General features: G+C 40.7%; 1 protein-coding gene and 1 pseudogene across 1 annotated transcript; one reads left to right on the forward strand and one right to left on the reverse strand.

Moving 5' to 3' along the window:
* Window positions 1–494: 494 nt before the first annotated feature.
* Window positions 495–202,390, reverse strand: CRYBG1 (crystallin beta-gamma domain containing 1). Its single transcript, XM_065888987.1, has 22 exons — window positions 202,218–202,390; window positions 121,398–121,536; window positions 58,070–59,628; window positions 50,809–53,095; window positions 47,518–47,565; window positions 47,314–47,432; window positions 45,515–45,683; window positions 42,437–42,576; window positions 29,006–29,132; window positions 26,168–26,203; window positions 24,747–24,895; window positions 23,915–24,041; window positions 23,678–23,823; window positions 15,009–15,135; window positions 14,755–14,787; window positions 13,711–13,823; window positions 12,032–12,161; window positions 8,632–8,771; window positions 6,850–6,973; window positions 6,025–6,183; window positions 4,214–4,376; window positions 495–583 (listed from the first exon to the last, which is right to left on the reverse strand). Exons 1-22 carry the CDS (start codon window positions 202,388–202,390, stop codon window positions 495–497), a joined length of 6,297 nt encoding a protein of 2,098 aa, XP_065745059.1.
* A 14,625-nt stretch (window positions 202,391–217,015) lies between these two features.
* On the forward strand, window positions 217,016–217,761 carry LOC136131877 (RNA-binding protein with multiple splicing 2-like; annotated as a pseudogene).
* Window positions 217,762–226,347: the final 8,586 nt, after the last annotated feature.

Consider the following 226,347-nt stretch of genomic DNA (forward strand, 5'->3'; position numbering starts at 1 on the left):
ATAAGGCTTTCCCCACTTTGCTATACGGCATAATTAGTAAGTCCAGAAATCAGAAGATCAAGGACCAAAATTACAGGCCTAATTATTTCTTCTCAGATGCTGAACAGTCTCCTACCTTACAAACTTGAGCTCTGTCCTTCCCTTTAAAGTGGACAGGACTTGTCGGTCTGTTCTTGTTCTCTATCTTTGGATATAATTTAACATGTACATAGTCTTGTTGCTAACGAGGCAACCTGTTTAAGCAGCTACTGAAAAGAAACGAAAGGGATAAAACAAGAGGAGGATAAGTGATTGGTTTAAAACGATTAGTCTTTTGAGAAGATGAGTGGTTGTCCTGGTCACGGTGGTGTGATTCAAGACAGAATTTAGAGCTGTTGAAGGAGCAGGTCCACTTTCTTCTTGGCGCTTCTGTCTGCAGCCCTTTTTTTTGTTTGTTTAAATCAGGTAGCTGAAAGACCTCCAGAAATATTCCTCCTGCATTCTTTAATTCAGGTCTACAGGACCATGGCTTCCCACACTTGTGTTAACTTCTCTTTGCTGACACTGTTGAGGATAAGGTGATTTTGATCATACTGTGTACCCCCTGAAAGACAGAAGAGGAAAATGATAGAAGGAAACATGCCCACATGAAGAGGCTGTAGCAGACACAGTTTATCACAACACCAATGTAACAAGAGTAAGCAAAGTGTAAAACTATGTGCCTCGAGGAGACAAAGCAGGGAGGAAAGCCCAGAAACGCACTGAGGGCTGAGAGGTTCCAGCCTCTGGGGGGTGATGTGTTAAAGCCCCATCATATGGCACCGGCGGGGACAGAATCTAGAAATGGGAAAAGGAGTAAAGAGATTGTGACAAATATTCAGTGGTGGGATTGTGGATTTGAGACACCAGCAAAATAAGCAGGTAGGCCTGAGTAGAATAGTCATCGGAACAAATTTTGCATGAACAATGAAAAATAGTTGTATTAGGTCAAAGGGGAGGTCTGAGTGACACCCAGAAGTATAGGCAGGGCAGCACTCCCACTTCTGGGAACCCACAGGCTGTGGTGTGTAAAAATTCATAGCATTTAACATGCTGAGTTCCATCAGACTGTAAAAACTAGTATGGTTTGCCTTTCACCAGAATATTTTTTTCCAAGGGTGCCTACTAGATATTTCAGATTCTTTAGCCTCATGGCCTCTTCTTTCAATGGAGAAGTATCATTAACAAAAGAAAGGGTCATGTGATATTTTTTTCCAGTGTGGAGTAAACAGATACCTTATCCTTTTCAGCATAAGCCTCTGTACCAACGTCATAGCACCAAGGACTCGATCAAAATTAAAATCTGTTCATCTCCCTGCAGGGTAAGTGCGACTGGTATTGAAATCATACTGCAGCCTCAGGCCAAGAGGAATTAAACGTTCTTATTCTCTTTGAAACCATTTACAAAACATCCAAAAGGTCTGAAAACTTACACAATAGATTTTGATAGGGATGAAATCATCTCTTAGGCATGCCCCTCTTCTAAGAAATTGGTTAATCATCATGATAACTGAGAGCCTCTGCACAGCTAGGTATAGAATACAAAGGCAAGGTGCCCTGGGCATTTTATGCTTAAGTTTGGAAATAAAAAGTCACCACCACCACAAACCCCACCATCTCCACTGAGACACAACATACTCCACTGAGATTTCAGCAAATATTATCTTAAGGTCACAATGTCTTTTTTCATTCTTCAAGATTATAGTATCTTAAACATACTTTCTGTGTATATTACATTATAATTCTAATTAGAGTCATGACGACTAGAAAGTTCTTGAGAAATAATCTGATTCATTCTTTGCCTTTGGGGAGGATTAAAATCCTCACAGACTTTTAAAAAGTGAGTGTGAGTCAGCTTACCCTGTTGTTATAATGTCTTTGGTCTGGAATAATACACGGATGTCTACCAAAACACCAGGAGATAGGCTAAAAGAAATAAACCTTACGGTAAGAGTAGTAGGTAACAAATGGTCAACAGTTGTAGCCAGTGAAAGTCACAGTCTCCTATTGAGAGGTGTATTTCTATCCCCCTTGCACAGTATGTGGGATGTGTGGCCCTACTCCCTCTTGTCCACAAGATGGCATCATTCTCCCACATTCTGAGACATGTAAACTAGTTTAACAATTGATTACTGTAGCTACCATACTCGATATACTGAGAGTTCACAAACATACAGAACAGTAGCCTTATTCCAAAGGCACTGGACTAATTTATATTGCATTTTAGGAAGTGATCTTGGAGCTTTCAAGCGAAGCCCTAAGGAGGAGGCTCCTGAAGTCCCACAGTCCTTTTCAGAGTCGAAGACTAATCCTTACTCCTGGTCAACTGCCAGGGTAGCAAGTGGGGGAAAATCCCATATCCTTGGAGCTTCCAGAATGTAAGCGCTCTGAAGCCAAGGTACTGTCCTTTTTTTTTTTTTTTTCCTTTCACTTTGATACCCCCAGTGTGTGGCACAGAGCCTGTCACATATTGGGTACCCAATAAATACATGTTGAAAGAATAAAAGGAATGCGCTAAGAGACTAGCTCGTAAAGATTACAGTGACCTTAACCCTGGACATAGGAAGCTGATCACATCTGTAAGAAACATGAGTCCGTATTTTCCCCAAAATCCATGTTTCCACTTCAGTCTAGTCACATTCCTTTGGCTTCTCTGGAGGTTTTGAAACTCTATCTTGTATAGACTGAGGAGCTCCGGTTTAACAAGTTGTTCAAAATAAGAATAAAATGATAGTGACTCTTAAGTTTGAACCTCCGGTTGATCATCTATAAAATGGGTATCTTACTTGTGTACATATTGAGAGATCTGTCGTGCCAGCCTACAATGCATTTGTCTCCTGCTTGTACTTTATACACTGTACGACTTTGGGCCCCATCCAGCCTGGAGTTAGATATTGCTTAGTGGTGCTCCCTAAATGTAGTGCCCTGCCTTCGCCTCATTAAACTTAGTTTGCCTCTGAGCACCTTCCTGTTCCTCAGATTCTTCGTAAATTCGAATCCCATTGTTAGGTGGCTTGGCCACTCTCCCCACCTGCAGATCAGAAGTGACGGCCACTTTTCTCCAGGGGCAGTCACCAAAGCCCCTGATGGAAATGTTCAGGCTTATTCTCCATCTTCCACAAAATTTATTTTAAAACCAGGTTGCAGCTATTTCTTTACCACTCTATCTTAATTTTTAATGACAGCTTTGGCCTAGAACCCTGACTCAGGTAAAATTGAGCCAACTTTCTAGCCGTGATTTAAAGTGGTGTGTGGTATAGTATGGTTCCACTAAATTGACGAACATAACCACACTGGTTTCCTGATAGGGGATAGAAAGTCTCCATTAATAATTTGAAGCAAAATTACCCCATATGACATGAATAAAACACACCATCATCATTTGCTTGTCTATAGCAACAAAGGTTCACTGAATTCCCATGTCTACTTGAGGTCAGTTTTTTTTGCTTTATGTTTTAAAATTATCATCAGTAGTTCTCGTAGACAGGCAGCATGGGTATTACCTGGGAACTTGTTAGACATGCAGATTCCTGGGCCCTACCCCAGACCTACTGAATCAGAACCTCTGAGGGTGGAACCCAGCAATCTGCGTTTTTTAACAAGCCCTCCAGGGGACTCTCATGCAGATAAAGTTTGGAACTCCCTGGCCAAAATGTATTTGTTCTTCCCCAAGCACCATCAATCGGTTTGCTCTGGATTAACTTCACTGAACAAATGTTCAGTTGAAATCTTTTTGGCTATGTTGTTTGTTTTAATTCCTTTTCAGTCTTAGATCTTTACAATGAAAGTTTACATGCGTGTACATGAGAATCGTCAACTCTACAGACTGAGGTCATGGCCTTTTAACTTGTGAATTTTAGTCTAACATCGTTATAATAAATGGTTTAAAGTCGGCCCATGTCCGGATTCCACCTCAGCACTTAATGGGTGTGAGATTGTGGCCAAACTGATTAACTCCTCTGAGCCTCAGTTTGGAGGCTGTAAAGTGGGGGGAGGAGGGATAACACAGGCCTCTTGGGGCTGCTGTGAAGATCACGTGAGATAACGTATGTACAGTGTATAGCATTGAGGCTGGCACGTAGTAAGGGATCACTTACTATTAATAATAGTACATGCATCATTTTCAAAAGTAAAGAAGAGCTTTTTAGTTAACTAAAGAAGACACAACAAAGAAAATAAAGGAAACGATCCTTACCTTTGATATCTAAAACTAAATTTGGCTTCAGCTTGCTATAGATCCTGCCGTCAGACTTCATGCTCCAGAACTGACTGTCGATGTTCTGTTCGAGTGCCAGGCCCAGTTTAGAGCCAGAGGTTACTAGGTTCCCCACGATGGCCAGGCAGCAGTCTTCTGCTATCTGCTCAGTGGAAAAGACAAGGTATCGTAGACATGGGTGGATATACATTCAGCCACCATTGGAAGCAATTTCCTGTGTGAGCTGATTTTTAAAGTTATCTTAGTGCCTAGCTTCATTTATACCCCACATGAGGAATTTCAGCTTTTAGCCATGGTAACTGGAATCAAACAAATATTTATGCCCTTCATTTCAGATAACATGTGATAGAAAGTTCTCAATTCTTGTCCATTGTTAAGAGATTTATGCCCTTTGTGAGGCCCTCTGTCTTATAAGTAAGGGAAGCCTCCTTAGAACACTAAAAATGCCCATCATGATATCTCCCCCCAGAAATCATGATCTGAGGCTGGGTCTGTAGCTAATCTCCCCGATGTATCCACTCAGCCTGACCCTTCCGGAATATGACTGCATCTCTAATTTTGAAGCCTGCTGTAGCACTGAAGTTGCTAAAAGGGCATTTTATCATTTTAAAACTTGGAATTCCACTTACTGATTTGTCTTCCTTCATGAGAAATGTCTAAAATTTTCTAAAAAGGCATGCTATCCAAGTATAAAAAGAGAAAACATAAATGCAGTAGAGTGTGTTCTAATGCAAAGATCTTATGGGTCCTTCTATGAAGTGAATCTACCCTTAATATAATGTAAATAAGGTATGGTAGTCATGTTCATGTGGCATTCACACATATTGCTATAGAAAATGCTTATGAAAAGTGTACTGTTCCACAATATATTGAGATAAAAGGGTTGTGATGATCTAGGACACTTTCCTTTTTCTCACTGACCTACCAAATTCAAAGCTGTTAAAATAATATCACTGTAATGTTCATTAGAACTAATTGTTGAAAGATGCCATTTTCTTGAATTAAGATAATTCAAAGGCAGAAGTTTGCTTTTTCTACGCCTCTGTATTAGTTACTTCTGTTTCTCATGCTAGTTCTTCTATGCGTGTCTAAACAGTACTTCTGTTTACTGAAAGGATGATTCTCCCTCAAGCACAACAGACCCAATTAACAAGTTGTACTTCCTTTCAGCAGGCCGTAATGCCTTCTGCTGACTCACAGGGCACCAGGATTAAAAAAATCAGGAGCAAACAGTCAAGCCCATAAAATCAAGGAGTTAAAATGAGTATGTACAATAGAAGTGTGAGCATCTCTCATAAAATCTTACAGCACTCAGCTTTTAAATGTGCATTGTGGCGGGAGTGATAGGAGGGAGATGGGCAATTCTCCATTTTACAACGTGTGACAATTAGGAAATGGACTGTGTTGTACACAGGGTGGTTATCTCTTCACGCTTCAACCTAGTCTGTGGGGTCCTCCAAAATGGAAACAAACCAAGTGATCTGTGTTGATAATGATGGGGCTTATAAGTTTACTTCTATAACAAGTAGGTTAAGGAAAAAGGGGAGGGTAACACAGACACTTGCTTTTTCTATTACTGTATAAAAATCAAGTATAGATATAAAGATTCTATCTTGGATCAGTGCTAGATTTACCTCCCATTTGGTTCCTAGACAGGTTCTATCAGAACTAAGAAATAGTTTCATGAAAAACCTTCTAACTTATTTCTGAAAATGCTCCAGGAATCATGAAGTAGCATCTACTTGAAGAGAGATGCTATTATAGACCCTTGTCTAATCCAAAAAGCTCACCCTGCATTTGAAGCATCCTTCTTGATAAATCCAAATCTGATCATCAGCACCGACATCCTCCATGACCTGTATTCTGAGAAGCTTCAGATCCTCTAAGTTTCCATTGGTTGACATGAATAACCCTGTTGCTTTGTTTCGAAGTCTAAAACAAATTCGTTTCTAGAAGACAAAACCCCAGCAATAGTCATATACAAGCTGTACTTTAGAAGCACTGAACAAGCATCATTAGCAGGGGCAGAATCCCAAATGAGGCTGGATAAGGGAAAACTGCTATATCTGAGCGTTTCAGAGGCTTTAGGATTTTCTCAATGAGGAGAGGTTGACAGAATTTCAAAGTGCCTGGGGCTGGGAGCCTGCCTATGGACAACCCAGGGCTTGGGACATACCAGGTTTTTTGTTTGTTTGTTTTGTTTTTTTTTTTTACAGTACGCGGGCCTCTCACTGTTGTGGCCTCTCGCATCGTGGAGCACAGGCTCCGGACGCGCAGGCTCAGTGGCCACGGCTCACGGGCCCAGCCGCTCCGCGGCATGTGGGATCTTCCCGGACCGGGGCACAAACCCTTGTCCCCTGCATCGGCAGGCGGACTCTCAACCACTGCGCCACCAGGGAAGCCCCATACCAGGTTTTGATGTCAGGTGTAATAACATTTCTGAAAGCAGTCACAACCTTCTGGCACCAGAAACACAGCCAAAATTCAGAAATTCTCGGGGGTGGGGTGGGGGAGAGGCCAATTTCACACTTAAAATTGAAACTAAAAAGTTAATTACATTTACAAAAAAGATTTCAGAGAAGAGTCTATTCAAAGCATGTAGAAAAAGAAAGTACCTGAACAAAAGGTCGTAGAGAACCTATTTGGCGACAGCCACTGAATTCACACCAATTAGATACTTCTGCTGGTGACAATAGGAACTGTTGACCCCTGTAATTGCCATATTCATAAGTAACCCATCTGGAAAACAAAAGGAGATAACCACAGTAAGTAGCAATATCCATTTCACAGTGGGCACCAATTATATTTTCAGAACACTTTGATTTTTAGACTGAGTTTTTTATTTATTTATTTTTAATTTATTTTTGGCTGCGTTGGGTCTTCATTGCTGTACTTGGGCTTTCTCTAGTTGCGGTGAGCGGGGGCTACTCTTCATTGTGGTGCACGGGCTTCTCATTGTGGTGGCTTCTCTTGTTGCAGCATGCAGGCTCAGTAGTTGTGGCACGTGGGCTTCAGCAGTTGTGGCTCATGGGCTCTAGAGCGCAGGCTCAGTAGTTGTGGCACACAGGCTTAGTTGTTCCATGGCACGTGGGATCTTCCTGGACCAGGGATCGAACCCGGATCCCCTGCATTGGCAGGCAGATTCTTAACCACTGCACCACCAGGTAAGTACCTAGACTGAGCTTTTTATACTTTAAATATATGTTGGAGGATAAAAAAAGGAAACTACCTTATTATTAAAAACCGCTATAGCACCCATGTCTTGACAAGTAGCAAATTCACGGTACATGAGTATTTATGCCCAAAAGTTCCACTCTTGAAGAGAAATAGGTAAGTTTTTTTCTTCAATAAGGCAATGAACTAGAGATAGTCTTTTAGCAGGACAGCCCAGTACTTCCTGTGAACTTTACATAAAACATCTTCAGTTGTAATAATGGACCTTTATTTAAATGGGTAATACTTGTCAAGTTCTTACACAGGTTAAGTGCTATATAAGGGTTAGATAAAAATAAATAATAAAGTTTTATTTAAAATGAGAGTAATCTTCCTCAATCCAGAAAACTACTAAAGATACTCAGGTCTCTTCCACACAGAGATGCTGGTACCCACACCTGAAGTCTGGGTTCCAGTGCAGACCAGCATGCAACCAACACAACAATCTTGCTCTCTGGTTGATGTATTAGATCAAGGAAGAAGGTTCTCTGTTTTTAACCCTGGAACTCTAAAATGGTCATTTTATCATAAAAACAAAATATTAGTTTAAACCCGTTGGAAAAAAAAAGTCATGCATAAAATTCTATCACCCTAATAATCCGAATTTGTTTTTTAAATAGCTATAGTCCCCTCCACCATTTAATGCCTTCAAACTATACCTGTTGTTTTGGTGAGTGAAAGAAAAATACTTTTGTAAAAACACATTACATTGATAGTCCTTATTCATTTTTACATCTTAATTTCAAAATTATATACCAAGTTGAGAAAAATCTTCCCATGTTGACATAAAGTCATTTTGCCTGTAACATCTGCTAGTCACTCCTAGCTGAAGGAAAATCCCAACCCTTACTCCAAAATCAAAGGACTTGGTCTTTCAAGAGGATAAGCAAAATCAGTTCTCTTTCCTACTTGCTAAGGAAGCGCTCAATTTATTGCAAAGCGTTCGCCTAGGAACTTTGAGAGTCCTTACCTTAAGTAAACTAAAATTCTGGATGAAGAGATGATGTCCCACACATGGCTTTTCCCAACAGGAAAAGTATACTGTGAGGGAACATAAATATTAACCCTTACAGAAAAAAAGGGGTTATACGTCAACTTGGTTAAGGTAACAGAGAAGAGAAATATGATCAAACTTAATTTTTAAAATCTATTTTATTGAATAAACAAGTAGGTAACGCACTTACATGCCACCAATCACCTGAACAGAGCGTATGTGCGTGTTGAATCCTAGGGATTGGAGATTAACTATTTCTGTACTAAATTCAATCTTTTTTCCTTTGAAGTCTTCTCTTTCAAAAAGAATAATTGTTGGTTCAGACAATTCCTGTTTAGGAACAAAAATAATGTTCTGTTACTCATCCTTGATAGTAATTCAAACTTAACGTGAAAATCATCTTGTTACAAGGACAAAGCAGAAGATCTGGCCGGACTTGGCCTGCTCATAAACTCCCTTTTCCAGAACGTCTGGGTGGTTATATACTCCAAAGCTAAAGCAAGGAAGGATGGAGGGCAGAAAGTTTTTCCCTTACGTAGAAAGGCAGGTAAATGTAAAGTATTATAAAACGGGGAAAATATCCCAGGCATAAAGGAACAGGTATATATGCCTGGAATATCAATTCTAATGGAATTTATTTTCAACTTTTCTGTTTTCTATTGAGATAAGAAGGGGCTGGAAAGTCAAAGACATAAATGGCGAGGGTCGGGGGCTGTGGTGATCTTTGGGGGTCTAGTGGTAATCTGCCTAATAAAGGAAGCTTCCCCTTGTATGCATTTTCAGATGTCTTTTTGTTGTTGTTTTTAACTGTCAATAAGACAATGATTCTGTGTATGTATTCCCAAACTTTCCTGTAGGAATAATTGTTAGGAGAGAAAAAATAGCATGGAAGCCCCAAGTTCAAGTCCACTGATTTTCAGAAAAATGAAAAGTTGGCAGCTTATGCTTGTTTTTCAGATTACAGACCCTTATGACCCTAGACTAAGCTCTGATGATAATAATCCTAAAATCATAAATGATACATGAAAAATTCCCTAACTTGCTTAAAGTTTTGTGGCAACGGTGTGACACCTTACTGCTTCATTTATGTGGATGTGCTCTGATGTGTAGAAAGATCTTGACCAATAAACAGAGCAGATCAGTGTGGAGACGTGTTCTACATGGTCTAGAAATTAGGTTATATAAACCATACAAGAAGGAAATGACAGAAACTGTAGTAGTATCACTACTTTGCACGTTCACTGCACTTTTCTGAGATGGCATGCTAAAACGTTCCAAGCACTCTAATCTAGCGACAACAACCAAACGATTTTGAAGTACTAAGTCACAATTAAAATATACATTCTTAATATGGATAAAATATTCATTTCATCATAATCAAAACTTAAAAGAACATCATCTGTAAATGTCAAAAGTGATGTGAGCATATATGCTAAGTTCTGCTTGAAGAAAGACATTTGAAAGCTTTAAATCTAAAGTGGGTTTGTTTTTTTTTTAAATACTTGTAGGTTGCTTTTAGAATTCTAAGCAGGTTAAATATCAAATTTTTAGATATTTTATTATTTGTAAGCTAATGAATCTTACCACATCATTTTATGTTTCACTGCTACTATTTTCACATCTCAAGGAAGGTCAACATTTTCGTTATTTGAACGGGCAGGAGGGGATGAGAAAAAGCCAACTCACATATGTTCCTTCTACCTTTAAAGCTAAAATCACCAACTACATATGTTTAAAGCTTTTTATGAGATATCAGCTACCAAAAACTAACAAATACTTCCCAAACTGTCAGATACACCCAGACTTTAACATCTGAACATTATCTCGCAGTACTGTTCTATCGAATATTGCTTTGTCTGCATTAAAATTAAAGGTTTCTGGTCAAAAAGGAGCACTATAATCTGGATTGGCACATACACGAGAAACTGAGAAAAGTCATTTCATTGCAAATCTCTAAAACAACAGAGGAATAGATTTAAAAACTATAAGGAATTTCTGCAAATCAATAACAACAATGACGGGAAACTAAAGAGCTGGGCAAAGGATATAAATAGGCAATTCACTGAACAGAAAACCTAAATGACTAGTACGTATATGAGATCTCACCAACAGTGAAATGCAAACTAACACAACTTCTACCCCATTCTTTCAAACTGACAAAAGTTAGAATGTCAGAGACTACCCCATTCTTTCAAACTGACAAAAGTTAGAACGTCAGAGAATACTCAATAATGGCCATGATGCTGAAAACTGGAATCCACATGCACTGCCAGCAACAGTGTAAAGTGGTGGAATTCGGCAGTACTTACTGAAGGTTGCATATTCATGCATGTGAGATCCAGTAAATCCACTCTTTGTTTTTGGCTGCACTGGGTCTTCGTTGCTGCCCACAGGCTTTCTCTAGTTGCGGCAAGCGGGGGCCACTCTTCATTGTGGTGGGCGGGTTTCTCATCGCGGTGTCTTCTCTTGTTGCAGAGCACAGGCTCTAGGCGCGCGGGTTCTAGAGCGCAGGCTTAGTAGTTGTGGCGCACAGGCTCAGTTGCTCTGCGGCATGTGGGATCTTCCCGGACCAGGGCTCGAACCCGTGTCCCCTGCACTGGCAGGCAGATTCTTAACCACTGTGCCACCAGGGAAATCCCAATCCACTTTTTAATACGTATCCCCAAAAGATCCCAGGGTAATCCATTATGCTGTGTGTAAATCTAGTTAATGATTCCATATTGTATATACATATTACATCATGTGCACCCATTAGAATCAATAACTAGATGTACATACAGCATAATGGATGGCTCCCAAAAAATGTAATGTAAGGAGAGTTTTTATAACATGATGAGAACTATAGCATAATACTGTATATAAATTAAAAGGCTGTATACATATTTTTAAAAACATATTTTATAGGAATATCCAAGCTGTACTCCAAACACATTAGAATGGGTACCTCTAAAGGTAGAGGTATAGAAATAGGGCTCAGGGGGACTTCCCTGGTGGTCCAGTGGTAAAGAATCTGCCTTACAATGCAGGGGACATGGGTTCAATCCCTGGTCGGGGAACTAAGATCCCACATGGCGCGGGGCAGCTAAGCCAGCACCCTGCAACGACTGAGCTCGGGCACCTCGATGAGAGAGCCCGAGTGCCGCAAGCTACAGAGCCCATGCGCCCTGGAGCCTGCACGCCACAACAAAAGATCCCGCATGCCTCAACAAAGATCCTGCAACTAAGACCCAATGCAGCCATAAATAAATAAATTAATTAATTAATTAATTAATAATAAATAAATCTTAAAAAAACAAAATAGGGCTCAGGTGTGAAACGGAAAAAAACAAGACGGAAGGGCCTTGAACTAGCCCGTGATTGTGCACTGTGCACCATGACTGACCCAACACTGCCCCTGAAGTCTGAGAAAACAGCAAACAGTTTACATTTTAAAGATCTGGAAAGAGACCAGGGTAGAAAGTTGTCCACGAAACTATTTTTTCTGCCTCCAACTTTGTCCCGAGTAAGCCTGCCTACTGGTTCCCTTGCTCTGTCTGTCAGCTGTGTGACCATACATCTCTGTAACGCTATATTCACCCTGAGATACTTACGACATCTATAAGACGAACAGACTTGAAAGTTGCTTCAGGCAGGCATCCCATTGCAGACAGCGAAGGATAGTGGCCTTCCTCCAACACGTACTGATTACCCGAGAAATTTTCTCCGTCATATGCAACCCAGCTATAGAGGAAAAACCACACACACATGTATAAAATGTAATTTGAGTCTTCCTAGTCAAGGAGTCTGACTTTTAGAGGTAGCTGCCATACAATGAACACAATGCCTATGGCTAACAGTGTTCTCTCTGCAAAAACGTCTGGATACATTTACTGCACTTCATCTTGTGGCAAGTTAATATTCATAAGTCATTTGGGAAATACAACTTTTTTCTCCATGAAATGATTAATGCTTTCACCTCTCCACCTACCAGCATTCCTTGCACCTCTCATGGTGCCACCATTCTCCCAGCCAAGGTGGTTCTGTCAAGCCCTTGAGTCTTCGAGTCTTTTCTGAATACTCCTTCAACCTTCATAGCTAGTCAGTCACCTGGGTCTACCGTTTCCTCCCCAGATTTCTCCCTCACCCCTTTATCCTCATTTCCATCACCTCTGCACTGGGCCAGGAGTCAAGATGCCACAGTGACTTAGACAAGTCACTTAGTCTCTCTAGCGTTCAGCATTATTGACAAAATGGTGATTTATCATGCTTCCCTAGAGGAGTTGGGGGTCTTTTTGTTTTGTTTTTGTTTAACCCAACACATACTTATAACTGTGTGTCAGGTATTTTTCCATTGCTGGGGATATAACAAGACAAAGTCCCTGGTATCTTGAAGTTTACACCCTAGTGAGCTGAGACGGACAATAAATGAATAACAAAAAAGTCCATGCCTGGTAGTAATAAATGAAGCAGCATATGGGACAAAGAGAAACTACGACAGAGGTGCAGGTATGTGCTAATGAACAGTGAAGCTTTATATAAATCTATGCATTTGAATGCAAAGCCGGTGCTCTTTCCACTTTGCATTGCCAAATGGCATGATGGTGCTGTTTAGACCATGAAGAACTATATGATTAAAGGCATTACTACTACTGCTACTACTACTTACTATTATTCAACTTAGTTCATCACCTTTTGCACAGATTGCTCCAAGGGTTTCCTGATCCGTTTCCCTGACTTTGAGCTCCTTGCCTTGCCCATCTTGTGTTTTCCTTTGGCATCCATCCAAATTCATATGCTCAGAAGAGTCATCACCTGAGCCCACCCTCCCTGTCCAAACTCACTTCCCCTCCCCCCTGTACAAAGCCCTCCCAGCTAGAGAGGGTGGTGTGCCCCTCATCAGCATCTCCACCCCAACCATGCACTTGCCTATCATGCAGAATGCCTGCCCTACTCCTACCCACCTGTAAAAAAAAAATCTATCTTGGGAGGTCCTTAGAGATTATCTAAAGTCCCTTTACAGATGACAGGAGAGGCCTAGAGAGCAGAGAACCTGGTCTGAGTCCCATTGCACAACGAGGTGGTGATCTTCAACTTCTCCCACCCACACTGATGTCCATGTCCTCTGATGCCCAGCACTCAGTGCTCTAAAGTCCACTTCAGTACTCACATGGTCTTGTACCATGTAGTGGTCTCATAAGGTACCAAGCTCCTACAAGTGTATTTACTTGCTGATATGTGAATCCTGTTTTCCCCCACGGGATGGGCTCTGCCAGTCCACTGTTTTGCTTACCTGCCTCCTAAAACTCTGCAAGACTTGGCAGAAAAAGATTCATCAATTTGACTTGTTGTTTCTTCAAAACACTGACTGCGACCTTGAAACTGTGGTTCCGAAAACAAGTGAATCTTTGAAAAAGTAAACGGAAATAACATAAAATTCTTTTCCTGCACACATTAACTCATTCAGCCTCTGAAATGATAACCAAACATGACCTGCTAACTTTTGTTACCGTAAACTGGTATGAATTTTATAAAACCTTCAATTTTTTACTTCTACATTAATGATCAATTAGAAATACTTTGGCTGTACCATTCATGATTGTTTAATTTCATTCAGAGACAACAAAGGATAGTCCAACAATAGAGGCAGCTTTCTACAGAACACCCTCTTGTAACAAGCTGCCAGGCATTTTAAAGCTCTACTGTGGCCAAAAGTAATTGTTCACAGTTCTAACATTTACAAGAAACTATATTTTGGAAACATGTAGTGCAGTTTTCCTCCCTCTCAGTGGAAGCTACCTGCTGACTTATTAGACTCTTTTGTATGCCAATAAAGGAGGCTACAGTGGTGTTTGTGCCTCTGTAATTATGGCTCTCTGAACACTTCCATTAAAAAGTCTTTAACAAATTTAACACTTCAGTTGATACAGAGAGTCAGCATTCAAAAGGCTTAAGTGAGACACCATATAAAAGACACTATATAAAAAGCCTAATGCAGATACAGCAGCTAATACGAAAATTCATTTTACTGTTTTCCACAATAACTATACGCTATTTGAAATACTAATCCTAGTGTATTAATGTAAAACTCTGATCCACTGTAATGATATAAAAATTTAACTTTACATAAGAACATTTTATAAGAAATATTTAGATATGGGTCAGTGCTATCAATTAAGCCTTACTGTAAAATTAATTTTAAAATATAGTTATGCTTTCAGGCACAAAAATGGGTAAAACCAACAATATGTTCCCAAATGTATGATGTTTTACACATAAATTCAGCTTTTTAACAGAAGGTTTCTAATTATGAATGATAGAATGTTTGTTAAGTTACCTGATTTTGTCTCCCTGGTCTGGTGAAAGAATCCTAGGAATTTTTAAGGAGAAGAGAAAAGGAAATGAGTAGAGCAGACATCTTGAAAATTTTTTCTGTGGATCATTAACAATTACCATTAAAAATAATCTCAGGGGAAAAAAAAAAAAATCTCAGGATAGTTTCTATAGTTAAGTATTACATGAACCAGAAGCACACATTAAGGGAATCCAAAATTCAGTTAAATATTCTCAGAGAAAAATGCAACTCCTTACCAAACATATGGGTTGAACAGAAGAGATCTTACAATTTTTGCCTCCCCAGTCCTCAAAGCTGGTATAAAAGCCTTTATCCAGTATATACTGTTCTCCTGTGAAGTCAGGATTTTCATAGGCTACCCATCTAAAGAAACAAAAAACACTGACTTGTTATAGTTCATAGTTTACATTCACAATAAAACTATCACACCCAGGGCTTCCCTGGTGGCGCAGTGGTTGAGAATCTGCCTGCCAATGCAGGGGACACGGGTTCGAGCCCTGGTCTGGGAAGATCCCACATGCCGTGGAGCAACTGGGCCCGTGAGCCACAATTACTGAGCCTGCGCGTCTGGAGCCTGTGCTCCACAGAGAACAAGAGAGGCAGCAATAGTGAGAGGCCCACGCACGGCGATGAAGAGTGGCCCCCGCTTGCCACAACTAGAGAAAGCCCTTGCACAGAAATGAAGACCCAACACAGCCATAAATAAATAAATTTTAAAAAATTAAAAAGAAAAAAAAGAAAAACTATCACACCCATTTGGATAAATATACATTGTATAGTAACTTTCATTTGTTTTACTAATAAGTAATCTGAATAATTTTTCTGGTTCTCCATTAATCTTTTAGGAGCAGATAGATTTGTCTGTAGGACAAATCAAAGTGGCAAGTGAAAGAGTATCTTTACGTGAACCTTTTGGTGTTCTCGCTTATCAAATCTTATTCCCTGAGAAAACTCCAATAAGCCCATTTCTCTATATTTCTTTCTAATTCTATTCTAAGGAAACAATTTGGACTTTAAAGAAGTAGCTGTAAAAGTTCTTTTAATAAACAAGTAAGAATTCTTTTTTTTAATCAATATTAAAGTATTTTTCCAGAAAGATACTACAGGAAGCTATGTCTCTATTACACAACAAACCACACTGGAAAAAAAAAAAGCTGACATAAAAAAATGCTTAAGGGGCTTCCCTGGTGGCGCAGTGGTTGAGAGTCCGCCTGCCGATGCAGGGGACACGGGTTCGTGCCCCCGTCTGGGAAGATCCCACATGCCGCGGAACGGCTAGGCCCGTGAGCCATGGCCGCTGAGCCTGCGCGTCCAGAGCCTGTGCTCCGCAACGGGAGAGGCCCCAACAGCGAGAGGCCCGCGTATTGCAAAAAAAAAAAAAAAAAAAAAAAAAAATGCTTAAAAAAAAAGATAATAAAACAGCTAAATAATGAAAATTTTGTTTCAATCAGGATTTCCAGCATGACACAACTATGTAATAAGCAAAATTGAACAAACTCTTGAGAATACTAAGAATGCATCTCTTTTGGAATGTTTTCATATTTATCTTTTAAATGATCCACACTCAGAGAGGAAAATCAACAAATTACTGATGCTATTTCCTATACAAAGATAAAAAAGTCTTTGAAGGGAAAAGAGTTTTTCAATTCTGTTATATTCAGGAGATACTGTTTTCTCCTCAGTTAATTCATAGCCCTATATCGATCCTCTCACAGCTTAAAGGAATAATACCTTTATGCCCACATATATGCTCAGAACTTTCCAAAATGCATTCACATCTACTATCACATTTAATCTTTTAGGGATGTAACACAGAATAACAAACCTGACTTCCTATCAGATCTAGTGCTTTAGCTCTAACCTTTGTGCTCTGTTGCCTGGGCTTAGTCATGCTGGCTCTGCACCTTTGTAAAGGAATGCTGCCAATTGCCTGAAATATACATGATTCTCAAGGCTCTGACCTTGAAAGCTTTAGTGTAAAACTTTTCCATTCACATAGAGATAAATCAAGTTGCAGAACAGAAAATAACAACCGTCTTGTGGAGGTTTCTAGGAACACTGTGACCAAACCTACGTGGACAGCTGCAAGAGCAAAGGATTCCAGCACCAAGAAGTTGGCAACAACCTACCACAGCCCCTCGCCTTTTAGTATAAACGAAGCCTGAATTCTAAGCCGGGGAGGATGGTTCTTTGGGCCACTAGCCCACTATCTTCTCCGTCTGCTGGCTTTCTAAATAAAGTCACTATTCCTTGCCCTAACACCTTGTCTCTCGATTTACCAGCCTGTTGTGCAGCAAGCAGTACGCGCTTGGACTCGGTAACAGGGAGGTACTGGTTTTCACATTTTACTGAAAAGAAAACCTGAAGACAGAAAAAGTAATTCATTTATTCATTCAACAAACTGATTGGCCATTTACCATGTGCTGGGAACTAGACTGGCACTAGGAATGCAAGATGAAAAAACAGACAAAATCCTTGCCCTCGAAAGTTCAGAGATGGGTACGAAGCACCACATGGTATTATTTGTTGGTGTTTGTTCTGAATGGGAAGTGACCTGTCAGTTAGTGGCCAGGGATGAATGAACCCTTGACCAAGTCTCCTGAGGCTCACCAGGTCTCTTCACCTCGTGACCCGAACTGCTACCTACCCTTGTAGTTTTTTCATTTACCATTCCATTAAGCCATACCTAAAACAGCCCACATGCTTCACAATTACAACAGATTACAATTTTACTATCTAAAGGGTTTGACTTAAAAACTCAAGTGCAGTTATTACTTGGAAATGAGCAGCCATCAAGAACACTGTAAAAATCTCAAGTGATAAGTAGCTACGACAGCTAATATCTGTGGACTCATTTCTGGCCAGCTGAATGGAGAAACTGCTATAAGCACCAATCACAGTCTATTTCAGAAAATGCCGCTTTCCCACTTCAGAACCTCATTAGCAACTTTAAAATCCTATTCTTCAACATTGTGAAGTGAGGAATTAGGAGGCCTGGTTCTAGTTGTGGTCATGACATTAACTTTCAGATAACTTTAACGAGGTCATTTAACCTTTGTCAAAGTCCGCATTTTCATTTTTAAGTAAGGGCATTGACCAAGATCCCAGTGTTGACAGGGTGGGAGGCTGTACAGCTCACAGGTGCCTCTGTGTGTGGCCTCTGTTCACACAGCCTTTGGCTTATCACGAGTCATGAAGAGAAAACAAGGCGGGAGCCCAGAACACTGCTATGTGGGGAGGAATTTCTGCAGAGCAAGTAAATCTACTTTGCAAAAGCCAAGACCTAAAAAAAAAAAATTAAAGAGGATAAGACATGTCACAAAAAAGTATTCCTGGCAAGGCTCTGGGTCTATAGCAAGTTAGAGGGAAACAGAGGGGGTAAAGTCCTTTTTGCTTGATTGTTTGATTTTAAGGTTTGGAGGGAAAACAGCCAGTGAGGAGGGAAAGACTGAATATGCAGGAGAGAAGGTGGCAACTGAGCAAACCTTGGATGACACTTTAGCCAGTGCTTTTTAAAAACAAACAAACAACTGTGAGTACTGTATTTCCCTATAAAACTAAAATAAATTACCTGTAAGAAAATACCCAACACCCAAGTATGCCTATCTAACCCACTGAAGTTGAAAAAGGAAAACCATTTATTAAAATGTCACTTGAATTGACAATAGTGTTGTTTTCCTTCCAAGATGCAGCCCCCGATCCAAAATTCATTTCTGAGATTCTCTGGTATATCTATGATCTAGAGTCTACTTATAACTTATACCTGAAACTCTTAAGAAAAAAACTCCTTCCTGTCCTTGTTTAAGCATATTCCGTACATGTGAATCAACACTTCTCTGTCTATAAGATTGCCAAGTATAAGTACAAACAGGTCTTAGCCTCCTGGGGTCACGGCTCAGAATTTAAGGGCAGCAGGGCAAACCTGCCCTTCTGTGGAGGGAAAAGGAAAAAACTCAAAACCAACACTTTTTAAAAAAATCTGGACTCTAGAAATATTTCATTTTGCTCTGAGTTTTAAAAAAATTAGCCCAGTTTCCACTATTTGAACAAGAGGACAGCACAGAACTAGAAAATGATTAGGAGGGATGTCTAAAGGCATCTCTTTTGATGTTTCAACAAGAAACAAAATGCGGTTCCTAAAACCTCATTTGCTGGATTTGTAAGGATGCTTCCTGAAGGCTGTTCTCAGTTTCAGAGCTAATAATGAGTTTACCACCCAGGGAATTTATTACGCATGTGATAGTGGCACATCTCAACCTTCCTATCCTGCGGGGCTGAACTCCAATGCTACCTCCTCCAAAGTCTTCCCTGTGTCCAAACTGGAAATTAATCTCTCCCTGCCGTGGATTCCCAAAGCACTTAATCTTTGCGTATTTTGTAGCAATAATTAGGTTTCATATAAATACTGTAACTTCTTTGAGGATGTAATACAATGCTTTGCACATAACAGACCTCAATAAATATTTAGCAAACGATGGACTGAATGAAATATGAGGAAGCAGCTGGCCCTGGTAAGTACAGAAGCGCTTCTACAACCACAGAATTTAAAAGGAAGTTGTGTGTGTGTGTGCGCGCACACATGCATGCCTCCTTTCAACTTCCTCCCAACAACAAAACTCAACTGCTACGACCCCCCCCCCCAAAAAAAAGCCTAAGCCAGGAAATGTAACTAGAAATAACTAAAAATAGAAACATATAAAAGCAACATTTTATAAAGGAAAGGGATTTTAAGTAAATAAGGGTTGGATTAAAAAGAGAGACTGGCTCCAGGCACAATAATTCTTCAGGTGCTAACAGCATAATCTACATAAATGCCCTAAGGGAATTCCACCCAGCATCCTTTTGCTTCCTCTGCTAGGGTACATGACTGGGCTCTGACTCATGAAACCAACACACCTGGTGAGTATGAAAATGTGCAACTGTTTCCCCACATTGAGTTGGTCATTGTATTTTCCCTCTAAACCAACACAAGAATTTAGTGAAGGTGACTAACACTAAAAGCATATTACATTGTAGACACATCTCAAATATCCAGGGCTATTGTGGGACGCCCCCTGAAATACAGTAGGGTTGAGGTTAGAATGACGCACAGTCTATGTTACTCATAACATAAGAGCCTAACACCAAACATTTTTAACAGAATCAAGTGTCAAATGATTTCATATGACCATTTAAGAATACTCTCACTTATAACAAATTATAACTGACATCAGCCTGGACCATCAAAATAACTGTATAACTCACTTTAACAGACATCTGCTTTTGCCAATCCAGTATCTGTACCCACTCTTTCTGATGTGCCTGGGGAACTCCTCAGCACTATATACACTAGTACTCCCCGTGGGACTGACCCTATATCTCAGCTGCAGGGCTGGGCATGTAACACAGGCACAGCCGTCTCCCTGGCTACAGTAATTGGTTCAGACAGGTGCACATGACTTAAGCATACAGAATCAAAGTCAAACCTGGAACTTCTGTGGGAGAGAGAAGCTTTCCCCTAGAAGCAGTGAGATTTGAGAACAAAAGCAAGATGTTCCTGCCACAGGTCCCAGATAGAAAGCGGAAGAGGGAAGAACAAATCTGACTCCATACTGGATCCTTTTCTTTACTTTAACCTTATTGCTTTTGCTACAAGTTAATCCCTAAAGGGATGTTGCCATAGCTTAAAGTCAACAAAATAGCCCAGCTCTGGGAACCCTGCCTCCCATGCCCAAGTGTTAAGCTAAAATACTTTTGTTTGAGTTCACAGGAAACATCTCCACAAACCTGGCTGCAGGAAAGAAGAAATTAGCACATCCTCTGGGGAGGCTGGTCAGAACCAAGAAGTATTTGCAACAATGTATCACCTTTTTAACTTTACCTCCTCACCTCCCCCTGTTTGTTCTATAAAAGAAACTAGCATCCAGGGCTTCCCTGGTGGCGCAGTGGTTGAGAGCCCGCCTGACGATACAGGGGACCCGGGGGACCCGGGTTCGTGCCCCGGTCTGGGAAGATCCCACATGACGTGGAGCGGCTGGGCCCGTGAGCCATGGCCGCTGAGCCTGCGCGCCCGGAGCCTGGGAAAAGCCACAACAGTGAGAGGCCCACATACTGCAAAAAAAAAAAAAAAGAAACTAGCATCCAAACCCCAGCAAGCATCCAAACCCCAGCAAGATGGCTCTTTTGGACACTAGTCTGCCACCTTCTCAGTCTCCTGGCTTTTCAAATAAAGTTGCTATTCCTTGTCTCAAAACCTCATCTCTCGATTTATTGGCCTGTTGTGTGGCCAGCAGTAGGAGCTTCACCTCGGCAACAAAAGTACCTGCCTAAAGTGCAGCCAGCGTAGGAAAAGCGCGGTCAAGAGACAGAGAGAGACCAAGTCCTAATGACAGTGTCTGAATCCCTGCGTTTGCCACGACGCAAACAAAAATCTCTCCCAGGACTTTTCAGTTATGCACGTCAATATATTGCATTTTTATCATTTATGCCAGTTTAGACTGACCTGCAGTCACTTGCGTCCCAAAGAGTCTTGACTAATCATCTTTCAATAAAAACTTACTTTAGCATTAGTAAAACATTCAACTGCTAATTCCAGGTACACTGAAACAATTATTTTTATATTAAAATAACATAGAGCCCAGAAATGAATCCACCTACATGGTCAATTAATCTACCACAGAGGAGGCAAGAATATACAAAGGGGAAGACAAATTCTTCAATAAATCATTTTGGGAAAACTCAACAGCTACATGCAAAAGAATCAAATTGGACTACTTTCTCACACCATATAAAAAAATAAACCCAAAATGCATTAAAGACTTACACGGAAGACCTGAAACCATAAAACTCCTAGAAGAAAACACAGGCAGTAGGCTCTTTGACATCAGTCTTAGCAATATTTTTTTGGATGTGTCTCCGCAGGCAAGGGAAATAAGAACAAAAATAAACAAAAGGGACCACATCCAACTACAAAGCTATTGCACAACAAAGAGAACTATCAACCAAACGAAAAGGCCGCAAAAAGGCCGCCTACTGAATGGGAAAAGATATTTGCAAACAATGTATCTGGTAAGGGCTTAATATCCCACATATACAAAGGACTCATACAACCCAACATCAAAAAATCAAGCAACCCAGTTACAAAATGGGCAGAGGACCTAAAGAGACATTTTTCCAAAAAAGACCTACACATGGCCCAGAGGCACATACAAAGATGCTCAATATAACTAATCATCGGGAAAATGCAAATCAAAACCACAATGAGATATTGCCTCACACCTGTGAGAATGGCTGTTATCAAAAAGGCAACAAACAATTGTTGGTGAGGATGTAGAGAAAAGGTAATCCTTGTGAACTGGGTGGGAATGTAAACTGGTGCAGACACTGTGGAAAACAGTATGGAGGTTCCTCAAAACGTTAAAAATAGAACTACTATACAATCCAGCAATTTCACTTCTGGGTATTTTTCCAAAAAAAAAAAAACCCACCAAGGGCTTCCCTGGTGGCGCAGTGGTTGAGAGTCCACCTGCCGATGCAGGGGACACGGGTTCGTGACCCGGTCTGGGAAGATACCACATGCCGCAGAGTGGCTGGGCCCGTGAGGCATGGCCGCTGAGCCTGCACATCCGGAGCCTGTGCTCTGCAACGGGAGAGGCCACAGCAGTGAGAGGCCCGCGTACCATTAAAAAAACAAAAAAACAAAAAAACCCACCAAAAAACAAATATACTAATTCAAAAGGATATGTGCACCTCTATGTTCACTGCAGCATTATTGACAATAGCCAAGATATGGAAGCAACCTATTTATCTACATGGATAGCTAGATGTGGTCTGTGTCTATATATATATATATATAAATTATATTAGCCATGAAAAAGAATAACATTTTGCCATTTGTGACAACATGGGTGGACCTAGAGAGTATTATGCTAAGTGAAATAAGTCAGACGAAGACAAACACCATAGGATTTCATTTATATGTGGAATCTAAAAAACAAAACAAATGAACAAACATAACAGGAAACAGTCACAGATACAGAGAACAGGTGGTTGCCAGAGTGGAGGGGTGTGGGAGGCTTAGTAGAATAGGTGAGGGAAATTAAGAGGTACAAACTTCCAGTTACAAAATAAATGAGTCACGGGAGTGAAATGTACAGCATGAGGAATATTATCAATAATTATGTTATATCTTTGTGTGGTGACAGAAGGTAACTAGACTTATCATGGTGATCATTTTGAAATGCACAGAAATACTGAATCACTATGCTGTATACCACAAACTAACATGCTGTTGAAAGTCCAATTATACTTAAAAAACAAACAAACTCATAGAAAAAGAGATCAAATTTGTGGTTACCAGAGGTGGGAGTCGGGGTGGGGGGAGGGGGAGTTGGAGGAAGGGGGTCAAAAGGTACAAACTTCCAGTTATAAGATAAATACTGGGGATATAATCTAGAATATGATTAATATAATTAACTCTGCTGTACATTATACATGAAAGTGAGGAAATATAATGGAGCAGGTGTAGGACCATAGGAAAATGAAATGGGACTTTGTCCCAACCTCAGGTTTCTAATGTTAGATTAGTTATGTTAGATTAGTAGTATTATTATTTGTTTCCCATCATAAGAAATTCATGAGTTCTTTCCATGAAGAATGACAAGGGAAGTGGATCTGCAGATTTCTATCATGAAACTCAAAAGCCTGCTCCAATGTTATATTACACATAAAAAAAATACTATATGAGAAAGATTTTAAAAAGCAGCTATTAAAATATAGTGGCAGTAAGTATTAAACGGCTGACTTAATGTTTTAGTTTTTGAGATATGTACTTATTGAGTGCTGCTCTGGGTCAGAGACTCCATTACTTTAACACAAACCAAAGTGAAACCCACATTTAAAATCCCAATTGGATTATTGCACTTACACTCCACTCAGTACATTAACAGACTGTGTCTTCACTCCGTATCCAGTCTCCTTTAAATTAGCAACAATTCCTAATACATCAATACTGGAACCTTTGGATCCAAAGTTTTTTTCATTGTACATTATCATGTGAGCATTTGAAAAATCCTATTGAGAAAAAAAAATTCAAAATTCAAAGGCTAGCCGTTTATTATCCCAAAACGCCCTAGTATTAGCCATTAGCTTTTCTTTGACTTACACCTAATACAGGTCGTAAAGACTGAAGTTCTCCACTGTAGCCTCCCCAGTCATTCCAGTCCTTATATTCTCCTTCTTCAAGCAAATACTGATGACCAGTAAAGCCAGGCTTCTCATAAGCAACCCAACTACAACAAAAGAACATGAAGGAAGAGAAATTTTCAGTAGTGTTAAAGTATCCGTTTCATTGACAAATATAAATAGCTATAAAGCTAGACATGGACTCATGCATTATGACTACTGGAATGCTTCCCTAGCATTTAAGAGACTAACAGAATGGCCCCAAGAAATCAACCTAAGATGCATATACCAGCGTTCCGAAAAGGGGTATGGTGGGGTAAGTGTGCACGCGTACATGTGTGTCTGAACGTGTATGTCTAAGAACCGACTCAAAAGAACTTCAGCAAATAAAACTGAATGAACTTTCTTCCAATAGTAATTAAAATATTGTATATTTGGGGCTATTTACAAGCCATTTTCAGTGTACAATTCTAAAGGAAATATGTTAAGACCTATAAAGTGCAAAATATGATCCTAAAAAATAGAAAGCAAACTAACAGTTCAATAGTTTGGAGCATAATATTAATAAACAAGACTGTAGATTTGATCAATCTGGATGGGCCACTTTATCAGCCTTGCTCAGCTGACTGACCCCGAAACAGCCCATCAAACTGCAGTGTCAGATCCAGGTCACAACCAGCTGGAGAAAACATGTTTGAAATTCACTCTACCATACAATCTGGAATGCTATCTTTGGGAGAGAGAGAACATGTATTTTTACTTTGTTAAAGGGAATAAAAAGAAATCCTTACAGGTCACTCCTGTCTACTTACATGCCTCTTAGAACTTTCATAGATCCCACTGATGTAAGGGGCAAATGTTCATTTCCAGTTGTTTCACCTCCTTCCATGATGAAATTACACACCTCTTTTTCTAGTTCCATACATTTTCCTTCAAAGAAAGGCTTTTCATAAATAACTACCTATAACATAAATGAGATATGCTACTAATTTGTTGAAAGTTAAATATCTCAATAGCCAAACATTAAATTAGTCACTTAACATCACTAAGTCCTGGAACACAAATTAAAATGTTCTAATATTTTTTAGGGCTTCCCTGGTGGCGCAGTGGTTGAGAGTCCGCCTGCTGATGCAGGGGACATGGGTTCGTGCCCCGGTCCGGGAAGATCCCACATGCCGCAGAGCGGCTGGGCCCGTGAGCCGTGGCCGCTGAGCCTGCGCGTCCGGAGCCTGTGCTCCGCAAAGGGAGAGGCCACAACAGTGAGAGGCCCACATACTGCAAAAAAAAAAAAAAAAAAAAAAAAAAGAAAAAGGAAAAGAAAAAAAAAAGTTCTAATATTTTTTAAATTAAATAACAGTATCTTGTAATTTTTTTATAAGTTTATTCATTTTTGGCTGCATTAGGTCTTCGTTGGCTGTGCGCAGGCTTTCTTTAGTTGCAGCAAGCAGGGGCTACTCTTTGTTGTGGTGCACAGGCTTCTCATTGCGGTGGCTTCTCTTGTTGCGGAGCATGGGCTCTAGGTGCACGGGCTTCAGTAGTTGTGGCATGCGGGCTCAGTAGTTGTGGCGCACGGGCTTAGTTGCTCCGCGGCACGTGGGATCTTCCCGGACCAGGGCTCGAACCAGTGTCCCCTGCATTGGCAGGCCGATTCTTAACCACTGCGCCACCAGGGAAGCCCCATGAAATGTAATTTTAAAAATCAGAATTTTTTTTCTGCTGTGGTGTAGCCTGAAGTCAAGGTTCAAAAGACAGTTTATGCATAATTGGTTTTTGTTCAATGTCTAGAACTGATATTTAGAATTTTGCTCAGGCCAAACTAAAGGAGCCAAAGTATTCTAAGTTGCTTTAAAAATGAAACAAACTATAGATCAAACTGTGTCATAGATGTGTGAAGTAGAACTAACAGAAAGAGCATTTGAGAGTAGGGAGAACTTGTCCTGAAAAGTGAGGTTTTTCCTTGCTAACTGGCAAGTAGCAACAGGTCCTGCAGTTAGTAAATACAACCACAAACTACAAACTTAATACAGCAGCGAACGCTTTGAGCCACGGCTATGCATACTGTTAGTGACAACTGGTGCCGTCAGCATCACCTTCCAGCCTGAAGGATGCCGTGTAAGTTGGACAACTTCCTTTGGCTGCAATTATGTGTTATGGAAGCTGATATGTAAAATCACACAAGTATTACCTTCGTGGAGATGGAACGGGAATAAATTTTTTAAAATATATAGATTACCTTTGGATCTATAGGGAATTCAACTTTACGGCCACCCTGAAAAGAAAAATAACATAATAAGAAAAGTGGTTTGTCACTGATACGTTACCATCTTCTATTACCCACAGCAGTCTGCGGTAAGCCATGGAACTGCAGAGCAATCACATTCCCGTTCGTTTAATCAATGCTGAGACAGTTCTAAAATTACCAAAAATGCAGGGAAGATACAGGAAGACTTAAAGCAGAGTCTCACAGAGGCGGTCTATAAGCTGAATCTGTACAGTAGCTGTGCTTTTTAACCAAATGAGTGTTAGGGTTTTTTTTTTGTTTGCTTTAACTCAGTAAACTTCTCAAAAAAAATGCGTATTTCTCACTTACCTTAAAAAGGAGTCCTAAAATCAGACATCTCTGGACCCAAATTCTCACAGGCAGCAAACTTCACCATCTGCGCTTATTAATTGGGCTCACCCTCCAGCCAGGATACAGGCTGCGGTTTTTTGCCTGTCTCCACCTCTTCCGCAGTTCAACTCCCTGCCAGCCTACTCACGCCTATTCGCTGCCTGGCCCCGGAGGCATTTGATTTTGCAACCGCTGGCTTACAAAACTGTTGAAGTTCCTTCAAGTTCACAATATGATCTGAAGGACTTTTGAAATAACCAGGTAAACTGTTAGATAAATTTAAAACATCCCGAAGGATGGGTCTATGGGGGTTGCTCTATTTTTATAATAAAAATGTTTTTTTAGTCCAAAAATCTCACTAAAAATCAACCACAGAAGAGGTATCTCATACAAATATTAAATAGGGTAAAAGTTAAGATCAGCAGTGGGAAAGTAAGAAGGGTATTTTTCACCTCTATGTTTAAAGGCCTTAAAAAAAAGTACAGCCAAAGATACTCAAATACAGCCAATGAACTGTAATTATAAAGGAATGCGGCTGATTTTATCAACAAACCAGGGCTCACACAGCCAAGTAAGTACGCTTTTCAAAAGTAATCCTTTTGGAATGCTGTGAACTTCACAGTTCTACTGCTTATCATTAAAAACTGCCACCAACCCACTACGGGGCATGTACCCTGAGAAAGCCATAACTCAGAAAGATACATGTAGTATGGGGTGGTGGTGGTGGGATGAACGGGGAGATTGGGATTGACATATATACACTAATTTGTATAAAATAGATAATAAGAACCTGCTGTACAAAAAAAATAAAATTTACTTACGTAAAAAAAAAAAAAAGATACATGTACCACAAACGTTCACTGCAGCACTATTTACAATAGCCAGGACATGGAAACAACCTAAATGTCCGTCAACAGACAAATGGATAAAGAGGACGTGGCACATATGTACAATGGAGTATTACTCAGCCATAAAAAGGAACGAAACAGTTATTTGTAGTGAGGTGGATGGACCTAGAGTCTGTCATACAGAGTGAAGTAAGTCAGAAAGAGAAAAACAAATATCGTATGCTAACGCATATATATGGAATCTAGAAAAATGGTACTGATGAACCTAGTGGTAGGGCAGGAATAAAGATGCAGACGTTGAGAATGGACTTGAGGACAGAGCGGGGAAGGGTAAGCTGGGACCAACTTAGAGAGTAGCACTGACATATATATCCACTACCAAATGTAAAATGGATGGCTGGTGGGAAGCTGCTGCATAGCACGGGGAGATCAGCTCGGTGCTTTGTCACCACCTAGAGGGGAGGGATAGGGAGGGTGGGAAGGAGGCTCAAGAGGGAGGGGATATGGGGATATGCGTGTGCATACGGCTGATTCATTTTGTTGTACGGCAGAAACTAACAACATTGGGAAGCAATTATACTCCAATAAAGATGTATAAAAAAACCTGGCTTCAAAACCAGAGCTGATTCTTTCATACATTCATAAAACTAACAAAACTTTGTTCTTTGAAAATGGATTTAACTTTAGAAAAAAGCCCAACATTATTTGCATGAAGACCAGCAGACATCTACATAATTAAACTACAAGCTTTGGCAGGAGGAGTAAAATTAAGATAAAAAAATTATCTTCCTGCCTTTCTAATTTGTCTCAGACTGCCTCAGAAGACAATCACGAAGTGGAATTTCAAGAACACATTTGTAACAGGAGCCTCACTCATGCGGTAGGTTTTTAGTGAGCACCTACTACAATGCAGCTCAACATGGGTTGAGCTGCTGACTGGATCCTCCCAAGGCTTAGAGTCTTGCAGATGAAACAGACAAAGAACAAGGCAAAATACAGGGGAAGGAAGCACAGGCCCTTTCTAAGGCAAAAGCTTTGGAGAACAACACTCATTCCGACATCCAGCTCCAGGGCCCCCAAAGCTGCCACCCGCCTGGCCTCGTGTCACTACAACTGGCTGGTCCGCAGCAAGCCCCGTCCTTGCCCAGCTCCGCCCTGGATCATGCAGTGTACTCTGAAACCTTCACCTAAATTAATCCTGCTTGGTTTATAAGACCCTCTTGAATTATCGTGAAGCTCTCCTAATTATCCCCCTTCTCTTTTCTAACACCTACAAATTGGACTTTATCTGCCCGTCTTCCTGTTCTTCCCCAAAGGTTTAATTCTTCACTTTCTCATTTCTGCTCTGGGCTGAGCTCTGCACACACATCAGCGGCTCTGCAAGGCCGAGAACACCTTGAAGGCAAAGGCCATAGGCTTATCCACATTTTTTCATCTGTAGCATCTAGCAAGTTAACCTTTCTATTATTTCTATCTAGCAATAGGTCCCATCTTCTACATATTTGTTTTTTTAAAAGTCTGCTTTATTGCTTTAAAGTCACATCCCATGAATTATCAAAGTTAAGCAAAGAATTACTGATTCTAAGAACACATCGTTGGATTCCATCTTTACCATTTTCAGAGGCCGCATGGATCCAATGTACGCCTCCTCAGTATCCCAGAAGGATAAGTCAGGGTATTCACCAGGTTCCAGGATAAAAGGGACACCCTGAAATCCAGGCTCTTCGTAAATCAGCCATCTAAATAAGTACCAAGGAAGGAAGAAATAGAGACAATTAATCATTTCTGTCAGTGGGACACAGCACCCCACTAATGAGAGAGGAACAGAGCAGGAGAGGATGTGGATCTGGACGATGTACGGTTACACTTAGGTAATAGAGCAACATTAAACTCAAGGAGGAACAAGCCATTATATGCGCCTCTTCTTGAGCTTTTACTGGTCTCCTTGGCTTGGCTGTCTTTGTCCACTTATTTTACTTTCTACTATGAATTGCTTCAAAGTGTAAATGTCTCTATTACTTCCAAGCAATAAAAGTAGTTGTCTTTTGCACTATATGTGTTTAGAGAGGCTCTACCCAGGAGATCTCAAATGTTTTAAAAGGTTACATCCCATTTGTAACCAAAGAATAGGACGTTCCACCTAATAATTTTTCACAATCAAAAATTAATAACATCTAGCAAAAGAGCTTACAAGGAATGCCACTCAGAATTCTACGTAATCCTCACAACAATGCTATTGGGAAAAAATACTATTGCCCCCATTTTACAGATGAGGCTAAGTAAATTGCCCAGGGTCAGACAGCTACAAGTATCAAATGCAGGGCTGATCCTAGCTGACCTCAAAGCCAAGCTCCCAATCATTCTTTGACAGCAATGCTTCTCTTTCCAGAGAGTGCACTGAATGTAATTTCACAATGACTCAAGATCATCGCTGTGAGCATGACTCAATGCACAGTGATGTCTGTGGGGCTTTTGAAAGTCTAAGGCTGCTTGTTCCCAGGCCCAAAGCTTGTTGAGTTCTTGGGCGTGATTTTTATGGCGTTTCAGTAGCACACCCTTCTATCAGACTTGTCAGCTGTCACGTCTGCTGCAGTCAGGAAATCAGAAGCCTCACCCTCCTCTTCGTAAACAAATAAGGAATTCTTGGTGATCACTCACACCCCACAATTCTTTATTAGTCTTGCTAAAGCATCCTAGATGGGGTAACGTGACCATGTTTCCCGGAATACCGAACCAAGAAGAGGATGGCTGTAAAGGCAATCTTTTACCAGCAAAATGGTTCTGATTCTCCCCTCTGTTTTTCTCTTGTTCACAATTTTGGCCCAAGGGCATATTTTTGGTGATGGTTTTTGTTAAAGATTCCCCTGGATGAATCAGCAACTTCGTTCGACTAGTTATACAGTTTTATCATCAAAATCCCACTGAAGACCTGTCAACACACACACACACACACACACACACACACACACACACACACACACACGAATGCTGAGAGGCTGTGTGTGGTGTATGGGTGCGGGATCAAAACTAATCCACAGGGTTAGAAGTCAGGATAATAGCTACAAGGACAACCAGGAGAAGGCAGGAATGAGGGGGAGCTTCTAAGACACTGGTTGTGCACTATTTCTTGATCTGAATGATGGCTACATTTTGAAAATTCACTCAGTTTACACATGTATGATTTGTTGTGTACCTTTTAATACAAGTGTTATATATACTTCAGTAAAAAATTAAGGGAAAAAGGAGACATCTTTTAAATATCACTGCAATATCCCTAAACCACGAGAAAGCAGAGGCTAAGAGCGGGGCCCTCTAAACCTCCTTTTGTTTAAAGCATGACAGTTAAGGACGCATTACGTCTTTTTTGGAGCTCAAAGCTCTCACAGGCACACCGCACACTGATGCCCTAGCTAAATAATGGCAGCTTGTCATACACTGTGGTATCTGGCTAACTAGCCAAGGGCCCTGAAGTCTGACTCTTCACAAGTAAACAGGGTGAATTTTTCATAAACACAATGGACAGCTCATAAACCAGTGATTCTGAGATTCTGACATGATGCTAACTGAAGTACCCTTTCATTCAGTCTTTCCTTCTATAGTTTGAGTTCCGAGGGTATGTATTCATCTGATACTAAATATCTCACTTTCCTTGAGGCACATGGTTTAGTCACAGTAACATTCATAGAAGGAACGTAATTTGGGGTGAAGGGTAATTTCTCAAAAAACTGAACATATAAACTGCCACACTTGAAAAGACTGCTGTTCTGAGGGTCCCTCCTCAGTGAGTGAGTGCTAAGGGCCTCCTGGGTGACTCAGACATTTATGAATGTTTGGTGGACTCTGGAATTTGAAAACTCATATACAGAGTGTGATCCTTTTCCCCTAAATTCTATTCCAACAAGATACATTATTCACGAGGCGCTCAAGAGAGGAGAAAACTACCTTCAGGCAGTGTTATTTCATTTTCTAAAGGTATTCTTTTATTTTCCCACATACTCAGGTAATGATCTTTTGCCTACATTATGAATAAACAGTATGACTATAAAGAACTTTTAAAAAAATAACAGAAGTATACATACAAATGAATATTGTTGAACTAATAACAATGGCCATCCATTCATTAAAGACATTTGCATAATTACTCTTTCAGAAATACCCTTTGAGTCAGACAAGAAAAACTGGTCTTATCTTAAACAAACACTGTTCTTAAACAAACAAAGGAACAGTATTTCCAGCTGGATCCTCAGTCTTATTCTCCAGACATGGCTGCACATGAATGCTGGCTACGTACAGAAACCAGCGGGGTACTCAAAAGATTAAGTATGAACGTGCCAACTTTGAGGTTATTCAGAGGAGGGTGAGCTCTGAATCTCAAGCGGGGAAATGTGCCTTTACAATGGGGAGATGTGGGAAGCAACAATTTAACCAAGCAATCAAACTTGGGATCATTAATGAGAAGCAGGCTGGCATGTACCACAAGTTGTGATACAGCATGAATATACACCACTATCTACAGGAAGTAGCAACCTTGTCAAAACTCTTCAGTCTGCATCTGATCATACCTGCAGACTCAACCACCTCTATACAGAAAATTCAGGTGACAGAAGAACGAGTTAAATGATATCATGGAGGAAACACTCAGAAAATCCAGAATGTAGCACATTCTCTAAGCAGCTAATCTAAATTCTTCAAAAAGTCAGTGGCTGGCACTTCCCTGGTGGCTCAGTGGTTAAGAACCCTCCTGCCAATTCAGGGGACACGGGTTTGGTCCTTGGTCCAGGAAGATCCCACATGTGGCGGACCAGCTAGGCCCGTACACCACAACTACTGAGCCTGCGCTCTACTGCCCGTGAGCCACAACTACTGAGCCCACGAGCCACAATTACTGAAGCCCACACACCACAACTACTGAGCCCATGTGCTGCAACTACTGAAGCCTGCGCACCTAGAGCCCATGCTCCGCAACAAACCATTGCAATGAGAAGCCTGCACACCGCAAGGAAGAGTAGCCCCCACTCACCGCAACCAGAGAAAGCCTGCATGCAGCAACAAAGACCCAACGCAGGAGATTGGTTCGACCCAACGCAGGAGACTGGTTCAAGATGGTGAAGTAGAAGGACGTGCTCGCACTCCCTCTTGCAAAACCACCAGAATCACAACTAACTGCTGAACAATCATCGACAGAAAGACAAGGGAACTCACCAAAAAAGACACCCCACATCCAAAGACAAAGGAGAAGCCACAATGAGACGGTAGGAGGGACGCAATCACAATAAAATCAAACCCCATAACTGCTGGGTGGGTGACTCACAAACTGGCTGGAGAACACTTACACCACAGAAGTCCACCCACTGGAGTAAAGGTTCTGGGCCCCACGTCAGACTTCCAAACCAGGGGGTCCGGAAAAGGGAGGAGGAACTCCTAGAAAATCCGACTTTGGAGGCTAGCAGGATTTGATTGCAGGACTTTGGCAGGACTGGGGGAAACAGAGACTCCACTCTTGGAGGGCACACACAAAGTAGTGTGCGCATCGGGACCCAGGGGAAGGAGCAGTGACCCCAGGGGAGACTAAACCAGACCTACCTGGTAGTGTTGGAGGGTCTCCTGCAGAGGTGGGGGGCAGCTGTGGCTCAACAAGGGACAAGGACACCAGCAGCAGAAGTTTTGGGAAGTACCCCTTGGCGTGAGCCCTCCCAGAGTCCACCATTAGCCCCACCAAAGAGCCTGGCTGGGTAGGCTCCAGTGTTGGGTCACCTCAGGGCAAACAACCAACAGGGAGGGAACCAAGCCCCACCTATCAGCAAATAAGTGGACTGAAGTTTTACTGAGCTCTACCCACCACTGGTCCCTCCCATCAGGAAACTTGCACAAGCCTCTTAGATAGCCTCATCCACCAGAGGGCAGACAGCAGAAACAAGAAGAACTACAATCCTGCAGCCTGTGGAACAAAAAACACATTCTCAGAAAGACAGACAAGATGAAAAGGCAGAGGACTATGTACCAGATGAAAGAACAAAATAAAACCCCAGAAAAGCAACTAAATGAAGCAGAGGTAGACAACCTTCCAGAAAAAGAATTCAGAATAATGATAATGAAGATGATACAGGACCTCAGAGAAAGAAGGGAGGCAAAGATCGAGAAGATGCAAGAAATGTTTAACAAATATCTAGAAGAATGAACAAACAGAGATGAATAATACAATAACTGAAATGAAAAATACACTACAAGGAGTCAATAGCAGAATAACTGAGGCAGAAGAACAGATAAGGTGGAAGACAGAATGGTGGAATTCTGCTGCGGAACAAAATAAAGAAAAAAGAATGAAAAGAAATGAAGACAACCTAAGAGACCTCTGGGACAACATTACACGCAACAACATTCGCATTATAGGGGTCCCAGAAGGAGAAGAGAGAGAGGAAAGACCAGAGAAAATATTTGCAGAGATTATAGTCGAAAACTTCCCTAACATGGGAAAGGAAATAGCCACCCAGGTCCAGGAAGCGCAGCAAGTCCCATACAGGATAAACCCAAGGAGAAACACACCGAGACACATAGTAATCAAATTGGCAAAAATTAAAGACCAAGAAAAATTATTGAAAGCAGCAAGGGAAAAACGACAAATAACATACAAGGGAACTCCCATAAGGTTAACAGCTGATTTCTCAGCAGAAACTCTACAAGCCAGAAGGGAGTGGCATTATATACTTAAAGTGATGAAAGGGAAGAACCTATAACCAAGATTACTCTACCAGCAAGGATCTCATTCAGATTCAATGCAGAAATCAAAAGCTTTACAGACAAGCAAAAGCTAAGAGAATTCAGCACCACTAAACCAGCTCTACAACAAATGCTAAAGGAACTTCTGTAAGTGGGAAACACAAGAGAAGAAAAGGACCTACAAAAACAAACCCAAAACAATTCAGAAAATAGTCACAGGAACATACATATCGATAATTACCTTAAACGTGAATGGATTAAGTGTTCCAACCAAAAGACACAGGCTTGCTGAATGGATACAAAAACAAGACCCATACATATGCTGTCTACAAGAGACCCACTTCAGACCTAGGGACACATACAGACTGAAAGTGAGGGGATAGAAAAAGATATTCCATGCAAATGGATATCAAAAGAAAGCTGGAGTAGCAATACTCATATCAGATAAAACAGACTTTAAAATAAAGAATGTTATAACAGATAAGGAAGGACACTACATAATGATCAAGGGATCAATCCAAGAAGAAGATATAACAATTATAAATATATATGCACCCAACACAGAAGCACCTCAACACATAAGGCAACTGCTAACAGCTGTAAAAGAGAAAATCGACAGTAACACAATAATAGTGGGGGACTTTAACACCTCACTTACACCAATGGACAGATCATCCAAAATGAAAATAAATAAGGAAACACAAGCTTTAAAAGACACAATAAACCAGATATATTTAATTGATATTTATAGGACATTCCATCCAAAAACGGCAGATTACACTTTCATCTCAAGTGTGCAAGGAATATTCTTCAGGATAGGTCACATCTTGGGTCACAAATCAAGCCTCAGTAAATTTAAGAAAACTGAAATCATATCAAGCATCTTTTCTGACCACAATGCTATGAGATTAGAAATCAATTACAGGGAAAAAAAATGTAAAAAACACAAACACATGGAGGATAACCAATACATTACTAAATAACCAAGAGATCACTGAAGAAATTAAAGAGGAAATAAAAAATACCTAGTGACAAATGACAATGAAAACACGACAATCCAAAACCTATGGGATGCAGCAAAAGCAGTTCTAAGAGGGAAGTTTATAGCTATACAAGCCTACCTCAAGAAACAAGAAAAATCTCAAATAAACAACCTAACCTTACACCTAAAGGAATTAGAGAAAGAAGAACAAACAAAACCCAAAGTTAGCAGAAGGAAAGAAATCATAAAGATCAGAGCAGAAATAAATGAAAGAGAAACAAAGAAAACAATAGCAAAGATCAATAAAACTAAAAGCTGGTTCTTTGAGAAGATAAACAAAATTGATAAACCATTAGCCAGACTCATCAACAAAAAGAGAGGACTCAAATCAATAAAATTAGAAATGAAAAAGGAGAAGTTACAACAGACACGACAGAAATACAAAGCATCAAAAGAGACTACTACAAGCAACTCTATGCCAATAAAATGGACAACCTGGAAGAAATGGACAAATTCTTAGAGAGGTAAAACCTTCCAAGACTGAACCAGGAAGAAATAGAATATATGAACAGACCAATCACAAGTAATGAACTTGAAACAGTGATTAAAAATCTTCCAACAGGGCTTCCCTGGTGGCGCAGTGGTTGAGAGTCCGCCTGCCGATGCAGGGGACATGGGCTCGTGCCCTGGTCCGGGAAGATCCCACATGTCGCGGAGCGGCTGGGCCCGTGAGCCATGGCCGCTGAGCCTGCGCATCAGGAGCCTGTGCTCTGCAACAGGAGAGGCCACAACAGTGAGAGGCCCACGTACCGCAAAAAAAAAAAAAAAAAAAATCTTCCAACAAACAAAAGTCCAGGACCAGATGGCTTCACAGGTGAATTCTATCAAACATTTAGAGAAGAGCTAACACCCATCCTTCTCAAAGTCTTCCAAAAAACTGCAGAGGAAGGAACACTCCCAAACTCATTCTATGAGGCCACCATCACCCTGATACCAAAACCACACAAAGATACTACAAAAAAAGGAAATTACAGACCAATATCACTGATGAATATAGATGCAAAAATCCTCAACAAAATACTAGCAAACAGAATCCAACAACACATTAAAAGGATCATACACCATGATCAAGTGGGATTTATCCCAGGGATGCAAGGATTCTTCAATATACGCAAATCAATCAATGTGATACACCATATTAACAAATTGAAGAATAAAAACCATATGATCATCTCAATAGATGCAGAAGAAGCTTCTGACAGAATTCAACACCAATTTATGATAAAAACTCTTCAGAAAGTGGTCAGAGAGGGAAACTACCTCAACATAATAAAGGCCATATACGAGAAACCCACAGCAAACATCATTCTCAATGGTGAAAAACTGAAAGCATTTCCTCTAAGATCAGGAACAAGACAAGGATGTCCACTCTCACCACTATTATTCAACATAGTCTTGTAAGTCCTAGCCACGGCAATCAGAGAAGAAAAAGAAATAAAAGGAATACAAATTGGAAAAGAAGTAGTAAAACTGTCACTGTTTGCAGATGACATGATACTATACATAGAGAATCCTAAAGATGCCACCAGAAAACTACTAGAGCTGATCAATGAATTTGGTAAAGTTGCAGGATACAAAATTAAGGCACAGAAACCTCTTGCATTCCTATACAGTAATAATGGAAAATATGAATGAGAAATTAAGGAAACATTCCCATTTACCACTGCAACAAAAAGAATAAAATACCTAGGAATAAACCTACCTAGGGAGACAAAAGACCTGTATGCAGAAAACTATAAGACACTGATGAAAGGAATTAAAGATGATACCAACAGATGGAGAGATATACCATGTTCTTGGATTGAAAGAATCAATACTGCAAAAATGACTATACTACCCAAAGCAATCTACAGATTCGATGCCATTATCAATGGCATTTTTTACAGAATGAGAACAAAACATCTTAAAATTTGTATGGCGACACCAAAGACCCCGAATAGCCAAAGCGGTCTTCAGGGAAAGAAACGGAGCTGGAAGAATCAGACTCCCTGACTTCAGACTATACTACAAAGCTTCAGTAATCAAGACAATATGGTACTGGCACAGAAACAGAAATATAGATCAATGGAACAAGATAGGAAGCCCTGAGATAAACCCACGCACCTTTGGTCAACTGATCTATGAAAAAGGAGGCAAGTATATACAATGGAGAAAGGACAGTTGCTTCAATAAGTGGTGCTGGGAAAACTGGACAGCTACACGTAAAAGAGTAAAATTAGAACACTCCCTAACACCATACACAAAAATAAATTCAAAATGGATTAGAGACCTAAATGTAAGATCGGACACTATAAAACTCTTAGAGGAAAACATAGCAAGAACACTCTTTGACATAAATCACAGCAAGATCTTTTTTTGATCCACCTCCTAAAGTAATGGAAATAAAAACAAAAATAAACGAATGAGACCTAATGAAACTTAAAAGCTTTTGCACAGCAAAGGAAACCATAAACAAGACGAAAAGACAACCCTCAGAATGGGAGAAAATATTTGCAAACGAATCAACGGACAAAGGATTAATCTCCAAAATATATAAACAGCTCATGCAGCTCAATATTAAAAAAAACAACCCAATCCAAAAATGGGCAGAAGACTATATAGACATTTCTCCAAAGAAGACATACAGATGGCCAAGAAGCACATGAAAAGCTGCTCAACATCACTAATCACTAGAGAAATGCAAATCAAAACTACAATGAGGTATCACCTCACACCTGTTAGAATGGGCATCATCAGAAAGTCTACAAACAACAAATGCTGGAGAGGGTGTGGAGGAAAGGGAACCCTCTTACACTGTTGGTGGGAATGTAAATTGATACAGCCACTATGGAGAAGAGTATGGAGGTTCCTTGAAAAACTAAAAATAGAATTACCATATGACCCAGCAATCCCACTATTGGGCATATACCCAGAGAAAACCATAATTCAAAAAGACACATGCACCCCAATGTTCACTGCAGCACTATTTACAATAGCCAGGTCATGGAAGCAACCTAAATGCCCATCAACAGACAAATGGATAAAGATGTGGTACATATATACAATGGAGTATTACTCAGCCATAAAAAGGAACAAAATTGGGTCATTTGTGGATATGTGGATGGATGAGACTGTCATACAGAGTGAAGTAAGGAAGAGAAAAACAAATATCGTATATTAATGCATATACATGGAACCTAGAAAAATGGTACAGATGAACTGGTTTGCAGGGCAGAAATAGAGACACAGATGTAGAGAACAAACGTATGGACACCAAGAGGGGGAAGTGGCGGGGGGTGGTGGTGGGATGAATTGGGAGATTGGGATTGACATATATACACTGATATGTGTAGAATGGATGACTAATAAGAACCTGCTGTATAAAATAATTAATTAATTTAAAAAAATCATCACAATGGGACTGCTAGTTTCCACTTAAGATGGAGAAAGCTGTGAAGAGTGTTATTCTAACAAGAAGAAAAAGCTGGATAAAGTAGAAGATTACAGAATTTCTTGAACCCATCAGAGAGTTGAAATCTACGAATAGGTCATGCCTCCAAGTAGGGATATGTATGAGCACAGGCCCACCTGAGTCAAGGCAGAGAGGAAGATGGGGCTCCCATCCAAGTGGGCCTTCTTTCAATAGATGACAAGTCAACTGAAGGTACAACATTGAGCCACACTTAATATCTTAACCTAAAAGCTACTTTCAGAGGATTAAAATTTGGAGTTTGATTGAATTCAATAGTCATAATTTTTACATGTGGTTATATAACATAGAAAACTTTTCAACAATTCTAAAGAATTGATCTAAAGAAAAGATCAATTCTTTATAGCTTTCTTTCAATGCAAAACATTTCTAGAGGCTAAGACTCCTGTGAATAGAGTCCTATTCAAAAAAAAAAAAAAAAAGACCCAATGTAGCCAAAAAATAAATTTAAAACAAACAAAAAGAGTAAGTACAGATATGCTCATCAATATGGGTAATCTTAGAAACAATGTAAAGAAAAAGGAACAAGCCACACGGACGTTTGATAACATTTTTATGAAGTTCAAAAGCAAGCACAACTAAAACAGTGCAGGGACAGATACCATAGGATGAAACTATAAAATAAGGGAATGAGAAAACCACAAAGTTTCAGAGAGGGGTCACACACGTAGAGGAGTCAGGGGGATGGGAGCAGGCGGGCTATGCCAGGTCCTGCGGCAGCATTGGTAACAGTGAGGTTCTCAGTCGGATGACGGGCACGTGGGGGCTTGACTACTAGACTTCGTAATTCACATATACATATATTCTTATATATCAGATATTTCATAACAGCACTGATCAAAAGAATATGTGGCTATTAAAAAATGTCCCTTGACTTCAGAACACCTGCATTCCAGTACCTGTTCTGCTGACGACTAATCCTAACAACTAATCCAACTTGAGAAAGTGACCAAAACCTGTCTTCCTTGGTTAAATGATGGTGTTGGAACAGATGCTCATAATGTTCCCTTTGAAGTTCTAACATCCTTTAGCTTTGTTTATTAGAAATATACTCAAAAAAAGATGCGCCCTCACCTCTACAAGGATGGGTACTAGGATTAGCCAGCTGCTTTAAACAAAGGTTTAAAAACAAATCACAGGCAACAGAATCTGAAAGGAAATGTGAGTTAGAAATGTCTCACTTTCCCAAATAAGAAACTGACAAGTAATACTCTTAATTTGTGTATGTGTAGCAAAACCTAATCCAGAATGAACAGGCCCTGAAATAAATCTCCTAATGGAATCTAAACAAGTACCACGCCCCCTACACCACCCCCAGCAAAATCTTCTCTTACACCAGTTCAGGGGACTGCTGCACCAATAGAAGCAACATGAGCTTGGGTACCTGTTATCTGCTGAATTCTCCCAACCCACTGAGATTCTCCTTGGAGATCTGTAAAAGTACTACTGACCTGGTCCCAAGATGACCAAGTTCAATGACCCCAAACTTTGAGCTGACATCCAAGGCAGCTTCCTATTATCCTAATGGAAATGAAGAACCAGGAAAAAAAAAAAAAAAGTCTACTGCCATGCAAGCCCATCAAAACTTGTATAACATTACTGGTTTGCAACTACCACCTATAAAACTAGGTTAAACTTACTGTCAAGGTAAGAAACTTTATTTAAGTGTAGCTCATTATGCTTCCACATAGCCCAAGCCTGAGTCATGAAACCTTCCAGACATGGAGATTAAAATATTATGGCAGACGCCTATTTCATTCTTCTAAGGAAAGTGATATTTCTCAACATTAAATGCTTTGAGAAAAAAGATGTAGAGATCTCTTTGATGTGAAAAAAATAAAAGGCAGCAAGAGATGAAGACACTTTTTTTGTTTAGATTCCTCCTTTTCTTACCAATCACTAAACACAAAAGTGCCAGAAGCTCAGATGCCTTTTCTGCTCTTTACACTCACTCCCCGATGAGATCTTATCTAGCATCGGGTTTAGATACATTCTCCGTGCTGATGACTCCTGATTTTATCTCCAGCCTCACCCCAAGCCCGAATTCCAGTGTCATGCATCCAGTCACCTTCCTGACCTCTTATGTGCAGTTGACATCTCCAACTTAACCTCACAAACTCAACTCCTGGATTTCATTCCCCCTCCTAGTTTTCTCCATTCTGGTAAATGCTGGGGTCCCAAACCCTGGACATTTCTCAGCCCCTCACACCCCACATAAAATCTGTCAGCACATGTTGGTTCTGTCTTCAAAATGTATCCAGAATCTGACCATTTTTCACCACTACTATCATGCCAAGTCACCAAAACCTCTTGCCTATGTAACTGCAGTGACCTCCTAACCGGTTTCTTTGCTTCCATTCTTACCTCTTTACAATCTACTTTTACACAGCAGCTAGAGTGATCCTCCTAAAACACAAGTTAGATCAAAATCCTCCAATGAGTTCTCACGTCACTTGGAGCCATCTAAAATCCCTCCCAAGTCCTTCAAGGTCTGACATGACAGGAGGCCTCTCTCCCATCACTGGTCCTCCTAGCTCACTCTACTGCAGCCAGACCTCCCACCTGTTGCCCAAACATCCCCTGGAGGGCTTTGCAAATGCTGGGCTTCCTGCCTAGGACACTCCCCTGCTCCACCTCCCTCAGATGTCCCTCAGCTGACTCCCTCACTTCCTCAGGTCTCTGCTTAAAGGTCACCAGGGACCTTCCCGACCACTCTCTAAAGTAGCACTTCCACTTGTCCCTCTCCATAATTTATGTTTCTTGTAGTATTTACCTTCAGACTCATTACATATGTATTATCTTATGCATATTCCATTAATAAAATCTCTTGAGCAGTCTCTGAATATATAACTTATATATACAACCACTGAATATATTATGAATTGATTAGAAAAGATACACAAAGACAAAATTTGAAAAGAAGATTTTAAATAATATATAAAGAAGCTTTAGTGTTTTTTCCTGCATCTCAGTGGATGTCTGTCACGTGCCCTGGGCTGTGCGCTCCACTGCAGAAGCCACAAGCTTCAGTTCTGCAGCCTGAACTTTCTAGCCTTGTTTCTCCTCTGAGATATTCCCATTTCCTTCAAAATACCCTTGCAATTTCCTGTGATTTTTGAAACCAACATTCTAGGGGCTTTGGAAAGCATTGTGTGAAAATGTTAAAGGAAGTAGCATGCATGTTGGCCACCATCCCACCTGAAATATCAGGGGCACACATGTTTTAATTACCTCCTTTGAATTACCCTGAAGGTATAATCTGCAACTCAACTTTGAATGAATCAGGTTCCTTTGCAAAAAGGAAATTCCCACATTAAAAATGCAGTTTTTGGACTTCCCTGGTGGTGCAGTGGTTAAGAATCCACCTGCCAATGCAGGGGACACGGGTTTGATCCCTGGTCCAGGAAGATCCCACATGCCGCAGAGCAACAAAGCCCACGCGCCACAATTACTGAGCCTGCGCTCTAGAGCCCATGAGCCACAACTACTGAAGCCTGCGTGCCTAGAGCCTGTGCTCCGTAACAAGAGAAGCCACCACAAGGAGAAGCCTGCACACCACAACAAAGAGTAGCCCCTACTCGCGGCAGCTAGAGAAAGCCTGTGTGCGGCAACGAAGTCCCAACACAGCCAAAAATAAATAAAAGTTTTTTAAAAATGCAGTTTTCTCCCTGCACTTCCTCCAAGAAATCATCATTGTTTATAAGAGAGCTGAATCATAAGAACATAGGTAACACAGTAACAGAGAGTATCTTAAGTCCTCCTTTTACACTCAAAAAAGGGCTTCATTAAAATTGTATTGGAAATAAAATACTCACATGCCCCAATGTACTTTAATGGAACAAGTCTTCTGCATCATACCAAACCCCTGCATTTCTTCAATATCATCAAAGTAGGAATTTAGAAGTCCTAACCCTTCTGGTTCAGTAAATAAGTCAATGTGACTAACTCTGTAATCCTAAAAAAAAAAAAAAAAAAAGAAAAATGAATACACGAATACACGTATACATGTATAATAGTACACCATGTATTAAACTCTACAGTAAGCTCATTATTCTTCTTTTCAAATAATTAAAAGAAGCTTTAAATATACAATAGGTTGCACAGATCACCTGCCACTTTATCCCTTTCCTGTTTTCACCCATGACCTAATAATATATGATCTTTCGGGGCAGACACATTGGTTTAGTCATATATCTCAGTGTTACATTCAAGCAAAGAGCACCAGAAATGTATTTTAGAGTTTTGGAACATAGTTATTTCTCTCATCCTCACAAACAAACAAACAAAAAAAAAACAAAACTGCTTCGCTTTCCTTGGTAACATGAGTTTTAGTTCCTTTGCTCTCCTGTGACCGTCCATGTCCAAGGATACTGGTTTATAGAGTGGTTGCACTTGGAATCTTCCTCAGCTGTTTTGTGCCCATAAGCCCCCTGTGGTAACTGTCCTTGACTATGATGTCGGCTTGGTCTAAGTCATAAAAGGCAAAGGCACACGTTTATGGTGATTTAAATCTCTACACTTTAGTCACTATTCCATGCACTGCATGTCCATCAAACACTCTACAAAAGGCCTCTCTTGGCTGAGTGCCTGAGCCCTGATCGAATGTTTTTTGAACCTCTTCCGTGCTGCAGAGCGAGGTGAACTGAGGTACAGAAAAAATGGTTAACACTTGGGTCAGTTTAGGGGCAGCTCTTTCAAACATTAACAAAAGGAACAAATCTAGTGAACTGAAAAGGTGACCCCCTTGAATATACGTTGTGACTTATGTTTATGTGTCAAGAAACCATAAACACAATCTGTAAAAAGTTACAATTTGTCACATATTAGGAGCCATAAAAGTATTCCTTCTCTTTAACATGACACCATTCAGAAAAACTTACCCCAAGGAAATAAATCAGAAAATGTATACATTATTAAATGCACAAAAATGTTCATGCAGTATTATTTAAGGTAAGTTTTCCCCTAAGTCCCACAGTAAGAAGAAAGGTAAAATAAATGATAGCACATCATATCAATGGAATATGATGCTCAGTTAAACCCCAAACCATGTAATAACATGAAAAGCATTAATTCACCTTAGGTCTGCTATTATCAGGGGAAATAGGAGGCCTCTTTACCAATGTGCTTCATCTCCCTTAGCCCACCTTCCAGGATCCCTAAATCCCCACCCCACCAGATCCTAATACCTCCCCCAGTTGCAAATCCCTGAGAGATGTTACAAACGGGAGTGTAACCTTCAGGAAAGTGGTATGGAGAGAGAAAAAAAGGATTGAGAATCACAGTTTTAAAGGAAAACAACACTGTACCTGTATTATGATTACAACTATAGAAAAAGCAGATTATAATATGGCCAAGAAAGAGTAGAGAATTCAGAAAAATGAAGGGAGGACACTTCATGAGAGATGGGATTTTGGATGATAGTTTAAAATATTGTTTCATTACCAATACTATTTGAGTAATAAATAAAAACTGCAGGTAAATTATCCCACTATGACATATTAAAATGGTGTTTCTCGTGTCTTACATAAGGTTCATCACATTATGTACTTAAAACTAGTAAGAGATAAATTGTTTAGAATACCAATATTACCACCTAAGTCACTCAGAAATGTTGACCCAGGAAACAGGTGACATTTTCTTCCGCCAAAAGCTGTTAGTCACTCTTACTCATTCTCATTTTGGAACATGGCTTTTTTCCCTATTGTACCCCAACACCCATGTCTAGTACACAAATGGAGTTTTTTCACTTGGAAGATAACCTTTTACATTTTTAAAGGTAAAGAATCATCAAATGCCAAGAACCGTGAAGAACTTATACAAGTTCCTCAACAACGAATAAGGGACCAAGAAATTTTTACCCAATCCATAAAGTGGCCTTAAATACCTATTTTTCTAAAAACCCACATGAAATGCCAGAGTTGATCAACTGAATTATCTTTGGATTATTTATTTTTCCAAAACATAACGCCACTCAAGGTAATAAGAACTCGCACAGCAACCAAAAAACTAAGTAAAACAAAAATCTGGCCCATGCTCCGCAACAAGAGAAGCCACCGCAATGAGAGGCCTGTGTACCACAATGAAGAGTAACCCCCGCTCGCCTCAACTAAAAAAGAAAGCCCGCACACAGCAACGAAGACTGAACACAGCCAAAAATAAATAAATAATAAATTAATTTAAAAAAAAAAAAAAAAAAAGGAAAAATCTGTTCAGGACTTCCCTGGTGGCACAGTGGTTAAGAATCCACCTGCCAATGCAGGGAACCCGAGAAGACCCCACATGCACGGAACAACTAAGCCCGTGCACCACAACTACTGAGCCTGTGCTCTAGAGCCTGCAAGCCACAACTACTGTACGCACGTGCCACAACTACTGAAGCCCGCGCACCTAGAGCCCGTGCTCTGCAACACGTGCAACATGAGAAGCCACCGCAATGAGAAGCCCGTTCACCGCAACAAAGAGTAGCCCCCGCTCTCTGCAACTAGAGAAAGTCTGCACGTAGCAATGAAGACCCAACGTAGCCAAAAATAAATACATAAATTTATTTTTAAAAAAACAAAAATCTGTACACACAGAACTCATCAAAACTAGGTTATTAAGTAAAATACATTTGCAGATGGGAATGGGGGGCCTGAATGAGAAATTTACCTTCAGGATTTATTGTGAAAAAGATGACTAACCAATTAGAATGTTTCTTAGTTCTAATTCATTTAACATGTACAAATGTTTAAAATACAGAAAATACATCCATAAAACACCAAATATTTGTCCCACTTTTATCATAAAATGAAACTCTCTCTCAAAAGAATTATACCCAGCATTCAATAAATATTTGCTGACAGAATGGATGAAATTCAGTTTGCGTTTATTAAAACCTTACGAATTTTACCTACCTGGACCACAAGTCTGATTGAACCAATCACCACAGGCTTAGCCGACTCTGCCTCGTCATCGTTTCTTTCCAAAATATCTTCTATATCCCAGAGACCAGACAGTTCCAATTCTCCCTCTTCTAAGGGGATGGAGTGTCCTTCAAAATTTGGTTTCTCATAAAAAATCCAGCTAAGAATAAAACATAGCAAAACTATTAGCCAGTCTTGGTGAGAGAGATTTTGAATATGCAAATATTCTGGCCAATAGCCACTATATATATATATACCATGTATTAGTGGCCAATTCTCTAGCAATTAAAACAGCATAAACTCTCCCTAAAACTAAAACTTCAGTGGGCATAATTAAGCTCTGATAACTGAAGAATTTTATCAGGATTTTAGAGGACTTTTGACTATCAATATGAACATTATAGAGCTACTGAAGTTTTATAGAATTGCCAGTTGGTGGAGACTTAGTAATATGTCAGATAAATGGACGTTTATTGCAATTTTTTTCTTTTCATGTATGTAAAAAACACTTCTCTTGAGGGATTTTAACTTATATATTAGAACCATATCAATGGATATATTGATACAAAGGACTACTACATGCATGTTAATGGAAAGCATTTTGTGCAGTTTTATTGAGATCTAACTGACATATTACATTGTATTAGTTTAAGTTGTACAACATGATGATTTGATATCTGTGTATATTACGAAATGATCACCATAATAAGTTTAGTTAACATCCACCACCTCAGTTACAATTTTTTCCCTAGTGATGAGAACTTTTAAGATCTACTGTCTTTAGCAACTTTCAGATATACTATGTAATACTTTAACTTTAGTGACCCAGAAAGCATTTTTACAGTATTCTTCCCAACAACATCCGAACACTAAAGAAAAACCTCATGACAATATATGACAGTGCTGGTCTTAAGAGAAGTCAACAAAAGTTGAAGAATCACTATTCATTAAAAACAAAATTATAACTTTCAGTTTTCAAATTTAAGAACAAAAGCTAATTGTATTTTTCTAATGAATATGTTGAATATACAGAAAAATACATTAAAATATCTAAAACCTAAGAGGAAAGATGCTGCATATTTAATCAAATGGAGACCTAAAGAAAAGCTTAATAATTTTGTAAACCATAAAGAGCCCTACACTCTTTCTTTTAAACAAGCTTATAAATAGGCACTAAAGATAAGTATTCATGCCAGGTAAGTGATTTTTTTTAAAAAACTGCTTTTCTTTATTCAATTTCCTGTGTATTTCCTCGAAGCATTTAAGCTGGTAATATAATTGTTTCACGGTTTCTTTACTTAATAAAAAACATCTGCTGTCAAAAAGTCAGAAAGTAAAATTTAGATTAGTCCTTCACTGAACTGTCATTAAAAAAGGTTAGCAAAGATGTTTTTTCTTATAGAATTTAAAAAATTCTATCAACATGACTATGACCTATCAATATGAGTAGTGCAATTCTTATCAACCTCATTGAAAATTCAAAAACCAAAAGTATATTATGGACTCTGGTGCTCATTAGTCCAAACCAACATTATGTGGGAAAAAGAAACTTATACTGCTGCACTTTTCTGATTTTTCTAACAACAACATGCATCATTCCTATCATCAGAAATAACATTATAAACCATATTTCTTAGACATGAATTTCTTTTAGTATTCACTATGACTAGTATTGTCTGCCCTTTACATTGCTAAGGGCATAATTTATAATAAGTACTAATGACCAAAAGGATAATTAAAAAGGTGAAACATACACCCTCCAAGTCAGAAACACAAAGTGTCACTCTTACCATCCTCTAACAACTTTTATGAGTATCACGGGAGAGAGGCTCCAAGAGCTGCAATCCTCAATGTCACTGAACACTTCAATGCACTCCTCTGAGACGTCAGGTTCACCGTATATCACCACCTAAAGAAAGTGAGAGTGGTAGCACGTTTTACTGCACTTTAACAGATCAAATTAAATCTAGACTCGGAATAGAAAATAATCTTACCTTTCCAGGTCGGGGATTGATTTTATTCTGGACACTTCCTTTAAGTGTCTGTAATCAGATGAACAAAAACACAACAAATAATTAAACTTTATGTAAAGTCCTCTTTTCTCCTCTCATGATCCTTTAAGATCGTATTTGCCTCATATCTGTCAATTTGGAAACATGTCTACCTTGATCTATGCCAAAGTTGTCTTAAAACTCTCTTTGACGGGACTTCGCTGGTGGCACAGTGGTTAAGAATCCGCCTGACAGTGCAGGGGACATGGGTTCGAGCCCTGGTCCGGGAAGATCCCACATGCCACGGAGCAACTAAGCCCGCGTGCCACAACTACTGAGCCCGCACTCTAGAGCCCGCGAGCCACAACTACTGAGCCCGAGTGCCACAACTACTGAAGCCTGTGTGCCTAGAGCCCGTGCTCTGCAACAAGAGAAGCCACCGCAATGAGAAGCCCGGGAACCTCAACGAAGAATAGCCTGCGCACAGCATCAAAGACCCAAGGCAGCCAAAAATAAAATAAAAATTTAAAAAACAAAACAAACTCTCTTTGACTCTATTAAAATAAGGGCGTTTTCCCCCCTCTAACTGTATTTGACATTTCAATTTCTTTTCATTTAAACGCCTAGGATACTTCCACCAATCTGGAAAGTTCAGGGCGTAAGAGTCAGACCTATGTTTTACATCAGTTCACAGAACAAGAACTCAGCTAAGAGATTATAATTCAAACAATCTCAGTATAATTTCAAATAAACAGAGAAATTCTAATGGATAAATCACATATCTAGAATGAGCTGAATCCATTTTATGTGTTCATATACATATCTTATCTGAATCTATAATTACTGTTTTTTCATCACATAACTAGTCTAAATAAAGTGTTTATGGTATATTTCACAACGTACATTGTACATGGTTACTTTAATCCCTCCTTTTTGATGAACAAAATATATTTTTATATGGCTCCAAAACTAATCATTTTCAAGACCATCTGACCAGTAAAACCAGAAATGCCTAAGATAATAAAAATAGTAATTACACATGTAAAAATATTATAAAACATGGACTACTTTCACTGAACAGGATGCCTGTTCTAAGGACAGCCTTTGATCTGGTCGCTCTTGCACCACACCAGGGTGGAATATGCCTGAAAGACCATAGGAAGGGCCTCAGTAGAGCATTATTACAGATTAAAATGCCATATGCTTATTTATATATTGACATTTCAAGAAGACAAGCTAAAGAAAAAGCCTGATATTTAAATAAAATTCAGTTAAGACATTAAAGGGAGAATAGTTATATAGTCAACAAAGCCCAAGGTGTAAAAAAAACAAAAAAAAAAATTTTTTTTTAATCATAAAAAGGCCTAGAGAAAGTATAAAGTACTTTGTTTCTCCTTTTTACTCCATTTCATTGGGTTTTTCAAGGGACTCCACAGGGAAACTGTATATTCTGTTGTCAGACTCGTTGTCAAAGAGAGATAATCTGGGCTTCCCTGGTGGCGTAGTGGTTGAGAGTCCGCCTGCCGATGCAGGGGACACGGGTTCATGCCCCAGCCCGGGAAGATCCCACATGCCACGCAGCGGCTGGGCCCGTGAGCCATGGCCTCTGAGCCTGCACGTCCGGAGCCTGTGCTCCGCAACGGGAGAGGCCACAACAGTGAGAAGCCCACGTACCGTAAAAAAAAAAAAAAAAAAAAAAAAGAGATAATCTAAGAATGATTAAAAAGACAGAATAATGCTGTAATGTACGGGAAGTGGACCAGTGTCAATTTTGTGCTTCAGAGAAATACTCAAAAATCTTAGGATTTCTAAGTGCTATAGGCTGATTCAGTTTTATCTGTTTACAGCAGTGGTTCTCAAAGTGAAATCCAGGGGTCCCTGGAGGGTCCCCAATAATTCTGCAGGGAGTCCATTAGGTCAAAACCATTTTCATAATAAGGTTATTTGTCTTTTTCACTTTCTTTCTCTCACAGGTGTAGTGCGGAATTTTCCAGACGGTCCATGACATGTGATGACATCATTGCTCTGATGGCTACAGGAATGTACATTTGTATGTTCTAATTTTTTTCAGTATTAATTTCTAATATAATAGATGCCAATAGGCATAACCCATATCAACAAAAACTCTTTGGGGTCCTCAATAATTTTTACTTTATATCTTCATCTATATGTGTGTATGTGTGTGTGTGTGTGTGTGTGTGTGTGTATGGCATCCTAAGAGTAAAAAATATGAAAACTTTTGAGCAGAGGGATCTGAGCCTCTGCTGGAAATCCAACTATACATTTTGAAAGAGCTTCCAGAATTGTATTCCATGATAGGCTTGTAGCAAAAGCTAATACAACAAATTCAAACATGGGGCAGTGCCCTGTACAAATGAGGAAGTGGGCAAGATATTTTCTGCCTGGATAAACTGTGTTGGATGTTGATATACACTTGCCAGGTAGCCTGGTTCACAGGGTGGGCAACAGGAATACAGAGGCCCACTCCTGTTTCTGGGCTTAGCAGAGCTGAGCTCTAAATCTTATCTGCCTCCCTCTTTCAATTTGAGTATCAAGCTTGGTAACGGAAAGCCACAAATTCACATCAAAAACCGAGTAAAAACAACTCCCAGCAGTCAGATAAAAGAAGATGGAGAAATCTTAACTGTTTCTCAAAATGGTATTTTGCCATCCTTTCTACTCTGTTACAGGAAAGTACCAATGTAGACCAAATTTTTTACTCCCCAACAGCTTTGCAGGAAAATAATATTTCCCTAATGAAAACTAATTCCAGATAAAGAGAAAATACTTTATCAACCATGTGGGATAAACATTTATTGCTACTAAGGGGAAGAAAGAGTGAATCTCAAAGTACAAGAGAAACGGTTAGGAACAAGATTCCTCGGTGGAGTCTTTTCCAGATAAAGGAAGCTTGCTTCATAAATGCTCAAAATTCTAGGTATAGTATTGAGCATTTTTACACAGAACTAGGGAAGAAAAAACACCCTGTCTCTGAGCTCTCAAGGTACCTTAACTCCACCTTTCACAATACAACACATAAGTTCACAAGTGCCCTAAAATATTTGTAGCTTATTTTCCTTGCTGGACTACAAATGCCTTGAGAACAGAATCCAAGTACCTTTTCTCTTGGACTCTAAAAACCCTTGTACATAGTAGGTTTTCAAATATGTGATGAATAAAAAACTATCAGACACAAGCATAACCATTTTTAAACAAATAACATGAATTGTTCATCGTCCCCCTCTCCTCTGACTTAAAAATACCCCACATAAATAATACTATGTTGCTACTTACTGTTGTATCTGATAATGACATTTCAGAAAAAGAAGTGCTTGGGTCAAACAGAGTGGATTTGAAAAGACCGGGGAAGTCTGTGTCACTGCTTCCATAGCTCGGCAAGTTCGATTTAAGAACACTTTCAATATGATTAGCCTTTTCCATATCACCACTGTTCTTCAGTTTTGAAAATTCAGAAAATGTAGTTTTTGGCACGGGTAGGTTGCTTCGTGAATCCAGATCTTTTCCGGTTTCCTCTTTTTGCAGGTACTTTTCCACGGAGCTCGGACTTTCCAATCCCGAATGAGACGTATCTGACGAGTTGAAATTGAAGACCTTTACGTTGCTGGGTGGCAGACTTGGCTGTTCTTTCTCTAAACCACAGGGTGGGGCACCCTCAGCCACGGGCTGTAACACGGAAGGCCGAGAAAGAGAACTGTTGTGAGTGGTGTCGAAAGATGTGGTCATGGTATTGACTGATGTTACAGAGGGAGAAAAGATTTTGTCTTGTGGTAAAGAAGATAAGATGCTTGAGAAAAGTGCACTTTTTTCTAGCCTCGATCTCTTGACTCCACCGTTTGTGACATCCCTGTTCTCCTTGTCATTTACTTCTGGAGCCGCCAGAGGCTCGCCTTTCCCATTAGTGCGAGTTTGCAAGGACTTGAAAAGGACACTCTGTTCAGTGGATGAACGTTTGGGTCTCAGTTTGGATTTGGTGTCAAGATTCTGCATCCAATGTAAAGCCAGTGACATTTCTGGCTGGCCTTCCTTTTTCTTACCCAAACCAAAAGTAAACACGTTGGGATCAAACACCTTTTCTAAATTGTCCTCATGAATAGGAGGCATGGCGAAGTGAGGGGCAGGGGAGTTTGGCATCCTGGCCTTCTTTTTCTTCTGGGGCACACAAACTGCGCTGTCCATCTTTTTTATAATCTCAGTGAATTTTTCCATATCAGAAGAAGAATCGAATACACTATCATCACTACCAGCAGAAATGTTCAAAAGGCTTGCAGGACTGTCCTGGCCATTTACAACATTTTGATCGGGTCTTTGAGGGGTTTCGAAATGATTTCTGTTGCCAGGGTAGTTGGTGGTGCTGGATTCAGTCTTCAGGGGTTTTCCGTTGCCCTGAATAGGCAGAGCTTTTTCTGATTCGGGCAGCATGACTTGTGGGCCAGATTTTGCTACATGTTCCTCTGTGCAATGAATGTGTTTGGGTGATGTGCTCTTATTGCCCTGTACTTCCTCTTTCTGGGGAGTACGACTTGCAACGGAAACCACTTCAAGTTCATTATTGTGACAGCTTGGCAACTGTGCTTCTCTAACTTCAGAGCTATCTGAGATGATCCCAGAGGGGACATCCTTGGTGTTCTCCACAGGAAGCATGAAGGACCTGACCTGGACAAGGACCTTGGATGGACACTCATTTCCCATAGCTGCCAGGCTGTGCTCTGGGGACAAAGGAGGGCTTCTTTCTCCCCCTCCTCCTCCTGCAAGTCTGGAGGGGGACATCTTCTCATTATTCTGATGAGACACGGGCAGAGTACATCCATTATGGTTTTCTGACACTTTTAGATCAGTGAACAGAAAACTGCTTACAGGAGCTTGAGCACATGTGTCTTTGGGATCATCCACAGGAATGGGGCCAGCCAGTGAAAGAGAAGGCCCATTAGATGACCCAGCTGGGTGCTGTGAGTCAGAAAATCCATCCTGTGGCTTTGGTATGGCTGTTGGAGGTGAATCTTTGGCCTCAAGAACGGCAGGGCTCTCTTGTGCTGTATCAGTCATATTTTCACGTTCAAGTCTTTTGCTGCCAGCAGCCTTTGAGTCGTCCTCTCCTAAGAGCTCGTGGTCCTTAACAGGAATCAGAGCAGCAACCACTGGTTCAGAAGGGCAGCCAGCATCTGTTTGCCCATCTACCTTATCACCTTGGTTAAGCCAAGAACCAGGAGTCTCCTCTTCAGGAACAGTAACTTTGGCTTCTGCCAAGGTTTCCTTCCCCAGCACACCATTCTGGTGACTATTTGGCATCAACTTCTTTTCAGGCTGCTCCATTTCCTTGGCTTTTGGGGCTAAATTCAGCTGTGCCCTCTTGACAAATGTTTTATTAGAGGCAGGAGTGTTCCTCACACCTCGAAGGTCAGTGTGTCTTGGGCTATTTGCCTGCTTGTTTTCAAATAAGGAGATTTTGGTGGCAGTGTTTCCTTTGTAAACTGGCTGGCTAAATGGATTATGCTCATTTCCCAAACCGCCAAGATTCTTCGGGGTTTTAAGATTTAGTTCCACATGTTTGGGCTTGGCAGGGCTGCAAGAATAAAGCAGCAAGATAAAGTTATTAACCTGGGTTTTAAAGTGAACATACCAATTTATTACAAAACTGTGAAAAGCCAGTATCTTTCTGATAGGTAACATTTTTGATGAAACAATTTTTAAACAATTCTAAATATACTATCAATTACCTTTAGTGGATGTCGCGCTTCCGTACGAGGGATGAAACATTATATAGCTAAGAAAGGCTACAGGTGACAGGGTAACGAGTTTTCTAATAAGGTTACCATGTACCTAGTAGATAAGTATAGTGCTTGGCACTAGAGTTGGGACTGAAGAACATCAGAACCAATTTAAATACTTCCTGCACTCCCATACTTTAAATATGTAAATGATTTCCCCAAAAATCAATTGTGTATTTTATTATAACTGTTATTTACATTATCTCAAAAGTGAGATTATAAAAAATATTTATCTATTATTTACCTCTTTGGATAGTTTAATTCCCTTCATCCTTCCCCCGTAAAAATTTTCTCTGACTATACAAGTGTGTTCACTATAGAACATTTAGAAAATATAAAGACAAAAAACCACTCATAATCTTACCACTCAAACACTATCCCTGTCAACATTCTAGTATACTTCCCGTCTTTTTTGTAAGCATAGGGAAATATTTTCAATAGAATTGAGATTAGTCTGTTCATAGAGTTTGGTATCTTGCCTTAAAAAAAAGAAGAGATTTAACATTTTTAACGTTTTTCAAGTTACTAAAAAAATATGAAAAGTCTTCATAATGTCTGCATAAAAATCCATCATATAGATGTACCATAATTTACTTATCAATTACTCAGTTGTTGGTTTTGCCACCATTCTGGGGGCAAAGAGAGTCTCCCTTCTTTCTCACATTTCTTGGGTGTAATTGCCCCCTAATGGAAATTTTAAGTCTTTGAATGTACACACTGTTTTCTTTCTGAGGAAAAAAATGTCCTCTGGCTCTGGTCCTGGCTCTTATACCAATTATCTGTGTGAACTTGGTCAAGCCACCTTAACTCTCTAAACTCTACCTTCTCTACCTGTAAAAATAAACAAAAAACTAGATGGTTTAGAACGTGTATGTGTACTGGTTCACACACATACATGTTATCATTGACGATATCCTGTGGTTCTCTTCAAGGGCTGCAACAGGGGACAGTAGAAACTGAGGGATGGAACTGTTGGCCAACCACCCTCCTTTCAACCAGAATCACTCTTACTTATGTTTTATATATCACTTTTATATAAGCTTTCCAAGAAAAACAGACTCTAAAGCTAAAAACAAAAATGTCTAAATCATTAGTGGTTTAATGTAAGAGATAACACCCACTGATATTCACTGATCGTCAAGCACTTTCTATGGCTTGCCTCATGTTCAATTTTACACATTCTCTCTTTTTTTTTTTTTTTTTTTGCGGTATGTGGGCCTCTCACTGTTGTGGCCTCTCCCGCTGCAGAGCACAGGCTCCGGACGCGCAGGCTCAGTGGCCATGGCTCACGGGCCCAGCTGCTCCGCGGCATGTGGGATCTTCCCAGACCGAGGCATGAACCCATGTCTCCTGCATCGGCAGGCGGACTCTCAACCACTGCGCCACCAGGGAAGCCCCACATTTTTTAAGATGAGGAAGTTGGCATCTAGAGAAGGTAAGTACTTTGCCTGAAGTCACACAGCTAGTAAGTGAGAGAAGCCAGGTGTTCTGGTTTCAGATGTCATGCTCCCAACAACTCTTACTATTCTGCTTCCCCAGATAGGATCAGACTAGCTTCGCCTCAATGACCGCCTCTGGTTCTGTCCAGCTTTATGATCCAAGGAGTCAATAAATTATCAAGAGAGCTATAAGATAATCATACCTTAGAGGCCACCTCGATAATGAGAACACAAAGTAGGGAAGCATTAACATCTCACACTGTCTCCTGCATGGACTCACTGGCCTTCAAGAAGGCTGGGCCTGAGGAGCCTTTTGAAGGAACAGGCAGTAGGACCTTGGAAGAAGACACTTTATTCTTCTGGAGAAAATGATTAGACTGAGAAGACTTGAGATGTCCTTCCCAAATACAGCATTAAGAATTAGATGTTCATTTTTAAATTTTTTATTTAAATACTATATTTGATATATTCTCATGAATTTCTCCTTGGCATTGCTTTCCCCAATATCTCCTTAAGATATCTAAGCTCCCTCACGGTGGGCCCTTACCTGAAATTTAAAAGCAAAATTAACTTACAAGCACTTCCTTAAAGATTAAATTCTAAAACCAGTGAGATGATTAGAAATAAGAGAACTTACAAATGCTATCAGTTAATGAGGAATGTTCACATAAGCAGGGAATATACATTTAAAAAATTCTCACTGATCAGCTCAAGGAACAGTCAAATATCAAAGTAGATCTTATGATGTAAATGGAAAATGCTCCAGGTTAGCCAATAAGCTACGTTAAGGACAGGACACACACATCTGCACGTTAAAGATTTACACCAAGATCAAAATACATTTTACAACCAAACTTTCTGTACTATTAACTTCTGCTACAGAGAGTCACTACAATTAACCTGGTTCAAACTGATTAAAAGGAAGACTCCTATAATTCACGTTGTAATGCCTTCATTAAGATGTGAGAAGGGAAAATATCCTGGAGTCTAAGAAGCCACGGCTATAATATGAGAAGAAAATTCTCCTTATTCTAAACATACCATTTTAAGAATCTCAACATTCAATACTTGGTAGAACTGAAGACATAATTTCTCTAACAGCATCAAGAAACATGCTGCTTCACAGTGATTATTTTTCGGGGAATATAAAATGGTTTTAACTACAAAATTTTAGATTCAAGTTGTTTTTAGAAATAATCCACGTAACATCTCCAGGTGAAAACAATGAGGAAGAACTAAAGGGTCTGAAAAAAAATCCATCAGTCAAACATAAATGGGTCAAAGGATGAGAAACAATGATTAATTCTCCATTCCCATAATTTGCCGATTCACCAAGTGCAAGGCCGTGTGCAAAACAGAATTAAACTGAGCCTCTGGCAAAGGAAAATTTTAGGTAGGAAATAATCACTCCTCAGAAAAAGACATTTGGTTTAGTTCTGTCACAGGAAACAGCACATGAAGAAGAGTTGCATTGCAAGATTGCTTGGTTTGTTGACCCTATCCCTTAACGGTGTAACATTTCTGGTTTTCCCACTGGTGTATTCTGACTGGAAGACCGGGCAAGCACCCTTAATCAGGTACACAGCATAGTTTCTCTAAGGCTCATACTTAGGAGGTCTGAATGTTCAGTCACACTGGCCTACAAATAATGGGCATCATTCACTCAGGTTATTTCTCCGCTGCTGCTGTTACAGAATAAATTGCTGACTCTATCAAAGTTCTCCAGGTTGGCAGCTGGTGAGGTAGCTCAAGTTATTCATTAAGCAGGATTTCCTCCCCGGTGTTTACCAAGCGGACTGCCTACTCTTAAGCTTACTTATCCAAGAATTCAAATAGAATGAATCCATTCAGTTTAAGAATGGTAATGCTGTGGACTTCCCTGGTGGCGCAGTGGTTGAGAATCCGCCTGCCAATGCAGGGGACAGTGGTTCGAGCCCTGGTCCGGGAGGATCCCACATGCCACGGAGCAACTGGGCCCATGTGCCACAACTGCTGAGCCCATGTGCACAGCTACTGAAGCCCGCGTGCCTGGAGCCCGTGCTCTGCAACGGATGAGGCCACTGCAGTGGGAGGCTCCCGCTCTCCAAAACTGGAGAGAGCCCACACACAGCAACGAAGACCCAATGCAGCCAGAAATAAAATAAATTTATATATATATATATAAAGAACGATAACACTGTGAAAATCTCAGCTCTTTTAATAAATGTGTGAATGCTGGAAAAAGTTTAGATACTCACTTTTCACATGTGCTGAGAGACGGAGGAGGATGAGTGTGGGAAGGGGGATGGTCTTAAGAGTTTTCCAGGGTGCCCTCCCCATCCTGTCTACCTATACAGATCACACTCACCATCAAGGCACAATCCCATTTCCTCCAAAACACCAACAGTGATTTCTTCCTCCTGTGCACATCCCCAGCCTTGGGGATGGTAACATCCATTTGGCAGTTTAATCAGATTATCACCTCTTACAGTTACCTGATTTGTCAGCATCTTGGGTGCCAGAATGTGCCATAAACTTTTCAAAGGCAATATATACTGAATCACAGTTGTGGCATTTTCCCCATTGTTCCTAGCACACTACCATGCACAGAAAGAAGGTACTCAATAAATATTTGAGAAATCAATAAACTTAACAGCAAGTGGTCACAGTCTGCTGTTGAGCTTGATCCTTCTAACGTGTCCTTTCATTTATCAAATAGTCTTCCAGTAAAAACACTGATCTTTCTTCATTTCAATAATTGAAAATTACTTTTCGACCTGGTGGCAAAGATATCACAAAACTACCTAACATTATAAAAGGGGAACCAAAATACTTGTATTAGAGATTTTTTTGTAAAGCTTTAGGCCAAGAATGCACCAAGTTCCATAAAAGGTTCTGTTAATTCTCTTAAACTCAGACACGTCAAAGCTACTGGGTATACTGTACATGCTAGTGTTTGCTCCGTTTTCAAATTCATTTGTGTTTTAAGAATGACCCACCCAGGAATGCTGGTGCATATTCTGAATAAAGAATAGAATTAGTTCGTCAAGCCATGCAGTCTTCTATTATTTATGTAAACACTGAACCTCCTGAGATATCTCACTTTCACATTCATTGAACTTAAAAGGCTTATATTAACAGGAATTAACAACCAACTAAGGTCCCGAATGGGTCATCTTCTTAAACCTTAACTGTGCTAACTAGCCCTTCACTATCTTAATTTCACCACCGAGGAGAAAACCCAGTGCACACAGTTCTTCCACAAATGCAAAGAACCTGCGCCCCTTGGAGCGGCCGCCCAGCCCGTGTGCGGCGACCGCGGCTCGCCAGCCCAACCCCGCAGTTACTTACATGGTCACTGTAGTGGTCACTGTCCACCTGCCCACACCGAAATGGTTCCTGGGCTTCAAGCCGTCGGCGTCAGAACCTCCGACCGATCTGCCCAGCTCTTTGCTTCGACTTCCCTCTCCCCGGCCGTCGAAGAGGTTGGGGAGCGGCCCCCTCTTGGGCTCGGGCTTGATCTCGGGCGGCAGCGCGCTGCTCTTGACCGTAAGCTTGCGGTGGATGACCCGGGCCGCCTCCTCCCCGCTCTCCTTGGCGGCCGGGCCGGGGCCGGGGCCGGGGCCGGGGCCGGACGCCCTCCTGGGAAGAGAGTCCTTGGCCGGAGCCCGCGGGCCGCCGGTGGGTGAGGTGGGCACGGCCTCCGGAACGTGGCTCCGGCCCCTCCTCTTGGTGGGGGACGAGGCGGGCGGCGGCTGTTTGCTCCGCTCGGACTCCCCTAGCGGCTGCCCTTTGGGGTCGGGGCTGGGCTTGGACTTTAGGCCGGAAACAGAGGCAACGCCCCCAGCGGGAGATTTCACTTTCTTTTCAGCAGAGCTGTTTTCGGCGGCCGCGTTTGGCGCCACCTCGTTGTCGAAGACCGCGTCATTCCGGGGCTCAAAGTCAGGCAGCAGCGGGTCAGCACCCGGGGAGTCGGTGGATTTCTGCGACCTCCTCCGCCTCCCCGACCTTCGGCCACTCGACCTCTTCTCCATATATTCGCAATCGCCGCAATCTTCAGCCCCGGGACTGATCACGACCGGCTCGTCCACCCGCGCCACCTCAGTCTTTCTCAAGTAGACGTCCAGAGTCAACACTTTGGCGGGGTGGGCGCGCTCGCGGGGCCGACAGTCTCGCCCCGGGGGGTCGGCTTTGCTGTTTCCCGGCGCCGAACCCGTCTGGTTCTCTGCGCCCTCAGCGGGACGGTGGCCCGCAGGAGCCGATGCGTCCTCGGGGGGCTGGCTCGGCGCGTCTTCGTGCTCCGGAGAGCCTCCTTGGGCACACAAGCGGGCGGCCCTGTCGGCCGGCTGCTCCCCGGCGGGCAAGCCCGGCACGCCCCTCGCTCCCCGAGCTGGCTCCTGCTCGCGGCCAGCGCCGAACGAAGCGTTCTCCTGCCCGGAGGAATTCCCTAGTGAGGAATGCAGCTGCTTGGCAGCGGTGGTGGCATCTGGGAAAGTCTCTCCCTCTGCCTCCAGAGGTTCTAATTGGGGTGAATCACTTTCATGGCCCTGCTGCACAGCCGCCTCCGCTGCAAGGCTGCCCGAGCCAGGTGACCGCTTGGCGTCCGGGGGGGCCGCCTGGACGCAGCCCTCGGGGCGCTGGTCCTCCGGCTCCTGGCACTTTTCCTGGGGGGAGCCCTCCTCGCACGTGTCTGTCTGCTTTCGTTGGCTGCCCTGAAGCTGACTCTTCTCAGTCTCTGTTTCGGGGAGTTTGGAAGAGGTTACTTCTTTGGGAGAGACTGATACGGCATTTGAGCTGGTGGGACTCTCTAACCCGTTTCTGGTGTTCCTTCTCCTTCCTGCCGTGAACAGAGTGCCGAGTTTTCCCAAAACTGGTTTCCTTTTGTTCTCTTCTGGTGGTTGTGCGCTGGACTGAAAAATAAAAGGGGATGGGAAAGAGAGAACCTGAGAATCCGGTTTTTTCCTTTAGTAGTTAAGTACATTATGGAACTACAAGCCAAAATGATAATAGGCCAGAGTTTCTAACTGAAAACGAGATTTGTGTTTGGGAATTCATTCCAACAAAATAAACTCTTATTTTATCTTTTGAATTTTTCTCAAACACCATCTATGCTTGGCGCTACTGAAGAGAAACATTAACTACAGAAAGAAAATTATTAAAGAAAATTCGGAAGGTCCAAATAATCACTCAAGCAAAATAAACAACTCCTAGGTCTTTCTACGTTTTGCTTTTTACCTGCTTCCTCTGTAAAGATGCAATTGCAAAACATCCATGCGTGACTACAGGGCAGCAGTAAACATACTAAAGGCGGAATTTTTTCTGAAATGCTGCCTTTTCTTTTTGTAGGCGGAAAGGAGTACGAGGAAGAACAGCCTTCTCCAGAACTGAAGGAAACCACTTGGGTTCAACGTGACTGCAAACGAAAAACCTTGAGAAAACGAGAATTCGAGCCCCTGGGCGTGCCCTTGATCAAGCCCGAGGTTCTCGGCGCGCCAGGCAGCGCGCGTCCAATGGGAGAAGCACGTGGGCATCAAACGCCCGGTAGTCCTCATGGAACACAGCTGACCCTTGCCGAGCTCACCCGAGAGGGTCTTCTCCGCGGGTAGTTCCGGGGAGTGTCAGTAGGTCGAGCACGTGCGGGAGGGAGGGCGAAGGTGCTGGGCGACCGCCTTCGCAGGTCCCCACCCCCCGACCCCACCCCGATCTGGCCGGGGCTGACGGAAGGGCGCGGGGCTCTCCCAAGCCGACCTCCGCCGGGGTTCGGTCCCTCACCACCCCGCTGGGCTCCGGCTGCGCACCGGGGCGGGGGGGAAACCCCAGGGCCGGGGGGGGGAACCCCAGGGGGCGGATCCACCCATGGGAGGGGCCCTGGCCGCCGGCGACGAGCAGCTGGGGTGCCGGTAAGGGGAGAAACCTGCGCCTGTTACAAAGCCTGCGGCAAAACGGCCGGCACCTGGCGCCCGCGCGGGAAGCCAGGAGGGCGCTCAGAACAAATCAATTAAAGCAAATCGGCCAATGGGCGCCGTGGCGCGCCGGGAGCCGGTACGCGAGGTGCCCGGGCGGGCAGAAAGAGGAGGAGGCCCGCCTGCGGGAGGAGGGAGCGCGAGCGGCGAGTCCAGCCAAGCTCCTAGCGGAGGGAAGCCTATTCCCGGTAACGAGCCCACGGCAACCCAGACCACACGTGTGGCTACAATAACTTAAGAATTACCTCTTCCACCTAAAACCCAAGAGCTACCTTTCTCGGAAGGGCAGTTTTTACAATATTGACTGCTTACAGAGGGGTTCATGAATCTCGGAAGGGCAGTTTTTACAATATTGACTGCTTACAGAGGGGTTCATGAATCACTGTTTAAAGCGGCTTCATTTCATTTGAATTATATGCAGCCACTGGACGTGGGAGATGGTGGGAAATAGGAAAGACTGTAAGATAAAGCATGGAAGTAGCAGGGTCCACAAGCATTTACTGAGACAGTCCTGGCACTGTAACATCATGTCATTCTGCAACAGCCACGTGAGGTGCTTGTCACCCAACAGCAGAAATAAGGAAAGCAAAGCTCAGAGCAGAGAGACTTAAGGTGTGTTAGGGGTGGGGACAATAAAGTCAGGATCCAAACCCAGGTCCTCAGCTTCCAGTCCGAGCACCCCCAACTCCCCACTGAGGACATGGCAGTGCAGTGGGCACCCCTGAGCCAGAGTCAGCCCAGAGGAGTAGACTGCAGGCCACACTTCCCCCAGAATCGGCTCCTGAGGAAATGCTCCTGAATCAGATTTACTGACAAACTCCAGAGGTGATTCTTCGCGCTTGAGAAGCCCCTGGTGGGAGCTTTGGAACTAGACAGCTGCTGCATGAGGAGAGGGACAATCGAACGTTGCAGCCACTGGGAGCTTTTGTGACTGAGTTGATACACTTCTAAAATTTAACCAGATTTTGATTAATAATTATTCAGTGGTTATATAAATAATATAGGAAGAATTCACTGTGTAATTTAAGAAAAAATACATTAAAATATTCCAGTCTCCTAAGGAATATATTTGGACTCTTTCACTCTGAGTCAAAGGTATTACATGGTTTTGAAACTAGTAACTCCTTAGGCACTAGACTTACTAAGTGATTTACATAGATTCTCATCAGAGACAGCCCTGAAGATAGGTAGTGTTTTTATGCTCATTTGCCAAGGTTCCTTATCCTTGCTCAAGGTCCCACAGCCAGTAGTCTTTCTAACTCCGGAAATGGAGCTCTTTGTCTCTGCTGCCTCAACAGGCCTTCAAACATATCCTAAAGAAGGAGCCAGGAATAGGTTTGAGTCTTCTTGGCTCAATTCTAGACCATGTCCAAAGAAAACTAGTGTACATGTTATTCCGTCCTGCCAATGATGTTGCAATCCATCTTTCCCATGCGGTTGAAAGGCGTCTGATCAGCCGTCTTCTCTGCTCAGTACAGGTTTTTGTTTTTGTTTTGTTTTGTTTTTCATTTTTGGCTATAGCTGCTTTTTACAGAACCGGTTGTTCTTTGTAACTTGACCTCATCAACTACTTGACTCCTTCTCCCCCCAGAGGGGCAGCCAGTTTGTCACCTGCCAAGCTGCTCTGTCTGTTGAACTTACTAGAATTCCAGACTTTTGTTTAGATGTGAATGTTCACAGCAGCTTCATTCATAATAATCAAAAACTGGAAACAACTTAAATGTCCCATCAGCTGGTGAATGGATCCAATTAGTGGTACACCCATACAACAGAATGCTACTCAGCGATAAAAAGGACCGAACTTCTAAAACATGTAATGACATGGATGAATCTCACAAGCATTATGCTAACTGGAAGAAGCCAGACTCAAAAGGTATTGCATGGTTCAATTTATATGACATTCTAGGCAATGCAAATCCAATCTATAATCGTAGAAAGTAAATCAAAGGTTGCCTGAGTGCGGGGTGGGCAAGGAGGTGTGACTGGAAACAGGCACAAAGGAACTTTGGAGGATAAAGGCAGTGTTCCGTATCTTGATTGTGGTGATGGTTACACATGTGTACATATCTTTCAAAACTCATCAAACTGTACACTTAAAATGGGGACAATTTTTATATGTAAATTATCTTAATAAAGTTGATTTAAAAATAAAGGTTTTTCCCTGGGAAGTAAAGAGCAGAAACACAATCCATCTGGCTCAGGTGCCCATTTCATAGTTCTTAGTCAATGGGGGCCTCAAGTTGTTTCAAAGGCTACTTTCTCATTTACAGGGGAATGCAGTCTTCCCCCGAGGGGTCCGGGCCCTGCATCTCCAGCATCAGATCTCTGCGTAGGATCTCTGAGAGTTCAGAGTTCAGAGTGCACCATTCCTCCTGAGTAAAGTTCACAGTCACATCTTTGAGGAACACCCCTTCTTAAAACAGGACACGTTTCTTTTCAGCCAGGGATTATTTCATTACAGTGTTCATGGAGGAAGGATGAATATAGTAGATGGAAAACAAAAATGAGATGGCCTGGGAGTTGTCTAGAGAGTAGGCACCTCCTTAAGTAGGAGCCTTTGCACCTAGAGTCCTAAACCTAGAATGGGAGGCCAAAGACCCAGCACCTTCCCCCTCGACCTTGATGATCATCTGTTAGGAAGGGGAGTGTTCTGCACAGAGGCCATGGGGGGCCCATCAGTCTTCTTCCTGCTCCCCCAGGCTACTCCTCAGGCTCTTCTGGTGTGGTCAGGGTCCTGAGAGTTCTCAGGCTGGGTGTTCTCGGACTATAGCACAGCCATGCAAACCCGGGACCCCCTTTGTAGTTAGCTTTTTCCCCTGTCCTTTCTGCCCACCTCGCTGTGCAGAAACCTGCACCTGGAATCCTCCTGTCACCCATGCCCTACTGAGATAAGCGTAATCCACAATAGGACAATGTTAGAAATGGTCCATGGGTTGTGTGCTGGGATTCGTTTTAGTGTTCTTGTTGTCAAACATTACACGTGGCTCATTAGGGACCGTGTGCAAGTATCTATAACAAGACCACAGTCCGGCAGTGTGTAGAGGCCCAGGCAGTACTGGCTGCAGTGCTGTTCTCTGATTCTCAACCTTCTTGGTATGGCAGTACCTACTATCAGCAGCTGCCACTAAATAAAAGCTACCTTGTACTGTTATAAATAATTTCAGAGATGTCTACTATCTGCTCACTGGTGGGGAACAAAAGGTCAGGAAATACAGGATAAACTGTTAGTATACCAAAATGTTTGGATATACAGGCAAAATAGTTTATTGCTTTTTAAAGATTACCTTGAAGTTGTTGCTTTAAATTTAGAAGTGCTTCACCTAGATCATGTTTGGAGGTTGAAGGAAAATACGTTGAGCATATTATTTGAAAATGTAACTAACAAACTGTTTAAAAATAAATCTTTCATATATTTCCCATCTTTTCCTTGCACAGTGGAATATAAGCCCCTTAAGAGCAAGAAAATTGACCAATCTGTATTCCCAACACCTAGCACAGGGACTTACAGTAGAGGTGGACATAAATTATTTGATGCTACTAAAAAGTTAGTAACATCCCCACTCCCTTCCAAAGGGAGTCATCAGCACTCTTGCAGACAACTATAAACATGGTTAGTTCTAAACAAAACAAAAACAGAATGGAAATCTTTTCTGCACAAGACTTAGTGTGGTTGCAAGCATCATCCTCAATGGTGAAAAACTGAAAGCATTTCCACTAAGATCAGGAACAAGACAAGGATGTCCACTATCGCCACTCTTATTCAACATAGTTTTGGAGTCCTAGCCACAGCAATCAGAGAAGAAAAAGAAATAAAAGGAACACAAATTGAAAAAGAAGAAGTAAAATGGTCACTGTTTGCCGATGAAATGATACTATACATAGAAAATCCTAAAGATGCCACCAGAAAACTACTAGAACTAATCAATGAATTTGGTAAGGTTGCAGGATACAAAATTAATGCACAGAAATCTCTGGCATCCCTATATACCAACAACGAAAAATCAGAAAGAGAAATGAAGGAAACACTCCCATTTACCATTGCAACAAAAAGAATAAAATAGCGGGCTTCCCTAGTGGCGCAGTGGTTGAGAGTCCACCTGCCGATGCAGGGGACACGGGTTCGTGCCCTGGTCTGGGAGGATCCCACATGCCGCGGAGCGGCTAGGTCTGTGAGCCATGGCCGCTGAGCCTGCATGTCCGGAGCCTGTGCTCTGCAACAGGAGAGGCCACAACAGTGAGAGGCCCACGTACAGCAAAAAAAATAATAATAAAATAAAATACCTAGGAATAAACCTGCCTACGGAGGCGAAAGACTTGTACTCAGAAAACTATAAAACACTGATGAAAGAAATCAAAGATGACATAAACAAATGTAGAAATATACCATGTTCTTGGATTGGAAGAATCAGTATTGTGAAAATGACTATACTACCCAAAGCAATCTACAGATTCAATGCCATCCCTATCAAACTACCAATGGCATTCTTCACAGAATTAGAACAAAAAATTTTACAATTCATATGGAAACACAAAAGACCCCGAATAGCCAAAGCAAACTTGAGAAAGAAAAACAGAGCCGGAGGAATCAGGCTCCCTGACTTCAAACTATACCACAAAGCTACAGTAATCAAGGCAGTATGGTACTGGCACAAAAACAGAAATATAGATCAACAGTACAGGATAGAAAGCCCAGAGATAAATGCACACACATATGGGCACCTAATTTATGACAAAGGAGGCAAGAACATACAATGGAGAAAAGACAGCCTCTTCAATAAGTGGTGCTGGGAAAACTGGACAGCTATATGTAAAAGAATGAAATTAGAACACTCCCTAACACCATACACACAAAAATAAACTCCAGGGCTTCCCTGGTGGCGCAGTGGTTGAGAGTCCGCCTACCAGTGCAGGGGACGCGGGTTTGTGCCCCAGTCCGGGAAGATCCCACATGCCACGGAGCAGCTGGGCCCGTGAGCCATGGCCGCTGAGCCTGTGCGTCCAGAGCCTGTGCTCTGCAACGGGAGAGGCCACAACAGTGAGAGGCCCGCGTACCGCAAAAAAACAAAAAAAACAAAAACAAAAAAACCTCCAAATGGATTAAAGACTTAAATATAAGACCAGACACTATAAAACTCTTAGAGGAAAACATAGGAAAAACACACTTTGACATAAACCACATCAAGATCTTTTTTGACCCACCTCCTAGAGTAACAGAAGTAAAAACAAAAACAAACAAATGGGACTTAATTAAACTTAAAAGCTTTTGCACAGCAAAGGAAATCATAAACATGACAAAGAGACAACCCTCAGAATGGGAGAAAGTATTTGCAAATGAAACAACAGACAAAGGATTAATCTCCAAAATATACAAACAGCTCAGGGAGCTCAATATCAAGAAAACAAATAATCCAGTTAAAATATGGGCAGAAGACCTAAATAGACATTTCACCAAGGAAGACATACAGATGGCCAAGAGGCACATGAAAAGATGCTCAACATCACTAATTATTAGAGAAATGCAAATCAAAACTACAATGAGGTATCACCTCATGCTGGTCAGAATGGCCATTATCAAAAATCTAGAAGCAATAAATGCTAGAAAGGGTGTGGTGAAAAGGGAACCCTCCTGCACAGGTGGTGGGAATGGAAATTGATACAACCACTATGGAAAACAGTATGGAGGTTCCTTAAGAAACTAAAAATAGAACTACCATATGACCCAGCAATCCCACTACTGGGCATATACCCTGAGACAACCATAATTCAAAAAGAGTCATGTACCACAATGTTCACTGCAGCACTATTTACAACAGCCAGGACATGGAAGCAACCTAAATGTCCACTGACAGATGAATGGATAAAGAAGCTGTGGCACATATATACAATGGAATATTACTCAGCCATAAAGAAATGAAATTGAGTTATTTGTAGTGAGGTGGATGGACCTAGAGTCTGTCATACAGAGTGAAGTAAGTCAGAAAGAGAAAAACAAATACCGTATGCTAACACATATATATGGAATCTAAAAAACAAAGAAAATGGTACTGATGAACCTAGTTGCAGGGCAGGAATAAAGAGGCAGACATAGAGAATGGATTTGATGACATGGGGTGGGAGGGTGAAGCTGGGGCGAAGTGAGAGTAGCATGGACATATATACACTACCGTATGTAAAATAGTTGGCTGGTGGGAAGCAGCAACATAGCACAGGGAGATTGGCTCTGTGCTTTGCCATGACCTAGAGGGATGGGAGGGAGGCTCAAGAGGGAGGGGATAAGGGGACACGTGTATGCATATGGCTGATTCACTTTGTTGTACAACAGAAACTAACACAGTATTGTGAAGCAATTATACTCCAATAAAGATTAAAAAAAAAAAAAAAGACTTAGTGTGGTCAAGAATTTGCAGCTCTCTTCTGCCCATGTGAGGATTCTGCACGGCGATGCAGCTGTTGGCACACAAACTTGGATTTCTTCAGGTTTACTGCTGGTTCCCAGCCTGAGTCTCACTTGAGAAAGCAGATCAAGATCTTTTACATGTATTCACATGTGCCTCCTGCTAAAATGTGGTCAGTGATGTACAGAAGTAACTCTTTTTTTTTAACACTTGTGATTCCCTGTGAGGTCACTATGGACTGAGATTTGTAATAGGCATTTAAAATGATCTACTGTCCTCTTCATCACTCTATCTTTTTGGTATTGCTTGTGCTAATATATATGGCCCACTCTAAATAATACAACATACATGCACACAAAATGCAAAAGAAGAAATGTTCACATAAATACACCCTGACCTATTAAACACTGAAACTTTTCAAGTATTTTTTTTCATATGTTATCAAGTTCCCTCCCTCAGAGTGTACTAAATATAATTTAGCTATGGCTTAATGATTCTGGAGACAGAACTATTTACATTTGTGCTATAATAATGATTTCTTCCATGGCTGTTACAATGAGTGTAGACTAAGGTTTGCACTAAATGACCCACAGACTATAATACTGTTTAATCATAAGCAGACCTCTTACAAAGAGGCACAGGAAATTACTGCATTCAACCAGTTTTGATCTATGTACAATTTCATATGGTGCAACCAACAGTACGTTGCATCAGACCTTCAGAGCCTCTCTCCACTCTCACTGCTCCCCTGTCTCTCGGGGTGGGATGCTTGCCCCTGTGCTGTTTTCAATATCTGTCAGCATCCCACTGCCCACCCCATCTCTGCTGCTCACCATTGTTCTCTCTTTTTTTTAAATCTCTGTCCTTTCCATTTCATGTGACACATACTTCTCTACTTACAACCTCAATGTTTGTTTTTTTTCTAATGTTGTCACTTCAAACCAAATGGCAATCATATCCTGTTGATAGAATTATAGGTATACTATTATGTAAAAGAATAGGAGCAGACTTTTTTTTTAAACTGTCAGGTTTAACAGCATCCTGAAAAAGAGGCATTATTGAATATGAAAGCCATAATTTAGGAAACAGTTGTATGTTCGTTATTCCAGAAGTATTCCCCACCCTTTCAGAGGGTTTGAAGAAGTAAAGAGTTTCTTTTAAAAAGTAGACTCCCAGTTCCAGCTAAGGATTGTCTTTAGGTCATTTACTGTTTGAAAGAAGCAGAGTGAAAGCTAATTGTTTAAAGCCACTGACACTTGATCAATTAGAAAGGAAGGTAAGATCATAGAATGTTTGAATTGTAGGGTCGTTTACTCATTCATTCCGCTAATAATTATTGAGAGTCTGCTTTGTGTCAGATTTTCTTCTTACCTTAAAGAAGCAAACTGTGGCCCAAAGCGTCAGATAATTTTCCTAAGACACAAGTCGGGCTTTCTAAAAGTTAGCTCAGTAAATTTTCCCATTTGAACTTACAGTATATCATTAGGAAAATAAGATTTCGTTTACTAGAATATGACTTTCGTACCACTTTTATGTACGTACTGACTATATAGAGTATGTTACACCTGTATGGCATGCTTCCTCCTGAGCCTTGCAATATAATAATGGCCGGGATTGAGCTCTCACTTATGATGGAGTGCTGGCTGTAGAATCAGGTAACTATGTAAACAGTGGGCACTTCTGTTTGCTCACCCTCTGTCACCCTTCTCTGTGCCCCAGGCCCTTGATCATGAGGAAAAGAAAAACAGACTCCCTTACCCTTTGGCTTTGATAGGTTCAACCAGTAAAAGACACTGACAGGAAACCAAAGGGAGGGACTAGAGCGAGGTCAAGGTAATTCCTTCCCACCCCTCTCTCTCCTTGTTAGGCTCTGGGTTGGGTGTGGTCCAGCATGACCATAGCATCGGTCAGGCAGCCACCCCTGCAGCTACACTTGTGTCGCCAGGTCCCAGTAATTGCTGCTTCTCTCACTCCTCCAGGCCTGGGATGGAAAGGGTCTCAGTGGTGATGGCCTGGCAGTGCTTCACTATCCTTTGCTTGGGGTGGAACCAGGTTTTTTTGTTTTTTTTATTTCTGGCTGCCTTAGGTCTTCGTTGCTGCACGCGGGCTTTCTCGAGTTGCAGCGAGCCGGGGCTACTCTTCGTTGCGGTGCGTGGGCTTCCAATTGCAGTGGCTTCTCTTGTTGTGGAGCACGGGCTCTAGGCGTGCAGGCTTCAGTAGTTGTGGCACGCAGGCTCAGTAGTTGTGGCTCGCGGGCTCTAGAGCACAGGCTCCGTAGTTGTGGCACACAGGCTTAGTTGCTCCACAGCATGTGGGATCTTCCCGGACCAGGACTCGAACCCATGTCGCCTGCATTGGCAGGCAGATTCTTAACCACTGCACTACCAGGGAAGCCCCTGGAACCAGGTTTTGTGGGGCATGAAGCATATATAATTTTGAGAACTTTCTTTAAGAAGATGACAACATAATATTAGATTACAGATTTAGGGACAGAACCTGGGAAGAGGCCTTGTGAAGGAAGAAATCGTGAAGCTTAAGCTTCTTTTGCCTCTTGTGGTTTCCTTAAAACTTTGCCCATGCTTTGTACATAGCCCCTCTTACTTAACTCAATCATCCAAGTTGTGCCCTTTCCCATGCTGGGATCCTGACTAATATTTACTATGTGCTCAATCATGGGTAACAGATAACTCACAATGTTTCTCTCTGTGTAATCTGAACAGTTTCCCCAAACATTTTTTTTTCTCTATCACACTGAATTAATTTGCTTTACAGTAGAGATGTAAATATAATCCTAATTTGGTGAATAATTTTTTCCCATGTGTAATGTGTAAATTACAGGAGATATGGGAATTTGACATGGATAGCAAATATTTCTTACTACCTCCTGGATTGTGGGCATATTTCGATAAGTATATGTTCAAATCACTAGCTAGCTAGCTAGTAAAGAAGCTTAGCCAAACTGGAAAATGAAAATGTGCTCATTGTCAAATTAGTTCCTTTTTTATTGACTCAGAACCAAAAATGCATGTCCTTTACATATTTTAAAAAAGAATGACGAGGGCTTCCCTGGTGGCGCAGTGGTTGAGAGTCCGCCTGCCGATACAGGGGACATGGGTTCGTGCCCAGGTCCGGGAGGATCCCACATGCCGCGGAGCGGCTGGGCCCGTGAGCCATGGCCACTGAGACTGCGCGTCCGGAGCCTGTGCTCCGCAACGGGAGAGGCCACGACAGTGAGAGGCCCGCGCACCGCAAAAAAAAAAAAAAAGAATGACGGGGCTTCTCTGGTGGCGCAGTGGTTGAGAATCTGCCTGCCAATGCAGGGGACACAAGTTTGAACCCTGGTCTGGGAAGATCCCACATGCCGCGGAGCAACTGGGCCCGTGAGCCACAACTACTGAGCCTGCGCGTCTGGAGCCTGTGCTCCGCGACAAGAGAGGCCGAGATAGTGAGAGGCCCGCGCACCGCGATGAAGAGTGGCCCCCACTCGCCGCAACGAGAGAAAGCCCTCGCACAGAAACGAAGACCCAACACAGCCAAAAATAAATAAATAAATAATAAATTTATAAAAAAAAAAGAATGACTTGTACAATAACTCAGGCCAAAGATCAAGAATAAGTACTTTAAAACACTAGAAAACCATCAGTGCATTGCCGAATCCAAGCGCTCAAGTTGCAAGGATTAACTTCCAGTTAGGTCATCCATATGTAGATGATGTGATGAGAGGGATAGGGATATTGGGGAGATGAGGGTGAAGCAGCCCAAGAGAGACTGACACAGCATGCCTGTCTCCACCAGGCACAGCTGGCAACCAAGTCCACTAAGGGGACCAGGATGAGAGAAGGAACTCGGAGGTAGCAACACAGCACTGTCAACTCCAGGCTCCCTCTGAGACTTCTAGTGACCTTGAGACCTCATAACTTGAGGTTAGTGTAACCACAGTTAAAAGTATGGCAGAAAATGGTGGGGTTTTTCCCTAGAAAATAAATTTATTTCTTTATCTTTCCAATTAATATATACTTCCCAGAAATATCTCCGTTTTCTGCAATTTCTAGTGAGAATTATTGACTTCCTGGCAATTCATTTCAAATTAAGAAGGAAAATGCATGCTTTCATGGAGAGAACTCAGGAATACTACTAAATAGGGATCAAATAATTTGTCCTCTCAAAAATTCCTCTTCTGTCCTCGAGGGTATTGAGAAATTCACGTGAAATGATGTATGTGAACATGCTTTGAAAAGCACAAAGTACCTAAGACGGTGATGGCTGGCATAATTCACAGTCTGATATTCTGCTGACGTTTCATAACCCAAGTTGAAGCTGACTAAATAACAGGATTAATTTATGATTCTTGGTGAGATGGAGATGAACATAGAATATGATAGACATGCACAAATTGGCATATCATCGCTCATGAGCACTCATCTTCAATGTGTCATGACTAGAATAAAGAAAAACTGAAGTCTACCCTTCCTTGTAAACATTATCTTTTCCAGATCATAATGTATAGAAGATATGCAACTAGGTAGAATGAACACCTCTGGATCACCCTATGTAAAAAAAGCACCTCACTTTCTATAACCTTATGCTCCTTTATTTTTCTTCATAGCACTTATTACCTGAACTGAAAATACTTAATATTTATTTGTATACTTTGTTGTCTGTCGTTCTTCATAGAATGTAAGCCTCATGAGAATAAGAATGTAGTTTTGTTCACCACTATGTCCCTATTCCTTCCTCAATGTGTGGCACCAATAGGCACTGAATAAATATTTATCAAAAGAACACATCAACCACATTTTCCAGAAATCTCTCAGTCTCCCACAGACAAGAGCCAGACAACATTGTGTAATGGTTCAGCCAGTAGTTTGGGGGCAATGAATTATGACTGAGGCCCTCAGTGAACATTCTCAGACAGGAACAAAGCCCTGTCTCTAGCCTTGGCCCACTTCTCAAATGATTCCCTTAAAATCCAGTTTCTGAAATGCTCATCCTCTGGATTGTTTGAGGATCAAATGAGATGTCTGTGAAACACCTAGCACAGTCTCTGGGGAAGAGACAGGGAATGGGAAAGGAAACCTTAAAATATATATATACATATTCATACTTGAAAGTCAGACTATATAAACAAGTACAATGAAGAAAATATAAATTATCCTTTATCCTTTATCTTTTCTATCCCCAAATACCACTATAACTATTTTTTCTTTCTGGCTTTTTATCAGGACATTGTATAATAGCATTTTGTACCTGCTTTTTGGTATATTATTCTTTCACTGAATTCATGCCAATAAATACATTTCTGTAACAATATTTTAATGGTTGCATTAAATTCTACCATGTCAGTGTACCACAATGCCTACAGTTTATGTTATTTTCAATGCATTGCAGACTACAGAAACTATATTTGTACCTTATCCACACATCCTTAATTATTTGTACCTTATCCACACATCCTTAATTATTCCCACAGGATATGTTCCTAATTAGTAGTGAAGGGAATGAAAAGGAAAACCACAATGAGATATCTTTACAAATCCATCAGATTGGAAAATAATTAAAAAGAGCAATGATTCCAAATATAAGGGAGGCTGTGGAGCAATAGGAACGCTCACACACTGGTGATGGGAGTGTAAATTGGAACCACTGCTTTGGAAAACACTTTGGCATTATTGAATAGAACAGAAGATATGCATACCCTATGAGCATAGCAGCATATTCCCTAGAGTAGCAGTCCTCAAAATTTTGGTTTCAGAATTCCTTGACACCCTTAAAAAGTTAAGGCCCCCAAGAGCCTTTGTTCGTATGGGTTATATCGATCTACACTTCTCAGCTTAGAAATTAAAACTGAGCTGTTTTTAAAGTTCAGCAATACTCAGGACACATTCTATTAGTCATCAGAGCAAGACATCATCGCATATCACGTTGCCTCTCGATCTTCACTGTACCCTTGTGATAGGATGAAAGTGAAAGGCAAATAACATCTTAGCATTTTTATGAAAATAGTTTTGACATTACAGACTCCCCTGGAAGATCTGGGGAACCCCCAAGTGTCCCCAGACCTCACTTTGAGAACTGCTGCCCTCGAGAGGCTCATGCACATTGTTCAAGGACATGAGCACAAGGATGTTCCCAGCAGCATTGCTTGTACAAGCCCCCAGCAAGAAACCAACCCAGATCCCAGCCACAGCAAGATGAGTAAGTTCATTGTGGTTCATTCATAAAACAGAATACTCTACAGCAACAGAAATGAATGAACTTCGGCAGCAAAATCCGTGGATGAATTTTATAAACATAAAGTTGATTGAAAGAATCCAGACCCGAATGAGAACTTGGGGTATAATTCCATTTATGTGAAATTCAAGAACAGGTAAGTTAATTTGCACTGTCTTGGGATACAATCATAGGTGGTAAAATTATAAAGAAAAGAAGAGATATGATGATTATAACAGTTAAGAGAGTAGTTACCTCTTGTGGTACAGATCCTCTCTTTATTTAAAAATTTGATATTTTGTTCACATGGATTGTTTGCATTAACTTCTTTTTTTTTTTTTTGTGGTATGCGGGCCTCTGACTGTTATGGCCTCTCCCGTTGCGGAGCACAGGCTCCAGACGCGCAGGCTCAGCAGCCATGGCTCACGGGCCCAGCCGCTCTGCGGCATGTGGGATCCTCCCAGACCTGGGCACGAACCCACGTCCCCCGCATCAGCAGGCGGACCCTCAACCACTGAGCCACCAGGGAAGCCCCTTAACTTTTGTTTTTAAAAATATTGCAATAAAAGACTGAATTGATATATTATTTATCTTGATGACCGAGTTTTTTGGCACCCCCTTAAACTTTGCTCCTGAGGCAAGAGCCCCACTCCCCTTACCCTACTACTAGCCCTGATGGTGAAGGAGGGGAGGGGGTGTGATCAGAAAGAGACCCACAGGAGACTTAAGAGGTGGTAGCAATATGCTATTTCTTGACCTGCGCCTAGTTATTAGAGGTGCTTGCTTTATAATTATTCATTATACCTTACATCTATATTTTACACACTTTTCTGATGCATGCTGTAATTTACAATGACTAGGTAAACTGCATTTCTTTGCTTTCCAATGGGATTGAACATGTTTTTTATATCCTTATTGACCTTTTATTTTTCCTCTTTTGTGATTTATTTCAGCTAACATTTAAGAACCTACCATGTGCCCGGTACCTCTTAACAGTCCTGTGAGGTGATAACTATCATCCTCATTTGACATTTGAGAAAACCGCAATGTGAAAAGTGATTTGCCCAAGGTCACGCATAGCTGGTGGCACCAGAAGATGCATTGCGATGTTTGTGCTATTTCTCTCCTTCTCTTTCCTGCTCTGTTCCTTTGGGTTACATTGGTTACACACACACACACACACATACTTAAATATGAACAGAGAGATAAGGGAGGTCACCCCAGACACAGAAGAAGCCAAGAAGTAAAGGGTGCTGCTAAGGAAGGTGGGGAGGAGGGGCCCTGTGAGGACAGGAAATGGCTGGGAGGGGCAGCTCCAGGGGAGTCCAAAGAACAGCACTGAACCAACAAGCTGGAGGGGGTGGGGGGAATTCACACTTTAGCTCGCTGGGGCCTATACAATTATGGGTTTTCATCCAGCGTCGAATGAATATTTTTTCCACTTTCTGGGTCTCTGACCCTTCCTCTCGCTTCCTTTTTACCCTCCCAAGGAATTTAGCCTTATTCTTCATTGGCTCCACTGGACTCTGTCATGGGGGATTGTGAGTGAGTGTGTGTGTGTGTGTGCGTGCGTGCGTGCTGGGAGTGGGAAGACTGTGAGAAAGTTGCTGCTCGTTCAATTTTGAAAAGAGAAGCATTTCATCACCTCTCACCACTCTGTTCCTGGCGGGCGGCAGGAGCCTTGGATGCCACTCTTCTGCCTCAGCTTGCAGGTCTGGAGTGTGTTTTGCAAACACTGCTCCTGTACAGACTTGAGGCGGACAAGCCTGTGTACCCAGGTTGAGCACTGCCCCAGTCCTGATTATGCCTGGAGACACAGGAAGCAGCTTCCTGCCCATTTCAACATCTGAATTAAAATGAGAATGTTGGCTCACTAGCCACCATGCTCTTAGCACCCACAGTGCCTTCTTAGCACTCCACGTACCTTTATCTCCTATCACAGAGAAACTCAAGGGAAAAGCAACCTTCAAAATTACCAGCCTGGCCACTATACCTCCCCCCACTGTCCTCCCCACCCCACGCCAAGCTTACTTACCAAGGTGCATAGGCTACAGTTACATGAATCTGCTCAGCGCATTTATAGATATTTACAATTAGGCCTTAATCAGATGGTTGACCAAAACATCAGAAATTTTACTTATTAAACTTAAAATGTTTTCTGGAGGTTTATAGTCATAATGCTCTTAATCCTAGCTGTTTATTATTTTTTTTTTAATTTGGAAAATTCACTTTAAAAAAGGCATTTCTTGTAAAACACAAGGTATTAATTCTGTTAAGATTTCTAGGGGATGATTAGGAGTTCATATCCTAAGTGTAAAGACTATTTGTCCACGTAGTTATTAAGCCACTGTGTCTAAAATATCAAAGGATAGGGGAAAGTGATAAGAATTAACAGAGAAAATGATGGCAACAATGCCCAACACTTACTTGGCGTTTTATATTTATGCTTCTTTGAGCAAAGTAGTGAAGCAAAGTTTAATAGACTCTTACATAAACTCCTTTTTCTGAAAAGTTTACAAGATTGCTTTTTTCTCATAACTTCCTTTAAGCCATGGCACTTCTAGAATGATAGGGTTGTAAGAAGCCGAGTCGCTCCTATAAATTTCTGTGTCCTAATAAAATCTCATTTGGGGAAAGTACGTGCAACACATAATAACGTGTTACGGGGACAGGCCCGCGTGAGCAACAACAGCCGACACCCAGTGGAGAACGTATTTGAAAGATAACCTACATTTTAAAAGAAAGTGTAATAGAGATCTACCTTTCCCTACCATGATGAAGAATAAAAATCAATCCTTAGCCCTCGACACAGTGTTTCCCAACTAGTTTCTTCCAAGGGGCTAGATGTCAGTTTGCCTTTGATATTTGGAAAAGGGGTGGGGAAAAGATTTTTTTCAACTCAGGGGAGAAAAAAGGAGTAACTAAGTTCTTTGCAGCACACTCAACAACAGGTCTATAAAATTGGCGTCGTTAGAATGGCTGATGGAACTAACTCAAATACAGTCAGCAAGGGCAGCTTGTCAATGATTACCTGCAATAATTTAAAGAACCTCGAGAAGGGCAGACGCAGTAGATCACATACTAGTGTTTTCATTTCTACTTCAAAGTCCAAGGCTACTTAGCCCCCACTCTACTCCTCAGCCTCCTACTATATTCCTTCTACTCACAATTGCTCACGATTTTTAAGCCCAGAGAATTTACCAGCTCTAGACAATAAACACACTGTGAAGTTAACTGATGTCATTAATAATAATACTACATAAATTCAAAACAAAGTCTCGGTCAGTGGGCTTCCCTATTGGCGCAGTGGTTAAGAATCCACCTGCCAATGCAGGGGATACGGGTTCGAGCCCTGGTCCAGGAAGATCCCATGTGCCGCGGAGCAACTAAGCCCGTGCGCCACAGCTACTGAGCCTGAGCTCTGGAGCCCGCGAATCACAGCTACTGAGCCGAACTGCCACAACTACCGAAGCCCGCGCGCCTAGAGCCTGTGCTCCGCGACAAGAAAAGCCACCGCAATGAGAAGCCCACGCGCCGCAACGAAGCGTAGCTCCCGCTCACAACTAGAGAAAGCCCGCACGCAGCAACAAAGACCCAACTCAGCCAAAAATAAAAATGAATTAACTAATCAATTTAAAATAAAAATCTCGGTCAGTGAAGAGATAACAAAACTTCACTTAGTTTCTTACCATGATGTGGCTTCTTTTTTCCTTTCTATAGACACACCAAGAGAATATGAGAAGTACAGTGTAGCTAGGCAGGCATTACCAAGATCAATCTTCCTACTTCTCAGAATAGCCTTGTCTGTCCTCCTCCTTCCAGATGACTGTGTTTAACTCTCTCCAGCTCACCTTCCTGGCAGTGCTGCTCTCTCCCAGAGCCCGAGCTGAATAACAGCTACTGACTGTTTATGTGAAGAGCACATTTAACAAAGGCGTGTTTGATTCAAAAGTTGAAAGGGTTAACGAGGTGCGCCCTTTTTTGGGTGTGGCACTGACCCAAAATTGCTGAAAAGACAACAGAGGAAGTAGTAGGCAGTTTGGGGAAAGTTGCCCTGAATATATTAAATTGGAAAACCTGATAGGAAGTAGAGCGAGAAGGACCTCTTAGCTTTGATTTTCTTTCTCTGGTGAACGAGGTCAGCTTTCTTTAATGCCGAGTTTTTGTTATGTCTCGTTTTAATTCCAGCTTCTATTTACTTATGCTTTCTTAAAAAGATATAAATTATATCCCATAAGCCACATACCATGTAACATTACCAAAAATGAAAGCATGCAGCATGACAGAAAATGTAAATGTCCACCTCATTAAAACCCAAACAATTGATACCTATTTTCATCAATAAGTAGGATTCAATAACTAGAGATTACCATGACATTTGTTCCAAAAGTTTCTAGTTCATATGTCTGATCAGAAGTTTTCAGTATTTGGTAACAAGTTTATTCTTCAACGAAATAGTCACATTACTATTAGACCAATATTTCTTAAGTCTTTGTTATTAGGTGACATCAATCATAAAAAAGCGCTCTCCTAATTTTTTCATCATGAGCATCAGTATTAGAAACATTTATTGAGCATCTACTAGCTCATTTCAATGTGCAAGTTTGTATTGATGATGGTGAGTGTGTATGTGAGGTATATTATTCTTTTGTATGTTTTAAATTTTCTTTTAAATTATGGTAAAAAGCACACAACAAAATTTACATCTTAACCATTTTCAAGTGTACAGGTTAGTAGCGCTCACTATATTAACACTGCTGTGCACAGATCTCTAGAACTTTTTCATCTTGAACAACTGAAGCTTTATACCTATTGAACAACAACTCCCCATTTTGCCAACGCTGCAGCCCCTGGAAACCACTATTCTCCTTTCCGTCTCTATGAGCTGGACTATTTAGGTACTGCATAAAGTGAAAACGTACAGTACTTGTCTTTTTGTGACTACCTTATTTCATTTGGCATAATGTCCTCACGATTTGTCTATGTTGTAGCATAAGACAGGATTTCCTCCTCTTTTAAGGTTGAACAATATTCCACTATATGTATGGATCACATTTTCTTTATCCATTCATCTGTTAATGGACATTTGGGTTACTTCCACCTCTTGGCTTTTGTGAATAATGCTGCAATGATGGGTGTGCAAGTATCTCTTCAAGATCCTGCCTTCAATTCTTTAGGATATATACTCAGAAGTGGATCATATGGTAATTTATTTTTAATTTTTTTAGTAACCATCATACTCTTTTCCCTAGCAGCTGTACCATTTTACTTTCCCACCAACAGGGCACAAGTGTTCCAATTTCTCCACATCTTCACCAACACTTGTTATTTTTTGGTTTTTTGGTAGTGGTCTTCCTAATGATGAAGTGGTGATTATTTGTTTTTTGTTTTGTTTTGTTTTTGAGTGATAGTGCTATTCTAAAGGAAAGCTAGAAGAAGTAGATGGCTAAACTTATTTAAAATATATATTATAAATTTCTCTAGGCTTGGCAAACTCAGCTGTAATTTCCTCTGTAATCATCTATGTAAAAAGATAAATTTTGAATAGATGGAGAGATAAACTCTCCAAAAACTAAAAAAAAAAAAAAAATTATCTTAAATAACTACTTAAAAAATATTAAAAGGTTTATTTATAAAAAGACTCAATGGTCATTTGCCAACCATAACTGTATTTATAGAGTGTCACACCCATGATTACATGAGGGTTCTTATAGTTCACTTATTCATTCAACAAGCAATTATTGGTTGCCAACTCTGTCAGTTTCTGCAGATTCAGGAATTAAAAGATACAGTCTCTGCCATCAAGGAACTCACAGTTTGGGGTAAAAGGGAAGGAAAGAGGACAGATGTGTGCCAAGACAGAGCAAAGCAATGTTATTGTTTAGAGGTGTGTATAGGATGCAGTGGGCATCTGATGATAGCTACCATGAATGGATGGCCTGTGTAGAAAAAGTAGTGCTTTATAGAAGGGGTGGCATTTGAATTGATACTTAAAATGCATGTATCCTAGTTACGGTACTGTGGTTGGTAACAGATAAAACCCTTATAATCTAATATTAATTCTGCAGTTTAATATAAATCATTTATACTAAAAATATTTACCTGGTGATATGGAGATACATATATATATATATATGTGTGTGTATGTATATATATATATATATATATATATATATATATATATATATATATAATATGAAAATAAGAATTCTTCTACTGACTCAACCTGGACAGAAAAGCCATGAAACAATTACTATCTTCTATAAGTACCTACCATGTACTCACTCGGTGAGAGGTAGAGAACATAAGGCTTATTTTGACTTCTAGAAGCTTAGAGTTGTCTATAAAACAACCACCAGTGTGCAGACAGGCATATAATTAAGTGCTAAAATGTGTAGAAGAGACATTTGTAATGCTTCAAGAGTTCAAAGAGGAAGAGAGGAGAGACAATGTGCCGGAATATTGCAGGAAGGACCTAGGACTGCCTGGGAGGATAGACTTCATGAGGCAAGAGTGGCGGAACAGCATTCCAGGTGAAGGGAACAGCCAGAATAAAGGCAATGAAGTGACAACAGGCATAGGGGTTCGCTTGAGTGACGGTGCATAATGAAGGTCAGTGGGATAAGTAAGTAGGAGGCTGAATGAGTAAGAATAATTTAGTTTGGTGAGGGCCTTGAAAGGCTCGTCAAGAAGCCTAGGTGTCATGTCATGAGAAATATGGGCTCTTTGCAGGTTTCTGAGCAGGGAAGTGACATGATTCAAAGCAGTGTTGGAGGAAGACAAGCATGGCAGGCTGCGGTGGGCCCAACTGCATGCGGACCTGGAGTCAGCAGTTGAGACATAAGGGCTGAGGAGCCTGAAGTGACCACCGACTGTGGAAACAGAGGGAAGAAAAGAAAGGACTGCAGGAAAGCAGACACTGAGAGAGAGAGAGAGATGACTCCGAAGAACTCTGTGATGCCTCGGAGAACCCTGGGAGCTCCATCGGAGCTCAGGAGTCTGGCGTGAGTCATGTTGAACTCAGGGCACAGTAAATATTTCCACATGGAAATGTTCACAAGCCATCTGGAACAGACCTGGAACCCATTTCCATTTTCAAAGCTACATATCTACACTGTACCTGAAGTCTCAAACAGTCACATACCAGATCACAATTTGGTAGGAAAGACACAAGTGACAGTTTGTAACTGGCATCGCTGGCTCTATGAAGGGCCAGACGTGCTCTTACTCCCTGTAAAAGAGATGAAAGACACCTGTGTCTGTCCTCAGCTGCCATTGGCGCTTTACAGATCTGGGTCAGGACTCAGTCTCTCCAAATGTGCCTCATCCACACATGGCCCCTGCTGAGCCACCTCTGTAGTGAGAAGTGCATTAATAAATGTAAGTAATAACCACTCTGACATGACATCATTTTGTTTAAATAAAGTGTTTGAAAAAAGGTCATGCTTTTTGATTCTCATAATGAATGAAGTAAAAACAGCAAGCGTGTAGTTCTGTTTTGAAACCAATGAAAATCCTCTTGGGAGAGGAGACTCCGTTAAATTAACATCACACAGAGATGAGAGGAAGAGCTGCCAGTTTCATTTACTTTCCAGCCTCACTGGAGGTGCTGTACTGTTTCATTACTGTACATTTTTTTTAAGTGCAACTTGAAAAATAGTCAGACGCTCAGAGCCAGCAACAGGACTCCTCACAGGGGGTGGGGAAAGGCCTGTGAATCTGGCAGGCCTCCCTCCTGCCCTCTCAGCCAAGTTCCCCAGTTCCCCAGGGGTCATTCCAGCTTCAGGGCCTTTCATTTCCTCACCCACTCATTCTCTCTCTACCTGTGGGAATCTGTATTCTGGAGCAGGAAGGCAGGACTAGGAAAATACGAAAAATTCCTGCCCCTGACTCTATGGCTGGGTCTCTAAAGAGCACAGAGCAGGAGCTAAATGCAAAAGACAGCAAGATTGCCAACGCCTGACTTTCCTCCCACGTTCATTGGCCCTGCCCTTCTGTATCACATTGGAAAATATTCACATCAACATATTTCAGCTACTAGTCACAGAATAGGCGTATGAATAAATGCAGAGCATGTGTTCACAGGGCCCAATGAATCTTCCCAGTGCAAAAATTCAATACGCAAACTTTACAATTTTGCAAAAGAAATTCATCTTTAGGGGTTTCCCTGGTGGTGCAGTGGTTAAGAATCCGCCTGCCAATGCAGGGGACACGGGTTCCAGCCCTGGTCTGGGAAGATCCCACATGCTGTGGAGTAACTAAGCCCGCGCAACACAACTACTGAGCCTGCGTTGTAGAGGCCGTGAGCCACAACTATTGAGCCTGCGTGCCACAACTACTGAAGCCCATGCACCTAGAGCCTGTGCTCCACAATGAGAGAAGCCACCACAATGAGAAGCCGGCGCACCGCAACGAAGAGTAGCCCCTGTTCGCCACAACTAGAGAAAGCCCGGGCACAGCAACAAAGACCCAACACAGCCAAAAATAATAAATAAATAATAAAATAAATAAATTTATTTAAAAAAAAGAAATTCATCTTTAAATTGCCACCCTCTGTTTTTTTTAATCTACTCAATCTATCACTTTAGGTTCTAATTCCGCTTTCATAATCCTCCTGGTGAGATGTCCCCCTCATTAACTGAATTGTAGAGTTTTCTTTCTGTGCTTATTCCTTTAGGAACCATCAGACCAGTCACAAATCTGATTTAAAGATGGTTATGCCATCGCTGTTGAATTCCCAAAGCTCACAGTCTTCTAGGGGAAAGTGCCTCCATTCACACCAGCATGAACTAGGGATTCTCTAGCTGTATTAAGAAACCGGCAGCCATTACACCACCCTATCTCTGTGGGTATATTTGTTTTTTGTTTTTAACACCTTTATTGGAGTATAATTGCTTTACGATGGTGTGTTAGTTTCTGCTTTATAACAAAGTGAATCAGTTATACGTATACATATGTTCCCATATCTCCTCCCTCTTGCGTCTCCCTCCCTCCCACCCTCCCTATCCCACCCCTCTAGGTGGTCACAAAGCACCGAGCTGATCTCCCCGTGCTATGGGGCTGCTTCCCACTAGCTATCTATTTTACATTTGGTAGTGTATATATGTCCATGCCACTCTCTCACTTTGTCCCAGCTTACCCTTCCCCTTCCCCATATCCTCAAGTCCATTCTCTAGTAGGTCTGTGTCTTTATTCCTGTCTTGCCCCTAGGTTCTTCATGACCTTTTTTTCTTAGATTCCACATATATGTGTTAGCATATGGTATTTGTTTTTCTCTTTCTGACTTACTTCACTCTGTATGGCAGACTCTAGGTCCATCCACCTCACTACAAATAACTCAATTTTGTTTCTTTTTTGTGGATATATTTTAATAAAAGGCTGGGTGGGATTCTGAGAGGGAAACAACACTGTAATGTGAGCTCATTAGACTAAGGACTCCCCTGTGGTTGAATTTTCATGCCCTGCTAGAGGCATTAGTCTCTCTATTCCAGACAAAGTCTTCCCATAGTTCTTTACCTGTTCCTCAATCTATGTACTTTTTAGACATTTAGTCTGTTTCCTCACTATTAATAAACAAACTCAACTCTGTCACTTACATGGGATAATTTTGTGTTCTTGTGTACAGACTGAATAAAATGAACTGAAACCAACTCTAAACAACATAAACTACAACCAAACTAAAATGATTCAAAGTAATTATTGTTTTCCTTTTCAATCTCTCAAAATAGTAATTAATTTGAAATTTTTCCTATTATTTTGAAGTAATTTGGGATCTGTGACACAATCAAATAAAAAACACTCTATTAAGACTGTTGCTCAAAAGGTATTTGTGGTAGGAAGAATTCTAAGATGGTTCCCCAAATTCCCACCCTTGGTACACACACCCTGTGTAATCCCCTCCCTTGGAGTGTGGGCAGGTCCTATCAATATGTCTGCTTCTGTGATTAGGTACATTATGAGGCAAAGGTGAAGGGATTTTGCAGATGTAATTAAGTTCCCTAATGAGCTGACTTTGAGTTACTCTAAAGGGAGATTATCCTAGGTAGACCTGACCCAGTCAGGTGAGCCCTTTAAAAGAGAGCCCAAAGGTCAGAAACTTGAAGCATCAAAGACTCTCCCCTGATGACTTTTGAAAAGCAAGCTGCTATGAGGTCTACAGCAAGGAATTGGAATCTTGCCAACAACCACAGGCGCTTGGAAGAGGACTCCTAGCCTCAGATGAAACTCCAGCCCCAGCTGACACCATGATTGCAGGTTGTGAGACCCTGAGTGGAGAATCCAGTTAAGCCTTGTTCAGACTCCTGACCCATGGAATCTGAGACAATAAAATGCATATTGTTTTCAGCTGCTAAATTCATGATAATGTTATGCAGCAATAGAAAACTAATTCAATATCAATAAATATTTATTGGCCACTTTTTGCTGGGCTACAGTTTGCAATAGATTTTTTTTAGGTGTAAAGATTAATCCATGTATTTGAGAAACTGTAATCTACTGGGGACCATAATATAGGCAACTCTGTGGGGACAAAATAAAACATGTATCTGATAAGTTGTAGCAATTCTTAAACTAGGAATGTGAAGGAGGAGAGCAATCAGGGAAGGCTTTGTGAAAGCGGTGGCACAAGCTGGAGTTTGAATAGTTGTGTTAGGTAGAAATGGAGTAGATCAGCATCCCAGGACAAAGGAAGAGCATGAGCAAAGCAGAGATGGAAAAGTGCAATGTCTATTTAGGGAGGAGCCAATGAAACACTCTGGCTGAAACAGAGTTCCCGTAGGGGTTGCTTGGGACTTTACTGGTGGTCAACAGGCAGCCTTTGAAGGCAAGAGAGGCACCTTTTGTGTGTTAACAAGGGTAGCAAATGTTTGGCTCTCCATCTAAGTGGAAAGGTTGACTGCTTTCTTGGTTCAGAAGATAAGGGAGATCCTTTGCTCTCTCCTGGCTTTTCAGATGTTGATACTGTTATCTCCCCTGCTTCCTGATTCTCACTATGCAGTAAACACTAAGGGTTTTTTTCCTTCTATGATATCAAATATCTTGTTTTCTAACAGAAAGGAGATTTCCGATCTCTGCAACAAAACACATACTGGATCCATTTCATCAGGAGGTGGAGGAAGGGCACGCAGCAGCAGGCTCAGTCTATATGCTCTCTTCCATTTAGGAGACTCATATCTAACAAGAATCAAATTATGTGGAAAAGAAGATAATCATTTCAAAATCTGTGCATTTTAGTGGATAGACATCTCAAATAAGATGGCCCTTGGTTTAGAGAAATTTTAAAAAGATTTATATATTGAAAAATAGGACAGATCAGAGTAGGAAGCATAGATCTTCATGGGAAATTTTTAAAAAAAGGAATTTGGGGGATTGAAGACTGGCCTCTAAAAATAGAATAAAGGTTGAGACTTAGAGAAAAGGTCAGTGAGTCATTTCCAGTGTGGAGAATGGCTGAGGAAATTTTATCAACAGTAGCGATCAATACATGATTTTCAATTGCTAGCCATACTGGGCCACACCCTCAGTAAGAGTTTCCTGTATGCGACTGTGAGGGTAGTGGTGCTTCTGGGGAATCAAGAAGGGGACTGAGGTCCACGTACAGGCTGACGTGTGACCAAAGGAAACATGGGAGGAGAGGTGAGAGAGGGAGTGGACACCCTGAGAAGGGTCAGAGCCAGAGGTGGGGGAGGGCAGGGAGGCCTCTGGCTTTGCCTAGCATGTGGAAGGGGGCTTCCCTCTTTTTATTTGAGCATTGAAGGACAGGTGTCCTATGGCTGGAAGTCTTGGGGGACACCAAATAGCAGATATTTGTATTATATTTTTATAAATTTCAACCATAAGGGTTAACTATGTCCCAAACATGTTGCCAAGTGCTTGATATACATAATCTCATTGACTCTGAAGAGGTACTTGTTACTGTCCCCATTTTCAAATGAGGAAGCAAGTTCAGAGAAGGTAAGTAACTTGCCCAAGGGCAGAGAACGAATCAACAGTGTCCAGATTCAAACCCAGTGCTGCTGGGCTCTGAATCCCATGTTCTTACCCTCCACTCTCTACACCAGCTTTCACCACACTGGTCTACCGGGAACCACTCTGTTTCTCTGGTTCCCCCTTGTCTTCCCTCATAACCCTCTTGCTTGTCTCCCTCTTATCAATTTCCTTTTTAATCCCCCCTCCACCTCAAATGTAATTTCTGCTGTCTCTTGGGAGCATCCAGCCATCTTCTGGGGGCGTCTCTCTCGGTATGTTCCCGCACCATAGATACCATGTCATGTTCATTGGGTAGATAGACACTCAGCCTCCTGGGATGGGTTAGGGAATGTGGCTGAGGCCACACAGGAAGAGGCAAGGCTAGTTGCTGATAAAGGTAATTCGTATATGGGGGCCCATGAAATGGAGACTGCCCCAGTAGCCTAGCCCACATCACAAATCTAAGTCATCCGGCTCTTATAGGAAACACCTGTCAAGGAAACCTAACACATACCAATCACAATTCTCCAACTCAGCTTTAGCTCACCTCACCCTAGAAACTAGCACCTACTAGCCTTATATGGAAATCACCACCTCCTAGCCAATCACATCCTGCTTCCTTGTTGCCACTTCCAACGCTGCATACATCTCGCTCTTGCCCACAATCCCTCAGAAAGAGAGCTCCACCGCTTGTGAGGCACTGCACTTCCCTGATCCAGTCCTTTCCCTTGAATAAAGGACATCAAACTTGTTACTACATTGTATTATTTTTGTCATTTGACAGTGCTATCTAGGGACCCTTTTTCCCTGGTCCCGCTGAATGGTGATCCTTTTAAAACCACAAGTCAGATCATGTCACTCCCCTGCTTAAAATCCTCCAATGGCTTCCATGATGTTCAGAAAGAAATTCAAAGCTCTGACAATGGCCATCAAGCCCCTGCGTGATCCAGCCCCTGCCTACCTCAGTCGCTCCCCTCCAGCCCCTGTGCTCTCGTTACCACTCCGTAACAGAGCCAAGGGCCTTTGTGTGTGCTGCCCTTCTCCCACAGAGCTGCAAGGGCATTCTTCACTTAACTCAAGTCCCTTCAGGGAGGCCTTCTGTGACTAAAATGGCACTCCCTGCCGTCATTTCTGCCTCCTCTGCCTGTGCTGCTTCCCCCAGCACCTACCACTAGCTAATGATACAATGTATCTATTTGATTGTCTTCTGTCAGAATGCAGGTTCCTGGAGAGCAGGGACTTTCCCTATTTCACTCACCCCAAACCCCCAGTTGCCTAAAAGAGCTGGCTCATAAGAGGCATCTCACATGTATAATAGGTACTTGAAAGACATCCGCTAAATGAATAGAGGCACTCACAGATAGTGAAAGGCTTGATTCAGGTCTGATCTGCACATACACGCCTGACTGGGAGATACGGTGTATCAGCCACGTGTAAGTAAGGAAGGAAGGAAGAGTGGGAGAATTTGATGAGAGTCTGACAACAGGGCAAAGGTGTGGGCAGGGCGCGAAGAAGCTTATGTCCTGCTCCAAGGCTGCTAACCGGTCTGAAGGGCAAGGAGGGAGCAGATACCAGGACAGACAGAGCAGAGGGCTGTGCTGAGTAGGACACTGAGAGGTGCCTGCAGCCACCCCGGAGGGAGGGGATCAGGGTGGGTAGATGCCCCATCTCCCCTCCCTCCCTCTGATCTCCTGGTGTGACTCCCTTTGACTGAGCTCATCAGGAAGCGAGAGGCCAAAGCCAGACCTGGAGAAGGGTGGAGAGGAACCCAGAGGGCCCAATGGAGTGTCTCCAGCTGAGAAGGCAAATCTCTGGGGCAAGAGTAAGCCTCGCCTCTCCCTCTTGCTGTTTCTGAAGGAGATGCAGCTGAGATTAGGGAAAGGAAGAGCTGGAGGCCTCGTCATCATAAAGACCAGCATGGAGTGCTGCAGACATATGAGTCATGGTCTAATTCTACTGGCTGATAAGAATCACCAGCTGGTAAGGGTTTGTAATTATTCTCTTCCTAAATTTACTTCGTCAGAGTGACAGAATTCTTCTAAGCTGAACTTTCATCTCCATTGTAGCAGCCAAGTTTCCTTTAATACTCAGATCCTCTTGATAAATGCTAGGCTGCATTGAGCAATCCTAGCTTGGTCACAGGGTCAGCCAGGCCCTCCTGTGGCCCACACCATCTTTGCCGGCCATACTGGACCTAATGAGAATCACTGGACCTCAGACCTTATGAGCTTTATACTTCCCTTAAGTCCTGGCAATCATTTCTGCCATTATGTCTTCCCTGACATCACGTCACTGAGAAAATAAACTATAATTCTAGCAAAAAACTGGATGCTGACCCCCATCTCACCCCATATATAAAAAAATAACTCAAAACTGATCAAAGACCTAAATGTAAGCTAAAACTATAAACTTTTAAGAGAAAACATAGGTGTAAATCTTTGTGACTTTAAATTTGGCAATGGTTTCTTACAATATGTAAAGCACCAAAAATATATACAGATAAATTGGACTCCATCAAAAATAAAAACTTTTGTGCTTCTAAGAATACTAGCAAGTAAAAAGATAGCCCACAGAATGGGAGGAAATACCTGCAAATCACATATCTTGTAAATCAAACATCAAACCACATGTGGGGGTTTAGTATCCAGAACTCTTACAATTCAACAACAAAAATACAAATAACCCAATTTTAAAAGGACTTGAATAGACATTCCTCCAGAGAAGATATACAAATAGACGGTAAGCACATGAAAAGATGCTCAACATCATTAGTCATTAGGCAAACACAAATCAAAAGCATAATAAGATACCACTTCACACCCACTAGGATAGATACAATCAAAACAATGACAGATTCTGGTGAGGATATGGATAAATTAGAACTCTTATACACTGTAAAATTGCAGCCAATTTGGGAAACAGTTTGGTAGTACCAGTTTTGGTACATAAAAGTACCATATGACCCAGCAACTTCACTGTTAGGTATATACTATCAGAATTGAAAATACATGTTCACAAAAAAAAAACTTGAACATGAATGTTCACAGTAATATTATTCATAATAGCGAAAGAGTGGAAACAACCCCAAAGTTCATTGACTAATGAATGAATAAACAAAATCTGGCATATCCACGCAGGAGAGTATTACGTTGCAATACATACTACATACTACATACTGGAAGAACCTTGAGACCATGATGCTAAGGGAAAAAAGCCAGACACAAAAGACCACATATTGTATAATTCCACTTTTATCATATATCCAGAGCGGGCAAATCCACAGAGACAGAAAATGGATTAACGGTTGCCAAGGATGGGGCGGGGTGGTGGTGGTGGTGGTGGGAGAAAGAGGGAGTGGGGAGGGACTATGGATGGGTTTCTTTTTGGGATGCTGAAGATGTTCTGGGATTAGGTAGTGGTGATGGCTGTACAACCTTGGAAATAAAAACCACTGAACCACTGTATACTTTAAAAGGACAAGTTTTATGGTATGTGGATCACTTCTCAAGTTTAAAAAATGGATGATAAACAATAATGAAGCGAGACTATTTCCAGTGTCCTTATTGCCCCAGTGCAAGGAAACTAATGAAAGTAAAATAAGATCTCAAGTTGCAAGAAAAAAGTTATGGGGTCCTGGAACAATGCTAAGGCCAAATCCATGAAAGCGCTATGGAAGGCCTTCTCACTGTGTTCTAGTGGCAGCTGCAGAAAGGGAAATGGAAAGAAGGGAGGATGGTAATTAAGGTCCGGGAGTGCCTCCTATGAGCCGGGGATTTTGGCAAAGCCTGAGGTCCCTAACAAGGGGCAGGAGCATGGCAGTCAGCCCAGGGCTCACATTCATGAAGGGTCTCAGATACAAACTTGTATTTGTCAATGACATAAAAGACTCAAGTACATGGAGACAATAACAGGAATTTTTGTCCCTTATAAAACGACATCTCATGAAATATAAACTAATATTTTTTAGCATATCCTTATCTTGCAAATACATAATTATATTTGTGTATGCTAAGAATATTAATTTTTAAAAAGTAAAAATTTAGTAAAAGTAAAAATCAGTATTTTCATAACCCTGTTTTTGACATTTGACTTTTGGTTGTTGCTGTTGTTCTAATGTATTAGGAGTTTCTAAAATGGGAGTGAGCTCGACCTCTCTTAATTTCTGAGGAGCCCTGATAATATTTAAGCCCCACAGCCACCCCAAGAGGTAAATATTATGGTCCCATTTCATAAATGAGAAAACTGAGGTTCAGTAAGACTAAATTAATTGACCTGTCTTGCAAAGTCATGTGACTGGGCTTTGAACCCATGTTTGATACCAGAACTCATGGTGCCACTTTCACATGTTAAAGAAGATGAAGGGTGAAACTGTAGGTTTTTCTCCACTTAAATGCACCAGAGCACCCCCTCTGCCAAGATCCCCAGGACCACATGGTGCCCTTGTACAGTCTTGATCATAGCCAGGCTGCTGGAGGAACTACTCACATCCTGCTAGAACCCTTCCCCAAAGCTCTGCTGCTCCTGAAAATGTTTCAGGACTACTTGGAAGAAGGACACACAACTGAGAAACTTCACTCAAGGCCTGCATTTGACCAGAAATAGAGAAATATCTTTGCAGGACCTTCCCTACCTTCTTAAAGAGAGGACCACACATTAAATAGAGCAGAAATGCCATCTCTGGTTGCTTGCTAAGCGAGAGCAGGGCTTACTATCGCCATGCTGGACAGATCCTAAAGGATTCGGAGCACCTGATGTAAACAGACTCTTCTTCAGCTAGCATGGTGGGAGGAGAGTAGAGAAGGAGTGGGAAGGGCCCAATCCCACCGGATGCATGCCACATGGATGCAAAAGGCCAAATGCATTATCCTCATTTTCCAGAGGAAGAAACTAGAGGTAAGAGTAACTTTTCCAAAGTCACATGGCAAGTAGAGCTGGATGGAATTCATCCCAGGTCCGCCTGGCTCCAGAGAGGATGCCCCTCCCTCTACAATAGCATGTGAGGCAGCATAATGCAGTGGTCAGGAGCGCACATGTAGCTTTGTTACACAGGTTCAAATCCCAGCTCTGACACTTACTACTGAGTGACCTTGGGCAAGTCGAGAGACCTCTATTCCTCAGGGTTCTCATCTGGAGAAATAGGAGTAATAACTGTATCTACCTCATAGAGTTGTTATAAGGATTAAATGGAGCTTCTGGGTTGTGAACGTGTGGAGGTGCTGGGAGAGGGGTGTGCTTGGAGAGGGCATGGAAGCTCTGTGGTCCCTTCTCCATACCTTGCCCTATGCATCTCTTCCATCTGGCTGTTCCTGAGTTGCATCCTTTTATGATAAACTGGTAATCTAATTGATCTTAAATTGGAAAAAAAAAAACTAAAAAAGAATGGTCATTGGAATCAGAATATGAGAAAATAAAAGACTCCACTTTTGATGACTGAAAGAACATTCAAGGACCCAGGACTCAGGAAGATCCTGACCTCTTTCAAGGACAAAATCCAAAAATCCTTACGACTAAGACACTTGACTGTGCTGATTTTCTTTTTTTTTTAACAAGTAAGTTATCATCAACTGGGATTCCCACTACATACTCTTATCCAGTGGAAAGAGAATTCCAGACCTGCAGAAGCCTCAATGAGAGTAGTTTGACGGCAGATAACTTTGACAAAAAGTTAAGTACAGGTCTTTATACTTTCCGACACTTCCATTTGCAAATGAAAATAACAACATTGGCCACATGTATTTTATACCTTTCAATAAATATGTGAATACTGCTATAAATACAAAAACACTAAACAATGCCAGGATTAGACCAGTGCCTGGCATACAATAAATGCTGTGCTATGTAAGAATCTGCTATTATTGTTTTATACAATTTCTCCATGTCAACACAGTACAATGAGCAGGGGTTGTAAAAATACCTATCCTCTATATACATATGTAACAGGATGTTGAAATGGAATGCTTTGTGCTCAGTTTCAGGTAAACCTCAAATCTGAGAACAAACCCATAGTGCCAGGTACCTGCACATTCCAAAGTGAGGTGCATCGACCGCCTATACCAGGACTAGCAGAGGTGATGTCTCAGAGCCAGTATAAGAAATTCTGAAGTCAAAGAAGCTGTGAAAGAGATTGCATTTGGAGAAGGCTGCTGCAGGGTGGAATGTTTCTTCCCTCTCTCACTCCCCCCGTGGAAGAGAGAACACAGGTGCTTCCCCTCCCTCAAGCCTAGTGAGAGAAATTCAGGGGGACAAATGGAGAGCTTCATGTGTGTCTCCTGGAGGTTGGGAGACACAGAAGACAAGTGTCTGCCTCACATTTGGGAGATCTAGAGTTAAGGGGCTGAGATTATTGGACAGAAAGAAGGAGGCACTGGTATTTGGACTGATGGTAAGGGAAGTTTTCCATGGAACAGATGTGGACCCTGCAGGAGAGAGCCAGCCTGGAGCAATCTTGACGGAGACTCTGCCCGGAGACTCTTGACGGAGGGTGTGGATCTGGCCTCTAGCAGGGTCAGTGTGGGGTGGACTTAAAGCCTGAGGGCTAAGGGGCAAGTTCTGGCCATCCTGGGAATTACAATGAGCTATATGTCCAACAAGAGCCCTAGAGAAAACCACAAAAGCCCCTGGAGAGAAAGAAGCAGCTATAAATATCCACTTAAGCCAGACAACACCTTCAACATAAGACAGTGCCCCTTTTCCACCCAAGTCCCCACTCTGTCTGGGCCTAACCCACAGAGAATGAGTGTGAGCTGGGACTGAAGAGCAAAGGGGTAAAATCGGAGAGCGGGGGGGACAGAGCAGAAGCCGGCTACCCCCTCCCTCCCTGCAGGGGGCCCCACCCAAAACCCATCCTAGCTGGGCAAAGGGAGAATGACCACTTGGATGACATTTAGAATTTTAACTACTACATTGGGCCAGACATTTAAATCACTGGAATTAAAGATTTTTACTTTCTAAGAAGGAGTGATAAATCCAGGGGACGGAAAGGAAATAGTCCATAGAACTTTTTTTTTTCTTTTGCGGTACGCGGGCCTCTCACTGCTGTGGCCTCTCCCGTTGCAGAGCACAGGATCCGGACGCGCAGGCTCAGCAGCCATGGTTCACGGGCCCAGCCACTCCGCGGCATGTGGGATCTTCCCAGACCGGGGCACGAACCCGTGTTCCCTGCATCGGCAGGTGGACTCTCAACCACTGCGCCACCAGGGAAGCCCCATAGAACTTTTTTGAAAAGACAGTGATGACAAGGAATAATCTTGATTGTTTCTGCTTTCACATACTGAGTCCTACGAATCAAAGGAATGCCACTCAGATGAGTAGCCCTCCTCACAATTCAGAAAGCAGGGCTGAGTTGAGGGTCCGGGTGGAGGGGGTGACCTGGACATGAGAAATGCACAAATGATAAAATACGCACCTTCTAGATTATAAGGGGGGGGTGGAATATGAGATTCAAATAGAACAAGGTGAAATCTGTATAACATGTTGTAGCTACTGCTATAAGGAGAGTGAACATGCAATCATAGAATACATGTAAAACACCAGGAAGGATACAGATGTTCCACTGGTGGAAATGATTTTTGATTAAAGTATATGCTCTTGGTGTCAAAGCCCATGCGAAACTGGGTTCATTCATTCATTCCTTCACACATTCATTGAGCATCAGCTATTACCCCAGCAAGGTTTCTCTTGTCCTGTGTTTATGTCTAATCAGAGGTACACACTGATTAGAAAAGGCCTGGGAAAGGCATGGTCTCCTCAGCCTGAAAGGGTTCAAAAGTAAAGCTGGGGTCGGTATTCAAAGAATGCCTGCAAAATACACTTGACATGGGCATCCTTTCCATTGATTTGTGCTCTGTCAAATGTCGACCTGTCCTTAGCAGATGTGTGAGAGGCACAACCCAATCCTTCAGGCGTTGTCCCACGTGGCCATTACTTTCAGCACAAGATTTTACAATTCAGCCTGTGCATCAGTTTCTAGATTGTAGCTGTCATCAGCCTCAGCCCAAGCCACAGTTTTAACTGGCTTTGTCTGGTTACAAACATAATTGGAATTAAAGGTTTAGAAGGAGAGATAAGATAGAGCTAATCTTCTTAAAATAAAAGAAAACACACACTCATTTTCTTTTTCATTTTCCTGCACCCTCATTACAGAGCAGCTCTTCCACGGCGTGCAGATCTAGCCTCGGAGGGCAGCGTATGAAGGGTTCTCCTGGCATCTTCTAAACCTAGGGGGCAGTCGTGGAAACCATCGCCATCCCTCCACACTTTGTCTCACACTGTGGATGGCCACATCCCAGCTCAGGAGGCACAATTCTGGCACTTGAGCTGCTGTCAGGCTCCCGGCCAGGGAGCACAGTGTGCCCTCCTCCTTTGTGGAGGGACAGGAACTCCTACAGAGCCTCCCCTGCCCTAAGGGAAGGAACTGGTGCCTTGGCACACCTCTCCCAAACGGCCCAGTGCCCTGCTCTGGCTCCACCAAACGGAGAATGAAAAGACCTTTTCATGGCTTGAGATCCTTCAGACAGGAAGAAAGCCTTCACACCCTCTTCTGATGAGCCCCATAAACGTGGTTCCCTCTCAGCTAAGGAACAGAGAGAGACTTCAGGAAAACCTCAGCAGAAAGTTGCTCTCCAATAGGGCAAAGGTCTGAAGGAAGGGTGGGGCTACAAGAAGACCCATCGTCCCCCTCCCTCTCTCTTTTTTTCTTTTCTGTCTATTTGGTCAGAGCTCAGATCACCAGGGATGATTGAAAGTGAGATGTGTTGCTAGGAGTTTTCTAAAACCCAAATAAATGAAGCTTAATTTGAGGTAATCTGAGGTAATTCATTAGCTATGAGTTGAAAACCAACCTCAGTTTGTTATCTAAGATGAAGTAGCCTGGATGGGGCTGGTCTTAGAAACCCTGACTCACTGCTTCAGCTGAACTTGAAATTTTAGTTCCTCGACCTATAGCAGAATTTCCCCCCAGAAAACACCTTTTAAAGAATATTCACTATCTACTGGAGGCAAAATGCTAACATAAGATCCACTTCCTTCGTTCTGCCTCTAAACCTCCTCTTCCTGAATGTTCACTGCAGAACATTCCTTCTTGAAAGCATACAGAAAAAAATACATTCATGTTTAGCAAACCGCAAATAGGATGAAACAATGATGAGAACAGTCATTTTTTGTGGCTTTGGAGTTACAATTCGACCAATACAAAAAATCATTGCAAAAGTGGCTGAACTGATCTTGAAGGAGATAGGCTGGTCCACATAATTATGCCTCCAGCTCTAAATGCCAGGGTGCCTTCCTCGATAAATAGCTTTATTCTTGCCTTGTCTAATAATAATAACATCTTACCAAATCCTTGTGGTGGGTGGTGTTCCAGTGCTTTACTTGTAATAAACTCACTTAATCCCCACAGCAACCCAATGAGGCAGATGAGTAAACAGAAGCACAGAAAGGTTTAGTAACTATCCCAAGGTCATACAGCTAACAAGTGGCAGAACTCAGATTTGAACCTGAGTTGATGTGACTCCAGAATGTATGCTTTTAACCAATTTACCACACTGTCTACAGGGAACTGGCCACACTTCCTGTCCCTCGTGGGCAGTCCCTAAAAATTTCACAGAAGGAATATCATCCATTAAGTTACATCTACACGGGCTTCCCTGGTGGCACAGTGGTTGAGAGTCCGCCTGCCGATGCAGGGGACACAGGTTCGTGCCCTGGTCCAGGAGGATCCTACATGCCGCAGAGCGGCTGGGCCCGTGAGCCATGGCCCCTGAGCCTGCGCATCCGGAGCCTGTGCTCCGCAACGGGAGAGGCCACAACAGTCAGAGGCCCGCGTACCGCAAAAAAAAAAACCCAAAAAAGTTACATCTACACGCTAACCCATTTTTAACGGTGATTCATGGGGAAGGGGAAATACCATTTCACATACTGAATGACCTAATAACCTTGTTATACATCCAGCATTAAAAAAAAACAAAAACTCTACCTCAAGTTTCCCTCAAATTAACTGTAGATAAATCCATACTTGCATTTATTCTCAGCCGCCAGGAAACCTAACCAGAGAGTCTGACTCAAAGTATATTAGAAATCCATTTTATGAAATGCTCTTTTGGTGTTAGATCTAACTCCATAATTATAGAACGTTAGAGTTGAAAAGGGCCTTGGAGTTTTTAGAATTTAATCTTCTTAAAGGAGGCTGTCCCAGAAGGATAAAGGAGTTGCCCCAGGTCTTAAGAGCCATTCGGTGGAAGGACCATCACCAGAACAACCTCACAGACCCCTAGGTTCCAATGTCTTTTTCCTCTTTACCACATTGCTTGCCTCACCCGATGTGACATTTTTATATAAAGGAGTGACATGTTCTCATTACCTGGGGCTAAAGACACTTTCCTATGCTCTGTACAGACAAGGTTAACATAATGATATTCCAACAGTTGAATTTTGTAAATATACTTGAACTGCTTCAATTATGAGTTAGGTGGTGCTTACCTTTCTTCATTTAGAGAAGCAGACAGGTAAATACGAAACACTAGGACATGGAATATGAGTGTGCTAAGTGGAAAATGTATATTATTTTTATTTTCTATTATTCCATTATATTTCATCACCAGTCATTTGTTCCTGGTTGAAACTGTTGCTGATATTTCTGAAAACCAACAGGAAATGTTTAAAATTCTGTGAAAAAGAAAATGTCTCTTTTTCAAAATGTCTGATTCCTGGCCTGTTCTCTGGTCCAGGAGCTCAGGACTTCCTGCCAGATGGTCTGCCTGCCTCTCATCTCTCTCTGCCAGTGCGTCTGAACATAGTCATTTGATCGTTCCTTGCAAGTCACAGATTTCATACTATCATCTGTATCTCAAAAACCTTCAGCAACTATCCACTGTCTACAGGGTAAAGCCCAAACTTTCAGAACCCTAAACAGACAGTACTACATATCATTCGAGTCCATTTGCCTTTGTGTGTGATACAAACCGTCCTCTCCTGCCAAATTAGTAAGTCTCCAGTTCCCCCAAACACACGTAGTGCTTACCTGTCTCATGGTACCTTAGCCTATGTGATATCCTCCCAGGATATCACCTCATCTGTCTGTGCCAATCCCATTCTTTTTTTTTTTTTTAATATCTTTATTGAGTATAATTGCTTTACAATGGTGTGTTAGTTTCTGCTTTATAACAAAGTGAATCAGCTCTACATATACATATATCCCCATATCTCCTCCCTCTTGCGTCTCCCTCCCACTCTCCCTATCCCACCCCTCTAGGTGGTCACAAAGCACGGAGCTGATCTCCCTGTGCTATGTGGCTGCTTCCCACTAGCTATCTATTTTACATTTGGTAGTGTATATATGTCCATGCCACTCTCTCACTTCGTCCCATCTTCCCCTCCCCCCTCCCCGTGTCCCCTAGTCCATTCTCTACGTCTGCGTCTTTATTCCTGTCCTGCCCCTAGGTTCTTCAGAACCTTTTTTTTTTTTTTTAGATTCCGTATATATGTGTTAGCATATGGTATTTTTCTCTTTCTGACTTACTTCACTCTGTATGACAGACTCTAGGTCCATCCACCTCATTACAAATAATTCAATTTCGTTTCTTTTTATGGCTGAGTAATAGTCCATTGTATATATGTGCCACATCTTCTTTATCCATTCATCTGTCGATGGGCACTTAGGTTGCTTCCATGTCCTGGCTATTGTAAATAGATGTGCCAATCCCATTCTGATTCACACTGCAAGGTCCAGCCTGGAGGCCTCCCTGACAACCCAAACTTCCTGAATTCCTTTTCTGAAAGTATTTATTACTAGTAACACTGATTTCATATTTGCAGTCTTACTTTAATTTTTCCATGTGCATTTCTCTTGCCTTCCCATCCAGTTTATCCTTTAGAGCAGGATACCGTTTTTAAGACTAAAAATATTTCCTCTGCATTAAACACATAAAGAACTAAGTATCAATAGCTGGTTATTTAATTGCTTTTCCATTTTCTTCCTCCTCCCCCAATATTCTCCTTGAAGAGCTGGCATTAAAAACATTTGGGATGATTTTATACACTTATTCTAAAAACTGAAAAGCTTATAGGATATATCTTTAAGTAAGAGCCTTTTACCTATAATTCATGATTAAATTCAAAGATCACCTGTTAGAGTACTTATTAATAGGTTAAGAGAATTAAGAAAATAGGAACAGATGAGCTTAATGTGTTTTTGTCTTGCTTGTAAAATCTACCCAAATTTGCCCCAACATTGGTGGCTAAAGGGGAATAAGAATATAAATTGAGGCTCACTTACTATATGTTTAAATATTTCAACGTTATAAATGAAGCTAACAAACTATTAAAGTATGTTCTAATTTCTTGCCTTTAAAAATACACCTTCAGGGCTTCCCTGCCGATGCAGGCGACGCGGGTTTGTGTCCCGGTCCGGGAGGATCCCGCATGCCGCGGAGCGGCTGGGCCCGTGAGCCTGCGCGTCCGGAGCCTGTGCTCCACAACGGGAGAGGCCACAACAGTCAGAGGCCCGTGTACAGCAAAAAAAAAAAAAAAAAAAATACACCTTCAAAATGACCTCAAGCCCAGCTTTGCCTCCTTCTCTTCCCTCCCCTGTCTCCATTCTGCACTACAAGTGGCCTCCCACGTTCGCAAGTGGATATTACCTTGCTTCTCCATCCTCTGGACACACTCCCTGCCACCTCTCAGGCCTGGGGCTACACACCATGGTAGCAGGGCCTGCCCTCAGGGAGGAAGGCAAAGAAGAGTTCTTTTTAACGTGGGGCCATTCTTGCCCAGGTCTAGGGGAGATATTGAATCTGTTCTTTTTTACTTCTTAACATAAATTCATTCAGAATTTATAGCTGCATTCAAAATACCAAATAAAAGTAAAACCTTTATGACTTTAAAAAATCAGTTAAATTAAATTTCATCTTCTTAAATGTAAAAGCACTTTAAAAAGAGAAATATATACTACAATTATAAATGTTTGCAAGTTACTACACACTATAACTATTGCTAGGAACATATCAGTGTGTGAACAGCAAGATGGTTAATATTAAAAACACATTGGCGGGGCTTCCCTGGTGGCGCAGTGGTTGGGAGTCTGCCTGCCGATGCAGGGGACACGGGTTCATGCCCTGGTCCAGGAAGATCCCACATGCCGCGGAACGGCTGGGCCCGTGAGCCACGGCCGCTGAACCTGCACGTCCGGAGCCTGTGCTCCCAACAGGAGAGGCCACAACAGTGAGAGGCCCACATACCGCAAAAAAACAAACAAACAAAAAACACATTGGCAAAGGTGTCAAGGTCACAACTGACAATATCTGAACATATAACTTAAAAAATGACCACAGATATATAACTTAATGAACAGCAAGACACAGCTTCTTTTGCATTGTTATTTTTTTCAGTCCTTCTCCAGATTAGCTTCTGAGTCATGGAGTAGTTTGGCAAATGTAATCATAGTCGCCATCTTTTCTAAGCAAGCAGTGCTCTTCTTATAAAGATATAATCATAAGTCAACTCTCCATGAATTAGATTCCTCACTGAATATGTAAATACATGTTTGTCTCAGTTTATGCAAGACAAGTCTATCTTTCATGGTTAGTTCAGAATATGACAACAGACCAAAACATGTTTTGAAATTACATGTCTAGAAAATTATCTTATGTACCACCGAAGAAAAAGAAAAATGTCAAGAAACAGTACTCAATCTTATTCTGATAATTTTTCATTAGTATTCATAGTAAATAAAGAATCCAGAAAAGGGATGGCAAAACAAAGATTGTTCAGGTCAGCAGTTATTATTACTGGTGAACAGAATATTATTGACATTCTCTCCACTGTATGTATCTCTCTCTCTCTTCTCTTTCTCCTGTTGTCCCCTCTTCTTTCTTTATTCACTTCTGCTGCGTCCATTACCTGGTTCTCTCTTCTCTTTTGTTTGTGCCTTAAATCTTCCAGTGATAGTCACCCTTGCTAGAAATGTAATCCTCTTCCTGCTATTTCCCTCTTCTGGAATTGACTTTCTTAACATTATGAATATACATTTTTAAAGATTAAAACTTTACCAGTGTCATATAAGCCTAATAAATGGATGTTTTTCATCTTTTATATTCCCGTAATATAATTTTTGCAGAGATGCAGTTACAGCACAGTCAATTATGACACTAGCTGAATAGTTAGTTGTCATGTCTCCTTAGACTCCTCTTGGCCATGAGTGACTCCCATTGGTTTTGATGACCTTGACAGTTTTGAGGAGTACGGGTCTGACCTTTTGTAGAATGAGCCTCTACTGGAATTTGTCTGGTGTTTCTCTCATGATTAGACTGGGGTTATGGGTTTTGGTGAAGACGACTCCAGAGGTCAATGTGATTTTCACCATATTATATCAAGGGTACATACTATCAACATGATTTGTGGCTACTGATGTTGACTTTGGTAATGTTTGCCACGTTTCTCCACTGTGAAGTGACTCTTTGATCCCCCTTCTATAGCGTAGTCTTTGGAAGGAAGTCCCCATGCGGAGCTCACACTTACAGAGTGGGGCTATTATGTTCCCCCTCCTTAAAGGTGCAGTAGTTACATAAATTATTTGAAATTCTGCATTGGAGCTTTGTCTCTTCTCCTCTGTTTATTTATTTATTTGCTCACTTATTTCTATCAGTACAGACTCAACGATACTCATTTTATACTGTGAGTTATAACGCAGTGCTGCTTTCTTTATTTTATGGCTCAAATTGTTCCAGTTTTGACTATTGGGAACTATTTCAGTTAGCTTCTAGGACCTTTTGACATATCCCTATTATTGCATATTCGTGTGTGTGTGTGTGTGTGTGTGTGTGTTTGGCACATTTTTACTTTCTGGCACTATAAGACATTCCAGGCTCATCTTGTATATTTTGTGCTCCAGTCCTAAAATCAGCCATTTTTTCAAGAAGCCCTGGTTTATTTTACTGGAGAATGGTATCAGAAACCAAGATCTGGGTTCTAGGTGTGCTTGTTGCTACTGCGGTGTCATTGCTTCTAGACCCGCTCACCTGTCAGAGCAAGGAAATATGTGTGTGTATACTAACTGGTGTATATACAAATATACCTAAATGTTTCCATATGTAACCACCTGTATCTATATTAAGCTAAATATGAGTTCATACTAATGTTGAAAGCAGTTTTTAATCCAGCTGTAAGGTGGGAAAGTAGAGGAGGTGTAGAGAAAACAAGACTGCCCAGAAGTTGGTAATTGTTGAATGGTGTGATGGTACATTATGCTATTCTCTCTACTTTTGTGTAGAGAGAATAATACACACCAAAAAAAATTTTTACACATAATAAAAAAAATTTTTTTAAATAAGAACAGTTAGAGAAGGTAGTCTTGGCCTCACTCCAAGTCCATTTACTCTTCCTTTATACAAGATTCTAAAGAGCATTGTTAGCTAATTTCCAAACATGTAACTAATCCAAACACTTTAAACATTTTAAAAGATTTTTTTAAAGTACACAGTGACAAAAGTAAGAAATGACAGGTAATAAAAAGGAAACTTCTAGAAAAAAGAATAATACAGAAATAATTTGCTGCAATAGCAGACAGAACAATACACTTCAATAGGCTCTCAGAACATTACTGTATTTCCATAAAAAATGCTGTTATCCATAATAATCATGCTTCATCAAGAAAAAGCTAAATAATTTTAGCATATTCTGTTTTAAAAAAGAAAAAATAAGTAAACATATCTTCAGATAGTTTTTACTCAAAACAGTAAAACTTTAAAAGTTTCCAACCTACAAGGATAGACACTAAGTCATCTATAAAACTCAGCTGTTTAGAACAACTCACTTCCCAAAGTTCCAGACAGCCAAGTACAAGTCAGGGATAGACACCTGGCTCTCCAAAATATCTATGTAATTTATATTTCCACAGAAACACATTTAATGTTCACGGCAGTCTCAAATTTACCTTAAAAAGAAAAAAAAATAATTTAACAAAATCAGTTCCCACTCTAATAACTCTTTGAAGGAAAAATACTACTTGACTTTTTTTCAAATTCCACTTCTGATTAAAGATATAAAGCAGATATCATCTTATGTTTGCAAAGTTTTTCATAGAATACTGTGATCTTCTTCTCTCCCTGCAAAGGAGAGGCTAAAGCCATACTGATATGCCTAGTGTCAGAGAGTAAGTATCCTTTGCTTAAAAATACCCTGAATCAGTGAGCAACTTATTGGCCAGCCCATTCTGTTGAAAGAAATGTTTCGACAGTTACTATTAAACTTCTCTCTTAAATCAGACCAAAGATAAGAGATAGAGGGTGATTCTCTGGTTTTGTCTATTCTGTTAGCTATTATCTATTTTTACTTATTCTATCCTTTTTGTCTATGGCATGCAAATAAAGAGGACTCTTTCTCTTTTGAGTGCCTGGCATAAAGAGCTTAATAAGGCTAAAACACGCTTGGGAAGGGGAGAGGCTTGGAAAACTGCAACAGCTCAGAGGCTCCCGCTCACCCTTAACCCACATCCCACTTGTCACCTGGCTGGTAGTGCTGTCGCCTCCTTGGGAGAGTAACTTGCATTCAAGAGATTGTGCCAAGCACTCCCTTAAGAGGACTCTTCTTGGGGTGTGATGTTCCAGAAATTAATCCCCAGGTACTTTTTACCTATCTGGTACAGAAAGGCTTCTGAGCTCATTTGAATAATTTATAGAGACGATTAAAATAGAGATGATCCTGTGGAAATATGAATAGTGAAACCAGGTCAGCATTACCTCTCAGCAGACCAGGCAGGTACCTCTGAAATGCCTGCAAAGAAGACCCGCTCATTGATATACACATGTTCCCTCTGTTTTCATAGTTCATTGTTCTGCCATTCCTGGTGCCGGGATATTGCCTTAAGTCAAGATTTGTCTGCTTTTTGCTTCTAGGATTTATCAGCAACATTCTGGAAGGGGAGGCCACGTTGCATGTTCAGCCCTGCTCCATGGAGACCAACATAACTTTCAGACCTAAGAGACATTCTCAAAAAGCTTAGTTCAAGTAACTTTTCTCTAAAGACTAGAAATCACATGATGCATGTTCCTTCCACTTCCCCATGCCATGCCCCTCCTCTCCGGTCCCTCTCCTCCAGTCCCAACTGTGCCAAGCAGAGAGCAGCCTCCCTTCAGGTAGAAGACCACAAGGGCGGGGCCAAAACACTGCAAGAACAACAGGTATTTGGGTCATTTCCATTTGACTGTGTTTGACAATGTGATACATTGACTCTACAGGGCAGGAAACTCAAGTTCAGGAATTCCAGGATTCTTTACTGAGCCCAGCAGCACACTGCTTGGAGTCTAGGCACCAACACCCTTGCTTTTTCTTGTTTGCAAAGGAGAGCTACTGATACCAACTCAGGGGCTCATGTATGAGCTAATTAATGATTGCACAGGGCTAAATATAAAGAGGCTTCATGGTACAGGCAGGTAATATGTCCCTTTAGGAGAAACACATGGGAATTACACAGTGTGAGAGCCCAGCAAAGCTGTGTCAATCACTGAGGAAGGTGGTCTTAGTAGACCCACCCCAGTTCTTTACGATTATATACTTGTTTTTTGGTTTCCTATTTTCTTTATTTTCTTTATTATTATTATTATTTTTGGCTGTGTCAGGTCTTAGTTGAGGCATGCAGGATCTTTTTCGTTGCAGTGCTTGGGCTTTTTCATTGTGGCGCTCAGGCTTCTCTCTAGTTGTGCCGTTCAGGCTCCAGGGCACGTGGGCTCTGTAGTTTGTAGCACGCGGTCTCTCTAGTTGAGGCACGTGAGCTCAGTAGTTGTGGCATATGGGCTTAGGTGCCCTGCGGTATGTGGGATCTTAGTTCCCCAACCAGGGTTCAAATCCACGTCCCCTGCATTGGAAGGCAGATTCTTTGCCACTGGACCAGAGGGGAAGTCCCTGTTTTCCTATTTTTAGATTCATCCTTTTCATGGTGCAGAATTATTGTTATTTATATTTCTTATTTAACTCCTTACCTATGTCTGGCTTTCAGTCACTTCTGAGCATTGTGTTCACCAGGCATCTGCTGGACAGACAGGACGGGAGTGACTACACTAACAACCTGGGGACAAAGGGAAGCTCCGTGTCCAGGACTTGGCCCGGCAACCTGAGTGCTATACCACCACCCCCAGCAGCACATGTGACAGCTTACTATCTCTGTATGTGTAGGCTCCATGGGCCTTGGGGCAGAGTCGTCAAAGCTGTTTGTTACAAAACTGGTTCCTGACCAAAAATACTGACTTTCTGTTACGTAAGATAGCTGCAAGGTCCTTTTAGTGCCACTAATTGGGTTAGAGGATGGGCAGGTTGGGGCACAAGGGAACAAAACAGGTTTCAGACTCGACTGCCTAGGAAACACTGTAGGGATGGTTAATCCCAGCAGTTACGAAACTGTAGAAAAGAGAAGTGCTGTACTTACAGTATCAACTTGAAGTTAATAAATCAACCAAATTAAGAAAATTGAACAAAGTGCTGAATACCTATTAAGTAGTCACTAAAAAATAAAATAGTTAAGGAAATTAAGTTGAAAGTAGAAGGTACAGAGAAACGTTTGTTCATTCATTCAACAAACATTCATTGAGCACCTAGTGTGTGTCAGACATTGTGTTAGGAAGGGGGGTATAGCAGTGAATAAGAGACAAAAATCTCTGCTTCACAGAGTTTATACTGTAGGGGAGAAAGACAGAAAATAACAAGCAAACAAATAAGCAAGAAAATATACAGCAATCCGTATCGTGCAGATAATTCATGCAGGTTGAGGTGATGGTGACTGACCTTTCTGCACAGGTGACACTTAAGCTGTGAAGGATGAGAAGGAATCAGTCCTGTGAGGACTGGGGGAGTGTGTTCCAGGCCAGGCAAACAGGTAGGGTCCAATTCTCAAGACAAAAAAAAAGGGTTCAGCACATCAAGTAACTGCTCCAGTGTGTCTGGGGCAGAGCTGGGGGGAGTTTGAGCTGGGCAAGGGAAGGGGCCAGTTCACAAAAGGCCTGTAAACACGTATGAAGACCTGAGTTTTCTCAAGAGAAAATATCTGCAAAAAAAGCAACTGACAAGGAATTGACCTTCAAAATATACGAACAACTCATGCAGCTCTATATCAAAGAAACAAACAACCCAATCAAAAAATGGGCAGAAGACTAAATAGACATTTCTCCGAAGAAGACATACAGATGGGCAAGAAGCACATGAAAAAATGCTCAACATCACTAATTATCAGAGAAACACAAATCAAAACTACAATGAGTTATCACCTCACACCAGTCAGAATGGCCATCATCAAAAAGCCCATAAACAATAAATGCTGGAGAGGGTATGGAGAAAAGGGAACTGTCCTACACTGTTGGTGGGAATGTAAATTGGTACAGCCGCTATGAAGGTTCCTCAAAAAACTAAAAATAGAACTACCATATGACGCAGCAATCCCACTCTTGGGCATATACCCTGAGAAAACCATAATCCAAAAAGATACACGCACCCCAATGTTCATTGCAGCAGTATTTACAATAGCCAAGTCATGGAAACAACCTAAATGTCCATCAACCGAGGAATGGATGAAGAAGATGTGGTCCATGTATACAATGGAATATTGCTCAGCCATAAAAAAGAATGAAATAACACCATTTGCAGCAACATGGATGGACCTAGAGATTACCATACTAGGTGAAGTAAGTCAGACAGGCAAAGACAAATATCATATGATATCACTCATATGTGGAATCTAATTTTAAAAAATGATACAAATGAACTTATTTACAAAACAGGAACAGACTTGCAGATATAGAAAACAAACTTATGGTTACCAAAGGGGAAACATGGGGCAGGGGGAGGGATAAATCAGGAGCTTGGAATGAACATACACACACTACCATATATAAGATAGATAACTGACAAGGACCTACATAGCACAGGGAACTCTACTCAATATTCTGTGATAACCTATATGACAAAAGAATCTAAAAAAGACTGAATATATGTATATGTATAACTGAACAACTATACTCCAATAAAATAAAATTTAAAAACCCCAGAGTTTTCTCTTTTATGTGTGATAGGAAGCCCTTGGAGAGTTACAAGCAGAGAAACAGTAGGATTTGATTTATGCCTTGAAAAGATGACTCTGCTGCCCTATGCAGAAATAATGGTGGGGGTAAGAAGCGGGGCAGAGAGACCAGCGAGGAGACGACTGCAGTGTGGCACTTACGTCCTTAGTCCTGGGATAACTACTTGCTCATTGTTGGGAAAGCAAATGACAAATGATCATTTTGTGTGCATCACTTCACATGTCACATCTACATGTCTGCTGGGACACAGAGCTATCCCACTTTCGTGGACTGGGAAATTTTAGATCGCATTAAATAACAAGAGAGCCATTGCCAAATGGTACTCTGTGTACATCTGAATTGTAGATTTATGGTGTTTTACTCATCCTGGCCCTTTTGACGCCCTCGGTTTACTGTTGACTTCCTACCATACTTTTGTCAGTGGTTACACCAAAACCACACTCAATCATCAACTCTCCCCCAGACCTATATTTTGGGGTAGTGACTTTCTTTCTCTACAAAGAAAAGTGAAACTCTTCATCAGGAATTCCTTCTTGTGTCAGCTTCACATTCTGATCGCTTCCTCTTAGTTTGAGAAGATGTCTCTCTTCTCCAAAACTACGGATCCCCTGAGCTCAAGGTCTGTCTTGCAACCAATATGCACCTCCCAAATGATGCCCTCATTGTGAAGCATTTTTACTATAGTCCCTTCTCCTTTTTCCTCTTTTCAGCTTCTATAACTGTCTTGTCCTATCTTAACAAGCAGCCCTTCCCTCTGTGCTGCTACCCCTTTGACAGTCTTTCCTAAATCTTCCCCGTCCAGTCTTTGCTCTCCTTTAACCTGTAAATAAACCTCAGGCTCTCTCTCCAGCTGCCAGTGCCCATTTTCCACTACTCCCATAACCTTTAAGAACTGTATGAATTCAGCTATATCCTTCTTTTTGCCAAATCCATTATCCCCTTCAACTTACTTATTTCTTGAATTCCCTCTTTCAATTTTGCTTTCTACTTGTGTGAACTATAATGTTTTTCTTTTTAAGTTTAATCATTCATTCTCTTGTCATTTATTCAACCTTACAGACAACTCCCAGTTACGGATGATTCTGTCTTACCCCATCACTGGCATTCTTTCTCCAAACTTACAATCCCTGATGCAAATCCCATTGGGGTCAGAAGTATTTTAAAAGTAAGAATGTTCCGATTTTGGAAAGGTAGTATGTATACGTACCATAACACATTAATATTTCTGTAGCAAAATGTATGACAATTTACTGTAAATGGGATAATTAAAGATAATAAACTGCATCATAAGCGTTCAGGTCAGATTTTGCTGCCAAATGAATTTCAATGTCAATTTACAAAAAAAACAAAAACAAACAAAAAAATGAAAGAAAGAGAGAGAGATAAAGAAAAGTAAAACAACTGAAAATTTTCCACTTCTCATTGGCTCTGATGATAGCACAAATCTATTTCTCCATACTGCTCTCTCTTTTATTCTAAAACTTTCTACCTGGTTTTCAAGTTTCTACTTCAAAGTCAACATTTTCTAAAAGGAACAAATCAGTTTTTCCTTGCAAGCAGTCTTCCTTTCTAAAGGATTTCATTTGTCACCAGGAACACCATTTTTTCTAGCTTCCCAAATTAAAAACCTTAAAATCTTTCATTCTATTCACTTTTGCTCCTACATGTAATGCATCATTGGATCTCTTGACTTCACCCATTCAACAGCCTCTACCTTAATACAAGCCCATACTGTTTTTTTTTTTTTTTTTTTGGCTGCATTGGGTCTTCGTTGCGGCACGCGGGCTTTCTCTAGTTGCGGCGAGCGGGGGCTACTCTTTGTTGTGGTGCACAGGCTTCTCATTGCAGTGGCTTCTCTTGTTGCAGAGCACAGGCTCTAGGCACTTGGGTTTCAGTAGTTGTAGCACGCGGGCTCAGTAGTTGTGGTGCACAGGCTTAGTTGCTCTGTGGCATGTGGGATCTTCCCAGACCAGGGCTTGAACCCGTGTCCCCTGCATTGGCAGGCAGATTCTTAACCACTGTGCCACCAGGGAAGCCCCAAGCCCATACTGTTTTAATAGCCTCTTGGGCAGTTTCTGAGATCCCAGTCCCCACCTCTGTTCACAGCTTTTTATATCCCTCAACCCTGCCCTTCCATCACACCAGGAATATCAAGGCCACTTCCTCTGAAATACTGCATTCATTACGAATGCTTCTTTCCTCAAGACCTTACAGTAATTTCTCTGTATTTAAAGACTGGACCCCACCCCACACTTATTCCTGAAAAAAATTCTACTTCCTAAGTTTCCTTTCTGTACCATTCTCTCTAACCAAATATATTCTATCAATACTTTGCTTAATTTATCGTCTCATGTGTTCAACTATCGCCTCAATTCTGATGCCTTTCCTAATTGTAAGACAGAACAACACAGTATCAAATGTAACTGGTACACTGGGTCTTATTTTTTGTGTTAAGTAAAATTAGTTTGTCATTTCTTTTAGGCTTGTTTTAGGGTAAGTTGTTCTTTTAGGCTTGTTTTAGGGTAAGTTGTTGGTAATTTGTGAGACTGAATTAGTCAGTGTACTTCCAACAATTCCCTTTTCATTCCCCTCCATTGAAAGGAGAAACTCCCATGCTTGTACCTCATTAACAAGCATGAAATGAATAAATAAATAGCACATGTACCAAACATAAGGAACAAAGGATAAGTCATCCGCAGAATGTTAGCACTAAAACTGCAGACGCACTAGGGACGTTTAATGAGCTTTGAATGAACGCTGAGCACATGGGTATTTGAATCTCTTTCCTTATTTTGTGTACTTTGACCTTCTCCTGCTTCTTTCCTTTTCTCCTATAACCTACCTACTAATTCCATCATTACTATCTATGCTGTGAAAGTATGTGTTGCTCTATTTAGTACTTTAGATGACCATCAATGAATATTTACTCACAAACTTTAAAATATTTGCTCTCTCAAATATCATTTTTAAACAAGATGAGGGTCGAGAAGACAACTCATTGCAAAATCAGCAAGTACCATAGGAAGGTCGGAATATCAATTTACTCAACCATCCCTCTCCCAATAACTCCAACCTGAATACCATTCTACTCAGTGACTTTATAAATGACCAGAAGGAAGTAATCAAGAATATCTTCATCAGATTTATAGATTAAACTAGATATTCAAGGTTGCTAATGCTTAGATAGGAATGAATTTCAAAACAATTAAATTTAAGAATGATTTTACAAACTAAAGAACATTCAGATTTTACAAAACTAAAGAACATTCAGATTTAAAGAGTAGCTACAAGGTGTAATAGACAAGCTGGCTAAGCACAAAATAGAACAGAAAAGACTGGTATGATGGGGGGTGGTGTGGGTATAGGTAACAAGTCAGTGAGAGCAATGTGATTGTTAAGTTTCTCTTAAAAGACAATATCAGGGATTTCCCTGGTGGTCCAGTGGTAAAGAATCCACTTGCAATGCAAGGGACGGGGGTTCGATCCCTGGTTGGGGAACTGAGATTCCACATGCCGCGGGGCAACTAAGCCCGCGCACCACAACTACTGAGCTCGCGCGCCTCAACTAGAGCCTGCGTGCTGCAAACTACAGAGCCCACGCGCCCTGGAGCCGCGTGCCACAACTAGAGAGAAAACCTACACACCACAGCTAGAAAGAAGCCTGTGCTCCGCAATGAAGAGCCCGCGCACCCCCAACGAAAGATCCCTCGCGCCTCAACGAAGATCCCGCATGATGCAACTAAGACCCGACGCTGCCAAAAATAAATAAAATGAAATTATCTGTAAAAAAAAAAAAGACAATATGATAAGATGAATTAATAAAAATGTTACATAAAATTACAGACACTAGAAGTGGAAGAACACTATATGTAATCTAGTCCAGTTCTTTTCATGATTCTATCAGCAGTAAAGCATTTTATTCAAAAGAAGTTGTACAGGGATTCAGTCATATATAGAAAACAGATATAAGTGAGCATCTCTGAGTGAAGACAAGGCGTGAAGCTTGCGAGCCTGAGTTCCTCTCCCATCCAGCTTTCCATCCATCCCTTTCTTCCTGTTGCAGCCTCCAAGGCATCTCAGAGGATCCCTAGGGTTCTACAGAGCACTGTCTCATCCAACTCTCATCTCCTAATTTACAAATATAAAAGTTGAAATCAGAGCTCTGGTCTTTGGGCTACATTCTGTGCTTTATAATTCACTTTTCCAGTTATTGCAATTAGTGTATTGAGTGTCTTCTATATGGCAGGCACAGTATTAGGTGTGAATAAGATGTGAATGCGAATACCCTGCCCTAGAGAAGTCTAGTGGAGAAGAGACTAGATAATTTCTGAATAATAATAATATAATTTCTGAATAATAATATAATTATTATATTAAATTATTATAATATAATTTCTGAATAATAATATGGAGAAATCACTTGGGATATTATAAAATTCCATGAGAACATGAGAGATATCAGACAATACCACCTGAGAATTCAGGGGAACTTCACAAATGAAATGATATTTAATTGGGGTTTTAAAGATGAATAGATGTTGATAAGTCATAATTTTTTGCATTCACAGGTACTTACCAGATTACTTTAGCCAGTTTGGATTATCACCATTTTAAAATAGAAAATCAAAGAGTTTTTTTTTTTTCAGGGTATTTATCATTGTTACAACGTATATTGTCATTTTGGAAAATATCTGAAAAAATTCAATATTTTGAATTAACATATACATTATGATGGAACTTCACTTAATTGCTAAGCTCATAGAAGTTAATTCTTAGAAGTATTTTGATATTCTCTTTAGTTATTTTGGGCAAAGCTTATGAGAGAACTCAAGGGCAAAGTCTTCTGCACTGGTTTGAATGACATTATCACCAATAGGGAGATGCTTTAAATTAGGAATTTTAGCATCAGTGCCAAATCAGTCCCTACTTGCCTTCTAAGTTGGTTGATGTTCATTTTAAGATACTAATAAAACAAAAGCAAATAAGATAAAAGTTCCACATTATTTGGGGTTCTTTTTTGGATCATTTTGGTGAATAGCATGTTCAAGTTTCTAAGATCTACATTCAAAGTCAGCAGGGAATTAGGTGAGATGGTTCACTGTTCATTGAGATGACCCAGGTTGCCTTGGAGAGATTCACTTAGGTTGCAATTGTCATAATTACAGAGATCTCTCATAATCACATGTTACCCAAAGGCTCTAAGCATTTAAGTTAGTGTTATCTGGTTGTCTTCCAGTCACAAATTTTCGTTTTTTCCCATGTTTTTCTGGACATTTTTTCCATATTGCTGGTTGAAAGTCATTAAAAATACCCCTTGGTAGCCGATAATGAACCACTAATTATCAGAGGACACAAATCTATAATACTAAATTTTTGACCTCTCTATAGATGGTGTTTGACTAAAGCTTCCAAAAGAGAAAGTCATTAGGTAAAACGGCAGAGAGAAATCAAAGCTCCGCTAAGAAGACAGTAAAATCAATAATCATGGGAATAAACATAGAATAATTAAAATACTAAGTCCCTTGTATTCAAGTCTGAAGACTTGAACACAAGAAACAGCTAAGAGGGGTCCATCTGACCAATGTGGTCTGCAAAGTACTAACTTCAAATGCTTAATTCCACCTTCAATTGTCACTTCAGCATTTAGATGTTCTTCAAAAGTGTGTGTGTGTGTGTGTGTGTATGCGTGTAACACACAAACATAAATATATATGTATATACATATATATACAACACATACAAACACACATATATATTTAAATCTATTACCCATTTCATTAAGTTATGGGTTACATTCTAATCAGTACCCTGAGGAAACTGTAGCTCAGAAGTACATACAGCTTGCTTTTTCTAAAGCACATTACAAAACTAGTCTGACATACACATTCTACACATTCCATTCCAGTAGCTTCAAAGCTATCATGTGCAAAACAAAGCAGATGTATAATATTTCAGATGGAGAAGAGGGGGATGAATAAGCATCAAAGGCAAGCTCAGGCTGGTGGTGCTGGCCACCTCACATATTACAAAGTAGCACAGACGATCTACTACTAAAACAAAACACTGGCTTTAACAAACAGGGACTAGGGATAATGAGTGACCACTGGTCTCGAGACCTTGAGTCACCTCTCAATCTTAAGACAACATCTCCTGGGACTTGGTGGCACAGTGGTTAAGAATCCGCCTGCCAATGCAGGGGACATGGGTTCGAGCCCTGGGCCAGGAAGATCCCACATGCCACAGAGCAACTAAGCCCGAGCACCACAACTACTGAGCTTGTGCTCTAGAGCCAGTGAGCCACAACTACTGAGCCCGCGTGCCACAACTACTGAAGCCCGTGCGCTTAGAGCCTGTGCTCCGCAACAAGAGAAGCCACCGCAATGAGAAGCCCGCGCACCACAACAAAGAGTAGCCCTCGCTCGCCGCAACTAGAGAAAGCCTGCGTGCAGCAACGAACACCCAACACAGCCACAAATAAATAAATAAATGTATATATATAAAAAAGACAACAGCTCCTGTCAAATTCGGTACACAAAAAGCAATTCTGAGCTGCTGATTCAGAATCTTAAACGAATCATTCCACTGTTGAAAGCACCTCTATGTGATTTAATATCTGATTCAATTAAGAACTTGGTAATCTGCAAATAAGCTCAGTTCACAGGAAAGTAGCTTTTGAGAGAATGTAGGGTAGCATGGTTCTCTCCCAGCATTCGAAGTTCTCAAAAGCCTAAAGTAGAGAAGACTAAGTCTCAGAGAACAGTACCCAGCAGGAGCTACCTTCACTGGCATTGAATTTCCCAGCTAAGCTATAACCAACTGCAAAAAAAAAAAATTGTTTAACACTCAGAAAAAAAAGGGAGTATGTTCATAAATAGTGCCCAGGATACTTTCAAATATATAAGACTACCATGGCATTAGCCCTGTGAAACAGTACCACATACTGATTCCCAATCATGTACCTCATACTCAATTGTTATTAAAGTGACATTGGACAAATCAATATTCAGAAAGATTCCCTCAGCAGGACTCACCTCTAGATCCTGGCTACAGTACCCGTTTCTGGAATTTTCATATCTATTCCGGGAGTCGGGGCACCTATTCCGAGAGTCTGCCCTCCCGCTGCGACTGTCAGCACACCCGCTGCACCTGCCACAGCCAGAACCACAGCAGGTTCGAACCCCCCATCGAGGCTCTGGATTAGGCCAGTCTTCAGATTTTCCTCAGAAGTAAGTATTGCAGAAGAAGTGCAGTGTCCAGAGCTACATAAGCAACCAGATCTCGTTCCAATTGGCCCAAATGTCGTCGAGTGTAGCCAGAGGGCTTTGTTCTTGACTAAAGAAGGGATCCCCAATGAGGGATTCCTGACCTACATAAATATTCTATGATTAGAATATTCAAAAGAAGACACCCCCCCCTCCCAAGTTGTCTTCTCTCTGGCCAACATGACGACGTGATCCTCTCTTGATGTCTTCAGGAAAACAAATGAGTGTCACTGGCCAGTGACTCCTCTTTATTTTGGGAATGACGTCACAAGAACTTTAATTTTCTCCTGTACTACATTAGCTGGTAGGAATTCAGTTTGAAATTTAAGGATATCAGAGAATAACAATAATTACTACTTATAGAGAGCTTTGTATATGCCCTGGGCTTTACAATCACTAACGATCCTTACAAGACAGGCATGCTGGTCAGGATGATCACCAGCCAGGGATTCCTGATGGAAATGGATCTGTCTTGACTAGAGCTAGACACAGAATCCTGAAGGACTTTAACTTAAATATTTTCAGCCCCTGATACTTTGAGTCTAAGACTGTTGTAAATATATTTTATAATAAGTGAAAGAAATTCATTTGAACAAAGGGACTGAAAGACATACAGGAGCAGGACTGAAGAGAATGAGAGGGAAAAACATTTCAGTGGCTCTTCTGAGACTGTCATTTAGCTCCATTGCATGAGTGACCAAAAAATATTATTTCACAAGTCCCATTCCCACTCCCGTCTCCTCTGATACCCACTCTCTAGTAAAAGCAGAGAAGCATTTCGGGTCTTCACTATCTAACAGTTCCAGCCACACAAAACTCCCGCCCCTATAAGCACACAACAAATTTAAACCTTAATTGGATAACCGAACACTAAGTTATTTTAAATAACTTAAAATAACTTTTTAAAAGAAAAAGAATACAAAAAGGTTAAAATGTCCCCTGTAAATACACAATTTTTCACCAGTTTGAATACCAATGATTATCACTTTGTCACAATTTCTTAAGCAAGATAAACCCAACACATAAATGAGCAAAATACATGAAAAGATAATTCACTGAAGAACTACAAATGGCCAGTAAACATAAAAAAAGAGCCCAACCTCATTCTTTTTTTTTTTTTTTTATAAATTTATTTATTTTTGGCTGTGTTGGATCTTCGTTGCTGAGGGCAGGCATTCTTTAGCCGTGGTGAGCAGGGGCTACTCTTCGTTGCGGTGCGCAGGCTTCTCGTGGTGGCTTCTGTTGTTACGGAGCACGGGCTCTAGGCACGCAGGCTTCAGTGATTGTGGCACGTGGGCCCAGTAGTTGTGGCTTGTGGGCTCTAGAGCTCAGGCTCAGTAGTTGTGGCGCACAGGCTTAGTTGCTCCGCGGTATGTGGGATCTTCCCGGGCTAGGGATCGAACGCGTGTCCCTTGCATTGGCAGGCAGATACTTAACCACTGTGCCACCAGGGAAGTCCCCTAACCTCATTCTTTTTTTTTTTTTGCAGTACGCGGGCCTCTCACTGTTGTGGCCTCTCCCGTTGCGGAGCACAGGCTCTGGACGCGCAGGCTCAGCGGCCATGGCTCACGGGCCCAGCCGCTCCGCGGCATGTGGGATCTTCCCGGACCGGGGCACGAACCCGCGTCCCCTGCATTGGCAGGCGGACTCTCAACCACTGCGCCACCAGGGAAGCCCCCAACCTCATTCTTAATTGAAGAACTATAGCTTTAAACAATGAGATACCAACAGAATGACAAAAAAAAAAAAATCAATTACATACAACATTTATGAAGTGGTAGGAAAATAGGCACATTCATTCACTTTGGTTGGGAACTTAGGTCGATAAAACCTTTTTATGGGCAATTTGACAGTATCTACAACATCTAAAAATAAGTGTACTTTTGATTCAGTAATTCCATTTCTAGAGAATTTATCCCATAGAAATACTGACAAAAAAAAAAAAAAACACCCAGAGAGAGGGCAATGTTTATAAAAGAAAAAAAAGTGGAAATAACTTAAATGTTCATAAATAAAGATTGGTTAACTATAGAACAGTTCAGCCATCGTAATATACATATGGAATACTATCACATAGTACTTCAAAAGAGGCGTATTTATAGATACTGACTTGGAAAGATGATCACAAAGATTGCTTAGTAAAAAGAAACAAATTAGATAATTGTATGCATTGTATGATATCTTTTGGTTGGAAAAGTACAAATACACTAACTCTGTTTACATAAATGCATAACAAAAAACTCTGAAAGTATACACACCAAACTAGTTACCTTCAAGTGTAATGGGAGAATTTAAGTCTTCATTTTGTATGTTTCACACTCTTGGAAATTTTTTGCAACAAATATAATATTTTGAAGAAAAATAATAAATATATTACCACATTTAAAAAACAAACAGACCTCAAAACCCTACCACAGACAAAGTTTTCCAGTTTGGGTTATGGGGAAATGGACTAGTTAATATATACTTATATAGTTATTTATACATATGTGAATAAACAGCACCCACAGTCACTACCTCAAAGGAAGACAACACATGTACTTGGGGTGTAAAAAAAAAAAAACAGGGCTTCCCTGGTGGCGCAGTGGTTGAGAGTCCGCCTGCCGATGCAGGGGACACGGGTTCGTGCCCTGGTCCAGGAAGATCCCACATGCCACGGAGCGGCTGGGCCCGTGAGCCACGGCCACTGAGCCTGCACGTCCGGAGACTGTGCTCCACAAAGGGAGAGGCCACAACAGTGAGAGGCCTGTGTACCGCAAAAAAGAAACAAACAAAAAAACAACAAATCACTCATTGATCTCCTGCTACTTCCTTGTGACCATGGTACCTTCAAATATACAATATCACAGATAGTTATATCCATAGGCTTGATTTTCCCAAAGCCAGCTATGCATAGGCAATCAATCTTTTTCTTATAAGGCCAGACATTTAGCTTTAATGAGAAAAAGAACTGGTATACCATATCCTGCTTTTGTAATGCCATTCTTGGGTTATTAAATCAACATTCTCCAGCCCACAGAATGCCCAACATGTGAAACTTCCTATGTAGGAAAAGCACCTGTTGCTGCATCCAATAATACCAGGCTTTTTCAGAGGCAAAGTGCTCCCTAGGCCACTATGCTGTACCTTGGTCTTCGCGACCCCACAGCCCCGGTGCTGGAGAAGGAGGTGGAGTCATGCTCTGGAAACAGCCACATTCTCTTTCTGCTGCCCACACATGGCTTACTTATGTGTATATGCATTTGGTGAGCTTTCCTTCTCTACCTTCTAGAGCGTAAATAAAAATTCAACTCATACGGAGCTGAAATGCTACACATTTGCAATAGCGTTGTTTTCTACTACTTTTTACTGCAAATAGACAGCATTTCATTCATGCAAAATTTATAATGTTCCAGCCATACAAATGCAATCTGACCCTGAGGGCCTCCCAGTCTGGTAAGGAAGGAGACTTGTAAATCAATATGGTAAATGCTGAGTTCATGATACATTCAAGGTAAATAAACAAGTTTTTGAGGGCAGGGATCACAAAGAAAGAGCTGTTTCAGCAGGATCTTAAAGGATGAGTAGAATTTTGCAGGTAGACAAGTGGAAAGACTTTCTAGGCATGGGAAAGAATATAGGCAAAGGCAGTAGAATGGTGCAATAAGAAATTTGAGAACAACAGTAACGTCCTCGGGCAATGCAATCAGGACTGGTAGAGTTTACAGCAAATCAGAGAATCATAAAAAAATCACACGTGCATACCTAAACCATTTCAATGTGACTTTAATCACGATATAACTTAAATCATATCTATTCATTCCTCCATCTTCAAAAAAATTTTGAAGAGGCAATCCTTTCAAATAGTTCAAAATTCAAAATATGAAAAGGTGCAGAGTAAAGTCTCTCTTCCACCTGCATCCCCTATCTACTCTTTTCCCCCACCTCTATCACAAGTAATTATTACTAGCTTTTCATGTATCCTTCCATAATTTCTTAATGAATCTACAAAGATATATCTATATCTATCTATCTATTCTAATCCCCCTTTTACACAAAATGTAACATGCTGTACACATTGCTCTCTATGTTGAATTATTTTTCTTAACAGTATATTTAGCCTTATTAGATCAGTACTTATAGAGCACAGAGAGACTCCTGTCATGCAGCCAGTAGGGAAAGGGATGAGAGATTGAAACTGGGCACTAGGCCTACCTGTGTGGCTAGGACCGGTCCCAGGGTGGGGTGGGTAAAATGATGTCAAGATCTGAAGGACGATGAAAGCAGAGATTTGGGACAAGGTAGGTCTAAGGGGCCAGCAGTCCCTAATCACACACCAGATAACACATGCAAGTGTAAGACAAAGTGCCAATAGGAGTGTGGAATGCAGAGTTGGAACAGATGGATTATACTCTTAAGTCCTTCAAGGAAGTCACTATCGGGAAGGGCTAACCTTAGTAATTAAATGCCTCCGTCTCAGGATTAGGGCTTGGGGGTCGGAACTTGGATTTCGAAGGCCTTACTACTTGCAGGATAATTTCAGAAGAGTCCTTGGTGAGATCAGCAACATGGGTGATCTGAGACAAAATGTAGGAGCCCAGCAACCAATGTTCATGTACTGTGTCCCAGGCCAACCCAACACTGGGCTGCATGGGATGGGGCAGGGTGGGTGGACAAGTCTGAGCCCTCTTAAGTACTTCATATTTTGAACTTAGTCCAACCGAAGAAATGAGGTAAGCCTGGGGATTGGGCATCCAGAGGAAAACCAGGGGGCCCATGTGGAGCAGCTAGAGAGAGAGAAAGCAGAAGTGATAGGGTTGGGAAGAGAAACGGATGTCACCTCTCAGAGTGTTCAACCACCTGAGAAACATGGAAATGAACGTGTTAGGAAATGTTCTGTCCTCTCTGCTACCTCGACAAATGCTTGTTGAACTGAATTGTTATCCTTATTGACTGAAATAGAATAACCAGGCTGGAAGCTGGACAACACTCCACCTTGACAATTACAAGATTAATTGGGCGATGAAAAAGCTGTCAAAAGCAACTGTGGTAGAACCATCTCTGAGATACTTGAGACTAAAGCAGACACCTGTCTTGGATGATTTGGGAGCATCCCAATCTCAAGAGTGGGATGAGACCTTCACAGACATCTCCTGAATGATCAGGCAGAGAAGCATTAACAAGAGTCAAAATCTGTACACATGAGTTCTGAAGAAGCAGCACTGATTTGGCAAAATTCTTTCTCCTCTATAGATTATAGCAACTTTGGTTTGGGGGTGCGGGGCTTATTTTTTCTTTTAAAAAGTACACATACACACACTTATACACATGCACATGCAAACACACTTACAGGCAATGGGAATTAGAGGCTTTATCCAAGTCAAGAATGAAAAAATCCAAACGGTTAAAGCAAAATAATTCTTTTCTTTTGCTTGAATTAATCAAACAATTGCTGTGCCCACTTATTCCTTTTTACTTGTTTGAACGTGGCTCCAGAAGGATTGAAAATGTGACAATTTTACTTATCACTATTGTCAGATACAATTTTCTAGATCAAAATAAGTGATTAGAATTGAAGGGAAATTAAAAGATTTTCATACTAGAAATCACTGAAATTCTCATTAAGGTAATTACTCTCTTTGAAGATGCTAATTTTAATTAACAATACTTTGCTCAGTATTCTTATTCTATTTTTTTTTTAAAGAAATGCTTTAATTTATAAAGGGTGTTACTTCATGTTCTGGAAATATCTCTATGTAGTGGAATTAAGACATTTTCACTTAAAAAATGAATTCAGTAGTAAATATAATAAGTATATAATACAGCAAAACATATTAATCTACAATGTTAATCCTTTCTTACATGCAAAGAAAGAATTATTCAATATAATTATCACATATGATATATGTTTTCACTCAATGATACCACTTCCTTATGCTTTTCTCTCATATTAAAAGTCTGTTACAAATATAAATATTTGTAACAAATATAAATATTTACATAAATATATCTTCTACTCTAAAGCTGACTGAAGGTTTTATGCAGCCGTTTAAAGGAAAAATTGTTTGGTATAAATAAATATAATCCCTGATGATGTTTCGCATCTAAGATTTAAATTCTAGTAATATTCTCCTTTGATTTGTAGTTGCGCTTTTTTTCCTAGTTGACGTATACATGCATTTGAGAGGCAATACCAGCTTTATAATTATAAATCCCTATTTCCGTTTATACAAGCTGGAAGAACAATGTCTTCTTTTAATTGAAGGATTCAGTACAGTATTGTCAGCTCTAAAGAATGTCTAAGGAATGTTAATAGCATGTTAAATAAGTAAACACAGTAACACAGAGTGTATGGAACAAATATAGAGAATGAATAAATCCTGGTTGTTTGGGGGAAGGCACATGGCTTCACTTCAATGAAAATAAAAAATTGAAACATTCATCTGAGTAAATAGATATAATTTAGAGGGCTAGATCAAGTCAGGTATCTTAAGAAGAACTGATGGCCTTCTGCCTGGGAACGGCGCCAAGGGTGGCCCTGATACAACTGACTAGTAAATCTGCTGAATCCTGCAGGAAATGACCAGGCTTGCTGCTGAGAGTGGATTAAGAGAAGAGTCCTTTGGAAGGCATGGGAGGCGCCCTGGCATGCTGGCACTCACAGTGGGTACGAACTACCCAGAATCTACATGGAGTTAGCTTCTGTTTCCCAGTACTACTGGCCAGGCTGGTGGTGTGGGGCTGTCCTGCACTTCTGAGAATGGTCTGGTTACTCCTCTCAGCCATGATCTCAAGAGACATAAAGTTGAGAACACATCAGTAGGCAAGAGAACGTCTGTTCCATGCCTCTTCCTTTCTCCCAGCCCTAGTAGAATATGCAGATGAGAAAGATCCAGAAAGCTAGAGCCCAGAGCAAGCAGGAGGAAGAAAGAGGGATGATGGAGGCGGGGAGCGGGAGAGGGAGAAACAGGCAGATCCAGAAGTGGACCCGGGAGCCAGTTCTTCCTGATGCGGACGTTTGACCATCTCTGAGCCGGAGGGTGTGGTACAGGTAGAGAGTACAGGCAGTACCTGGCTGACCCCATTTCAGACAACACGTGGAGACAGTGTAGCCAGAAGGACATTTTGCCTCTGCTTGCTCCTTTCATCCAGTTCCTACCCTGCTTCTATCTGCCCTGGCTCCCTTCCTACACTGGGTTCCCAGTTCATCCGTTTCTGGTCCCAAGCCTCTGCCTTCCCCAGGTGTACCAACTGGCCTCTTTCTCCCTGCCAGCCTTCATGGGACTGAGCTCTCTGGCTTGGCCTTGGGGCCTCTCCCATGAGCTGCCTGGTGCTCAGGGCTCCTTGACTGCAGCCTGGGACAGCAAGCAAGGATTGAGAGAGCATGTCTAGATGGGATAAGGGTACTAGTAAGAAGACACAGCTATTGCTGAACTGCAGACCAAGGGAGGGGGCGCTGCAGACCCTTCACTGCCATCCTTCTCAGGGAATTTACTTTTTGCCGCAACTTTGAATGCTGCCACCAATTGTTTCCTGGACTTCAGTAAACATCATAGGATAGTTAATGGCATGATACTTGCAGAATTATTTTTATTTTAAGTTATTAAAGGAAAAATGTAGAAAACAACTCGAAACTCAGGGCCAGTGACTGGATTTATCAGGTTTTGTTTCCAGTTATAAACTATTTCTTATACAGAAAGAAGAACAAAATGCAAAACCAATTTGAAAGTGAGTATAAATTATAGGAAGCCAGGTTTTAATTTTTTAGTTTAAATCGATTTTTTAATTTCAACATTTTATAAAATTTAATTTTATATTTCTGGTACTCTGATTGATATTATACTACTTTGAGTTAGAAAGCATTTTCTGTTGAATTTCCCTACCTACTTTTGTCATTTTCTAATAAAATATGAGTTTATAATCGCATCATGTCCTTTTTTCTTACTGCTTTCCACCAGTAAGGATATTTTTTCATTTTAATTTTTAATTGTGGTAGAATACACATAACATACAATTTGCCATCTTAACCATTTTAAGTATATAGCTCAGTAGTCCTAAATACATTCACGTTGCTGTGCATCCAATCTCCAAAATTTTTCATCTTGCACTAAGTAATTTTTTCACTTTTAATATATAGCATTACTAAAGCAAATTCCTTTGGGAGGGGGATTTCTTTCATGACAAAATATCTTTCATTACTAACCCTCAGTGATCTTACAAGAAGTTGTAACAAGAAATGTATTATATAACCTTCAAAGCCTGGCAGCTAAACCAGCTCTCACACTGTGACTCAAGACTTTATTCTACTTTGTTGCCTGCAGTCAAGGACAGGAGCCATGTCTTTTCATGGGTGAAAGGATGCAGTTAACATGCATACACGTTATCTCCCACTTTGGGGAAAACTTTTCAAGGCAATATAGTTAAGTCAGAACTTTCTGTGCAAACATCTTGATATTAAGATGTAACTACCGATAGAATGGTAACAACTCTAAATGCCTTACAGTAGGAAGTAGTAAAAATGCCTTTTATGGGAATGAATCACTATTTCCAAATATTGACGTCACTTTATTTTGTATACCTTTGAGTTAAAGGTATACAAAGGGAAAAAGGCAGGCAAAAGGCACCCAGGACAACGAGGTAGAACATTTGAAGGCAGCAAAGAGCAAAGATTCAAACTTATCCCTTGATCCTTATTTATTATCTTGGTGCGTTGATATATAATGACCTTTTTACCATCTACGTTCTTTTCAAGTATGTGTTTTTCAATCAGACAGGGGTTATTTTTCACTTTTTAATTCATTGAAGTGTTTAGTCCTGGGAGCCAAATACTGGAAATGAAGCATTACCTTTTTAAACATTCCAGACTCTGTAGGTAAAGGACCAGGCACCTCACAGGCAGTGTGAAAGAACCGGGACTCCCCGCAGTGCAGCGTCAATTCTTGGCACTCTCCAGCCACATGGCCTCCATCCACTACCTCCACAGCTCTGTAAAGAGTGGAAACAACAACTTATCAAGGATGCTGGAAAATCAAGAAGCCCAAAGGCACACTTCCCTGTGTATATTTCCAATCAACCAAAATAATGAATCATTCTTCAAAGCCTACACAGGATTGCAGATAACTTGGTACTCTCATAACACATTTATAAACAGAATTCTTTTAAACCCTGTGCAGAAAACAAATTGAGGTAGATGGGTAAATAGGTAAATTGCTAGATGGTTAGATTTTGACATGAAAGCAATACAATTTCATTTTATATTTGTATGGTTGCTCTGCTGTCATTGCTCTTAAGAAAAAAAAAAAAAAAGACATTTGTATGTTTCCTGAACATTGGAAATAAAGTGGAAACTGACTCCCAGTTAGGGGAGGAATCTAGGCTATGCCAGGCAAAGGAAACTGTTCCCAGGATTATAATATTTATTAGATTTAAAAGGAATGCAAACCAACGAAGGCAGAGAGTTTTAGCAGACACTGGTGGTTGCCTAGCCCAAAACCATTTCCTTTATCTAAACCCCCAGCCTAACTGCCACACCCCTAACACACATTTTCTTTGCTAATAACCCGGATTTTGTTCAGATATCCATGTGCTTCAGAGGAAGCTGCTTCCTGCCCTGATAATCAATCACGATTGGTCTAATCCTGGTGTCCCATTCCCCTTGCCAGTGACTGACTCAGACATATGCCCAACATATTTGTCTTGCTGATATCACCACCCTGATTTAGGTCTACCTGACCCTTAAAGTGTTTGTACTTTGCCCTACTTATCTGATGCAACTCTGGCCACTGATATGAGAGAGACATCTGCTGAAGGAATCTGGAGAAAGTCTTTCTCTTAAAAGAAGGTTTACAGAAAGCAATAGTTCTTCCCTGAAAGCCAGTGTCATGACCGCATGTGATGAATGTGACAGCCATCCTGGGACCAGAAGTGGCCTTAGCCTATGGAGAACAGATAGAGGAGAACACAGGGCAGAAATATGAGAGCAACCTGAGTCTTCAAATACATTGTAGAGTAGCTGAATTAACCAACCCTAGACCTGCCCTAGCTCTAGAGTTCTTGTTATGTTGCATAACAAATGTCCTATTCTTTAAGCCACTTTGAGTCACGTGTTCTCTATTATCTGTAGTTGATACAAGGGTTAATATATTTCTTTTTTAAAAAACTTATTTATTTTTGGCTGCATTGGGTCTTCGTTGCTGCGCACGGGCTTTCTCTAGTTGCGGCGAGCAGGGGCTACTCTTCGTTGCAGTGCATGGGTTTCTCATCGCAGTGGCTTCTCTTGTGGAGCATGGGCTCCAGGCATGCAGGCTTCAGTAGTTGTTGCACGCGGGCTCTAGAGCACAGGCTCAGTAGTTATGGCGCACGGGCTTAGTTGCTCCGCGGCATGTGGGATCTGCCCGGACCAGGAATAGAACCTGAGTCCCTTGCATTGGCAGGTGGATTCTTAACCACTGAGCCACCAGGGAAGTCCAGGTTGATATACTTCTTAAGCATATAATTAAGGCTGAGAAATTAAGGCTGTATGGGAGTAATTTGAAGAAATTCATCTTGTACCTCTTTGTTTTAGAAAACATTATTCTTTGTGTTATAGAAAATGTGAAGATATATTAGCAGCAACAATTTCTTTTTGTCTTCTCCATGGGAACTGAAATAAAAATAATTTCTTTAGCCCAGTCACAATTTCTCTCTGCATAAGTAACCACTCTGAACTGTTTCCTTCCTGCAACATTTACGTCATATATAAGGACTTAGAAAAAAAACATTTCTACCCTCTGCAAGAAAGCACTGAAGTTCACCTTTGAGGAAACTCTCTCCTTAGGAATTACAGACGGCATGTATAAAGGGATAGAAAAACACACCTAGCTCCGGAGAATCACATAACAACTGAAAAGTATCTTAGAGTTGAGAAGGTGTTAAAGACTTAACCTCGCTTGTATGTCTGCATCAAGACTTATTTTTACTAATTGGTCCACTGATCCTAAACCACAGTCCTTGTCCTTCTGCTCACAAATAAGCCAAGAAGAGCAGCAGGCAAGAGAAGACCACTAGGACTACAATGGGGAAGAACAAATCTGACTCCATATTGGATCTATTCCTTTTACTTTAACTTTTGTATTCTATTGCTTTTGTTACAAGTTCATCACTAAAGAGACATTGCCTATAGTTTAAAGTATACATAATGGCCCGTATCTGGGAACCCTGCCTCCCAAGCCTGAGGTGTAAGCTAAAATACCTTTGTTTAAGTTCACAGGAAACATCCTCACCAGGCCCACCTGTAAATGGCCGCAGGAAAGAAGAAATTAACACACCCCCTCCAGAGTCTGGCTGGGACCAGGAAATATTTGCAACAGCTTTATCCCCTTTTTAACTTTACCTCCTCTCCTCCCACTCTTTGTTCTATAAAAGAAACTAGCATCCAAACCCAGGCAAGATGGTTCTTTGGGACCTTGGTCCACCATCTTCTCCATCTGCTCGTTTTCCAAATAAAATCGTATTCCTTGCGTCAACACCTCATTTCTCGATTTATTGGCATATTGTGAGGTGAGCAGTACAAGCTTGGACTCAGGACAGAAAATGGATTCCAACCACTGCAGTTTTATAAATTGTAAAAGTAACAAGAAATGTACAGAAAGTCTGCCACTTTTAGAATTTTTTCTTTTTGAAGAAAAAATTATATGCCATTGAATGGATCTAGTGATGCAGTGATAAACCTGAACTACACGTGCTTCCTAAGCTTTATATTATTGGAGGTGGGCAGAGTTCCAAAACGGAGTTCTCCCTTCCTGCTAGATACTTATGTATTGTGTGATGAAAAGCTGGCAATGGTGCTCTTTTTTCTAAATTTTTCTTGTGATCCAATCCCTGCCTACAGTATAGGATTCTTTTGCCTGCAAGTAACAGAAATTCCAACTCACAGAAGCCTAATCAAACACGAAGTTTATTACTGCATATAAACGAGAAGGGTGGACTGAGTTGGTTTAATCGGTTCTTTCAGTTTCTGCTGAATTGAGTGGCTGCTACAGTTCTGGTCATTACATATAGATATGGTAGATACGATAATTCCAGGGGATGAAAAGACTATCTTTTCCTGTGTCTCTCTCTCAGAAGTAAGGAAGTCTTGGGAGTTTGGGACTGACATGTACACATTGCTATATTTAAAAAGGATAACCAACAAGGACCTACTGCGTAGCACAGGGGACTCTGCTCAATGTTATGTGGCAGCCTGGATGGAAGGGGAGTCTGGGGGAGAATGGATACCTGTATATGTACGGCTGAGTCACTTTGCTGTGCACCTGAAACTATCACAGCATTGCTAATTGGCTATGCTCCAATGTAAAAAATATATGTGTGTGTCTGTGTGTGTATATACATATATATATATATATATATATATATATATATATATATATATATAAAGAAGTAAGGAAGTCTTCCCTAGAAATCACCTAGCAGACTTCTCTATGTGTCTCATGCCTACACCAAAACAATCACTGGACCTACCCCCTTGAGGCTGGGGCCTGAAGCACATCACCATGCAGAGAGTGAGCACCATAACAAGCTGGTGTTCTATTAGGAAGAGAGGATTGGGGGGGAGTGGACATGGATGTTGGTGTGTGTCACCTCACCTCCCTGTCTGACAGCACATTCCCCACACCTACTACACTGTTGGTAGACATGGAGTCGATATATACTCATGGTTGAATTTGAGTTACCAAAGCAGAAACGTTCATGACTCTGGCCTCATTGCATGTTGAACCCAGGCAGTGTACTTGTCCTCCTGATTTGGGGATAAACTAACAAGACTTAGCCTGCTATCCAAAGGTCAATTCTATATGCTTTGGGTCATGATCTCAGAAGGCAGATTTAGCTTCTCAGCAGTCAGAGGAAGGGGATGACCCTCACAGGTAGTCCAGGCAAGGTCCTTGCTTCATCTGCAATTCCCAAGCCAGGAATTGCCGAGTTTGTGCTACAGCCAGTGACCTCTGACCTCCCTTGAAGGGGTGGGGGATGAAGGGTTGGCTGAATTCCTTTCCTTCTAGATCCAGATCCAAGCAGTCCTGCTGAACACCTGGTCACAGGTGTCATTATTTCAAAGTTGGCTCCAGGACTCGGTTGGGAGGTGAAGAAAGGCCACGGGATGTGTGGGCTGAGAGGGCTTCACAAGCCAAGTTCAGCTTTAGGAGCTTCTCCCCGCAGACGCTGAGGCCACCCTGTGAGCATTTTCTAGTTCCTCTAATGTCAGACACAGAACTTCTACTCATGGCAAACGTATTACACAAGTGTGTCTCCTGAAACACAACCTTTGCGAAACATGACACAGATATAATACACCCAGAATCATGCTGGAGGGACCCCCAGGCCCTACATTAACTTTGAAATAATATCTAGCTTTCATTCTTTCAGCAAGCATTTTTACATTTCCTGCCATGTGTCATATATCCAAGGACACAAAGGTGAAGAAACCCACTCCAAGCCCTCAGGATATCAAGGTCTAATAGACATAGGAGCGCATCGCGTGGACAAAATATTTTAATTGTGAATAATAGTCACAGATGGAGCTAGACATAGATAAGTCCCCCTAGCTTAAAAGAAAATCTTAGCGTTTGCAACAGGAAAGACCAATTGGAAAGTTCATTTTTCTTTTCCAAAGGGTACATTTCAGTTTAACTCCTGATGGGCTGTTGGTAGTCTTAAGAAAGACTAAGCATAGCCCCCTGGCGAGAAATTTAAGATTTATAAATGGAAGTAGACTTTCCCTTCTGAATAGTCACTACTGGTCTCTTATTAAGCACAACGCTTCTGGGGTTAAAAAATAAGACAGAATAAAATCAAATCCTCAAACACTGCCATACCGGTCTGGAGTTTTAGCAGAGGATAATTTACTAATTTTTTTTTTCTTTTTATTTTTTTTTTTTTTTTGCGGTACGCGGGCCCCTCACTGTTGTGGCCTCTCCCATTGTGGAGCACAGGCTCTGGACGCGCAGGCTCAGCGGCCATGGCTCACGGGCCCAGCCGCTCCGCGGCACGTGGGATCTTCCCAGACCAGGGCACGAACCCGTGTCCCCTCCATCGGCAGGCGGACTCTCAACCACTGTGCCACCAGGGAAGCCCTAATTTGCTAATTTATAATCTGTACTTTCCTCTTTTTAGTACAGGTATTATGCTGCCAGAAGTGAAAGAGTTTCAGTGTTAAGTTTGTATTTTACTCAGACTCATAAACAAGTGGAATATTGGCCCACTCATTCCATTATTTCCTGTTTCCTTTTTATTTGGCTTGCTTTTAAAAACCAGATTGCCCTTGTCCTTGGAGATTAAGTAGGTAGAAAATTAATAACGGCAAGATTGTTTACCCTTTCCTAAATTAAAAGAGCCACGTGGCTATTTCCAGACAAATCCAAGCTTTGGGAGGCTTGAAGCTTATATAATTTTGGAGCCCTCGTTAAGAAAAAGAAAACAAAATATCTTACTTTTTCAAAATTTATAGCACTAGGGCCCCTCCCAAGGCATTGGAGCTGCCCATGAAACTTCAGCTTTGTTTGCTTCCTATAAATCCACCTCAGGTTTTCCTGATCTGGTCTGCTCCATCAAGCTGTTCCTCGAGCATTTTAATATGCGTAGCCCAATATAAAGCAAGTTATGAGTCTCTCTGTCTAATAATTCTTGCTTCAGAGATAATGTACATGTAAAATAAAATGAGAACGAAAACTAAAGGTTTGGGATTAACTCTAGGGTATAAATTGATGCTCTACTGCCATCTAGTGGCTACTCAGAGAATTCATAGTATGTTCTACTAAACCTTGGAGTTGTGACTTGAAAGATTCCAAAAGGCATCTCCAAGAGAGCTGAAAACACCAGATATTAGAACCACTCTTCTGAATTAAGGCAGTGGTTGTAAGGCTACTTAAGTTTTCTGGCCACAAAGAAAGGGAGGAAACTTTTAATTTACTAACAAACAGCACTAAATAGTATGTGTAGTATTTCCTTGCTGCAACCGCTAAATGGTAGGGAGCTGCCATATACTGAGCAACTTCTATCCTGCTAATATTAGACCCTGTATCAGATTATGGACACACCATCAGATAATTCTAGACCTGGAAAGGTCCCTAGTGATTACCTGGTGCAGTCCCTCATTGCACATTTAAAGAGACACTGGCTCTGAGAAACCACAAGGCTGACAGGGCCCTGGGCCTGCTGGTTACCCATGTGCATGAAACTGGATGTTAGGCTTTTCTGCCAAGGCTCACAAGGAGGCATCTAATGACAGTGTGACAATAGAGCCAAGTAAATCTGTCCTATCTCCAGGAAAAAAGACCAAAACCCAAAAACCAAACGAAAAAAACCCTAATATTTTGGATTTACAGAACGAGTTTTTCTTTCAGAAGCAATGATGTATTCAAATTTGTATTTTTCTCACCTGAATTAGAGAGGAAATATAGCAATGGTATACACACTGATTTCAGAGTCATACCAGCCTAGCCATTAGCCATGTGATCTTGGGCTACTTAACTTCTCTCAGCCTCAGTTTCCTCATCTGAAAAATGGGGATTAGAATCAGACTGTCATGAGACTTAAATTAGGTAATGCTCATGAAACACTTAGCCTAGTATTGCCACATAGTAGGTGCTCAATAAGTATCAGCTATGTTAATTATGCCTATGAATATCAGCTGACATTTGCTGAATAATACAATAACTTACGAGGCATCATGTGGATTGTATTTTGAGCTAGCGTATTTATCAGGCTCAACTACGAAATGATATAGAAATGAGAATATCTGAGTTGGAAGGTATCTCAGAGATAATCTAGTGACCCAATCATCTCATTTTTCAGTTGAGCTCACTGGGGACCACAGACGTTCATTGTTCATGGTCACAGGGCTAATTATTGGCAGAGTTGAGGGTATAGAACCTGTCTGACTCCTAGTTTAGAGACTGATTTCAAATTCTCTGTAGATGAGTTTTATGATCACAAAATCCCTAGTTGGATGGAGAGATGAATAAATTCTCTATGCTCATTCAAGTTTTGAAAATCCCAAACATCCTCATAGTTTTAGCCATATAAAGAATTACTTACATCATTAATACCAGTATTTGGTGTTAGCAAACGGTGATCGCTTTTAATGCAGAAAGGCTGCCATCTAGTGGTTGCACTAGAGCATCAATCTTTTCATCCTTTTTAGTAGTGTTTCTGTAAACAGTAACACACCCTGGTTTGGTTGGCCTCTATTGCTCCCAACTGCCTCCGTCTTTCTGGGCCCCTTGATTTTTTTTTTTTTTTAGAGCAAGAAAGATATTTATTGTTACGCACTGCCAAGGAAACTGGCAGATGCCACTAACAAATGATAAAACATTCTTCTATGGCTCATTATTTCCATAAAAATATTTTTCAGCTATCATTTCTGAAACAGAATATAAACCCAACTATAAATGACCAAAAAATACAGTGGCCAGCAAACCCCAGTGCAGTGCGTGTCACTAAACTCGATGCTTTAAATGGCAGCTCAATAGCTGGGAACCATCTCGCGATGTGCTGCGTGGGACAGAATTCCCCCCGTGTCTGTCCAAGTTCCCCTCATATCTGACCGCTGGGAATGCAGATCATCTTCTCTCCTACAAAGGCTGGGTTTTGCCCTAGTAGTTCCATGTAGTGAAATCTAGGCTTTGGGTGCTACAGAGTGTGTGAAATTTAACTAAGCTATCTCAGGACCAATATAATACATAAATTTTGGTTACTTGGGATCACTTCCCATGATTAACAAACTATGAAGCACCCCCAGAACCAGGCTGGGCTCAGCGAGGTTTGGCTTTATTAGTGTTGGTCCCAGAGGAAAGAAGGATCTCAATCTGAGCAAGAGCAAAGAGGACCAGGGCGCAAACCACCCAGGGAATCACTGCCCAAAACCCCGAGAGAACTGAGGACCCGTGGTCTGTATCTCAAGGAATGGCTTAGGTTTATCAGGAGTCTTGTGTTTCATGTATGACTGCATATGCTCTCACTTAGAGCTGCTGAAGATTCTGGCATTTTTTTCCAGCTTTTCTTTACAATATTCCAGTTGGACAAATTTAGTTTTTAGTTGTCAAATATAAAAAGTTTTCTTGATTGCTGGTATTTTCCTTTTAAGCCTACTCAAATTTCTATGACCTAATAGCAGAGAAAATGTAGCTCTTCTTTTGACGACATATATAACCCCCAAAGAAAGACTAATGACTTTACTAAATAATGCAAGAGAAAGTATTTTATTTTATTTATTTATTTTAACATCTTTATTGGAGTATAATTGCTTTACAATGGTGTGTTAGTTTCTGCTTTATAAAAAAGTGTATCAGTTATACATATACATAAGTTCCCATTTCTCTTCCCTCTTGCGTCTCCCTCCCACCCTCCCTATCTCACCCCTCTAGGTGGTCACAAAGCGCCGAGCTGATCTCCCTGTGCTATGCAGCTGCTTCCCACTAGTTATCTATCTTATGCTTGGTAGTGTATATATGTCCATGCCACTCAGGAGAGAGTTTTTTTTTTTTTTTTTTTTTTTCTTGCAGTACGCAGGCCTCTCACTGTTGTGGCCTCTCCCGTTGCGGAGCACAGGCTCCGGACTTGCAGGCTCAGCGGCCATGGCTCACGGGCCCAGCCGCTCAGCGGCATGTGGGATCTTCCTGGACCGGGGCATGAACCCGCGTCCCCTGCATCGGCAGGCAGACTCTCAACCACTGCGCCACCAGGGAAGCCCAAGAGAGAGTATTTTAAATTGCTGTCTTTTGCAACACAAAACAAAAGCTAATGGTGATTATATAACCACGGAGCAGGCAATGAGCAGGAAACGTGGCAGAATATAGTTATATGTACAAGGGTAGAAAACCAACCCCGAATCCCCAGAGGCAACTCTGGGGAGTTATCCCTGAGCTCTCCTGTTCCCAGCACCCCACCTCCGATCACTGGTCAGGGGCTCTTTCTCATCATACCTGAGCTTGCTTTGAGAGCCACTAAAAATGCAGCCACATTAGACCTCTTTGTTGAACATATTGCAGGGAACCTGAGAAGGGTGTAAGCCACCATCTTATTTAATATTCTCTCTGTAGGGACTGAAAGGAGAAATTTCTCTCTCTCTTAAGTGCCAAATAAACCTTTTCTTTTCCTCATTAGGTGTCTTTCAGACAATGTGGACTGTGTACCTGACCATGAAAAAATGGTAATAATCATACAGAATCATATACATTCTGTAAAGTAATTGTCTCTCTGGCCTTATCACACTACTATTCCTTTAGTTTTCTTATCTTCACTTATTTACATTGTTAATTCAAGATAAACTGTAAATCTTTAGAGGAGGAAGTGATGGGGTGGAAGTTATAAATACATGGAACATGCTTTCACCTTGCCAGTATGATGTCCATCTAGCCTTGTCCATTCCAACTACCATTATCCCACTTCCTAACTTCACTATCTCTTCAATTTACAGAGTTTTCCAGCTATTCTCTGCTATCTGGTCTCTCCTGCATCCTCTAACCCATTCTAAAATTATGAACAGATTGATCTTCCTGGTGTATACTGGTGTTTGAAAACCATTAGATGGTTCAGCACTGTGTACAGAAGAGTCTTAACTGCATAGTTTAGTATTCAAGCTCTTCTACCTTCTGGACTCAATTTACCTTTCCAAACATAGCTTTCCTACACGCCCTATGTCACAGGCAATTTTACTATAATTTAGCTTTATCATAATCATGGATGGTTCTTTCTCTCATCCCAGAGAGGAAGTTCCTTTGTGTATATAATTCCCTCTGTTTCTGACACGGCATCTGACCACGTCTGGCACATCACAGACGTTCAGTAAGGACTTCCTGGGTGAGAGAATACAAAGCCCCTTTCGCAAAGATGGTTTGACTCGTAACTAGTAGCTTACAACTACTCGTAAGTAGCAGCTTGCAGAGCCTGCTGTTTACGACTGTTTCAAAGAAGGTCAACACAAAGCTTTAGTTCAAAAGCACCTCTTCCTAACCACGACAGCTGCATGCTAGGCTGGTCTGTCGTTATTTTCCACAAGTCTATGGTGATGTCACATACTTTGAAGTTGACTTTACAGCACCTTTACTAGGCACCATCTACTTCCTTTGTTTACCTTGGCCCCACCTACCTCACTAGTCCAAAATGACTCTGGTGCCATGACAATTAGGAGTTTATGAAACTCTGGGGTCCCTAAATAACCTGGCACTGAACTCTTCTGCCTTAGTTAGTCCTTCCAGGCACTCAAAGAATTATCTTCCTCAATCCAGAGCTTTGATAATACTTGCATTGCTGTAAACATTATTACTTTGTAGCATTTCTAGAAGCAATAAAGTTTCAAGAGAAATTGTGTAATTTGTTCCTCGTACCAAAAATGTTTAGTATTTACGGCATTTCCTGAACTTACAAATACTTATTTTTCCTACAAATCAGATACTCTCAAAATTCTCACAGTTATAATTCAGAGATTTAAAGGCTCTAATCAATATGTTTTTACTATATGATGGTCCGTAATTCTCATAAACCTAAAAGTGAGAATTGAGTCTTTAAATGTTACTTGTAAGACATTAAAACATTCCCACACACAATCTGGTGCTTATAGTAAATGTCCTTTGATGATAATGTGAAACTAAAAAAACTATTTTAAAATATGAGGATGAGTCTCATTATCTCTTTTTTTTTACTTTTCAAGATAAGTCTTATGGAGGTTAGCTTTTACATTAATTTTCGTAACTGTCAATTTCATCATGTTTGACTTACTGGATTTCCAAATACCTGTCAGTTGTTTGATGATTAATGTAACATGCACAGTAATTAGTACATAATTGCCTGAATTACATCTTTGGCTTCCCCTATCCACCTGCACCAGGTGGGTAAACGCCACAAAGGTCTCCTAGATACATCCTTTGATAGTGACTAGAACTGTTATCATTTACTTAATGAATGAGTTCAATTAATGTCTTTAACTGGTGATAATGTTACAAAAGAAAACTCTAATTAAAAATCATCTCTAACAAGAAGTAATAATGTAAAACATCTTGCAGACATATCAGGAATTCAGATTGCTGACTGAAGATGGTGGGAAGCTGGATCTGAGAACAGACTGACATTTATCATCTCGGCTCTCATGAACTGAAATCTCTCAAGTGTATGAGGCAACAAGAGATTATCACTGTGTCCCTACTCTCCATCTAGCTTAATAAAGTCGTCCTTACAGAGATGTTAGCAACAATCTCCAAATTCCCCACACTGAGGGGTTCTCCAACACCACTCTAACCTCCCTCTCCTCTCTCCAAACTCAGCCTTTCAGTCATGGTCAGAGAAATCTGTTTGCATTTCCGTTATGTACACCTTGCTTCATTATTTATATGTCTTTGCTTGGGCTGCCTATTAATTCTTTTCCCTTTTCTCTTTGCAATCTTTGGCTGTCAGATTCTATTAAAACTAATTACAAAAGTCATTTACCCCGGAATATCACTGATTGTAATTAATCTTGTGTTTCCTTACCCCTTAGATATCCGGTTTGTACTAAAGGAAATCCTAATTTACCAAAAGGTTGTGTTCCAAACTTTTTTTTTTTAAATAACTGATTTATTATTCTGTAAATACAAAGTTATAAGTGGTGGTTTGATTCCCAAATAAGCCCTAAAAGTCAATTTCATGTAGCTGAAATAGTACGTCATAGCAAAAAAGAAAGGAAAAACGAAAGCCAATATGAAAGACAGAACTGTTTCAGTATTGGTAAAAACAAAACAAAACAAAAAAACAAGAAAGCAATAAAACAGTCTGAGAAATTGTCTTTCTTTTTCCCAAGGGGATTATTCTCTTTCTGAGATAAGAATTACTGAGAAAAAGGTTCAGTTGAAAAGAGATAATGGTTAGAGATTTTTTCAGAGATTATAAAGTGACTTTACAGAGCTTTTGTTATTACCAGATCTAGATTGCTATTATTTCACATCAGAACTCACGGTTTTCCCTTTCCTTCACACAAATGTATCACTAGCTTTACTCTTGGGCTTTATAGCCATTGACCGTGTGATCATGATTCATAGTGGAATGAAAGAAGACACAAAGAAGGAAAGAAAAAGAGGAAGAGGACAATCCTGCAGCCTGTGGAACAAAACCCACATTCACAGAAAAACAGACAAGATGAAAAGGCAGAGGGCTATGTACCAGATGAAGGAACAAGATAAAACCTCAGAAAAACAATTAAATAAAGTGGAGATAGGCAACCTTCCAGAAAAAGAATTCAGAATAATGATAGTGAAGATGATCCAGGACCTCAGAAAAAGACTGGAACCTTGGAAAAAGAATGGAGGCAAAGATCAAGGAGATGCAAGAAATGTTTAACAAAGACCTAGAAGAATTAAAGAACAAACAAACAGAAATGAACAATACAATAACTGAAATGAAAACTACACTAGAAGGAATCAATAGCAGAATAACTGAGGCAGAAGAACGGATAAGTGACCTAGACGACAGAATGGTGGAATTCACTGCTGCAGAACAGAATAAAGAATGAAAAGAAATGAAGACAGCCTAAGAGACCTCTGGGACAACATTAAATGCAACAACATTCGCATTATAGGGGTCCCAGAAGGAGAAGAGGGAGAGAAAGGACCAGAGAAAATATTTGAAGAGATTACAGTCGAAAACTTCCCTAACATGGGAAAGGAAATAGCCACCCATGTCCAGGAAGTGCAGAGAGTCCCATACAGGATAAACCCAAGGAGAAACACGCCGAGACACATAGTGTTCAAATTGGCAAAAATTAAAGACAAAGAAAAATTACTGAAAGCAGCAAGGGAAAAATGACAACATACAAGGGAACTCCCATAAGGTTAACAGCTGATTTCTCAGCAGAAACTCTACAAGCCAGAAGGGAGTGGTATGATATACCTAAAGTGATGAAAGGGAAGAACCTACAACCAAGATTACTCTACCCGGCAAGGATCTCATTCAGATTCAATGGAGAAATCAAAAGCTTTACAGACAAGCAAAAGCTAAGAGAATTAAGCACCACCAAACCACCTCTACAACAAATGCTAAAGGAACTTCTCTAAGTGGGAAACACAAGAGAAGAAAAGGACCTACAAAAACAAACCCAAAACAATTCATAAAATGGTCATAGGAACATACATATTGATAATTACCTTAAATGTGAATGGATTAAATGCTCCAACCAAAAGACACAGGCTTGCTGAATGGATACAAAAATAAGCACCCATATATATGCTGTCTACAACAGACACACTTCAGACCTAGGGACATATACAGACTGAAAGTGAGGGGATGGAGAAAGATATTCCATGCAAATGGAAATGAAAAGAAAGCTGGAGGGCTTCCCTGGTGGTGCAGTGGTTAAGAATCCACCTGCCAATGCAGGGGACAAGGGTTCGAGCCCTGGTCTGGGAAGATTCCCACATGCCGCAGGGCAACTACGCCCATGTGCCACAACTACTGAGCATGTGCTCTAGAGCCTGTGAGCCACAACTACTGAAGCCCGCGCCTAGAGCCCGGGCTCCACAACCAGAGAAGACACCGCGGTGAGAAGCTGGCGCTCCACAACAAGAGTAGCCCCCGCTGGCCGCAACTAGAGAAAGCCCGTGTGCAGCAACGGAGACCCAATGCAGCCATAAATAAATAAATAATAAATTTATTAAAAAAAGAAAGTAAGCTGGAGTAGCAGTACTCATCTCAGATAAAACAGACTTTAAAATAAAGAATGTTCCAAGAGACAAGGAAGGACACTACATAATGATCAAGGGATCAATCCAAGAAGAAGATACAACAATTATAGATATACATGCACCCAACATAGGAGCACCTCAATACATGAGGCAACTGCTAACAGCTGTAAAAGAGGAAACTGACAGTAACACAATAATACTGGGGGACTTTAACACCTCACTTACACCAATGGACAGATCATCCAAAATGAAAATAAATAAGGAAACAGAGCTTTAAATGACACAATAGACCAGATATATTTAATTGATATTTATAGGACATTCCATCCAAAAACAGTAGATTACACTTTCTTCTCAAGTGCGCATGGAACATTCTCCAGAATAGATCACATCTTGGGTCACAAATCAAGCCTCAATAAATTTAAGAAAACTGAAATCATATCAAGCATCTTTTCTGACCACAATGCTATGAGATTAGAAATGAATTACAGGGGAAAAAGCATAAAAAACACAAACACATGGAGGCTAAACAATGTGTTACTAAATAACCAAGAGATCACTGAAGAAATCAAAGAGGAAATCAAAAAATACCTAGGGACAAATGACAATGAAAACATGACAATCCAAAACCTATGGGATGCAGCAAAAGCCGTTCTAAGAGGGAAGTTTATAGCTATACAAGCCTACCTCAAGAAATAAGAAAAATCTCAAATAAACAATCTAACCTTATACCTAAAGGAACTTGAGAAAGAAGAACAAACAAAACCCAAAGTTCGCAGAAGGAAAGAAATCATAACGATCAGACAGAAATAAATGAAATAGGAACAAAGAAAACAATAGCAAAGATCAATAATACTAAAAGCTGGTTCTTTGAGAAGATAAACAAAATTGATAAACCATTAGCCAGACTCATCAAGGAAAGGAAGGAGAGGACTCAAGTCAATAAAATCAGAAATGAAAAAGAAGTTACAACAGACACTACAGAAATACAAAGCATCAGAAGAGACTACTACAAGCAACTCTATGCCAATAAAATGGACAACCTGGAAGGAATGGACAAATTCTTAGAGAGGTATAACCTCCCAAGACTGAACCAGGAAGAAATAGAAAATATGAACAGACCAATCACAAGTAATGAAATTGAAACAGTGATTAAAAATCTTCCAACAAACAAAAGTCCAGGACCAGATGGCTTCACAGGTGAATTCTATCAAACATTTAGAGAAGACCTAACACCCATCCTTCTCAAACTCTTCCAAAAAATTGCAGAGGAAGGAACACTCCCAAACTCATTCTATGAGGTCAGCATCACCCTGATACCAAAACCACACAAAGATACTACAAAAAAAGAAAATTACAGACCAATATCACTGATGAATATACATGCAAAAATCCTCAACAAAATACTAGCAAACAGAATCCAACAACACATTAAAAGGATCATACACCATGATCAAGTGGGATTTATCCCAGGGATGCAAGGATCCTTCAATACACACAAATCAATCAATGTGATACACCATATTAACAAATTGAAGAATAAAAACCATATAATCATCTCAACAGATGCAGAAAAAGCTTTTGACAAAATTCAACACCGATTTATGATAAAAACTCTCCAGAAAGTGGGCATAGAGGGAACCTACCTCAACAAAATAAAGGCCATATACGACAAACCCACAGCAAACATCATTCGCAATGGTGAAAAACTGAAAGCATTTCCTCTAAGATCAGGAAAAAGACAAGGATGTCCACTCTCACCACTATTATTCAACATAGTTTTGGAAGTCCTAGCCACGGCAATCAGAGAAGAAAAAGAAATAAAAGGAATACAAATTGGAAAAGAAGTAGTAAAACTGTCACTATTTGCAGATGACATGGTACTATACATAGAGAATCCTAAAGATGCCACCAGAAAACTACCAGAGCTGATCAATGAATTTGGTAAAGTTGCAGGATACAAAATTAAGGCACAGAAATCTCTTGCATTCCTATACACTAATGATGAAAAATCTGAAAGAGAAATTAAGGAGACACTCCCATTTACCACTGCAACAAAAAGAATAAAATACCTAGGAATAAACCTTCCGAGGGAGACAAAAGACCTGTATGCAGAGAACTGTAAGACACTGATGAAAGAAATTAAAGATGATACCAACAGATGGAGAGATATACTACGTTCTTGGATTGGAAGAATCAATATTGTGAAAATGACTATACTACCCAAAGCAACATACAGATTCAATGCAATCCCTATCAAATGACCAATGGCATTTTTTATGGAACTAGAACAAAAAATCTTACAATTTGTATGGAGACACAGAAGACCCCGAATAGCCAAAGCAGTCTTGAGGGAAGAAAGCGGAGCTAGAGGAATCAGACTCCCTGACTTCAGACTATACTACAAAGCTTCAGTAATCAAGACAATATGGTACTGGCACAAAAACAGAAACATAGATCAATGGAACAAGATAGAAAGCCCAGAGGTAAACCCATGCACCTTTGGTCAACTAATCTATGACAAAGGAGGCAAGGATATACAATGGAGAAAAGACAGTCGCTTCAACAAGTGGTGCTGGGAAAACTGGACAGCTACATGTAAAAGAATGAAATTAGAACACTCCCTAACACTATACACAAAAATAAACTCAAAATGGATTAGAGACCTAAATGTAAGACTGGACACTGTAAAACTCTTAGAGGAAAACATAGGAAGAACACTCTTTGACATAAATCACATCAAGATCTTTTTGGATCCACCTCCTACAGTAATGGAAATAAAAACAAAAATAAACAAATGGGACCTAATGAAACTTAAAAGCTTTTGCACAGCATAGGAAACCATAAACAAGACGAAAAGACAACTCTCAGAATGGGAGAAAATATTCGCAAACAGAATCAACGGACAAAGGATTAATCTCCAAAATATATAAACAGCTCATGCAGTTCAATATTAAAAAAACAAACAACCCAATCCAAAAATGGGCAGAAGACCTAAATAAACATTTCTCCAAAGAAGACATACAGATGGCCAAGAAGCACATGAAAAGCTGCTCAACATCACCAATTATTAGAGAAATGCAAATCAAAACTACAATGAGGTTATCATCTCATACCAGTTAGAATGGGCATCATCAGAAAATCTACAAACAACAAATGCTGGAGAGGGTGTGGAAAAAAAGGAACCCTCTTGCACAGTTGGTGGGAATGTAAACTGATACAGCCACTATGAAGGACAGTATGGAGGTTCCTTAAAAAACTAAAAATAGAATTACCATATGATCCAGCAATCCCACTACTGGGCATATACCCAGAGAAAACCACAATTCAAAAAGACACATACACCCCAATGTTCATTGCAGCACTATTTACAATAGCCAGTCATGGAAGCAACCTAAATGCCCATTGACAGATGAATGGATAAAGAAGATGTGGTACACATATACAATGGAATATTACTCAGCCATAAAAAGGAACAAAATTGGGTCATTTGTTGAGACATGGATGAATCTAGAGACTGTCATACAGAGTGAAGTCAGAAAGAGAAAAACAAATATCGTATATTAACGCATATATGTGGAACCTAGAAAAATGGTACAGATGAACCGGTTTGCAGGGCAGAAATTGAGACACAGATGTAGAGAACAAACATATGGACACCAAGGGGGGAAAGCCGCGGGGGTGGTGGTGGTGGTGGTGTGATGCATTAGGCGATTGGGATTGACAGGTATACACTGACGTGTATCAAATTGATGACTAATAAGAACCTGCCTTATAAAAAAATAAATAAAATTAAATTTAAAAATTAAAAAAAAAAAAGAGGAAGCGGAAGAGAGGAGAGGGATGGGGAGAGAATTTCCTTGGTGAAAACTAGAAAGAAACAGGAAAAGAGGATAGTATTCAAAACAAGGTGAGGCTATGCTTAGGAGGAAAGAAAATCCTCACATGTGGAAATAATGGAGCTGGGGACGGACAGCTGAGGGCAGAAGAAAAGAGGCAGCATGGCCTGTGCACAGTTCTCAGAGGGAAAACCCACCGGCGCCCCCATCCCCTAGGCTGAGCATTGAGGTACAAGGCTCAGGACAGGATGTTGTGCACAACAGTTGTTTATACACAAAGGACTAAAGGACGTGCAAAATTCAGGTGAGTGACAGTAACTGGTTTTGAACTTTTAGGTTGAATTTTTTTTTAAGTTTTTTTTTTTTTTTTGCAGTATGCGGGCCTCTAACTGTTGTGGCCTCTCCTGTTGTGGAGCACAGGCTCCGGACGCACAGGCTCAGCAGCCATGGCTCACGGGCCTAGCCACTCCGCGGCATGTGGGATCTTCCCGGACCGGGGCACGAACCCGTGTCCCCTGCATCAGCAGGCAGACTCTCAACCACTGTGCCCTCTCAACCACTGTGCCACCAGGGAAGCCCCAAATCTTCTGATTTATTATTCTGTAGTTTTCTTTTACATCACGGGTTGGCAAACTATGGTCTGGAGGCCACATCTGGCCCACTGCCTATTTTTGTAAATAAAGTTTTATTGGAACAACCACACAGTAGTTGTAACCCAGAAGCATCTATGGCTGCTTTAGTGCTACAATGGCAGAGACTAGATGGTTGACGGTGTCTAAACTATTCACTCTTTGGCCCTTTATTTGCTGATCCCTCTTTTAGATCATAAACTCCTACAGGCTTGCTTGGCAGAGGGTTTTCTTTTTGCACCTTTATAACCTTCATTGAAGAGGAATAAGTACTCCTAAAACTCTAATAAATATCATTAGGTAGTTACCATAAAACACAGGCTCAAGTTTACCCAAGTTTGGATAAATTCAAAGACAGGAAAAATTCACCCACAATCCTAGAGGTAGGTCCAAATCTGCATAATTCTTTGATTTACTTAGTTTTCTTGACTCCTGTTGCAGCTGTCCTCCAAGATGTCCCCCATGATCTGCTCCACCTGGTATTTATGCCTTTGGGTAGTTCACTCACACATGTGACGGTATCTCACGTCTAAGACTCATAACAATGTAGCTTTTCTCTCCCTCTGTCTCTATCTCTCTGTCTCTCATCACCTACTGCTGTCATCCCATGGAGAGGCCCACATGACAAGGAGCTGGGACCTCCAACCAATTGCCAGTGAGGAACTGAGGCCCCCTCACAACAGCCATATGAGTAACAGCCCCCGTCAGTCTTCCATACGACTGCAGCCCTGGCCAAGAGCTTGACTGCTACCGAAGAGAGAACCTGCGCTGCAACCACACAGCTAAGCTGCTCCCAAATTCCTGATTTGCTCAGACTGTCAGATGATAAATGTTTGTTTTTTTAAGCCCCTTAATTTGGGGGTAATTTGTTTACACAGCAACAGATAACGAATACACTTTCCTCTGCCTCCACTTACATATCCCAGTTTCTAGCTTTGGAAAGCTTTCTGCATAGGACTGTCAGACATAAGACATGGTCCTTGAAATGGATCATGAACTGGACCTAGCTCAGGTCACAATGTCATGGGCTTCAAACCAATCGGAAACTTTCCTCTGTACTATAAAAACTCCAGGTTTACGTCAGCCATTAAAGCAGCTCTTAATTATTCCTCTCTACTGCTACAAAGATGCTAAAGACTGAGATGACTGAGGTAACATGGGGGCCCAGGAGGACTAAAACCCACCAGAACATAGCTAACAAACCCCCAAAGTGTCGTGGGAACCTGAGCTCAAACTTCGCAGACCAGTTTAGGCTTCCAAACAGCTTTCAGCCTCGTTTGTACTTCTACCAGAAGAGGTGAACGATACCAAAAATATTCACATTTCTGTAGCACTTTGTCATTAGAAAAGTAATGACTTTATGTGATATTCTGTCTTTAATCCTCACAGCAACCCTGATTTGTAGGTTTAAAGTGTTATCTTACTTTAATATTGTACAGCACAGGGATGTATAGCCATTATTTTGTAATAACTTTAGAGTATAATCTATAAAAATATTGAATCACTATGTTGTACACCTGAAACTAATATAATATTGTAAATCAACTATACTTCAATAAAAAAGAGTCATCTTACTTTAAGATGAGATGAGAGAGAACATTAAGAGAGATTAATATTTAAGACAGAGAATATTAGTATCAGAATAGAAAATAGCATCTGATTATTTCTGTGAAGTATTAGGATGTTTTGCAGAGAATGTGTAAAGCCCAGAAGTTTAATGGAGGGGCCTCAGAGGCCAAATCAGGGGTCAAGTGGGGATAGGCTGAGGTCACCCTGGTGGCACCCCATTACCAGGATTCTACCAGAGAACCCCATTTTTTTCTCAGGTTCACTACCCAGAGCACACTCTCCATAATAACTTCTATGTTTGGATTAGAGAATCACACCCTTGACCCTCAACTGTTCAAGCCCTCCAAGAACCTGTTACCCTGATAACATACTTAACTCCTGAAGGGCAGGTACTCATCTCTGTACCCCCCAGCAGCTTGTAGTACAGTGAATTCACATGGAAGGTCCTCAATAAATGTGTGAGAAAGGAAAGGAGAGTGGAAAAGAGGAAGGAAGTAAAGAAGGGATGTGACGAATAATATAATTTTCTTCTTCAACCTATAAAACCCACTGTATTACAAAGTATTTTAAACAAAGGTGTATAATTTCTCTTGATGGACTTCCTTCTATTTACAATTTCTGAAGTGGACAAAAATATGGCAGAAAACATTAATGGAAGCACAAAGGAGGGGAGAAAAGCTCCTCCTTGAATTAACAGTGACTCATCTAAGAAATCTAGGTTATGAGGCACAATTAAGAGACTATGTGTATTGGAATGTTTCACTCTCAAAGAGCTTCAAGAGACAAGAGGCACGCAGAAGACAGCAATGATTTTTGTCATGCTGAAATTAATATTCTGCTCCCTTAAGAACATAATCGTTATTTATAGCAGTGTTACCAAGGGCCCTGCCCACAAGCACCTGTAAACAAATTGATGACTCAGAGAACAATGTAAAGAAACCCCTCCATGTAAACACAACCTTGTGGGTGGCACATTCATCATGTCATTTGTACCCACTGATAACATCTGGTTCTGAGAGTCCAGAGTGGACCCACATCAGCTCTTGGCCCTGACAGACTCCCAGGGAGCCAGCCAAGCCTCGGTACAGTGGGTGCTACAGGCTATAGAAACATTCCAAGGACACCTGGGCACCTTCGCAGGACAAACTCTGACAAAATATTTAAAGTGCTCAAAACAAAAAATACAACAAACCACAAAGAAATGTGGCTATTTCTGCATGTATCTTCCCCCCACCCTGGTGTAATCGTCCTACCTACAGGTAGAAAGATTAAGTCAATAAAATAGAACCCAATGCCGCTTTTTCAGTTTGGTGTGTCTGCTTAACCAAAATAGGCAGTTTGTTTGCCCATCTGGGTCTATAATCCCCTTGTCTTAAATTCCACTTCAGACATGATTCCCAAGATGGTTTGGAATCTGAATGTTTAAGTTTCGAAAAGACTGTGTGAAGAAAGTATTTGAACTGAGTGAAATATTAAAGTGTCCACCTAAGAATGTATTTATATATCACTTAGGAAGGTTATAGGCTATTTAGAGAGGTTTATTACAAAGCAGGGATTAGGAGCCTAAATGGTAGAGGGCTGGATGGACACATTTTTAGGAGGCTGTGGTCTCCAGAGACGGCCCCAGCAGTCTGCCCTCTCTGGGTTCTGCTTGCTAATCCTCACGCTGAATGGTGGAGTTATTTTCCCCTTTTGAGCTGCCTTGTAAGAGATGCAGCTACCCTGGGGGAGAGGCCACATGGAGGAAGGATACGAGGGAGAACCTTGGGACTCGACCAAAAGCAAGAACTGAGGCCCTGGACATACAGTCCCAGTAGGACAGTCTCCAACAGCTCCCAGCTGTTTAGCTGAGTCGTCAGGCATGTGACTGAGGGAGCAATCTGAGAAGTTCCAGCCTCAGCAGACATCACGCAGGGCAGAGACAAGCTGATCCCATGTGCCTTGCTCGAATTCCAATCATCAGAAGCAATAAAGTGATTGTTATTTTAGGTCACCAACTTTGGGGATAGACGTTATGCAGCAATAGATAACTGAAACAGGCTAATGTCAAATAGCTTTCTGCTAAAATCCTTTTTTTTAAAAAACGCCACACTTGGTTACTTCTTACAGAAATCATCCACAGAAAACCCAGTTGTACTAAGAATTTATTAGGTAGAACCTGGAATCTGAATAGATATACTCTAGAAAGGATAGAAAGATTCAGGGAGTCCCAGTTTTTATTTTAAAATATATATATATACGTTTTGTAATTTTTATCTTATTTTAAATGGATAGAGCAGTAGGGGAGGACAAATAGAGAATCAACTCAGCAGTACTAAGCACCTAAGATAATTGTAGTGTAGTAGTAATAACTACCTTTTATGGGGTGATTGCTATATCCCAAGCACTGTGCTAAGTGCTTTACAGTTATTATATCATTTAATCCTTACAACAAAACTGTGAGAGGGCTTCCTGGGTGGCACAGTGGTTGAGACTCCGCCTGCCGATGCAGGGGACGCGGGTTCATGCCCCGTTCCAGGAAGATCCCACATGCCGCGGAGCGGCTGGGCCCGTGAGCCATGGCCACTGAGCCTGGGCGTCCGGAGCCTGTGCTCCGCAACGGGAGGGGCCACGACAGTGAGAGGCCTGCGTACCACAAAAAACAAAAAACTGTGAGATAGCTGTTATTATCTGCCTTTTATATAGATGAGGAAACTGAGGCTCAAAGAGATTAAGCAATTGGCCTAAAATGACCCAGCTAGGAAGGTGTGGAGCTGGGATTTGAACTTGTCCAGCCCAACATGAAAGCCTTTTAACTACTTAATGTACAATACAGCCTGCAGCTTTAACAGTAAAACAGTTTCATTATTTGGGAACTTTTATGTTCAGAGGAGAATGTGTTCCACAGTAATAATAGTGAAAATAAAGCCATATTTTGGTCTTAAGTATTTTGCATGCATTTTGGCATCCCTTTGCATTACTACAGTATTCTGTCAGATCCATGCTATATAATTCTTGGAAGATATAGGAAAATTTCTCATATACAGTATGGACATCTGTCCTTTTGCTATTTTGTTTTATACTTCCTAGAAGATTATTCGTTATACAAAAGGTAGAACTGAGGCATCACCATCTGATTCTGAGGATTTATCCTGACCAGTCCTCCTATGAACCGTAGCATTTGATTTGCTCTCTACTTTGGCTGGCCCTGCTGATCTCACCTATTTTTCCTTTCTTTCAAAAACACGCACTCTCCCTCACACAAGTACATGCTATCCTTTCATTATTGAGAGGGCTCATACTCAATAACCCTGATTAGCAAGGCTGCAGATAGCAATACAGTCCACACAGAGCCAGAAAATAGAAGGAAATGAAAGGAACATAATTTTGTCAAAGGGTATAATTTCCAGGTTATCAACTCTGCCAGCCCTACAAAATAGTTTTCTATTTCAAAGAGTTTAAACACATTGTAAAAATCCCCAAAAAAGTGTTGTTCTAAAACCAAGTGAATGGCTAGTTTTGGTTGCTTCTAGAACCTTAATCCACAACTTGCTTTCACAAAAGATCAAGGGAAAGGACGCTCTTGTTTATCTGATAAAAAGTTGGAGGAGAAGCTACCAAACCTCAGAACACCTGATCTGTTACTTCCACAAAGAGCCTTCATAGCCTCTCGGCTTTACCAAATCGCACTAGAATTCAGGATGATGCTTTGATATGTGCAAAGGACAATGAACTAAAGGACTGATATGCTTGTTTTAGGACAAACGTTTGTGTGTACTTGCATCCTTAGAGTAAAAGGAGAATCTGATTTGGTATCAGAGGATCTCACCTAAAATACCATCTCTGCCACATCTAACTGTATCACTTTGGGCAAGACACTTAATCTGTCTGATTTTCAGATCCATCTGTAAAATAAGGATGATGATACGACATGCCACAGAGTTGTTGTGAGGTTTAAATGAGATGGTACTTGTGAAAGCACTTTGTAACTTGCAAAGCTCATGACAAATTTTAATTATTATAAGGTCTCCTACCTTATAGGAACATTTTACTATATATTACATGAGTGTACTACTCTTAACTTTCCAAAAAATATACTATAATACTATTATACATATTGATTGCTTAAATCAGACACATCAAAAACCAGAGGAGTGGAGATATTTAATTTATATATATATATTTCATATATACACACACACACACACACACACACACACACACATATATGTAAAATAAGCCCACATCTGGAGGAAGAGCATTACTATGCAGAAGGAACAGCAAACACAAAGACTTGAGCTTGATGTGGTCCAAGAAAGTCAAAAAGGCTAGTGTGTATGGAAGGGCTGAATAAGGCAGACAGTGGTAGGAGGTGATGCAGCTAGGGACTAGGTCATGGGCCATGTTACTTGGAATTTTATTCTTATTGCAATGGGGAGAATTGGAACAGGGGAATAATACCATATGACAGGTTTTTCAAGAATCCCCCTGGCTGATATGCAGGGAACAAACTGTAGGGAGAGTAAGAGTGAAAAGAGAAAAACCAGACCAGAAGCCGCTGGAATAATCCAAGCTAGATATGGTACAAGTATACACCAGGATGAAAGTAGCAGAGTATGTGCTAAGAAGTGGTCAGATTCTAGACATATTTTAAAGCTATGGCCAACAGAATTTACTGATAAAATGAAGTTGGGGTATGAGAAAAAGAGGTTTTCAAGATGATTACAGGAATTTTTGGGGCCTGAACTACTGGGTTATTAGGTTTGCTAGATGGGGAGCGCTAGGGAAGAGGTGGGTTTTGGACCTGTTATGCTAGAATGGCACGTTAGACATTTACGTAGTGATGTCAGAAGGCTACTGGATATATGAATCTGGGATGTGGGAGAGAGGTTGACACTGGAGATATAAATATGAGAGTCATCAGCATATGCATGATTAAATGTGTGGGACTAGACAGCTCACCTAGAAAGTAAATGCAGAGAAAGGAAAGGGCTCCAAGGGTTGAGCCCTGAGGCCTTCCAACATTTAGAAGAGAAAGAGTAACCTCCAAGACTAGGAAGAGGAGGAATAAACAGCCAAGGAGGCAAAAAGAGATTCTACGGAGGCAGGAGAAAAATGAAGACGTATTAGCGTCACACGAACACAATGAAAGAAGGAAGCCTGGAGGTGTGCAAAACGATGCTGATAATTTGAGTTAAATAAGGTCTACAAACTGACTGTTGAATTTTGCAGCCTGGTAGCCCTTAAACCTGATGTTTCATTCCACATGGAAGGAATTCATTTAGAGTGACTCTTGGCCCCTGTCCACACCTATCCTCACTCTGCCTCTGTAGAGACAGTGACTTCTCCAGGCGGTAAATCTCGGCAGAATTAACTGGGCATGCTTGGTTCATCTCTCCTCCTCTTGGGAGCTGGTTGCTTGCAGGGAGCAGGTATTCTCTGCTTCTCCGGGGGCAGGATCTCTGCCCAGGTCGGGGAGCCTGAGATATAATCTGTACAGAACCCAGGCAAGAAAATGAGTGCTATTAATTAGGCAGCCCGTGGAGACCTCCAGAGACTCACTGTGTCCGAGGAGACTGGTTGGAGTAAGCTTCAAAGGAAAAAACGTGAAGAGAAAAAATATGGAGACAGCGAACGCATATGTGAGGTTTTCTGCTCAAGGGCATCAGAGAAATGAAGAGGGGGACATGGGGCCAAGGCAGCTGTATGTGTTTTAAGATAGACGGTATTATAGTGCTAGTTTGCTGATAGGAATGACCCAACAGAGAGTGGGAGGAATAACGAAGCGGGAGACAGCTTACTCACGGAGCAAAGATCCCTGAGTAGGTGAAAAGGGATGGGATTAAGTGCACAAGTGGAAGGCTTAGCTTTACATAGGAGCATGGACATCCATGGTAGTAGGAGAAAAGTCAGGGTATAAGTACAAATGAAGGTAAATTAGTGGTGGCTGAATTTTCTCCAAATGAGAAGCAACATCATCCGCTGAGATGGGGGTGTGGGGTTGAAGATCTGGGGACACGCGATGATGTGGGAGAATGAAGGATTTAAGGAAATACCATAGGCTTGCGGGTCAGCACCTAGGACCCATCCGGCCTATGCGGTCATGATTGTAAAGTGAAACCAGTCAGCACAGTTGTGAATTTTTCTCCAGTCACTTTCAGTTAGAAAAGGTATTTGGTTAGGCAGCTGTATTTTGTCAGTATTGGGGTTTTCCCAGGTGAATATAATGGGACGGAGGCAAGGAAGCTGAGGTTGTGTGCAAAGGAGTGATGGTAATGGACCAAAAATCTACACTGGAGGGAGTTAGGTGGAATGACAGAAGGTATAAAAGGTGAAGGTCAAGGCATGGGATAAACTGAGGTTTCTGGAGATAGTGAAAATGCTGGTAATGACAAGGCCTAGGGCATAACAGTGGGCATGGCGGAGGTGAGGACAGCAACCTGAGAATCAAGGCTGGGTCATCTACATGGATATTGAAATTGCCAAGAGCCAGGCCAGGAATAGGGCCAGCCAGACAGAAGGTGATCCCAGTGCTAAATCTTCACTGAATGAGAGGGGGGTTAGCAGGAGGACTGGCAAGGATGGCATATGTCTCTGTGGGGCTGAAAAGGTAGGCGGAACAATGGTCTAGAAAGAGCAAACAGGAGGCAGGAAAACCCCTCCCCCACTGGGTGAGCGGTAGAACTGTGAGAAAGCAGGCATCCACTATGGGAGAGGGACGCGGGAAAGGTAATATCCTGGGAGGGGTATCAAGTATTTGCTCTGAAGCGTACCCAGAGGGAGTCTGGGGGGATTTTCCTGATGATGCACCCCAGATTGCAGAGGACACAGTGGAAGGACTTGGGGAGAAGTTCAGAGAGTCTGGAGAGAAAAGCCCAATGACAAAGAGTGACTAGAGTGAACAGACTTCTGGTAATGACTGAGGCCGACAGCACGCAGGCCCTGGCAGGTTGGTCCTGACGGCCTCTGAATAACCGGTTCTCACTAGAGCCTCCTTTTGGGGCCGGTTCTCAGGGCCACGTGCAGCTGCGCTGGAGGAGAAGGTGGTGTTCAGGGGGCTCTTTGGGCCTCCATGTGCTCCTCACACATGTGGTGAATGAGTGAATCAATAGAAACAATTCTGGCTTTTCACTGCAGTAAGAGAGTCCTGTGAGTCCTGTGTCATCATTAGATTGTTATTAAAATGTACATTGTTAATAACTTTTGTAGTTTTATTTGGAAGCTGAGGAAAAGCCAGTTGGCTGACTAATTACCCTTCAAAGAGAGCACCAAATAGGAGGAAAAAAAAACCACCTGTTATCGTGCTTTGTACCATGTGTTCCTAGAAAAGTTGTTTGGACGCGGAATTTTATAAACCAAATATTATCTATAGCTTGTGAGGTAAAAGAAGTTATTTTGCTAAGCGGAGAATCCTTTGCAGTACAAATGGTTCTGGCTTGCTTATTTACATAATTTTGCTTTTTGTATATTAGGTTACCTTAAATCACAACATATAAAGGAGAGCAGTGAAGGAGGAAGAGGAAGGAGGAGAAAGGGAGAAAAGGAAGTTAAAGCAAATTAAATCTTCCAGTATTTTAAAACAGTACCCCAATAGTTCAACTGGAATGTGCTTCAATACACCTCTTGTATTAACATAAATAGGCCTGAATGTTATGCTTCTGTCTATATTTATAACACAAATAAAAATGTTTCTGCTGCAGAGTTTTACATGAAAACTGCTTGACAGATCAAGTTTTTTTCCTACTGAATTTAATTCAAAAAAGATAAAGAGGGCTTCCCTGGTGGCGCAGTGGTTGAGAGTCTGCCTACCAATGCAGGGGACACGGGTTCAAGCCCTGGTCTGGGAAGATCCCACGTGCCACGGAGCAGCTGGGCCCGTGAGCTACAAATACTGAGCTCTGCGCGTCTGGAGCCTGTGCTCCGCAGCAAGAGAGGCCGCGACAGTGAGAGGCCCGCGCACCGCGATGAGGAGTGGCCCCCGCTTGCCACAACTAGAGAAAGCCCTCGCACAGAAACGAAGACCCAACACAGCCAAAAATAAATAAATGAATAAATAAATTTATTAAAAAAAAAAAGATAAAGAAGTTGAATGAACTGTGGCTGGGAGGTACCTTACCAAAATGTACTTGCTATGAAAAAGTCTTGTTCATAAAAACAATTAACTCCAGCATTACTTTGATGAGTCAAGCTTCCTTTAGTCTGCAGGTGATATCAGTTCCTCAATTAATTCAACCCAGACTGTGATTCTCTGACATCAATTCATTATTTTCCAAAGATCAAGAGTTCATTAAAAAGTAAATGCGTTCTTTCCACACATCAAGAACCACATCAGGGGAGCAAGTGACCAAATGGTGTCCTGGTAGCTTCCAAGAGTCTGTTGAACTTATGAACAGGACAATTCACTTCAGAGTATGCTAGTCACCATCCACCTTTGAAGGACTTTAAAAAGTACCTGCTCTTCTCCGACTTTACCACAGCAACATCACTATTCTAAAATGAAGCTCCTGAAACAGGTGATAATGTGAGTCACACTGGTTTTAGGCGCCAAATCTCCACGACTGTTGATAGCATTACCACATCCTTATCTAGCTGTTGATTCTGTCCATTTATTTGAAAAGAACTCCTTGAGGAAAGAGACCATCTTTCATCAACCCCAGTAGTCTATATAAAAAACATTACGGAATAAGTAGCAAATAAGAACATTTACGTATTGTCCCAAGTTAGACTGCAGAAGAAGGAATGAAATGTGTGCTTTTTATTCCTGAAAAAACAAAACAAAAATCTATCTACTAGATTCTTGACAATGCTACCACCTGAAGAGTTTTATTTGCCAATACTTCCCAAATAATACTTAACATGCTCTTTTAACAAGAAATTGATTCCTCTATGGAATTCCAAGCTTCCATAGTATTTTATTAAAAAAAAGAGAGAGAGAGTGGGATGGAGGAGAAATGAAATAGGTCAGGGTAGCAAGACAAAAGGAGTATGATTATTTGGAAAAAAGAAAACTATTTTTAAAGGTGCACTACAATTTTGAATTCATAAAAATACAGTTTGAAACACTAATAAGAATAATGTTGACAGGATAGCTAACTGAGGGCCAAACCATGAAAACATTAATACAAAATCTACCAAATTGTTTCTTAAAAATATTAAATATGAGATATCAATTTTCTCAAGTCATAAAAACAGTGATACCATACCTAGATAAAGAAGAAATGGGTATTATACTGAAATAAGAAAAGTCTTAAATAGTTTTATTTGAATTTGGATTTAGATATTACAATGTATTTCATAGTCTCGAAGTAGACATAATCTACTCATACAATCAGGGATGATATTCAAAATATTTAAGAACCAGATAGATGCCAACTAATTAAAACAGACACCCAATCAATCCAAATGGAAGTTGACTAGGATATTTTACTGGTGGGCATCTGCCATATATCAGTTCTGGACACAATGGAATAATTTGCACCCATTAACCTTTTTTTTTTTTTGAGAAATAACTAATCACATGGAAAATTATAATATATGTATGTAGTTTAATTATCCAGAAGTTTATCTTTTTTTAATTGTCCATTCGTTAACTTAAGGCATTCATTTGGCTGATTTGTTGGGGGTTTTTTAATTAATTTATTTATTTTTGGCTGCGTTGGGTCTTCGTTGCTGTGCGTGGGCTTTCTCTAGTTGCGGGGAGCAGGGGCTACTCTTCATTGCAGTGCGTGGGCTTCTCATTGCGGTGGCTTCTCTCGTTGCAGAGCATGGGCTCTAGGCACATGGGCTCAGTAGTTGTGGCTCACAGGCTCTAGAGCACAGGCTCAGTAGCTGTGGTGCTCGGGCTTAGTTGCTCCGCGGCACGTGGGATCTTCCCGTACCAGGGCTTGAACCCATGTTCCCTGCATTGGCAGGCGGATTCTTAACCACTGCGCCACCAGGGAAGCCCTTGTTATTTGATTAGTCTAATAATGTTTATGAAATCGCTTAATAAATAGAGTGATGTATGAATGTAAGATATTATTCTAATTTGAATATCTTATGTATTCTAACAAATGAGCTAATAGCAGAGAGAAGAAAGCAGACTGTTCAGTACCAGAGAAACAAAGAATAATTCCTATCCTAAAGTGATCCTTCCTGCCCCAAATCAAAAACATCAGACATCATGGGGAAATATAAGGGGTTATCCCAGATTCTGGTGAATTCATTCTCAAGGAATCATAATATATTTTAAGGGATAAACGAAGGGTATACATATATATGATGTTATGGAAAAACCTGAATGAATTTTTTGGCCAACCCAACACACAAACACACACACACACACACACGAACTAGCATTTACTGAGATTCTTTGGTTCCAGGAAATCACTAGTCACTAGAGCTTCAAAGCCATGTTTTCTTCTGTTAAGAGTTTATCAACTACTGAGGAGACAAACACGTAAAGACTATGTGCAAAAAGGGTTGTCGGGCCATAAAGGAAGTACGTATGTATAGGTCACAGTAGGATCCAGGAGGGGGTCACCAACTCTAATGAGAAGAGCTCAGAGAAGACCACAAGTTGACCTCAAGGCCCAAAACACTGAAAGAAAGCTGAATCTGGGGTGAAGGAAGGTGAGAGAGGAAGCTAAAACCAAGAGAAATTTGAGATCCTAGTCCGTAGACTAAAAGGACAAGACACCGAGTCATATCTAAGGTGGGGTCCAAATGACACCCTACGCATAGCCCTCTGCTTTCAAGGTCCTCTCATGGAGGCTAGAGGCCCTACTCTCTCAGACTTAGCTCCAGGGGTCCTAAAGGCAATCGGGACCCAAACTCCCAAGAAACACATCCACACATATGGGCGTCTACCATGTGGAACTGATTACATGTAGAAAAGTATGATATATACAGAGAATAAACTAGTGGTTGCCAGGGAGGGGACGTGGGGGGATGAGTGAAATAGGTGAAGGGGATTAAGAGGTACAAACTTCAGTTATAAAATAAATGTCATGGGGATGTAAGGTACAGCACAGGGACTATTGTAGTAACTTTGTATGGTGACAGATGGCAACTAGACTTATCAAGATGATCAGTCCATAATGTATAAAAATATCAAGCCACTATGTTTTACACCTAAAAATAATATAAAATTGCAATTCAATTACACTTCAATAATAAAAAGGATGGTTTCCACCACCCTATCTCCCCTGCAGCCAAAAATGACTTTACATCAAGTTCCGTTCAGCATATGGTAAGGGAAACTTCACTGCCCAAACTTGAAATTCTGAAATCATTCTCTACTCCTCTACACTCCCATTACCCATATCCGGTCAGCAGCTAAGCTGTAATGAGTCTTATTTTCCATTGCCACTGTAGCCTCCCAAATCCCCAGGCTTCCCTGGCCTCTGACCCCGTCACTGCTTCTCTCCTGGATGTGTTGACTCCCTCAGTTTTTCCGGGTGGGAGGGCTTTCTGCCTCCATTCGAGCACAGCCCAAGCCCCTCTGAAGTCTCCCCACAAGGCCAGGAAGCCTCCTTGGAGATCTCTCCTTTTTGCACGTGTCCATGTTCTCACTCTCCTCACTCTCCTCACTGCTCTGTTGGCACATCCTACTCTTACCCTCACCTCTCTGGTACTTGGCATTATCAGCAAATATTTCCCCATAAGTGAATATACTAAAAAATGGAAGCTTACCAAAAACGTAACTTTACCAAAAATGTAACCATTTTTGACAGCAATTTGTGCCAAAGTATGTGATTCTTTGCCCTCAGAGTACACGGAATATAACGTACCTTTCCTTTGATATTTGGATATTTGATATTTGGAATCATATTGAAGTGTACAAAATTACGACAGCGTACTGTCTGAGCTGGCTGAGAGGACTTCTATATGGTCCCATCTCCCATTGTAAACACATGTTAAAAGCACATGTTTCTGATCTGCTAGACTTAGGATGAACTGCCGAGGAAATCAGAGAGCAAAGTTTATTTAGATCAGTGGCTTTACAGATACAAATCTAAATCAGTATGGTCTGGCCTTAGGGATAGCTTCAATCTCTATTCAGAAAGGAATAAAAATTTCAAAACAGCTATATTTGCAACTCAGAGGATTTTTTTCATGCCTTGGGATTTTTGATCATAAATCAGAGTTGAGCTTGCTGGAGGCTCTTTTGAATTAGTGGAGTAACATTTCTGTGCTAAACTTCCCCAGTATGACTAGCTTGTCACTTTAAAACTTGGAAGGGCTAATGTTAATTCTTATATTTCTTTATCTTTCTCGTGGTACTATGCTTAATGTAGATGAGTCATGTCTACTGACTCCATAATTATGAACCCAAGTCATTGCCAAACTCTTGTCATGATGGCAGTTAACAGGTTGGAAAACAGCTGAGTTGATGGTGAGGCTGTTCAGGCTGAAACAAAAGTGGAGTTTGGAAAAGGAATTTAGAATTGAATTTGAGTTGTAAATGGTAAAGAACAGATAATGTATCACCTTCCGTTGATGGAAGATACCAATGATGGAAGATAAAGCAGCAGAAAAAGGTAAGAGCATTTGATTATCTTTACAGGATTTAGACTTTGGGAGACATACATGCCCTGTGTCTAGGGTGGTGGTCTGAGGGTCAAACAGAGCAATATCTTCCACATTTTGCTCCTTGGGTTTCTTTCTGACACACAGGGCTAGGACTAGGGTGAGCAAGAGAGGCATCTATGGTGCGAACTCTAAAGAAGTGCCCACTCTCAGGCCACTTGCTCGACCCTGAGATCGAGCGTCTCTGTTTTAAACCCTAGATGCCTCCCTTGACTCACCCTAGTCTCAGCTCGGCTGCCACTTTCCCTTCCTTACTCTTCAACATCTCAGCTGCCAATTTCTAGCCCTCCTTTTAAAATATATTTTTTAAAAATTAAAAAAATCAATTTTTTAAAAATGTAAATTCCACTATGGCTTTCTTCTGTTTGTTAAAGAAAAACGTGCTTAAAGGAAAACAATTCAAGAAACACAGTATAAGTGGAATCTTAAAAATAAATAAAAACTCAAAGGGGCTTCCCTGATGCCGCAGTGGTTAAGAATCCTCCTGCCAATGCAGGGGACACGGGTTCGAGCCCTGGTCCGGGAAGATCCCACATGCTGCAGAGCAACTAAGCCTGTGTTCGCCGCAACTACTGAGCCTGCACTCTAGAGCCCACGTGCCACAACTACTGAGCCTGCACACCTAAAGCCCGTGCTCCACAACAAGAGAAGCCACCACAATGAGAAGCCCGCGCACTGCAACGAGGAGTAGCCCCCGCTCGCCGCAAATAGAGAAAGCCCGTGCGCAGCAACAAAGACCCGACACAGCCAAAAATAAATAAATAAAATAAATTTTTTAAAAAAGGAGTATTGTGCAAATCAAAAAGTAACTCAAATTTATTTAAAAAAACAAAAAACAAAAAAATGCATAGAAGAAGAGGTCAGATTTGTGGTTTCCAGAAGCTGGGGGGTAGGGGTAGGGGAACTGAATGAAGGTGGTCAAAAGGTACAAACTTCTAGTTACACAATAAATAAGTACTAGGGCTGTCATGTACAGCATGATGACCATAGTTAGCACTGCTGTATGGCATGTAGGAAAGTTGCTAAGACAGTAAACCCTAAAAGTTCTCATCACAAAGAAAAATACATTTTTGTTTCTTCTTTTTTTTCTCTATATGAGATGATAGATGTTAACTAAACTTATTGTGGTAATCATTTTGCAATACATTTAAGTCTAGTAATTATGCTGTACACCTTAAACTTATATAGTGCTGTATGTCAATTCTATCTCAGTAAAACTGGAAGAAAAAAACCACAGAAACAAGTTGGAAATTAAAATCCCCATAATGCCACAGCCAGAGATAAACATTATAAAGATTATTCACAGCATATGCACACGCACACATGCACACACATCTTTTTCAACAAAAATGAGATTAGATTATACATACTGTTCTTATTTTATTTACTTAACAGTGTATCATGAGTAGCTTCTGTGTCCCCAAAACATACACACACAATGTGTTTAACGAACACCGTAATTTTTTTTTTTTTACTAAATCCTTGATTGAAGGACTTTTAGGATGGTTCCAGGTTTTTTGCTTTTCTAAATCACTCTGAGATAAACATTCATTTATTCAAATATTTACAACTTTCCTTTTTGTTCTCAAAATTTCAGCTGAAGCTCCACATTTGAGAACAAAGGGCAACACATTCTGAAGAAAGGTATCAGAAAACCCTGTGCCAGACTGACTGAAATACAGCAGAACCAGTCTAGCAACTATCAACCCCCGCCTTTTACCTTAGGCTAAAATAAAACAAGACTATAAATCTGAGGGGAGACCTAAGAGTGCCATCAAAGTAAAGCTTACACCTGGGTGTCCTTCCCTTCCCTCACGGTGGGAAGAGAGAGTACTTTTCTCCCCCACTGCAGCAAACCAAGTGAGGGAAGCCCCAAGAAAATCAAAAATAGAAATTAGAAATGCCTCAAGAAGGAGAGACAGCACTTCCCCCAATACTGTTTATTGCACTATGGAATTTGACCCTGGAGGTGCCATGGGTCCACGGTAGAAGCATTCTTGGGAGAGTCTGACCAGTATGCCCTCGAGTCTGGGGACATACACGGACAGAGGGCAGTGCTGGCTTCTTACCAGGAGAAGTCTGAAGGCTGAGGGACTAGAGTCACTCTCAACTGTGAGACCAAGAACGGGGGCAGCAGAGGGAAGAGTCTCCAGTTAGTTTGCAGGAGTTTTACTTGGAAGAGATCCGTGCTGCAAAGTTGCCAGACTTGCGTGGTCTTAATTGGGCCCCCCAAGAGGCCTGCTGCTCTGGCAAAGGGAACTAGACAATGAGAGGCCGTGGGCTGGACTCCAGGGCAGAGGCCAGAAAAGGGATGCTAAGAGGAGAGTCACATCACTGCCCGTATCGGGGAATGCTGCAGGGTCAGATCACCTGTTGAAGCTTCCAAGGAATCCATAAAATCACCCCAAGAGTGAACCAAGAGAGAAACAGCCAACATTTGAAGACCTGCCATATGCAGAGCCAAAAGAGGAGAGTCAAATTTTACCAGCCAAGTGGAAGATTTTTGCCCCTCTTCCTCCAATCACTCCTTCCCCTGCCCAGTCTTAAAAGCAGAGCTGGAGAAAAAGCACTGGGGATTACTTTTATATAAACAGATTTTTCAAAAAGCATTTTAATGCAGAATTATGTCACCTACTATTTTTTTATGAAAAAAAGTAATGTCTATTTCCCAAGAACAATTAACTATATATAAAAAATATAAAGAAACATCCTAATGAGATACTTAATGTTATTTAACCTGAGTAAGAAGCTAAAATCATGAGGTGGTCTTTGACATTCTATCAATTTTAACTTTGTATATTAAGGGCAATCACAGCTGAAAACCTGGACTCATAAAGGCTGTAGAACCAAGTGGACTCTGAGCTTTCATTGTATGTTGATCACATCTCAATAAAACTGGAAAGAAAAAACTCTCATCTCTCACTTTGCCAGGTTAAAGTCAAATTTATGTGAAAAAAGATCAGGATGTCTTCAAAATTCTGCCAGTGGAATTCATTTGCATTCTTTCTTTTGTCCTCAAGTCAATGAGATCATCTTCAGCCAGGGCTATGTGGCTGATGTTGGTTCTATGAGAAAGGAAGAGATTATAAATCCAATTCCAAAAAAAAAAAAATCCAATTCCAATTTTTAAGTCACGTGGGCTAAAAAGTACTCTTGAAAGTAACTGATAGTGTTTCCAGGTGATCTTTGCCTACAGAGAAAGTGATGAAAGCCTGCCTCAACCCTGCTTCTAGTCCTGAAAAGTCCACATAATTGTGTGGCTCCGAACTCTTCATCCAGAGGGATAGCTCAGAACTCACAGCTAATCTCCCCATGTTTCCCTCTGCTCTAGGAGCAGCATCCTTAACATTGCTTGCAGGGCTGTGAATATCAAAGTTCACATGACTGACAAAGCTAAAAATGTACAAGTGAAGCCAAAACAAACATTTACAGCTCCCTGTAAACTTGCTCCAAGAATGGACTTTTCCTTATCTCTCTGTCAAAAGAAAGTGAAACTTCTGAAGGTCAATTAAGTACTTCCAACTTGTCTTCCAGAACCAATGGCCCTCTGTGGAATAGAGAAAAACTTGATATGCTGCTCCAGTTCTTGGTAAAAACTTCTCAAAGGGGAAGAAATTCCCAACTCTGGCTCTGGAGGAGTAGTCTGCAACAGACAAGGCTTTCTTTGGCCAGGCCCATGGTGGCAATCCATGCCTGTGCAGATGGTCAGTGAGCCAGCACAGCTTGTGGAGTTTCTTCTTCACCAAAGGAGCAAACTAAGTGTGTTGCTATGCATCAAAGGAATTCCAGCAGAGCACAGAAGGTCAAGCTTCACTTCCATTTGAAGTGTTGTTTAAAAAGGTAATTTTTGAAACTTTCTGGATATTTCAAAGGCAATGGAAGTCTTTGTAGTATCCAAAAGAGGCTCACAAACCAGAAAGTCTTATCAGATGAAAGAGCACACACAGGATGGAGCAAAACCAGGAGCTGATTGTACCAAGAGGTGTCAGCAATTTCATTCAGTTGGATGCTACAAGGAATGAGAAAATTCCCAATTTCTCCAAAAGTTTGGCTAAGTTCACTGGTGAGAACAAAAAGCACTGAAATCTGGAGCCTCATCAGGTTCAGAGTTGAAGGTGAAAATAAGAGAGAATAAGCTTTGTCATATTTTCTTTGCTTTAATATTTCCCAACTTCTGTTAGGACAAAGTAAACAAAGACCAATTTCCCTAATCATGAGGGCGAGGCTCATGTAGCAGTGATGACCACACAACCACAGTAACAATCCACTACAGTCCATGCCACCCTGCACATGTGTGGGATAAAACAATATTGCAATAACATATCGATACCTTCTTTTTCTAACAAAGTCAGACTTTAAAGTAATAGGAAGTACTTCAGGTGATGCCATTCCAAACACAAAGAAAATCTGGATACATAATAAAATATTTTAAATATGTAATTTACACTCAAAAGTAAGAAAGAGAATTTTATGGTGCCAAAAAGAAGAGGAGACTCAAACCATCAGCAAAGCAGTGTGAAGCTGCCTGGCATAGGGGGAGGGGGCGTACTGGGGCCAAAAATCCACTCCCTAGAGCTGGGTCTTTAATGCTGGTACCAGGATGGGCATAGGGGCATCATGCCTCATGTGAGGAAGGTGAAGTTGTAAGAGGGACTAGAAGAAGATTCACCTGCAGCCCCGGCAATAAGATGCAAAGAGAACTCTGGGTAAAAAAAAAATCACTCAAAAAAATTTATACCCAAGACCTTAAGCCTATGTAGATACAAATATATGGTGACAGAAGCTCTCAGACAAGAAACTAAACTAACGTTAAAACTGTTGAGTTCTGGGCTTCCCTGGTGGCGCAGTGGTTGAGAGTCCGCCTGCTGATGCAGGGGACACGGGTTCGTGCCCCAGTCCGGGAAGATCCCACATGCCGCGGAGCGGCTGGGCCCGTGAGCCATGGCTGCTGAGCCTGCGCGTCCAGAGCCTGTGCTCCGCAACGGGAGAGGCCACAACAGTGAGAGGCCCGCGTACCACAAAAACAAAAAACAAAAAAAACCTGTTGAGCCCTGGTGAAACCAGTAGGCAGATGCTAGGCTGCCTCCTGGGTGTAACCCCACAGGCCAGGGCACACATGGGGTGCCCACAGAAATCAACCCTGCTACAGACAAGCTCATCTCAGAAATGTTTCCCAGTCAAAAGTAGGTCAATACAAGTTGGATTTTTTTTTTTTTTGCTGTGTACATTTTTCTTTTCTTTTTTAAAATTGAGGTATAATTTATGTACAGCACTGTATTAGTTTCAAATATAAAATGTAATGATTTGATACTTGTACATATTGCTAAATGATCATCACAAGAAGTCTAGTTAACATCCTGTCACCATACATGGTTACAAAATTCTTTTTCAGAACATTTTATGGCCCAAAGTGCCCTGTGATAGTTCAAAAAGCTAATTTCCTCTAGAAGCTCAGCAGAAAACATATTTCAAACTGATTTTACTACCTCAAGTCAACATCACGAATGCTTTCTAATTTATATACATTACTTATTAACCACATTTTACCTTTCATCTTTTTACCCAGTTCTTAAGATTAAAATCAATCTCCCAGGGGTTTTCAACTATTAGCATTTTTTTTTTTCTGTTTTTGCTTCAAAGCTCTCTGGGTTTTTGTTTTTTTGGGGGGGGGGGTTGTTTGTGGTTTTTTTTGCGGTACGCAGGCCTCTCACTGTTGTGGCCTCTCGCATTGCGGAGCACAAGCTCCAGACGCGCAGGCTCAGCGGCCATGGCTTACGGTCCTAGCCGCTCCGCAGCATGTGGGATCTTCCCGGACCGGGGAACGAACCCGTGTCCCCTGCAACGGCAGGCGGACTCTCAACCACTGTGCCACCGGGGAAGCCCCAACTATTAGCATTTTTATGATGAATACATTTCTTGATTTACTCTCCCACTCTTTCTGCCAAAATATCAATGAAGATATTATGTGACTGAGATTTGGATGTTCAGATATAATCATTCTTTTTACGACACAGATTAACGATTATGTTCCTAGATTTCTGAAGAAGCAGTTCATACACCTCAATCTTCATTTTTAATACCAAATTGATTAAATAGTATTAGCAGCAGAACTCATAGTTCTAGCACAGAAATGTAGACCTGTCAAAACGTAGCACCGTCACTTTATAAGCCTAGTTCTTTTTCCACACGTACGTATGAAACAGTGCAGTATGATGCAAAGATCGCCAGACCAGTGATAAGGAGGCCTGGAACCCAGCTCTGCTGTATCCTCTCAGTAGCCATGTAGCCTTGTAGCCTTGCGGCAAGTCACATGACCTCCCTAGGCTTCAGCATCCAGATGTATGAAATGGTGATAAGATCAGCAAGCCTCCACGCCTCAGATCATTGTGAAAAAGCACTGACAGGCAAGGCTGAAGGGAACCATGGAAAGATCGCAGATAGGGGAGAAATCTGGGCATTAGTTCCCTCTGATAGTACTCCCCTGTGCCCTGAAGCAGGTTTTCTCTATGGCAGACTTTCCATCTGGATTCTATAACTCCTAAAATCTTTCCCACACCTGACAGCTGCTATACATTCCCCTGGAACTAGCATCTCTCCAGATTTCTGCTTTGCATATTGTTTTTAAGCTATCATGTTTTGACCTTTCTTGGATCACCTAAAGTTGATGGTGCCTATAATTTTATGCAGAGAGCCTCCATCAGTAGAGATTTTATTCCCCACAGAATCAAATCCATTTCAAAGTGCACTTACGACCCATGAGTCATATTGGTTTCGACCATTACTTTTTAAAAATACCAAATAGAACAGAAAATAATGGAGCACATCACACTTAGTAAGGATAAGCATTGTTCATAAACATTATTTCGGTTATGTGTATTTTACCGGGTTTTAATGTAAAATGTGTTTCTCACTATTGGTCACCATCAAAGAGTTGGAAAGCACTGGCTTTATACTGCAGAGCAAATCCAGTCATGCTTAAGATCCTTTACTGGTGTTCCACTGCCAGGGACAAAGCCCCTTATCTTTAACATGGACACAAGGCCTTGTATAGCTCTGTCTTTCTCTCAGAATCACATTATTCCATGCAACCCCTTGTTCTCTCTGTCCCAACCACGAAGGGATCTTTTCAGTTCCTCCTTCAACAGGTTGTTTGGTTAGGAACCTGCCACATGTCAGACGATGTTCTAGGTGCACGAGCTAGCCCGGACCAGCTCCCTGCCCCCACAGAGCTTACAATGCAGGTCTGAATGCAGCATGCTCCTTGCCACCGGTGGGTCTGCTCAGTACACCGCCCTCACTCTCTACCCCCCGGACCAGAACCCCCATCCCACATACCGTTGAGCTAACGATCTAATGCTCATTCCTCTTTCAGGCCACAGACAAAGGGCTCAGGTGTCATTTCCTCATGGTCCCTTCCCCTGACATGTCCCCATCATTCACTGAATGATCCTGGGCGAGTGTCAAAGATTCATCCACAAGACAAGAGAATGATATTACTAGTGATAGAAAATATGACTGAAAAATTCTCAGAATCTAATTTCCTATTTAAAAAAAAGCAAAAGGAAAAAAAATATTTAATTAAAAATAATAAAAATTTAAAAAGCAAAATCAAGGTAAAACTCTCTCCGTGGTAGATAACACACACAAAATACAAGTAATGTCCAAAGCATTCACCAGTTCTTTCTTAAGAGTTATTTGTTACAAATGAATCCAACTCTATTATTTGCTCTGCATGTTGAAAAGAGGTTCAGAGAATCTTCACAATTTTAGAGTTAATATCAAGAAAAAAATCCTTCATACCTCTTTTTACCTGAAAACTCAGTTATGATCAGAAGATCATTAGATAATCTAGGAACTTGGAGAAGAAAAGGTAGTGCCTGCGGGCACTGCCTCAGTGAGAGCATAGCACTGGGTCACTGATCAATACCTCAATTAGCTACCAAGACAGTTTCCCAAAGCACGAGGCACTTTTGTAGCTCTACTCACCTTCTCTTTGCTTAAAATGCTCTTCCCCTAGCCCTCCTCTACCTAGCTCCTACTTTAAGATTTAGCTCATGTGCCTTTGTGAAACCTTTGACTTTCCCTCAAAGAACTGATCACCCTCCTCTATGTCCTCATAAACGCTGTGGGTGTCGTAATTTTCTTATGACATTATAGATAGTTGGTCAGTGTCTGTCTGTACCACTAGATTATGAGGTCCATGTAGGCATGAAGTGTATCACATTCATCTTTCTATTTCTATTCTCGTTCTTTGCACAGTGGCTGGCACTTACTGGGGTTCATTCTATGTTCTATAAGTATCCAATAAATATTTAAGAGTCCACTCTTAAAGGGCTCTGATAAATCATTCAGTTTCTTCCAACACCAAGGCAAATCTTTTCATGACTACCTGAAAATATTCTGCCCTCACTTGTGATCAAACTGCTCCTCCTGTTGCACCTGTTTTCATTCCTATCCTTCTGGAATATTTTTTCCATCCATTTCTAGGGTCCAATAAAGTGAAATAAGAGATGGAGAAAACACAAACATAATTTCACTAATATAAAAAATGAAAGAAAAAGGGCACTGCCTCAAGTAAGATTTGGCAATGTCTGTTTTTATATGTGGAGGCAATATGTTTAATATGGTATCTTAAAGAACAGATCTGGAAAACCCAAACTAAAGTTATCACACAGAAAAATCTCTTTCTAAACAATAAGAGAATATTTAAAGCTTACTTCCCTGGGTCCACAGAGTTTTTAAAGGTTTTACCATCTCTATATCACACATCCAAAAAGTTGTTCAAATGGCTGCTCTCAACGAGTTCAAAACTGTCTAACAGAAACATGAATGTAACTTTTTAAGTTCTTGATATTTAATGACTGAGGTGCAACAAGGGCACCAAGTAAGTTGTAAGATAGTAGTGAGTTATTTTTTGGTCTAGAAAGTTAGAAGGGTAAACTAAAGTATGAGACAAATTGTAATTTAGACAATTAAAGGGTAAAAAAGAAATTCCTTTTAAGCTTATTGCAAAAACTGTCTACAGTGTTTGATCTATTGACTCATGTCAGGATTTTCTACATACTCAATTATCAAAGTGCTGACCAAAATGTTTTTCTGAGGTGAAGAGGCTTTGACAAGAAGTGGCAAGGTGACTCACCACGCTTCTTCAGTTATTTTTTAAATGCACAGACTCAAGTTGGAATTAAATTTGGTATTTTTAAGTATTTAAAGTATTCTATATATTTGTCGGTGCTTCTACTATGGAAAATAAACTGGCTCTCTGGGCAAACTTCCTCACTGGAAAGGTTTAATAGAAAGGTGCACTATTGTTCTTGATAGAATCTAGGTAAAAAACGCTAAGACTAATCTAGTCTTCATTTATTCACTCAACAAATCTCTATGGGAGATGTATTATGTGCCACATATCATGCTAGGCGCTAGGGACAAAGGATGACACTCGCCTTTAAGAAGCTGATGTTCTGGTGGAGAGAAACAGGCATGTAAACAAACAAATGCAAGAAAGCATTGTGACAGAAGGATTTAGAAGATATGACAAAAAGAAGGAAGGGGGTCAATTTTGCTTGAAGGAAACCAAGAGGATTTCATAGAAGAGGCAGCACTCTGAAATAACATTCGAGCAACTGAGAAGTAGGATAAGAAAATGAATAAATAAGACTTGAGGATAGCTTAAAGGTCAGAAAAAAGGTCACCCCAGAGAGACTTTGAATATTTTAGTGTTCAAAAGAACACACTTCCAAAGGAAATAATAAAGATCAGAGAGGAAATAAATAAAATAGAGATTAAAGAATAGAAAAGATCAATGAGACCAAGAGCTGATTTTTTGAAAAGATAAACAAAATTAACAAACTTCTAGCCAGGCTCACCAGGAATAAAGGAGAGAGGACCCAAATAAACAAAATAAGAATGAAAGAGGAGAAATAACAACCAATACCACAGAAATATAAAAAATCATAAGAGAATAACTATAAACAGTTATATACCAACAAATTGGACAACCTAGAAGAAACGGACAAGTTTCCAGAAACATGCAGCCTGCCAAAACCGAGTCAAGAATAAACAGATAATTTGAACAGACTGATCACTCATAGAGAAAATCTGTAGTTAAAAAAAAAAAGCAAAAAAAAACTCCCTGCAAAAAAATCCAGGACCAGACGGCTTCACTAGGGAATTCTACCAAACATAAAAAAGAGCTAATACCTATCCTTCTCAAACTATTCCAAAAGACTGAAGAGGAGGGAATATTCCCAAATTCATTCTATGAGGCCACCATCACCCTGATACCAGAACCAGAGAAAGACACTACAAAAAAATAAAATCACAGGCTAATATCTTTGATGAATATAGATGCAAAAATTCTCAACAAAATATTAGCAAACCAAATCCAACAATACATAAAAAGGATCATACACCATGATCAAGTTGGATTCATTCCAGGATCACAGGGATGGTTCAACATATGCAAATCATCAATGTGATAGACCACATTAACAAAAGAAAAGACAAAAATCACAAGACCATCTCAATAGACACAGAAAAGGCATCTGACAAAATTCAACATTCATTAATGATAAAAACTCTCACCAAAGTGTGTATAGAAAGAACATAGCTCAACATAATAAAGACCATTTAAGACAAACCCACAGCCAACACCACACTCAGTGGTGGAAAGATGAAAGCCTTCCTGTTAAATTCAGGAACAAGACAAGGGTGCCCACCCTCACTGCTCTATTTAACATAGTATTGGAAGTCCTAGCCACAGCAATCAGACAAGATAAAGAAATAAAAGGTATGCAGATTGTAAGGGAAGAGGTAAAACTGTCGCTGTTTGCAGATGACATGATAATCTATATAGGGAACCCTAAAGTCTCCATCCAAAAACTATTACAACTAATAAATGAATTCAGCAAGGTTGCAGGATACAAAATTAGTTTAAAGAAACCTGCTGCATTTCTATACACTAACAATGAACTATCAGAAAGAGAAATGAAGAAAACAACCCCATTTACAACTGCATCAAAAAGAATAAAATACCTAGGAATAAATTTAACTAAGGAGCTAAAAGACTTATACTCAGAAAACTATAAAACACTGATGAAGGAAATTAAAGATGGTTCAAAGAGATGGAAAGATATCCCATAATCTTGGATTGGAAGAATTAATGTTATTAAAATGGCCATACTACTCAAAGCAATCTACAAATTTAATGCAATCCCTATCAAAATACCCACGACACTTTTCACAGAACTAGAATAATCCTCAGATTTATACGGAATCACAAAAGACCCAGAATTGTCAAAGCAATCCTTACAGACTATACTACAAAGCTACAGTAATCAAAACAGTGTGATACTGGCACACAAACAGACATATAGATCAATGGAACAGAATAGAGAGCACAGAAATAAACTCACCCACCTATGGTCAATTGATCTATGACAAAAGAGGCAAGAATGTACAATGAAGAAAAGACAGCCTCTTCAACAAGTGGTGCTGGGAAAGCTGGACAGCTACATGTAAATCAATAAAATCAGAACATTTCCTCATACCATATACAAAAATAAAATGGTTTAAAGACCTAAATATAAAACATGATACCATAAAACCCCTAGAAGAGGACCTAGGCAAAACATTCTCAGACATAAATCACAGCAATGTTTTCTTAGATCAGCCTCCTGAAAAAATAAACAAACAAATCGACCTAATCAAACTTAAAAGCTTTTGCACAGCAAAGGAAACCATAAAGAAAATGAAAAGACAACCTATGGACTGGAAGAAAATATTTGCAAATGATACAACCAACAAGGGGTTAATATTCAAAATACACAAACTCATACAACTCAATTTTTTTTTTTTTTTTTTTTTTTTTTTTTGTGGTACGCGGGCCTCTCACTGTTGTGGCCTCTCCTGTTGCGGAGCACAGGCTCTGGACGCGCAGGCTCAGCGGCCATGGCTCACGGGCCCAGCCACTCCGTGGCATGTGGGATCTTCCCAGACCAGGGCACGAACCCGTGTCCCCTGCATCGGCAGACGGACTCTCAACCACTGCACCACCAGGGAAGCCCCATACAACTCAATATTGAAAAACAAACAACCCAATCAAAAAATGGGCAGAAGACTTAAATAGAAATTTTTCCAAAGAAGACATACAGATGGCCAATAGGCACATGAAAAGATGCTCAGCATCACTAATTATTAGAGAAATGTAAATCAAAACCACAATGAGGTATCACCTCACACATGTCAGAATGGCTATCACCAGGAAGTCTACAAATAATAAAGACTGGAGAGGATATGGAGAAAAGGGAACCCTTGTACATTGCTGGTAGGGATGTAAATTAGCATGATCACTATGGAAAACAGCATGGAGGTTCCTTAAGAAACTAAAAATAGAGCTACCGTATGATCCCGCAATCCCACTCTTGGGTATATATCCAGAAAAATGAAAACACTAATTCGAAAAGATACATGCACCCCAATGTTCATAGTAGCATTATTTACAGTAGCCAAGATATGGAAACAACCCAAGTGCCCAACTATGGATGACTGGCTTAAGAAGTTGTGAGATACACACACACACACACACACACAATGGAATATTACTCAGCCATATAAAAGAATGAAGTATTGTCATTTGCCACAACATGGATGGACCTAGAGAATATTATACTTAGTGAAGTAAGTCAGACAGAGAAAGACATACTATATGATATCATCTATATGTGGAGTCTAAAAAATAATGCAAATTCATCTATACACAAAACAGAAACAGACTCACAGACATAGAAAACAAAGTTGTGGTTACCAAAGAAGGGGAGGGGCAAATTAGGAGCATGAAACTAATAGATACAAACTATTATACATAAATAAGCAACAAGGATTTACTGTATAGCACAAGGAATTATATTCAATATCTTATAATAACCTATAATGGAATATAATCAGAAAAAATAGTAACTGAATCAATAAGCTCTGTACCTGAACTAACACAATATTGTAAATCAACTACACTTCAATTAAAAAAAGAACACACTTCTGTATATTTTATAGGAGATAGATTTTTTGCCATCGATTGCTGAAATGGCTTCTGAATTCATTGGTTGTTGTTTGTTGTTATTATTCTGTTCCCTTTGCTTAGTATACTCATGTCTACTAGACCTGAGATCCTTGAAAGTAGGGAAGATGGGCAAAGGTTCAATATATATATTGTACTTCATAACTTCCTGAGGAAAAAAAATGAAAGACAATTTGTATGACAGCACAATGAGACTTGGTCTTTTTGGCACTTACTGATAAACTAGGGTACATTTCATGATGACACTAATTGCTAGAGAATGTAGGGCCCTATAAATTTGATTTAGAGACAGTCAATACCCAAAGGCTCCATTGATGGAGAGATACAGCAGCTCAAATTCCTGCATTTATACTAGCAAAGGGTAAAAACATAGGATTTCCTGGAATTATACAGGGAGTGGGTGAGTATTACAATTTATCCCTAGTTAATTCTTCATTACAAATATTTCAAATGTGAAGATTATCACTCAGTGGTCAGGGAGTGGGTGGTGATACGCCCCACTGTTTTCATAGAGGCAGGTATGAAAATAGCCTTCCACTGACCCCAAACCACCTCATTCTGGGCATAAAGCTGACTTCTGCACTCTGTGTTCCTTGATCACACCCTCTCCTTTATCAGAGATGAGCGGATTAAAGCCGAGGATTATAGAAGGATTGTGTCACAGGCCATGAACTGAATGGAGCTCATTAAAAGTACCTAACCCTTTCAGCTTCTAAACTCTAACCTGATGTTTCTCTTGTTTGAGGAAATTTCTGAAACAATGATTTCAAGCCCTCTTTGAATCTACAGTCGCATACATATTAAAAGTAAAGTGAATCAGGATAACTGCCATTTGGAAAAATATAGTTCTTAAATACTATGACTTCATGTAATACCACAGCAACTTCAGTTTGGGTGTCTTTGCATACCATGATGTAATCAATCAAAATTCAAGCAGTAGGTCTTGTTTTTCTGGCAGAACAGGGCATCAGCAAGTCCACAGTCTGCACATTTGGTCAAAAGACAATATTACTAAACCTGACCTTTCTACTTACCCATGCTAAGAGTGGAATGCCTGAGGTTTTAGGTACTTGTTTTTCTGACTCTGGTGCTAAAGCTGTCAATGAGGGAAAATGGGTCCTTCTTGAAATGCTAGAAATGAAACTACATATTCTGGCAAAAGTGGTAGAATTCTCCTTTGCTAGAGGTTGGTGAAGTCACACACACAGATGCCAATACTAAAATTACTTGATGTAAACTACAGAAGAACTGTGATGTGCTCTTTACTTCCCACTGAATTTATGAGCTCATTTGCTGTCCACTCTGAAACAGGGGTCACAATTCTGCCTAGAAAGATCACTGAGAGGCTAATCAAAGGTTGACACCCTTTCACTATAAACACAGAAATGTGAGAAAAAATTTACTAAATTAAAATTCATAGCTGAGCTAAAGAGTGAGAGAGAGAGAAAGAAAGAAAAACAAATATCCTGGCATCAGAAATAAATAAAGGACTCAAAGCAAAAGCAATAAGTGCACAAGCTGGCACTCAGACATCCTGATGCGGATAGCAGATCCAGAAATAAGCTCTAATATCTAGAGATTAGGGCTTTAATGATCCTGAGGAGAAAAGACACATAGCCCTAGGATCATGCAAGGCAGAGAGCTGGAAATAAGACCCAGTCATAAGGTTGGATCCATGGGTGGGATACCTCTTCCATGAAAATGGAAGCAGAAACACCCCACAATGGCCCAGGGAAAGAATAAGGAAGCTTGCCATGTGCCCAGGGCTCAGGATAGGGAAAAAAGTCTCCCATGAAAAACAAAATGCCAAGGTCTGAATTTATAGTACCCTTGTAATGTAGTAATCACAGCTGAGGAATTAATATAAAAACTAGTCTTGAATAGATGAGACTCCTGCAGGTAGGGCAGAAGCAAAACCACCACTTAAAGAAAATAAACAAAATCCTAAATCTTTGAAAATTTATAATCTCACACCTAAATTATTCATGAGTCCAAGGAGACATCATAATTAGAACTGTAAAACAGAGCTGAATAACAATGAAAATACTATACTGTTTAACAAATTAAAGGTATTTGGGTAAATCAGTACTTGGAAAATAATTTAGAGCTTTAAATATATATAAAAGAAAAAAGATAAAAAATTAATGAACTGAGCATTTACATAATAAGTTAGAAAAAGAACAGTTTATACAGTTTATACAAATGAGAGGAATATAAAGATAAGATCAGAAATTAATGAAATAGGAAACAAATACTTGAGAGGAAAAACAAAACTAAAAACATTAGGAATAATGACAGAAACCTAACTGCAGAAACAGAAATGGTTTTCTAAATCATGAAATATTATGCCAATATATTTGAAAATTCAAAGAGAATAGAAACTTTTCTAAAAGTACATAAATTAACAAAATTGACTCAAGATGAAATAGACACACTGATTAAAGTCCTATTAAATTAAGGAAATTGAAACAGTATTCCAAAAATTACCAAAAACTCATTGGCCCTGATACTTTTACAGTAACCTTTACTAAAACTTCTGGTAACATTTATCTTACAACCTCTGTTATGTAAACTGTTACAGAGAACACAGAAAGAGGAAAAGCTCAGCAATGAATTTTTTGAGGCTCATATATACTTGATATCCAAACAGATATGGGTTATATAAAGGAAAGAAAACTGTGGGCCAATCTCAATTACAGGCATAGTCATAAAAATGCTAAATAAAATAGTGGCAAAATGAATCAATCAATGTATAAAAATACAATGTATCTTCACCAAGAAGAATTTACCCCACAAATTTCAGCCTGATTTAACATTAGACAATTAATGTTACTACTAATATAACAAATGAGAGTAACAGATTAAAGGAGAAAAACTATATGGTTTTCTCATACACAGAGTAATCTCATGATAAAATTCAACAGCCATTCATGTCAAAATCCCCTAGCAGGGACTTACCTGGTGGTCCAGTGGTTAAGAATCTGCCTTCCAATGCAGGGGACATGGGTTCGATCCCTGGTCCGGGAACTAAGATCCCACATGCCGCGGGGCAACTAAGCCCACGCACTGCAACTAGAGTCCACGCACCGCAACTACTGAGCCTGTGTGCTCTGGAGCCCACACACAGCGCAACTAGAGAAGCCTACACACCACAACTAGAGAAGCCCGCGCATCACAACTAGAGAGGCTGCGTGTCACAACTAGAGAGCCCAAGCGCCACAACTACTGAGCTTGCATGCTCTGGAGCCTGCACGCCACAACGAAGCAAAGACCCAGCGCAGCTAAAAAAGTAAAAAAAAAAAAAAAAAAATCCCCTAGCAAACTAAATAGAAAAATTCTTGTTGTGAGATGCAATCTGCTATCACTTCCAAACATCCTTACAGGGCCTTTCTGAGTATGCCAAATCTCAAGGCCTTAACCAGCCCATCCTTGAACCATTTCTGCAGCCAACTAAATAGATCAAGGCAACCGAGACATGACTATGGGACAACTACTCATTCTGTGGGGGAGGACTGGCTTGTTTACTGCTTGATATAAAATGTGCTGAGCTCTTAGCCCTGGGTTTCGCAGCTTGGCACACTGGGCCGTCACATCACACCAAGGTCCTTGGGGGTCAGGAGAACTGGCATGCCATGCTGATGCTCAAGCTGTTTGCTGTGTGTGAATAATAAACTGTCATGCTCTGACCCACTGAGTCTCATTATCTATTTTAGGCATCTATGGAGTTATGGCAAGACAACCTGATGCCTTGTGTCTCTTTTGGAGTCTTGTTACTTTCTGTAATTCTCAACAGAGGTTGGAGTTCTTCCCTGACAAAGGATATCTACAAAAAGCATACAGCAAGCATCATATGATAGTGAAATGTTAGAAACAGTCTCTTTAAAGCCAAGATTAAGACCATGATACCTCTATCACCATGTCTATTCATCACTGGAGTTTCTAGTCAGTGCAAAAGATAAGAAAAAGAAATATAGTATAAAGATTAGAATAAAAGAAACAAAATTGTTATTATTCATGGATTAAATGATTATCTAAGAAAAGCCAAGGCAATCTACAAACTATTAAAAGTAACAAGAGAGATTATCAAGGTTGTTACATTTAAGATTGATGTATAAAAATCAGTTATGTTTCTATACACCAAAAACTATAGAGAATGTAAAAAAAATCGTTAAACTCCTGTCCACAACAACGAAAACTAAAGGTATCTAGGCATTCAAAAAAACAGTCCAGGCTTTCAGGAATAAAATTATAATCTTTCCTAAAGGACATGAATAAAGATCTAAACAGAGATATAATTATGGATAAGAATAATTCACATCACAAAGATGTCAAATTTCCTTCCAATTATCCTACAAACCCACTGCTTTTCTAATAGAAATGCCATGAGATCTTTTCAACAAACTTACCGAGATGATCCTAAATTTATAATGGAAGAGCAAAAGGCCAAAAATAGCCAAGGCAATTTTGAGGAAGACTAAGAAGAAATCTTTCAGGGAGATATTGATAAATGTTATTACATTAAAATTTTTTAAACTTCTATATTACACAAGAAACCATTAAAGTTAAACAGTAACAACAAAAACACCATAGGCTGAGAGGAGCTATTCACAATACATATAAGAAGCAAAGGATTAGTAGTCAGAATATCCTCAAGAAGGATAACAGAAAAATGGGCAAAACATACACGTTAATTCACGGAAGAGGAAATTTAAATAACCAATACACATATAAAAAATTTCACCAGGAAAATGGAGATTAAACTACATTAAAACTCAAAATGAAGAATATTCTATTAATACACTAGGACTATATTCTTATATTCTTCAAATATTCTATATTCTTTAAAACAAAGAAAGGCTGAGGATCTGATCCAGATTAAAGATCAAAGACTTGTGACAATCAAATACTATACCTGATTTTGAACAAGGGAGAAAATTGCTATAAAGGACATTATTAGTCAATGGACAAAATTATGAGTGGTAGATTGGATAAAAGTATTATATGTTAGGTTAATTTTCCTGAAGCTGATCATTGTACTGGGATAATATAAGAGATGTTCTTGTTCTTAGGAAATGTACATTGAAACATTTAGGTGTAAGGGGGCATTATGCAAACAGCTTAATCTGAAGTGACTCAGAAAAATATGCATATACAGAGAGAATGAAAAAGCAAATAAGGCAAAATGTTAACAATTGGTGAATCTGGGTAAAGAGTATATGAGAATTCTTTGTACTATTTTCCCCACATTTCTGTAAGTTTGAAAATGTTTCCAAATTAAAATTTTCTTAAATATCCAACACACAGATACCATTTTACACCCATCAGATTGGCAAAAATTTAAGAGCTGGATAATACCAAATGTTGGTGAGGATGTAGGAAATGGGAACTCACACATTTTGATAAATCCACACTAGAAAACAATTTCTTACTTTCTAATAAGGTTTAAAATGCACATATCCTATTACCCAGCAAGTCTACTTCTAGGTAAAAACCCTAGAGAAACGTTTACACATGTGCTATAAAGAGAGATAGACAAGGGTGCTCACTGCCACATCGTTTGCATATTTGGTCAGAAGGCAATATCATTAGACTTGGCCTTTCCACTGACCCATGCTAAGAATGGCATGCCAGAGATTTTAGGTGCTGGTTTTCCTGACTCTGGTGTTAAAGCTGTCAATGAGGAAAAATGGATCATTCCTGAAATGCTAGAAATGAAATTACATACTCTGGCAAAAGTAGTAGAATTCTCCTTTGCTAGAGGTTGGTGAAGTCATACATACAAAGGCTAATACTATAATTATTTGATGTTTAAATATGGAAGAATTGTTATGTGATCTTTGCTTCCCACTGAATTGGTACTTCATTCAGTGTTCACACTCAAATAGGATGGTGTTTTCACATGATGAAAAATTAGAAAAATCAGGAAAACCTAAATATCCATCAGAAGAGATTGGATATAAATAAATTACAATATTGCAAATAATATGTAAATTTCTATAGCACTTAAAAAATCCTAGATCTACTTATACCATCATATATAAATCTCAAAAATCATAGAGTATTTTAAAAAGCAGATCGTAAAAGGATAGGTAAAAGAAATACAATACTATTTGTGTAAACTTAAAATATTTAAAACAATAATATATATCACTTATGTGCACATGTAATAAAAGTATTAAAACATGAGTGGGAAGGATACCCACCAATTTCAGTTAAAAATAACAACTAGAGAAAGGGAGGAAAATGGAATGAATGGGGACAGCCTTAAAATACATCTGTAAGGGCTTCCCTGGTTGGCAGTGGTTGGGAGTCCGCCTGCCAATGCAGGGGACGTGGGTTCGTGCCCTGGTCCGGGAAGATCCCACATGCCGCGGAGCGGCTGGGCCTGACAGCCATGGCTGCTGAGCTTGTGCGTCCAAAGCCTGTGCTCTGCAGCGGGAGAGGCCACAACAGTGAGAGGCCCACGTACCACAAAAAAAAAAACCCCACAAATCTGTAAGTTTTTTTCTTAAAAAAAAAAAAGGAGACAGATTGGCAAATTGTTAACAATTATAAATTTTGTAAAAAAAAAAAAGCAAAAGCAAACCTATTTTTTGTGCATGAAATACACATTGAACAAAACAAAAAAGTTTTCAAGAAAGACACAGATGGGTATTAGCACTCTTTGGAACTCTACAATATATCCATAATTTCAAAGGAGATTCAATATTTAAAGCACTCTTAAAACTATGATATAATAATAATGTATAATATTTTTAATAACTGTAGCAAGAATAACTCAAGGAAATAAACTTTTTAGGTTTCTACTTTCAGAAGTTGATATAGGTGATTCCTTTTCCCCTAAATTGTTCTTTACAAATCATCAAGTATATACTGAGCTATATTTAAGGTTCTAGTAAGATCTCCAGTGTTTCTTCACTTTTCCTTTGAAGTCTAAGTATTTTTAGAAAGAGTACTTTAAAATGTGATTAGTATCAATTCCTGCTGTGTGCATTTAACACAATCGCTATAACCTCCCTAAGGCATTGCACTACCAAATAATACTTTTATTTCTTCTTTGAAAGATTAAGCTTGTCAAGTTTCTTTAAAATGTTTGCTTTTTAACTTAACATCCATAAGCAGAAATTACATGGTTCATTTAACTTGAATGCACTATTATGAAACAACTTACTTGTTTAGAAACTGCTTTACTTTAGAAAACAAGCTTATATTTTGGAAATAACTTAAAATCACTTTATTTTTTCTTTACCAGATATGTGCTTAACGATGCCAGGAATGAAAATCAAGGTGTTTTGATGCCCAGCTTTTCTAGAATTCGGCCGCTTAAAGCAATCCCTTGATAACAACTCTAAGATAATCTTATAAGAACATAAGAGAAGCTTGGAGGTTTGAAAGAAAAAAAATGTTTACCAATATGTTTACCAGTTGAGTAAAAATGTTTACTCAGTTGTCCGTGATAAATGGAAATGGGCATGATGCATAAAACATAAATATTTAGTAAATACTTAATGAGTAGTGAACACCCATGAGTGTAAGATGCTGTTTTGTACTTCTAAGAAAAATAGCAGACATGAAACCTTCGGAAAACATGAGGGTAAACAGGACAAAGCGAAGGATAAACAATGTTAGAGACAATTATTAGCAAGCAGTGTTCAGAGATGCCAAAGAAATATGGTGCCAGGGAAGTTGAATCAAGTGTAAAGTGTACAAGTTCATAGTAAAGGTGCTTCTAGAAAGAGTGGACAAAAAAAGCAGAGAAGAAAGATGACGTTTGCAGAAGACACCTAAGTATGGAGTGTGTACATGTGGAGGGCACTGGCTGCTCAGTCAGAGCCAGGCAAACTTGGGTGATTCATCACTAGTGAATAAAGAAACACTTGCTTATCTCCAGCTACACATGACATACAGCACCTCACCCAGACTCGTCCGCTGTCCTTAACAGGTGTTTCCTAACCTTCTGATGGAGGCAGGAGACATTCCCATACAGCAGGGGCACAGAGTTTGTGGGAAACAGCAATCAATACATTTATTTCCATGAAATAAGACTGGAGAGAAAATATAAATAATATAGATACAACACCTCAAATAGAAGTAATTGGTGCTGTGAAATACTACTTATAAAATGTAGAAAATATACTTGTTCCCATAGCTCATTCATCTATTAAATATTTACTACATGTCTATTATATGGTGGGCAAAGATTTCCAAAACAGTAAACATAAAAGCATTATGAAAGAAAAGATTGATAAATTAATGTTGTATTTGTATATTATATATACCATTCTTGGTATATATAAAAGATATAAAAGAATGCATATAAATCAATAATTTTAAAAGAAAACAGTCCAGAATATTATTCAGCTACAAAAAACAATGAAATAATGCCATTTGCCGCAACATGGACGGACCTAGAGATTGCCATACTGTGAAGTAAATCAGACAGAGAAAGACAGATATCATATGATATCGCTTATACGTGGAATCTAAAAAACAGGGTACAAATGAACTTAACTACAAAACAGAAATAGAGTCACAGATGTAGAAAACAAACTTATGGTTACCACGGGGTAAGGGAGAGGACGGATAAACTGGGAGATTGGGATTGACATATACACACTACTATATATAAAATAGAGAACTAACAAGGACCTACTGTATAGCACAGGGAACTCTCTATTCAATACTCTGTAATGGACTTTATGGGAAAAGAATCTAAAAGAGAGTGCATATATGTATAACTGATTCACTTTGCTGTACACCTGAAACTAACACAACATTGTAAATCAACTATACTCCAATAAATTTTAAAAATAAAAAAGAAAACAATCCATTTTCTGAAATGGGTAAAATATTTAATAGTCACTTCACAAAAAAAGGGTATCAAATGTCCAGTAAGTTTATGAAAAGGTTTTCAAGATCATTAGTCATCAGGGAAAAGAGATAAATTAAAACCACAACGCGGGACCTCCCTGGCAGTTCAGTGGTTGAGACTTCACCTTCCAATGCAGGGGGGGCGGGTTCGATCCCTGGTCAAGGAACTAAGATCCCACATGCCTCACGGCCAAAAACACAAAACATAAAACAGAAGCAATATTGTAACAAATTCGATAAAGACTTTAAAAATGGTGCACATCAAAAAAAAAAAATCTTTAAAAAAAAAAAACCACAACAAGATACACTATCAACCACCAGTGCACACCAGAATGGCCAAAATTAAAAGGACTGACAAGTAACCGGGATGCTAATACACTACTGGTGGAATGTAAGTTGGTACAATCACTTTGGAAAATAGTTTGGAAGTATCTACTACTCTAAGCATATGTTTGCCTTACGTCCCAGCCATTCAAATATTGAGTATACCCAACAGATATGAGTACAGATATTTATGTTTGTCAAAAGACACAAGAATGCTCATAGGAGCTTTATACATAATAGTGAAAAACTGGAAACAACCCGAAGGTCCAGTGACAACAGAATGTATAAAATAAACTATGACATAGTCATATAATAGAATATTACACAGCAATAACTATTTTATGCAAAATATGGATGACTCTTATAAATGTAATACTGAGTGAGAGCCAGACACATACCATATGATTCCAATGATATAAAGATAAAAACAGTAAAGTTAATTCATGGTGAACAGAGGCCAGAATAGCAGTTATTTTCACATTGGTAGAGGAAGGGGGCATTACACAAGAAAGCCTTCTGGGGTGATGGCATTGTTCTGCATTTTTATCTGAGTTGTGATTACATGGGTACATAAAAAATAAACTAGCTGTACTAATAATAAGTAATAGCTGTACTTAATATTTTGGTACTTTGCTCTGTGTAAGCTATACCACAATTAGAAATGAAAGAAGGGAAGAGGAAAGGAAAGTGAAGAAAGAGAGAGGATAGGAAGCGGGGGCTGGGGGGCATGAGAGCTATTACACCATGCCGCTGCCTCAGACACTGCGATTTAATAAGGAAGCAGCAAAGAACCTGTGGTAATTTCTACAATAATATTTTCTGCTTTGTTACCAAGCCCTTAAAACCCAGCAACTCCGGGCTTCCCTGGTGGCGCAGTGGTTGAGAGTCCGCCTGCCAATGCAGGGGACGCGGATTCGTGCCCCGGTCCGGGAAGATCCCACATGCCGCGGAGTGGCTGGGCCCGTGAGCCATGGCCGCTGAGCCTGCACGTCCAGAGCCTGTGCTCCGCAACGGGAGAGGCCACAACAGTGAGAGGCCCGCGTACCGCAAAAAAAAAAAAAAAAACCCAGCATCTCCAAACGGTAGAATATTTGTTCTTTGGTAGGTCTAATCAGAATACAGTTTTCTTTATAGGTCCATCTTACAAAAGATTCATCTTAATGCTATTTGTCTTTGAACAATAACAGTCTTCAGGGATAAAATTAATTAAACTATTTATCTAAATCTATGGATTATTTTCAGTTAAAATCAATTACAAACATAAAAATTAATTTCTTCTGCCAAAAGAGTGAGCACTTAAATTACTTTAACAGTAATTATGAAATAAAGTTGATTTTATCACTAATGACAAGTTATGGCAGCTGAAAAAAGCCAAAAATCACAATACAACAGAAATACAATACAATACGATACAACCTCTCATTATATAGACTAGAAAATTATGCAAAAAGTAAAGTGATAAAATATTCATATATATAATTCATAAAAGTAAATGTCAAAAAGGACTCAACCATCTCTCTCACACACAAAAATATCCAGCTAACATATGTTGTATAAATTACTTCCAATTCCTGCTCAAGAAAGAAAACTCACACTTCTAGTATATAAAGAGGTAAATAATTGCTATTTTTCTAAAATATAGCTTAAGATGACAAACTAAAAAAAAAATATGTGATCTCTGTCTTACCAGGATGCCTTGAATTTTGAAGCAATTGATTGGTTTATTTCATAGTATTTTTTTCAAAGAATTAATTTTGACAAAATTTGGAACACTACTATGATTCATAAAAAATTTTTAATTGGACATATAGACTTGAATTTTGTAAAAGAAAAGTGGTTCCATTCACCATATTAAGAAAAAGCATATTGCCAATAAACGCCCTCTGCCCACTTTAATTTTACTCCTAAACTCTTACAAATCAGTAAGAAAATACAAACACACCAATATTAAAATTGGCAAAGGACATGCCACAAAAGAATAAATACAGATAAATAGCCAATAAGCATATGAGGCAATTTCTACTTCCCTAGTAATCAAATAAATACAAATCATACATCAACAAAAGGCAATTTTTAACCTAAAAAGAGAAAGAGATTTTTAAAATTATGAAAGACAGATGAAACTATGAAGGAAGTTTTGGGGAAAGGAATTTTAATTCAAAGTGCAATCTCAGTACTGAGCTGAGGATAAATAGGTGAGCAAAAATATAAACTAAACTCTGGGTAATTTAGAAATTGGTGAAATCGGTACCAACTTTATGCCAGTGTTTATTTTTCTGCTTAGGTATTTCCTTTTTTAAAAGTTTAGAAGTACTAAAGATTCCTAGGTATCATAGTAAAGAATTCTGTTTTTATTTTAAATTAGATAAAACTGTGAAAGACACTGATTTTTCTCTTAGCTAGACACCTCTGTGGTATAAAGCTAGGGTTTTCACAAGATGGCTATAACCCAAATACTGTTTCTTGTATGGCGGCATCTTACTCTAATTATTAGGAGAGTACATAAATAGAAACAGCTTGAGAAATAAACTTACCAATCTGAACCTATAAAGTGAAAAGCGTAATGTAATTCACAAGGCCATAGATCAGATGGTATTTTTCTCTGCACACTGATTGATGGTTGATGCCAGAAATTACTATACTACTCTGAATTGAAGTATATTCCCCTTTTTATGAGGCTTCTGCTGAAAATGAAATGTCTTAATACATATAAAATTATATATTTAAGATATCTTTGAACCATAAGAGAGTTTGCTCTGAAATCGCTACTAATAGAGCTAGAAGGAAGTAGTTCAATTAAACAATTGCCAATAATTTATGAAGAATACTTAGTTCCTGGGCGAGGATGGAGGAAAGGGACAGGGTGGAAAAGGGAATCAAATCTCCCCTCCCTTCTTCACATTCAAGTGCAGTGCATTAGCTCTTGCATTAGCCCCAAGATAGTTCAGGGCCCAGAAATAGTTGGAGGTGCAAAGATGTAGGTAGTAAAAATACCCATCAAGTGATTTTCAGACTTCTGGGGAAGCTTTTCAACATACACAGAAAAGAAGTGCATGTAATTCACCAGTCTCCCAATGTGGCAGCAGGGCCTTAAGTTTAAGCTTAGAAAAAGCAGTGTAGTTAGTTCAGGGTGGGGTGACCTTATAACTTATCGTTCAAACAAGGACCTTTTCAAGAGTACAAGGGGATGCTGGTAATAAGAGTGCCAGGCAGGGGAGAGGAGAAAGGGCCTCTGGAGGGGTGGGCTGTGAGTACAGAGGAAGGTACAGTTGCCCCATGCTCCAGGCCCCATGAGGAAACTTGGAAACTTCTGTCTCTCCTGCACATGAAAGGCAGGTTGAGTTTATCTTCCTCAGCTTTTCTCTTCCTCACCTCTCCTGGTATTTGTCAAGATGTTTCTTTCCAAGTAGAGTTCAGAGCATTTTTGCAATTCCAGTGATAATTAATCTCAGTGTTCGTGGAAATTCTAATAGCTCAACACATTCTCTAAATCCCTACAACTTCATATTGTCATTAATTTGCATATCAATTCCTAGATTGCTTTGTATTGGCCTCCTGCAGAACTGCCTTAACTAAATTATATTCCAAGTCAACATTAGGGGTTTTAAGAAACACCCCTCACCCCAGGAAATTTGTCGTTTAATCTATTTTAAGAAATTGTCAATAACATTGTTCCTTAGATCATAGAATTCTCTTTATAAGGATGCCCCAGAGAGAATTCTGATCTGAATAAAAAGAAGTGTTGTAATTCTCTTTATGGGTCTCTTCTAAATTAAGGACTGAACTGTGTGACTTAAACCATTTCTTGTTTTATGAGAGTGTTAGAAAACTCAGCACCAAATTTGAGGCCCAGTCATACTAGTGGGTCGGTCATTATGATCAGTAAATTTAGTCTTACTAACTTGGGTTCCACCTTTGTTTTTTCATTGTTGTTTTACTATATTTGTAAATTATGCTACTTTGTTATATTTTATGCCCCCTGGTAAAGGTTTGAAATCCTTACTGGATTAAGATAAGGTTACAAGAACAAGAAGGAAGGGGAAGAGAGGAGACAAAGCAGAGCAATTGTCTCCCAATTCTATTTTTGCTTTAATCCATGTCAAAATCAACCCTGGTTCAAAATCAACCTGTCGCGACTCTGTCTCCTCTAAATTAGAGGGCCCAGGTACCTGTGAGAGGCTCCTGGAGGGTCAGAGGGTCACAGAAGATTCTCCGCAGCCTTGTTCAAACTCATGGAATTTCCCATCCTCAACAAAGGTTACACTAACCACCCACCAACAGCAGGAAGTGCCCTGCAAGTTGCCCTCCTCCCAGAGGTGATGTGCTGAGCTGAGCTGTACACCTGCTCTCACCTGGTGCCTGCACGGCCAAAACTGCACATCTTCAGGAAGACTGCCTTGTGACAAATGCAGGTTATGAACAAGGAAGCATTTTTTTTTCTTAGAGCAAAGCTGACTGGTCACATACAGGAATGAGAACCACAATTACAGCTTCCCTAGCCCCAGGTACTAATCATGCAAACTCACCAGCCCACACAGTCATCAACTACCTGGCTCTGAGCAGTTTATTTGCTGGTTGGAACACGTAGGAGGTTGAATATGAAAAACTGCAGGAGGAAGTTATCTGTGGCAAACTTGTCAAATATGAACAATAGATGTGGAAATGAAGAAGTGATCAGACAAATCATATGATACATATGACAAATCATATGATACATTCATATCAGAGCTTTGTTAGAAATCCATTCATACCAGAACTTTTCATTTGTTGTGCTTTGTAGTTTTTTTAGGATGTAAAGCCCAGCCTTCCAAAACTGTTCCTATTATTCTAGTCTGCATACATTTCATTTACATATTTATACATATAAGAGGGTTGAGGCTTTACACATCTGCTGTATTTGGTTCTGTAGTCAATAATTACTTATGCAAAGGATAAGTTTGGAACATGGGTTCAAATATTTATAAAAATTATAAATATAAAGAAACAAACTTCAAACTCAAGAGACCTGGTTTTGGCCCCAGCTCTGCCACCAGGCATCTGGGTAACCTTGGGAAGACCCTCTTGAGATTTTTATTTATTTATTTATTTATTTTGCGGTACGTGGGCCTCTCACTGTTGTGGCCTCTCCCGTTGCGGAGCATAGGCTCCGGACGCGCAGGCTCAGCGGCCATGGCTCACGCGCCCAGCTGCTCCGCAGCATGTGGGATCTTCCCGGACCGGGTTACGAACCCGCGTCCCCTGCACTGGCAGGCGGACTCTCAGCCACTGCTCCACCAGGGAAGCCCCATCCTCTTGAGATTTTTATATCCTAATCCCCATTGGGCTAGATCTGTGGTTCTCAAACATTGACAGGTGGGTCAAAATGCAGATTCCTAGGCCCTACTCCAAACCTACCAAATTTTAATTCCTGGACGTGGGGACAGGAATCTGCTTTTTTCTCCAGATGATTCTGATTTGGATATTTAAGAAACACATTTTGAGAAACACTAGACTAGAAGACCTCCTTATATACTTTTTAAAAACCCATAACATTCTGCTTCATGATTAGCTCAAGTTCACTTTTCAACATCCTTTCCCCAAAGATCTTACCTAAAGAGTCCATCTGCCCTCTTGATTTCTTATCTGCCTTTCATGGACATGGAGACATGAGAAAACGATTGCAGGATTTCCCATTAGTCCTACCTGGATATCAATAATCTTGTAGTAAGCAGATTTACCTAATAGCAATATAGTCATGATGCCTTCATTATCATTTTCTTTTGCAATGTGACTAAATCAAGGACAATTATACACTGGGGCATATTATTGTTAATAACACCTTTTTTATAATAATTGTAAGTACACCGATTATCAAAGGTCTTCTGCTAGCTTCTCCATACCAGTAGTACAGAAACCATTTTTAAACACTGAGCTTTTAATTCTGGCCTAAATATTTAATTTTAATTATTACAGAAATATGAAACAAAGTTACATTTATAACAAAAATATAGTTATATTTCGAAAACACATTTTTCCACTGTATAAATAGCAAAACATAGAAAAAAAGATTGATTTTTAAAAGCCAACTTCACCTAGAAAGCAACAGAGTTTTCACAAAACTTTGGGTGATGCTGAAGGAACAAAAATTTAATGCTCATGCCAAACATTCTATTTTAAAACCCAGCTGTTTCAAAATCAGTCAAGGATGTTGCTGACAGCTGGTTTGATTCTCCATAGAACCTGATAGAAGAAAATTCTGTATCTCCTAACATGCTTTTATAACACCTCAGAGAATGTGCTTTCTCTATCAAAAGGAGCGTTTCTACAAAATAAAAACATATTCCTTGCGAGTTTCACCCTTTGCATCACAAAGTTCTCATGGATGCTACTCCCTTTAAAGTGTCCCAGATGTAGCCAGCCAGCAATTAGGGCCTGCAATTTTGACTACACTCATGGCACATGTACTGTCAACACGTCTTTTTGCAGTGTCCATGGCCTGCCTCCCAGATCTACCGTAAACAGGCACTCAGGAGCCTGCCCCTCCCTGGCTACTACATGTCATTGTGTTTAGGAAAACATTGTTAGACAGGAAATCTCTGCAGCTGGGAGGGCTGCTCATCACTTCCTGGTGAACTGCTTCAGTGTCCCTTAATGGTGCATCCTTCTGAACGCGGATGCATACCTACCTTCAGTTGGTGCACCACAGGGCAGTAGTTTCGCTGTACTGCTCTGGCTGTACCGCTGTAACCAGATTATGGCAGGCACTGTAATCCCTTCAGGACACTGTGGCCTGGGACCCTGCACTTCCAACCACCAGGGGGCTTTCTGGCCTGCAACAGTCCACATTGCCTGAGGCAGGAAGTGCCAGAGAAACAATGCCCTGCAGGGGCAGCTCTCAACCAGTGACTTGCAGAACCTGCTGTTCTAATACTCCAATTCCCCTGCCCCAGAGATAGCACAGCTCTGACTTTTACAGTGACATTCAGGATTCCCTGAGGGGACTAACCTCCATTTACCTACAGTGGAAACAGGAGTGATCATTCCCCCTTTACTGGCTGGCTTCCCTTCCCTGCTCACTTTCTCACTCCCAAGAAGTATTTCCTGAGTTCTATCTGTACTTGAATCCTTGTCATAGCATCTGCTTCTGGGAGAACCATCTCCTAGGAACCACCCCTCAGTTAAACTAGCTTTCCCTGGATACGGTTTTTAACATTTGCGATTGGCTGGTGTATAAATGTTGGAGATAACGTTTGCATCTGTTTATGTCCTTCAACCTCCCCAATAGCAAGCTGGAATCTGTAGACAAACAGAATATAAAATCTGGAAAGAGGTTGATTAAAATCCCTTTATCATCCCACTGGTTCATTTTTCATATCTGAGGGAACTGAGCTCCAAAGAGGTGAAATGATTTGCCTAAGGCAACACAATCAGAAACGGCTGAACCAGGAGCAGAATTTAGATATTTTGGCCACGAGTTCAGGGCTGAAGACACTATGCCTCAAACCTGTAAAGAAAGTAGTATGCTATTTTATGAAGTCAAAAGATACTTTATGACTACGTAGAAGCCAGACATAGACATTTTCTACATTTTTTCCTCAAATTTGTGTCGTTAGTAAAGGCTTCTAGGCTGCAAATAGGACTGTCTGCACATTCCTCAGTTGAATTTTATGATCCTAGGCTGCATTAGTGAAATGATGATCAAACATAAAGACACAGATGTATACATCTTAAGAGACTCCTCAAAACAGTATTTATATGATTCACCCTTCATGTCATGTGTCTAAGTTAAACGCATAACTCTTAATGTTTCCTTCTTTTCCCTTTTGCAGCTGTGCAAGATGTACAAGCTTCCTACTCATAAGAGGTATAGAAACTCTAACCTTGCCAACCTACCTCATGACCTTGATGGCTCTACTTTTCATCAAGGGACACTCTCATTGAAAAGGGTAGAAATAACTACTTATCATTAGAACCAACTCAGTTTCTGTATGCCTTACACATTGCTGTTTATTGTACTTAAACCTTGACCAACTTTCCTGGAAAATGATCAACTCAAATACATAATTCAGAGGACTTAGACAAGAACAAACCTTATGATGGAAGACCAAATTCACCACCTCCTACTATAAATGAGGAACCTAAGCTCCAGGAAAGACAACTGATTTTATTGAATTAACATAGCCGATAAGTAGAGATCCAAGTCTTCAGATTTCTGCTTTGGCTCTTTCCCCAAATTGTTATTAATCTCCTTTTTTAAAAAAATTCATCTACATGACTGGTACAAAAATACAAAGATTGTGATAGAAACAGCTACATCCTCCTCTGATGGCTAATAAACCATCAGACTCCTTTAGGTGGCTAGTCCATCGGCCCTCTGATCCACCACCAGGCTTCAATGCTCAGGGAAGTTGACTGCAGCTACTCTGGGCTCCTGTCCATGCCCAAGCCTTGGCTTTGGGGCTACAGAATCTCTTGATAATTCACATCGTGAGTTCCCAAATGAAATTACCCTAGGGATATTTTTATTTGTTAAGTATTTGAATTTCCTAAATACATTGTGTTCAATGATACTCAAATTTCCACTTAGGGAAAAAACACAACTGAAGGTGTGTGCTAGGACTTGAACATGAGTAGCTCTGATAGGAAAGGTGTCTGGTGGAGTAATAACTTCTGAGATTTTGCTCCACTGAAGTTGTAAAAGTCAGGACAGTGTCTTTGGTTATCCAACTCCAAACACTGAAAGGCCCTAGAGACAACTGTCTTTCAAAAGAGCATACAATAGGTAAGAGTCAAACTTGCCGATTCAACAGCCATTCATTTGTTACTAACAAAAATCCATTATTTTCTACATATAGAAATGTTATCTTAGAAATTTAATATTTATAATAGTGTAATCTTGGGCTTCCCTGGTGGTGCAGTGATTAAGAATCCACCTGCCAATACAGGAGACAGGGGTTTGAGCCCTGGTCTGGGAAGATCCCACATGCCGTGGAGCAACTAAGCCCATGCACCAGAACTACTGAGCCTGTGCTCTAGAGCCTGCAAGGCACAACTACTGAGCCCGTGTGCCACAACTACTGAAGCCCGCGCACCCTAGAGCCCGTGCTCCGCAATAAGAGAAGCCACTGCAATGAGGAGCCCGTGCACCGCAAGGAAGAGCAGCCCCTGCTCCCCACAACTAGAGAAAGCCGGCATGCAGCACCGAAAACCCAACTTAGCCAAAAATAAATAAATAAATTTATATATATTTTTTAAAGTGCAATCTTTAAGTAGAATGTAAGGATAATGTCTTACGCTACTAATCAAATAAATATTTTTCAATTTCTTCTTCTACTTAAATATCATTTTATTCCATTAACTTGACCATGTTAAATTAAAAAAGGGAAGAAAAAGAAAGCACATCACAAAAACCAATAAAGCTACAAACTTTTTTTTTTCTATCTACCCTGCTGGGACATCTGTGAAGCTAGAGCGGAAAGAGCACTGGCTACAATTCTGTAATCCTGGGATATAGTGCTCACTTTCATTAAAAAACTTCATGCCTCAACTGCTTAATCTGTTAAATGGAGACAACCAGACCTAACTACTTAGAATTATGTGGGAATCCCATGAGCTTCCTCTGTGAAATACGCTGCATCTGTAAGAGAAAGGCAACCCGTTGGCAGTGGCTGAGGAGGAAACAGCTGGCTGTGTCCATCCAGCTACCACAATTCCCATAGGCATTTAGGTGGCACAGACTGAAGGGATAGGGGAAGAAAGCCGAGAAGGAGGGGACGTGCAGAACAGCACGAGGATCCACAGAGTCCCCACTTTCACCTCGTCACTTTGCACAGGGACATGGACGGGAGTGCCCCGTACCAGCTTCAGACCAGAATTCCGGAGATGGGGAGGAATGGACACCGAGGAGATTAGGACGCAGAAAAGATAGGGAAAAGCGAATACTGCCATGTATCCACTCAGTTTTGAAAAGACCAAAGGAAAAGGGCAAGTAATTTACGAGTCTTCCAGAAAAGAAGTGAGGAGAGCCAAGGCATGAGTCAAGGGGTGACGGAGTTTACCGAAAACCTCACAGTTCCCACCACACTTTTCACACAGTTTCCAAGGAGCCTCTCAACAGCCTGGTGGGGAGCTAGGCAGGTTGGTATCATTCCCATTTTATTGATGAATACGCTGAGGCTCAAAGAGTTTAGATGATTTGCCCAAAGTTTTCTAATTTGGAACTGAGAAATACGGGATTAAGACCAAAGCCCTCTCATTTCTCTGCTGCTGGGTTTTTTGTTTTGTTTTTTTCTTTTCTGCCATCACTGGTAATTATTAAATGGTGAGAATTTTATACATTGAATTTTAAGTGAATTATTCTTACTCTATACCTGGGGTAGAATATATTCATAGCAATTCACATTTCTAAGAGCATGAAATATAGTGTGAATATCAAATCAACAAAAACATTTCCTAAAATACATAAAATTTATTTTTTAAAAGGGACTAGACTTTTGGGCAACCAGGTGAGTCCTTGGATAAGCCTCAATACTCCATGTCAGTCAGGGATCTGGTCAGTGATGACCCATTAGCCATGGATGACATTATCATTCGACTGAAAAGATTTGTGAACTAATAACAGCCCCTAGTAAGTTTGATGAACACTTTGGCATTTGTTCTGGAAAATTATAGATTCTAAGATTTCAAAATGAAGCAAAAGTGAATGAAGTTAACCGTTTGCTAGGTGCTTTGCTTTTTATTTAAAGACTAAGAAAGTTATCACTCATATATGGAGGAATTCCAAACGCATGGCATCTACTCAGCTCACAAAATCCTAAGTGTGCTTTCTATAAGGAAGAGGTCATAAGAAACATGTAGATGAAGAAGGAATATTGGGTTGGCCAAAAAGTTCCATAACATCTTATGGAAAAACCCAAACAAACTTTTTGGCCAACACAATGTAAGTGGATATAGAAGGCCGTATATATGAATGTGCAAACTGCCAAGAACAGGAGGAAAAATATAAGGGGTGAGCCACAAAAATCCCAGAATGAAAATGAATCAACTGAGCCAATTATATCCAAATGCAACATGAGAACTGGAAACATTTGGCAGCTAAGATATCCTCCTTATCTTTTAAGTACAGGCATTTTCAACACAGGGCACGGAAGACTTTACTGCCCCCTTCTCTCTGTTCCAAAAGCAGTTTGCTTATATCTCTATGAGAGTAATTTAATTCAATCTAGCACCAGCTTGGTCCTGACCTCATTGAACTTCCCTACCCTACTCTGAATGGTCTTTTACCTTTCTGCAGTGCAAAGACCCTAACTTAAAATATAATAAAAAGAACATACCACTCAGATTTAGATGATGTCAGACAGGATCCCAGCAGGGAACAGATGGCACACACAGAAGAGATGACTGAAAAGTGTTTAAAGAACTATTTACAAGATGTGGGAAGGAGAAGGAAAATCAATAAAGGGCAGTGGAGCAGCCCAGGGCTCCTAACAGCAGGAAATCATTGCTACCTCTAGACAGATAGGCAAGGGGAGGGTGTGAGTACTGGAACTCGCAAGATCTGAGCTGTAGAAGAGGCTGTAGCTTTCAGCAGAGTAACAAAACCACTACCACACTCCATTGCCACCTCCTGCTCCTGCCCTCTCCTCCAAAGCCTCCCATTGGCTGAACCCAGCTAGAAACCAGAGGGCAGGAGAGCTTGGTCCACACAGGCTATCAATCAGCTCTCAGGAGCACAGAGGAAGGTGGAGAGTGGATCTGGAAGGGCAAACAGAGAATATCCAGAGACTGAGGTTTCACACAGAGATGTTCACTGCAGCATTACTACTAATAATGAAAAATCATAAAGAACCTAAGTGTCCAGCGATAGGGGGATGAGTAAGAAAATTATTTTACATATTTTAACGACATGAGAATATGCTTATGATATAACGCTAAGTGAAAAAAATAGCTGAAGCAAATGTAGTCTACATCAACAAAAGAAACGAGAGTCTCAATCATAAAAGAACAGTCCCTTCGAAGGTTCACTACTCTGACCACTTCCATAGAACTGGACAGGTCATTTGAAAAGTGGTATCAACCAATCAAGCCTTTTCAGGGAAGATAAAATGATACTTTTGGGATCTGGAATACAACTCCTGTGAAGAACATGAGAATAAACTGGGCACATTTCTCTCTTACTTTCCATAGTTCACATCATATTTTCCTCCACCCCCGCCAACCCCAACCGGCAGCTCTTTAAACAAGGAATATAGAGAAGTCTGTATAATGATCACTTGAACCACTAAAAAGATTATGCCTCCCTCAACCAATATGTCACTCAAAATAAAAACAATTCTAAACTCTAAAACAAAATTTTGATATTCTGAAATAACATAAAACTTCTAGGCATATTCTGAATTTTTTTCTCTTTCTCATCCCTCCCTGCTTTGCTAATATTGTAAACACATGCTTAATTTACCAAGTAAGTAATCTAGCACTGAGCACAGATATGAGTACATGTGTGTATACACATATGCATGCATGCATACATGCACACTGAGTACATATAAATACATATAGGTGTGTGCATATAAAGATACACACTGAGTCTGTGTATATATATACACACATACATGCCAGCAATAAGTACTTTACACATATATATGTCCATAGAATAGATGGATAGAACATTATCGAGTGGTCTTTGGAATTCCTTTAGCAGTATCAATGTTGAGACCTCTCAAACATCATAAATCCTTCATCCCACGTGAGTCTTAAGTTCCTGTATCTCTCAGCCTCTGTCTTGTGCATGTTTGAACATTTACTCTTCTACCTTATTATAATGGCAAACGGGCAACTTTTCATTTTAATGATGAGTATTGCACAGTCTTCAGAGACAGGAGAATGAGACTCAGTTTCCCAACAATAGAGCTTCAACAGGTTTGCCAGCCCATACCCCAGGGCCTCACACACAGCAGATGTCCACATATGTTAAATAAGTGAATTACATTGGTGCACTTTTTTTTTTTTTTTTTTTTTTGCGGCATGCGGGCCTCTCATTGTTGTGGCCTCTCGCGTTGCGGAGCACAGGCTCCGGACACGCAGGCTCAGTGGCCATGGCTCATGGGCCCAGCCGCTCTGCAGCATGTGGGATCTTCCCGGACCAGGGCACGAACCCGTGTCCCCTGCATCGGCAGGTGGACTCTCAACCACTGTGCCACCAGGGAAGCCCCATCAGTGCACTTTCACTCTCACATTTACTTACCTTCCTGAGTGTGACAGACACAGACACCAAAGACCATACATTAAGACCGCTTTTGATAGAGATAACATCTGCTCAGTTGCTTGAGTCACGTGAAAGAAGCAAACCTGATGCTTCAATTACCATTATCACTGGATAACTGTTTTTAAAATTGGAGGAAGTCTATAATAAGCAGAACTGAGCAGAGAGTGTGGTTCAAGATAAAGTAGTGAATTTCCAGTTGTACTCTGGAAATTAGGCAGTACTAATGACTATAGTAATTTATGCTTTAAAATAACTACAATGAATCTAAGTACCAGAGCAGAAGTTTTAGCCTAGTATAATGGAAAAAGAAATTCACTCTCTTCTATGACCTACTGTAAGTTAGTTTTGTGCGTATAATAATACTCATAGAAATTAATGAACATTCTTAAATGTAATTTTAAGAATAACTCAAACACATAAAAGTCAAAATAAAATTCAATTTTCAGAGAAATGAGCACTAAAGACAAACTTGCTAGCTCCTAGAAAGAGAAAGATTATTTAAAGGGTTTTCATAATCCTTTTACATCAAACTCTCTAGATCTACATCTTTCGAGCCAACAGTATTTCCTATAAATTCCGAGTTTTGGTCACGAGCATTTTCTTTCCTCTTCTAGGGCTATGATTAATCTTTGCGCAGAGTGAAAAATCCTCAACATTTTCCACCTTAGATTCCTTTGCATACTCTGAATCATCTCAGCAACAGGTAAAGGCTTGGTGGCTTTGAGAGTAGATTGGAAATCAGGTGCAACAAGTTTAGCTAACACTTCAGGGACTGAGTCTCTGATTCTCCGCAGTATTATCTCAAGTCAAATGTTCCCAGGAAAACAAGAATGCCTCATGGACTTCCCAGCACACATGAATTCTTCATTCTTGGGTATTCCCCTTTTCTAAATAGGATGTGGTAGTGTGCAGATAATTAAAAAGGAGAAATGCATCTTTCCTGGTCTTTGAAAGGGTGATTGCTCTGAGAGTAAATGGATAACTACATTTCTGTTTGATGCTTCAGTTCTTTAACTACCTCACACACAAACACACACACACACACACACACACACACACTCATTCACACATTCTACCAACTGCGCATCCAATCAGCTTTAGTTTTCTCATGGTGTGAAAATATTATCAGCTCTGGAGTCTGAAAGACCTGGGTTCAAATACTGTTCTGTCATTTACCAGCTAAATCAGCCTGGGTAAGCTACTTCCCCTCTTTCAGGTTCTGTGTTCTCAACTGTAAAAATGGGGGTAAAGTCACCTACTTAGCAGAGCTATTATGAAGATTAGATGAGATACACTGAATATTAAGGCAACTGTCACATAATAGGTAATCAACAATTCGTGCCCTTTCACCTATGTATTCTTTTTTTTTTCTTTTTGGCTCGTGAGCTCTAGAGCGCAGGCTTAGTAGCCGTGCGTATGGCCTCAGTTGCTTCGTGGCATGTGGGATCCTCCCGGACCAGAGATCGAACCCATGTCCCCTGCATTGGTAGGCGGACTCCTAACCACTGCGCCACCAGGTAAGTCCCCACCTATGTATTCTTAAGTTTCTTATGTTTACTTAACTTATAGGAGAAGTTGGGAATTATTGGGCTGAGAAGAATTCCCCTCCTCCATTCCCCACCTCCGCACCCATTTTCCTCAGAAAACAGCCCAAACCCAACTGGCTGTCTTTTGCTCTTTGTTGATCAGTTCCTGGGTGGCATGAAGATAAAAATTGGTGCTCCCCTTTGTTTAGCATCTGCTGGCTTTGTAAATTTGTGGAATTGTAACCAGAGTATGATTACACACACAGAAGGCAACCAGGAGTCCTGTAGTGAGCAAGGAAGTCGATGCATAAATACCTGAGGAGCTTCTCTGTGGGAAACCACATGATGAAGCAAACACAGCCTCGATGCATCAAGTTATCACCTAGATCTAGGACTGATTGTTCCCTTATAGGCATAAAAAAGAGCTTTAAATAAAAGTGAAATAACAAGGAAGGATACAATTAAGCACCGGTAATGCACTAGCTACTATGACTTCTAGGTCGAAGTACTTGAAACTTCTTACAGGGTGAGATTAGGACAATCACAATATGCAAAGTGGTAAAAGTCAAAACTGAGCCAATGCTGGATATTCAGTCATACTTGTCATACTTTGCTTTTATCTTGAAAAAAATTATACAATTTCTAGTTTTAGACTAACTTGTTTAAACATGTTTACTGACACATATGGGGAATACAAATGTTCTTGTTTCCATCCAAAGTAGCCTCCAATGAAGGATTCCTGATCGATAACTGAGTCTATTCCAGACAAAATTGTTTTGGGGAGTCAATAGTAAAAGACACTAGTTTTGTAACCCCACCTTGGAGCAACTACATTTTGTTTTGCATATAATAAGAGCAAGATAATATTTCTTACAGATAATAGCAACCACTTAGTCCTCAGGAGGGGAACAGTGGGCAAGCAAGCCAACCTTTGCAAGTAGAGCCAAGAACGGCTGGCAAGGCCTGGGGCAGCCTCCCCTGCACAGGCTTGCGAAGGGCCAGTTCTTAGGTTTGCACATGGCACTCATGATAAAGGAGACACTTACACTGTATGTCAACATCAATGTCAACAGTTTGGTTCTACTGTCAACTTTTTCTAATAGCAGAGGCAAAAACAATCAAGCTGTGCTTTCATAGAATATTTATGAAATTCATCAGTATTACGAAAACATTTAAATGACAGATCCTAAGTAAAATATATTCCCCATCTCAGCACCATTATTATGTCAGGCCCCACAAAAGGAATTCTTGAATGGGTACAATATGGATAGACTCTATAATTTTATTTTATTTATTTTTTGGATAAAACAACAGAAATTTATTTTCTCACAGTTCTGGAGGCTAGAAATCCCAGACCTAAGTGTCGGCAGGGTTGATTTTCCTGAGGCCTCTCTCCCTGGCTTACAGACAGCTGCTCTCTTGCTGCCTCTTCACATGGTTGCTCCTCTGTGCATACATGCCCCTGGTGTCTCTCTGTGTATCCTAATCTCCTCTTCTTATTATGACAACAGTTAGATTTGTTTGGGGCCCACCCTAATGGCCTCATTATTTAACTTTTTCTCTTTAAAGTCCCTCTCTCCAAATACAATCACATTCTGAGGTATTGGAGTTTAGCGCTTCAGTAATGAATTTTAGGGGGACACATTCATATACTCTATACTTTTTTTTCATTTCATTTATTTATTTTTTTATGGCTGCGTTGGGTCTTTGTTGCTACACGCGGGCTTTCTCTAGTTGTGGAGAGCAGAGGCTACTCTTCGTTGCGGTGTGTGGGCTTCTCATCGCGGTGGCTTCTCTTGTTGCGGAGCACAGGCTCTAGGCACGTGGGCTTCAGTAGTTGTGGCACGTGGGCTCAGTAGTTATGGCTCGTGGGCTCTACAGAGCAGGCTCAGTTGTTGTGGAACACGAGCTTAGTTGCTCAGTGGCATGTGGGATCTTCCTGGACCAGGGCTTGAACCCATGTCCCCTGCATTGGCAGGCGGATTTTTTTTTTTTTTTTTCTTTTTTGCGGTATGCGGGCCTCTCACTGTTGTGGCCTCTCCCGTTGCAGAGCACAGGCTCCAGACGCGCAGGCTCAGTGGCCATGGCTCATGGACCAAGCCGCTCCGCGGCATGTGGGATCCTGCCGGACCAGGGCACGAACCCGTGTCCCCTGCATTGGCAGGCAGACTCCCAACCACTGTGCCACCAGGGAAGCCCTGGCAGGCGGATTCCTAATCACTGCGCCACCAGGAAGTCCCTACTCTGTAATTTTAAAGACCATCTTATTATTATAAAATATGGGTTGTGCAAAGTTAAACATTTTTTGAAAACATGAATTAAGATATTTTGTGTGTGTGCGTGTTTTGTTTGTTTGGGTTTTGGGTTTGTTTCTTTTTTGTTTTTTAGGTAGTAGGTGAAGTACTAATTATAGCAAGAACTCTGAAAGTATTCAGTATGTCAGTAACCAGACTATAGTGTATATTCCAGCTGAATAACTAATAACTCAATCTGGGGATCAGACAGTCTCATAGTTGTTGGTTTATGAATCTAGGCAAAGATTTCCCAGAGAATAGTCATCAGGAAGTTAGATGAGTCAGTTGGGCTCCTGCCAGAGTTGGGTAGAGGCCAGGAATGGAGGGTACAGTCTATAACCCAAGAGAATCCAAAAGAACAGCTGAGCAGAAAGCAGAAAACCTGCTTTTAGTTGCACTTCCCCATTTGCATTACATTCTTTGAACTTCAGTTCCCTCATCTATAAAATGAGGGTCTGGGCTTACTGCACAGAGCCATTACGAGCTTCATGAGGGATAAAATACCAGCAGTAGTTTATAATCCTTGAAGTGTAAGGTCAACATAAGGTGAAACTTGTATTCGTTAACAGGGAACCCTCAATGATAAATCGGCAAGTAAAACCAAAGGATTCAAGCAGCAGGACCTCTAGAGACCTAAGTGAGAGTTACTCGTTGAGAAATTCTGACACCCTACTTAACCTGAGCAGCAACTATAAATTCTGAGGGCCACCTAGCTAGCCACTTATATCTGACTTAGCACTCTACTGCCTGGGTCGAGACTGTGAGGGACGAAGAAGGGTGTACCAACCAGGTCCCCTTCCAGGTCATGCTGTTTCCTGACGAAGCTTGGGCAGAAGCCCCAGACTAAGGATCTAGACATGGATGCTTTTGGATATAACATATACTTTAGAATTTCTGCTTTAAAATTGTTTTTTCTTCCAAGAATTTAACACATTGTACTTTAATGTATTTAAATAGTTTTTCTCTTCACTAATTAATATAGAAATTGTTTAGTACCAAACATTAACTTGTTTTCCTATGTATATTATAATTCCTGCATGTGAAATCTACAGCCTAAATACACTCACTGTGGGAATACAAAGAAGGTAGCATTAACCACAGTGCTTTCAATTTGCAGTGATTAACTGCAGGACTCAAGACCACCAGCTGGAGAACCCTAGCCCCAACCATAATGAACTCCCTGACAGTCAAGTTACCATATGCCTCTCTGTACCTCATTCTTCCTCAAAATAGGAATAATACTGATAATATTACCTACCTCTCAGGGATGTTATGAATTAACTGTAGTGAGTTAATAGTTGTAAAGTACTTAGAACAGTGTCTGACAGACACAGTGTATGTTAAATAAGCTGCATCGTTCAACGAAATCTTGATGGAAAACAATGTTTTCATAGACATGGTCTAAAGTTATTATAAATCAAATGCCTCCTGTATTTTTTGTCTTATTCATAGCACATGTTATTTTGCCTGTCGACCCCAACTTCAAGGTAAAAAACTATCCAACTAGAGAACCAAACTACAAACCAATATCTTGCCAAGCTTAACAGTAACTTATTTTCACTCATTTAACTTCCATACAGGGGAAGGTAAGAAACAAAAGGCACTCGTTAATTCTGTTTCATTTTTCCGTGTTAGCTACAGGTTCTACCTGTCCTCGTTTTATCTATAACTTGTAGATGAGAGAAACTGGGACACCACAGACGGACTTAGGATTCTCTGCCTCACCTGTGTGTCTCGGGGTCTCCTGGTACTTTGTCAAAATGATCCCTTGTTATGAAGTTTCTCTGTCATTGCTTCACTCCCATTGAATAGGCCAATCCAGGAGACACACAGTGCTCTAAAGACAGCACTAAGCAAGTGCTCATTCTCTAGCATGAAGGCGTCTCATAAACCTGAACCCACAGAGGTATTTTGATGAGGCATTTGCGTTGGCCCAACGCAGCTGTGTTTTAAGGGAGCAATAAGTGAGCTAATGAGACTCATAAACAATTGGCCTTTCTTTGCCAAAATCCCCACAAGTGTCAGATATTTATACATATCTTATCTTGAAAACTCACTTTGGGACAAGATACTGAATTCGCATTTCAATCCTCTCTTGGGTAAAAGTCCAGAATTCATTTTTCGAAAGTGAATATATGAAAAGACACCTGTTAGATATGCCAGGAAATTTGGTATGACAATAAAGATAGGTTGCTCTTAAGGAAGAACACCTTGCTTTTAGAACACAGGCAAGGCTGGACTCTTCCTGAAGGAGACTCCAGAGTCATTCTGACGGAGACTGAGTAGATACCAGGTTAGCTGTGTACCCTATATAACAACCCTCTTTGGATCTGTAAATCTATCTAAAAAATGTCAAGGACCACTCATTTTCAGCCTGTAATTTTAGAGTATTAATATCATGTTTACCTATAATTTCAGCGGTTTTCAAATCAATATGTCACAATTGAAGGCCAATATTTATTCCTAGGTGCCAAAATGCGATAGAATAGCTGAGATAATCTAAGGCTCTAGATATTTTCAATAGAAAATTATTTATGCATAATCCTGAATGCATGATTCTCTTTGTTTTAAATGTCACTGACAAAATAAAAGTTTCCTTGATTTTTTTTTGTCCAGTATGGGATATAGTTTAAGATGATCATAACCTGAAGAAGATTTAGAGCCTTTGATGATCTCTATATGAGAGAATAAAAATTCTCATTAATTATTCAGTATGAGTAAAACTTCTTCAGGAGAGAAAAAATTTTCTCCTCCTTCAAGGTAATCCTTCTTCTGACCTCAATGCATTTGATTAAATCTTCTATTTCTGCACTTAATGCATGATATGCTACTTTATTCACCCATATGCCCCTCCTCCACTAGACTACAAGTATCTTAGGAGCAGAGGTCATCTCTAATTTCATTGTTCTTTTTCCCAGTGCCTGATACAGAATAAGTGCTCAGTAAGTGTTTGTTGGACATAAGAAACTTCTCTTTAAATTCTGATTGAGAATCATTTCAATAAGATACAGAAAGGAATTTGCTGCCATAGAATAATGTATCATTAATCCTAGAAAAATGATTCTGTAGCTAAGATTGCATTGCTTTTCATGAACAGGCTCTCTAGATCTTCTATACAGTAGCTAAAACATGAAAGGGAGATTAAACAATCATCTGATAAATTTTTCAAGGTAAACAGAAATGCATACAGTTCAAGATTCAAATAATCTCACCAGACACAATTTTTTTAAATAACTAAATCACTTTTTTCTGCATGGACATTCCTAAAACACAACCAACGCCTTAGGTGAACTAAAAGTTAAGACAGATAAGTGTTTTTAATGTTCATAGTAAGACGGGCATTTTGAATGAATATTAGCAGTTAGAAAATAAATTTCAATATTGAATATCTTTGCTACATGGCTCTAATCATGCATGAATAGTAAAGCAGTGATTCGCTGTCTCATCCTTATAAATAAAATTTATAATTGAAAGCTACAGAAGAAAAAAGAAATAAACCTAAGCCCAGAAGTACTAAAGGTCTCCAAAAGTGTTCATATCACTTGGTTACGGACTAAGAAGATTATGACTAAAAGTGTAGAAATAGAGTGGATAAAGTAATATAATGACAGAGGTAAGTGGCAAAGAATTATCCTATACTAAACTTAGACTCCAAAATCACTTCAGGAGAGAGATTTCCCTGGTGGTCCAGTGGTTTAAAACTGTGCCTTCCAATGCGGGGGGTGTGGGTTCGACCCCTGGTTGGGGAACTAAAATCCCACATGCCTTGTGGCCAAAAAACCAAAACATAAAAACAGAAAGCAATATTGTAACGAATTCAATAAAGACTTTAAAAAAAAAGGTCCACATTTTAAAAAAATCTAAAAAAACAAAACAAAACCAAAAAATCACTTCAGGAGAAATGCCTCTAACTTCAAGTATAAAGTTTATCTTTGGCTTCTTAAATCAGATGTATTAAGACTTTTAAGTCATTGAATGCACAAAGGCCTGCACTTTTACAACTACAAAGGTACTTCCAGATACCCAAAGGTACTTCAAGTCTTGACAGACCTGGTCACAACCTCTCCTGGACTTCTGGAGTTGTTTGACTCCACTTACAAAGTACAAAGGGATTTATGAATGCTACCACCATTACTATGCAGACAACGACAATTACAACATCACTGCCACAATCACTCCCACTCCCATCACCTTTCATCTGTCCAGCACCTGCTTCAGGTTGGGCCCTGGGCCAGGTGTTTTACATAGATAGTATTTAACCATCAGAGAGCCCCAGAAGAGAAGTGTTATTGTCTCCATTTTACAGAGAAAGCTGAGGCTTAGCAAAACTTATCCAAATAGCAGAGACAAATTTGAAACTGAGTCTGTCCAACACCACAGTCTATGCCTTTTTCACTGCAGCGTGCTCTCAGAGCTATTTATTGAGCCTCTGTTATCTTCCAGGCGCTGTGCTAGTCACTGTAAATATATATTTAGAAGTCTCCAAAACAATGCTAAGAGGTAGGTCGCAGATCATGAAACTGAAGTTAGAGCAGTAAAGAAACTTCCCCAGGAGCTTACCGCTAGTAAGTGACAGGGCTAAAATTTAAATTCCTGCTTTATCAGTGGTGAAACGACATAAACTCAAAATTTCAAACTCTTGCCTTTGGCATAAGCTAAATAAGGGAAATAACCCAGTATGTATTAACCAGTTTAATGCAATATTAGGTAAAACAAACTTAGGCTTATCTAGCTATGCCCTTTATATTAGAAAATAATTAAACCTGTTTAGAGTTCTAAACACTAAACCAGCCACAAAAGACTGAAAACTAGAATCAATTAAGTCACAAAGACTAACACTCTACAGTTCCAGAACGCTTTCAAATAACATTTTATTGTTCTTTTTCTCATGGAATAAAACAGCAGTTTATCCTCACAACACTCTAGTGATATAAACAGGGAGTAAGTTGTTTTCCCTTTATAGAAGGAAAAGGTCCATGCCAGGACAGAAAAACTAAGGGACTGTTGACAGTCCCAAAACTTGAACACATGTACCCTGAAATGAGGATGCTCTGCTCTCTGGCTCTGGCTGCATTTTTTCCTCCAAATGAAACCAGGTCTGCTGATTTTCAGAGGATTATGGAGCCCAGCCATCACCTGAGTTTGGCTTCCCTGCAGAGAGCATTAATGCTTGCTTCTAGGTTTCGAGTTCAGTTCAGTTCGTGCGTGATCATTTTTAATTCACTGTACTGACCTTAGCGAAGAGCCCATTTCTAGTCAAAATAACACTGGATTTCTTGATTAGGGAGAATAAAAAGGAAGAACTATTTTCTAGCAGAAAATAAACAATGAAATTACTACTCAAAAGAAAGTATAGGGCTTCCCTGGTGTCACAGTGGTTAAGAATCCGCCTGCCAATGCAGGGGACATGGGTTCGAGCCCTGGTCCAGGAAGATCCCCCATGCCACCGAGCAACTAAGCTCATGTGCCACAACTACTGAGCCTACGCTCTAGAGTCCACGAGCCACAACTACTGGGCCTGCGTGCCACAACTACTGAAGCTTGCGTGCCTAGAGCCTGTGCTCCACAACAAGAGAAGCCACCGCAATGAGAAGCCTACACACTGCAACGAAGAGTAGCCCCCGCTTACTGCAACTAGAGAAAGCCCGTGCGCAGCAATAAAGACTCAACACAGCCAAAGATAAATAAAATAAACTAAATTTATTTAAAAAAAAAGAAAGTATAGGCAAGATAATAGTAAGAAAAAGGAGAAACAGCTCCCATTTATTGAACACTCATAATGTGCCAGTCACTTTTCTGAGCACTTGACATGCATTAACTTATTTTTATAACAATGCTTATTATGTCCCTTTTATGGATGAGAGAACTGAAGCACAGAAAGGATAATAACTTGCCCAGGATGACACAGCTCAGTGTCACAGTAAGTAGAACAGGGATTTAAACCCAGATAGAGAATCCACACTCTGAATAAACTGTTTACAAAATGAAGTATAATTCAAGGGCTTCCCTGCTGGTGCAGTGGTTAAGAATCCGCCTGCCAATGCAGGGGACACAGGTTCGAGCCCTGATCCGGGAAGATCCCACATGCCGAGGAGCAATTAAGCCCGTGCGCCACAACTACTGAGCCCGCGCTGAGCCCACAAGCCACAACTACAGAGCCCGTGCCCCTAGAGCCCGTGCTCCGCAACAAGAGATGCCACCGCAATGAGGAGCCCGCACACCGCAACGAAGAGTAGCCCCCACTCGCCACAACTAGAGAAAGCCCGCACGTAGCAACAAAGACCCAATGCAGCCAAAAATAAATAAATAAAATTTTTTTAAAAAATGAAGTATAATTCAAAACCTAATAAATGACGGTGCCACTAATGGCTGCTAAGGAAAGTCTGGCCACAGCTCGCCATGCCCTCTCCACACACCAACATGGTCCCTCTGATGGCAAGAGCAGAATAGACGAGACAGGAGATGAGGCTGACGCAGAAGGGCGAGGCTCTATTTCTATGGAAAATTACATATTAACATGTTTACCAAAACCAAGCTGAAAAAAACCTCTAAGGGTGAATTTCAAGAAGAGAGTCAGCCATGTTCAAATTATTTTATGTAAAGAAAACAAGCAATGGTCACTGAATTTTAGAACATCTACACTGAAAGTCACAAATATTTGCAGAATACAGAAATCTGACATCAATAAACTTTGAACCATCGTTGGAGTGGTAAAAGCTCTTTTAGGAAGAGAAGCATTTTCCCCCTCCCCAACCCTGTTTTTTCCATTTCTCCCATTAGACCTTTGCATTTATAATAATGATGATGGTGGTGGTGGTGGTGGTGGTGATGGTGGTGATGGCTTTACATTTACTGAGTTTCTACTTTGTGTCCAGAAATGTGATAAGAGTTTTACATTCAATCACATGAATTATCATGTGATATTCATGACAGCCTTACAAAGTTAGTATTACTCTTTTCTCCATTTTCCATATGAAGAAACTGAGACTCAGAAAGGTGAAGTAACTTGTGCAAGGTCACGCATCCAGGACATAAATTCACTTTCATTTGCTCTAAAAGCCCACAATATTAATCGTGTATGCCCAGCAGATAAGTGTGGCCACCTGACTGTCCCATCGTTATGTAGAAACAAAGGCCACAGTGAGTGCTGCACATTCCAGCTGAGGTCCACCACCTCCAAACCCTGGACAGAAATGAACGTACAGGGCAGATGGCTCAAGAGAGCCACATTGGCCAAAGATGGGCCAGAAACCTAAGTGTGCTTTAGCTGCTCTCTTTACTAGAAACAGGTACAATCTCTCAGAAGTAAACAAAATATTTATAAACATGGTATAACTAGAAAAACATCCCAAAGACAGACCAGTAAGTTTAGTTCTCAGGACATTTGTTAGTACAAAGTTCATCATAGTTCTGAAGGAAAGAATGGAATGCTTCAAGACTGAACTAAAGTACATGAAGCGCGAGGAGAGAAACAAAGACTCCTATTTTAAGTTTTAATCTAAAAAGTATTTGCATTTGAATAAATTGTTTACAGCTGTGCATTATCTCATTCGATAGATACGAAATGATGTGACTAGGTCAAATAAGAACCACCACTATGGAAGTTTTTAAAATATTTACTGAGGTAATAGGAAAAATGCTTTTATGTTGGATACATCATTATTAAGTAACATATTTTGTTAGAAATTTCAATTAGTAGTTAAGCACAGTAAGTCTTTATGTGGATAAAAAAAAATGTTCTATTACAACCAATTACTACCGGGAATGATAAATATGAGAAAAAAAAAATACCTTCTCTCTTAGCACACCTCTCCCTATGCCCTCACACATAGACTGCCCTGAACCACCTGTTCAGGAAGTACTTCTCAGAAAGTACCATATTCTTCCAAGTGTTGGCGATGCTCATAATGCACCTCTGCCTGGAACTTGTTGCTCCTCCCTTTTTCTGTCTGACTAAAGTGCTTCAGTCATCCTCCTCCAGGAAGCCTCCCTAGATCCCCTCCTCTATGCTAACAACTATCATAGCACTTATCCCACTGTTTACTTTTTGGGCTCCTCAAGACACTAAAAAGTCTTTGATGACAGAGACCACTCTCATTGTTTTTGATATCCCAGCACTTAGTTAATAAAATATTTGCTAAATGAATAAAAGTGTGTTCCAAATTAAGACTTTTTTTAGAAACAAAGGAAAAATATTCCTACAATGCAAATCTTCCACAATATTATTCTCATTGTTCATAAAGGTGTGTTTTAAAAACACATACAGAAGGATATACTGGATATTGCCAACTGTCCTTCATTAAAAATATTTCACACACCTGTACTCCATAAAAATACTGTTACATCCAATTGATTATTGTTCAACGAATCCATCAGTTCAGATAGTATAATTGAATAATTATGCATAAAGGATAAAATCATCACAAAATCATGGCAAAGAATTTAAAAGCACAATGGCATTTAAACTTTGAATAACTAGGTTCTGCCTGGTTCTGCCACTGATTCCAATGGGGACAAGCCATTCACCCTTTGGTCTCAGATTCTCCACGCATAAAATGGGGGTAACCATTCCTCCCACTTCTTCCTCCATCGGATCCTGTGAGGACAATGGAGATATAACAACTGCAAGAGTGGGATTCTTCACAATTCAGGCACCACTATCAAGTCTTACAGAATCCCCAGGTGGAGCTCCGATCATCGTTCGTTATGGTAATAACCCTTCACAACCCTTGCTCTCGTTAGCAAGTTGATAGTATAGACTCTGGTGTAAAGTCTTTGCCAGTCAAAATAAAGGCCACATGGGTGGGCACAAGTTCCTCTCGCTGGAGCTTGGTCTGAGCCAGAAGCCGCGAGGAACCCGGTCACACGCAGCGGCCACCACATCCCCCCCTTGGAGCCCGTTACGCTCCTGCCGGGGGAAACGACCCTGGGCCTTTCCCCTTCTCCGAGAGGGGTCGAGCGGGCTGACGGTGGAGAGGACTCCAGGGTCGGCGCAGCAGGAGTAGAAAGGGAGCAGGAGGAGGTGAGACTGTTGTGGGGAGGGGGGAGCTCGGCGAGGGGCTTACCTGGCCTCGCCGAGGGACGCCGGGAGCGGATGCGGAATGAACACCCCACAGTCAGACCGCGGAGGCTGCTGTTTCTTCTTGGAGCGCCAGATATGGAAAGAGGCGTGCTTCTTGGGGGTCCTGGACGGACTGGACTCCCCGTGGTCGCCCTGAGGTGGCAGCGACAGTGGCATCTTCTCGTCTGCTTCCTCCTCCGGCTGCTCGGATGCTGCCGTCTCCGCCGCCTGGCCCTTGTGGAAGAACGCACCTGGGCGCCAAGCTGGCCCGCCTTTCCCAGCGCGCCGTCCGACCCCGCCCCCTGGTCGCGGGACCGCAGCACAGCGCGCCTCCCCACCCGACCGCGGCGCGGAAGGCACGGGGCGGGAGCCCAGGTGAGGTGCGCGCGCCGGAGTCCCAAGGTAGGGAGGACACGCCCCCGGCACGGGCCTAGAGGAGCGCGGGGGCCGCGGGACAGCGACACCTACTGGACATCCTGGGAACCGCGTCTCCTGACGCTGCATCCTCTACCCTGTAGTGGGAGCAAGAGTCGGGTCGGGTTTTGACACCACCTCTGACGCATGTGCCATCGGTCGTCTGAGGAGTTGCTGGTCACTCTTGGCCTTCGCAAGGCTGGCACGAAGAATGCTTAGCCACGAGCCCCGCCTGAAAGAAGGATGGGGAGAGGCGCATCCCGTGGCCGGGCTGCTCGGCAATTAGAACTAATGTACTCTGGCCTTTAGGTGTCTTGAGCAATGTCATGTGAGGTGTGGCTTCTGTTCCTGTTTGTAATCACAGGTGCCAACTCCTCTCCTCTCCCTTCAAGAGTCTGAAAAATTTATTTGTACTTGCACCTCATAAAGCACAAAAGGATAAAAAACTGAAGGGAATGAGGTATATTCCCCAGTTCCCAAGGGCTTAATAGATCCCTCATTGTGAATTAATGCCAGTCTCACAGGCCTCTATGACATCTGCTTTACTGTTAATGATTTCCTTTTTTAACCACACAATCCTGGTTAAGTAGCAAAGGGGACTAATATTTAAGCAAAAGAAGTCCATGAGCAATTCACTTTGGGCATTATTGGAGTATAAAGTGCTGAAGAACCAAGTACTACTTTAAAATTCAATGCAGTACAAGTCCCTCTTACACTGTAATACTTTCTTCTTTCTTTGCTCTTTGAAGACCCAACTTATTCATTCATTCATTCCAGGACTTTTATTTAATTATTTTTATATTTACATTTTTATCAATGTAATCCTACATATAGTAAAAAAAAAGCACAAACCATTAAGTATATAACTCAAATATTTACATATTTATGTGGTTGGGGGTATAAAATGTTTTTAAAAAGGACAGTTGACATTGCCTTAGAAAATCCTTCTGTATGTGGATTTTAAATATACCATTATAAAAATATAGAATATTTCCCAAACCACCTTAGTCCCTCTCCTGTCCCCTTCTACTGCCTTACCCCTCCCTTTTGTAAAAGTTTACCATTATTTCAATTTATATCACCAGAGATTAATTTTGACTCTTCTGGAACTTCACTGAAGTGGAATCACAAGATGTACCTCTTTGTCTCTGGTTTCTTTTGCTCAATATTTGTCTATGAGAATCATCCATATTGCTTCACATAGCAGTTTTTCATTTAAAAAAATTATTGTGTACTCTCCCATGATATAAATATACCACAATTCACTTGTCTATTCTACTGTGGATGGACATTTAGGTGTTTCCAGATTGGGGCTATTATGAATAAAGCTGGTGTGAACCTGTTTCACTATAAGCATCCATTTCTTTTGGATATGTACCCAGGAGCTCAGCCTCTGGGTAACACGGTGGGCATATGTTCAGCTTCAATCGATTTTGCCAAAACTTTTTCCAAAATGGTTGTATCAATTTATTCTCCTTTCAGCAATGTTTAAAACTTCCAGTTTTTCTATATTTTTATCAACACTTGATATCAATTTTTTAAATTTCAGCCATTTTGATGGAAGTGTAATGTTATCTCACTGTAGTCTTAATTTATATTTCCTCAAGAAACATTTATTGAGTTTACTGAGTACTAATTATGTGCCAGGCCTTGACTTGGGAGGGGAGGGTGGTTGGTGACTGACAGACACATAGATGATATACGTCAAAGGGTAAGAGAATTAGTAGAGGTACGTACCAGGCTTTATGGGAGTTTGGAAACATTATTAACCCAGCCTGGGAGTTTGGGAGGGAGGAAGAGGAGTGGTCAGTAAAGGTTTATTATAAATGTAGCCCTTGAGTTGAATCTTATTTATTTATTTATTTATTTATTTATTTATTTATTTGTGGCTGTGTTGGCTCTTTGTTGCTGCGCACGGGCTTTCTCTAGATGCAGCGAGCGGGGGTTGCTCTTCGTTGCGGTGCATGGGCTTCTCATCGCGGTGGCTTCCCTTGCTGCAGAGCATAGGCGCGTGGGCTTCAGTAGTTGTGGTTCGTGGGCTCTAGAGTGCAGGCTCAGTAGTTGTGGTTCACGGGCTTAGTTGCTCCGCGGCATGTGGGATCTTTCCGGACCAGGGCTCGAACCTGTGTCCCCTACATTGGCAGGTAGATTCTTAACCACTGTGCCACTAGGGAAGCCCCTTGAGTTGAATCTTAAAGGGCAAAGGGATCAGCAAGAAAAAAGGAAGAGAAGGGAAGAGGGAAAGAGGGAAAAGAGAAGTTAAAGGGAAAAAAGAGGACATCTTCTCAAGCACACTTGCTCAAATATTACAAGTTCAGTAATTCATTCTTTCATTCCTGACTCCTCCAAGCAGATTCTTCATGCTATTCCCTTCTACCATCAAGGAATCTGGAACATATTTCAGTTATCACACTGTCCATATCGCACAGACATGATTTGTTTACATATGTGTCTCCTATTAGCTGAGAGAAACGTAAGAACATTTCTCATTTATTTTTACATTTTCAAAATGTAAATATCCATTCATTGAAATAATTAATCAAATGAATTGGTATTTAAACTAACTGGATACCTAGAATGTTTCAGGCACAGATCTTGTAGACTGTTTAGTTTGTAAGAGCAAAAATCACATGGGTCTTTTTTACTATTATATCCCCAGTGACTAGCACGGTGCATGGCACAGAGTTGGCACCCAATATAGATTTTTTATCTGAGTGATAAGAAATTAGAACTACGTATAGGAGGCCTAAAATACAGTACTTGTGATTAATCTAGTGAGGGAAATAGACACTTAAATACAACTTGATAAAATACAACTTGTACCATAAAACTTGATATGTTCTAACCAAAGTGTTTCACTGTTTTCCAGTCATTGCAAAAGTAGACAAACTTAGGCTTGTTTAAGCAATAAATTAACTTATCATGGCATGTGAGATGGCTCACAGACTATCCCACAAAGCTAGAGAGCCAGACTCTGAAGCCCAAACATGCCCAGCCACTCCTGAGAGCTGGTCTAGCAACCACCACACTTATCACCTCTCCACAGTAGGGGCTACACACAGGCAGCTCTGCTACTGCCATTCCAAGAATCAAAGACTTGTTCTGATCACTCTTGACCGAAGATCAGCCGCACACCTTGCCCCCTTACACACTAATGCTCACTTCTAAAAAAAAGTTCCGTTCAGGTACATCTGATTGAGGGAGCTCAGATCCTTTCATGGCTTCTTAGCTGCAAGGGAAATTTGAGTTTTCTGGGTTCTACGTCAGAGAGATGGAATTCATGTGGCTAAAAATTTGCCAAACATAACACCGATACTCAAAAGAACCTAGGCAGCCAAAAGCACACAAGATGGTCACTGCCGAAGGAAAGGGCAAAAGGCTATGAGAACAAAGAACAAGTGACTAACTCTGGATGGCTCAGGGAAGTCATCAGCAGGGAGGTGACAGGTTGATGAGCTGTGCTGATGAATAAGAATTTATCAGATGGAGAAGAGAGGGCTGGCAATCCAGAAAGGGTAAACAACATGGGCCAAAGCCCAGCATTGTGCAAGGGCACATGTTGGTGGGGAATAGTGAGAAGTTCAGTGAGGTTGGATAAAAGGGGATGGGGTGGGGCAGGATGGCGGGAGATGATGCTGGTACAATCAGGTGGGGCCAGATTGCTAAGCACTTGGTGAGCCGTGCTTTCAAGGAATTGGGACTTAGCTTTGTAGGCAAAAGGGACCCAGCTTACTTTTTTTTTTTCTCTTTTTTGCGGTACGCAGGCCTCTCACTGTTGTGGCCTCTCCTGTTGCGGAGCACAGGCTCTGGACGCGTAGGCTCAGCGGTCATGGCTCACGGGCCCAGCCACTCTGCGGCATGTGGGATCTTCCTGGACCGGGGCACGGACCCATGTCCCCTGCATCGGCAGGCGGACTCTCAACCACTGCGCCACCAGGGAAGCCCAGCTTACATTTTTAAATAGAGTGACATGAACAAACTTGGGTCTTACAACGTCCCTGAATGGAATGGGGTAGCGAAAAACTAGACAGGTGAAAATATTTGAGGAAGACCAGTTAAGAGGTTGCTGCAAGAGGTCAGGGGAGAGGTGATGAGAGTCCACACCAAGGTGATGGGGTGGAAATGGACTGAAGGGGATGAATACAAAATCATGTAGGAGATGGATTCACCAGGAATTGTAGTAAATAAAGAAGAAGTAATCAAGAATGACAATGAGGTTAGATTTCTAGCTTAGGTAAATGGATGAAGGTGAAACCATTAACTAAAAACAGGAAAGCAGGAGATAGATCAGGGTCTCTGGGCATGAAAATAAATTTGGTTTTGAACATATTGAGGCTGAAATGCTTGGAGGCAATATAGGCACAGATGTCTAAGAATTCATTGAGACATATGGTTATGGAGGCCACAGGTCAGGGCTACATACGTAGACTTGGACTTCATCACTGAATAGGTGGAAGCTGATGCCATGAAATCAGATGAAATTACCTAGGGCAAATGTGTAGAATAAGGATAAAGGAGGAGCAAGGACAAAACCCTGAGTAACACTGACATTTAAGTGCTTTGCAGGTCAGGGGGAGCCTACATACAACAGAGGCCAGACAGTGCAGTTAAAGAGGTAGGAGGTTGTCTGGGGCAGAGTGCATCCCTTTGGCAATGTCATGTGATGCCTATCTTCAAGATTTTATAGATAGATAGAAGCTGGGTCCTCTATCTTATTATGCCCTTTGCACTCTTCTCCCTCTATCCAGCAATCTCAGGTGCAGTTAACATCTCTTCTCATTCTCCAACAGAGAATGAGGTCAAGAGGCCAGCTCTCTCTAACCTACACTGATTTTTTTTTCTTTCTTTAGCCTTCTCTTATATTTTCTATCTGAATTTAAGTTGACATTGAGGTAAACTGTAAAAATGCCCATAATTCTCCACTCTTCCCATAAAGAAGTAGAATCCATTTACTCACTCCTTAAATCTAGGTGAGTTATGTGACTTATTTTGGCAAATGAAACATTAGCACATGTGATGCAAGCAGTACTTGAAAAGAACTTGCACTTTGGGGCTTAGTTCCTTGCTTCTCTTGGAATCTTGCTGCTCTATGAACATACCTAAACTAGCCTACAGGATTATGAGAGATGTGTGGCTAAGTCATCCCTATTACCCCCAACCAACAGACAGCAAACCATCAGAAATATGAGTGAGATTATCTGGGACAAGCCAGTACCCAGTCAAGCCACCAACTGATCCCTGACACATGACTGGAGACCAGCTAAGCCTGTCCCAGACCAGGGCTGCCCAGCAGATTCATGAGCCAAATAAATAGTGCAGTTTTAAGCCACTAGTTTTTTGTCTAAAAACATTTGCTTAAAAAAAAGCAGTGACCTGGCACAAGGTCAATAAACAGCCAACTCAGTTGTGAGCACCTTTTGTATCTTAACCTCAGAGATGTGCAATGAATGTAGGCAATGGAAAAATCCTGAACTACCACATAAAGATTCAATTATGTCCAAACTACTTGGTAAGAAAATGCATCTGTTTCTATGAGACAATATATTCTAAATTTTAAACAACTGACTTACAAAATGCAGCTAATTTGTAATTTGGAGACTTCAAAAATGTGACTTGATCTTCCTACTTGAACAGACCAATACTCTAGTACCTGTATCAGTTTTCTATTGTCTTTTGCTGCATAACAAACCACCCCCAAATTTAGTAGTTAAATTGAACACTGTCTTTCTAATATACTACAATTACAAAATGTTTATTATATTAAGGCTACTTTGAGGATTCCCTGTTCCATCTATTCAAATTATTTTTAAGTAGATTTTAAATTTATCTAATTCAGCAAAACACTCTGTAACTGATTTAGGCTAAGATGCATCATGTTAGAACTCTAAATAAAACCATAATGCAGGTGATGGTTTTATCTGTGAGATTCAGTGGTAAGCTACCTGAGGACAGGAACTGTCTGGGTCTGACGTGTCAGGCAGCGACAAACCCCCAAATTTTATCCTAGGATATTCCTAGATTCAAGTGGCTAATAGAGTCCTCAGTTGTGAAGTAAAGTTAAAACTCACAACTACTAAAATATTTACTACCATATCAACGAACCAAAAATTTACTTGCTTTTAATCTTATGCAATAGAGTATATACCTCTAGTTTGACATAAAATTTATCTTGTAATTCATTTACCCTATTCTTAGTATTTTTGAAAGGTTCATTTTAATTTCCTCTTGTTGTTACAGCTCTATGGCCATTGTGTAACAAAATGGGAAATACAAAGCTGCGCAAGTGGAATACCACAAAGTAGTAACGGCAGGGTGGCATACTTAAATCTTGTGATTTAGAGTCAGACTGACCTTGGCTGGAGTCCAAGCTCTGCCACTTACTAATTATGTAACTCTGAATAAATTACTCAACTGCTCTTAGCCTCAGTTTTCCTTCTCCAAAAAAAAAGGGAAAGGGGCTTCCCTGGTGGTGCGGTGGTTAAGAGTCTGGCTGCCAATGCAGGGGACATGGGTTCGAGCCCTGGTCTGGGAAGATCCCACATGCTGCAGAGCAGCTAAACCCGTGTGCCACAACTACTGAGCCTGAGCTCTAGGGCCCACGAGCCACAACTACTGAGCCCACGTGACACAACTACTGAAGCCCGCACACCTAGAGCCCATTCTCCGCAACAAGAGAAGCCACTGCAATGAGAAGCCCACACACTACAACGAACAGTAGCACCTGCTCGCTGCAACTAGAGAGAGCCCACGCAGCAACAAAGACCCAATGCAGCCAAAAATAAATAGATAAAATAAACAAATTTATTTTTAAAAATGAGGAAAATATACTAAAGTAGGAAGAGTAAGTGACGTGTGTTAAAAGGGAACATAAGAGGATTTGGGGGTGATGGAAATATTCATATTCTATATCATGATTGTAATGGTAGTTAGTTACATGACTAAAGCATTTGTCAAAATTCATGGAACTGTACACCAAAAGGTATGAATTTTACTGAATGTCAAGTATACCTCAGTAAAACTTATCTTTAAAAATATAATAATAAAAATTTTCAATGCATGTGAAGTAGTTAGCACAGTGTTTGACACTTAGTAAGTGCATAATAAATGATAATTTAATATATGAAAATTATGAAAAATTAATTTTTCCATTGTCACAGCAATGATTCTCCCCATAGTTAATAAATTCCTACATCTCGGTGTACTGAATTGGAGATCAAATTCAGCATTCCCTGTATACCTCTTCTGCTCCTTAAATGTTATTAAATATCAAAGGAAAGTGCAAAGGAAATAGTCAAAGCATACTTCCAGCTATGGTGCTGAATATTTTCACTTTACAAAGGTCTGTTAAACTCCCATTGAGGGCCCACTCTATGGGATGCAGAGAGATATGAAGACAATACAGGCATTCTGCCAACTTAAACACTTTATATATTCATTCATTCCAAAAATATTTCTTGAAAACCTACTATGCACCAAGCACTTGCACCTGGAAATACATTTGGGGCTGGAGGAAACACTCACTATCCTTGTGAAACAGTCTTGTGGGAGAAGTGGACTTTAACCCAGGAATTACCCAAATACATATTAAATGTCTCAAAAATAGATACAAATGGATAGCTGGCTTGGAAACATTACACAAAGAATAGCTGACCTGAAATTCAGCAGAGATGAGAGCAAACCGAGAGTTTTCTTTTTGTGGTGCAAGGAATATGGCAGATAAGAAGGCGAAAGATATAATCCTAGTGGTAGAGAACTTCCTTCTGGGAGGGATTCTCAATTTTGAATTCAAAACATGTGGCCTATGGACAGTTGGGGATATTTGAATACGGATTTATGTTAGATGATGGTATTGTATCAATGCTGGATTTTCTGAGTGTAGTAGTTATACTGTGGTTATGTAGGAGATTATTCTTGTGCCTAGGAGACATGTTGAAGTGTACCTAGATGTTTGCTTATAGTCGCAAAATATAGTTGTTCTCCTACCTACATTTAATCAAACTGCTGTGGCATCTGGTGATGCTAATCTTACAAACATAGTTGTCATTAACCAACTTTGGGTCCTAGGAGATGCACGGTAAAAATTCTCCCCTTTATTTGTGTATTATTAGTATTAATGCTTGAGCAAACTTAATGCCTAGAGAGGGCTTCCCTGGTGGTGCAGTGGTTGGGAGTCTGCCTGCCAATGCAGGGGACACGGGTTCGGGCCCTGGTCCAGGAGGATCCCACATGCCGCGGAGCAACGAGGTCCATGCGCCACAGCTACCGAGCCTGTGCTTTAGAGCTGCGAGCCACAAATGCTGAGCCCGCATGCCACAACTACTGAAGCCTGTGCGCCTAGAGCCTGGGCTCTGCAACAAGAGAAGCCACTGCAACAGGAGGCCCGCACACTGCAACAAGGAGTAGCCCCCGCTCGCTGTAACTAGAGAGGGCCCGCGTGCAGCAACGAACACCCAAAGCAGCCAAAAATAAATAAATTTTTTTAAAGAAAGAATGCCTAAAGAGAGTGGTCCATGGGTTAATTGTAGACAATCCTCACTATACAGTTTCAGCCTGTATACACGGTTTAAGATTTCTCAATATGTGGCACAGAAACAGACATACAGATCAATGGAACAGAATAGAGTGCCCAGAAGTAAACCAACACACCTATGCACAACTAATCTTTGACAAAGGAGGCAAGAATATACAATGGAGAAAAGACAATCTCTTCAGCAAGTTGTGTTGGGAAAGTTGGACAGCCACATGTAAATCAATGAAGTTAGAACACACCCTCACACCATACACAAAAATAAACTCATAATGGCTTAAAGACTTAAATATAAGACAAGACACCATAAAACTCCGAGAAGAGAACATAGGCAAAACATTCTATGACATAAATCATACAAATGTTTTCTTAGGTCAGTCTCCCAAGGCAATAGAAATAAAAACCAAAATAAACAAATGGGACCTAATCAAGCTTATAAGCTTTTGCACAGCAAAGGCAACCAAAAACAAAATGAAAAGACAACCTACGGACTGGGAGAAAATATTTGCCAATGATGAGACCTATAAGGGCTTAATTTCCAAAATATACAAACAGCACGTACAATTCAATAAGAATAAAACAAACAACCTAATTGAAAAATGGGCAGAAGACCTAAATAGCTATTTCTCCAAAAAAGACATACAGATGGCCAATTATGCACATGAAAAGATGCTCATCATTGCTAATTATTAGAGAAATGCAAATTAAAACTACAATGAGGTATCACCTCACACCAGTCAGAATGGCCGTCATTAAAGAATCTCCAAATAATAAATGCTGGAGAGGGTGTGGAGAAAAGGGAACCCTCTTACACTGTTGGTGGGAATGTAAATAGGTACAGCCACTGTGGAAAACAGTATGGATGTGCCTCAAAAAACTAAAAATACAGTTGCCATATGATCCAGCAATTCCACTCCTGGGTATATACCCAGACAAAACTATAATTTGAAAACATACATGCACCCCTATGTTCACAGCAGCACTATTTACAATAGCCAAGACATGGAAGCAACCTAAGTGTCCATCGACAGATGAATGGATAAAGATGATGTGGCACATATATACAATGAATATTACTCAGCCATAAAAGGAAACGAAATTGAGTTATTTGTAGTGAGGTAGATGGACCTAGAGACTGTCATATAGAGTGAAGTAAGTCAGCAAGAGAAAAACAAATACCATATGCTAACACATATATATGGAATCTAAAAATAAAAATAATAATAATGGTTCTGAAGAACCTAGGGGCAAGACAGGAATAAAGACGCAGACATAGAGAATGGACTTGAGGACATGGGGAGGGGGAAGGTAAGCTGGGACGAAGTGAGAGAGTGGCATGGACATATATACAGTACCAAATGTAAAATAGATAGCTAGTGGGAAGCAGCTGCATAGCACATGGAGATCAGCTCCGTGCTTTGTGTCCACCTAGAGGGGTGGGATAGGGAGGGTGGGAGGGAGACGCAAGAGGGAGGAGATATGGGGATGTATGTATATGTATAGCTGATTCATTTTGTTATACAGCAGAAACTAACACACCACTGTAAAGCAATTATACTCCAATAAAGATGTTTAAAAAAAAAAGTCCATTGACAGATGAATGGATAAAGAAGGTATGATATATACATATACAATGGAATATTACTCAGCCATGAAAAAGAATGAAATAATGCCATTTGCAGCAACATGGATGGACCTAGAGATTATAATACTAAGCAAAGTAAGTCAGAAAGAGAAAGACAAATACTATATGATATTACTTATATTTGGAATCTAAAATACAACACAAGTGAACCTATCTATGAAAGAGAAACAGACTCAAAGACATAGAGAACAAACTTGTGGTTGCCAAGGGGAAGGGAGGGGAGGGGAGGGAAGGATTGGGAGTTTGGGATTAGCAGATGCAAACTATTATATATAGGATGGATAAACAACATGGTCCTACTGTATAGCCCAGGGAACCATATTCAATATCCTATGATAAACCATGATGGAAAAGAATATATATATATATATATATATATATGTATCACTGAGTCACTTTGCTGTACAGCAGAAATTAACAAACATTGTAAATCAACTATACTTCAATACAACTTTAAAAATTTCTCAATATGGAGATTTAGTATATTACAATGATCCTATGTCATGTTTATTTCAGTACATTTAATGGCTACAAATTTATTCTTCAAGGACATTTTTTAAAAACACAACCAAGAGGGCTTCCCTGGTGGCGCAGTAGTTGAGAGTCCGCCTGCCGATGCAGGGGACACGGGTTCGTGCCTCAGTCCGTGAAGATCTCACATGCCGCGGAGCGGCTGGGCCCGTGAGCCATGGCTGCTGAGACTGCGCGTCCGGAGCCTGTGCTCCGCAATGGGAGAGGCCACAGCAGTGAGAGGCCCGCGTACCACACACACACAAAAACACACACACACACAACCAAGAGTTATCTAAAGCCAAATATGATGAATAAAATGAACAATCCAAATATGTATTTTTTTTCCAGTGGGAGGGGTAACAGAAATTAGCCCTATTTATAAAGTGAATTGTTTTTCTTGTATGTTTCTTAAATTGGCTTTAAAGGCAATTGCAAAAGAGTTTGCTGATGATTTTGAAACCATGCACCTCCGATTGGGACTTGAACCCACACAGCTGGGACTCGAACCCAAGCCAAAACCCACAGTCTTCCAACTGAGATCACACACCTGGTTTCAGGACTTAACGAAGGTCAGGTTCTTGATGTTTCATTGCAGAAAGAATTCAGTGAGAGACAAAGTGTTAGGTAAGAAGTGAATTTATTTAGAGAGAAACACACTCCACAGACAGAGTGTGGGCCATCTCAGAAGGTGAGAAAGGCCCCAGGGTATAGCCTTGTCAGTTTTTATAGGAGTGGAGAGATATAAAGATATATAAATAAGATATAAAGATATATAAATTTCATAGGCTAAAGAGTGGGAGGAGTACTCCAGCTATTTTAGGAAGGGGAGGGGATTTCTAGGAATTGGGCCACTGCTCACTTTTTGATCCTTATGGAACTGTCATGGCGCCTGTGGGTGTGTCATTCAGCTTGCTGATGTGGGCGTATACTGAGGCTCAAGGTCTAGTGGAAGTCGACTTGTCCACCATTTTGGACCTATTTGGTTCTAATCAGTTTATGTCATGTCCTCGGGCTATGTCATTCTTTCAAAGGCTGTGCCCTGCCTCCTTCCCTCCTGTTTCATTTTGAGTAATTACATTATTGTTCAACAAGTGTGTAGCCTTCTGGAATTCCAACTTTGAGGAACAACATAATTTATATTTCATTATGTTTTTTTTAAAAGTCACCTAACTTTATAGTTGTACCTTTAAGCAGATGGCTTTAATTCAAGTAATTCATTTTAGCTATAAAAAGAATTTAGTGGTAATTGGAAATTAACACTGGAATTTTTTTAAGAGCTTGAAAATATTTTATTTATTTTTATTGAAGTATAGTTGATTTACAATATCATATCAGTTTCAGGTGTACAGTATAGTGATTCAGATTTTTTTTTTGCAGATTATATTCCATTATAGGTTATTTCAAGATATTGGGCATAAATCCCTGTGTTATACAGTAAATCCTTGTTGCTTATCTGTTTTATGTATAGTAGTTTTTATCTGTTAATTCCATACTCCTAATTTGTCCCTCCTCCCCCACTTTGGTAACCATAAATTTGTTTTCTATGTCTGTGAATCTGTTTCTGTTCTGTTTATAGATTCATTTGTGTTATTTTTTAGATTCCACATATAAGTGATATCATAGAGTATTTATCTTTCTCTGACTTATTTCAGTAAGCATAATATTCTCTAAGTCTATCCATGTTGCTGCAAATGGCAATATTTCATTCTTTTCATGGCTGAGTAATATTCCATTATATATCACATCTCCTCAAGCCAATTGTCTGTTGATGGGCAACATTGTAATTTTTAATAAATATATCATTCAGTCAGTAAGCATGGCTCAGGGCACTGCTAAGTGCTATGCGGGGCCCACAACATCCTTTAGGAATTTTAACATCTAGTTTAACACGTAAGACTAAATATTAAATGATAAGGGTCAAAATTTAAATTTGTTGCTCTAATGTGAGCCTTTAATCATTATTTTATCATTAGCTTACTAATCTAATGCATAAAAACTAATACATTTTATTTTGTCTCATTCCTTGGCTGTACCTTCATCCACCATTACTCCTCTGCTCCTAAATAACTATTCAGGACAACACCCATACCTGATTTACATTCAGATTGCTTGGAGGCAGTCTCGTCCTACAACTAAGATATGGTGATCCACATACCACCCAGGTTAAGCATTGCCCATCCATAGTAAATTGAGAACATTATATAATTCTTCCAGATGAATGAAGACTTTGTGAGAGAAGACATAATTATTATATAGAGAAATAAAAATAATATTTATTCTCATATGCAATGTATATTAAATTATATAAATTACATGTTACTGGATTTTTTCCCTCATATTTGTCTTGTTCCAGAAAAGAATTTGAGGTAGGTGAGTAAACTATAGATAATTCATGAGCAATGGGCTATGTAGGTTGATTTCCCCACTCAAAACATAGATAATTTCATACACTGTAGTGATAGCACAATAAGAGTAGCTTAAATATTTAAGCAACTAGATTCAAACACTAGTTATGGGTAATTTATACTTGGGACAATCTAGCCCATTAGTCATTACTATATTTAGCATCCAGAGCAATTCATATCAATGTGGGCTAATTATTCTGACCAAATGGATCAGTCAATTCAATTCAAAAGTTAGTATAATTGATTTTCCTCCTACTGAATTGACGTTGGCTGTGATGTTTCCATTACCTGAATTACGGCATTCCAGGTCAAGCCCATAGTACTAGATCTTAAGCCTCAACCCCCTCAAAAGCACCGTTTTCCAGTCAGTCACTACTTCTCCTTCCCACCCCTTCCTTTCCATCCCATGCCATTATCTTTCTTGTCACTTCTCAGTTGACTCTAGTAGCTTTTCAGATGCTCCCATTGCCACCATCGCTGGTCAAAATACCCTTCATGCCATGGTCTGAGGAAGTTTCCCAAACCACAGATCTGATCATATCACATCCTTAATTGAAACCCTTCACAACGGCTCCCCTGTGGTTACAGCAGGAGTTTTAGAACCTTCTTGACTTAATCTATTGGAAGAAATAATCACAACTCAAGGCACACATACTAGTTCAGGATGTGCATATATATGCATGATATGTATAACTGAAGTAAAAGTTTCATGAAACAAACTTACCCTTGCTTCTTGTGATGCACTCGGATCTATTCTATTCTATTCTTCTGTTCTATAAAATTCTATTTCACATAAAAAAATTATTGCAAACCACTAAATTGATCTCACAATCCACTAATAGGTCATAAGGTACAGTTTGGAAAATCCTGGTCTAGGGGATATAGTTCAAACCACTTACCCCGGTTTCCAAGCCTTTTTCTGCTATAGCCCTAGGTGACAATTCTGGCTTCATTCATTTATCCATCTAACCAGTAAGTAGCCGCCCAACGCCCACTACTGTCAGGCCCTATGTGGGGAATTAAACAGTGGGTAAAGGCTCAGTGCCGACCAGAGAAAAGAGCGCAGACCAGTAAAAAGTCTATTACCATTCCGTGATAAAAAGAAGGCAAGACTCGCCGGTCGCAGGGAAAAGGCGGAGGCGGCGGCCACCATGGCTCTGCCGGGGTTCCCAGCGCCACGTCCGTCGCACCCCCTCCCCGTCTCCCGCGCCCGCGAAGCCTGATGCGACTCCAGCCGGACCCGCTGGCTGCCCCTGTCACCGCCACCACACCCCACCCCCAGCACGGCGAGCAACCTGATGCCGGACTGCGCGCCCAGCGCCCGCACGGCTCGCACGGAGGAGGCGCTCCGGACCCTGTTCGCCAGTGGCCTCCCTGTGGACATTCAACCCAAAGAACTCTACCTGCTCTTCAGGCCGTGCAAGGGGTATGAAGCGTCCCCGATCAAGCTCACATCGAGGCAGCCTGCTGGTTTTGCGATCTTTGACGACCGGGCAGGAGCAGAAGCCTCCCAGAAGGCGCTGTATTCGCTTTGATCCTGAGAACCCGCAGACCCTGAGGCTAGAGTGTGCCAAAGCCACCACCAAGACGGCCAAGAACAAGCTGACTGCTACGCCAAATCCCACCAACGCTCACCCCTCCCTAGGAGCACACTCAGAGCTGATGGGGGCCCCTCTGATCCCCGCATACCCAGGGTCCTGGGCCCCCTTCCCTCTGTACGCCACAGAGCTGACCCCAGCCATCTCAGCTGCTGCGCTCACCTACCCCGCTGCCCCTACCGCTGCCGCCGCTGCCCTACATGCTCAGAGGATGCAGGTCAGGTGGCGCTCTCCCATTTTCAGGGTGAAGAAACTGATGTCCAGAGGTTCGCTGGTACCCTTCCTCTGATACCACCCAGCAAGGTTGGAAGTCTTGTCAGTTCTGTTACTTCTTCAGTCTTGTCACCACAGCTCGAGACCCCCGCCCCACTGGGGAGGAAGCCGCCCTGAGCTTCCACTGCCCCCAGGCAGCCTGTGCAGAGCTGCTGCTTCCCTCCAAAGCCTGAGAATTTTAAGCCTGACTCAGTGCACTGTTTCCTGTTTCCTTTCTCTCCTCTTCCTCAGCCCTGTCTTGCCCCAAAACCCCTCTTCAAGGTGCTTACAGCAGGATTCAGGGCCCTTCTCTCTGGGACACCCAGACCCAGCTCAGAGGCCTCCCTGGGACTGAGCGAGGCCTGACCTCCAGTCCAAATGTGCTTCCGTAGCTCCATCTCAAAGAAACGACACGTTTAATTTTGCATGTTTTCTGGCATGGATTAAGACACTTAAACTTGTGTATATGTGAGTGTACCATTTGTTCTCACATTGTGTCACCATAGCAACAGGTCCTGACCACGAATCGTTCATCATTCCCAGCCCCTCTGTCCACACCCCTCCCTGCACCCACCCTGCTTCAGTGAGCACCAAGCCCTGCAGCCAGTTCCGCCCAACAGGAAGGACCACCCAGCCAAGACAGAGCATTTTCCTGGTCATTTCAAATCGGGGTCCTCTGCTTCCTCCTCCTCAGATGGGCCAACAGCCGTTAAGAAAATCCTTTCTCAGGACTTCCCTGGTGGTCCAGTGGTTAAGAATCCCCCTGCCAATGCAGGGGACATGGGTTTGATCCCTGGTCCAGGAAGATCCCACATGCCGCGGAGCAACTAAGCCCATGTGCCACAACTACTGAAGCCTGCGTGTTGCAACTACTGAAGTCCCCGCCTAAAGCCCTGGCTCGGCAACAAGAGAAGCCACTGCAATAGGAAGCCCGTGCACTGCAACGAAAAGTAGCCCCCACTCGCTGCAACCAGAGAAAGCCCACGTGCAGCAACGAAGACCCAAAGCAGCCCAAAAAAAAAAAAAAAATCCTTTCTCTGCCCGTTTTGCGTACCTCTCCACATCGCACCCCACCCCTACTGTGGCCCGTCATTCTTTTCAAACTTTGAAACCAACCAAAACGTGAAAGTATTTTTGTACCTTGTGTAACAAAATATTTATGCCACATAAAGTAGAAAAAAAAAAAGGTAAATACAGGCTGTTAAGGCAACACATAGGAGAGATATTCGGGCCATTCTCATGGGGAGCTGAAGGACTTCCCAGAGGAAGAGACCTCTAAACTAACACCTAACAGATAAGTAGGTGTTAACCAGGAAAAAGGAGTGGTGAGAAGTAGAGTCCCAAGCAGAAAAAATAGCTTGTATACCCCCAGAGGTGATAGAGGGCAGGATCTTTATGAAAAGTGAAAAGTGTTTCTGTGAGGCTGGAGGACAGAGCTCAGGGAATATGATAGAAGATAAGGATGGAGAGGTATTAATGCCCCATGGAGGGTGTTGAAAGCCACACTTGCTCTTTTAGGCCAGGGGTTTCCAGATCTGTCCGAGGGATCCCAAGGGCTCCTTGATCTTGCCTCTGCCTGCAGAGGCAATACCAAGGCCAGGCAGGCTGGGCTCTCCTGATGCCCTTCAACCAGGATAGCAGTGACACAATATCAGCTTTGGGAATATGGATTCCCAACAGTGGGAAGTGTGGAACATAGATTAGAAGAGGGCCAAATGGACAGGTGTCCCAAACTAGGGGAGTGGCAGAAAGAAGAGTGGGAAGAATTCAGAGTCAAGAGAAAGAAAGGGCAGCACTGGTGACTGAATTCTTGAACAAGTCCTCATCTTTAAACTTGCTGTGTCTTTTTTTTTTTTTTTTTTTTTTTGGCTGTGTTGGGTCTTTGTTGCTGCGTGCGGGCTTTCTCTAGTTGCGGTGAGCGGGGGCTATTCTTTGTTGTGGCGCGCGGGCTTCTCATTGCGGTGGCTTCTCTTGTTGCGGAGCCCAGGCTCTAGGCGCGCAGGCTTCAGTAGTTGTGGCACGTGGGCTTAGTAGTGGTGGCCCGCGGGCTCTAGAGCACAGGCTCAGTAGTTGCGGTGCATGGGCTTAGGTGCTCTGCGGCATGTGGGATCTTCCTGGATCAGGGATCAAACCCGTGTCCCCTGCATTGGCAGGCAGATTCTTAACCACTGCACCACGAGGGAAGTCCCAAACTTGCTGTGTCTTCTGTTCCCTTTGCCTGGAACAGCGATTCTTAACCTTACTTTTATTCTTTTTTCACAATGAATCTCTTAGACAGTCTGGTGAAGTCTGTGGAGCCCTTCTCAGAATAATATATTTAAATGCATAAACATACATATTGTTACATAGACATACGTATTACTACAAAGAGATAATTGTATATTCCTATACAATTATCAGAATGTTAGGAAAACAAATTTGTGTTATGTAGTATGCAATAAATAATAAGGTCTCACAGTGAGTCAAATTCCTACTGTAATTTCAAAGTAGCAATATGTGTAAAATAATGTTTCAAGAATCTGAGTCAACTGCAATATGAATATATCTATGTTGAATATATCTATGTTTCTACTGGTGACAAGTTACAAGTATTGCTAATACTACTCCAGTTTGTGACCTATATTTATAATGGAAAAAAATGCTAAATTTCAAACTGGAGGTTAGTGAAAATAAAGACGTACTCATTTTCTCATCCAAATTCTTCAAGCTCCGTAATTTGAACCGTGGACCCCTTGGTTAAGAGCCCCTGGCTTAAAAGCCCTTTCTTTCCTTGTCCACGTGTTGTATCTATTTATCCTCTAAGATTTATTTTATACGTTTCTACTGATTCTCAAAGCTAGGTTCCCATAACAGTTGTACATAGTCCTATTACAGCCAAGTAGGGACTATTGCAATCATCTGTTTACTTATCAGTTCTCTGCCAAACTGGAATGTGAGTTCCCTGAGGGAAGAAATTAATTTCCGATGCATCTTAGTATCCTGAGTACCTGGTACAGCCTGGCACATAAAAGCCTATTAAGTGAATGAACACACTGTTCTGTGAGAACACTAATCATTTTATAAATTGCTGGGAAAGTGTGGAGAGAGGGCAGAAAAGGATACTTTATTCATATCCGTCTTTCTGGAATACAGAAATTTCATGTTATGGTTTGATGAAAAGAATGTTAGAAAATCTGCCTAGAATAAGGCAGTGAATAAAATCAGTGCATAAATGGTGGCTAGAAATGTGCGGCAAGCAGAACATGAAAGCTTCTTGTTTAATTTTGCCCTTTGCTCTAATGGCAATATAACCGAGCTCTTCTAGGGAGAAATGGAGATCATGGGACAAGAAGCAGTCTTGGATACCTGTGAGAGGTGAAGAATTGGGCTGCCTGAAGCTTACTTCTTCACTTCAGTCTCTCAGTCATGGGACATGGAGGTGAGTTTACTGTGAAGCCTAATTTTCAGGTCTCTTCACTTACATGGGTCCTTTCTAAGGCCACCTAATTTTGTATTTCTTTGTATGTGTGCTTTCCAAAGAGGACCTCCCAAATTGTATGAGGTTAGAATATTAGAAAAGTGTTATAGAATCATGCCCAGCACATTGTATGCTCTGTAAATGTTAACTAACTAACTAACTAGATAAGTAGTGTGTATGATGAATTGTCTAACCTCCTGACCTAGAGTATCTTACATTTGCAGAATAAAATATACTCACAGCACCCAGGCATGAACGTGACTGTTTCATCCCTGCTTTTGATCATTCTTTTTTCCTTTCCTGAAATACGTATACCTTTCCCTTCTCTCTCATTCTCTTAAATCATGACAATCCTATAAAGCCCAAGGTAATAAATGGATCCTAGGAACACAGTGATGGCTATAGAGCGTTTCAGTAGTAGTGTTTAGGAAAACATGAAAAGTAAACCATGGCATGTGTGTGGTAGCGATACCACTAAAGAAGAAAGATAAAGGAGAAAGGTATGGACTGACTGTGCCATCAGATCTGGGAGGCGAATGGAAAAAGTAATGATTACACAATGGGCTTTTTAAAAATTCAGCAGTTATTCCACAACAGACTTTATTTTTAGGCAAACTGAATACCTGAATTTTTAAAAAAATCAGTATTTTAAACCATCCCGCTTGTCCCTAAAATTGAGAGAGACTTTAGGAACATACCACCTCTGCGATAACAATTCTGATACTTAATGTATGTGGGCAAATTATCCCACAGAAAGGTCCCCAACACAAGAGTTGTTGGTAAACATACTTTTTTTTTTTTTACTTTTTAAATTATGTGTATGTTTTGGGTCTTCTTTTTTAAATTATTTATTTATTTATTTATGGCGGCGTTGGGTCTTCGTTGCTGCCCGCGGGCTTTTCTCTAGTTGCAGCGAACCAGGGCTACTCTTGGGTGCAGTGCGTGGGCTTCTCATTGCAGTGGCTTCTCTTGTTGTGGAGCATGGGCTCTAGGTGCAGTTGTGGCTCGCAGGCTCTAGAGCACAGGCTCAGTAGTAGCTGTGGCGCACGGGCTTAGTTGCTCTGGGGCATGTGGGATCTTCCTGGACCAGGGATCAAACCCATGTCCCCTGCATTGTCAGGTGGTTTCTTAACCACTGCGGCACCAGAGAAGTCCTAAACCTACTTTTTAAAGTAAAAAATTAGTACTCTGTATAATTAAATGTGACTTTCATTTAAAATTTTATTTAAAAAACATTGCACCCTGAAAAGACATGAAGAAAATTTAATTGCATATTACTAAATGAAAGAAACCAACCTAAAAAGGCCTCATACTTGATCATTTCAACTATACAACATTCTCAAAAACTCAAAACTATGGAGACATAAGAGGATCAGTGGTTGCCAAGTGTTCAGAGGGGAAGGGATGAATAGACAGAGCACAGAGGGTTTTTAAGGCAATGAAACAACTCTGTATGATACTATAATGGTGAATACCTGTCATTATACATTTGACTAAACTCATGTTTAGCCTCTCTGACTAAATCAAGAGTGAACCATAATGTAAATATGGACTTCAGGTGATAAAGATGTGTCAGTGTAGGTTCATCAATTGTAATGTTGCAGGATGTGATGGTGGAAGGAGTTGCGTGTGTGTGGCGATGGCATATGGGAACTCCGGACTTTCTGCTCAATTTTGCTGTAAACCTAAAACTGCTCCAAAAATAATTAATTAAAAGTATATATTGCCCCTGCTTTTAAGTTTAGCATTTAATAACTGAGGGATATGAATTATATTTTTGAAAAAGAATCCATGGAGCTCTGTGTTTTGATACATATAACATAGAGTCTGTGCATAACATAGTAACCATTCATAAACTATGAAATGAAATGCTTTAAAAAGTGCCATTTCAGTCATGGCTTCTACTTCTGAACTTCTAAGACATTTTTTCCCTTGACCATTCTTTTCACCTTGTCTTGCGTTCTTGCTGAATCTCTGTGTGATATTGTTTCCCAGTCTATATTGTAAACGGCTCTAAGGCAGAACTGTGACTCTTATTCTTGTATTTCCCCTACAGTCCTGGGGAGAGGGCATTTCCAGCAGAAGGAACAGCATCAGCAAAGACGCAGGATGTGAGGCAGAGGTCAGAGAGAGACCAGGGAGCCAGACAAGTGATGGGTGATGAAGCTGGAAAACTGGATTAGGTTAATCCAAGAAATTTGGGTTTTATTCTGTAGGCAGTGAGGGTTTGGCTTTTGTAAAAAACAGGGCAGCGACATAATTAGAACTGTGCTAAAGAAGATTACTCTGGCAGAAAATTGTAAAATGGGTTGGTGCAGGGGAAGGGAGGCGCAGAGCCTGATGAAGGACATAAAAACAACAGCTCCTGTTTATTGAGAGCTCACCGTTCACCAAGCACTGTGGTAAATGTTTCATGTGCCTCATCCTCCCTAACCTTCACAACGAGTCTATGAAGCAGGTGCTATCATTATTCTCATTGAACCGTGAGGAAAATGGAGAAATGGAGGCTGGGAGAAGTTACGTAAGAGTCAGGTTCTTGGGCATGTGACCTGTCGTATGCACAGCACTTGATTTAATGCTCTGCTGTCGCCATCTTCAAATTCCTTTCCTCAACAAAGAGCCCTCATTTTCATTTTGCACTGGCCCTGTGGAATTATGTAGCCAGTACTGGTTAAATAATTTTTTTTCTGGGGCCACACAGATAATAGATGTCGGATATGGGATTTAAGAGCACGTCCTCAGCTATGCTATACTGCACTAGTTTATGATCAAAGAACAAACACAGGTGAAGGAAAGGGAATGGATTTGAAGGAAATTTTGTCAGTACTGACAAGGTTTAGAAAGTGTTTGGTTTATGGTTTTTTTCAAATTAAAATAATTTTGTTGTGAAAACTTTTTTAGGATTTCACAAAATCTCTTGAGATAACTTGAACTTTCCTATTGGGAAACAGTCTATTACATCACTGAGGGTCCTACTGACTGGCCTTGCTGGTTGGGGAGCTCTGAGCTTTGGGTCAGGTTGATTGTGACACCTGGTGACAGCAACGTATTATTGCAAGGATTTATTTTGCTGTTTCAAGAATGAGGCTGTTCAGTTGGGTTTTGTTTTTTTTAAGACTTTCCCTTCAGTTTTATACTTCCCAGACGATTTTTCTTCTGCACACATTGAGAAAACAGATTGAAAAGCTGCTTGACTAGTTTTTCCCAGTTTTTAATAGGAGCTATTTATAGAAAATATTTCTATGGGAACAGCCAAATAATCTAATTCAAAGATTTTTTTAAGAATGATAGTAATTTGGGGCATCAAAAATTAAAACACAAATGTATACAAGTTATGAATGTATATATTTTTTCCAAAGAATATTTGGCATATTGTTTTGATTCACTCCTATACGATCTATGTAGGCAAGTAGATAGAGAGTACTGAGTAACTGGAATCATAGTCTTATAACACAATATTTTCAACAAAAACCCACATTTTATCTGTAGCAGTGCTGGAATTACATATGGTATTATATAGTTGACATGGTAGTCATAAGAAAACTGCTCCAAATTGTGATTTTAAAATATATATTCATGTAATGAAATTTGGGAGGTTCCTTTGTTGTTGCTTAAGAGTTACTTATTTTCACTTTACCAAGTACCTAATTATGTGAACACAAGAAATGTTTAAATGACTGAATGAAGACTTGTCACAGTGAATGAAAGGCTGTCACTGAAGCTAAAAGAGTCTATCTATCCAGCTCCTGGATTCATTTTAGAATGTCAATTAAATAGATACAAATGGGATGTCTATGATTGTTCAGCTTTGAAAGCCTCAAAATAATATTTGAATCCTCCAAATGCTCTCTCACCTCACAGGAGAGAACACTGTATAATGATACTTTCCCAACTTTCAAGTGTGTGTCCTTAGAATTGCCTAAAGGTAAAAACTTAGAACTATAAATATGATCACAATCACAGTCAATGTGTGTTATTCAGTATAATGCATTCTGGCCTAGTTGTTTCGGTCTTTTGTTCAAAATGAATATTTACGTGCAAAGAACTGAGGTAGGCAGTGCCTTAGAAACACGAAGAGCTATAGAGGAGTGTTACGCTCCAAAGCCTTTAGCACCCAGATAGGTAATCTAAAGTCTAAATAAGTGATAGTGTGGGGACAGTGAGAAACTGGAGAGGGCATTCCCAGCCTAAAAGGGGGCAGGCTGCAGCTCCACTCCAGCACTTGGTTGCCATGTGGGAATGTGGTCCCAGGGTTGTCAGATTCCAGGATAAGTCAGAAATCCAAATTTTTGAAACCTGTTACCATTTTTTCCCCTTTTTTTAGAGTTTAAGAAACATTTTAAAGGGCAGAGTGGATATCTGTCACTCTTGGTAACTGATTGAGAGAGACGACATAATGTTAACAAATGGAAATGACGGAGAACAAATATAGAATTCCTCTTATTTCCAAAGTTTTGCTCAAGGAGCATAACCATGAGATGGGAAAGAGTACGACGACTGGACCATATCCAGAGGAGAGATATGTCATGTGAAGAATGGCTGAAAGAACTGACAGTGTTTATCCTGAGTGGGTTATGAGGCATATCTTTTCATAGCTGAAGTGCTGTCTATTAGAACAAGGGTTGGCTATTTCTATTGTAGGTTGGGGGTGGGGTAGAGGAGGGACAAGGGGAGGAAGGAAATAAACAGGGTCAATTTTTAAAGGTTACAAGAAGCTGGATTTTAGCTCAATATAATCACTTTCTACCCATTAGGGTTCTCCATAAATAGTTTCTCTGCCCCCTCCCCAAACATTTTATTAGGAAAAACTTCAAGCACAACAGCAAAGTTGAAAGAATTTTACAGTGAACACACATATTCTCACCACCTAGATTCTACCATTAACATTTTACTGTACTTGCATTATCACATATTTATCCAACTATCCATCCCTCTAGCCATTCGTCCATCCACCTAATTTTTCCGATACATTTCAGAGTAAATTCCATTTAGTTTTGCCTACCTTTGGGAAGTGGGGGCAACTTTATCCCAAGAGCTTTTTTACAGAGGCTAATGGCTGTCTGTTGGGGACGCTATAGAGAGGATTTCTGCATTAAGTAAGTGGAGTGGACTGGACTGTGGCTTTCAATTTTTTTTGACTGTTACCCATATCAAGAAATGTATTTCACATTCCTACACAGTGTAAACCATGTACATACTAAAGTAAAAACTTCAGGAAACAATATTTACCTTTAGTATGTGTGAAGCATGCCAATATTTTCTATTTATTTTTAACTTAAAAATTGCTAGTCATGACCCACTAACTTGATTTAATGACTCACCA

The sequence above is a fragment of the Phocoena phocoena genome, chromosome 12 (genome assembly GCF_963924675.1).
Source record: "Phocoena phocoena chromosome 12, mPhoPho1.1, whole genome shotgun sequence".
NCBI lineage: Eukaryota > Metazoa > Chordata > Mammalia > Artiodactyla > Phocoenidae > Phocoena > Phocoena phocoena.

Coding starts and splice junctions, on each gene's coding strand:
- CRYBG1 (XM_065888987.1), bottom strand. CDS start 202,390: ATGCCACTGTCGCTGCCACCTCAGGGCGACCACGGGGAGTCCAGTCCG. Junction 42,577..45,514: donor CAATCAGACTTGTGGTCCAG/GTAGGTAAAATT, acceptor TTTTTTTTTTAG/GATTACAGAGTTAGTCACAT. Junction 15,136..23,677: donor GTTAATGTACTGAGTGGAGT/GTAAGTGCAATA, acceptor TTGTTTCTTTAG/ATGGGTAGCCTATGAAAATC.